The following is a 288,358-nucleotide window of genomic DNA, read 5'->3' on the forward strand; positions in this document are numbered from 1 at the left end:
AAAAAAGTAAATTCATTATTTTATGCCTATCTAAATTTATTATTTTATTATTCTATCTAGATAATGCAAATAAATAATAATATAAAACATCTAAATTTTTTTAAATCTCTCTTATAAACATCAAAATTTATTAAATAAATATTTATTTTATTTTATTTACTAATTTATGATATAAAATATTAAAAAATATTATAAGGCACATGCATGAAATTGAGATTTTGTTTTAATTTTCTATTATATTATTTAATGATATAATAAATATTTTAAAATGCTAAATTATATATTCATATGCAGAGATGTAAAAAATAGAGCGAAAAAAATTAGCATGTATTAAATGTTAAAAGAAGAAAATAACATTTACTATTATATTCAATTTATCATCTTACCTTCATCTTATTTATTCATTATATATTCTTTATTTCTCATGTACTCATTAAAAAATAATTTATTGAGGAATAAAATCCATGTAAATAAATCATTCATATAATGAACCATTAATTTCTTCCAATATTTTGTCCAAATAATCGAAGAATATTAAAGTTCAAATTATTTAATCAAGTTATACATTATTATATATATTAGTCTATTGTGTCTTTGTTTCTATGTTTTATGTATGTAATTGATACATATATATATATTCAAATTTGAAGTAAATAAAAATTATTCAAGTATCTGAATATAAATTTGATGAAATATCCGAATATATGAAGTGATTGAGAATTTCGATCAAGAATTTCAGATATTTTTGGATATTTATATTATTGATAATAAAAAAAATTAACACTTATGATAATATAATATACAATAATAAAATATCATGCATGATAATAAAAAAATAGATATAAATAGAAAAATTTATTTATATTGAAAGAAAATAGTGTTCTTGTGCATACATATGTTATTTTTTTTTAATGATTAAAAATAATTAAAAACTTTTTAGAATACATTGAAATTTTTAATATAAACGTTTTAATATAATGCTATTACATTTTTTTTGTCAAAATTATCTGAGAAACTTAAATTTAAATTCTGAATTTATAATTTTTAAAATCATATAAAAAATTAAAAAAATAAAGCAATATGAATTCACAATGCTACAAAGAAAAATTTTTTTTTTATTCTATAATTTTTGCGAAGTATATTGGTTTGCGATATGATGATATTGAGAGCATCTGAAAAATTTTTAATTATTATTATTTTTATCACTTTAAATATGAATAGAGAATATTACAAATTCATAGAAACAGTTGTTATTTCGTTGGAAGAAAAAATAAAACAATTTAGATTTAAAATAAATAATGCTTCTACTTATTACAAGTATTTAAACATAATTTAAAAATCTCGATTTTAAAATGATTGACATGATATAAATATAATAAAAAATAAAAAAAAATTAGATTATATGTTCAATTTTTAAAATAACTGTTATGCTAATTGTTTTAAATATATTTTAGTTAAGTAGTTGTTTTTGAAATAGTTTGAAATAATTTATTTCAACTATTCATTTAAAAATATGTTGTTAATTAATATATTTTTATTTTTTTATAGAAATGCCAAAAACTGAAAAATTATTGTATGAGTACATAAAAAAGTTATGAAGTTATGAAACTAAAATGAAAATTTTTTTTAATAAAATATAAATTTTGAAATATGAATTTTAATGAATTTTTATATATTTATTAATATATTTTATAATAAATGGATATGCACAGTTAAATTTGTCATTAAAAATATATAGTTCATTTTTTTATAAACGAAATAATTGTCGAATATATATTAACGAAAATTTGTTTTTCATACCAAATTTAAAAACTAATATCAACGTGTATAAACATTTTCTGAAAAAAAATATATCTAATTTTTTACTAAATCTGTTTTATTCAGAAATTTCATCAAAATTAACGATTAATATTTGGATAGTCTTTTTATGAGATATTTCAAAAAGCTTTATATGTAATTTATAGAACAATTCATGTAATGTATTTGCATCATTAATAGTCAATATTTTTTTCGTAAATAATAAGTAAATTATAGTATATAATAATAAATAAATAAATTTTGTGTAAAAAAAAACGAAGATAAAAGAAATAGAAAAAAAGAATTTTATAATTTACTTATGATCACAATAAATGTATATATGAATTTACAATGTAATTATCAAGAAATAATGTATGTTAAGACAAATTCATTTATATATAATTCATTATGCAATAATTTCTCAAAATCAAATATTTTAAATTTTAAAAATTAAAGGACATATATACATATATATATATTTTGAAACTAAATGTTTCAAAAAATATAAATATAAAAATTGATATACACTGTTACAAAATTCTGAAATAAAACGGAATATATAAACATATTTAAACAAAAGAATGATTTTATTCACAAGAAAATAATTAATATCTTAAATATTGCGACAAAGTTGTGTGAACTTCTTTTTGTTGTGAATCAAAAAATTGAAACGTAAGACCATCGTATGGGATAGATTTTAGATATTTATATCATTCCTGATATTTGTTTAGTAATTATCTATTCATATCAATATTAATGAAATGTAATGAACTTAATATTTAATATATATTATTTTGATTAGGAGGTTGTAAAACTTTTTTTCTTTCATTTTTTTCTAACAGTTACTATTGATGAGAAAGAAATTGGCTAACAATAATATGAATATCATGAAAAATTGTAAAAAAAAATTTTTTTGTTCTCATTGTTTTTTATTTATAATAATTTTAGTGAAGTTGATCTTGGTCGTCACATTGTATGTGAAGTATGTGATGAAACAGTTACTGGTGGTTATGATCCAGAAACAAACCAGGTAAATGTTAGTTATAAAATATTTGTTTTTTATATTATTAATATAAAATATTTTATATGTTTCAGATTATAGTTTGTCAAAATACTGCTCGTACCAAAAATTATGTTCAAAGTACTTTAAGTCATGAGATGATTCATATGTTTGATTATTGCCGTAATAAATTAGATTTAAATAATTTAGATCATTTAGCTTGCACTGAAATAAGGGCAGCTAATCAATGTCACTGTAGTTTTCTTGGTGCATGGTTTAGAGGAACTGCCTCACTTTTTAATATTAAAAAAGCACATCAGGTAAGACGCATTTATTATACATAAATATAGACGACTATAGCTATTTAAGATTGCTTAATAATTTGATAGATAAATGTTTATCCCTAAATTGAAGATTTTTTGTTCGAATCTGAAAATTTTTTTCGTAATATATAATATATTTTGAATTATGACTTTATAAACTTTCAATTAATTTAAATTTATTCAGAAACAATATCTCTTAATAAATTTTAATTGTAATTTTCTATTGTGTTCAAAAATGAAAAGTTTTTAGTGAGTAATGTGATCCACAAGATTAAATATTATTAATTGAGATTAATTTTGTTACTAAAATATTCATTGACAATTTGATTAGATATTTTATGTTAATTGCAATTTTTTCAGATTTCCAAATTGTTTTAAAAAATTTTTTTTGTGATATATTGTTCATTAATTTTGTATTTTTTATATTGGAATAATTAAGTATAAATCTTTTGTTCAAGAAAAATATTTTTTTCTTTGTTTCCGATTGTAAACTGATTTAGAATTGTTTAAGTATATGCTTGAATGTATCGAAATATAAATTAGATAACATTGATTATTTTTTTATTTATTAAGCAGTCTTAAGCGATCTTGGATATATGAAATTTATCATTATATAAGAAGTATTTAATGTCATATAAATAATAAATATATTATTTCACTTAATAATATAGGAACATTTTTTAAACAAGAAAAAGTAATATATATATATAATATATTAAAAGAAATTAAAATATTTTTCATTATTTGTTATATTTTGAAATTGTTATTAAATTCATTATTATTATTTGTTATTAAGTTACATATTCTCAATCTCAATATGTATAGCTATATACATACATATACACGTTTATATTTATAACATGTTACATTAGTACATGTATATAACAATATGTATGTATAACTATATATTTAATATTCAAATATTATGCGATTAATTAAAACATATTGTTTGTATTGATTATTAATAATAAAATGAAATTGTCTATTCGATCATAATCATATAAAAATATTTTCAATATAGAAACTACATTATTACTATAGGTCCATTGTTTTGCTCTAGATTTCAAAGTTCAAAGTATAAAAAGACATTTGTATCTTACTTGCATTTTATGAAAACATTTTTCTTAAGATTGTTACTTATTAAAGTTAAAAATCTAATATTTTTTTTATTTTGAGTCTTTTTTTCGTTCACTCAATAAATTTATAACGATAAATTGTTATAAATTTTGTTTATTTTTTGGATTTAAAAAATATAAATAATTTAATTTAAATAAGTCAGCTTTTATGTGATGTTTCAACTATATTTGAGTTTTTTCTTTTGAAATACAATTCTTTATTTTTCATTATGAATAGATTCAAATATGATTAATAAATCATTTTTGCATAGAAAAGTTAAATAAAAATTTTATTTTGATTCTTAAATTTGTAAAAAAATGAAAATGAAATTCATAAAACATGAAATTTATAAAATGGAAATTATAATGACAAATAAAACAAACTTTCTAATATTAAATTCACGATGTAATAATTTATATCTATTCATATATATATATATATAAAATTCATTTTTTTTTCAATGTTGCTCTTTATTGTATCGATCATCGTTTTTACCTTCATATATTAACATATATTTTTTTTTTTTTTATAATTCCAAATTCAAATGCTTACAATTTATTCTATAGAATATTTGCCGAATTATCTTAGCAATAAAGGAAAGTATATGAACGTTATTCTGAATGGAGTAATACTGTTTCAGAATTATAAATATTCATATTTGATTTTGTATCATTAAATCCTACGAATGTTTGTAATCTTTCCATAGTATTATAAAATATAATATATTAGTATATAAATATTAAATATATTAGTATATAAATATTGGTTAACTGATTTAAATAGTTTGTTATTCTCACTTTATATCTGTTGGATAATTATTGTATTTCTTCTTTTATAGTAGAGATTTGTATATCTTTATGTAATTCTTCATTTTTTATGCATTGTTTTGTTTATTTTCAGTTTAATCATATCATTATTAATCTTGTTGATTGTTTTGTTGTTTATTAATCTTCTTTTATTAATCTTCTTCATTAAAAATTTTGTTGGATTGTTTGTTGATGGGATTTAAATTATTTTATATTGTGATTTTTATATCTATACTGACATCAATAAATGTTTTCAAAACTTTATGTAATGTTTTCATTAAATTTGTAATATTAACTAATTAGACATAACTAAATTGAATTTTCATGTTAGATGTAGAGTCATTTAAAAGAAATTTGTATTATCCATATTGTTCTTATTGAATTCAATTAGTTTTTTATTTTCATTATTAATTAATGTTTATTGTTTCAATAAAGATTTCGTATTGATTAATTACATAATCTTCCTGTTTAGATAAAAAATATTCAACTTTATCTATAGATGAGAAAATTTTGTATTGAATGTTATTATGGATTAAAAAAGACTCAGGAATTTTTGATATTTCATTTTTTAATTCCTCAAGATTAATGAAAATTTGTTTTTCAAAATTCACAAAATATAAAAATTCGAGCTTTTTGAATTCTTGCTTAAAAGTCATCTTAAAAATTAATCTATTTTATTTAAATATTTTCTATGTGTTCATACGAACCAAATATAAAAAAAAAATAATTTTTTGCACGTTTTATCAATTATTGAGTAGAAATGACGGTGATAAACATATTTTAATTGATAATTTGGAATGAAATCTTTATTATTAAAATAAATACAAATTTGACTATTTGAAATTCGGAAACCAACAAACCATATAATATTTTATCCATAATTTCTTAGCAAGAACATAATTATTTATGTGTTAATTATATTAATTACAATGATTTTGTTTTTTATTGGAGTATATAACACTTATTGTAGCAAAAGTATAAAATTTTGAAGATTGTGAATTTGGTTGATTCAATAATTTTCCATTCAATAAGTTATTGATTTCCATATTTAAATTTTTTTGTACTTAGAAGTCTTGTTATTATATATTAATATTCATGCAATATATATCACTATATTTAATGATAGAAATAAAATAATAACTGTGATTAATAAGATAATTAACATATTGACATACGTGATAAATATATTCAATCAGCATGTTTCGAAACAACTGAGAAAATATTATTAAATATTTATTGTATTATTTATAAGTAATATACAAATATATTATACATGATATTATATATGATATTGCTATATACGATATTGATCTAATGTAAATTATGTAATTTTGATATTTTTGTTTATTAATCTAGTCATTAAAATAATATATTCATTATCTTATCTTATTGATTGTTATCGGTATCGATATGTTCTGTATATAATCTAATAAATATTATAAATAATAGAAATATTATTTATGTTTTACGAATTTTGTAACAAAATTGAACATGATAAACAATTTTTAAAAGTATATAAATAATATAAATATATTTAATAGTTTTGAATATTGAAACATAAATATTCTCAGTATTAAAATGTTTATATAAATAGTATTATCCAATAGTGTTAATTATTGAGATATAAAAAGATTATAGAAGATGCGTTTTCGTCCGAATATTCTGAATATGTCCGAACAATCAATTGGATTTTTATCAATTATACTGCACACATTTTCTTAAAAAATAGGCAATTTCATTAGAACGTTTTTTATATATTGCGATTTTTAGAATTTGAAAGGTGGGAAACTGATAATTGTTTGTAATTAATTCCAGTTTAGTAGAATAATCTTCGTAGAATATTAAAATAAAATACATTATACGAAAGTTTTACTTGTATTTCTGTATTTAAAATCATCAAATAAATCATTAAGAATTGAATTTTTATCATAAAATATTCTTTTATAATATTAACTAATGTAAGTTTTTGATTGTATATTTGTCTAATTAATTTTGCTATTTTTTATAATGTTATTGTTTGGTTAGGATGATTATTTAATATCCATAAATTTGTTTATTGTAAAAATTTTTGAATGAATTAAAAACTGAAATATTTAATAGAGGTGATAATAACCAGTGAGTGATAATAGTATAAATAAAAAAATATTCTATTATTTTTGTAAAGTAAAATAAATTATAATAGATAGATATAACTTATATGATTATCAAAAATGAGAAGATATTTTCTATTATTAGACATTTAGCATACCTAATAAAATACTTGAGATATTTAATAAAATTTTTCTCTATCATTCATTTATTTTCATATGTCATCGCAATGGAACTTAGAAAAATTCCTTGACGAATTTGAGAGAAAATGAAAAGTGAAAATTTTCTTAATTACACAATATATTAATCAAAATGTTCGATAGACGTGATTTTGGAAATTTGATTTTATGCTAATTATTTTTCATGGCTTATGTGTTGTGATTATTCCAATTTCATACATATTATATTTACACATATTTTGGATCAAAAATGTCTTTTTCAAATATTATTCGCAAATTTTCATAAAAATATATTTAAATACAATTGTCCTATTTAAATTAGTTACTTCGGAAGTATAAAAAAAGAATTGAAATTTTCCGAGACATAAAGTCTCGAATCATGCTGCTTTGTTTTTCCATTTTTGAGACATATTTTTGTTATTTTTTTCACAAATAAATATGTAAATTTTCTAGTTTGAATTAGTTAAAAAATTATAATTTAACCAATTAAAAAACTATAATTGCAGATCTATTATAATATTTATTCTTTCCATTTTATCATATAATATACCTTCTTTATTTTACTTTATATTACACATAAATATTATAAAGATCCGCTTTTTTGTTTTGTTTATAATTTCTTAAGTTTTATGATTACATTTATTTCATATATTATATTTCATATTTGCTATTTGTTTTTATCCACATAAAGCCTTTTTTAATCTACACCTGACTATATGTATTTTTTTCGTTTCTTAACTTTTTTAATTATTTCATGTATATTACTTTCTTCAACATCTCGTTTAATGTATTTTTGATATTTTTGGTATTTGTAATTTTTCTCTCTTTTCAATAATTAGTAATTTTTTCAATGATTTGCAAGATTATCTGTTTTATTTTTTCAATCTCTCTCTTTTTTAATCTCTCTTGATAGTATTTGAATCTAATAAATAATATGCATTTGTTGACTTAATTTTTTGTGTATGCATGTATGCATTTATGATTATATTTGAGATATATTATTTCATATATCTCAATATATATTCTAATGCTACCTCCTTTTTTTATATCATATATTTTTGTTTTATCTTGAATTCGCATTCTATTGCTCGATTTTCTTTTGATGATTCAACTTTGTGGATGATATGTAAATTCTATTCTATAAATTCTGTTGGAAAATTCTTTGAGGAGTCATGCGATTCATCAATATATCAATATATATTTATATGACCAATATATCAAGAATCATTTGAGTTTGATTTGTACTCAAATAAAAACACAATTTGTTTCTTTTAGTTAGCTTTTGTGCCCTGTTTTCCAATTCTTTACTTCCTATATTCTTTTTTTATATTTAATCTTTTTACAGAAAATATTCCATTTCTTACAAATCTTATCTTTTAAATACTATGTTATTTTTTTTTGATTCTTGATCTTTTTCCTTTCTTAAAAATGTTTTTTTTCTTTCTATATTTATCTATCTCAAACTTTCCTTTGATTAAATCTTCTGATTTTATATCTATATTTAAATTTGAATTATTTAATATTTCAACGGTAATACATATATTTATAATAATTATTTTTATTCGACAAAATTTTTATTCCGTTTCGTATGAAATAATTTTATAAATCTTTCTATCTAGCTTTAAGATATGTATGTTTTTAAATTTTTTTAATATTCTTAAAATTTACAATAAAAAATTTAATTACAATTGATACTTTTAACATAATATTTATGTGTAAAATTTGTAAAATTATCAAATTTTTTTCTAAATCAACTTTTTAATTTCTATTAAAATAAAAATAATAATTTTGAAATCATAAATTATTCATTTCAAATTGAAAATGTTCTTTATATTAAATATTTTGATAGTTTTTATTAAATACAATAAAATATTTTAATTTCATATTTTTATTTTTATATTATATATTTTACATTATTATTATACATGAAATGAATATTATCATTGTCATTTTTGCTTCAGAATTGTGTTATAGACAAGGCTGTTAGGTCCGTAGTTGCAGTAAAAAACATATCAAAAGATGAAGCCACGGAAGCTGTAATGCGAGTTTTCGATAAATGTTATAATGATTTGGAACCAGTAGGAAGACGACTTCGTAGAAATTCATTGGATATGGAAAAAGCATATTATGAGGGAACATATTATGGATATGGAGATTAAATATAAAAATTTTGTCTAAATGTAGTATTTTATTTTATTATATCTAAAAAAATACTCATTCAAAGATAATGTGACTCTGACATTATTATATTGCATTTTCTTAATATCTAGTGCCGAAAAAATGATTTAAAAATAAAATGTATTTTAAGATATAATAAAATATATTTATTAAATTACAAAAAATTGTGATGATAAAAATACATAAAGATTAATATTTGAAAGCGAATAATATTATATGGATATGGGAAAATGCAGGTTTTTTTTAATTTAAAATTTCTAGTAATCTATATATAGTTTCTATTATATGTATATTAATTAAGAAAAATATATCAATCTAACAAATAAACAATTTAATATTTATTGACTTGTTATTTAACCGAATTATGTGAAATTTTATCATAAAATCATTATAATAATTTTGTTTATTATTTAGGTCATCGATAATTTTTAGATCAAATATTTGCAATGTAATGGATAAGAAGTATAATGCTTTACATAATGATCTCTTTATTTTCCAGATTTAATTCTTTAGAAAGTAATAAAAAAAATCTTCACATTTATCACTAATGTTCGAAGTTACAAGTTTAAATGAATTCTAACTTTAAAAAGTTCTAAAGATTAACAAGTTTTGAAAGGTTCTGACGGTTCAAAAAGTTTTTCAAAAATTCTAAAAGTTTTGAAGTTCGAAAAATTCTCTCAAAACGCTGGTATCCTCTCATCTTTCGAGATCTTCAACGGAGTACACAAGCGACCAATTCTAGATCAATTCTCTGATTGAGCGACCCATCTAAGGAAAATTCCTAGAATGAGATTGAGGAACTACGCCATTCACAAAGTCCCAGGAAACTGATCCGCAAGTGTTTATAATAATTCTCAGGATAATGTTGTAGGATACAACAGTAGGATAATGTTGATTGATAATGTTGATTATCATTGAGAATGGCATGGCTGGAAAAATATCTCAGGTCTCAAGACCACATTGATACTCCAGTCACGCCGAATTGTTTCGAAATATATAAAGCGAAGTTCGTTCTTTTAATTCGTAAATTTTTCTCTCAAAAACAGTATGTCTTCGCAACATCACTTTGTATCATCTGTTCAATGTCTGAACAGCTGATTTTAGATATTCCGCGAATTTTTCAGAATTCTAATTTCATTCGCTTAAAGATTATTTTATATTTTATTTTTGCATTTCGCGGATTCTTAGAAAGAAGATATTATTAATTTTTAATTATATTATGAATTACATTTATACAATGTATATATATTAAATATATTTACACACAAATACAAAATATGAAATACAAATTCAATTAAACTTCTTGTGATAGATTGTTTCGATTGACCTACTTTTTTTATTTTTATTTAGAATAAAATAATAAAAAAAAAAAGAAAAATAAATCAACATCCCATTTATAAAAACAAGAAATGACATTCTTTTCTCTAAAAAAATGATTTTAAAACAAATCTTGAAAAAATTATTTTAAACTCCATAAAATCATCTGATTTTATAAAATTTTAAAAGAAAAAAAGCAATTTAATTTTTCACTTTGTTTTACAACAAAAAATGATTTTCAAAAAAAATTCAAGATTGTAATTTTGAAGATAATCATATTTTAACTATATCTTAAAATTTTTAAAAAATATTTCTTTTTATAAAAAATTATCTTGACTTTTTAAAATATTATTATATATTTTTGATTTCATAGCTAATGTTCAATATCTATAATATTATGATCTATAATAAATAATGATTTATAATATTATGATCTTCGAATAATTTTTCATAAATCTTGAATTCATTGATCATTTGGATACATTAATGTTGAAATTTTGTTTAATCAGAAATTACATCAAAAGATTAGAGTAGATTTATAATATATTTATAATACTTGTATTGTCAACAAATTGCACTAATAAAAATTTACCAATATATCTTTTATTCAATAAAAGATAAAAATCATTTTATCTTTTTTATGTGGAATTATATATTAAATTTTTTATTCGTGTGTTTTATGATAAATTCTTTTATACGTAAACTTTATGAAAAAACGTATTAATATATACGTATCAAAATAAAATAATATATGCATGTAGAAAAATAAATCTATAATATTATTATATTTATATATTATCAAATATATTTTTGCAAATATTTTGAAAACTATGAAGTATCAAATAACTTATATAATATATATAGTTATTAGAAATTATAATATATTTCAAAATTACTAAAATATATTTGCAAATGTATTGTACTTGATATATTTGCAAATAATTATTGAAAAAATATATATATTAAAAAAATATATATATAAAATGATATATAATGTTTTGAAATAATATATTTAAATTATAAAAAAAAATAACAAGTATTTTTGCAAGTATTTAAATTTTACACATAACATAAAATCTATACATTTTAATTTAAAAAAAAATGAAAGTATATATATATAAGAATTTTTAATAAAAAAATATATTTATGTTTTACAGAAATTAGAAAATCAATTAAATTTTTTACACAAAGGTTGTATTCATAACATCCATATTTTGTTAACGATATAAAAAAAACTATTAATCTTACAAAAGATGCGTATTGTTACAGAATATATTAATACGTTTAAATTAAGAAGTTCTCTATATTTTTTTTTATAATATCTTTTTTTCATAAATATTACGTGTATTATAGTCATAGTGAATATATATTTTGATACACATATACAATACTCGTTTTCTATTCTACATGAAAGAATATTTTTCTAAATGTTATTCAAGAAAATTTTAGTTTTTTTATACGATTCCATTTTTTTTGCATGTCTTATACATTATGCTACGCTAATGTATAATGCAATCAATAATTATCAATGTTTAATTAATCAATAGTAGAAAAAATATGTTATAAAAAATCACTAATAATATTGTTAATTAATATGTATGATATATAATATGTTGAGTATAATTTGTTAAATATTTTATGTTATATTTAAATAATGCCCTATACGCATTATATTATTGCATTAGTTAAGTTTTATTTTATTTCTAAGACAAATAATTTCTTGAAACAGTATTAAATAAAAACAGAGAAAGGTATTTATTATTTGGCTTAGTGTTGTTTTGTCGTTTTGTTGACCACATGCTATCAATAATACTAGAAAACAAATTATGTGCATAAAAATTCTATAAATTGTCATTATTGGTTCTTTTATAATACTCTTACCTTTGATTTATGTGATTTATTTAAATATATTAAATGCATAATTGAATCAATTTTTTTAAATATATTTGTTTATTAGTATGTGTATTTCAACATATTTTACAAACTATTTTACAAACAATCATATGTTTCATATAAAATATGACGCTCTACAAGTAGATTGCTATCATTTTATTCTTACTGTTTAATTAAAAAGATCTTATATATCTTAATTATAAATTATAGCGTGTAGTCGAAAAGATAATGACATGTGTTAAAGAAGAACAACTATATGAAATTTTGTGCATGTATGTCAAGAAATGTAATATTTTGTACAGAGGAATTATTGTATTAATATATGGAATTACAACTATTTCTGTATTAGAAACCTTCTTGCTAATTTTTTTCCCATGAGAAACAGAATATCCATTTCAAGTCATTTATACTTCAAAAAATAATATTAATATATGTACAAAGTGTTTATAAAAATATGGGACATCTTTGGAGGGTGGATTCTAGACATCAAAATGATAAAAAAAGTTCATATATACATATGTCCGATTAGGCTTAATTAAAGAGTTATAAATATTTTAAGTTTTTATTAGATTGAACGAGAACGCTCAGCTAAGTGCGCGATAGTACCGTATTGTAATGTCGCTTGCGTAGCGGAACCCCTCGATGAAAATAAATATATTGATATTTTTTTATATACAATTGATTATTTCAAATGAATTTCAATATAAGATAATATACAATATACATAAATATCGTGTAATGTAATTATGCAACATTTTTATATCATTTAAAAAAAATTTATTTATACAAATTGAAATCTATATAATTAGTTATTTAATAGAAACTTATCTTAGAAAAATTACAGCAAATTCCACAATATTTGGAATTATGATAATATTTCATTTAAAATCATAAGTAAATCATAAAATCATAATGAATGTTGTATTTCATTCAACCTGTCGTATTTATCGAAATCCATAGAAGCAAATCAAAATCACACTTCTATAAGATTTCGAATTAGAAAGGTTGAATGTTTTTATATGCACAATTGTTTTTTTAATTATTTTCACTTGTACAAGAAAATCCAAAATAATAATGATATTTGAATCAATTTGAATTTCAGATTATTAAATTATTCAATCAAATCATTGACAAATATTTATCTTTATTTCACTTGCACTAAATATTTTTGCATATTTATGCAAAAAAAAATAATAGTCAATCTGATCAGATATCATTTATTAATAATATGAATCAATATTACACATGATTATTATATATCCAAAAAAATTCATATATATTGCAATTGCTTTTTTTATGTATGCTTGAATGAATATTACAAATTTATTAATTTTTTTTTTTTTTATACTTTTATTTCTAATATACGTTATATGAACATTATGAACGAACTGAGTCCAAAACAAAGCAACACTATCTTAGCAACGGGAAAGATTATTGACCTAGTTTTTTGTATTCTTATACTTAAAACACACAAACAATAACATTCGATTTCGAATATTACTATCTCATTTTTTCTTTCTGTCAAATTTCTTTTTCTAATGCTCAGCAATTGTTAGCAACGCTATTTCAGTAACACATTAAAATAAAATTTTAATTAAATAATTTTCATATAAAATTAAATTGTATAATAATAAGTAATAATCGAAATAATTTTATTCAAAGAAGTTAATGTGAATAATGAATAAAAAAATCTAGTATGCAATAGTGATGTGAAAAAGAAAAATGCAATGCTTATATAATTTTTTTAGTGGATATAAAATAGTGACATTAATATTATATTAAAATATAGATATTGAATTTCAACTTTTTTATTTAGTAATCTCATATCAAAATAAAAAATATTGAATTTAAGTGAAATAGAGACAAAGGTTTTTCAATTGATAATTGATCTATAAATTTCAAATTGATTTGAGTATTATTAGCACATTGTGAGAATAAATAATACTTGTACATGTGAAAATAAACAAGTTTATATATAAAAAAATACATTCAATCTTTCTAATCTGAAATCTTATGGAAGTGTGTTTTGATTTGCTTCTATAAGTTTCGGTAAGTAGATAAGTAGACAGATTGAGTATCATACAACGATTTAACTGGATTTAAATAATATGTTTGTACCATAAAATAATTTATCTATGGATTTATATAAAGTGTACATGTTAATATTCTGAAATTTACTAAAACTTATTCGAGGTAAGTTTTTGTTAAATAAAGAGTTATATAATACATATGTTATTACATTACACTGAAATTCATTTGAAATAATCAAATATATAATATATATATGTATAAAATATAATCAAATATATAAAAAGTATCAATATATTTATTTTCATCGAGAAGTTCCGCTATGCAAGCGACATTACAATACGGTACTGCCGCGCATCCAGCGAGCATTCTCGCTTTTTCGTCATCTCGCTCTATCTAATAGAAACTTAAATGCTTATAACTCTTTAATTAAGTCTTATCGGACATATGTGTATATAAATTTTTTTTATCATTTTGATGTCTAAAATTCACAAAGATGTCTCACATTTTTATAAACACCCTGTATATATATATCGCTTTTCTTTACATATATGTGCTGCATATGTATGTTAAGCTCATTTGGAGCATTTCTTCTTTGGTTCGTATCAGCAAGATTTGAATATTTAATAAAAAACTTTATTAAATAGACTTACTTAAAAAGAAATTATGAAAATTATAAATATTGATATGTTAATTATTTGCCTTAAGAAATTATTATTATAGAAGATAATTTTTTATATTAGTTAAATTATTCATTTTCATTTATTTTAAGTGATTCTTTAATCTAGATATGCAGAGAAAGTAATGAGCTGCATTCGTTTTTATGCTATAACAATAGGCATATTTGTCTTGATTGTATCTGATATTATAATAATCATAGTAAGAGAAATTTACAATGATGAATTACAATATCTATAATATGATGAACTAATATTGCAATTAAAATAAAATTCTTCAATATTTGTAAAAATGCAATTCATAATCATGTGTGTCTTTTTTTATGGAAATTTATATATGTATGTAATTGATTATATATGATAAGTCATGTTTATATTTTAAGTAACAAAAATCATGAAAAATTATTAATCATTAAGAAAAGTTTTATAATAATTCAATTAGATTACACATAAAATAAAATTTATATTGTTTTTTATTGTTTATTATTGTATATTATTAAATTTAAATTGATTTTTCTTGAATTTTGTGTCAATAATATGAAATATAAAAGTAAGAATAATTTTCTTTTTTCTAGAAAATTAAACAATTATTTGAAATTTAATAATTGTTATTAATTTAAGTTGAAAAGAGATATTTTTGAGATATATATATATCATTTTATATGTAAAAAAAATAATGTACTTATATATAATTTAATATAATATATAATATACATAATATATAATTTTTCTTATATGTACGTATTATTTTTTTAAAGAATTTGATGAATTGACATAGGATAACATTGTTATTAAGCAAAATTTCTAAATGTCATTTTAAAATAAGTAATTTAATTTCTACAATATACTTTTAATATGCAGTGAAATGGTGACAAAATATTATATGATAATATGTGAAATTGTTTTGATATATTTTTATATATGCTTACAAACGCAATATATTTTGAATAATAAACAAAATTTTTTTAATTTTGTAGATTTTTAGAAAAAAAATCCTTTTACTTTTCCTAATAAAAAAATTATATAAGAAAATTACTTTGATGAAATAAAAATGGAAATGTTTTTCTTCAATGTTGTAGAATTTTTTTTTGGTAATTATGCAGATTATCTAACCGATTTTGATAATTTTGAAATATATTGTGCAATCCTTTTTTGTGCAATTCACATTATGCTGCTCAATTTTAATTAGTGAGTTATATACAAAAATGTATTAAATATTCTTATTGTTTAGAATATATTTGATTTAGTTTGAATTAGATTTACATTGAGTTAGATTATTTAATTTAAAGCTTGTAATTCAAATTTAAACTAAACTTGAGATTCTAATAGTAATCTATGTAAGAAAAAAATTTCTTAAATCACATGTTTTTGAATAAATAAATTCATTCCATCACATAAGAAAATTTAAGAAAATTAATTTTTAATATAATTTTATATAATATATTGAAAATTTTTTATTAATTTTTTAAATTAAATGTTAGTTTATATTTATCATTATATTATCATTATATTATATTTATCAATTTACGTAAATCAAACTAAAAAGTCAAAATAAAAAATAAAGTAAATAGAAAATAAGTGTTTTTTTAATTTTATTACGGATTTTATTAATAAAATTATTACTCTATATAATGTTCGCAATAGTGAAAATTTTTGAAAAACTCTAAAAAAATGTATTTCTTATTTGGTCGCGAGCATTGTCGCGACCAAATGTAAACAGAACATTCCAGAAGGTTTCGGTCACGGGTTCACCGGCGACCGCGCGGTGAGGTGTCAGTAATCCGAGCAAAAACAGCTAAGGTTTTTCGACCTCAACCGTCGAATGTTCTGGATCTAAACACCTGCCCTTGCGGGTGATATCGCCCTGGACCTACATCGCGCATCGGGTGATATCGGTGCCCCAATTGCGGCACCGATATTTTCCCCACTCATAATTGGGACACTCCCAATCAGCCAGGAAAAGAATCAACCTGAGCGACTTTCTTCCTGGCTAGCACTCACTACCGATTAGGTCTTCGGGCAGTTTACATTACCAAATCATCCTCGGGCAGTCGCAACACATTGTAAACCGTGTTTCGATCTTCGGACACGGTCACAGACAAATTGAGTTGGAATACAAGTTCCAAAAAAGCCATCGTCCGGTGGAGTAGGCCGCATACGACCAACCTCAACACCGCGACGAAACCATTGGTCCTTCGAGCCGGATCTCCGAGTAAGAACGGATTTCCAGCATACATCTTCGGCGAAGCAGCAACGTCGGGGAGACTTTTCACTGGACACGAGATCAAGGACAGAAAACTTCGGTCTTCATCCAGCCTCAGCAACGGAGACTGAACGGGCGACACCTGTCTTGACTCCATCGATCCGATGAGTTTGAGGTTTATTCATTCCTTTATTTGGATCGGCATGATACCTGTTACCGAGGAGCTTCACAAGCTCGTGGAGGTTCAAGAACTTCTATGACACGCACCGTAAACTGGAGGACGCCGGCGCTCTCCAGTCGTGGCTAAACCGGGTCACGAGGCTGTTGGAAACTTGAGCCTATATAGGATCGCATACAAACCCTCGTATCGAATACCGCGGACGAAGAAGCCCACTTGCGGTTCTTCGAGGATTTTGAAACGCAGTATCATGAGCTAAAGGGCGCGGCCACAATTCACCTCGATCGCCTTCGAGCGTCTTCGATGCCCGCGAGCGATCCCGAGCGAACGTCCACACCGGTCCTTCAGTCGCCTCGGGCCCACAAACCACAACGATTACTTCCGCTGGCGGTGCCGTCCTTCAACGGCAATTTGGGTGAGTGGATCTACTTCCGTGATAGCTTTGAATCCATGGTTAATCGCAATGATTCACTCACTAACATGGAGAAGTTCCAATACCTCAAGACAGCCCTGAAGGGTGAAGTACAGCGGGTTTTGGAATCGGTACCGTTATCGGAAGACAATTATAGGGAAGTCTGGGAGCTCTTGCGTAGCAACTACGACCAAACTAACGGCCTTGTATGGCACCATTTGCGACGGTTGCACGAGCTTCCCGAGATGCGATCACAGTCGGCAACGAAACTGCAACGGCTCTTCAACGAATGTACTGCCCAACTTAAGGCATTGGAATCACTGGGGGCGCCGGTTAAAACCTGGGACCTCATGATCCTATACCTACTTGAGATCAGATTTCACCCACAAATAACTGAGAGCTGGGTGCAGGCCACGGCCGGCCTAGATCGACTGGTGACTCTTTCGGACATGCAGGCGTTCCTCAAGCTACAGTGCGCTTCTTTGGCCGCCGTGGAGATTTGCTCGGGCACTCTAAAACCAAAACCGTCGTCGTCGGGGGTATCGCATGCGAAAACGGTCGCCTTAGTAACCACGGAGGCCCCAGTTTGCCCGCACTGTACTTCGAGGCACCTACTCGCGAGGTGCAAACAATTCAAAACGCTCGCGATTGATGTCCGTATCGCTCAGGCTAAACATTTGAAGGTTTGCTTCAACTGCCTCCGTCCGGAACACGGAGCCACGGAATGCAGCAGGGACCCTTGCAAGCAGTGCAAGGAGAAACATCATACGTTGCTCCATGTGGGGAAGAAGCCCATGGAATGACACCAATGACCGATCATACCGTAGTGGAGTCTCCCGTGACTACCACTCCTCAAACCTATTGCGCGTTCCGATCTAGTGGGGATCCCACACCCTATCAGGTCATGCGAGGCGTATCGGACAACTCTTCATGGTATCGGGAGTCGTCGACCGGTATTCGATTCTGTGCGGGTACAGATATCGTCAAGGTGCAGCGTGTTCCAAACCACTCTGTCGTGCCTGATCATGGATGCAACCACCGGCGACATACCCGCCACCTGGATCCCAGAATCCGCGATTCACGTTCCGTCGCAGATCCCTCTGGCGGATCCCCAGTTTGGTATTCCACGCGAGGTGGATCTCATAATTGGCAATGGCCAGTTGTGCGATATCATGTTGTGGGACGGATCAAGCTGGGGAAGGGGCTTCCAAACCTCTTAAAAACGCAGCTAGAATGAGTATTCGGCGGACGGTTGTCCAACGTACCACGTACCGAATCTATAGTATGCAACGTCGTTACGAACGAACAGCTGAGTCGTCAGCTGTCACAATTCTGGGAGTTGGAGGGTGTGTCGACTGAGGAGGTGACATCTCACCCTTGCGAGAGCCGGTTCCTGGAAACGGTGGGGAGGGAGCCGACTGGTCAATACGTGGTTACCATTCCGTTCGCGAGGGACATGCACGAATTGGGAGAGTCGCGCGCGATGGCGGAAAAAAGATGGAGCGGAGACTCGCGAGTGCGCCTGAGCTGCGCGACCGGTACGTGCAGTTTATGAAAGAATATATAGCCTTGGGTCATATGGCCAAGGTCAACGGAACTATTCGGGCATCCACTGGACCTGCCTTCTACCTGCCGCACCATCCGGTGCTCAAAGGAAGCAGTACCACCACTAAACTTCGAGTGGTATTCGATGGCTCGGTAAAATTCTCGACGGGGGTCTCCCTCAACAACAATCTGCAGCAGGTCAGACCGCCAATCCAGGAGGGCCTCTTGTCGATCCTAATACGCTTCCGAATGTATCGGGTAGTCCTAAGCGCAGATATCGAAAAAATGTACAGACAGGCCCTGGTCACTCCTCATCAGCGATCTCTGCAACGCATATTGTAAGGGAGGCCCTCCAGGATCCAATTGAGACATATGAATTGAACACGGTCACTTACGGCACGGCCTCAGCTCCTTATCTGGCCACACGGGTGTTGCGACAGGTGGGGTTGGACAACACCGCGAGTTATCCAGCGGCTAGCACGTTTATCCTCCGCGACTTTTACGTGGATGACCTCCTGACGGGCGCAGACACCGTGGAAGAGGCAATCGTGCTCAAAAGGGATCTACAGACTCTCTTATGGACAGCAGGGTTCAACTTACGGAAATGGGCGTCCAATGAGCTCTCGGTTGTGAAGAGTGCCACGGGTGAGTTCATAGTCGTGGGCCCCCAACCCGAGAAGGATCCTCGCTCGGTCTGCGATGGGATCCGGTGCCAGACCAATTGTTTGTTGAGTTGAACGACCCACTCATCACCCGAGTAACCAAGCGAGCTATTCTGTCAAAAGCCGCGAGAATCTTTGATCCACCCCTCTCGGGCTGGTGGGTTCCGCAGTGCTTCCCGCGAAGCTCTTGCTTCAGAAGCTATGGAAAGTGGGAGTGTCTTGGGACGAGTCGGTGCCCCAAGACATTCATACGCAATTTAAAGACTACTTGGAGGATCTCGGATCCCTGAGACACGTTGCCATTCCACAGTGTGTCGTCAGCAACGGCCCCGCTGTGGAACTACAAGCCTTCTGCGACGCCTCCGAAAAGGCATATGGCGCGTGCGTTTACCTACGCGTCGTCAACGACACGGAAACCACGGTTCGGCTACTTTGTGCGAAGTCACGCATCGTTCCCTTAAAAACAATCGTTTGCCGCGTCTTGAATTATGCGGGGCCTTGCTGCTGTCGGAGTTGGTGGAGAAGATGCGAAGGTCGTCTCGCATCTGCTTCAAGAGCAAGACGTACTAGACCGACTTCACCATCACCCTCGCGTGGATAGGGGGTCATCCCAGTCGCTGGAAGACGTTCGTCGCGAACCGAATTGCGCAAATTCAGGTGAATTCGCGAGGCGAATGGCGTCACGTTCCCACGGGTGACAACCCTGCTGACCTGCTATCGCGAGGGGTGAGACCATCCACTCTACAAGACTCACATCTTTGGTGGGATGGTCCCTCCTGGCTGTGGCAGGGGCAGGACGACTGGCCCCGTGCGCCCCCGGCACCGAGTGAGCTACTCGAAGAGCGCGCTTCAGTTTGCATGACCATAACGGTACAACCACAGTTTGATATCTTTGAGAGGTATTCAAATTATACGCGATTCACGCGAATCATCGCGTACTGTATGAAATTCTTCCGAGCGGTCCGCTCGCGAGACGCGACAACCTCTACAGAGTTACTCGGTTCCCCTTCGATTCTCACCACTACAGAGATCGACCTCGCGGAGAGAACCATCTTGAGGTGGTTGCAAGCCTACACCTTTACCAAGGAAATCATGGACTTGAAGTCGGGGAGGGGACTGCCACGATCCAGCTCCCTGAAATGTTCCTCGACGAAAAGGATTTCCTCAAGGTAGGGGAGCGGGCTGCATTAACGTACAACTATCGACATCCGATGATCCTTCCGAAAGGTGAATTTCTCACCAAGCTTCTCCTGCACGGCGAGCACGAGCGATTGCTGCATGCCGGATGCGAGGCAGTCTTGTCATCGATTCGTAGGCGTTACTAGCCTCTCTCAGCTAGAAGCACGTTGCGAGGGGTGATTCTGGGGTGCATGCGGTGCAGTCAAGCGCAACCCAGGACCGAAGAATACCAAATGGATCCCCTGACTCCAGGACACTTCCTCACGGGAGATCCTATTACTGATATAATCCATCCTGACGTCACGGACGTCAAGGTTAGTCGTCTGTCCAGATTTCAGCTGCTGCAGGCGATACAACAATACTTCTGGAGGCGATGGGAGCGCGATTACCTGCACCAGTTCCAGCAACGGTCCAAATGGTGAGACCCAAGGCCTCAGACCATCAGGGTGAGCAGGCTGATCGTGCTCAAGGACGAAAACCTTCCGCCATGGAGGTTAGGCCGAATAGTCTAGTTGCATCCAGGGTTAGACGGGGTGACGCGAGTCATGTCAGTGCGTACTAGCACTGGCACCCTCACCAGACTAGTGCCCCAATTGCGGTACCGATATTTTCCCCACTCATAATTGGGACACTACCAATTAGCCAGGAAGAGAATCCACCAGCGACTTTCTTCCTGGCTAGCACTCACTACCGATTACGTCTTCAGGCAGTCGTAACACATTGTAAACCGTACTCCGATCTTCGGGCACGGTCACAGACAAATTGAGTTGGGACACAAGTTCCAAAAAAGCCATCGTTCGGTGGAGTAGGCCGCATACGACCAACCTCAACACCGCGACGAAACCATTATTTTAAATGAGTGATCTATACAAGTATAAATTAACATTTAGTTAAAATTAATAAATTAATAAAACATTGAAAAAAAATTAAAATTTTCAATATATTAAAAATATATATATGTTATCGCCGGAGCCGGTATAACGTCATCGCGTTGACTAGTTAGACGGTGGGCGATGTATTATGAGAGAGCTGTGTCTCACACGTATGTACAAGTATCGATCCGATTTATTATTCGATACACGATTATCATTCCAATATCATTTACCAATTGACTACGACTTGCTCTGCCCGAGAGTTTGTGCGGTAGTGATCATTAGCCAGGAAGAAAGTGACTCAGGTCGACTTTGTGGCTAATTGGGAGTGTTCTAATTGTAAGTGAAGAATGTGACCAATAACATCACCAACATTATCTGTTTTGCGATACGGGCTAAGATCGGGCTGAACCAGCGGAACGTTGGTGGACCTAAATAATTCAATAATCACATTTTTTTAATTAATAATGATAAATAAAAATATAATTAATATGTTATATATTAGTATTTATATATTATATATTAGTTATTCTACATATATTATTTAACTTTGTACTACTGGCTGAAATTTTTTCTTCCATTATATAAAAAATGCTAGTATGTAATTATCAAAATTATAGTAGCGATAAAATAAAAATTTTAAATAATAATTGGTATTAAATTCGACTTTCATATTAACAGGTATTTTTTTAGAGTCAGAATTTAATGATTTAAATACAAGTTATTATATTTAATACTAAAATGTATAATATGAATGAAAAATTAAAAAAAAATTAAAATCAATTCTTCTACTAAATTAATATGTGATGTGTTAATTATTGCATATGAACGTAATGAACGATAAATGCATTGATATACATTGTCTTTATGTACGTTATTTTATGGTAATATTTTATCTATAATATTTAATCAGTTTAGTATTATATCAGTTTAGCAAATCTGACAAAAATTTAATGTTCAATGTTAAGGTAATCACAATATCATCAATGTTAATAAAGAATATTCAAAAAAAGATAGCCTAATGATTTGTTTCAAAATCTCAATTGAATTTTCGATAAGCGATTTACTTTATTTATTTATTTAATTTTATTTACTTATTTTTAAAAATTATTTTATAATTTAATAATTAAAAATTAAGATTGTAGTTTATTAAATTGTTTCTGTTATTAATTTTTTCTATTATATTCAAACACATTTATCGCTCATTGATTAAAAAAATATTACATCTGTTTTTTTTTATTATATAAAAAATTTATAATTTAATGAAAAATTTAATGAAAAATAAATTCAATATATTTTTTTTAATAAAAATATATTTATATTTATGATATTTTTTTCAATACATGTTACTTGGTTTTGTTTGTTCGAAATTGATTCATTAGATGCAATTCTACTAGTCTATGTAATTAACAAGCATTTTTTTGATAATAGGTCATTAACAAAACCGTAACAAAAACCGCAAAAAAAAGTGTCACTTAAATTATCTTTAAAATTAAAAAAATTAACCGGTGTTTCATTGTTTTTAAGATATTTTGTATCAAGTTTTGTTGTCTAACTAACCATAGATAATATATTATTATTACTCGTAGAAATAAAAGTATTATATAAATGGAAAAAAATATATAAATTTTATTATATAATTTTCATTTGCAAAGTTTTAAAATAAGAATAAAATATATATAAAGAGATATATAATGAATGATTAAATGAAATCAAATGAATCAATCAAATGAATAATCAAATGAAAGAAAAATATTTTATATATATTTTATTTAAATAATAGAAAAATATTTTAGCAAATCAATCAAATTTTCAAATCAGAATTAAATTGTACATTTTTTAAATAAAATAATCTTTTGATTAATTGAATTTAAAACATATTTTTCTAATATGTTTTATCTAATAGAATAAATTTTTCAATCTTTTTTAATTATATGACAAATATTTATAAAATTATTTTTCATAAATTCTTTAATTTATTATAAATTCATTAATTTTAAGATTAATATAATTTTTTATTAGAATTAATTCAAAACTTTTCTTGATTTTTGTAAAATAAAAATATAAAAAAATAATACTTATTAAAAGAAAACAGAAAAATATCATTATCTAAAAAATATTGAAGAAATTTTTTATCTTTTGTTACTAATTCAAAATGTTACTAATTCACTTAACTAATTATTTCAAATAATTGTTGAATGCTGCAATGAATTTTATGAAATTCATAAAATATGGAATTTAAATGGTTTTGAGGAGAATATTTCATAAAATATTTTTTTGATAGTTTCTCAGTGATTTTTTAGAGATTTTATGTTCATTTTTTTAAATGATCTAGTAATGATCATTTTTAAAAAATAAATTATTCTATTTAGAAAAAAATCAAAGTAACCTTGAAATCTTCAAAAGCTTTTATTTATAAAAAAGCAAATATTTAAATTCCATATCTTAAAATTTTAATAATATAAAATGTACTGTTTAATAATTTTATTTACTTTTTTATCAGATTAGTTAATATTCTATTATATATATACATGAAGATTGAAATAGATAATTTAATAATTTAATAATAGCAATAATATTTTCATTTTTTATTTTGTATATACATATATATGTATACAATTCTTTGGAATTGTTACTTTTTAAAATTTTTATTCTGTATTTTTATTCTTATATTAGTTAAGAAAATATTCCATAAAATAATAAGCAATCTTGCAATAATACATTTCAATAGATTTATTTTAGTGAAAATATATTTGATTTCTAAATTATGTAGTGTAGAAAAAGATCTTATAAAATAAAATACCTTATAATATAAATAATTTGTTTGCCATTACATTATTCCAATCACGATATTTTGTTAAAATTTCTTAATTTTAAGTAAAAATAATTTTATAAATCATATTTATTTGTTTTTAACTATGAAAATTGTTCACGTATTTTGATTATTTGTATTACTATTCATTTTGTTACGAATCTTTTTGATTAACTCAAATATCTATTATATATATAAATATCTATTATATTAGCAATTATTTACATTTTCCACTTATCATTTAAGATTGCATTTATATCGTAATATCTCTATTTTGTAACTATCAATCTTATGAGAAACGCATATTGTTACTATACGATTAAATTAAATTAAAATCTCTTTATCTGTAGTTTTTCATAAATATCACGTCTAAGCTGTTATAGATATTCGTTTTCCGTTTAATGTGAAAGAATATTTTTTTAAATACTACTTCCAAGAAAATTTTAGTTCTGTTGCAAAATAATTCCCCTTTGCATCTGTCTTACAACATATGCTACGCTAATGTATAATGCAATCGATAATTATTACCATCGGTTTACCAGAAAGAATGTACTACAAGAAATCATTAACCAACATGTTATTAGTTGATACAGTGAGTATTACTTATTAAATATTCTATGTTCAAATAATATCCTATACATATCCCACTACTGCATCAGTTGAATTATATTTGATTCGATTCCTAAGAGAAACAGTTTCTTGAAAATATGTTGAAATACGTGACTCCAGAAAAGGGTATTTATATTGTTTGGCTTAGTGTAGCTTTGTCCCTTTGTTGGCCACTTCCTGCCAGTAGTACGAGAAAACAAATTGTGTGCATAAAAATTCTACAGATTAGTGCCATAATTAGCGCTTTTATGGTACTTTTACCTTTAATTTACGCAATTTACTTAAATATACACAATTTAATCAGTCTTTTCAAATGTATCTGTTTATTGATATGTGTGTTTCAAAATATTATACAAACTATCATATGTTTCATAAAATATGATGCTCTACAAGTAAGTTTTTATTCATTTACTCTTATTATTTGATTAAAAAGATATATATCTTAATTACAAGTTATAGCGTGTAGTCGAAGAGATGATGACATGTGTTAAAGAAGAACAACTACATAAAATTTTATGCATATATGTCAAGAAATGTAATATTTTCTATGGGGGAACTATTGTATTAACATATGGAGCTGCAACTGTTTTTGTACTAGGACCAACATTTTTGCCAATTTCTTTTCCATGGGAAACAGAATATCCATTTCAAATTAATTATACTTCAAGAAATATTATATACGTTCATCAATTTTTCTTTACTTATCAATGTGCTGCACATATATGCTTAAGCTTATTTGGAGCACTTCTTCTTTGGTTTGCGGCTGCAAGATTTGAATGTTTAGTTGAGGAATTACAGAAAATTACAAATATTGATATGTTAATAATTTGTTTTAAAAAACTATTACTTTTAAGAAGGTATGTTTTTTATATTAGTTAAATTTTTCATTTTTTGTTTATTTTAAATAATTTTTTTGTCTAGATACGCAGAAGAAGTGGTGAGCTGTATTCGTTTTTTGGTATTTTATGCTATAGCAGTAGGCACATTTATGCTGACTTTATCTGGTATTATAATGATCATAGTAAGTAAAATTTATGATGCTATGTCTACGATGAATTAATATTGCAATTTATAAACAGAATTCGCCAACACTTGTAAAAATTCAATTCATAATCATATGTATGTCCTCTCTCATGGAAATTTACATGTATGCGTGGCCAGCTGATTACATGCAAGATACAGTAAGTTATATTTATATTTTAAGTAACAAAATTAACGAATCACGAAAAACTGTTATTCGTTAAAAAAAGTTAATAATTAATAATTCAATTAGATCACATTGCAAAATAAAATTTACATTGTTTAATTCATTTATAATTTATAATAATTCATTTTTATTGTGAATTTTTTATCATTACGATATGTGAAGTACGAAAGTAAGTTTGCTTTTTTTTTTCTAAGTAAATTGTATTGAATTTAGTAATTCTTAATTTTAAAATTAAATTAAATAAGAAAATATACTAGTAACTTCAAGATATATCAGAAAATTATATGGTTGAATATTTATTTTATTTGTTTGTTTAATGAATTTGTTGAATTGATGTGTGATGTGCGATGATGTTGTTATAAGTGATAAAATAGTATTTTAAACTAAATAATTTAATATTAACAGCACATTTCTTTCGATTATTCAAAATGCAATAAAATGATGATAAAATGATAAATCTGATTTAGAAAAAATCCATTTTTATTTTTTTAATATATAAAAGTATATATATAATTTAATTTAACAAAGTAAAAATAGAAATATTTTCCTTCAATGTTATATAATTTTTTTTCATAAATATACAATATTTATTTTAAAATATTTAATTTTATTTTTCGCTATACGCAATTTATAAGATTTATTTTTTCCTAAAGATAATCGTATACCTTCATAATTCCTAGAGTATAAACATTTTACGAAGTGCATATAACTCAATATGGTATGAACAAAGTTTAAATATGCAAAAGGACTTGCTGATTATATTGATGTATCAAAGACCAGTAATTCTTTCCATTAATGTTCTGTTACCAGAGCTTACTTTACGTTATTATTGTTCGGTAAGATAAGTTCAACATTCAAAATGTGCATTATGATGAATGAGTAAAGTAAACAGAACTAAATGTAAATTAATAACATTTCAGTACGTGGCAAATGCTTTCTCTGTTTTCACAGCTCTGCGAGCCGTGGTAGAAGATAAGTGAATATAAATGCATTTTAAATTGTTGTATAATAAAGTCTTCATTATTATAATAGTCATCATTAGAAAATGTGATAAGTGATTATAAACAAATTCCATAATTGTTAAAGTTATCAATATTCTTATATTATTGAAAATAAATATATTTGTATATCTATACATTAATTTTTTTATATCAATAAAACATAAAGTTTATTAATATTTCAATATATTTAATTAAATAAAATTATATTATACAAAAAGAAATTTTTTTTTTTTAATTCTATCATTTTTTTTATTAAATCGATATATAGTAAATATTTAAAAAATGAAGAACATTTTTATGATGAAATTAAATTTTTTTGTAGTTGCATTATAATATGTTCAATTATTTTTAATTTGATACTGCTATCAATTCATATAAAATAATAATATATAAATAATTTTTTTCATACTTCAAGATAGAATTTTTTCTACTTCCTTAAATTCTTTTTAAAATACTGTTATTTTTACCAATTCCATAATTATTACATATAATTATAATTCTTTAATAAATAACTTTAATAAATAACAATAAATATCAGAAATCTTTTATTTAATAATAATTTAATAAATTGAATCTCAAACATATTGTCACATATATGAATGAGATATAAAAAATTTACAGATGAAACATCTCATGTAACAATTATATATATTTAACTAATTATTTTTTAACTAATTATTCGATATCCATCAAAATAAGGTACACAATAAATACATCTTATGGGACTAAAATCTCATATAATACCAGTCGACGTCGCGTAACGTCGCATAACGTCGATGCGATCTATCGCGTTTTTTATCTGTAGTTTTTACGCGAATCCGTTTTTAACACGTAAGTGTTAAACGTAGTAACAAAATGTTGATTTATAGCCAATAGAAAATTATTCGGAATAATATTTTCAGAACGATTATAATGGAACTTTTATAGGAACTATACACTCTACTTGTATGGAATGAGTTAGTATGCTTTTGAAAAATAATATAAAGATATTAGCAATTTATATTAGATATTAGCATTAGATGCGTTGGGAAAATACAGCATAAAGTGACGCTTGAATTTTTTGCATACGTTACAATTTGGCTATAGACTATGAATTCAGAAGACAAAATGAACTCCATAAAAATATCATTAGCGTCATATTGTTAGCAAGCAAAAACTAACTATTTAAAAAACTGTACATTCTATTTATTAACATTTCAAAACACATGGAAGAACGGAGTCAAGATCATATTCAACGCGTACTTATATACAAGACATCTATTGGGCGTGGAATTTCACCAACCTTGGCCCATATTGCGAATCAGGTACTGCCGGCGATGTTATTGGTCATCCCACTTAGAATTAGGATATTACCAATTAGCTAGGAAGAGAGTCGATCTGAACCACTTTCTTTGTGGCTAAACTCACTATCGCACAAACTCTCGCGCGGAGCAAATCAATTGGTAAATCGTGCTCTGACCATCGGACATGATACTTTGTACTTTGTATTTTACATAGGAGACACAGGTTTCTAATAGACATCGCTTAATTAGTCCAACGCGACGACGTTAACCCGGCTACGGCGAGAACACTACTAATTTAAAGAAAATTCTGTTTGAATTTCCACTTCTTAATTTCTTTGTGATTCTATCTAATCCTGATAATTAAATTTTTCCATATCTTGATTGGCAATATACCGTAAATATCAAAGATGATTTGTGAAAGATTAAGATGAGTTTTTTAGATCATTATCTAATTTAACAAATATTTCAGCATATTTGGTTATGCTAGAATAATATAACAAGTTCAATAAATATAATTTAATAGACATTTGTAAATGATCTAGTAACAATAGGAGAGGAAAATTTATTCTTTCTATAATGGTATATGAGTCATTCAACTACACCTATTTTTTTATTGTAGAGGAAATCATGATCATTTTTGAATCAGATGATTTTTATCGGCTAAAACCTTCTCCGGAAAGCATCAGAAGCTCTTAGCGAATACTTCCGTGCTCGTCTTTGATTTCACATTCAAGTTCGGTAGAGTAGAGTTGATCGTCAAATTCAAATGGAATTGATCTTCAATGTCGGATGGAGTTGACTTTCAAGATTAGGTAAAGTTGACTTTCAAAGACAGATGGAACTGACGTCAAATCTACCTGTTAGACTCAATTCAACTCAACTCACTTCACCTCATCTCAATTCAACTCGACTCAACTCGATTCGACTCGATTTAACTTAATTCCATTTCATTTCATTAATACTTACATAATTTTGGAACACTGCTCGAGTTCAATAGAGTGGACCATCATAGGCCAAACAGTGTTTTAGACTGATCCGCATACTCGTAAACATAAAGTCTATACTTCACCGTTCTGCAGCCTTTGAGTAAAGGACTTACTGTTGGAAGGGAGCGCCATCATCTCTTCCTCTCATTCTTTGCCTTTCTTAACATGACTGTTTCGCAGAAGGAAACTGCTGCATTATTTCTCCTTTGAATCTATTTTTTCTCTTCATCAGCATGAATGTAACGATGGCTGACAGAGAAATATTCGTTTTTATCTCACTCATCAGGTCAAGACGCTCTCTTCGAACGCGTTACTTAAAAGTCATATGCTACGTTGACAACACACTTTTGACCGTATGATAAAGGGACTGTCTCGCGGAATTGAAAATGATCTCCGAATTTCCGCTATCCATCAATCGAAGTTGGATATAGCATCTCGCAAGATCGAGACGTTCTTTTCATTCGCTCTGGTCGTGATTGCTGATCAGCGAAATATATGTTCAGACTGATATATCTCAGTCTTCTCTTCTGGTGCTTCGATGTTCATTTCAACCTAATCCACCAATTGGAGAGTGTTGCGTTATGCCTGCCAATGTCGAGTTGCATTATATAACCTTAATATCCAGGGACAGGATGAGAAGGTTCACCGCCTCTATGTGGCAGTTGGCGTGGAAAATGGCGCTATATAAAGCGCGTATATAGACTGCAGACCTGATGGCAAGCTGCCGTAGCACCGATAAACTGTGGCAAGTGCTGCGCCGACATATCATTAGAGTCATTAGAGAATGGCACATGGTCTTCCATGCAATAGCGATGATGCTAACAGATACTGCTGCCATCTTTTGGCAGAAATATACGCCAAAGTGTACGATTTGTGAAAACCATCCGTCGAGAGCGATCGAATTAGCGAGGTGCCAGGTCCGATGTGCGGCGAAAGTAAGAAGGCATATTTTATAATAGTTCCTCTCACGTCGTCGTAAGGTCCTTCCTTAGATAGGTGATTGGACCACAACCATGAAGCATTCACCTTCCGGATAACTGAGATCTTAACTTTAAATTCACAGTTATTTTGGATTATGTTTTTGTGTCATATCAGTATTATGATGTCTTGCTATCAAATCTGCGCCAACACGAACGTTTCATATTGCGTCATATGTCTGCACGACTTTCTAGAGGCGGTGAATCTTCTCATGTTCTGATATTAAGCACACTGCAGCCATAACTTTCTCTAATCGCGGGATCAGGCTACCGAAGAAAGAACACCTAGACAAAACAAATCTTATGGTATATTTCAAAATTCAAATTAAATTTTCGATAAGTAACTGATTTTATCCATTTATTTAACTTTATTTATTTTATTATTTATCTTATTTGATGAATTGTTTTATAATTCATATAATATATATATAGTATATGTAGGCTTATTTATCATTTATCATTTTTTTTTCTATTTCAAATACATATTATCATTTATTTAGAAAAATTTTATATGCGTTTCTTTATATCATAATTTTATATTCATTTTCAATATTAAATAAATGCAATTTATTTATTCTACTGAATAGCAAATAATTAGTTTATTCATTTTTCTTGGATAAAGAAAAATTTTTTTTCGATAAAAAAATATTTAAATTTAATACACTTTTTTTTCGATGAACTTGGCCTTGTTTATCGAGATTGGTCGGCACGATTATATTCAAATCGTCACAGCTCGACTATATGGTCTGTGATTTATTAATTTGTTTTTTTATAATTCATTAGTATAATAGTTAATTCAAAGATTTTAAAGTTAGAAGCACCTTAAACATTTGTAACTAGAAAACAAAGAAATTTTTATTCTTATTTTTTATTGATTAAGAGTCTAATCATTATATCTAAAAATTTATGAAATCTGTTATATTTATAACAATATAAATACATCGTATATCAAAGATATGATCATACAAAAATATATAAAACTTATAAAATTAAAAAATTATATTAAATTATATAAAATTAAAACTATTTTATTATTAAATTCAGAGAAATATTTTTTCAAGGAATACTCAAAGTCACTCGTCTATTAAGTATATTTTATATAATGAAGCTTATCCAAATTATAAAAATTGCAACAATTATAAAAAAAATATAAAAAAATAGAAACATGCCAATCAACAAAAGACATATATACATACATACCGAAATTATATGGAAAACATGAGTTACGTTAATACAACAAAATATAATAGCAAAGAAATACAAATATTATTGAATATTAAATATTATTGAAGAAGACAATATATCGCTCAGAGCTCTTTAAATCTTTTTAATCCAATTTGAAGTCCTTTTAACTCTTAAAGATAAGACTGGATATCTGTTTGTAGTTTCAATTTATTGACAAAATCAATAGAGTTTGTGTGATTTTTTTAAATTTTGGGACAGATTTGTTACGTAAGAGAATTATGCGGAACAAATTATCTCGAGTTTGAGACTTGCCAATTCTAAGAACAAAAAATTCTGTAAAATGGAAAGAATATAAATATCAGTAGTATAGAGTAAATACCAGTATCTCAATTCATTAGCTTTCCGACATGGCAAATTTTAGATATTTATATATTTAAAATATATCAGAAAATTAAATTCCAATCTCTCATTTAACTACTTTATGATTATATTAACTATAAATTCAACTCTAATTGAAAAAATAAGAAAAACTTTATTTCATAATTATAAAATTATTAAACGATTAGATAAAGTTTAAAAAATATATAAATTAATATATAATAATATGTATGTAAATATATATGTAATCTAAAATTTCAATTAAAAAATATAAATGATCGAAGAGAAAATAACTCTGATACAAAGTATTCAACAAACAAATAAAATCAAATAATAAATATTTCAAACAAAATAAAATTATTGTCTCAAATAAATAAAAGTTAAATTTGTAGAAAAAAAGCGATAGATATTTAAGCACTTATCACTGAACACAAATTTAATAAATTAAATAAAGGATTAAAAAAATTTGTATATGAAGATAAAAACGAAAATATAGAAACTATATAAAAAATCTTTTCAGATATAAAAAATAACAAAAAATTAAAGATGCTTAACAATTTATCCCGTCAATACGAAGAAAGACAAACATACAAATTAGAAATAATAAGAATATCACTGAAACATTAGCGATACATCTTTCTTAGTAAGATACTGAATAGGAATGGTATAGAGTGATGTTGTATAAGGATAAGCTATTTTTAAGAAAAGAATTTAGAAGACCCTTGGAATTGCATATTTTTTAAAAATATTTCGGCGTGACTAAATGTATGAATATGATCTGAAATTTGAGACATTTATAGCGTATTTTCTATGTCAATTTCAGTGAAATATTTATTGCGTCATATAGGCCAATATTGCTACTAATACTCAAAATTTCTTGAAAAATTAATTATAAAATGTATAAAAATCTTTGTTGTATAAAAAATAAAATTCTTCAATATTAATTTGGATTGTATGAGAAGCATTTAATAGTTGAGAAAATACATAGACTTGGAAGTGAAATTGAAAATTGTCATAAATAGTAAAAATCTCTGCAATACAAAATATTTTATAAATGTAAAAATATGCTTATAAAATTATAGTTATTATATTATATAATTATATTTTATACATATTAATTATTACAACTTGAAAAGTTTTTTCTCACAATGTTTTCTAGAAGCTTCCATTTCATTTTAATGATTGTTTTGTAAGTTGTGTCCTTGGATCAATTCTGTATTAGATTTTTATAACAGTTTTTTCAATTTCAAATAATATATTTACAGCTATATATATGAATAAGTTTTGCATAAAAATTCAAAAATCTTATAGAAATCCATGAAATCAAAGCATTGAACCGTATGAAGTCAAAGTAATCTAAAAATAAAAAAAACAGAAATGAAAATTAAAATAATGAAATATTAATAATGAAGTATACATTTAAGTATATATTTAGAAAAACTTACCTGGAAAAAATATTTACAACAGTTGGAAAATAAAATTAAATAAAATGAATTTTTAAATCAAAATCGCAGTTTTTATTAGAGAATAAATTTTTTTTATATAAAATCGCACTTATCTCGATATATACAACTTAACTATAATATTAATATAAAAACTATAATATAATATTAATATAAATTTAACTATAATATTAATATAAAATAATAAATATTAACTAATAAATCCGAAATAGATATCATTCAATGATTCCGAAATAAAATTTTATGAGAGATAATAACATCTCTTTCATACATGAAAAATAAAAATCTTCCTAAAAACTTAAATATAGAATTAAAATATACAAAAAAATATACAAAAAATATGTATAAAATATGTATCAATATACAAAAAAATATGTATATAAACTTAAATAAGTAAATCTTCCAAATATATTGAAAAGCTTATTGATAATTTAATAAAAATAAGACAGTTGAAAAAAATTAAATTTCCAGAATTCTGCATATAATAAAATCTAATTCTAAACATTGAATTGTTATATACGATTGTTATATTCACTAAATAATTCAAAGTATAATGCGGATTTAAAAAAATGAGTAGAAAAAATAATTATATTGCTTTAATTATAATATTTTAATAAAATTTTTTGACTTTATAATTAAAAAACTTTATAAAGTATATCTGTTTTCACAAATATATCTGTCTTCACAAATGATTATTGATAATGATTATAAATGTGGATTCAGAAAAATCCACATAATTTATAGTTGATTGTCCCGATTATTTTATATATTTATTTATACATATTAACAATATTTCTTATTGCCTGAGAAATATTAAAAGATTAATTTAATAATTAATTTAATAGAAATATTAAAAGATTAATTTAACTTTCCATTCGAAGATTTCTATCGTAACATCTGTATTGACGATATCAAGAAAACTATCAGTCTCAGCAGAAATGTGAAATAAATAAATCGATACATTAATAATTCTCTTTAATTATAGATTTTATAAATATCACGTGTAAGCTATTATAGACAAAGTAATTTTGATGCACATATGCAACATTGGTTCTACTACTTCGAAGAAAATTTTAATTCTGTGCACAATGATTTCTTTTTGCACCTGTTTCATACCATATGTTATGGTAATATATAATGCAATCGATAATTATTGCCGTCTGGTTAACCAGTAGTGGGAAAAATACAAATCACTAACCAACATGTTATTAGTTGATATACTGAGTATGCTTTATTAAATATTCTATACTCAAATAATACCCTGTACATATCGCACTATTGCATCAGTTAAATTCTATTTCGTTCAAGACAAACAGTTTCTTGAAACTATGTTGAAACAAATAACTCCAGAAAAGAGTATTTATATTATTTGGCTTAGCGTGGCTTTGTCTTTTTGTTGGCCACTTCCTGTCAATAGTACTAGAAAACAAATCGTGTGTATAAAAATTCTACAACTTAGTGCCGTTATTAACGCTTTTATGGTACTTTTACCTTTAATTTACACGATTCATTTGAATGTGCATAATCTAATCAATCTTTTCCAATGTATTTGCTTATTGATATGTATATTTAAACATATTATACAAACTATTATATGTTTTATAAAATATAACGCTTTACAAGTAAGTTTTTAGCGTTTTTTAATTATTTTTAGCGTTTGATTACAAATAAAAATTAAAAGATACATATTTTATTTATAAATTACAGCGTGTAGTCGAAGAAATGATGATATGTGTTAAAGAAGAACAATTATATGATATTTTATGCATATATATCAAAAAATGTAATATTTTGTATGGAGGAACTATTGTATTAATATATGGAACTGCAACTGTTTTTGTATTAGGACCTATATTTTTACCAATTTCTTTTCCATGGGGAACAGAATATCCATTTCAAATTAATTATACCACAATAAATATTATTATATACATGCATCAATTTTTTTTTACTTATCAATGTGCTGCGCATACATGCTTAAGCTTACTTGGAGCACTTCTTCTTTGGTTTGCAACTGCAAGATTTGAATGTTTGATTAAGGAATTACAGAAAATTACAAGTATTGATATGCTAATCGTTTGTCTTAAAAAATTATTGTTTTTAAGAAGGTGAGTTTTGTGTCACTTAAATTATTCGTTTTATTGTTTATTTTAAATGGTTTTTAGATACGCAGAAGAAGTTGTGAGCTGTATTCGTTTTTTGGTATTTTATGCTATAACAATAAGTACATTTATTCTGATTCTATCTGGTATTGTAATGATTATAGTAAGTGAAATTTATGTTGCTATGTCTATAATATAATGAATTAATATTATGATTTATAAACAGAATTGCTCATTATTTGTGAAAATAGAATTCATAACCATATCTATATGTCTTCTTATACAAATTTATATTTATGCGTGGCCAGCTGATCATATGCAAGATATGGTAAGTCACACTTATATTTTAAATAACAAAATTAAAGAACCATAAAAAAACTTTTAATCAAGAAAAATCATATACTAATTCATTAAATCACTTTGAAAAATAAAACTTATCGTTAAATTAACTTTTTTTATGAACTTCTTATCAGAAAAACAAGCAATGAAAAATACGAAAGTAAAAATAGTGTTCTTTTTTTCTAAAATATTATTCAATTATATGAAATTTAATAATTCTTGATTTTTTTAATTTGATTAAAGAAAAAATATACCAATTCCAAGATATATTAGAAAAGTAGTTGGATATTTATCTTGTATATGCTTTATTTCTTTAATGAATTTCATGAATTCATATGTATTTAAATAATATTGAAGTGAATTTATAAAATTAACTTTGAAATCAATAATTCACTTTTCATTTAAAATGTAATGAAACATATAGTAATATATGAAATTCTTATAAAAAATATTTAGTTTCTAAATACAAATTTGTCTGATTTTTAAAAAAAATATATTTATTTTTATGTTTAATTGCTTAATATATAAAAATATAGAAAAATTAATTTAACGAAATAAAAATAAAAATGTTTTTCTTTAATGTGAAATTGTAATTTTCTTTTATAAAGATATAGTATTTAAGATATTTCAATTATAAATTTTAAAATTCTAAATTATTATAAATTTATAACTATAATTTATAAAACTCAGTTCTTCAGAACAATTGATAGGAATTTCATAATTCCTAGAGCATAGATGTTTTACGAAGTGCATATAACTCAATATGGTATGAACAAACATTAGATATGCAAAAAACTTTGCTGATAATGATGACGTATCAAAAACCAGTTACTTTTTCTATTAATGTTCTCTTACCAGAGCTTACTTTACGTTATTGCTGTTCGGTAAGACAAAATAATATTCAAATGTGTATTTTGATGAATGAATTAAGTATTCTAATTATATATTAATAAATTTCAGTATGTGTCAAATGCTCTTTCTATTTTCACAGCTTTACGAGCTGTAGTGGAAGTTACATGAATATAAATGCATTTCTAAATAATTGTTAATGTATAATGAAGTCTTCGTTATGATAGTCATTATTAGAAAATGTGTAATAATAATCATGATAGTCATGAATAAATTCCATAATTGTTAAAATTATTATGGAATTTATCAATATTCTTGTATTATTGAAAATAAATATGCATATATAATGAAATATTAATTCTTCTATGATAGTAATACTTTAAATTTGTTAATATTTAATTATAATCATTTAATAAGTTAAATTATCATAAATATTTTGCAAAAAATTTTTATTTTTTCTTTTATTGTTGTGATTGTTATTGTTAATGATGTTGTTCTTGTTATTGTTGTTTTAATAGAAAAATATACAACTGGAACACATATTGAATGGATATTGTATAAACTGTTTTAAATATTTAAAAATATTGAATTATACTAAATATATTAAATATAAATATATTAAATATTTAAAAATATTGAATTAACATTAAAATTAAAATATTAAAATTTAATTTATAAATATTTTATGTAGATGTGAATTCAATTTAACATTAATTTGCTCTTGAATAAATTATTTCAATTAATATCCTTGCGAAAATTTTAAAAAGTCAAATACAAATGAAAATAAAAAAAACCAATATGTAGATAAAAATATTTACCGTTATAATTATAACAATTGTTGTTATTATATTTAAAAAAAAAAGATTGAATATTAGGATATATTATTCAATTAAAATTACAATCTTGAAGCTAAATTTAAGCGAATTTATTTTTTTTTTCTTTTTAATGACTTAAAGTATATAAAATTATAATCAATTCCTCTCATGAAATTGTAAGTAAATTTGTTGACATTATATATGAAATTTATAGTATCACATTAGATTATAATATTTATATAAGTTTGTATATAAGAGAACATTATAATTATTGTGATAATATTAGAATTAATTAGTGTATTTGTTGACTAGATTTAAGGAAATATATCTTTTTAATCTATAATCGCTAATATCAATATGAGTTAATTTTATTATTTTTTTTTTTTTTTAACTATTCAGTTATTCTGGATTTCTATGCTATAATAACTGTAGTATATGATATTTGCTATAGTTTGATATTTCTTGTTTAACGGTAAATATTGCAAGATTATTGTATTATATCGTTAAAGACATATTATGAGGCACTACATATGTTACGAAGAGTTTTTGATTAATATCTTTGTATGATTTCAATGTTCGAAATGTATCTCATAATTGTATTCAAACAGATTTCAGAATAATCTTGTATATCAATAGTTTGTTTTCTAATTTTAAATTAGAATGTTTTCTAGTAGTACAGCTTTTTTACTTTTATCTTAAGTTGTGCACATTTTTTTCAATATATTTTTTAATTTTCTGTCTAGAATTATGCCAAAATATTTAACTGAGATATATAATTATAAATATATATATTCATTTTATGAAATTATTATATTATTTAATTTCATCAGAGAATATGTGTTTTTGCGGAAAGTAAAAATGATATGAATCGATTTATTTCCATTTACTTATATGTTTCAGTTTTTAAACTAACTAATTATATTATTCAGATGCTCTTGTAGATTTTTAGAAGCTTCGGAAGAATCGTCATGTGAGACAAGAATTATTGACAAATGTGGCTGTGATTGCTTTTAAAAAAATTAAAATATCTGCATTACAGATTAAATACAGAATCCAAACATACTTCTCTGCGGAATTCCAGAATTAAATGGATAAATTGAGATAGTTATATCTTAATATCGGACTTTAAATTTTTTAGTTAAATATGATTGCATGTTTCTCTATAATATAATAAGAAGATGTGAAAATTTTTTTAGTTTATATTTTAGTATATAAGATACCAATTTATATGTTATACTATATCAAATATCTGTTTAATATCTAAAAAAAACAATATCGTTTGTATTGTAGATTTTTTTTATATAATCGACTAGTTGAACTTGTTGAAAAATCGAATGTCGTTTCCTAAATCTAATTAGATATTATATTTGATTCAGTTAGAATAGATTCTATATGTTTTACTAATAATTTTTTAAATAGCTTTGAGAAAATTGGTAAAAAACTAATAGAGCAATATTTTATGTAGGGTTTTAGCAAACTAAATCAAACTTAATACTTACTAGTTATCAAACTTAATTACTGTAATATGTAAAATTTTCCACTGGTTAGAGAAGTATCCGATGCAGCATTGAATATTGAGGTTAATAATGCGAAACTTTTTTTGAGAAGCTCTTTAACTATATTACTTGCGATTAGATCATGACTTTTTAAAGTTTATTTTTATAGTTATCATTAGTTTGATTTCTTTTGATGAATCATTTGATGGATGGAGAAAGCTGAAGTTTATAAATATTCATTCTGTTCTGCTTAAGAATTGTTTAAAGGGTTTAAATACTTCAGTAAAAAAAGTGCCGAATGTATTTACTTTTTCCTGAGAATTCTTAACCCCTCAGTATCCCTCTTGATCTCAAAATGGGAGAAATCTTTATTTATCATTTTGCGATTCTTTTGGTTACTTCCACAGAGAATAGTTGGTATTTTTAGTTAATGTCAGATTGTTTAAATATTCACTGAAAGATTCATTTTTATATTTTTATATTTTTGTTTTTGTTTAGTAATCAGATGAGTTTTCGAGTTGCTCTATTTAATAGTTTTTTATTGTTAAGAGATCAAGTATTCTGTCATGTTTTTAGTTTTCTCTTTTTAGCGATCTATTTCATAATGAATTCTGAATAATTGATATTATACTAATTGATATATTGAACTATTACAGAAGTTGCGGATTCAGCTGCTTCTATGATAAAATATATAAGATTAAAATATATAAGAAAAATATAAGATTCCACTGCTTCCTATCATTCTCTTAACTTTTAATGGAGATAATGAGTAATAGTCGAGGCTTTGACAGAAGATTGTTCAGCTTATATATTTATTGTGAAGGATCATATATAACAAAGTGAGAGATTTTTGGTAATGCAGAATAAATTTTCTATTTCAGTAAGTTAGTTTATCGGTGCTTATTTGTAAACTTTTCTAGCTTGTTTGAAAACTTGATAAAAGTGCTAAACTTTTTGCATTTGTAATTCTTGAACTCCAGAAATCGTGTTTTGCGTTGAAATCATAATCCTATTAAAAGCTTATTACCCAGAATTCTGAAGAAAATATTAAAATCTTTTTTAGAAATTGATATTTAAGGGGTATCTGGGGTATCTGAATATCTGTTAATATAATAATATAATAATCCTATATAATATATATATAATTTTAGATAATCATGATTATAAGTTAGGAATATATGGTGTTTTATGTTAGATTATTAGAGTAATATTGCGATATGTTCTATCGGATATTGTATTGTATACATATCATATTTTCTTATCTAATTCATATTTGCGACATATGAATCCATTTGCATGCCATATATATAGTTTTATTCATGAATTTATCATTTTTGTTATTATTATTATCAATAGAGTTAGCATTATTGATTTGTTCATTTTATCTTATTAGAATTTGCTTCAGTTTGCTAAAGGATTTTTTTATGATCTATATATAATGATATTGAGGTTGTTATTCACATTTATTATCTTTGTTGATGCTCCTTAAAATATTGTTTGATTAATTCTATAAGTGATAAAGGGAATAATATTTATATTATTTGTTATTGATTATTCATAATGTTGATTGTTCATAATGTTCATGTGTAATTTAAACTATCGATTAAATTGTATTTCGAATCTCTTAGATTCGAAATTTCTATCTTGAAAATTTATGTTGATGTTCTTTATAAACTAGACAACTTTTATAGTTAGTAGAATCACATAAAGTGCACATTGCTGAAATATCAGGTGATTTCATATATTCGGTGAAATGCATACCTGATTATTTCACGCAGCAGAATGGTTGCAATATCGTTGAGTGTGTCCATATAATACATACATACATACACCTTTTGAATTGTATTTTTTTTTTTTTTTTGTAAAGCAATTCGATTTGAATAATTTATTTCATTAATATTTTATCTTTATTTGATATATTTTTTTTTGTTATGTTTTTATTTTAGATTAATAAATAATAATGACAACAGCTAATGAGTTTTATTATATTTGATATTAAATATATTTGTTATCTCATATCTCAGTAACTGTTAAAATCGTAAGCGTGAATGACTTTGAATATTGTCACAAAGAGTGCCTAAAACTGATATTACTGCTCGAAGAAGCAGACTTATTATCATCGCGTCGAAGGGCGATTTCGAAGGATGGGCCTTCGTAGGGTCGCGTCGCAGTGCGGATCATGAAATCAGGATTTTTGCGCTCGCTTCCACGGTAGTCCATCATATGACGTGCAAACGTAACTTGTGAAGTGACCGTTGCTATGGCATCTGCTTAAACCAAGATCTGAAACACGTTACAAAAATCATACCTGCTCATAAATTACTGCTAGGCTATTCAAACTATTGGCAGGTATTCGACCTGTTGAAAATAAAATCAGGATCCGACTACTTCACAAACTCGGGCCTTAACAGTAATTTTTATTTAAATTTGTTCAAATTGATTGAATGATATATTGTGTAGAACAATTCTATATGCTCTTTTTTATTTGAATTGATACGTGTGAAATTTAGTATTTAGTATTTTTAAATGTTAATATTTTTGTATGCCTCTGCGTACAGAATCTTATTTTTAGAAAGAATATGGACACACAACGATTTTCACTTTATTGTTTAATTATAAGATATATTCGTTTTTATTAGACAATTTCCAGTATCTTCATATATATATCTAGTATATTCTCAAGAAATATCAACGATAATGAAATTTTTATCAATATAGAAGTTTCAGATATTTCTTATTTAGTACTTACTTAGTATTACCAATTATTTAGTATTTTCAACAGTATGAATCTGTTGGATATTGATACATCGGCTGAACTCTTTTCGAGAGTTCTAAATTCAAAGACTTTTTGAATTTATATTTTTTTTGAGTTGATTTTGCCATGCTGGTATGGGAATTTTTATGAAATTATTATTTCTTTGGATGTGATTTATTATCTAGAATTTAAAGATTTAATATCATTTCAGCTTGGTATATGGTATTAAAAATCAATGTATCAGCTCAGAGGTTTTAATTTTTGTCTTATACTTAAAATATTATGAATCTTAATTTGCTTTATCTATATATATCTTATATATGTACACTATGTTTATATACACAGGAGTTCTCATTAGTGTGCGCTAAGAAAACTATACGATTACAAAATGAGTTCAAAATAAAAAATTATCATATCTTTAGTATAATAGTATATAATATAATAGTAATATAAGCTCTATCAAAGTTTATTGAAGTTGGCTTTTCGAAATATCAATTTTAATTGTTAGAAGTAGTTATAAAATAAAAAATTATATCCATTCTGTAACATATTTTTAAAAAAAGAAATAAATTACTGTTAAAAAAATATTTTGAAAATATTGAGGAATAATGATTTGCCAAAATAAATCTTTGATGTCGGACATGATTATCTGTTGTAAAATTGTGAGAGACTCAGCTCTCTTATAGACGTAACTGCTTATACAGTTATCTTTAATAAATATATTAACAATCATTAGCACTTGCTTCTTCATACACACATTTACATCTCAATCGAAAGAGCATTCGATATATGTATACACTTATATGTATACACTCATGTGTACATGAATATGCACTTAACAATCCACTATAATTGTTGCGGGCGCGAACAATATTATTATATGATATTTCGAAAAAAATGGATATAAAGATTTTTTTATTTTGATTAGTTAGATGAATCAACTATATATTAATTCACTTTAATTTAAAATGTTTATAATTCTTCTATTAAGTTTTTTTGGATATATGTGTATATGTTTTATTTGATTGTTTTGATATCTAGAATGCATCAATGTATGCCACATTTTTATAAATATCTTGTACATGTATATCTTATACATCTTGTATCTTATATATTATATATAATATATATAATATATGTATAATATAATATATATATGTAATATGTATAATAGTATGTATAATATGCAGAATATTATTCAATATTTTTGGAAATCAATTCTTGTATTAAAAACAAATATAAAAAATAAAAATGTGATAGAAAAAATACATATGATATAAATAAATTTATTGTCAAAATTGAAAAAACTTGCATTAGATGAAAATATTTTTAGACATAAAAAAGAATATTTTAAAAGCATAAAGATCAAATTATGAAATAAAATTGAAATATATAAAAATTCGAAAGATTTGATTATTAAATAAAATTAAATATTCATCATTCTTTTATTTATTGTATTCAATATATTTTTATTTATTGTATCCAAAATATGTTTATATTTATATATTGAGATATTATTTTTTCTTTGATATTATAAAATATTTTATCTTTTGTTCCATAAGATAAAATTATTTAATAATGTAATAACATAGATTTATTTCTAAATAAAATTTCTAATAATAGTTTATTTGTTCAAAACTAATATATAATTTCATATGATATAATTTAATATTTATATGATTCTATATGATTTAATAGTGAATTAAAATCAAAATCATTTCTACTCTTTATAAAATCATTTAAAAATAATTAACAACTTTAGTAATAATTTTCAGTATTCAGAAATTAATGTTTGTTAGCCAATAAATTTTATAATATTCTCCATTTATTTAATAATATTTCAAGTGAATTTTATATATCTTTTTGTTGTTAATCTGTATTAGTAAAAATTTTCATTAAATTTCTAATCCAAAAACTTCATCTTTAAAGAATGGCAAGATTATTAGTATTAGGAATAGCTAAGCTGAAAATAGATATAATTTTTTTTGCTGCAAAAATTTTTCGAATACAGAATTTTTAAGATATTACTATTTGATTCTGTACATACTCTTATATATATAGCCATAAGATATAAAACATAAAAAAATATTAATCTGTACATATTCATAATAAAACTATTAAAAAATATCATTTATAATTATAAAATTTACTTCTAATGTTTCGTGATATTATATTTCTAATCGTCATTTTTTTTGTATATTGTTTTAAATTTTAAATAAATTTACTTTATAACTAAAGATTGTTGGATTATATTTATTTTATATTTAAATATTGATTGCATTATATTTCATTCACAATAAAATAAAAAATAAAATAAAAATTGAACATATTCAATTTATATCAAATTATTATTATTTTTTTATATTGAAGTATTATATTTAATAACTCAAGTATTATTAGAAATATAAAAGTTATTAAATTTAATGTAATTCAAATATATATTTTCATGATATGATACAGATAATTGAAAATAGGGTAATTCTATTAAAAAATATAGAATAAAATTTTTTTGAAATAAATTGTGAAACTTTATTTTCAAGATTTTAAATGTTCGTCGAATACAAGTGTACTTGATTATACTTCTAATCTAACGAATGTTATTATAATTTATTTTCTTGGTTCAAATTTATGTTTATTGTATTGGATATTTAAAAATATATAATAAACTACAATAAAAGAAAATATTAACTCATAATAAACTTTATTACTAGAGAAATTATTGGCCATTCTGCCGAATATATAATTATATTCTATTATATATATATAATTCTATTATATATATATAAATTTTTGTGAACATTTTTTAACTACTCTACTGTTTTAATCGATTAAATATGAAAGTGATTCTTTCCTTTGATTAATAGAAATTTGTAATTTTTCTAAAAAATAAATAACTGATAAATAACTGATTTCCATAAATAAAAATCAAATAATATGAAATAAAGCATGACAATTTGCATCACGACCAATCTTCAAATCCAATCTTCAAAGGAATCATATTAAATTAATTGATTAATTTTCGAAGAATAAATAAATTCGATTAATTAGTAGGAAAGAATTAATTTTTCAATCATTTAAAATAGCAACAAAAAAATGTTCATGAAAATTTAGTTTATAAAGTACTTTTATTAAAGTATTATTAAAATACTTGTATTATTTTCAATATTTTTAACAATTTCTATAATAATAAAATTTATTTTAAATTAATATTTTATTTTATGTATATATGATTAATTAATTAATCATATAAATAAATACATATATAAATATAAAAAAAAAATTATAATGAGATACATTAGATAAAACGTAATTATTTAATAAAAAAGAAATTAAAATCAATTTTTCTACTAAATTACAAGTGACCAGTTACTGGTCAATATTAATGATTGCAATTTACGTATAAGATATGCTAAAAAATAATTCAATATTAAGAAAGGATATTCAGAAAAAAATCCTAATAATATTTTTAAAATTTGAATAGAATTTTTGTATATGATTGATGTTATTTAACTTTATTTACTTATTATTATTATTTTATAATTTATAATATAAACTGTAATTTATTGTTTATTTTTTTTCTAAATACTAATAAATAAATATTATTTATCGTTCATCTGTTAGCAAAGTTTTGTATTTATTTTTTTATATCAATTTTGCATTATTTATTTTGATGAAATGCAATTTATTTATCTTGAAATAGTAATTGATTTGTTTATTCATTGTATATAGAGTAATTCATTATTTGTAAAGTATAATTCAATATAATTTTCCTTTAATAAAAGAATATTTGTTATATTCAACATTTTTTTTAACATATTGTTTGGATTATTATTTATTCAAGCTTGATCGGTAACATGTACTCAATATTGTTTCATAGTTTGAATAATACTCTATGATTGGCGGGATCCTAGTTTTTTTTTAACAAAATTATAATGAAAATTTTAAATAGGAAAATAATATTTAAAATATTTTTAAGTTAATTGATATTTTTATATTTTTAAAACAATATTATATATATTATTTACAAATTTATTATATTATTTTATAAATATAGCATTTTATAAAATGTTTTTACATTGATGATATTCAAACAGTCATTGTCTTGAAACAGTTTTGTGAAGTTTCTTTAATACTAGCAGTATACGATATACACGTGTTATTCAAGATTACGATATAAGATTGCATTTGTAACCTATACTTTATTTTTCTTGTAATTATTTCTTAAAAATAATAATTTAAATAATATATTAGAAGAACAATAGTTGTTGAAAATATAAATAAAAAAAATAACTGGTAAAAATATTGAAGCAGAATTAATATTTTGATTTTTATTTAGAAAGAAAAAAATGTGCATGACATGCATGACTTTGTATTTGAATTAATGTTTTTTTGAAAGAAAATACCGAACATTTAATATTTAGAAAAAACATAATGTGAAAATGTATAATGTACAAGTGTATATAAAATAGTAAGATTCCATATTTATTTTTTAAAAATTCTATTATTGTTCTTTTTTAATTTGCTTATTTTTTATTTTTGTTATTATCTTCAGATTGTGAATCTATATTATTTATCCATAAGAGTTAACAAACATTAACATCAATTCATCATGTATAAATATATTTCTTACATATTTCAAAATTTGGATCATTTATGAAAATCACAATGACTTTTTTTATTAATTGGGTTATTAAAAGATCTAGAACAATTTCAGGGTTCAAGTTATTATATGTTAATATTATATGTTAATATAATATTACAATAATTCTTCATCTAGTGAAATATTTATAAAATGTTTAATAAAAATAAAATTTTGTTTCAAACATAAACAACTTTTAGATTAATTATAAATTTAATAGAAAAAAAAACAAAAATATAGAAAAAATTAGATAAAAAAAAAATTTATTTTATATATATTTTTTCACATATATATTTATACATATAAGTTATTCTTTGCAGTAATTAAAGAGCCATGAATTAGATAATCTTTATTTAGCAATATATTATAGTAATAAAAGTCTTCTGTTTCTCTTATTCATAATCTTTTATCATATTCTTTATTATATTCTTTATTTATATTATATTCAGTTTTTATTAAATTAACTCTTAAATTAACAAATTTTTATCAGTTTTTATTGTTATTATATTTTATTAATTCATTCTATTAATTATTAATTATTATATTATATTATATTATAAAATTATCATCTCTGATAATTTGAATTATATATATTCCAAAAGATTTGTTTATTCTTATTTTTAAATATAGTGGAAAATGTATTATGCTTAGAAAAATTATAAATATGATGATGAAAGTTTTGTAAAAGAAAAAGAAATAAAAATGAAATTCTTTTTAATTGTAATTTATGTATATATATATATATATATATATATATATATATATTATTATAAATAGATATATAGTAAACTAACATATATAGTAATAGAATATTTTATGCTATTTAATGAAATTAATTTAACGAAAAAAACTTTGCTTGGACAAATAAATTTTTAATTTTAAAATTCTAATAGAAGTTCCAAATTTGATACATCTTTCTTACTTAACATTATTTAAAAAAAAAAGAAAAAAAAATAAAAATCAAATTTGAAAAAAAATAATTTAAAAGAGTTAATATTATAAATTGTAGTAATAAATAATATATTACTTTTATAAGAATTTTATATTGATTTTTAATTCAAGAAATTAAATGTATGTTTCAGGTCCATCAGTTAAACTAATGTTAAAAACATTAAAAAATATTTCTAGAATGGTATGTATTAAATTATTTTATTTGTTTTATTTATGTTTTTGTATATTATGTTTTATGTATTATTTAATCTTATTATTAAGATTATTAAGATTATTAAGATTACATAAGAATTAAATTTATTACTATTAATTCATTTTTAAAAATATATATATATCTGTACTGTGTAGTACAGAATGATAATTGTTTAAATTACAATACTTGTTGATATTCTTGTGTTACTTTATTGAAATCTTTGTATGATATAAAGACATTGTGTTTTTTTATACTTTATTGATTTTATTCATAAATTATGATATATATAAAATTTTGTAATCATTATTTATTGTGCATTGTTATATTTTGCAATGGTATTGTGTGCTTGTGAAAGATTATATCTACGCTTTGGTTTTTTATGTTTATTTATTCTTTCTCTTTATTGCTTTTTAAGTCTGTTTTTTTGAATTCTGTTTTAGTAATCTCAAGTTATTTTTTGATCAAAAAGTTTTGTAAGAGCTTCTATCTATCTTACTTTGCATTTTTTTGTGCAATGTTTAAAAGAAAAGAAAGAATGATTAGAGTGATCAGAAGTCAGTGTGTATAGAAAATAATTTTTCCTCAATAGTGAAAATTGGATTAGACTATCAATTAAGACGTTGTTAATAAACTGCCAAATCCAAAGTTTAAGACATGATAAATGAGATTCGCTAGTGATCGTTGAAAGTGATTTATGATTCTAGATTTTTATAGTTAATTAATTTAAATTATCCAATTCAATTATTCAATCTCTGATGGATAAAAAACTGTATTTCAAAAATACATTGTATAACAAATTGTCGATTATATACATGGTAATATACTCTTAATATAATAATATTCATGGTAATTATTTAAAAATGATTAGATTTTTTCTCATCTAATTTTATGTTGTATAATACATCATTTTAAACAATTTTTTTCTTTATACATAATTGGCATGACAGTTAGTTTTCAAATTATTTGCAAATGAATTTCAATGCTATAAATTCATTGAATTTTGTTTATACAAATATATTTTAAGATGAAAGAATGTTTATATTTTGATATTTTTTAATGATACAATGAACTAAAATTATATAATTCCTCATATAATGTGTTCATATATATATTATATTTTTTAAATCAATAAGATATATATTCTATTTATTTTTAAAAAAATTGTTCTATTTGATAAAACATAGAAAATAAAAATTGATATTACAACAATTATTTCAAATAATTTATATTATATTTATATTATATTTAAAACGATATATTTGAGATTATTTTTTTAAAACGCTGAAAAGTTGGTATAGGATTTTCTAACAATATTATAGCGAAATATATAAAAAAAATTTTTGTATAACATGATTTCTATGAATTCATATAACGTGCAACGTATTAATCGCGTTGTATGAGAGTCTACTATTTATTCAAAAGAAAGAAAATACATTTTATACTTGTTACAAATTAAATGTTACTTTTTACACATTATTATTTAAAAAAATAAAATTTCATTTATGCATAAAATAAAATGGAATAAGATTGAAATTTTAAACAAATATGAATATATAAATATATAAAATGTGGGAATATTTGTTAATTGGAGATTTATAATTTCAAGTAATATTTTTCTTTGAAAAAATTTTCCTTATGGTTTTGTTATTAATAAAAAATACGAATGGTTTATAATCTAGTCGAATCGTGACAGTAACGTTAGATATATGTCGATATATCAAACACGAATAAGTTGAAGCAACATATAGTAACGAAAGTATTCGAACGCTTATTTTTAAAATCTTTGATAAACGAAATATATGTCAAAGGTACTTATTTAAGACAATGAGAGATATATAGTAGAAGGGAAATTTCAAGATTATGTCAGCAAAATTTGAAAATGATTCACCAATTTTTGCAATATAATTATATTAGTTATAATACATTTATTACAAATATGCACCGTTAGTAGATTACAAAAATATTCAAATGCTTCATTTATATAATATTATTTAACATTAATATTTTATTGGATTACTTTTGGTGATAATAATTTGTCTCAATTGACACTATACTGTGTATCAGTGAGTTTGTAAAATTACAATCAATAGAATTTTATATTTCTATAATTTTTTCTTTAAATATCTGCTTTAAAAATATTTGAAGTTTTTAATTTTTTGTCTATTTCAGCCTATAAATGGGATTTATATTTGGATTCTGTAATGAAGTATTTAACATGGGGTATATTGTATAGGATCTTCATTCTTTCACGATTTGTGCTGTTTAGGATTGTTGTCCTGTTGAAAGTAAAAGTTTTCTAACAATTCCAATTTTTGGGGATCTATCTTTCACTATCTTTGAAATTGTTCTTTAAAATATCTAGATATTTGTATTTATTGAGTATTCCATCAATAAATACTAAATTTCTTGTATCATTAGCTGCCACAACCCCACACCATGATTGAACCATATGTTTTACTGTTGAGCATATATTTTCGATGTCCAATTCTGTATTTGGTCTTTTCCATATATTCGCCCATCCGAGTTAAAAATATTAAACTTAGATTCATTAGAAAATCACTTTTCACTTTTTCCCAAAAAGTATTATTTTTTATTATAAATGTTTTTACAAAAGTCAATCTTTTCTTTTGATTTTGCTTATTAATATATGGCTTTCTTCTTGGTACTCAACCATGAAAACTATTATTTTGTAGTACTCGTCGACATAATTGTGAATGAACATCTTTGTCAAACATTTCTGATATCATATTTGAAAATATAGATGTAGATATAATAGGATTTTTTTTTTACTTCGCAGATAATAACTTTTTCCTCTTTTTCAATTAAATTTCTTGGTCGATCTGAACGAGCTTTATTTATAATTATTCTTTCATTTTTTGATTTTTTTATGATGTAATGTATTGTAAATTTACTTCTGTTTATTTTTCGCTATTTTTGCTACATGATTTTCCATTTTATGTAGCCGAAAAATAGTTTTTCGTTCGTACTTTTCTGTTTCAGACTTTTTCGTATTCATTTTGAATATTTTATCGCAAATTTTTATTTTATTCTTAATGGAACGATAGCTTGACATCAATTGAACGTGAAAATGCTTTCATTTAATATCTGTGTTTATATTTCTAACTAAAGTGTTAACTATCAAGAACGTATCGGCATTCGTATACTTTTTTAACATATTAACAGTGCATATTTATAATAAATGTGTTATATCTACGTATCTACATAAATTGGTGAATCATTTTCAAATTTTGCTGACATAATCTTGAGATTTTCCTCTTAGCATACATCTTTCATTGTCTTAAATAAGTTCTATTAACATGTATATTTCATTCATCAAAGATTGTAAATGTAAGCATTCGAATAATCACGAATTTCGTTAACCACTGTATATCGAAGAAAATATATTGAATGTAACAAATTTTTTTTATTAAAAATTATATTATACTATATTATAAACAATGAAGAAATTATAATTTCAATATTTCCACATTTTATTTAACATATGTTGCTTGGACTTGCTTGTGCTTGGTTAATGGTACGTAGCCAACATTATTGTTGCAGCTTGAATAAGTTATGCGTTTTATGATTAATTAGTGCTTTTTGTTAATAACTTCTTAATAAAGTCGTAATGAAAATTTTCGCAAAAGAAAATATTATTTGAAATTATCTCAAAAATCTCCAGTTAACGGATAATCTTACATTTTTGGTATATTTTTCATATACTTATTCTATAATCTTACAATATTTATTCCAAAAAAATAAAATTTTACTATAATAATGACAAAAATTTATATAACAATAAAATTATGTTATTATCTAAGATCTAAGATTTCATCTTATTATATTAATTTAATTTAATCATATATACACTAGTTTATTGAAAATTTTTTTTCTTTAAAAAATATGTTTGACAAAAATATCATAACTTGATATTTTTTTAAATAATTTATCGGAACAGAAACAAATTAATTTATTGTACAATAATTTGTTCCTTTTAAATATTCAAATCTTTTATTAATTAAAGCTTTTATTGTTTATTTACAATTATATATTGTTTTTATTATTAAAATAAATTAAAAAATAAAACATCTATTTGTTTTTTGAAATGTTTTATAATTATTTATAAATATAATATTTTTTTAGAAATTTTTAACAAAATATAAATGAAACATATAATAATAATAATATATAATAAACCTATATGATAACATAAAAATGAAGAAATAAAGTCAATAGTTTTTTGAATATAAATAAAAACATTTGCTAACATGAAGAGCAACTTTGCATTATTTATACATATAAAAAGTTTTTTTTATTTTATGAAATAGATAAATTTTGCACTTTTTTGTATATTTTTTTTATTTTTCATTTTTATTGATTTTATAATTTTTCATTAAGGAGAGGTCTTCAATCTGAAAATTAAAAAAATTATAAAATATTGGAAATATGTAGTAATTATATAGATACGTATTATGCGATTTTTTTTTTGTTATTCGAAATCGATATAAACTATATCAATTCTTATGGAAGTGAAATCAGTCTTTGAAAATTCGATTATTTTTTTATTTTACGTTAAACTCTCAAAATATAAAAGATACAAAAAAAATTTTCAGATAAAAGTTATTTTATAAAGATTATTAAGTCTGATAAAATATTTATTAATTATTTATTTAATTAAACAAAATAAACAATTAATAATTTTAAAAAATTAATAAATTTAAAATTAATAATTTTTTTTAAATTTGTTTTTTAACAAAAGATGTTAATCACCAGTCTAAATAACTATGCAATAATAAAAAAAAAAAATAAAATAAATATTTTTTATTTTTAAAGGTAACTTTGTTGTGTTACTGATTTTTATTGTTGAATTTTAAAACGTAGGAAAATTTATATTATATATTTATATTATATATATGTCTTTTATTAAACATTGGGTCATTATATCCAATATTGGATCAATGTATCAAATGAAAATAGAGAGAAAATAGAACTTATATATATAATTATCTTATAAAATCTTTTTTTTTTTAATATAATAAGTATAATATAACTTTTTGAAAATTCAGCAACAAAAGTCAACAACGCAACAAAATTTTTATTTTTATTTATTAAAAATAAATTGTGTATTTATTAAAAACAAAAATATTTATATCGTTTTTTATTGCAGTTATTTATGCTGCTGATTAATATTTTAAATTGAAAAACAAATTTAAAAAAATTATTAATATTTTTGTTTAACTTTATGTTTAATTAAATAAATAATTAATAAATATTTTATAGACGACAGTTATTATAAAAAGAAACAATTTTTATTTGAACATTTTTTTTATCTCTTATGTTTTACGAGTTTTTTATAATGTATAAAATAAAAATAGTTGAATTTTTAAAGCAGCAAAAAAAATTACATAATAGATGCATATATTGCACAATATATGTTTTCTTTAAATTTTTTCTTCAATAGAAATCGCGAGTATTGTCTTATTGATTTATTGATGATAATAATATTGAAAATTGCATGATGCAAAGGATAAAACAAAATCTTTTTATTTAATAATTTTTCTAAAAATTAAATTATAAGGTAAATATTGTTTTATAAGATTAATATTTCTCAGTAATTTATAAGTTACAATACGCTTTTTTAATAGAAAATCTTTTATTCTGATTAATTTTTGTAGTATTCATTATTTATGTAGATGGTATTTATTTATATATGCACACACACATACGCGCGTGCGCATGCGCACAAAGACAAACTATTTTATTTAAAATTCTATATCTAATATTTTTATTAAGATTATATGTATATATGTAAAAATTAAGTTTTCCTCTCCATATAATATGTTATAATAGTTTCTTCAAAGCTAAATTTTGATCTGGTTGATACATATTTTTAAATTTATTTAAAAATTTATTTATTTATTATATAATTTTGAATAATTTATCAGTTGCTGTTTTATTATATTATAGTAGTACCTACTTGAAAAATAGAAAAATATATATATTTATAAAAATATATCTCTATTCATTGTTTTAGATAATATAGAATTCTCATAAAGAATTTTTTTTTATCAAGCCTATTATATTATAAATTATATAAAACTATCATATAAATTAAATTAAATATTTTCCTCATTTTCTGGATTTCATCACTTTATTTCAGACTATGAGTAAAATTTTTGTATTTCGTGCCACTTAATTTTTAATACGCATTACTTTCTTTTACAATTTTCTCGAAATAATGATTAAATAAATATATATAAATAAAAATGCCATACTTAATATGCTTTTTGGATTACCAGAATATTTTTATGCCAAAAATATTTTCAAAAATGTCATTATTTCTATTAAGATTAAAATTCAATCTATAATTAAATTTTCTTCCTTTTTACTGCTGGATAAATATGATGAAGCCACAATGTGCATTTTGTTTCATAAATTTTATTATTTTTTTTCAGATTTTTGAAATATATAATGAAATATATAATTTTGAAAAATTTTTTCCACAAGCAAGTTTTTATTTATTTTATGTTAAATTTATTTTATAAATAAATTTAAATCTAATTTAAATCATGATTTTACAAAAAAAAATAGATGCAAAAAAGTTCACGGAATAAACTAGTAATATTAAAAAATCCAAATTAAAAGAAATTAAAATAATAGTTATAGTTTGCATTAGGTTTGTACACTTAGAACATCTAACTCACCATGCTAATTGAATACTGGAATAAATCCTAAGATAGTTTCAAATATGAGCTTTCGTGTGACAGAGTATTCAACAAATTGTTCATACTTTCATGAATATATATATATATATAAAATATAAAAAAGTATAGATGTGCTTCCTGGCATCTATGTGCTATTGTATATTTTTTTATTGTATTAATAATAATAATTATTATTATTATTATAAATTTAAAAATTATTTTAATATACTAAATTATGTTATTCATATATGGATATAATGTGACAAAAAAAAGAAATTAGCATATATTAATAAAAGAAGTAAAATTTCACAATCTTAGTCAATCTATCATTTCATTATTCTACTTGAGTTTTTTATTTCATATATGTTGATTGAGGAGTAAGTTTATATAATTAACAAGAATTCCGGATTTACTACTTTCCATTATCTACTAGCAACTCGGTGGCACTTTATTGCGAAAAATGGACCTAGGAATCGAATATTATATAATATAGTTTTGGAATTAAGTAATGTATTCTAATGATATTTGATTTATATAAATTTGTAGATATTGAGGAACATATTTTTTGTAAAAAAAAAAAAAAAAAAAATTTTATTTCTTATAATCTTTTACAGTATCAATTTTGAAGCAATTCCCAATATGCATTGTAGATTTGCTGATTTATACACGTTTCAAAATAATAAGTTTGATGTGTTCCATCTGAAGGTGTTTTCCTATCAGAAAGAACAATATTGTTCTATTTTCTTTCTTCCACATTGGGGATATGTAGTTTGTTTAGTCTATTATTCGACGAAGATGTAGATGGACGTATTTTTGATTCCCGAAAATCACTTTTTAATTGATTTATAAAAATTTTGATAAACTTATAATATGTCATTGATTTTTTATTCTTTCTTCTGAGGTAAATTATTTGAATTGATAATATACATTTTTAATCCTCAAAAAAATAATTTTTTCACTATAATCTAAAACTAGTTTAAACTTATTGATTAATATAACATTTTCACTAGATAATGCTCTGAGACCTAGATTGAAGATTGAATTATTGTAGCTGTGATGATTTTCTTATCTTTTTAAGAAAAGCAAGAAACATAATGTTATTCTTTCTAAATATTTTTTGTTTAGTTTTTAATTGTTTTTTTTTATTAAAAACTCTGATTTTCGTATTTGTATAAATATTCTTTTTCGATTAACTTTTATTGTGCCATTTCATTTTTAGCAATTTTTTTGCTAAAAAAGTACTAATATATCTATCGGTATATATATGATATTTTTTTGCATTAGGAACTCTAACAACTTTTTATATGTAATGTAAATTTTAAATGTAATGAAATTCTGATATTTACTGGAAATCTTTTTAAATGTTATGTCAAAATAAGCAAGTAAATCTCATTTTGTAGCTTATTTAGATTATATAATAAATGATATTCTGTCTTTAAATAATAGAATTCATTAATAGAAATTGCTTTATGGTATAAAATATTATCTAAATTTAGAATCTGTATTCTAAATAATTTTATTCTAAATAATTACTAGTCTTTTGAATACAAATTCTAATCGTGCCATTGCTTCGCGCAGATTTCTTTAAATGAAGCATTCAAAAAATTTGCAGAAATCTATCCCTATTGAATGTTTTGTGAAAAGAAAGAAATTCTATTATTGCCACTTAAATCAATCATTTAGTATAATGGTGATGAAAATTAGAAATTCTTGTTGTTTGATAGTTGTTTGTTTTTATTTTTTCATTGGTCTATTAGTTCGTTTTTTTTATTATATTATCTACTAATTCACTTGTAAAATATAAAGTAAAATAGTTTATGGGTTCTTTTATATTACTCTGTGATCTAATTGTTTGATGATGATATGTCAAAATTTATTGTTAAAAGAACAATAAAAGAACAATAAAAAAGAACAATGTCTGATTTAATAACGTCTTTTCATTCTTCACTTGACAATATGTTGTCTTTTATTAGTATGTTTTTTTCTACATTTTCATCGTTATCATTATCTATGAGATTTCTTCGTTATCTTGTTAATTGGATATCATTATCACTATTATTATTTTCTTTTGGATTTATTTTTTCTAATATGTTTATATAAACGTCTATCTGAAATTCGTTTTCACTGTTATTTATATTATGAGATATATTATTTATATTTGATCGTTTTCTAATAATGTTCTAATAAAATAAAATAAAATAATTGGAAATCTCTAATTACGAAATAAGTTAAGAAATTAACAAAACGATATTTATCAAAAAAATATTATTTTTCTGATTTTTTTATTTATGCAGAGATCTGTAACGTTCGACGCTTCAATATAAATTGAATTCAATTTTGATCTGAACCAATTTTAGGCTTGTTTATTTATATCGTTAGATTTTAGTACAGTGCGAGGCATACTTGCATATTAATCTTCTTTCTATAAATCATTTTTATTTTTTCAAGTAGAGTAAAAAAATGCTCAGACCTTTATGAAAGCACTTTTCACGTTCTCTTCCGTAAAACCAGCTGATATTTTTTTTTTATATATCTTGCTAATTGTATCATTTTGACTTGCGTTCTTATGCCATTTCAATAGAAAACTTTAGAGAAAATGTATTTCTTAAAAAGATACAATGGAATCAATTCCTCCATAATTTTTAATAAATAAAATAAACTCTGAAGTCTGATATTTATTTTCATTGTTTTTAAAGAAACAAAACTGATTTATAAAAATTCAACTATCTTTAATTTTGTGTTATATAATATTGTGTATGAATTTCTAACAGATAGAAAAAAGTTTTCAGATAAAAATTGTTTTTTTTAATAATTATTATTTATCAATTGTTTGTGTAATTAGAAAAAAATTATAAACAAAAAGTTGCAATTTTTTTTAATTTGGCAATTAATTTATAGATGCATATGCCAAAATGCTATGCTATTGCTGTAAGTTATCACTTGAAATAAAAAGATAGAGTTTTACACAAAGATATGAACACTAATTTTGTTTATTATATAATAATTTTATACAATATGATATATTTCAAAATAGTCTGAAATATGTAGTGTCACATGACATTCTTCTATTCCTACATAATATTGTGTTTTTTATGTTTTGCATATACTCTATGTCGATTTTTTTTAGCTTTCATAAGTAAAATATTCCTAAAATGTTTCCATCACTTTGTTTATAAATATGTTATAAACAAACATCATTCCTTCTTTAATCACAAATACTCAGGAATATATATATTTTATAAAATTTGTTTTGCCACATCTAACTAAAATTTAAGAAAAAAGTATTTTTTGCTTTTTGCTATATTTATTATTTTTATAAAATAATATATTAAAAAATGCATTATTCATTAAATAAAAAAAGTTTTTTTTTTAAATGATATTGGATTTTGTAACGAAGTTATTATTATTTTTTTCTATTTTTCAATTTTCTTGTTTTGTGAACAATAAATAATCTTTTTTATCTTTCCATTTTATAGCTAAAATACCACTATATGATTGTTAGTTCCAACCTGTTCCTGGAATTATGTAATAATAAAATTGATTTATTACCAAGTTTGCTGTTAACAAGTTTATTCTAAAATAATCAAAGTTCATATATTAATCAATGAAGATTTATCACTAAATTTACAAATTTCATTAAATCTAATTGTTTGCTCAAAGTTACAAGATTCAAGAATTAGGAAGATTTTAAATATAAAGTTCAAAGATATAAGAAATTCTGAAGTTACAAAGTTCTGATTTTGAAAGATTTCTACGATCGAAACAGTTCTGAAGTTTAAAAAGTTCTGATTTTGAAAGATTTCTACGATCGAAACAGTTCTGAAGTTCAAAAAGTTCTGATTTTGAAAGACTTCTAAGATCGAAACAGTTCTGAAGTTCAAAAAGTTCAAATAGTTCTGAAGTTGAAATAGTTCTCTCAAAATATTTGTACCTTCTAAAGGCCTTTTCATACTCATCTTGCAATCGTGGATTTTCGATGGGATACACAAGCAGTTAATAATACCGTAGCTCTTTGATTGAGCAACAACTCCCAATCTAAGGAAAATTCCTAGAATGAGACTGAGGGATTACGCCAGAGTCTACTATTCTCAGAAAATTGAGAAGTATTTGCAATAATTCTTTTTAAGAATGATTGCTGTTGAGACTGACATGACTGGAAAATATCGTTTCAAGTTCCAAAACACGATTCCAGTCACGCCGAAGTGTTTCTAACAAATATAAATATAAATGCGAAGGATCCTCCGAATTCTTCTATCAAAAACGGTTATCACAGCATCATTCTGTACAATTTGTCCAATTTTTTATATTATTTATGTTTTTTTATTAATAATTTTGAAATAACTTCAGATCATTTTAGTTTTATATTGAGTTCTTTTGGCTTGTTTTTCTTATTGAATCTCACTATTTCTAGCGTTAGGTTTTATAGAATGCAATTTTTGAAACAGGTTTAGTGAAGAATACCAATTATCCATAAACAGAATATGTCCATAACTAGCTATTGATGTTCACATAAATGTTTTTTGGTGCGTTTAAATTTTTTATTATAACGTTTGAATTTTTTATTATATCTTAATCTATGTATATTTTAAATTTGATGCGATATCCCGATTTCAGATTCACATAGTCTATCTTAAAATTTCAATCCCAAGCATACTTTTTTGATGGATTATATTACTTATACAACATGTAGTCTGTTTACTTCATTAGAGATTTATTTAATGATATATATTCGATAGCAAATTAAATTGTTCTTGACTCTTAAATTGTTCATTTAAATAATCGATTATATATCATAATTTATATAAATGATCATCAGCTTTGTCTACAACTTCATTATTAGTGAAATGTAAAAAAACATGAATTGCGCAAATCTCCAAATGTTTTTCAAAATATGATACTTCTTGATACTTCTTTTTGTTATATAAGATTGAATATTTTATTTTCATTAATATTATATTAATATTCTAATTATTTCTGAAATATTCTAAGATATCAATGATTCCATGCGATGCAACGTAATGTGAAACTGTATTTCAATAAACGATCTTTGTTGCCGCATATGTCATTTTTATTTCTGCGATAATCGACATGTACAACACATCGACTTTGAAATAAAAACATCTCGATGTACATGGCACGTCTTTTCAGTTTAAATTCGTTTTTTCACATGATTCACATTAATCAATAATTTTAATAATTATAAAATGGTATAAAGAAACAAATATTTTTTATCGTTTTAAAAACCAATTCAATTTAGGCAAATGCTGAGGAATTTTGACTCAATGATTCTTGAAAACTTTATATTTATTCGAAACATATGAAGGATTTACTTGGAAGGTAATGCTCTCAGTGAAATTTTTGAAACTCTTTTCTTCTTTTTAAAGATCTTAATAGTTAAAGCACACATTTTCTTATAGTGTATTAAATCATCCAGTTCAAAGATGTGCTTCTATTTTTTGTAGATTGCAGCGCGAAATCTTTTAATTTTGTTACATTCGAAATCCTACCAGAGAATTGGATTACTTTTTCTCCCATATAAAGTAAGTTTTTTTTTGAGAAAAAAAATATTCAAGTGCGGAAACTATAGTATCAATAAACGCATTATATTTTGAACTATGGAAAAATTGTTAGCGTTAAAAAATTGATTGTATGAATCCTCAAAAAAAGAATTGAATATAGCCCAATCAATACTCACAGTTTTGATTTTAAAAGTACACTTTTAGTAAAATATCTTACTTATATTAACATTTATATAAATTGAAAAATGATCAGAATCCCAAAGTCTCATCGCATTTTAATTTGTTATATTATATCTAATTTGTTCAAACAACTAAAAGTAGAAAAAACTAAATCTAGATTAAATTTTTGACCACAATAAACATCAATATGTGTGTTGAAATTAATATTATGTAAATATAAATTATTAACTTTCACAATATTTTCAAGTCTTTCACTGTTGCAATCAATGTCAGCACAATTCCAATTTTTGTTGCATTAAAGTCGCTCAGAAATTATTGTTGTTGCAATTGTTATTTTTATTAACATTTCGTAATAATTCCAATCATTATATAGTGATGATTATAGTGTAGATCCTATTGAGGTTCTATAATAAACAACTAAATCTAACGGAATTATAAGATTATAAGAATATGTACACTGCAAATTTCAACAAATCGATTTGACTTTTTTGCTATTTATTTAAAAAAAAAACAAGATTTTTGCATAGCGCTATTAAGATACTTCTACATCTAGAATGCAGTCTGTTTTTTTTAAATATTAAAAATCTTGGAAAATGAATATTATCCGATACCAATAACCACGATTTACAGTCAAATCAGTATGTCAACATTGGACAGATGAGAACATAACTCATTTGATCTTTTTCGGATGTTTCTAATGTTTCAAAACAGAATATTCAAACACTTATTGTTCATCTTTATTTAGATATTATTTATTTAGATTAATTATTTATGTAAAATTTTTGATAATGATCATAAATAGTATTAATGTGCTGTCAATTGTTAACAATGAAGAGAATGGTAATTGCTGTTTCATAGTTATTCTATGAATCTTATTTTTGATGCTTCGTGAGTAGAGGATAACTTTCTTTTTGTTATTTTTATTAGAGTCGAAATATCCTGGATATATTCGTTGGTCATATTAATTAGATTTTCAACTCCAAATGATTTTTCTAGAAAACTGATTAGTTGAGTAGAATTTAGAGAATAATTTGATTGAGAATCATTGATCACATTTTCTGTTAGCAATTCACTGACCTACAGCGATTTTTCTTCGTTCGATTGTTTTAGTTGTGTGGTGGCATTATAGTAATAGTCTTAAATGATGGGCTTACAATTTGTTCTAAATTGCTTTTTGTAGCCGCTATATGTTTTTGACGAGGAAAGATTGATTCTCTTATTTTCAAGCGTGATATTATTTGAAATTTCTGGTTAATTGTTATGCTTTGAAGAACAATAGTTGAGAGTAATTTGTATATGTATTTTGTTAGTAGCATTTATCACCAGCGTTACCATATTTACATTATCACTTGATATTTTTATAATCACATTGTTTAGCTACATATTCCTCTTGTTTACATATGAAACAACTGATTTTATCTGTGGATATAAAAATTCTGAACTATTGTCATGAGTATATTGTCATGAGTGATTAAAAAGGAATCTGGTATTTTGGAAACGTCCTTAAAGTTTATATAAATCTGTCTTCTGAAACTTATGACATGAGAAAAACCATCCTGAATTCCAGCTCGAATAAAGAGCATTTTAGAAATTGCTCTAATATTTTGCTTTTTGAATATATTTTCTATATAATTATGCGATATGATCAAAGAAACATTTGACAAAATAACTCTTTGAAATGGTTTTATTAGCAGTCTAACTGTTTGTGTGAGTGTTTTGAATTATAATTTTTATTTAATTTTATTATAATTTTGAATGATTGGTAGCGAAATTTCGAGTAGTATTTGAATTATCAAGGTAAATGTAGATTCATCCGTTAGAAATACAGGATGCAAAACGAATTGCCATTGGCTTGAACATAGTTTTTCATAGAAGATCCATCCACTGTGTCAATTATAATTGCCTTTTCTTTGATAGGAAATATATTATTCTTAGATACAGAGTTAGATAGATTTATATTGGTAATATTGCTTGTTTCCATGATTGGGCTCCTATATCCAGAAGCTATGAAACACGTACTAATGTTCATACAATAAGCATGAGCAATAAAAATGAAGAAAAACAATTAGAAATAGAATTTACAATAGCATTTAATATAAACTCTATATACACGATACACGCTAATCCTCGAATCATACGATATATTTTATCATCTGTTGAATTTTTTCCCTATTTTATCTTTAGAAAAAAATGGACAATCAAGATGAATGATCGATCGATCTTTGTTAAATATTTAAAAACTTTCGAGATCAAAAAATTCAGTATATATTATAGTATTTATTTATATTTATTATAGTATTTGTTTATAATATTTGAGTTTTTCTTTTTTTATTTTAATTTTTTATAATCTTTTTATAATTTAGTTTGAATTCTTTCAATAATTTGTTTTTGTATATTTTTGATTTATATAGTTTTTTTTAATAATTTTATTTTATATTTTATACTGAAATTTTGTATTAAAAATTAAATTTTTAGAGTAAATATTAATAAATTAGAAATTAATATTGAGATAGTGTTAGTGTTAGTGTTATATATTGATAATTTCTTATTTTTAATTTTTTTTTGTAATTTGTTTATCATAGTTCCTAACGTTTTTAAATTAATCTTTTTAATAATTTTAATTTTAATTTAATTTTATAATTTTTAATTTTTTTATTATAATTCTATTGTTATTGATTGATTATTATTAAATAATAATCTCTAAAATTGTTATGGATCATAAACAAGAACAAAACAAACAGTAACATACAGAATTTAATTTTTAATAATCTCTCGAATATTAAGAAAATGTAGTGAAAAAAAAAAGAGAGAGAGCTTCTTTATTCGTTAGAACAATCCAATCTTCGTGCTTCAAATTATGTCGATTATTTCGAAAATAATTTCATGAATTCGATATTTGAAAGAGATTGTTATCGTCTGGAAAAAAACTAACAAATGAAGATAAAAAAATTCTATTGTTCTGATGAAAACAAAATAACAATAAAAAATCTAATTTATGATTTTTACGCGAGAAAAAAAATTATATTCACTGAATTAGATTCAAATTATTAATGACCATTAGAGGAAAAATTATTTTTCTTTGGAAATTTAATACATTATACAAATTGTTCGAAAATATGAATTTCAGATGGAAAAAAAGTAATCCTAATAGAAAAATTTTAATGGAAAAATCAAATATTGTAGCTTCAAAATATTTAAAAATTATTCAATATTCAGATGGATAATATAATATTTTTAAAAATATAGGCAACATGAGCAATATTAGAAATATTAAAAAATAAATTTATCAAATCGATTTTTTATTGTGCATTTTTTATTGTGTACCAAAGGAAGATATAGTTTTATTAAAAATACAAAATTAATTTTTAAATCAACAAAAATAAATGGAGATTATCATAGATAAATAACTCAGATAATTTTGAAAAATGAAAAATTAATATCACATTGCCCACAACAATCATAATGAATCATGCTCTTTATCTTTCTATTTAATTAAATAAAATTCTTACCAAATATTCTATAAAAGAGACTATAATTAATAGACTAGTAAACAAGAGTACTTCATATTCAGAAAATATCAATAATTAATAGAATTATAGATAAAATTAATAGATAAAATTATATTTTTATATTAATAGAAAATTAATTATGAATTAGTAGATAAAAAGAAAAAAGAAAAGAAGAAAGAATTTACAAAATTGATAAAGTATTAAAATCAAAAAAATTTGATATATTGCGATTGTTGTTGAATTATAACGATTAACTTATGATGTCATACATAAAATAACAGAAAATAATTAAAAAAATATTGATACAAAAAATTTAGAAAAAGAATATTGGAAGAAAGATGGAATCATAAAAGGTATAATGATATAAATTGAAGTCCCAATAAATATAAAGATAATTCACATAGCTTATTACATCTCAAATAACTTTTAAATTATGCATCTAAAAAATTATATGATTTTAAAAGTGAGCAAATGATAATAATAAATATCAATTATTTTTAATATGAAAAAATTTTGAAATTTTTATGATAAGCCTTGTTTTTTTAAATGGAATCATATATCTTTTATAATCTATTAAATTTCAAATAAAAAAGTATTAACTCATAATAATCGAAAAAATATAAAAGTATTTATACGTATATATTTATATCCTTGTATTCATAATATATTTAACTTCAATGGAATAATTAAATTAAAATTTTTTTAAAAAAATTTCAACAAAATATACAGAATGATCATAACTTATAGAACGCAATAGAAAATATATTTATAAAATAATAAATGAAATTTGTAAGCGTTACAAAAAATATCAAAGAAAAAGTATTTATATATTTTTTATTTTTAAAAGAAAATGAAATTGGATTTGATTGAATATCGATTAACTTTTGATTCTATCATTGTTTTTAAATAATTCGATATATAATTTACTAAATTATTTGTTATTATATTATCTATTTTTTTTATATTTTATTAAAATTTATTTTAATTTTTTTTTTTAATTTATTATTAAATATTTTTTTACTTTTTAATCGAATTCTTCTCATAAATATTCGATAGAATTAATGTTTAGCGAATGTGTATACTTCCAGAATATATCGAATTATACAACAATAATCATTCTTATTAATAATGATTTATATTTCATTATTGTCTCGATGAAAATGATAAAAAGTTAAGTTTTTTTAATACTTTATAACAAATTGTTTTTAAAAATATTTAAATATATATATTTGTCTATTATAGTATCTATAATTTGAAAATTTCACTTATAATTGGATGACAATACTATTTTGCTGTTCTCACTGTTTTAGATCTGACATTATTTTTATTTAAAAATTTTTCACTTTTTCTTTAAACTACTTTGCGACTATTTCCATATATTAAATTTTCTGAGTCTGAAAATATTACTTTTTATCAGAATTTTAATGATTAATATATTTCTTTGCAAAATTCAGAATTAATGTTTTTTTTATTAATTTTATTATTTTTTTTTGCAAAATCCAAAATTAATGTTTCTTTTATTACTTTTCTTTTATTAGTATTCTTTTATTAATTTTATTGTTGTTACATTATCTGCATCGTTTTAACGATATATTATGTAAAGCATGATTTTTTGCAATGATATTATATTTATTTCTAGAAGAAATTTTCTTTCTTTTGAAGTTCAATTATAATTTTTTTGTTTTTTATTATTGTTTTTCTTAATTTTGAATTTATTTTATTTAGGAATACAGAGTCAAGAGAGATAGAAAGAGAAAGAAAGAGAAAGAGAGAGAGAGAGAGAATTTATATATTATACGCTATATAAAACATAATATAATAAATAAAAATAATAATAAATAATAATAAATAATAATAATAAAAAATAATAATATAAAAATAAATAATAAATAAAAAATTATATTATTCATAGTCCATCAAATTTTCTAAATTTTAAGAAATTTCCTGATGTATAAATATATTTTTTATGAAATAATTGATTTGTACTCTAGATAATATTTATTTAACATATATTTATTACTTTTTTTTATTACTCCAATGTTCTTGATTCGATATATATGTTATCGGCTTTAATCTCGTCCTCATCTTCAAAAATATGCATTAGAAAAAATAATTTCATTGCCTTTTGAAAATGAAAATTGTTGTACTTCTTTATTTATTTTATTTACACGTACTAGAAATGAGGATTTGATGTGAATAATAATCTATTTATAATGAAAATATATAACAATTGATTGTTTGAATCAATTTTAAAATCAATTTAAAAAATTAAAATATTGATCTAATTTTATTAGCATAAAACATCATTGTTGTATTATTTTCTGAAGAATTTTCTTGCATAATCCAAAAAAAAAAAAATATCTTTATTTCCACGCTTTTTGACATTTCTTTATATAATTCTAATTAGTATTAATGCATTTTGCACCATCATCTATGAATCAATATCTTCTGTATAATGTTATTGGATGTCACAGATACAAATCAATATAAAATTTTGCTATTTCTGTAGTATAAACTTTAAATTTATTTTTATTAATATGATAGTTGATATTACCGTCAAAATAATTTTACCTTTTGTGATATTATTTTAAGACGAAATATACTACCTAGGTGGGGAATCTTTGGAAATTTTGATGGAAAGATGAACACTCAAATATTCGATAATACTTGTAATATTTATATATTTTATATATACACAAATAAATATTTGTTAAATGATTTTTGAGATATTTCTGATAATTTCTGCAAAAAAAATTTAAAAAATTTTTGAAATTATACTTTTCAAAACAATGATACTTTTCAAAATAATCTTTTATATGTACGAATGATTTTCTATATATATTTTCACAGTAAAAACAAATTTGTTTCTTTTCTTTTTTAATTTTTTTTAATTCAATAGATAATGGAGTCCTTGCATCTTTCATTTCAAATCATGAGGAATGATATGTAAGTGCCCACTCAGCTTATTTATTTTATTAAAAATGGATGGAATGTTAATCGTTTTAAATCCGTGAAAATTGTCAAGAAGTTAAATGACGTAAAAACTTCAAATATAACATTGATTTTCGCTTGTAATTTTCTTCAATAAATTTATACAATATATATGCATTTATTACATATACTTCGAAACTCCAAAAAAATAATTTTCTCCACTACTTGTTCGATTTATGCATAAAGCAGTATGTAGAAGTATATTGATTAGCTCTTTATTATATTATATATTTATTATATATTTATTATTTCAATTGATTTCTTAATTTGGAGAAATTTATTGCTACGTATTTTGTTTACATTTTTTGATATACTTGTATCCCAAGTATTTAAATATTATTATATTATTTAACATTTCTCTCTTTTTTTTTAAGATAATAATAAAATTTCATCAGATCTATAATTTTGACAGAAAATACTAATTATTTTATTGCATTTGGTATATATTTATCTGTATAAGTATTCGTTAAATAATATTTTTTTTACAATAGCATTTGTTATTGGTGAAATATTTATCTATAAATATGATATGATCCTAAATTCAGGATGTGAATCTAATCTAAAATCTTTTGATTCTTATAAAACAATTCTGGAACTATAATGGATAGATTAGGGCTTCTAAGATTTTCACTAGTCAAATTATCGTAATAGAATAAAATAGTTTGAGCATATATAATAGCATCAGCTAATATTTTATAGGTTTTTAGAATTATATATTATGAAATTTATCTTTCCTTTGAACTTTATTATTGATTTTTATTACTGATTACTTTTTTCAATAAATAATTCTCTACTTGATGTAAAATTTTTTCGAACTATATTCTAAATAATTACTTATTTTTTTAATTCTTGTTCTAATGTTTTACGTGGTTGCTTTCTTATTTATATGGAGTATCTAAAAAAATCTAAAAAAATCTATCTTTTTTAAAAATTTCTCCAAAATATAATATTTTAGCATTATGTCCTTCAAATTTAGAAAAGATATAATGCCTATATTATTCTCAGAAATGCAGAAATTTCAGTATTGGTAATATCAATCCAAGTATTTTAAATTATATTCCAATATATTGAAAGATCTTTATTTGCTATTTTTGCGCATGCATATTCGTTTTTCTAATTATATTATTTTTTAATTCATTAGTAAAAAAACAATTTGAAAAATTGGGTGCAGTATATTGTTGTCTGAGAATCATAAAATTTTGTTCCAGTTGTAAATGGGATTTTTAATAATTTGTAAATTATTAATTTGTTTTTGAATATAATTAATTTACTCTTAAACAGTTTTTATTGTTTCTTTTTTAAATCAAAGCCAGATGAGACGGCAATAGCAAAACAAGAACAATATTGAATTTTGCTGTATAATTTTTTTGTCTAAAAGTTATATTATAAAAATTACATTAAAAAAAACATTTGTTACAAAAAATTTTGAAAGATAAAAAACATAGATTTATAAAATTATTATCAGAAATCAATCGTATAAAAACGAACTTTAAATGACTTTTGAATCAGAATTTGTTTCATTATCAAATTTATATTCTTTTTGTTGCATATCGTCGCATTTTATTTTATCATTTTTAATAAAATATCATTATTTTTATGTAATTTTTCGACTACTTCACAAATAAAAATTCTAATTGTAATATAATTTAATAAATCTTATAATTTTATCTCGTAACTGTCACATAGAATGCAGTGATTGAATAACAATCTCTTTTTATTATTATTATATAATTATATTAAAGTCCAATTAAGTGTGATTTCGAGTATTGCACAAAAGAGATACCTCAAAAGAACTATCTATTGAAAACTATCGCTAACTAAACTATCACAAGGATTAGGACGATTATACAAAACTGCATAATTGTTTGTATTGTGAGCTTTGAATGAATTAATAGTGATTGATTCTAACTTTTTTTTTACGGCTGACTGATGATTAACTGAATTCTACGGTTTCTGACTATAATTTAACTGATTTCAACAATGACTAAATGGAAACTTTGGCGTCTAACTGCGATCTGATATAAAAGTCTATCTGACTTTTAATTAATTTGAACTCTATCTGATTTGCATTGTTTCAAATTCTAATGATTTTGGAAAACTATCGCAGACTTTGGCCTTCGATATTTTCAACAAATGCAAACTAAGACGAAATGAAAAAGAACTAATGATCGCTTTAGAGAGCGGTTTCCAGAATCGGTCGCAGCGTGTAAAAGTTTAAGAGTTTTCTATGATGGTTCATTGCAAGATATTTGTGCAAAAATGATTTGTAAAATCAAATTACATTAATTTTGTTGCTCTATCTTAGTCTTCAGTAATTGCTATTGAGAGTTTGAAAAAATAATAGAACCTCGCTTAAATTATTGTTACAATTTATTAATCTAATATTATTGAAAATGTTGAAGTAATTAAAAATAAAATTCAAGCTATCATGGCTGCTTTACAAAATCAGTCCTGATTATTGTCTTCTAACAAATTATTTCATATGTTTCGCAACAAGTTAGCATCTATTAGCTAGCATCGCAAGAGTTTTCAACAATAATAAAATCTCTTTCATTTTTTAAATTTTCTATACATTTTTTAATTTCTTTGCTCATGTTGGAGATGTTTATTTCTATGCACAAATTAGAGTCTAATTTGCTTAATTTTGATTTCATAAAACTTAATTTTTCAGTCTCCAAAATTTTCTGGATTTCTTTTGTTCTTTTTCGTTTTCCATGTTCACTTAATTATCTATTGAAAATTTTTTCATATTTATTTGTCGATATATTTACAAATTTTTAATTTGCGTAAGCTTTGCTAACTTTGATTTTGTCTTAAGAATAAATTACAGCATCTTTTTGCCATTTGCTCTTAGCAATATGTTAAATTTTTTAATTTGATTTTTATATTTTTGTTTTCCTGCAATGAATATTTTTGAAAATTTAATAATAATTTTCAATGATTTCCATATTTCATATGATTTTCAAAAAATCAAATTTTTACTGTTGTATTTTCTTCTTTAATTTTTCCCCCAAAATAAATTTAATTAAATTAAGTGAGCGAGTCAATTTATAGTTCATTATGTTTAATTAAATAATTTGGAAATTTTCTATTTAATACTTGACAAGCAGTTCGTGAATAATGAATTGAACAATTATCGTAAATATCACAAATTCATACAAATATTTAGTGATTCATTTTCCAGCAATTTATCTAATGACAAAAATGTAGGGTATTTTTTCCATTTAATATTCTGGTAATAAAATAAAATTATTTTGATATTTAAAATTGCACGTCAAATATTTAATCCACAATATATCTACTTCTCTCATCCGCCATGGATTATCAATGAATCAATGGTGCATATTTCTAAGAATTATATAATCATGAAAATAAAATTTTTCTAAAAAACATTCTATTATTTTCAAATTGATATAATAGTCATAGATAGAAAAAAACACGATTTTTGAAATCGCTACCGCAAAGTTTTTGATTTAAAATGTACGTGTAAATGATAATGTACATATTGATATAAAATTGTAAATTGTAAAATGTCACTAAATTCTTTTGTCTATCATCAAAACTTAATAATAGATAATTTAATAATAGAAAAAGAGTAAAACAATTTTTTAACTAAATTTCAAATTGTTTGTGAATTATAATTTCAATTAGTTATAAAATATTAATGCGAACGAATTCAGAACTAATTTATTTTACATTGTAAGAACAAAGTATAATAATGGAAAAACAAACATCAAGTCATATAATAAAATTATTAATAAATTTAAAAAATTAGAGAAAAATTAAGGAAAACACATCTGCATTATTGATTTTTTACAAAAATCATTAATCACAAAAGATAAATAATATAAAAGTTTAAAAATTTAATATATACTTACAAATTTTTATAAATAAAAATTTATATAATTCATTATAAAAATTGTTCATAAACGAATAAATGTTTAATAAAAAAATATATGTCCCATAAAATTTCTTAACTTTAATAATTTAACTTTATGAATTTACAAATAAAAAAAAATTGATACATTGTTTTTGATATATTTAATGATTTCAGAGACCTAAAAAAATTTTACAACTTACATTGAATTTTCAAAATCTATTTTTGTCCGGTTATTTTACTGTGTGCTGATACTTTGGCAATAAACTATTGTAAATTTGCTCTATAATATTACTATCAGTTCAATAGAAAAGACAAAACATTGCTAATATTTAATATATAATATTTAATATAATTTTTTCGAAAAATTTTTATATGAGTAAATTTGCACTCACAAATGATATATTTTAAGAAATTTATCGCGCAAGCTTTGTCCGTGTACAAAATGTAGTTTTTGATAATTATAATTGGGAGCATGAAATCAATAACGGTAAAAAAAAAAAGTATAACTTATACAGAGTATTCAGAGAAATGTGAAACTCCTTTAGAGGATGAATTTTAAACATTAAAACGATGAAAAAAGTATATATATATATATGTAAGATTTAATTAACGAGTTTTAACACGTTCGTCGCTCAACGTGATTTCATTGAGTTCTTCACGGGATCCAAATGTTACTGTCGGAAAGCCGTAAGAATGTAAATAGAGCGATAAATGGAAATATTTTTAATATTTTTATTTCATATATTTTAAAATAAAATTTAGTTGGGATATATATCAGTTCTTAGTTTTCATTAACCACTTCTGTAACATCGATTCTGAATTAGTTGTTTTCAGTACCTCTACTTTTACTTCGTTCGTTTCTAAAGTCAATTTTAAGTATTTTGGTTTGATTATAAGTCTCTAATTGGCTGTCCAACTTCAACTCAATTTTATATTATCGATGGAAATTCGTAACAACATCCTCCTATATTACCATATATGGACAAATTTTAGATTTAAAAATGTATAAAAATGTAGAGTGGTTCGCTAACAGATCATACTTGTTCCTCTTTTCTGTTTTTATTATTCTTAAATTTTTAATTCTGTGATTCCAAAATATATTTTATATTTATATTTCAGTGTTTATTCCAATAAATTTCTTTTAAAATTCCACTTTAACTCTTTGCATTTATATGTCGCCATATAATCGCTATCCTACATTTTATTATTATACATATATTTACATTAATAAATATATAAAACATATTAAATTTATAAATATATGTATTTACATTATTAAATATATATATATATATATATATGTATGTATATATTTATTAGTAAATATATGTATAATATAATTACATTTTATATGTATAATATAATTATATATAATATAATATAACATTCTAAAGGGTTCTTCTTAGTTGATTGATAATTTTCTTAAATATAAATATAAGTGTAAAGGCTTAAAATCTTATTTTTCTTGAACAAGAAAAGATGACAAATATATTAAACATTTTAAGTTTGTTTGTATTGATAGAATAAGACGGCAAGAACGCTTAGCTAGATGCGCAACAGTATCGTATTGCAATATTGCTTGCGTAGCGGAGTCCCTCAATAAAAATAAATACACTGATATTTTTGTATATACAATTGATTATTTCAAATGAATTTCAATATAAATTTTATTAATATATAATGTATATAAATATTATGTAATGCAACATTTTATATTATTTAAAAAAAATTTTAATTATGCAAATTGAAATTTATGTAATTATTTAACAGAAATTTATCTTAGATAAATTCTAGCAAATTCCAATATTTGGAGTTATATAATAATTATACAATATTTTATTTAAAATCATAGATGAATCGTTGTATTTCATTCAACTTGTCATACTTATCGAATTCATAGAAGCAAATCAAAACATATTTCTATAAAATTTCGAATTAGAAAGATTGAATGTGTTTTTATATGTACAATTTTTTTTTTAATTATTTTTACATATGCATGATATTTGAATTAATTTGAATCAATTTGAATTTCAGATTATTAATGCAATCATAATTATCAAATCTTTATCTTTATCTTTATTTTATTTGCATTAAATATTTCTTATTTTTATACAGAGAGAAGTAATAGTTGATCTGGATATCATTTATTAATAATATGAATTAATATTACAGTAATATCATATCTATATAAATCGCAATCACTTTGCAACGTAGATTATAAGAATCGTGATTTTCTCGTGGCGTACTGGTAAAAACTAAATCTCGATTGAAAAAATTTATTCCACGAATCTCAATCGTGTTTAGGTTTGACCCAATCTTCAGTTCACGAATTCCACTTGTATTATTCATTCTTTGACTAAAATCTTCATTACGAGTCAGACTTGTGATAATACGAGAAGGGATTATTATTTCATTTTTTTCTTTCTATTAAGTCTCTTTTTTAACACCCATGACCAGTATTCAATTGTTAGCTAGGTATTTCAATAACATATTGTCATGTCATGTCAAGTTCAAAGTTTGATGAAATAATACATATTTGAATATTTGTTTAAAATAAAATAAAATAAAATTTTAATTAAATAATTCTCATATAAAATTAAAATGTATAATAATAAATAATAATCAAGATATGATTTATTCAAAAAAGTAATGTGAATAGTGAATAAAAAAAAATCTAATATGCAATAGTGATGTGAAAAAAAAATGCAATGCTTATATGATTTTTTTAGTGGATATAAAATAATGCTATTAGTATTATATTAAAATATAGATATTGAATTTTAACTTTTCTGTTTGGTAATCTCATATTGGAATAAAAAATATTGAATTCAAATGAAGTAGAGACAAAAGTTTTTCAACTGATGCTTCAATTAATCTGAATTTCAAATTGATTTATTAGTGACTTTCTTGTACATGAGGATAAACAAATTTATAGAAAAACACATTTAATCCTTTTAATCTGAAATCTAGGAGTGTGTTTTGATTTACTCTTATAGACTTCGATAATTAGGCAGATGTTATACAATAATTATAATTATGGATTTAAATAATATATTTGTATCAAAAATGATTTACCTATAGATTTAAATAATGTGCTATATGTGTTAATATTTTGAAATTTACTAAAACTTATTCAAGTTTTCGTTAAATAAAAAGTTACATAATATCTACATTATATTACATTGAAATTCGTTTAAAATAATCAATTATATATAAAAAAAATATCAGTGTATTAAGGAACTCCGTTATACAAGCGATATTGCAATATGGTGCTGAGCGTTCTCGCTCTCTCATTCCAATACGAACTTCAAACTCGTTAATTAAATCTTATCGGACGTGTATGTATATAAACTTTTTTCATTGTTTTTGATGTCTAGAATTCAGCCTCCAAAGATGTCCCATATTTTTATGAATATATACACAGGAACACTCTAAATTAAGCTGTTATATATATTGCTATATATATTGCAGTGACGTCAAAATTTTGCTTCGATAAAGTTTTATTATCATTATAAAATAATGAGTATTATCAGAAGTCAGTAATTGCTTTTGTATGTGTTTTAAATATTTCAGTCAATAACTTCAGACAACAAGAATTCAACTTTAGAATTCAATGAAATTTACTTGAAAGAAAGTATTTTATAATATATTGAAATAGCTTATTTTATATCAACAATTTTCTGTATGAATATTCTTATAGTATTTTCGACGATTTTATAATGAGATATTCTACAGCATCAAAAATTTCTATTAGTAATGAATTCTCATATGAAAATAATAAAAATATTTGTATGAATGTATATTTTATTTGATCATATTTTTGAGTTTTAACGAAATTCTGATTATCTTTATATAAGAAATATTACAACATTTTTGTATCTGAATACAAGCTTAAAAAAGAATTTTATTATTGATCTTAATTTCTGCATTTTTTTGTTATTATTCAGATTTTTTTGGAAATCTTTTTCAAATCTCTAAAATATTGATTTATATCAACATACAATTCAAAACAATTACAATAATTCAAAAATACAATTGATTTAAATATATGTTCATATGAATTTTTTTTATTGTTTTCATGTGTAAAATCTTCAGAGTTTTCCTTGATTTTACATAACAGTTTATATATTCCAATAAAAAGAGAAAAAAAATTGGATGATGATTTATGATTCAAAGAAAAAAAAATCATTAGAGTTTTTTTTATGAAAAACGTTTTTTTCGAGACAAACATCGAGTTAGCATTTATTAATATTTATTTTGATAAATTGGTTTATCATCTAATATTTTATTCTTTTTAGTTTAAAAATATTAAACTTTTTGAAAGAAAAATTTATAGAATTTAACTTATGTACTAATATTATAAAAATATAAAGTACATATAAATTTACAGTTTAAAATTAACAATTATTTTATAGCTTGATGTTAACTTGTAATATATCATTTCAAAAAATTGATTTGATAGATGTAAAATTCAAATTATTGAATAAAAAAATGAATAATTTTTATTATTCGCGTATTTTTTTTAAATTATTAAATATAAAATAAATATTTATATTTAACAATTATTTAAAAAACATGATTATTGTAGCAATCAATTAATAAAATAATAGGAATATAAATTTTTTTTTGAGATAAGAATAAAAATATAGTATAAAAGTTAATTTTTTCTGTTAGTCTTTTCTCTCATATAAATGTACAGATGCCTTAATATTTTTAGAAATTTTTGTAATTGGAAGTATTTACATTCTCCAAGAATCATATAGGAAATGAAAGAAATGGAAAATCGATTTCATCATTTTTTGCGATAGATGATGCTAATAAATTTAAATAATATCGCTTTTAATTAATATTAATAATTAATATTAAATAAGTATGTGGTAGAATTGAAACTCTAATTATTTTTCATAAACTCTACATAAAATAAAATTATTCATAGTTATCTAAATATTTTTTTGTACATGTGAAGGGGTTTTATTATTGATCTGAAATGTGGATCTGTAATAAAGATAAAACATAATGTGATATATTTTAAAATATAACTTCCTAAATTAATATAGTAATAACACGGTATTAAAAAGTGTATTGAGTATTGCACTTTATCTAATTTTTTTAATTTCTTACAGATTTAAGTGAAGTTATTTGAAAAGTTTATAGTGCATATGAAAAAATTATAAGTGGTAGAAAATTCAAGAATTTATTATTGTTCTAAAAATAATGAATTTAATTTAAAAAATTAATCATGTTTTGGAAATTTAGAAGTTTTGCAATATAAAGATCAAATTCGCATATAAATAGAATTGGTAAAACATTTTCAATATTATTCAAAAAAATAATTTCGTTTGTATTAAATGAATCAAATTTAGAAATTTGGAAAATGTTTGCGTATTTGATATAGTTTGATCAAAGAAAATAAAATGTGTCGATATGAGATGGTACTAACTTTATTAAGCCGATTTCACAAAAAAGTTTTGTTTTGTATCAAATTGTCACAGAAAATTTTGTAATAATCCAAAATATAGAAAATTAGATAGATTTTGGTTAATTGATTGCAAAACATATTTACGTCAAGATATTTCTTTGTATATGATGGGATATGAAAAGAGTATTGTATTATTGAAATCAGAAGAAACAATGCTAATCGTTGCAATTTCTTGATTTGAATGACAAAATTTAAAAAAAAAAATCATAATCAAGTAGTATTTTAAGTTGATGCTTCCTTAATAACACAGCCGCATATAACAAAAGAAATTATTTTTTTGTTAGGTAAAGAAATTTTATGCTGCATATAATATATGTCTCTAATATGCTTTCTTTGATTTGTATTTTTGATTTTGTACTTTTCTAACGTATCTGATACTTTTGTATTATGTTCCTTGCTTTTCAAAAGCACGTCTCATTCGTGGAGATCATTTAGCGCGCCTATGAAATTTGTTCCATTATTTAAAATTAGATAAAAATATTGTCCTGAATAATCCTCTGTGAGCTATGAATTTACAAAAAATGTAAAAGGCTTCAGTGAAGAAGCCATGGCTAATTTTAGGTATATGGCTTTCGTGACAAAGCATACGAAAATGCATAAATAGGATTTCATTATGGTTTTGCTATGGGTTTCTCATATGTTAGAAACGGACCTACCTACGGTAATCAAGACCGCAAGTAAAAAACATAGGTCGGACTATCGTGACTCGAACCGCAGATAGCTAATTCATTATGCATTCTAAAAGTCGTTGTGGCTTTGTCTTGTATAAAACACTTTATACATTATCGCATAATTTTCTTTACTCACGTTTTTTAAGTTATGGGCCAATATTGCTCCTGCAATAATGTTATTGTTTGTTGGCATCTCGTATATATAATCTAATATGATCATAATATGTTTCTTATTAGATTCTTATTATGATTTATAAATAAGTGTTTAAAGATAATACTACAAGATGTTTTCTGAAAGTGCATGGGTGCATTTTGCAATATGCCACTTTACTATATATATAATTTCATCTTTGTATAAAATAAAAAAAAATTACACAATGAAAATAATTTGGATTTTGACAGCGACTTATTTTTAGATATAATAATTCGGCTGAAAAGACTTCTTCCTGAGTGAAGAAAGCGTTTTAATGTTTTACGAGTTTGCATCAACTTGGCTGTAAAAATTTCCAATTTTTCTCTGATTTTTTGAATGTTTAGCGTGGGTTTTTATACGTAAATTTTTAATAAATCTAATACAGCAAATTATAATGCGAATCAAACGTGTATAGTCAGAATTTCTCCGCAATAAATCGTTTTTCTGTCCAGAACTTGTCAAGGTAATTTTTACTATCCTTTCCTTTAGTATATTGTCAGTTCATTTCTGAAATAAACCATTCATTAGCATTTGCTGTTAACCAAATGGATTCTGACTACCATTAGCATGACTACCAGAGCTAGTTTGTAGAGATTGGGGATTCATATTGTGAGATATAAGATAAGCCGGATTATCATCAGGTAAAATTATATAATACATCGGGTATACTATGCCCGATGCATATCGCATGCATCTTGTATTTCCACAATCCTATTAATTACGAAGATCTTTCTGACTTAATCATTCACGCAAGTATAATGGAATCGAATTAGTAATATTCGTGAAAAGTATCTAAAGTGAGTGAAATTTTAACTTTTGATATCAATTATGATAATAACAGTGCATCATATTTCTAATCGTGGAAGAGAAAAAACTTAATTTGAGGAGAATTACTCTGGATTTCGTGCAGAGTAATTGTGCTTCCCATTTACCTGCTTCTATCAGCAAATACAGATAAATGCATGCTCCATAAGCTTGTTTGAGGAGGAAAAGCCATGCAATTCTGGATTTTCTATGCTTGTTGTTAATGCACGGAATTTTGAGAACTGTTAATTTCTCTAAATCTGATCGAAACAATATCCAATCAGAATAGATTTTCCGACGTGATGACTCGTCCCATTTTAATTGGGTTTTCCACAGACCTTGCATAAGAATTTTCGTCCAGGTAATTATCGTTCCTACTATTCTAACATAAATCTGCGCTACTTAAGATAGTATTGCTCATTTAGTCACATGCAAATATGCGGCTAAGGTGACAGAAAATGCATCATTGATGATTGACCATAATAAATCCAGTGTCTTAGGACCCTTTTTTAGCCATTCTATCTGCGAAATAATGTTGTGGGAATCAGCTATAACTATTGGATTGGGAACTCATTTTCACAAGGAAATCTGGTTTATGCTAAAATGTTCGAGATCTCCTCTCATTTCTGTCGAAGTTTCGAAATACTATCTGCACCCGTTAATAAATTACCGATGTAAAAGTCTTTCATTGTGATTAACATTCTTTAAAAAAATTTTGGCGCATCGGAGTCTTATTTCTCGTGTAGCTAGAAATGATGCAAACACGGTAAGTGATTATGTTTAATTCGTACATGATAACTGGTGCGTTTCGATTCGATTTTATTAATCATTTCTCTTTGATTCTCTTCGAACATTTGATGCGTATCAGATTCTATTAATTACGCCAGTGAAAATGTCTCTAAGCATTCAACCGAGTTAAATCCTTTGTCACAATAAGCGAACATCTTCAGTGCTGACCTACACACAACAATGCCCGAAATGTACTTGCTCCGATGAGCATCTATTTTCTTACATTGAATAAATTGAAGATCGGTTAATGCATGTGGCAGTATTTCTAAATTTTTCTTTGTTCGTGCAAATCTATAGTGATTTTATCTATGGTTAGACAAGAAATTCTGGTGCTAAAATTATTATATCCAGAAGAAATGTTAACCGTTCTCCTGATACTAAATTAATTCCAATATTCGAAATATTCAATTTCCTTCCTTTATCCAGTTTTTTATATTTTATTTCAAGTTTTACATAACTCCTGGGTAATAAAATTACATTGAGAATCTGAATCTAGAACTCGGTATTTCTATTTATTTCCTTGGCTGTCCTTCACAAAAACAATCGCAATTAACAACCGCAATACGTCATATTCTTTCGAGAAGGAATGGGGTTGCAGGATGAGGCTGATGGGGGATATCTTTTGCCGAACTATTCTTTTTTGACTCAAGACTTTCCGTTGAAGAAGCCTTGAATTTTTCAGAATTATTTTGATGCATGATATTTGTGGTCGCGTTTTATAAAACAGGCGCATACATTTTCACGCGATGTCCAGATTGATAAATAATTGAAACAAAGTTTTGTCTGTTGTATGTTTTTTTGTTTTTTCGTTTAAACTTAATTCTTTAAACATTAACTCTTAACTCTTAACTCTTTTACATTATGATAAAAAGTGATTGCCCGGACAAGCTGGACATGCGGAGGAAACATTAACTATGCGCTTCAGTCAAAGGATTCGTCGGGTATTACCGTTAATTATTTGTTAGGCTTTGATTATCCGCCGAAAAATCCTCCAAATATAGCTCGCGCTTCCAAAAATTTGTGGAAATCTTTGAACAGGGTTGCACGCTAAAGTTGCTCACTTTCGCCAATATGGTTTTGGTATCTGAGATCTTTCTAACTAGTCTCAATGGCAATCAGCATCATCCTATTTAAAGAGAATTACTGTAAATATGTGTGGAATAACTTCCTGGGAGAACAAAGAATTTATGAGCGGCATAGCCCCTCGGATTCATTCTAGGAATATTTCTTTGAACTGGGATGCCGCTCAACCAGAAAATTGGTCCGCAGCGTTATTGGACCAATTGGACATTTGTATACATTGAAGACCCGTTCATGACCCGAAGTTCATGAGTTGAACATGGAGAGGATTTCAAAGGGTATTAGATTTAGAGAGAATCCTTAAAAACCTTAGAAGATCAGAACTATTGCAGAACTATTTGGGAATTAATTCAGAACGTCAAGAACTTCCTGAATTATTTCAGAACTTCCAGAACTACTTGAGAACTAACATCAAAACTACCAGAACTTCATGAACGTCAAGAATCATAGAAATAACAGAACTATAAGCATAAGAATTACTAAAAATCCGCAGAACTCTTTGAATTTAGAATCTAGTGATGTGGACATATCATTGACATATGGACTTCGTCTTTGATTGTCTTGTTAATCCGAACTTGGAACTTCGAACTCTCTGATGGTGTGGACTATTATTGGTATATTTGCCTTTGATCATCTAGTGAACTGAACTTGTCAATAGCGAATTAATAATTATTTATTACTACTATAGTTCCACGAACGAGTTGGAGTTAACAATAAGTGTAACTGATGCTTAAATTCTTAGAAAAATTTTTTAAATCTCGAGGCTTTTTAATCGAAGCATGTTGACTAATGCTTTTAATTGAGTTTCTATTTCTGCTAACGTAAAGACAAGAATTTGCTTACTGGAATTCGATGGAAAATTAGATAAACATGTTAAAGTTGATTTATGAAGTAGAATGCTGGCTGCTGGGAATCACAAGGTCTGATCTGGTACAAAATCGAAAGTTCGATGCAGTTTCTCGTACTGATGACTTTTTTTTTTTACATTGGGGAAATCCTCATAGGATACCCTGTTCTCTCCACAGGGAGAGAACAGGCCGGAGTATCGGACTGACATATATGAGAGAGACTCGGGAATTCAAGGAACATATCCAATAATCTCACGTCTGTGTTTCTAACAGACTCAAATCCGAAGAAAGTCGTGCTCGAATACATAATCTGACATATCTAATAGCAGCATCTCAATTATTAAAATATTGCTTGTATCGTGTCCACCAATCATAATTTTATAGATACACATTCATGAAATTGATTATGATCTCCGGCGAAGCGCAAAGCGAGAACAAAGCAGTCTGCACTTAAACGATAGTTGTTATAGTTGTCAATAATCTGGAGACTGTAAAAGCAAAAATCCGAAATAAGAGGAAGAATGAATGAATGTTATCTCTCAAATCTCTAGTTTTCGGATCTTCAATACCTCGCAAGGAAAATTAGATTCGCCCAATAATGCGTAGAAAACCCGCAATTTCTTCTCCATGATCCCATTGGGCCCGCGATTGCTCACGCTCTGCCATCTCCTTCTGCGTTATTACTGACTCGCAAAAGGACGTGACTGCTTCCTTCCCGCACAATCACCGATCTAAAGAGATCCTCATCAATCACACCACTCACGACACTCCTCGCGCCAAGCCACACACTTCCAGTATGTATTGCACCGTACTCCGAGAAGCTTCACAATGGTGGTAATGGGTTTCTGACACAGATATGAATTTAAACAATTATTCCCGGTAAACATCATACAGAAGATTATCGTGCTCGCGATTTAACCATTCTTCAACTCATGTTGTCCTCACATTACATCTGGTCTCATGATTACTTCGCTATCTCGGCAAATTCCTTATTTTGTTGTAAACTGTGGCACAAATATACGCAGACAGATGAAACGGAAGGAAGATACCCGTCAACGTGAGCACCGTCACGTAGGAAATCGTGCGATAATCCTTCATGATTCTAATTCTTTTTGTCAGTAGTGTCATACTGCGATGTACCACTAAGTTTTATGTCCATATCGGGACTCCATATAGCATAATGCTACGCACGATTTTCACATAAAAACAGCGAACATCCAGATTGGATAGTAAACATCCAAATATCGCTGCAATTCTTCTTAAATGAAGCATTCGAAGTGGGCTTTGAAGCATCAGCGACCATCCAGAAGAAGGCTGAAATACTTTATTGTATCTCTATCCAGTCAAATTCGGAGCCAACTTGTATTCATGAATTTCTCCGGTGTAACCACAAAGCCTCCTTCGTTTTTTGAACTATAACATCCATTCCAAGATAGCGGATCGCATCACAGAAGTCACATTCATCTCAGCAAGGCGGATGATTTCTCTCATCTCCTTATTCTTGATGGTAATAAGCGTATTGTTTGTATAGTAGATCAATTCGATGTCGTAAGACAGAGAAATTCTCAAAACCGCATCGAACATAATCTCCCAGAATGGGACCCAATATGGATTCCTGCGGAACATCTCCTTTTTTCAATGATTATACTTCGTCACATACACTCAATGCATTTATTTTGAAGATAATCCCGAATAATCGTTTGAGTCAGATATTCAAATGATATAAAAATATTTTTCTAATAGCCGTCCAAGAGAGGCATTGATGGCATTAAACGCATTGATTATATCAAGCAATATTTCGAATTTTCCCTCTTCTTGAAATGTTGTATCAAATATTGTGCGTACTCTATTAATAGCGTTTATGATATTCTTTTCTAAATTCGAACTAGTTATCAGATAGATTAGGACTTACGCATCAGATGATGGGACAATCGCATAGCGACTCGTTCAAATAACTTTGCGATTTTGCAAAGTTTTTTTCTATCTTCCTTCGCAATAAGAATTATCTGTCTTCTCTTCCAGAGATTTGAGAAACGTCCCATTTTTAGACATGTATTAGAGAGACATAATCTTGGATCAAAAACACGCAGAAGAGTGCAATCTCCTCTGTCCACTAATACAGACTCCGCGAACGAGACAACCCTATACGCGGCATAACAACGCCAGAAGCATGGCATTCTGAAATCATTCAGCCTCTCCATCAACATCGTTCGTAACAGTGTTAGCATCGGATTACGATATAGCAAGTATCGCCACCAGCATAGCATCCTTGTTCAACAAACGTTGTTTATCAAACGCGACATTTAAAGAAGAAGCAGAAACACGCATATAAGTGATTAGATAGCGTCTTCACTTCATCTATAATTCTCCTAAAGATCAATTAGACAATCAAGTAGCATGACTTGCCCAAGAAAGATTAATAATTGATTCTTTCCCGAATCGAACATTCTCATCATTTCCCGATTCAGCAAACGAAGGTCTAATCCTGCCTAATCCTTGAGAACTAAACTCTAGCATTTGTCACTGCAGAGCCCACATATCCGATTTGACATTAAAAATCTCCTAGGATTACCATAAGCTGGGCTCTGTGTCTAAGGATTTCTCCAAGATACAACCCTTCAAGATATTCCTTAAACGAGACAAGAATCCAGCTAGGAGGAATAGATACGATAAGAAAATGGGGCCCCACTCTACCACTATCTAGCTCTGTGCATAGTCTAACAGCATCGAGGAAATTATAATCTGATCAATCGCATATACTACCGTAACTGAATTGTATCAATTATCAAACCAGTTAGGACCCTCTAGGACTTTATATGGTTCTGCCGCAATAGCCAACTTCTCTTCGCTGAATCATGATCTGATCGAAAAAATTCTGTGCCTTTCGAGCGTAGTTAAGATTAGCCTGCAAGATTATAGAATCGGCGAATAATCAATTTGTATCGGTAACTTCTCGACTCGAATCCGTAATTCTTTTATTCGAATTTCCAGACACGTTTTCGCTTTCTTATCCACCATCAGTTCTAAATTTTTTGTTTTAAAAGATCTCTTCCGTGCAGTTGGGAGTTAACATCCTTTACTGCCTATCTTGTGATGGAGTAATCCTACCCATTTCACTACACTTATAATCAATGATCATTATGATCTACAGCAATCATACATTCCCGTTTAACATGTTTCGTGATTACAGAAGCACTGTAATTGTCTCTTTTTTAGAATTTCTCTTCGTGTACCATTCAGTCCAACCGATTCGCAATCTATTGTGAGTGGTAATTATCTTTGCTGTTGCGAGAGAGTATCTCATCCATATAGTATTTAATCCAGGATTCGCGATTTTGATTTTACCAGTTTTAATATCCTTTACAGAATACTCTCCAACTTTTGCTACCGACAATGAAGTCATCCAAACGAATTAATCGTAATTTTATAATTTTTTCCGATCATAAGATTCTGATTCTCGACTTTGTGAGAATTTCTTTAAGGCAACCAGCTCGTTAGTCTTAGTTGAGGCTTTTCGACCTGGGATTTCCAATATAATCCCGTTTATAACTCTTTTGAATCTAATTTTTTTTTATGCCTATTTCTCAGATTGATTTATACTGTGGCCAGAGCTAGCACTTGAGAATAGATAGTTTTTGAATTAGGGTCCTATTAGGATAAGAGGAGCGAGAAAAGCTTTTCATTTTTGCGCAAAGATAGGCTTCGTATACCGGAATTCCCTTCAGTCTTCGGTATATTCTTCGAATTTCGATCCGAAAATCTCTTTGTCGAACTATTCTTTTTGGGAGGCTGTTGACCAATGTTATGGATTGTAGTGGAGTGTGGCCAAGCTTTCTTATTACTATTTAACATTATGTTTAACATGATGTGTTTGAGTTTAGAATCAATACAGAAACTTTCCGTACAAATCATGTTCTTATTAATTATTGTTTTCTGTTTTTATTTTTTTCTTTTTATTTTTGTCCTAATGTTTTGTGTAGAGGAAGATAGGGAAGTTTCTTTTGAATTGGACATTTCCTTTTTGAAATCCGTAAGTTTTTTCTTTATCAATTCCCCTATTCTACCCAATAAAGCATCTTCATCTTGTATGCCGAACAACACATGAGGGTTTTGTTTTTTCTTTTTAGAAATTATGACAATTTGAGTCACATTTGCGTGAATGTGGAACCAATTCAATTTGCATTTAATCTAGCATGGTGAATCGCTATTTCTTTTTGTAGGTTCCTGAATTGAGTCCTAAATTGTTATTCTTCTCTAATTCGTCAATCATTTCTGTTGTCGTCGTTCACTACTTCTTGGCTGCACGCAATTGGAGATTCAAACGTAATGTTGATGTCTACGTTGATCTTTCTTATAGATTGAATCAGGAAAGCATTGGCGATTCTGATATTGAAGAATCAGAATTCTTTCTTGATAGTAATTCTTGATAGTTGTTCACAATTGTTCATTGACTATTGAATTGAGCTCACTTTTGAATATTCACGTTTCGATTGTATTCGATTATATTCGGCTCGAAGGACCAAATGTTAAACTCAAAAGTTGGATTATTGCACAAATGTGCCTAGTGCCAAAAGTGCCTAAACTGATGTTACTGTTCAAAGGACCAACTATATATATAATCGTTTATATTATGAGAAGTGAACGAATATTTTAAATATTCGTGGTTGATTAACAATTGTAATGATTCTAACTGTATTCTGATATGAACTATATTGTCGCTAAATTTTATTTGAACTATATTCTATTTGTATTCTAATTAAATTAGAAGCCTTGTTTTTCCTCCAATCTTTACTTTTTGTGAAAATTGTAAGAAAAAGTCAGAGAGACCAATCGTTGCGCTGAAGGACGATTTCGAAGGATGTATCTCGCGGAGTTGTGTCGCAATGCATGAGAGTCAAGATCTTTATGCTCGCTTCCATGAGACTCCGTCACAAGGCGTGCAAGTGAAATTGGTCATTCCTATTATTTCTCTATTTAAATTAAGGATCTATAAAGCGTTAGAAAACTATATTGGCTCATAAATTATTGAAATGTTCAAAGTTTTGAAAACAAAAGCCTGACTATCGGATCGCTTCACAAGACTTGGATCTATCTGTAACATTTTGCATTATTTAAATGTTAAATAGATATTTTTACACACTTAATTTCCAATGGTATAAATATCTGTCATAAATTACTCTGTTAAATAGTCTAATAAATCTCGATCACTTTTATGACTAATATGTTATTCGTAGGTCAAATAGCAAAAATTTAACCAAATTCCATATTTAACATTTATCTACCTAGACATAACCTCTATCTAACATTTGTCTAATTACAATTTCATATGTCTTCGATCTTTATGAAAAGGAAGCTCGTTTTACATCAAAATTCAATTTAAGGGAATATTTTTAATAGTGAAACAGCGCGAGTTACAAAATATAATATATCAATAGATAAGAGAGATCAATACAATATAAATTTTATTCATATAACAACAGAATTTTAAAACATTAAGACCATTTCAATTATTGTTGCAAAGTATCAGTGCAAAACATCACTTTTTAACAATTTATCTGATGAAGAAGAATGTTTTTTGGAATTTTGCAAAAATTAAAGGATATCTGGAAAAATAACCATTATAAAAAAAATTGGAATATTGTTCATTTACGTGGTTTACTGAACAAAGAAAATTTAAAAATTTTTTAATCGATGAGACGCTTTGTTAAAAACAGCTATTAAATTTAAAATAAAATATTGTGTCATGTTTTAGATGGATGTTTCGATGAAATTCAATGTGACATAAGAAAAAGATTTATTTTATCATTATTTAGAGTAAACAAAAAAATATATAAAACATATTAGAATAATAAATAAAAAAATGATGGGTTTGATTTAATAGCATGATAGCTAATGATAAAAATAACATAGCGATAATGTCTATAAGATGAATATTCAGCATATTATAATTTATCTTTATGCATTTTTTATTGTCAGTTTATATTTGATTTAAATTATTATTATGTAAAATTAGTATTAAATATGTAAAAATTCGAATATATATGAATAATAATTCATATATGAAATATGAAAAAACTCTTTTATGAAAGTTGTTTAATTTACAATTAGCATAGAAAATTTAATAGAATATTTTTTCTTACATGCTTTTTTAAATTATTATTTTTATTTTAAAAATTTTAATATAATTATCAATTCAGTAATAATACATTTCTTTTTTTACTTTTTTTTTTATTACCAAATCAGTGAATCTTACAGATTCGGAATAATTTTTATTTATTTAAATTATATCAAAAAATGTAAAAGATTGATATATTTGATATATTTTTATTAAAAATATAAAAATTAAAAATATTATTTATTAAAATATAATTAATAAATTTTATGTTTCTTGTTCTATATTGCAATTATGAAAATGATAGAAAATATTGAATAAATCATTGTTGATTTCAATACTTAATAAGTAGACAATAATAAAAAATACAATGTAATAATATTTATGTATAAAATATGTTAATAACTAATACAATTTTTAGTTAAATTTTGTTCTTTAAGCCTTTAAATTTCATTAAAAATGTTGAAAACTGACTGGTCTTAAGTTTTTAATCAAGAGTTGTATATTCTTTTAATTTTTTTTACAGAATAATTAAATTTAATAATATTTATAATTTTCATATTATTATACTATTTATTTTGTGCATTAGATTAATATTTAAATAATATATAAAATATAATAATTTTTCTCAAGTAAATAATTTTTTTGATATTTTTTTTAGAATATAGCAACACTTAAAATATCTTTATATAATGGAATAAAATTTACAAACAAAATATTTTATTTCTTATTTTTATAGATGCATATATTTTTTGGAATTTTTAATTTTTATCATTAATTACTATATTTATAAATTTATGTTTTTTTAAATTTAATAAATCTTTTTGGATGATCCAATTTGAGATTTTTTCTGAATTCAGAAATATTTGTATTAGATAAATTCTCATCATCTTCGAATGTTTCGGAATTTGTTATCTATGAAATTGTTAATTTATGCAATTTTTAATATTTATAATTCATTTTGTGTTATTTCCATTTAAATCCGTATACATGAAGGTACTTTACTATTTTTTAAATGAATTAAAAAGTGCACAATTAATTAAAAACATTATAATTTGTTTATTTTTCATCTTCCTAAGAATTGAATAATATGAGAAATAGTGATCGGCGTGATTTCTTTCATATATTTGTTAATTTATTATATAAGATTATTATATATAATAATATATATAATATATATTATTATATATTAATTATATATTATTATATATATTATATATATTATATATATTATATAAACTATTATTGGATTTTTGAATTGGTATATCTAATTTTTTATTTATGTTTTTAAATTCCATTAAACGTATCTTGTAAGAATTATTCATAAATAAAGTTCTAAGATTAAAGAAATATATATGTATTTTACTTCGTAGTCTGAAAGATTAATCATTTTATTCAAATTTTCAATAATCAGAAGTTAATGCATATATTATATTTATGAATATGAAGAGATCATTTATATCATGATTTTAATACTATGAAAATAGCATTAGAAATAGAATATATAATTATTGTACAGTTTAAAAAAGAAAAAAAAGGATAAAAAAAAATTAAAATATTAATTAGAACATAGAATATGTATCGATTAACTACATTAAATGTAGAGTTCAAAAAATTTACAAAACAAAAATCGCAAAAATTTAAAACTCAACTCTTTATTGTGACAATAAATATTTAGATTATTATAATAAATCGTATATAAATTATTATAATAAATTATATAAAAATTATTAAAAAGATTAAAAATTCAATTCAATTTATATAATTTTTAAATATAATTCATTAATACATATATTCATATTCATATAATTCATATTAATACATATATTAAAATCTAATGGAATGAAAAGGTATATCATTTATATTATCTGTATAGAAAATGATATTAAAACTATACTATTAATATACTATTAAAACTATACTATTATTATTTTGGAAAAAGAAAAAGTGAGAAAAGAGAGATATAAAAAAAAATATAAAAAAAGGAAAAAAGAATTATTATATTATATAGTTGTTTTGTGTATAATTTATATCATATATGGAATGTTAGTATAGTAATATGTACTACTAATAATATATTTGTAATAATAATATTAAAGAATTATGATATCTTATTACTATATAATAATGGTAAGGTAATTATAATATAATAGTGATAATATAATTATAAATTATAATATCGAAAAAAAAAAAAAATTGTAAAAATTTAAGATTTCTCCCCGGCGGGGAATCGAACCCCGGTCTCCCGCGTGACAGGCGGGGATACTGACCACTATACTACCGAGGAAATCGTGCGTGGTGAATTTGTTAGGCCGGTATTATAGATATAGCTTAGTTATAGTCATCAATATTATCTATATAATTATTATATATTGTTTATCTTTTAAATCTGGATAGTATAATTAAAATCGCATATTAAAATAAAATAAAGTTTTATGTTTTTGCTAAAAATTCTTTTATTAAATGTTTTTTTCTAATGATATGATATATTAATAGTATATTATTTGAATTTTAAATGAATCTTTTACTATTCAGATAAATAAAGAATTTCGGTAGAATATATTTGGTTTCTTTAGTTTTTTGAAGTACATTGGCTTGAAATATATTGCGTACTACATTAGGCTATTGCTTAGAATTTTAGATTTGTTTATCCAATGATTTCAGATTAACTTTAAAATGAATAAATCGATATAGATTATTTAGCTTTTTTATATGATTTGTTATTTTTTACTAATTTTATTTTTTTGAATTTTTTAATTTCTTAAAAAATATTTTCTCTCGAAGATATTTTTCCATGTAGTTCTAACATTGTTGTCTAAACCAGATGGATCAGCTGTAGGTCAGAATAGATCTTATCAGAAATTTAAAATTTACTTAATTAAATTTAAAATTTAAATACATATCTAAATAAACGAACTACATTTTTATATAAAATTTTGACATTCAGGTTATCCATTAATATGCACATTGAAATTTTTGCGCATACATCATAGTTTGCAAAAGATTTATTTAAGATATAAGAAATAAAATTGTTTCATATTTCTATTGATTTTTAATTTCATATATGTGGAAATGATCTTGAATTTTGCCAAAAGTTTCTTTTAAAGGGAAAATTTCTTTGAGACTTCATGCCGGAAATTATAGCAAATTGTCCGTGAATTATTCGAATTATAGCAAATCATCTGCGAATTATTCGAATTATTTTTGCGATTTATATTTGTTGTTATTTGGGTCATATATTTTTATAAGTCACAAAATTAAAAAAGATATTAAACATAGATATTAAACATAGAAATATAAAATTGTGCTTTGTTGAGTCTGTTATTGAAAAATTTAAAAGATTTACTAGATTTGAATTGACTATGTATTTATTATGTAGATTTTTTTCTAAATATGCAAAATATTTCAAATGATTTTCACTAAATGTATGAGAAATTCTTTCTTTAGTAATTTGAAAAAAAGTTCATTCAGTCAAACATTGTTTTTTCGAGCTATGAAATATATGATTCTTACACAATCTCCAATATTTTTAGTCCAATAAATATGAATTTTGTTATTGCATGAATCGTGATATATTTTTAACAGAAATCGAATTGATATTTTTTTGGAAATGGGTTTCCAGGTTTGCAAAAACTAACAATTTTATTATGATTTTAAAAACTTTTAATTAAAATTTTAAAGAAAGTAATTATTAGTATCGTTATCATTTTTACCTTTTTCCTTAATACTATTAATACTATTTCCTTATTTCTTAATACTATTAATTATCCTCTATAGATAAATAGATATTCTCTAATAGATGAGAAATGGAGAGATTTAAGTAATAATTAAAAATAATAGGATATGCATTGTAGGAAAAGGTGTTTTAGGATGATGTTAGGAATCCTATTTATCAAAGAATTTTTTGTTATTTCTAAAAATATTTTTAATTTTGATGTGTGAGATAAATTTGAAAGAATAATGTTTTCGTCTGATTGATTTGCGATATTTATATTCGTAAATATATTTTCATGTTTTAATTCTTATTTATTTTTTGTTCAATTATGTTATTGTTTTTTATTCATGTATGTATTGTTCAGTAGTAAAGAACCATAAAAGAAAAAAAAAAGATGTGTAATATTTATGCTATTTTGTCAATGTACTTTGTTTTCTAATATTGTTTTATATATCGTTAATATCTATTAACTCATATTGTCTTGTACTCCGTCTTTTAATGAAGTAAATGGATACAGAAAACTATGTATGCGATTTCACACGATGTTATTTGCTGCACATTTATACTAAATTATAAATTTAAATTTGTACTAACTTATTTTTAGCGTTGCATACTGTATTCAATTGTTCAGCCATTATAATCCATAGATCACTAATATTTATTTCGAATATCAGAAAAGTATTCAATGCATTCACGACAAGACCAATTTTTGAAGTAAATAAGCAGGAGATAAATTTTTTATTCTTCTTTGATGCTGTGATTTGCAATGAAATTTCCCTTTACAATGAAATTCGTAAAAATGTTTAGATTGCAATTGAATAAAAACTTTTATTGATTTTATATTTATGAATGAACTGACTACAATACTGGCTCATTATATCGATCTATCCACCGAGAATTAACTTTTACTATACACACACATCATGTTGGTATCACATTATTTCGAATATTTGAGTCTATATTTCATAATAAATTAGAGATCAATTCGTATAAATTTTTTATATTTTGTAGTGAATATTTTATCTATGAAGATATATGATAGATTATTTTGTTCCTTATAATGCCATACATGTTATGAATCATTTACTTAATGATTATACTTAATTATTATTTATTATTATTTTTTTAACCAGTGAGTTTTTATTAAGTTATGTAAATTTACTTGTTGGTTGCTGTTAATAAAAATTATTTTATATTTGTATATTATTATATATAAAAATCATTATTTCTATTCATTTGTTACAATATCAATTGACAAAAAATAATACAGTTTTGAAAATGTGATCCAATTCTTGATAAAAACTCAAGTGATAAAAACATTTATATTTGGCAAGAATTCTTAATATTATATCTGTTAATGTTAAATTCTTATTTCAATTTAAAGAAAAATATATAAGAATTAAATTATTGAATATTTTGAATAATAATAAATTCTAATATATTGTGAATGAAAATAATGTGAAATTATTATTTGAAGTTTTTAATAGATATAGTAATGCTGAAGTGATTGACAATATTAATGAATCTGATAATAACTGTTGATAATTTATAGTAAAACGTTCTTATGCAGATATATTATAATAAAAATGTTATATAATAGAAAATTTTAGCTTATTGTAATATAAGAATAAAATTATAGGTTGATAAATTTTTAATTAATATTATTATGTTTTTAAAAAAGAAATCAACGTAATAATAAAATATCATATTGTTATTACATTGTCCCTTATTCTTAAGACATAATCCATTATTATTGCTGAAGCATTTTCTGTTTTCTTTTTTTAAATTTTTCTTTACAATGTTTCTACAATGTTATTTTAGAAGGGAATGATTTGTGAGTCAAATTTTTATTGTCTTCTGTTATATTGATATTCAATTCATTATCATTCGATTTTTTATTGTTCTAAAATAATACACTAAAATAATAGTCTCTCTTCTTTTAAAAAAAAATTAAATTTCATTTTTTTTTTAAACAATTTCATAAAATGGTTAATTGCTTTTAACTGAAAAGATCGTATGATATTAATATTTATTATGAATATTTCAATAAATTACTATTTTTTAATTTCTTATTAATTCTGGTAATTCTTACAGGATTGTAGTACTATTATTATTTAATTTATATATATATATATATACTTAATAATAATTTAATAATTAAATATTTAATAATAATACAATGTTTGAACTGAAATTTTCAATATTTAAATGGATAATATAAATCTATCTTAAAATTTTCTGTTTTCTCGATGAAATATTAGAAATTATCAAATATCAAATGTCATGTGTTTTATTACAATCAATTTTTATAAATTTGTATAGAAAGATCCAAAATTATTATAAAACTAATCATCAGTAATTACAATATGCATTTAATGTTTTAATGTTAAGAATCACAAAAGAATTCCGAGTTAATAAACAGCGATGTGAAAAAGTAAATAAACACGATGTTTTCGAATATTTTTTTAATATCAATATTAGATCTAATTTCATATTATTTTACAAGATTAAAAGAATACTGAATTTCAGAAAATTATCTTTGAATTGCTTAAAAAAAAATTGTACGATGATATATCTCGATTCATTTTATAGCATGAAATCTTTATTTATATATATATTTTGACTGTAACTTTTCCAAGCTTTTTTAGTTTATAACAGAATGAAAAACTAAAATTATTTTTTTCCATTTGAAATTTCATAAGTTTAAATGATATTATTAACATTTTAAAAAATGTGGGAATTTGTTTTCAAATATCTTTGTAGAAGGAAATCTTTGAAGTCAATATATGATTTTTTTCACTGTTTTATAGTATTTAAAATGGAAAGTTAATTATTGAAGATATATTACAAAAAGATCGGATTTTTATTTTATATGTACATGTACCTTATGTGTATTTGCCTCGTGTATTTATATTATATGTAATGCATGTCGAGTATATATTTAATGTATTTTTAATATGTTATATGTAAATATATGTATATTTAATGTTTTTAAAAATAAGTATTATCCTTTTGTTGTTGTAAATTTTGAAATCATAAATGTTACTTCTTAACAATATTTATAAATAATTGATTTGTCATCGTATTGACTTTTGTTAGTGTTATTCCAAAGTTATTAGAATATATCTAATAACGATTATAGTTACAATATCTTCTTAATGATTTAGGATATTCCATATATTGCTCGAGTCAAAATTAAGATTCTATAGTGATCAAGAATTAGGACTCTTATGTAATTTCGAAAAACAGATGATATATTGTGCTACATGTCGTTAAATATTATCTTGTGTAAGAATCTTGATCTGATTCTATCTTGCATTGGCAGTATATAAACTTAAGATTTTATTCACGCATCACGTTGCACTTAATGCTGGAGATGATGTTACTAAATTTGTTCGATAAAAAAATGAAATACTGATTCGTATCAGCACGAAGCCATCTCTGAAAGCTCACATTGAATTTAGATTTTTATCATTATAATCGAATGGAATCGATGTCAAACTCGTTAATGACGATCGTTACTATATAAACAAAATTGCAATTGGATCAATAAATAACATGCAATTGTATTGTGTCTAAAATCTAAGACACATGATTACGTACATAAATCAAATTGCTAGTGATGATTGAATAGTGCTGATCCTCTTATATAACTTCCGATTTCTAAATCTTTCATCGGATTATCTTTGTATTATAATTTCCGAAGAAACAGAACGAAGTTTATCATAGATTTGATGCGCGTATATTACAGAATTATATGTTACATGTTGCACTGTATGTTACATGCACTTATATGTTGCATGTAATTTTGTTTTACTGTCGCGAAATCTTTTGTCTTCGATCTTGTCCTATCTAATATCTATCTAATATCTATCTTTGAGAAGAATAACAATTTAGACAATTTGTGTCTTTATCAATATTTCAAAATTTTTTTATGTAAATTCAATGATTGATAACGAATAAACAAAACGAATAAATAAAATGAATATTTTAAAGAAAACTGAATATTTTTTTTGGCATTATATTGAAAGACTTTTTGTATTTACAAAAATTGAAAGATAATTCTTAAAGATTTTTGAATGATATATAACAAAGATTTAACATATGTAAGTTTTAATAATGTCAAAAACAACAATAAAATAGTGAAGTTATCAATATTCATTCATAAATATACACATGCATGAAATATACAAATCTAAAAAACATACAAATATACATCAATTATATAACTTCTTCGTGATGTATTTTGGATAATTTCAATACCGATGACTTAACTTTTATTTAAAACAGTGAAAAAAAAAATCGTACAATCAATTTTTTTAGAAATTATTATAAAGAGAAAAATTGCTCAAAAAATTTTTTAATCTCAAATTGATAAAGCTATCTATTGTGTTCAATATGATTTCCATTGTTTCAATATTTTTCGTAATATATAATATATACGTATTCTTTAACCAGTATTTTTATACGAAATATTAATAGAACGTTTGCTTTATTATAATTTTGTATTTATTTGTGGAATTGAAAATGTTTTATAATGTTCTTACATAACATTGTTAAAATATAAAACGCCTTATACACGCATAAAATTTAATCTAAATGTAAAGAAATAAGTGTAGTTTGATAGATTATGTCATGTATGATATTAATATAATAATGTAATATAATTAATATAATAATCGCAATAATATATATAAACAAAAAATTGTAAAATTCAAAATTCTCTGAGGTGGGGAATCGAACCCCATTTCTGCGTAATAGGTGGAGATACTGATCATTATATTAAGAAGGAATAGTGATTGATAATTAATAATTTATGATTTATTTGTTGTTCTATATATATATATAATGAATTCAAAAATCAGTTTATCTCTATTTGTATTAGAGTTGAATCTATAATATCTTCAATTTAAATAGCAAATTGAAATCATTAAAAAATAGTCACTTCTTGCATTGATTGTTTTTAATAATGATTTCTTCTAAATTATATTACTTAATAGTTTTTATTTGATTATATTAGATATATACTGTGAACTATGATTATGAATTCTCTTACTTTGATTATAAACTCTTTAAGCTATGTCTATTCGAAAATATGCATATTATAATATATATTGGCTTTTGGTCGTTAAAATCGGAAAAAATCAGGTTGATACTATTATATAATTGTGACTAAAATTGATCACCAATCAAATGTTTATAAAGATTGTAGAATATTGATTCAAATTCAACATAAAAGAAAATTTTAATCAATCAATAACGAATCGTATAATATATAATCAAACATGACGATTATGTTTTGAGATTTGAAATCCAGAATATTGGCCAAAGTGTGTTTCTTTTTTTTTTTTTTTTTTATTAATTTTTTAATTGCTGAATAATTTCATTTCAACGGTTGAAAGGATGACACTTGTCTATATATTAAAATATTATTGCTCGAATAAATTAATTTTTTAACTATAACATTTATCTTGCACTACAACATTTATAAATATTCGAAGTCTTCGAAATTCTTGAAAGAATCACGATATTTTTTCAGAATCAGAAATTTGACATTTGATATCATTACAAATGATTGTCTAATGACTTTCCGGAAATATCAAATTTACATCCTCGCTATTGAAGAAAAAAATTAAAAAAGATATTGATTAACTGCATAACTATTTCAAAGCTTTTATTAAAAAATAGTCATTTCTTACAATCGTGTTACAAATATGGATGTGATCGATAACTAATAAGCATATATTTTCCTTTTATAATGTAAAAGAAATTTTGCGTTTTTAAAATATTGATTTATTTATAATTAGTTATGTTGTTATTTATAATAACATTATTTATAAACCATTGGATTCTGTCATTTATTTTACTTATGATTTTTGTCGCATTTTACATAACAAGATTTTAGATTATTATACTAAGAATATATTTTTCAATATTTATTTATAATAATGCTAAAAAAAGTTTAACAATAATAAAGATTCCATAACATTTCTTAATTAGGAACCAAACAATAAATGAATGAAACAAAATACAATCCGACAAAATCGTTATCAAGTTTTTTAATTGTTCTTCTATTCTTCTATTGTTCTTTTGAATATTTTTTTTTTTTAATGTTCTCGGTGAAAAAATTGTATAAAAATTCTTTTATTATATATATTATTTTATATATTGTCTTTTATATTTTGTGGTTTCGTTGCGGTAATGAGGTTGGTCGTATGCGACCTACTCTACCTGACGATGGCTTTTTTGGAACTTATGTCCCAACTCGATTTGTCTGTGACCGTGCCGGAAGATCGGAGCACGGTTTACAATGATGGTTGACTGCCCGAGGAAAGGTAGTGTACTGTTCGAAGACTTTGTCGGTAGTGGTGCTAGCCAGAAAGAAAGTCGCTCAGGTGGACTTTCTTCCTGGCTGATTGGGAGTGACCCGGTTATGAGTGGGGAAAATATCGGTGCCGCAATTGGGGCACTGACATCACCCGATGCGCAATGTAGGTCCAGGGCGGGCGGGCAGTCGTTTGGATCCAGAACATTCGACGGTCGAGGCGACTGTTTTGGGTAACCTAAGCAAAAACCTCAACTATTTTTACCGACTGGATTTACCGACATCTCATCGCGCGGTCGCCGGGGAGTCCGTGACCGAGACCTTCTGGAATGTTCTGTTTATATTTTATTTTGTAAATAAACATATGGAATTCGATGTTTTTAGCATCTATGTGATTTTATAATTGTCTGCTATTGTTTTAGTATATACTTGGATTGTCTTATTTCTTAAATGAATGATTATTTTATTAAGTTGTTGAATAGTATATAGGATCTACCCATGTGTCATTGGTTGAAATTGATTTTTCTATTTTCTCGGACTCAATAGATATTTCAACAGATAGAAAAATTAGCGGTAGATATATTCGATACTATTTCTTTATCTATCTATTTTTTGAATGCGATTGATCATAATCATATGCGATGGTTAATTGTTCTTATTAATTATTGTTTATATTTATAATATGATTTTTTTTGCCTATTTCGATGAAATGATGTGAATTTTTGTTTCGAAATGAGCACTTATTTTTTCTATACTTGGATATTCGAATAAAGAAGACGTATCTTTGTATGTGAACGCCCTTTTTAGAACAATTTCTTAATTACATTAGATTCACTAAGGATTATTGAATATTTTTATATTTATGTTTGAGCAAAAATTGAGATTTATAATAAGCTGATTTGAATACTGCGATTTACATGATAATTTTATATAATTATTTATATGTATAATATATAAATATATAATTAAGTTTAAATAATTATGTATATAGACGATAATTAGATGACATTAAGATGCTCTATTCATCACTAAAAATTATTTTTTCAAAAAATACATTGCATTACGATAAATCAAATTTGCTTTACTTATGACTTTCTTTTCCAGATATGAATCAATTCGATTTTTTTGAGAAATATATTTTGTGGATAGATTTACGGATGCTGTAGAAACTATTTATTATCTGATTTCTGATTAAAAGATGTAGAATTTTTATTATCGTTAAACTTTTTTACATATTATGATTTTGTTTTGCATCTAATATATTTAATATACTTATTTCCTTTATCTTTTCTCTCTATTCAAAAAATAGTTTCATTATTTTTTATCATAGATATGTTATATATATATAAATAATAGTTAGTGATATTAGCTAACTCGTTGTTTATAAAATAAATCTCAAATTCTCAAAAGAATCTCCAAACGATTCCTACTTATTATTTTATAAAAAAATATGCCATAATATACAGAATTTTTGGATTAATATAGCAGAATTAATACTTAGAAGTTGTATTAATCCGTGAAATATTAAAAGCAAAAAAATTCTTAATCTTTTTTTTTATTGATAATATTGATCTAAACATTCAAAAGTATTTTTTGATCGCATTGCGTATATATTTGTTTGATTGAATATTTTTATTTTATCAAATATTCTTTAATGTAAAAAAATATTTCTTTAATGACTAACAATGCATAAAAATCTATATAATTTTTTATTTTTATATTATTTACATTAGCATCAAATACATTTGTAAACAATAATATAATATTTGATTAATTCCTTCTGAGATCGAACTATTCTAAATCTTAATTATTTACAATATTGTTATCTAAATGCACCTTATTTATCATTTTTAATTAAAGTATAATAACATCAATTATTAGAAAAATTAATTTGTTTATGCATCACTTTTGAATCTATTTGTATTTTCAAGGCAATAAAAAAATTTAAATTTTATAGGTAACAAAAACTTTTGATAGATCTTAAACGTATATAAAAAACGTATATATCTTGTGTATAACATATGTAACTGATGATTTGTTAATTGTTTCGTTCAGCATCATTTTATCATTTTCTTATTTTTTGTTTATATTGCATTATGCATGGTTCTGTTTACTTGAAAATAAATATATAAAATGCAGCGTGAAAGAAATGTTAAATAAAATAGGCTTGGCGTTTAACCAAGTGTTAAAATGCGCGTGTTTATAATATTAATATATATTGTGTTGAGATTTATTAATATTAATATGTATTAGTATGTTATTAATAATTATCAGTTTTTTGCAAGTCTAAATGCATGAAATTATGATTTCAATTATGATTTCTTCTTTACAACTATTGTTTGCATATACTGTTATTAAATATAGATTGCGAATTATTAATTATAGATTATTAAATATATTAAATATAGATTGTGATGATTTTGAAATTTAATTTAAATAAAATTAGAAATAATCAAAGATATTTTTATACAACTTGATTAGAATGTTTTCGAAATCTAATATCTTTGTAAATAACTATATTATAAAATAAGTTTATACAAGTTTATTGACCGTTTATTTGGAATTTATTCCTTTATATTTTTCAAAATTATATAGTTGAAATTTTGTAATCCAAATTTAATTTTCTGAAAGCTATATCTGGTTTTTATTTATTGAGACAGTCCAAAAAATTCATTCTTTTTTTATTACTTATGATTCAGTTGTATTTGTCTGTAAAATTTTTAGCTCATGGAGCTAATTTAATAATTTATTGTTCGTATTTTGCGAATTTTCTCTTCTAATGCATGTATCAAAATACTATTCTATTTATTTCGTTTATTTCTATGAAATAGCTATCTTTTTGTTCAAAAAATATGCAATTTGTATGCTAATTATAATCGAGATTTATTTTTTATTAATAATAGGAACCTTTATGCTATCTGGATTTATTTAAGGCTGTATAGTTTATATTTCTTGAAATATACTAGCCTGTTGTTTATTGTTTATTTTTTGTTTATATAATATTATAGCACTGTATGTAATATTTGGTTTTATTGTATTATTGAAATATTTGCTTCATTTTTCTTTTTTATTTTTAATTTGAATTTTTTGTTTTTTATTCTCTATTTTCTTATTTTTGAAAATTGGATGAAATGGGATGGTCGCATTATTAGCAGTTGATATAGAAATTTTTATGCCTTCGTATTAATATCTAAGATTAAACGTTTAGATTGTGGAGAATATTTATAGCTTAGATTACATTAAATGTTACATCCGAAACACTGATATTTTTTATATTGGATAATTCTTTTTTTTATTAATTTTTTTTATGATATTAAAAAAGAGATAATGATCTTTGTTTTTGAAATTTTATATTATGCTATAATATGTTATTTAAACAAGATGTATAAGAAAATACCTTCTTGAATTGAATGTTATGTCGAATTTTTTGATGCTTAAAAATTCTACAATTTTTAATACCTTTTTTAAATTAGCTAAACTATTTTTAGATTAAAATAGCTTTCTAAATCATAATCAAATCGTTATGAAATCACAATCGGTTGATTAAAATATCATCTATGTAAAAATCTTTTTACATAAATGAATTAGAATCTTAATTAACGTTAAAAATCTCGAATTAAAATTGTCTTTTTGTTGAGTAATAAAATATAATAATAATAGATTTGAGGATAGAAATATATAATTACATATTCTGTTATCAGCATGATCCTATCTCATCCTTCGCTATTCGATCCATTTATCCAGAATCGAATTATTCGATCTACTATGTAGCGGACGAAGAAAATAATAGATGACATCGAATATCCTTTTATCTTTGATAATATTAACAACACTGACGATAGCTGGCCAAACATATTTTAGAATATCTTCTTTAAATAATATCTAAAATAGTTTCTATTAAAAAAAAGATTTTTTTAATATTATTAATATTTCTTTTAATATCTTTTAATACTTTTTAAATAAAGCTCAATAAATTATTGAATTTAATAATATAAAAAATATTTATAAGTGGCTTCAATTTTTAAAAAATTGAAATCTAAAACGAATTAAAATCTTTTTTTTTCAGTTTTTGTTTCATGTTATACAAGAATGCATCTATCTATTAAAGTAGTCTATTGAAAGTAGTCTATTAATAAAAAATATTCAAATTATATGTCTCTATAAAGTTCTTTGAATGAATAATTTTGCTAATAATTGAAAATGTTTATTGTTTCAATTTCTTCCGATAATTGATCAATAGAAATAGAATATATTCTATTATCATACAACTATACAATAAAATTTATACATGATTAGTATCATTGAATATCAATCATACAAATTTATAATTTATAATATATATTTTTCGAATATCTACATTTATTTTATAACCATTTGATATTTCTACAATTAATTCTAAGCTATATATTGTATAAGATTTCCAATTGTAATAGCAAATAATTAGCAAAAAATTCTACTACTGTTTGCAAAGCCTGGTTTTGAAATAAATTTAACAAGTAAATTCAGTATATTTCTGAATTCTTTTTCGAGGATTCTCGTACTCTCGGTCTGCGCTGGGAACCAATTCCAGACAAATTAATTGTTGAGCTAAACGACGCACTTACCACCCGAATAACAAAGCGGACTATTTTGTCGGAAACCGCGAGAATCTTTGATCCTCTCGGGTTGATAGGCCCCGCAGTACTTCCCGCGAAGCTGCTGCTTCAGGAGCTCTGGAAATTAGGAGTGTCTTGGGACGAATCCGTGCCCCAAGACATTCATACGCAATTCGGCGATTACTTGGGGGAACTCAGATCCCTAAAACACATTGCCATTCCGCGGTGTGCGATAGGCAAGGGCCCTGCCGTGGAACTACATGCCTTCTGCGACGCCTCGGCGCGTATGTTTACTTGCGTGAACGATATGGGAACCACGGTTCGGCTACTTTGCGAAATCACGCGTCGCCTCTCTAAAAACGGTCAGTTTGCCGCGCCTCGAATTGCGCGGGGCCTTGCTGCTATTGGTGGGGAAGGTACGAACGTCGTCTTGCATCTGCTTCGAGAGCGAGACATACAGGATTGACTTCAACACCCTCGCGTAAATAGGGGGTCATCCAAGCTGCTGGAAGACATTTGTCGCGAATCGTGTTACGCAGATTCAGGCGAATTCGCGAGGTGAGTGGCGTCACGTACCCGCGGGTGACAATCTTGCTGACCTGCTATCGCGGGAGGTGAGGCCATCCACCTTACAAGACTCGCGTCTTTGGTGGGATGGTCCCTCCTGGCTGTGGCAGGAGCAGGACGAGTGATCATCTGGTATCGGGTGAGCTACCCGAGGAGCGCGCTCCAGTTTGTATGATCATAACGACACAACCGCAACCGGAGTTTGGTGCCTTCTATAGATATTCGAATTACGCGCGACTCATCCGAATCATCGCGTATTATATAAAATTCTATCGCGCAGTCCGCGCACGGCTTTCGGGGCAATAGCTCCTACAGATTCACACGACCCTTCTCACCAGGACAGAGATCGACGCGGAGAGTGCCATCTTGGGGTGGTTGCAGGCGCATACGTTTGCTAAGGAGATCGTGGACCTTCTAATTTGCAGATTTCAATAATTTCTTTTTCTTGAATGTCTTAATAAGTATGTCTTTAATAAATATCTTATTAAAAAAAGATAAGTGGAAATATTTAAAATAATTGAATTCTTATGTAAAATGAACATGTCAAATTTAAGTTTATTTAAATTCATGTCCATTCTACTTTTGCTAAATTATTCAAATTTTTTGAAATTGTTCGATAAATACAATACTTTCTTACAAACATTCGTAGATAAAACATTCGTAATTACATATTTTATCATCAATTCTTAATATTAATTGATGTTTAATTAGGAAATTCTTTTTCTAATTAATATTACTTTTGTATATTTTAATGAATTTATTGTAACATGAATATAATCGATTTCATATCTGATTTTAATTATATCAATTGTTAATAAAAACGTTGGATTTTGACATTGGATTAATAAGACATAAAAGTGTCTTATTATTTGAAACATAATTTGATTGAAAAGAAACAAATGAACATTGAAAAATATATTCATCAGAATCAAATTCATTTTTATATTAGGGAATAAATTGTGAAATAATTAAGTTATAACAAAAAATACGCAATAAGAAAGGATATATTTAATAAAAAAAAAAACTGTCTCATAGATGTGATATCGATATAAAAGTCTAAATATATAAATATAAAAAAACTCTAGATTTGCTATATTGCGTCACATAATGGTTCAGATATTTTACAATGTTCGGAATTCCGTCAAAACTAGAAATTCTTTTGTTATTTAATTTGTTAAAGATATTTTTAATTTTGGTATAAGAGATGAAAAACATAAAAGAGATGATAATCATTTGGTCAATGTTTACGTGGAATTGTGCAAAGTATAATGTTTTTTATTCTCTTTTGTTGTATTTCGTATTTTAATGTATTTATTTTCTGGACTATGATTTTTATTCATATATAAGTTTTGTGTAATGTTCTAAAACAGTTTATTTTAAATAATTAGGAATAAATTTATATCTATTGATATATTTATATCTATTATATCTATTGATATAACACGAGTTTTGAGACTGGAATTTTTAATCAGTCAATTTTGCTATCTTTTGTTCAGAATATATTATTTATAGATGGAAATATATCACTGTAGTTGTTAGTCAAATTTATTATTTTTCCAATGATTGCATATTGATTTTTGAAGAACTTTTTAATTTCATATTTGTGCTTTAAGATTTTTTTTAAGATGAGATCATAAATCAAAATATAATTTCGCAGGATTAATATCTATTGATTTTTGTAATTATATGACTTTTTTGTTTGCGAAATTTTTTAATTTGCAATATAATATATTTGAATTAATATTATTATTTACATGCTTACATGATATTGAAAAATCTGTTGCTTCGACTAAATGTGTTGTGTTTCGATATATTCCAATATAATTGTTTATTTTATTTGAAAAATTTCTAAGAAATATTCTAAAGTTTTTTTCAATTTTTTTCGTATTTGTCTTGATAAAATTGTATTTTATATCGGGAAGGGGGAAGCGGGACGTTGCTTCGTCGAAGAGAAGATAATTTATCGTAGAATAATTTTCGCTTTATGATTGCTTGTGTAAAGGAAGGAACATATATTGTGTATAGGAACATATATAATATAAAATATAATATAAAATTTAATTTTATTATCCTTTAAGTAGAAATTCCGAAATAAATTTCCTTTTCTTGGGAAAAATAAAATCACTGTAAAGAAATAACTTAATGTTATTTTCACGAAATTATTTGTTTAAAGAAATTCCATATTATATTGTATGCTGTATCAGATTCCTACGAGCACTTTATTTCAAATTAATGATGCAAAATTTAAAAATTTATAATCTATTAATGTAAAGGATTTCATTACTGTTCATTAATTGTGTTTTACTTCCTATATAGTTGATCTTAATTAATTAATTTTATTTCTCTTTTGCAAAATTCATATGCTTCATTTCGCTTGATCAAAATATCATTAATTAATGAACTAATTTTATCAAATTTATTCACTCAATAGATAGGTTGATGATGGCTATTTTCTTTATATTTGTCAACATTTTTTTCTAATGAGAATGAGGTAGTATCTGAAAACTCTCGAGATCCAAAGATCTTCCGTATGAAGATTTCGCTTGAGATCATTATAAATTGCTCTTTAATTACTCTTCAAAAATAATTAATTTATAATATATATTTCCGGCTATTAAATAAACATAAAAGAATTAAGTTTAAGTATAAATATTTATTAAGATTCTAAAAATTTTTAATTTAAAAATTATTTATATTATAAATTGTAAGTTTCATTAAAAGTTTCGAGATCGAATAATCTTCCTGGAATACGATGATTTGTGAAGTAATACAATAGACTCTTAGATATTGTAATAAACAGACATGTAGAAGGATTATTTATTAGGAAGCAAGCCTTTTAGAATTTCTATGTATCGTCTTTGTTCAAGATTTTTTGTAAATATTATATATATATTGATATTTATTATCTAAATCAATTTCAAGATAATATCTTCGTATTGCATCTTATCGATGTTAATATTGATAATTTTTAAGATTCTTTTTCCAAAAAAAAATATGATCTTATTCGTGTTTATTTTGAGACATATCTTATTGAGATATATTTGTTGTACTATCTATCGTTTTGCTATTTTGAATTTTCATAATTGTTTTAGAAATTATTATTAGGGCGAGATTGTATAAAATTATATATTTCGTTCCTCCAAACAGCTTGAGAATCTTATATCAAATTTCATGGAAATGGATATCCTTTGTGATGAATTTTTGGTATGGAATTCCTGCATAGAATTTTTTTTATTTTTCCGATTTGACCATCGACTAGTTTGTATGATTATGATTTTATTTGGGAGTTCTTGAAAAATCCTTATACTATAAGGAAGAATATCTTTCCATTTACTTTTTCTATATACAAAAATTTCCAATGTAAGAAGTTAAAAGAGTTTTTTATATTTATTATATCTTACAGCTCAAATGTGATACTTTTGATCTTGAAGTCAAATTGCGTTCTTTGAAGAAATTTTGTTTCTATTTTTGTTATATTAATTTCTTGAACGTTCCTAGAACTTCTTTAATGCTAATAGGAAGGATGATATGTAGACAAATTACTTAAATCATCTAATCAAAATGATTCTAATCTTCTTTTACATCAGATGAACTTTCTCAGGCTAAAATTCTCTTAAATAATCTAATAGCGTTCTAATCTCAAATATTTAAATTTAAATTTGATTATACTTATGTAGATTACACTTTCACGAGCTTATATTTTTTTATAGTCTAGTTTTCTTTGTGGCACTTCTATTAGCTGTCTTTAAAGATCTATGACAAGAGTTTGGCAGAAACTTCTTTTAGCTTTCTTTATACTTTTCAAGATAATTTCAGGAATTTTTTCGAAATTTTTAGAATTTTTTTTTTTTCGAATTCTTCTTCAGAATTCAAAATTATGTCATTTAGAAATTTCTCTTTTTATTATTTGCCCTTCTACTGCTGTTACGATCTTTTTTAACTAATGTCATTTGTCTATTTGTAATTAAGTTTCTACTTTTTAAGTCTCAATGAGAATCATTTTTTTTTTGTATCTCAGAAAAGATTTTCTCAATGTCAACAAATTTTATATTTTTCCTATCCATTCCATTATATTATTATAATTGTAGATTATAATTGTTGTAAAATTATTTTTTTTGAATTTCTTTCTTGAACTTCTTTGTTTTTTTTTCATAATTTTTTTCATTTTATATTTCACAATAAAATTTAGTATCAAAATTAAATTAGAATAAATATTAATGTTTAAAAATAATTTTGAGATATAATTTCAAAATATAATAATAATCCTTTGTTTTTTTAAATTTTTTTTATTATAATTTTATTGTTAGATTAAATTATTAAATTAAATAAAACAATGAAATATAATAAATATATAATAAATTAAATAATAAATTATTGTTAAATAATTGCAATTAAATAATTTTATTATTAAATTAAATATTCTAAAATTATTATGGAGCATAAATAAGGACAAAAGGATTTATAGCGAGGCACGAAATTTAATTCGTCGAATAATAAGAAAATGTGATGAAAAACCAAATAAGGAAGAGCTTCTTCATTCATTGAAAAAATTTAATTTTTGTAATCTACATTACATTAATATTTCGATGAAAACAATTTTAAGAATTCGAAAAGAAGATTTAACATCTAAAAGAGATGTTATTGCCCGGAAAAAAAATGGCCAAGAAATGAAAATAAAAAATTCTATTGTTCCGATAAAATCAAAATAATAATAATAAATTTAATTTATAATTTTTATATAAAAAAACGTATTTAATGAATCCAAATTATTAATATTTAGAAAAAAATTATTTTCGGGAACTTAATATATTGTACAGATTGCTCGCAAATATGTGTTTTAAATAGAAAAAAGTAATACTAGAAGAGTTTTAGGAAAAATCAAATATTATAGCCTGACGATCAAAATATTTAAAAGCAATTTAATATTATAGATTCCAAAATAAAAACATTATATACATAGATGAAACATGGATAGATAATACATTGTGTTTTTAAATATTGGTAGAATGACAAAATAATAGAAATATTAAAAAATAATGATTCGTTATATCAATTTTATTTTATATATTTGATTATATATATTATTATATACTGGAGGAAGAAATGATTTTATAAAAAATGTTGATTTAATTTTCAAATTGCGAACCATAATGAAGATTATTATAGACAAATGAATGCAAATAATTTTGAAAAATGGATAAATGAAAAATTAATACCAAATTGCCCACTACAATCCATTATTATAATAAATAATGCTTCATTTTATTCCATATAATTAAATAGGATGACTAATAAATATTCTATAAAAAAACTATAATAATCAATTAGTTAACGAACAATATATTTTTATTTAGAAGATATGAGAAAATATCAATTAATATAATTAATAAATAAAAATAAAAAAAAATAGAAAAATCTTATAAAATTAATGAAATATTAAAATCAAAACGATTGGATGTATTGCGATTACCGCCTTATACATGTGAATCAAATTCTATTAAATTAGTTTGAATCTAAATTAAAAAATATTTAAGAAAAATATTATCATGCGATAAAACATAACAATTAACTTATAATAGTATATATAAAGTAATAACAAACAATTGGAAGAAATATGATCATATAGAAAATTTATAAAAAAAAAAGAAAATGGAATTGTAAAAAATATAACAGATATAAAAATTTAATTTTGTAAAATGATTCAAAAAATAATTCCATTGAAAAACAATTCAAAAGATAATAACGTTTTATAAATAAAAATTATTTATATACATAGAATTTATATATTATTATAAATATAAATAAATATAATTTTAAACAAACTTTTATAAAATTATATTTTATAAAAAATATTGGCTTAAAATGGACTTCTTACTATTATGTTGTTGATATTGTCTAATAGAATTATCGAACGATTATCTCTATTTTGAATAAATCGATTTTCGAATAGTATTTTGATGAATTATCTTATTTTATCTTTGTTTTATACATATTATTGTATTATATATTACATATTATTAAATAATATGTTACATTCAATATTCATGATATATTATATAATATATGTCATTAAATATTTATTTTATATTTATAAATTAATTATATTAAATTATGTTGATAAATTATTTATCATTATATTACATTATAATTAAATATTTAAATTAATTTATTATTACGAATCATAATTATCTCGTACATGTTACAAGAAATAAAAAAGTTCTTATATTATATCGATATTTAAAGATACTCTGGATTTTGTACCTACACTAATATATCGAATTTCAAATACAGATCGTCGTTTTGATAGATTTCGTTTATTGTCCTTCTCTATCACACAATTAGATTAATATACGTATCCATATTGATAAATGCTATATTAAAAACAAAAATATATGTAAAAATAGTCGTTTCCTCCCAAACTTGATCAAACCTATATTCTTTCTACGGGATTTCAGTGAACAGTACTTTGCAAAATTCTTGGCAAAAATCTATTTGTCTCGAAATTCAGCCTTCGTTTAATTTCATGATTTACATCGTAAAGAAAAACAATGTATAAGTTCTCACGATACAATACATATTTAATTCATTCTTTATATATTTGTTCGCGACCGTGATAGCATTAATAGCAAATGGAAACTGATAAAAATATATACAATGCTGGATATTTTCTTCATGATGATGTTTTCTTATAATAATAAGCAAAGTGTATTACAATTATATTATATATACTAAACTGATCTCTCACAATGTCACGGATGATTGTATCCAACAGTTAGAGAAAAAAGTATAATTAGAAAGAAAACTATCTATTGTATTCAGTCAGAATACAACATATTCATTATGAAATATTAATTAGATTTTTTTTCTTATTTTTTAGAGAGACTAATGCTCTCAGAAACTTCTTTTAAAGTTCAATTGGAAACATCACGATTTTTCGATGGGGTACAACAATATCGTAAGATCGTAGCCCGCTTCCTATCACTTTACGATACCCCAAAATTTCGAAAAATTCCTTGAATTATATTAGTAGTTAGTATCGCATAAAGATACAAGTTTTAATTAAGAATATTATATGTATGTATATCATAAATTTTTTCGAATGTAAATTAATATTTATTGATTCAGTTACGAATTTGGAATATGTCATCCTTGAATTTGAAATTATTGTATTCTAATCAGACTATACTTAATTCAACGAAACAAGTCAATAAATACGTAATCGATATAGATAAGTTAGGCAGAGCTGATTCGCAAGTAGTTCTTAAGTTCTTTCTAATAATAATTTGGTCTTCATAATATGAAATTACTCGATTGTCAATATAAATAATAAAATAAATAAAATATAAAAATAAAAGAAGTTATGTGCAATTAATATATTTTATTTGGAATTATAATTGTTTGATTTCGAAATGTCATCAAAAATATTTAAATTTATAATAAATGTTGATTTAATTTTTAAATCAATTATTCCATCTAACTGTGAAAATTTATCTTCAAAATTTATGATAATATATTCTATGTATTTTTTTGGAATTTTTCCGTTATGATTGTATTTATTATTTCGTGAAATAAATGTTCTACTTTTGTTCATTAAATTTAAAATTGATACTCTTATATAATTTATATATATAATACAATTTCTAAAATTTTTTTTATTGTCGGTATTTTATTTTTAAAAAACTGGTAAATTATTCTAAGTCTAATTTGATATTTTTGTTAAAATTTTTTATTTTTTCAGAACTTTTTTGACGCTTTTTCGTTTGCTTTATCATTTTTTTGAATATTTTTCCTGACATATATTTTTTCCATATAGAATAGACTGTCCTAATAATATTATAAAATTAAATAATGTTTTTTTTTAAATACATATTCATAAAATATATATTTTATTAATATTTTGTTAATATGTTGTTAATTATTAGTATGCAATAATTCTTGTCTCTTAAAAATACGAGCAGTTGTTTTTATTATATCATCAATTGATTCTTTTAGATTTTTTTTCATTTTTTTATAAATATTTAAAATTATATTCTCATTTGCACTAATATATATATTTTCTAAGAAGTTTTTTAACAGATTATATGTCAACTTTTCTCATTTAATCGAAATTTGAAAATTATAATGAAAAGATAAAATGTATGCTTTGAATGCTCATAAAAATTTGATTATTTTTTTACCATTTTTCTAATAATTACTTCAAAGAGCAAGATTTTTTCTGTTTTTCTAATTTTTTGAAGAATGAAAGAAGTATATTTTTAAAAAAATTTTTTCTTAATTTAATTATTTAATTATTAATTATTTTTAAGAATTTAAATTTCCGCCTAACCTTGTATGCAAAATTCCCCAACAAATAATCACTACAATTTGACCCTGAGATTTAACATTTGAATATTGTTTAAGGATCAATAAATGCAATAATAGCATCGATCATGTGAATAGTATGTAACAATTTTATTTATACTTTCTGATTCGACACATTGGATCTATTATAAACTATTTTAAACATATATATTTATTAATAATTACAAATATTATCTAGATTCTCCTTAAAAGCGACAACATCCTTATCCTAACACAACATCATTCTAGATTTTTGTTTAGATTTAATAGGGAGTCAACAATCAATAATAATGAGAATAGATTTCTGTGCGGGTTCTTCGAATAAACAGGTTATCTCCCAGGTATGCTCGCAAATAATATTTTACATTGTTTTTTTCTATGTATATATTTCTTTTTATATACTTTTTCATATACATATACACGTTTCTTTTTATTAGTCGAAGATTTATTTATACCAATAATTAAATATAAATTTATTTGAATACTTTCTATTTTCTTGTATTACATGTATAAATTTTTATAATATATGAAATAGTTCACAAATAGAAATTTCAAAGATAATTTTTTCTGCTGATAAAGAATATGCAATGATGCTTCTATTAATAAAAAGCAAAGAATCTGAATCAATAATTTTTGAAGATAAAGAGAATATAACTAATAAAATAAAAAAAATATAACTAATAAAATAAAAAAAATATAACTAATAAAAATAAAATTGCTTCCGAATGGACAAAGTATTATATCTTACCTTCAAAATAGAATACAATCAATATTATTCAAACAAAATTCAATAGTTATCAAACGATCTTATAATATTCAATTCATAGAAGAATGTTTTGAATTATTTATTAATAAAAAAATAATGAACATTTTAATTATTTGTAATATATAAAAGCCAATGGGTTTTATAAATAAATTCTATTTAGAAAAAATAAAATACAAAAAACAAAAAAAGTTTAATAAAATAAAACTAAAGCATTTTTTTTGTTGATTTATGTTGATTATAGTTTTTTTTTTTTTTTTTACTTTAGATTAGATTAGATTAGATTTAATATTTTCCTTTAAAGGCTAGTTGTCGGAGTACTATGGCAACATCGAATAGCCATCAAAATCATAAAAGAATTGCACGATCTTCTTTGCACGGTGATGATGACACTAACTCTTTAATAGCGTTTGACTTGTTAGTGAGTCTGTGGATCTACGCCTTGTCGCGAAGGACGATAGAATCTACAAGATGCCAAGTCTGTGGTGAGAAACGCAGTTAATGGGAAGAAACAAGCTTCGGGGTTTCGCTAAGCAGTTGTCTTGGTTCTACCATTCGAAGAGTGAATGAACTGTAATCATGGTTATATATGCTCACTTTCTATGTAACATTCTATGTGCTCATTTGATACGGCTGTTTGGAGTCCTACCTGTATTGCATCGAGAGAGAGATTTCAGAGACCTGCTATCATTGCGGACTTAAAACTCTTGCAACATACGCTGAATGAATATGAGGTTCGATTGCCATAATGAACGAATTAGATACAAATCTCTCTCTATCAGCAGTTGTAAGTTCCATGCTGATAGGAAGGAAGAAATGGCGTGCAGTTACTACTTTCTATGAAGAGATGATGTCGCAAAAAAAAGACGATAAAGAGCGAATACGAGCTTATCTGGCGTGGCGAGGATACAAAGCAAATAAGGCTTTCCCACTTTGATAGCACAATATTGGAATCATGCCGTGTTACGAGAATTTTCTTCTTTGTGATCCCGGCTTTCTCGAATTTTCTGATCGAATCTAGATATTCATGCTGGCTGAAATGGTGGCTCTCATAGGAAATGCAACTTCTCGAATGCACTGAGAGCCGCGGATTGCTATTAATATGGACTGGGTTGAATTAAAAATGATAATCACGGGAGATGACGACATTAGCGTAGTTTTGATATTGTCATGAGAATAGGATTGATATAGAAATAGTATTATTCCTATAATCATTGTTTAATTGTATTGGCGCATCCGACTTGTATCATTCCTTAAGCTTATGGTTATGCTTCACAGATACAGGAGTCTTGCCTTAACCGGACTGGACCACGAAGATGACAATTTAAAAGTTATCCTTAATCTCAAACTATGATGCGCGACGAAAAGAGTATTCTCCAGTCGAAGACACTAGATCGATATACCGGTCTCTGAGGCCAACCCGGAGATAACTGATGCTCCTCTCCCCTCCATAATTGGGTGTACAAGCCTTGCCCGGACAAGGCAGCTTTGTCCAGATGGACATGTTTTCTAACTACTCTTGTGGAATCCATTATACAGAGTCCAATTTCAATTAACCCAATTTTAAGAAAAAAAGAAAGAAGGTGGCATTGTGCAGGAGAGCAGGTCTCTTTGCACTCTCGCGAAGACACTCAGTAAATTGATGTAATACAGTGAGGTCTCCCGGTTATGTTGTTGGAGAAGGCAACACTATCAACGCCTAACAGGTTGACTGCGACAGCGTGCTCGCTAGATATCAACGATTGCGACACTAAAAATGATGGTAAAGTCTATCGAACTTCGATCGAGAAAGAAAGGTAGATTCATTACTGAAGCATACATTTGAAGAATACATTAGAGAATACATTGCTCTAACTAGAGCGAAAAAGCTTGTGGAGAAGACCAAGAGGAAGGTTAAGATACGCCATTCTCGATTACAACGGAAAGCATAAGCATATTGCTCTCGGAAGGGAAAGAACAATATTTTTCAGAAATATAGAATGGGAATGAGATTTAACATCTCCTAACATAAATGTCTTAATGTTAAAGGCAATAAAAGAGATGGAAATAATTGCCTCTGTCTGCAAAATTTGCAGAGTATCTGCGTGAAAGGATTACAGATGACAGTTCTTCACTTGGGCAATTATGATAAAAGTAATTAAGAGGATCACTTCTACTTGGTTAGTAGCCTAGAAATTGCAAATGCAGAACTAAAATTCCAAGTGCGGGATCTACAACAGCAAATATACGATCTAAGAAAGAGGATTCTAGTAGATAAGGAGGAGTTAAAATACAAACAAGATGAAGTTCTCTGCTATCTCCATCAATAGCCAAGATTAAAGCGCCATCATCCAGTCCGCCAACGATTGCTATTGGCGAGTTGATAAATAGAAAAAGCTGAGAAAAAAGAGCACAAACCTGGTTTGTGCTCATAGAGGTAATCTGAAGCGTCATTTAGCATCAAGAGAGAGAAAGAAGAAACACAAACGAGAAATAAGGATATAGCTCCTACGAGGTCGCCAAATCTATCGGGATAGCAACAGATTTCACATAGGACTTTAAAACTATAGTTCTAAAACGAAAGGAGGAGGATGAGACACGGAAACAAGAACGGAAGACATATTCAGAAGGACGTGTTAATAATAACACCATCATGAGAAATCAGAACAGCAGTGCAATGATAGACGAGAAAACACTAAAGAAAGCGTCTACTCCACCGAAATTGCCAAACAAGAAGAAAGAAAAAATGATATTAGAAAAAGCATCTAAAACCACGACTTTCAGCTTACAATCACAATAAAGCCAAATAAGAATGTTTTCTATGTTCAAGCATTGGCATTGACTAGATCTAAAATCGACCTGGCCAAAATTGAATTAGTTATTCAAGAAATACACTCAAAGAGAATAACAATAAGAGATATCATTTAAGAAATCCTAGGTATCGTGAGCGGCACAAAAGCAGATATCTTGACCAGCGACCTAAGAGACGTGTTACAGGACTTCGGGATAAGAATTGTGAGACTCATCAAGACAGTAAAATTATGGTTAACGAATTTAGATGACTCAGTCATCGTGTCGGCAGTGTCTAAGATAAAGAACCATTGAAATGTACCGAGAAATTTAGACAGAATTAATTAAAATAACAGAGAGAAGATTTGGCATTATCTACGTTGTCCGATAACTGTCACGAAGGCGGCTATTATATAGCGATGAAAAAATTATTAGCGGGATGGATCTCCGTTAGGATGGAGGTGTTGAAACGGAGACAACTCTAGTGTTTTTGTTGTCTGTCACATTGCTGCCAAATACACGGATAATACAGATCATTTTGCGGCAACCTCGATTGATTCGAAGATCGGGACAACTTTATCACCATGATTTGTACGGCAAAGCGGCTCATCTCTTCTCGATCCTTGAGCGAAGATGGCAATACAATAGAGCCACTTCATCGTGATCGGAATATACGCGTCTTCGAGTTGGAACTTCGTATTCTTTTTGGATCGGCTATGGAGTCTCATCGTCAATAGCAGCACTGATATTTTGTTATTGCTGGAGGACTTCAATTACAAGTTTACTATGGGATTCCCCGAAAACGCGAGGAGTTCAATATTGATGGATTGAGTGGTGAGTTTAGATCTCCGGTTGCTGAATTGGGGGACTACGAGCACGTGCATGAGATAAGGAGAATCCGTCGTGGATTTTTCTTAGATTATTGTTACTGTTGTATGCTGTCTCTGGATGGCGAGTAATGAAGAAAGAGGAGATGTTTTACAATCCAGCACTGTTTCCAGTTTGTAACTATCTCTCAAAATCGTATGCATCTCTATTATGTTTGGAGATACAGCGATTCAAATGTTGGAATTTATCGCTCGCAATTAATCCCATGTAGTGACAACAACGAGGCTTAATTTATATCTTGATATTATGTACACTTATTTTAATTTATGGTTTAATAGTAATGTAAATCTTAAATTTATAATGCAACAAAAATACTCCCGTTTTATTTAAAGCGAAAAAAAGAAATTATATAATTAATTTATATCAAGAATTGCAGTGCTTATTAAGAGAGAGCTCAACATATTTTACATATAGTCCAACAATTGAGAAAAATAATTAATCATGCAATTAGATTGAAGTACATAATTTCATAATAAGTATGAAATGAAATATTTTTAAGTTTAAAATATTTCAGAAACTTTTTAATGAAATATTTTTTTTTACGTACAAAATTTTGAAAAAAAGAATTAAAAATTGATGCTAATTACCAGCGAGAATTATATCAAAGCCCATATTAAACTATAAATTAAAAAATAAATCAAGAAATAAATGTAAAGTAGAATAAATGTAAAAAATAAATAAATAATTGAAACTATAAATTACAAAATAAATTAAGAAATAAATTTAAAAATGAAAGAATGATGAAAGAATAAATGAATAAATAAATGAATGTGTAAATAAATAGCGTAAATAAATACAATGATAAGTAAATATTAATTAAAAAATAAAATATATAAATAATAGATATATAATATACGACAGTAATATTAAATAAATTTTATAAATGATTAAAAAAATGTTTTCAATATTATAAAAATTTAATTAAAATATCATCGATTTTCTCGACACGTAAGTTCGTTAAGAAATGACCGCTCTATCGCATCGCATATGTATAGGAGACCACTGCCACTCACGAAAACCTTCTCTACCGATTGTGCCAAATCTGATTGTTCGAGTATAATGATAAATAATAATTCAATTTTAACTTTTATTATTAATTTATAACATCGTAATAATTTATTATGATAAAAAATTGATATATCTTTACTATTTTTATTGCCTTTAATAATTTATTATGATTGTAAATGGAATAATTGATATATTTTTATAAACTAAAACTAAATCTACATTTCTATGATATTAATTTTCGATTTATTCAACTATAATTAATATAAATAGTATTAAGATATAATGCCATTTTATGTGAAAAACAATTACAGATTATTCATATATAATGGATTGTTTTATAACTGTTTCATAAATTAAAATTATATTAAAATAAAACAATAATCTTGATTGAAAAGCTAATAATATGTGAAGTACAAATAATATCTGGTCGCGAGCATTATCGCGACTTATAAACAGGGTAGTCCCAAGCGTTATCGCGATCTGTAAACAGGACATTCGAGAAGGTTTCGGTCTTTCTCGCGACCGCGACGGTGAGGCGCCGGTAACTCTAAGCAAAGACAACTGCTCTTGTTTATGTTATGTTTATGTTATAACAATCGCCATAACCGCCGAATGTTCTGGATCAAACCACCTGCCCGCCCGCCCTGGACCTATATCTCGAATCGGATAATGTCGATGCCCAATTACAGCATCTTCCACTCATAATTAGGACACTCCCCAATCAGCCAGGAAGAGAATCGATCAGAGGTACTATCTTCCTGGCTAACGATCACTACCGATAAGATAGTAAAGTAGCCTCCGATCGTCGGACACGGTGATATTGAGTTGGGACACACCTTCCAAAAAAGACATCGCCCACCAACAATAGGTCGACTAACTTCGGCAGCGGCGAAACCAATACTAGTAACCTCAACAATAAAACTATGGATCGAAGGAAAAAGCATAAAAAACTCGGAAGATTAATTAATTTTGTTGTCGCAATATTTAATAGAGTCTATAAATTTCACAATAAAGTAGAAATAGAATAAGAATAAAAATAACGTTCGATTCGTGATACCGTGATCCAAGTTTGAGGAAATTTCTCGCTTGGATGGTGATTTGTAAGATCTCACGATAAACAGGAAGAAATCGACACATCTTACAGATTCCTCGAACTGGAATAATATTATATCTTTGAATCAGCCGCGTTTCGAATATGTCACCGTTAAGATCGATTCAACAGGTTGAAGTATATCAGAAATATACAATTATAAGTGTCGATTAAATTCTCAAATATAATACTCTTCTCAGATAATATCACCTTTTGTTTAGATTTAATAGACTTGCGCATGATAATAATAGAAAAAGTTTTTTTATGTGAAAAATTTTTGAATAAGCTATTTATAAATCTCGCGAGTAATAAATGCTTGTGAATATAACATAAGAAATTCGTACATAAAAAAAAAATCATAAAATTTCATCAAAAAAGAAAAATCTAATATATTTTATTAAATTAGTATATTTGTACAAAAAATTGTTTCTATAATAATTTTATATAATAATTTTATAGAACAAAATACTTTTATTTTTTTATATTTTTTATATGGAAGTGCATTTAAGAATAATATTCGTACATTTTTCATTTTTAAAGATCCATGTAACTTATATATTTTCTATCAAATTAATATTTAGTGCTAAAATAAGCTTTTTGAAATTTTTGTTGTATATGTGTAATATTCAAAGGATGCAATGCATATAATATATCTATTCTTATAAAAATTTATTTATTTGATTATTGATTTTATTATTTAGTTATCAACAAATTATCTTGATGAATTCAAAACGTTAGCTCAAGAAATAAATTTATTATAAGAGCAGCTTTATTCTATTCGGAAGTGAACAAAACAGAATGGAGATAACTACTCACAATTATTGATAAATATTCACAAAATTAAAAAAAATATTAAATTTCAATTAAAAAATTGTCAATCATTGAATCTTGCTTGTAACTTGTTAAGAAGAATTATAATAATATTCTTCTCATTTTAAAGCACAAAGTTTCTCTTTAATTTTAAATGTTATTTTTTTGAAAATCGTTTTTTGTTGTAAAACAGAATAAAAAACAAAGTATGATTTTTTTTTAAATTTTATAAATACAAGTGAATCGACTTTATGTTGAATTATTGAATTTATATGATTGTATTATATTTTATTCTTTTCAGTAATATTACTTTATTTTTTTAATTATTTATATTTATCATACTACTTAATACTACTACTTAATATTCAATTTTCAAATAATGAATTGAACTTCGATGTAATTTTATAATATTTATATATTTCGATTACATTTCCAATGTTCTAATATATTTTTGTTGTATTTTCTGATTTTTAAAATAAAAAAGAATGATTATTATTATTATTATTTTTTTTTTTAGTACTGTTAGTTAAAACTAGTTAGTTAAATAATAGAGTCAAGACTTGTAAAACGATCAGATAACTTGGTTTTATTTTCAACAGCTCGAGTATGTTTAATAGTCTAATAATAATTTATGAGGAGGTATAGTTTCTTAACATTCCAGATCCTCAATTTAAACAGAAGCAACGACGGCCATTTCACAAGTCACACTTGTACACCTTGCGACGAATCATCATGGAAGCGAAGATCCTGACTCCGCATTGCGACGACCCCGCGAAGATTCATCCTTCGAAACCGCGACATTGGTCCCTCTAACCTGTTCTTAGTGTGCATTTTCACGAAAATTAAAGATTGGAAAAAAAATCAAGGCTTGCGACAGTTTTCTTGATCACTTAGAATATAAATAGAATACAGAATAGATAAAATTCAGCAATAGTTTATATCAAAATAAAGTTAGAATCATTACAGTTAATCACAATCAAAATATCACTATTCGGTCACTTAAAACTCATAATATAAATAATTATATAGTCCTATGACAGTGGTTCTTTGAGTAATAATATCAATTCAGGTACCACATTTGTATAATATTCAAAGTCATTCAGTTTTGACTTTAAAGTACATATCAAATATTAAAATTTTCGTTTTACATTAGTAACGAAAAAATAAGTCAATATTTTAAATAGAATTATTGAAATAAAATATTTAAAATATTTATGACATTCTAAAAAATATTACAACTATTAAATTGTTTGATTTCCTTAATCAAATGCACAAGATATATTATTTTGCACAAAGATATATTATTATTGTGCAAAAATATAAATATATATATTTTTAATTTTTTAAAACTTAAATTAGGCGTGAAATTTATAAAATATTTTCAATATTTTTATATTTGTATTAACAAAATAATTTTATAATTAAAATAAAAAATTACAATAAAAACTTAAAAATAAAAAAAATTTTAATAAAAATACAATAAAAAATTCATGCAATGGATTAATTTTTTATGAATAAAATGGAAAAAAAATCTTTAATAGCGGTAAAAATAATATTATTTGAAGCAATTTTTATAGAAATGAACAAGAATTTCAAAATTTACTTTAAAGATTTATTATATATTTTTTAAACAATTTCAAAATTAAAAAAACAATGAAGTAAATTATTTCTATTATTTCATGAATTACAAATATTTCTTATGAATATAATATTAATAAAATTCAAGTTATTGTAGTAAAAAGATATCGATTTGGACTGGAATGATTCACATATATTGGAAATGGAAATGGAAATTAATAGTTTTAGATAATGAATAATAACACTTTTTAATAGCTTTTTTTCTAATTAAGTATTTATATATCCTTTTACAATGATATAAAAAAATTCTTTTTTTTTCTATTATTTTTGAACAAATATGTGGATGTAATAAATAGATTCTAAAATTAAGTTTTATTATATATAAATGTTTATTCCTTTTTCCTGCCTATAGCTTAAATGAATTTATACTTCTTAAAATTTATAAAATATATAAAATTGTATAAAATCTATCAGAATATTCATTTCTTCATTTCTTTATATATATATCGATAACACCCATATTTCATATAACGGGGAAATTATTAAGAATTATTAAGAATATTCGAAATGCTTTTTCATGTGATATTAAAAATGTTCATATTTAATATTATTAACATGATAGTTTTTATTCAAATAATTAGTAAACTATATAATTAAAAATTATTATAGTTATAAATATTATATTCAGCTTTTCTTTTTATTTTAAAATTTGAAGTTTTTATCGTTATTAATTTTTACATAATTTTCTGTCAGAAATTACATAATTTTATAGAAATTTATATTTTTTGAAAACTAATAGAACATTTCTGTTTCCAGATTCGTACTTTATTTAAGGATTTAATAGTTGTGACAAAACGAAATTCGTATGGAATTCCATTTGAAATTGGATAATTGAAAAATATTATAAAAAAAAAAGAAGTATCTATGCTTAATATTTTTAAATGCATAGAAACATTTTAATAGTATGACATAAAAATTACTATAAATTAAACAAATAATTACCATTAGAGATTATTACAATCTAAAATTAGTCATAATAGATCATTGCTTTGTATTAAAGATAAAGAACAAATAAAACAAAATTAATGATATCAAAATAAAGTAATGTAATAAGCCTAATGATAATACTGCAAAACGAATCCAATCACGCCATTTAATTTATAATTTATAAAATAGAAAAAACAAATTCTAAAATGCAATCGGTTCGATAAAAAGCAAATAATAGTATATGAAATATTTAAAAATAAATTTCAATGTCAAATTTAAATGTGAAATATATATAAAAGAAAAAAAAAACGTAAACTAAAAGCAAAATATGAAAACTATATATTGACTATTATTAATAATTATAATTTTCTTTAAAATTGTTTTTAAAATAAATTTCTCACAAAAAGTTCTCATAAAGAAAAAAGAAATAGAAAAAAGAATTATTCTTCTCATAAGAAAAAAAGAATTATATTTAATTTATTTTCTACACAATAATTTTTATAAAGAAAAAACTTTTATACAAAGCAATATTATAATTTACATATATGAATTCATACAATTAAATCGAACATTAAAATATTACAAAAGATATATTAGTAAAACACCATGAAAAATTGCAATGTTTCATGACACAAAAAAAAAAATGATCTAATAAAACCTTAGAATAATGGAAAATAAAAACGAAATCAGCAAATATTTATCATATCATCATAATTTATACTAGAAACACCAAATTATAATATTCAAAAAATTGAAGTATCGAAATATACAGAAAATACGGTTCTTCATAAACTAGAAAAGAAAAGATCTAAAGATCTTATAATAATATATTTTTAATCAGGAATTCTAGTGATAAATATTCTACTCATTCAACTCTCGTTAATCTAATAATATAATAATCTAATAATATGGAACGTATGTAAACTATTCTTGAAAAATTAATTTAAAAAAAAATTAGATTGAAGTTAACATTTTCTTTCAAAAAGCTATATGCTTCTATATGCATTTTAATTTGTATCTTTATTGATAAATAAATAAAATGACATTTTCGATTAGTTTTAAAGAAAAATTATGTTGAAAACATACAATTATAAATACAGTTTCAGATAATATGATTATCGTATTACTAATCGTATTAGTCATAAAGGAGATGCGAAGAAGGTTATAACGATAAATAAGTAGATAAACCTATTCATTTTATAATTTACAATTACATAATTTACATTGTACGTAGTAATTTAGAAGGAATATAAAAAAAGAAATAGATAATTAATAAAAAAAGTAAAAATTTTTAATAAAATAAATAAATATAATTTTTTTATTAATAAATACAATTATTTGTGAACAAAACCAAAAGAATATGAAAGGTTAGTAAATAAAATATAGAATTTCTCTTCATGTAAGGAAATAATCTTCTTGATAATAATGATAAAGAAATATTATTTTTATTAGAAAGATCCATCTCACTGATATTTTTAGATACTAAATCTATTATCTATTTTTTCTTATTTTCATATTAATTAATACAGATAATATATTATAATTTAAAAAAATTTTTAAAATAAATTTTACATTACAAATTTGAACATACTTTTAAAATTGTATTCACATTTGAAATTTATAAAAAAAATAAACTTATAATAATTTTATTAAATTATAATATTAAATTTATATAATTATTTTTATAAAATTGTAATTAATATAAATATAAATATAATATAATATAACTATATAATCTTATAAAAATCAATTCTTATTTATCATAGATTTGTTTATCAGAGTGTTAATATGTGCTTCTAGAAATAATAATTGATGCATTTAAAACAAAAATCTTAAAATGGACACCAGAAACTCAATATGCTTCATTAATACATATCATTATTATTAATGAGATATTTGGTCTACGTGTATTTGAATCTAAAGGACGATTACGATATGACTGGAGTATAATATACGTTATCATATGTATCATTTTATATACTGTATATATAAATGAAATAATAAACATGAGTTATAAAAAGTGGCCTGCATATCAAGAAATCAGTTATAAATTGACTACGTCTATTAACATTATAGGCATCATAATTTTTATAATTTTTGGAATGCTGAATACAGAAGTAAGTATTTCTAAAACAATAATAATATATAACAATATATATAGATAATTAAGTAAACTAAAAAAAAGCTTGCTTAGTTGGTATATATACAGTAGTGTTTATTTTAACGTTTTTTTGTCAATTGCTATTTCTATGTTCATTGCTATTTATATTAATTCTAGAAATAAAATCTCAGAAGTTTCAAGTAAGTATGTCGGAAGTATTGAACTAAATTTGATTCTTTAATTGATTCTGTATCTCATTCATATATATTTCCTCTTTTTCGTTTATATGTTAAAATTGCAAAAATAACTTATCTAAATAAGCGTTAGATATTCGATTTGAACTTGAAATGTTAAAACTAGCACTACTTTAATCGTATAAATTAACATATGGATCAATTTTACTAATATAACCTATTATATTATGAACAAGAAAATTTTAAAATATATTATGTTTTAGTATCTACTATATTAGTATCTATTATATTATTAGAATATAATATTATCGAATATACCATACTTCATAAAAAATTATAAATAATATGCCATTCTTTTGTTAATATAAAATATTTTTGTTATATTATTATTTTTCTTACACTAACATCTGAAATTAAAAGAATACTAAATTTTTAGCAAAAATTGATATTTAAATTATTATAATTTTTTAAAAAAAATTGTATTACAATCTATGTTTATTTTAATAAATATAATCTGAGTTTATTTTAAATATTTTTATTTTCTCATTATTAGATTTAATCTAATGATCTCTTTTAAATGAGATCTTTTTCTTTTTTGAAAAATTTACAAAATTTTTTTCGGCATTTGGCTTTTAAAGAAAATCTACCTTTTATAACTGTAAAAAATTAATTTACTATTTTCTGGTAAAATTTTTATGTTATTTATTTAGTTTATTAAAAAAAGTTTTTTTATGAATTTTGGATATTTCGAAATCATTTAGAAATTAATATTATAAATAACTTTTTTTTTCTTATAACTGTCGCTCAGTCTTAGTTTTTGAAATATTTCCCAAATAGAAATTATTATTATTATATATAACATTTTTTTATATATTATTTTTCATACATTAGCATTCACATTATTTGTGCAACATATAGTCTACATTTATCTTCTTATTAATGAATATATGTATATAGCAATAATATGAATTAACAAGATATATAATAATGACTAAAAACTTAATAATAATGACTTAAAACTTTCTAATAGATTATAGTGGGTTTAAAATATCTTAAATTCAAAAATTATAAAATATAAAACAATTATTGAATATTCGAAATTACAATGATCAAATTACAATAATAGATACCTTATAAATATTTCATGATTTTTCATTAATATTTGGATTTTCATAATAGATAATATCTTAATTTTCATGTAGAAGATTATTTAAAAATATTAAAAATCAATTTTTAGAAAAATTCTAAATTACATAGATTATATTCATGATAAATATTCAAATTCGTGAATCTTATAACTGTTTATCATAATATTATTATATATAATATAAAAAATATCATTTTATTGTATTATTATTTGATAATACTCAAAATTAGTTAAAAAATTATTATAAATAATAAGAAAAAATTTTTTTGCGACCAATAAATAGTTATAAAATTTATGATTTATCTTATAATTTATGACATGATTTAGAAAAAATTTCTTTGCATGAAAAATCTTTTTTTATTGTCATAAACTATAAGTATATTAAGTATATGCTTTATTAAATATAAGACGTAAGATATGTTATATTTTTAAAAATTTTAATATTATGTATTTCAATATTTTTGACGAGTTTGAATTTATCAATATTGTATCATTTTGATTGAATTCTCTAATAAGAAGATTTTATATGACTATATTTCGAAATAAAATAATGTAAATATTTGCTTTCATATACAAATTTAAATATATTGAAGCATAGAATAACATGTTGACATTATTATGTTCTGAAAATGGTATTAATTAGATTCATTTAGAAAAAAGATTTTCTCATCTATTTTAGGATATGTTATAGAAATCAATATTGTAAGCAATTTTTTCCTAATAGCATATAATTGCTACTTAGCCATAATTTTTTAATTCTTTTTATATTATCTCTAAAACAAATAAAAAAGTTAATATATAAAAATGTTTTTTTTAACTTTTTTATTAAGTTTTAACAATTTAAATTGGTAGTAAATAAAGCAAATGAAATGAAAATGTTTTACTATAATGCAACCTCTCTCTTTCTCCATTTCATTTCATCTAATGTAACTTAAATTTGCTTAAATTAAAAGTTGTACATGACTTATTAAAGAATAAAATTCAATCAATATTTGTATTTCAGTGTTTATATTGACTTTCAGAATCGAAAAGTAACATACAAATATATTAACATCTAATATTATATATTTTTTGATTTTTTAAACTTTTTTTTAAATTTAAATTTTTTAAAATTTTTATATTTCTTTTGTCTTTTTTCCATTGTAGCGTTCAAGGAAAATTATTACAAAATGTGAACAAATAGACATTATTTTAGAATCATTCGGAGTTGAGAAAAATTACAAAAAAACCTTTTTTCAAATAATACAAACATTAATTATATCCATCATAATAATAATAAGCACGATTTTAATAAATTTGTTTTATATTATTTCCAAAGAAGAAAGACAAAAATTTAATTTAAGTATTCTCATATATATAATAATAGCAACTATGTATTTGGGGATTTTTACTTTCACAATATTTGTAAGGTAAGATAAATTATATACAAGAAAAAATGCTAATAAACTTAAAAGTAGTTGAATAGAAAAATATATATTTCTGAATTGAAGATTATTTTTTTAAAAATATGATACATTTTAAATTTCTCATAACTTATAGTTATAAAAAATATAATTATTAATTGTCAGACTATATATTTGATAAATTTAAGAAATATCTATTTTTCATGAATAATTAGTATTCATTATTAGCATTTCATATTAATATAAAATTATATATATATTTTTCCCAAATATTTTTATATACAGAATATATAAGAAATATATGTAAAGAATATTATAAGTGATTTTATATCTTTGGATTAGTGAAAATTTGTAAATAAAAGTGCGTGCAAAAATGATTTAAAATCATTTTCACATATTCTTTATAGATCTTTATCAATTCAAAAATATAAAATCATGTTATAATGTATTATTTATATTTATTATTTATACATTCTATAAAATATTGTAAGTAATTATAAAATCACTTATATTATTATTTAATTTTTATAAAAATAAAAGAAAAATTACTTATATATTTCCGTGGTACAAAAAAAAATGAGAAAAAGAAATTATATTCTTTTTTTTTTAATGAAAAAGAAAAAATATTCTTTGTTGTATTTTAGATTGCGATAAAATCAATGTGTAATTTTAATCTTTACATTTAATATTCAGTAAATTTTTTTTTTATTTTTCATTATTTGCGATCAAATGACAAATATGACAAATATTAATAATTAAATTATTTAGATTTTTTTTTATCATCTCTATTCAATATCATATGTAAATATATATATTTAAGAATGAGATGAATATTTAATTTGAATATTTTTTTATGAATATGAATTTTTTTATGATGAATATTTTTATTGTTAAATGAATTCGAATTAATGAAACTAATAATGGTTTTGTATTTATAGACTATATTATACAATAGCAATAATCATGCAAAAAAAAATTTGGCATGATAAAAAAGATAAAAAAATTTACCAAATCGAACAAAAATCGTAACTATAGTAAAATTTTATTATATTATTTTTTATCGTGTTACCAATGTACAGAATCTATTATTCGACAAAAAGAAGTAATCTAATTGAAAATGGATAAATAATTGAACATAAATTATTTAATTCTATTCCTCAAAACATAATTAAAAATAAAATTAACATTATCAAAATTAAAACTGAATAAATATTAAACATAAAAATATTAAAATTATATCTTTAGTTTATATTTTCATATACACTATATTTTCATATATAACATATAATTTTAATAAAAAACACATATAATTTTAATAAAAAAATTTTTTTTCAAATTTACGAGAAAAAAATTTTATTTCTTCATTTTATTTCCTAATTTTTCATTTGTATCACATTCTAGAAATACGTAAGATTTCTTTAATTCTTTGTTTCGTTCTTGAAAATTATAAAAATATGAATTAATTTAAAATATTAGTTATATTTCTTTATAATATTAATCACATTTAAGATCATATTTCAATCATTATTATTTTCAAAATCATATTATTTTATTATATTTATTGAATCTTTTTTAAGTATTTTACAGGACAAATTGCATAAAATGAACAAGATTATAAAAGAGGTGTATGAGTTATCAAATACGAAAGATATTGATGAAAGATATAAGATACAATCACATATTGCACATAAATTTATAATTATAATGAATTATTATAATAGAAAACATTTTGTTCAACATTTTCTTCAAGTTACAAGGTGAGATCACAATAATATATAGAATTTTGCAATTTTATAATATTATTGAATTGAGAAGCTTCAAAGAGTGGATGGCTCTAGATATTTTTAATATCTTGAGTGTTTGTATTTACAAGCAAATAACATGCATACCAAGCTAATTAATTATTTTAATTAATTTTCTTATTGAAAGTGATATTACCGATATTAAATTTTATCAATGTTTATTATTAAATATATTTATTACATATATTATTGATTTTATATTTGTTATACATTTTATTGATTTTAATATTCAATATATTTTATAATTTTTTAACATAAAGCTAACATTTTTTTATATTATACAAATTAATAGCAAAGATATTAGGTGAGATCTAGTTAATTAGAACTTTTAAGAACTTATGTCAAGACATAAAATTAAATATTTTTAAAGATTCATTAAATTTATTAGATTTGTACAAAACGGATTTGATTTTTAAATCGTGATATATTAAACGATATTGTAATATTTTCCATAATTCAAGCATAAAAGTTTATCGATTAGTTTTCTATCAACAGTGTTCTTTTGTGAACAGTTTTCTACAATAATTCTATAGAATTTCTGTTTAAATATCCAATAGCGTCAACAAGCAATATAACAGATGCAATTAAATTATTGTCTTTACCTATTACTTTAAAAAAACAAAATTTTGTATTTTATTTATAAATTATATTTTATTTATTTTTATATTATATACTATATATATTAAAAAAATGAAATTTTAACATTTTTTTAAATTGAGAATGAATTTATCATAAAAGAAATTGCCATTTTATGTAAAAAATGTCGTGATAAAATAAAAATTTAAATTAAAATTTTTTTATCAATATCATGAGATACAATGCTTTTTTTATGAAGAAATATTCCAAAAAATATAAAATAAATGAAATGATTAGACATATGAATTATGTGTAAATAAAATTGATGTGTCAAGTTTATATTATTATCGTTGATAATTTGACGTATGTGTGAACACGTAAAAAATAATTGAAAATTTTATCTGAAGTTATCCAATGTATAATTTTTTTTTCTTTTTTTTTTGTATGTTTTATTTAAATATCTGACTATTTTCCTTTCTTTTATTGATGACGATTATATTCATAAATATAATAATATAACGAAAATAAATAATTAATAATATTAATATTATTTTATATTTATAATATTAATATTAATTTTTATTAATCTATTTTGTTTTTTTATCTAATAAAGGTATGTTCATTTTGAGATTTTAAAGCTTTCACGTGAACTTAATCAAGCATATACTTATCAAATTCTATTTGATTTAATAATGCAATTTTCATTATTATTGTGTACACTTTATAATGAATATTTTTATTTAATATCATTGAAATTCTCAAAAGCGTTATCAGATAAACAAAGTATAGGATTTTTAATATGGATTTGTCTATATTTTACAAAAATTATTTGTATAAATAATCAATGCACTAAATTCTATCACGAGGTAAGATTAAATCTTTTTACACTATAATGAAGAATTATATAATAGAAATAATATATATATTATATATTATTTATATAATATATATATATATAAGAATTAATATACAGATATGTTAAAATTTTATAGGTAGAAGTAACAGCATATTTGCTTCGAAAACTAGATATTTGCTACTTAGATAATTTCATTAGAAACGAGGTAAGACTCACATTAATAGTAAATTAAATTAAAATTTACCTTGATTTATTTTTGCCAAAAATTATCTCTTTATTGATAATCTCTTCTTATTTCTATGATTTCTATTCTGATTTCTATGATTTTAAAACATATTTAAAAAATCATTATTTTAGATGTTTTTTCTCATATATAATCAATTTTAATTCATAGTAATAAATTTATAATAATAAAGTTTTGAGTTTCTGAAAAAATTTTTATATATTCTATTTTTGAATTATTTGTACAGGATGTGAAAAATCATTCGTCATTAATTTTGGAAACATTGATTTTGAAAGATAATTTTATATATCTTTAAATCGATGGAAATCTGTTTAAAAAATGATTGCAAAAACGATTTTACGATTATATCATAAAGTATTTATCATTAAAAATAAGAGTCTCAAAGAAACAATGAGTTTCAAATGTATTGTTCTTTAAGAAAAAAATATTAAATTTTTATATTTATTTAAATTTACTTTATAGAATGCTTTTTTATAAAATAATTTTTTTTACAAAATTGTTAAGATTATAGAATTTAACTTATGAATATACATTCGTAATAAAATGTTTCTGTCACTATTTCAATTGTTTATAAACGTAAATATAAATAGGTGTGTCTCATTCTTATTTGTTTATAAGGATTTTATTTCATTAATTCTTTTATTCATTTTATTTCATGAATTCTTCGAATGCAAAAATAAATAAAAACAATCTTTAAAAAATTAAAATTGCAATAAATAATATTACAAAAATAGATATTAATTACGATATCATTCTAAATTCGGCTATTGTAATTTCTCTCTCCCAAGTTTGGCTGTACTGTATGATATGACTTAATCATTACATGTATATATCGAAATTTTAAGATGGATGAAATAAGAAGATAGAATTTGAAATATAAAATTTTAGCTATAAATAATATGTATTATAATACAGTGCATTATCTAAAAAATTAATGAATAATTACTAAAATTTTATATTTATTTTTATTAGAAATATTATTTTTTATTTATTAAAAATATTTTATATTTATTAGAAGTATAATATACTTTATATAGTTATATATTTGTTAACATAGCCATAATGAAAATTTTGCAAAGAAAAATATTGCTTACAATTATCTCAGGAATTTTTTATTATTTTTTAATATTTTATTAATAAATGTTTTTCTATTTTTGGAACAGCTTATATATATTTCAAATGCTTATTGCAATATATTTATCATAATTTATATATTTGATGATATGATAATATTATAGATTATATGTTTATAAAAGAAATAGATAAACGGTAGCAAATAAATAAATAATAAATAGTGATCACATACTTATTAATGCATATATTATAATATTATTTTGATCATGGATGGATGATTTTTTATATATATTTTTTATATAATTGATTACTTCAAATGAATTTCAGTGTAATATAATATAATGTGCATATTATATAATTCCTTATTTAACAAAAACTTACCTCGAATAAGTAATTTAGTAAATTCCAGAATATTAACACTATGTTCGCGAGCGTTATCGCGGACAGTAAACGATCGTTCGAGAAGGTCTCTGTCAAGGTTCTTCCTGTCCAGGGCAGCGAGCCGTTGGTGGATTTAAACAAAAACCGTAATCGCCGTCAAGGCCGACATACCAAAAAACACCCGGAGTTCTTTGTTTATGTCTATCAGGATCTAACGCATACATGCTATCATCCGCGGCTTGTATACAAGACGCCTGCCGAGTGTGAATTTCACCGATCTTGGCTCATATTGCAAATCAGGTGCTGTCAGCGATGTTATCGGTCAGCGGCATGCCCTATTTAGGACATTCTCAATTAGCCAAGAAGAGAGTTGACTTGAGCCACTTTCTTTCTGGCTAATCATCACTACCGCACAAACTCTCAGGCACAGCAAGTAATCAATTGGTAAATCGAGTGAAATCGTGTTTCAACTGTCAGACACGATACTTGTATATACGTACGAGACACAATTCTTTAATAATCCATCGCCCGACGCCTAACGAATCCACCGCGACGAAGTTAACCCGATTACGGCGATAACATTTGGTCCTTCGAGCCGGATTCCGAACGAGTACGGACTTCTGGAAGACATTCATCCTCGGCAAATTAATAACGTCGAGAAATCCAGTTACTGAAAAAATTTGAGATCACCGGACTCCGGCATACAGCTAGATTCCAGCAGCGAAGATTGAACAGGCGATATCTGTCTTTAATCCCATCTACATCCGGTGAGTCTAAAGTTTTTCAAATTTCGCTTCAAGTCAAGCATGACACAGCCAAATGAGGAGCTGCGTAGATTAGTAAAAGAACGCGGTTGGCTCAAGTTTAGCTTGACAAGGTTCAAGAGCTTTTATGATGAGGAGGGGCAAACGATTGATGTGAACTCCCTTGAGGAACGGCTGAATTGCACCGTGGAGTTCATCGAGAGGTTCGAAGCCTTGCAGGAACGAATCGAGATCCTCGTAAAGAAGTACATCAACTTTCGCCAAAACTTTGAAAAAACATATCGGTCTAATCGGTGTGTGGTCATTTGCGTATGGTCAACGTCGTTCTCCGTGGGTAGTCGTCCTGAGCTCGTCCACACCGTTATCTATGACAACATCTCATCGGCTACTTCTGATTTCCTTGCCCACTTTCAGCGGCGAACTCAGTGAGTGGGTCTTCTTCTAGTTTTGAGTCAATGGTTAATCGCAATGACTCGCTCTCCAACATGAAGAGAGTTTTACTCAAGTTCGCTCTAAAGGATGAGATATTTCGGATCTTGACATCCGTTGGGGAAAAGAATTATAAGGCTGCATGGGTTTTCCTAAATGACATGCATCTGACAATCCAGGAAGATCTTTTGTCGATTCTAATCCGTTTTCGAATGTATTGCGTTGTCCTAAGCGCGGACATTGAGAAGAAGTTTCGGTAAATATTAGTCGTTCCCCATCTGCAGCGCGTATTGTGGAGACTCGTCAAGAATCTATCGAGACCTACGAGCTGAACACGGTGATATATGGCACTGCATCAACCCCCTATCTAACTACGCGCGTGTTGCGGCAGATAGGCTTAGACAATAACGCGAACTATCCAGCAGCTAATGAGGCGATACTGCGTGGATGTCTTTTTGACGGACACCGTGGAAGAGACGATTGTAATCAAAAGAGATCTTACAAGCATCATGTTTGAACTTGCGGAAATGGGCCTCTGACGAACCCAGTTGTCAGAAGTGCTACCATAGTCGTGGACCCAACTTGAGAAGGATCTTCGTACATTCGATCTGTGTTGGGAACCAGCATCAGTTAATTATCGAATTAAATGATCCTCATCAAGGAACGGATCCAGAGTAAGAGTACAACCAAGACCTATCTGTGTGTATTTGTGTGCTTGGCCACTAAGGCAGTCCACTTAGAGATGACCACGGAATCATTTTTGAATTGTTTGAGTAGGTTTTTCGCATGTCGGGGTCGATATCGAGAGATCTGCTCGGACAGTGGGACCAACTTTGTGAGTGCATGGTGGTCGCGAGCATTGTCGCGACCTATAAATAGAACAGTCCAGAAGTCACGGGTTCCCCGGCGACCGCGCGGTGAGGTGTCGGTAATCCGAGCAAAAACAGCTGAGGTTTTTGCTTGGGTTACCCAAAACATTCGCCTCAACCGTCGAATGTTCTGGATCTAAACACCTGCCCTTGCGGGTGATATCGCCCTGGACCTACATCGCGCATCGGGTGATATCGGTGCCCCAATTGCGGCACCGATATTTTCCCCACTCATAATGGGGACACTCCCAATCAACCAGGAAGAGAATCCACCTGAGCGACTTTCTTCCTGGCTAGCATTCATTACCGATTAGGCCTTCGGGCAGTTTATACTACCGATTACGTCTTCAGGCAGTCGTAACACATTATAAACCGTGCTCCGATCGTCGGACATGGTCATATTGAGTTGGGACACAAGTTCCAAAAAAGCTATCGTCCGGAGTAGGCCGAATACGACTAACGTCAACACCGCGACGAAACTACATGGAATGAGTCGAATTCGCGAATTCCTTTAAAAGAACGAGAAGTCCATTTGTCATCACGCGATCGCGGAGGGTTGAGTAGCGATTTATGCCCTCACACGCACCACATTTGGTGAATTGTGGGAAAGTGCGGTTAAATCAATCAAACGACACCTTTTGCGCATGATTGGAGAGACGCGCCTCATGTATGAGAAACTGCGCACCGTGCTGGCTCGGGTCGAGGCTTGCCTAAACTCTCGGTCATTGTATCCTTTGTCTTCGGATCCCAAGGATCTTGACTCCTGGACACTTCCTTACTGGGGGTCCGATAGCCGACCTAATCTATCCTGACGTCACTGATGTCAAGGTCAGTCGTCTCTCTCGATTTCAGCTGCTCTAGACACTCCAGTAACAATTCTGAAAGAGATGGCAGCACGATTATCTGTATCAATTCCAACAACGGTCCAAGTGAAAAGACTCGGTACCGGAGATCTTTGGAGTGGATACGATGGTCGTGCTCAAGAAAGAAAACCTGCCACTGCTGCGATGGAGGTTGGATCGCATCGTGGAGTTGCATCCGGAACTAAATGGCGTGACACGGATGGTGTCAGTGTGAACCAGCATTGGTACTCTCATCAGACTAATGGCCAAAGTCTACATTCTGCCCAAGACGACCCAACGCGACTCAAACACCACGAATAGCCGATTCTGCGAATTTGCCTCCAACAACAGTGGAGGAATTGAACGCGAGTGGCTCAAGGCGAGCGGTATGTTCGTGAGCGTTATCGCGGACAATAAACAGACGATTGTTCGGAAAGTTCTCTATCAAGATCCTTTCCTACGGCAGCAAACTGTTGGTAAACCTAAACAAAAACCGTAATCGCCGTCAAGGTCATCGACAGAACATACTAATAAACATTAGGAGCTCTTTGTTTAGATCTACCAGGAGATACGTGTACATGCTATCATCCGCGGCTTGTATACAAAAGGCCTGTCGGGCATGAATTTCACCGACTTTAGCCCATGTCGCAAATCAGATGCTGTCGGCGATGTTATTGGTCATGCTCCATTTATAATTAGGACACTCTCAATTAGTCAGGAAGAGAGTTGAGCCACTTTCTTCCTGGCTAATCATTACCAAACTCTCGAGTACAGCAAGTCGTAATCAATTGGTAAATTGAGTGAAATTGTGCTCCAATCATCGGATACGATACTTGTACATACATGTGAGATACAGCTCTTTAATAATCCATCATTCGACGCCTAACAAGTCCATCGTGACGAAGTTAACTCGGCTACGGCGATAACACACTACTTTATATAAATTTAAATATATTATTTAAGTGTATAGTTAAATCATTGTATGACACTCAGTTTGTCTACTTACTGAAATTTCCATAAAATTTCAGATTAGAAAGATTGAATGTATTTTTTTATACATAAATGTGGTTATTCTCACATGTATAAGAAAATCATTAATGATACTCGAATCAATTTGAAATTTATAAACCAATTGAAATATCAATTGAAAAATCTTTGTCTTTATTTCACTTAAATTCAATATTTTCTATTTCGATATGAGATTACTAAACAAAAAAGTTGAAATTCAATATCTATATTTTAATAAACATTTTTATAAGCATTGTATTTTACTTTTTCACGTTACTATTTCTATTATATATTATATATACTACTATTACTATTATACTATTTTCACGTTACTGTTAAATTTCTTTTATTCATTATTCACATTAAGTTCTTTGAATAAAATTATTTCGATTATTATTTATTATTGTATAATTTAAATTTTTATGAAAATTATTCAATTAAGACTTTATTTTAAACAAATATTCAAATATGTATTATTTCATCAAATTCTGAACTGATTCCGTGATGCGATAATGTGTTATTGAAATAATGTTACTATTGAACAACAACATTGAATGCTGCGTTAGAAAAAGAAACTTGATAGAAAAAAAAAAATAAGATAGTAATATTCGAAATTGAATGTTATGTTTGTGTATTTTTAAATATAAGAATATAAAAGCCTAAGTCAACAATCTTTCCCGTTGCTAAGATAGTGTTGCTTTGTTCTCAATTGGACTTAATTCGTTCATAACGTTCATATAATATGTATTAGAATATGTAACAAAATATATTAGAAATAAAAAAAATTAATTAATTTGTAATATTCAAACATACATAAAAAAAGTAATATGTATGAATTTTTTATGGATATGTGATATCAATGTGTAATATTGATTTATATTATTAATAAGTAATATCCAGATTGATTATTATTTCTCTCTGTATAAGAATGAAAAATATTTAGTTCAAGTGAAATAAAAATAAATATTTGTCAATGATTTGATTGAATAATTTAATAATCTAAAATTCAAATTGATTCAAATATCTTTAGTATTTTGGATTCTCTTATACATGTGAAATGAATTAAAAAAGCAATTGTGCATATAAAAACACATTCAGCCTTTTTAATTCGAAATCTTGTAGAAGTATGAATTCCTTCTATAGATTTCGGTAAGTACGGCAGGTTGAATGAAATACAACGATTCATTTATGATTTTCAATGAAATTATTGTATAATTATCATATACCTTCAAATATGTGTGAAATTTGCTATAATTTGTCTAGGTTTCTATTAAATAACTAACTACATAAATTTTAATAATTAAAATGCATAATTAAAATTTTTTTTAAATGATATAAAAATGTTGCATAGTTATATTACACAATATTTATGTATATTATATATTATCTTTTATTATTATTATATATTGAAATTTATTTGAAATAATCAATTATATGTAAAAAAAATGTCAGTATATTTACTTTCATCGAAAAATTCTGCTACGCAAGTGATACGATATTACTGTGCACCCAGCGTTCTCGTTCTTCTGCCGTCTCGCTCTATCTAATATAAACTTAAAATGTTTATAACTAAGCTTATAATTAAATCTTATCGGATATATGTGTATATGAACTTTTTTTTATTGTTTTTATGTCTAGAATCTACCTTCCAAAAATGTCTCATATTTTCATAAACACCCTGTATATTTAGAATGTATTATATGTATTGTACATGATACATATGATTGCAATATATCATTTTTAGTAAAATTTGAAGAAAAACTAAACTTCTTCTTGTACACGCTTTTGTTATAAATGGCAATAATAACAATATAATAATACAATAATTAATAATAATATAAAAGTATAGTAACACAATAATAAAAATCTATCTTTATAAAAGAATTTTGATTTTTCTTAATTCAAAAATATTTTTCTTTAATGATTAAAGACTATTTTATATTATTTTTATAATTTATCATTTCATTCGAAGACAATCTAAATTTAATTCATATATTTATACATATAAAGTCTTTTAAAGAAATAATATTAATGTTATTCCATCGATATTGTAAAAAAATATGTTATAAAAAAGTGAAAATTTCGAACATTCGATTATATCGTTCCGGAATATAAAAAAATATTATTTAATTTTTTATTAATAAGATTATTATTTAATTTTATGTCTATAATTTTTTATTAATAAAACAAAATTAAATTAATCATTATATATTCCATTTTTTACTCTTCAGTTAATTCATTAATACATTTAATAATCTATGGAATTGATTTAAGTACAATTGATTTTTTTGTCACATAAATCAAACAAATGTGTATTAAAGCAAATTTTAGAAAGTAATTAAAGGAAACAAAAATATATTCAACTTTTTTAATAGGTAGATTGAGTAATATACGATTTATCTATGAATTTAAATAAAATGTTACACAATTCATAAATTTAAATGACATGTTGTACAATACTAAATCATACAATTTGCGGTAAGTTATTTATAGTAAGTTTTTTCTAAATAATAAATTATCTATGATATATTATATATTATATTAGTAAAATTTCATTTAAAAAGTAATCTAAAAAGATATAACATTATTATTTCGGTAATATATATATATATATAGATCTTCATTTTTAATACTCTGTAAATAAGTATTATTCATATTCAAATATTATTGAAAATATTAGATTTTACACTTTATATATTTTTGTACTGCAATAATTATTTCAAGCAAATTCTTTTTTCTAATTTAATTTTTTATTTATTTTTTATTATTTGTTTTATTTTTTAATTTTATTTAAATTTTTTTCTTTTTTAGAATGTTAGGAGATACTATGAAATGTAAATATATGAATATGATGTATATAATTTATGAATATTTTTCAGATTTTTTCTTTTTTATTCTATATAAAATATTTTATACTATATAAAACATTGAATAGAAATAATCCCCATTTATAATTTGTTATTATAAAAACGTTTACAAAATAAAAATTAATAATAACAATAATTTCAGGTGCAACAATTTTTATTACAACTTTCTCTTCATCCTTTAAAATTTACTGCTGGTGGTTATATTCTTAACAATAAATTATCAACAATGGTGAGTCAAGTGAGTTTATAATTTCATTATTTATTTAAGAATTTAATTTTTCTTTTAGATTTTTGGTACTATAATCACTTATTTGATTGTATTAATACAAATGAGTTCGTCGCCAAGTTTGATGAAATCTTTAAACAAAAGTTTGTAAAATTACTTTTATAATTTATTATTACTATCATGATTTATTTATTACATTTCATAGTACATCAATTGTAATTTATATATAATAAGTAATAAAGTAATAAAAAAATAGTTCGAAAAAAAATGTAATATTCATTCTTATATATTTATATAATATTTTTATGTTTAAAATTAATATTTTAATATATAATATAAGTGTAGTTTTTTTTTCTTCATTTTATTAGATTTATTATCTTTATTTTTCTATCTATTTCAGATTGATAATTTTTCTTTATCATTCATAAATTCGAAATAACAATGTTGAGACATGATTCTTCTTATTTGATATTACGTTCACCTAGAAAAACCAGAAATAAAATTTTAGATGAAGAAAAAATAATAGAGAAAAAAAAAATATATAAAAGATATGTATTTTATTTTTGTTGCAATTCTAAAAATTTGAAAAGAAAAGAATTCAAAATATTGTAAATAGAGTTCGAATATTAATCACGAAAAATATTCGTTATGTAATTATAAATTTTTGAAATTTTGAAATATTTTGGACTTAAATAATTTTTTGATGTTATAACTGAGTACTAAATATATATATATATATATATATATGAGATCAACATCTTGTTAAAAAATAAATAAATTTCGAATTGACGAGTCATTCATAAATGATTAATATTAAATTATATTATATTGTTTATCAATAATAATTAAACTTTTATTAAATAACTTTCATTAAAAAGAAGAATTAAAATTTTCTTATTTTAGAAAAAATGTAATATGATTTTAAAGTTTTTAATAATTAGTAATCTTCTATATTTTACAAAAATATTAATCGAATAATAGATTATTTTATGCATAGATCGATAAAGCATTTATTTTGATCCAATAATACATTTATTTTTATTTTTTATCATATAATAGCTAAATGTTGTATAGGATTTAATAATTAAAAAAATATAGAAATGATATTTAAGATGATTATTAATTAATGTTAACAAATGCAACATTATGCAACACTTACACGATAATAGAAACTAATTTAAAAAATACTTACATAAAAAATACAAGATACTCATAAAAACAGCGGAAATAAATTTTATAAATATAATTTAGCCACCAGACAAAAGCTAAAAAATATTCTGTTTTATCCATAATATTTTATAAAAAATTAAGCTAAAAAATTAAATTAAAAAATAAATTGAAACATATCTAATAAAAAAAATACAAAAAAACAATTTAAGAAAAGCAACTATTAATTGAATTAACGAAGTGAAGCAATTAATTAAAAATCATTATTATCTTTATGAAGAATATCATATTTTTATTCTTACTCTTTTATCGAATGAAATTATTATTTATTATTTTTTTATTATGAAAAACGAAGGAGATTAAAAAGATCAAATATTTTTTTATTTGCCAAAAAAAGAAAAATAAATAAATAAATTCCAATTATAAAAAATACATTTAAAAAATCATTCCACAAGAAAAATGAATATCCAAAAACTTAAAATAAATAAAAAACTTTAAAATAAGAAAATTAGAAATGAAAGCAAATATGATACAAATAATTCATGCCTAAAATATCATCTGAATATTGAAATATCAAAACATACAAAAAACATGATTTTTCATAAACAAAAAAAAGGATCCGAAAATTTTATTACAATGCATGACATTTTTAGGGAAGAATAGGAAAGAATTTTCTGGGAAGTATTTTAATTCTTATTAATCTAATAATGCAGAATTAATTATCTATAATCAATTACTTTTGAAAAATTAATTTGAAAGAAAATTAGATTGAAATAAACATTTCTTTTAAAAAAAAATTATATTCTTCATATTAGTTTGTATCTTTGTTGATAAATAAATAAAATGACATGTGCGATATTCGATTAATCTTCGAAGAAAAATTATGTTGAAAACATACAATTTCAGATAATATGACGATTATTTTTAATTGTAATAGTCAATTGAAATGCAAAGGAAACTATAACAACAGACAAATAGATAAACTTATTCATTTTAAAATTTGCAATATTATATGACAATTTAAGAAAAAACGAATTGATTAATAAAAGAAATACGAATTTTTTAAAATTAATTAAATATAATTTTTTTATTAATAAGTAATAATTATTTACATGAACAAAATTAAGAAGAATATGAAAGGTAAGTAAATATTAATATGAATTCTCATGTAAAAAAACAATTTTTTCATAATAATAATAAAAATATTATTTTTGAACTCTTTAAGTTCATTTAATCTAAATTGTTCACATTAATTCATTTTTTTTTGTTTATATGTTACTTTATAAAGATATTATATCATAATTTATGTAATTTAAAAAAAAATTTCACTGTATAAATTTGGAGAGTAAATATAAATATAATTTTTAAAATTTTTATATTTTACATATGAGACATATATCAAAATCAGCTAATAAAAAATTTTTATAAATTATTTTGTTATTATTTTTTTATTATATTAATATTTAAATAAATTTATATACTATATAATTATTTTTATGAAATTATATAGTTTATATAGTATAATTATAAAAATTATATAATTTTATAGAAATAAGAATTATTATTTTTCAAATTTGTTTATCTATTATATAGAATTTTAATATGTATGTTTTTAGACGCAATTGAGACATTTAAAACAAAAATCTTAGCATGGACACCAAAAACCCAATATGCTTCGCTAATACATATCATTATCATTAATGAGATATTTGCTCTACGTATATTTGAATCAAAAAAACAATTACGATATGGCTGGAGTATAATATACGCTAGCATATGTATAATTTTATTTCTTGTATTTTTAAATACAATAATAAATATAAATTATAAAAGATGGTTTGCATACAATGAAATCAGTCATAAATTGGCTTCATACATTAATGTTACATGTGTCGTGATTTTTATAATTCTTGGAATGCTGAATACAGAAGTAAGTATTTTTTAATCTAAAATACATAATAATAAATAATAAAATAATAAGATAATTAGATGAAATAGAAATTTTGAAGAAAATTTTTAATTAATATATATATATATATAATAGTGCTCATTTTAACATCTTGATTTTTGTTAATTTTCATATCGTTACTATTCCTACTAATTCTCACAAATAAAATTTCAAAATAATTATCATAAATATTGAATAAAATTAAATGATCTGATTTCTTATTAAATTCATATATGCATTTCCTCTCTTTTTAAGATTTATAAGAATCAGATTTATAAAGTATTCAGATAAATGTTCAATATTTGAATTGCAAATGTTAGCAGGCATTATTTTTTAATCTAATTTCGTTAATTTTAATTAACTATAGTAATGTCTTAGATTATCATTTTAACGCATTTAAATGCATTTTAACTGCAATAATATAATATTTATATTTATATATAATTATAATATTCAATAATATGATATTCAACAAGAAATTTCTAAAATATATTATGTTTTATCACAGTATCTAATACTTTATTACATTATTAATACATTATATTAAGATTTATAAAAAATTACAAATGACATATTTAATGTTCAATTCTATATTTGTTTTGATCCTAAAATTGAAAAGTGACTTATAAATATAATAAATATTAACATTATATATTATATTTTTTTATTTTTCTAGCTCTTATATTTTTTACAACTTTTTTCCTTTTTCATTGTAGCGTTCGAGGAAAATTATTGCAAGATGTGAACAAATAGATAATACTTTAGAATCATTTGGAATTGAGAAAAATTACCGAAAAACTTTTCTTTGCGTTACACAAACATTAATTACGTCTGGCATAATAATGATAAGCATTATTTCGCTAGATTGCTATTCTATTATTTCCATTCAATACCAAATCGATTTAAATGTTTTTATACATATATCAATAATAACTATGAGTTTAGGTATTCTTACTTTCACCATATTGATAAGGTAAATTATACAAAGAAAGAAATGCTCTTGAATTTAAAATTATTTATTTATTATTTATTAAAGAATAGAAAAATAAAGGAAAAGATATTATATTTCTGGATTTAAAACCAAATTTCTATAAAAATCTAATAATTTCTAAATTTTTCATATTTTATAATAATATCATTAACAATTAATGTTAAATTATATAACTTATCAAACAAACCAATATTTGATAAACTTATAACAAAATATTGATTTTCATAAACAACTTTACTAATATTTTTCGTTAAAATTAATGTAAATTTATTTATATTTTTTCTTTTGTAAATAAAACTGCGAACAAAAATGTTTTTGATCTTAAAATTCAAAATTAAAATTTTTTATTGTATTATATTTTAGCAAGAATAAAAAGTCTCAAAAAAATCATTATATTTTATCTTTTGAAAAAAAAAATTAAATTTCCTTTGGTTGCAAGAAAAATTCATATATATGTATAAAAATGTCTCAGAATTATCATATTATATTATTTTTATTAGAATTATTAGAATTTTATTAGAATTATTATATTATTTTTATTTTTTTTCTTGTTTTTTCTTTTTCATTATTTAAATAATCGATCTGATATTTTTAAAAGTATCTTTACACAATGAAATATATTGCGATATTTTGTTGATATTTTGTGCGATATGTATTTATTCAACCAATGAATTTAAATCAATGATTAACATACGAAATAGATGAAGTAAAGTTACAGGTTCATATATGTATGGTTTAAATAGAAAGAGGAAGAGAAACAAAAAAAAAAAAAGAAAATTATAAGAAATTTTCTCGAAAAGAAAAATCTATAATATATAATAATGAAAATAATTCAGCATTAAAATAGTACAATATAGTAAAAAATTGTAAAAAAAATCTATGAAAGGATTTTATTAAAGATATTTCGTTTATGACAAATGTTAAATGAGTTTAATTTTTTTCTTGAAATTAACCGAAGAAATTTTAAATAAAATGAATTCATAATAGAAATATAATATTTTTTTTTCAAGAGATAATTGACTATATATATCATAGTTTCTTTGAAACTTTTTTATTTTTTCAACGAATAGAATACGATACAATAAAAAAATTCGTCTAATTTTTAATATAAAGATCATACTTATATTTATTTTTTCCTAGATTTTGATATAAAATCATGATTGATCCAGAAATATAGAATCATATTATAATATCCTTTACGCTTACTTTTTATATGATATACAATATTATAATTATACTACAAATAATACTACAAAAATTCTATATTTTTACAATTTTTACAAGAATGAAATAAAGATTGAAAAATTCTTATTCTATTTCTGTAATATGATATGCAAGAAACATAGAAACAAAATTCTTCTAATTTTCTATAAAATATAAAAAATAGAATGTCTCTTTTAATGATGTATTTAAAACTATGATAAAATCAAAATATAATTTTAATATCTTTATAAACCTTTATATTTAGTCAATTTTCTTTCATTTTTGATATGATCAAGCAATTATAAACATTAATTAAGTTATTTAAATTTTCTTGAGTCATTTTTATACAAGTAAATCCTGTATATTTTTTTCAAATGATGATTAATTTATTTTCTTTGTTAATTTATAGTTCTTTTCTTTTTAATAAATTTTTTTGCCAAAATGCAATATTTTCAATAATGTCAAAATCAAGATTTAATAATGACTATGCTAACTTCTTAGGAATTAGTTCCAAAAACTTTTTTGGTGAATATCGATAGTTTTACAGAGTCACTATTTTTAAAAAATAGTTTTCTTAATCTTTATCAATAAATGACAGAATATAAATAATATTAAATATTTTTATAATAATTGATAATTTGATTTAATATGAAATAGTAACCTCAGCCTTATGAGAAAGTAATTAGTATCTGGAAAATTAAATATTAGAAATTTTTATAATAAAACATTTTTTTTCTTAGATCATGCTAATAATAATTGCAGCTATGAGATCTATTCAAATTAAATTTTTTCTCATTATAAACTATAAAATATTTACCTTTAGGCTTTTTTTTTCAATATATTTTTCTATTGATTTTAATTTCACTTTGATATGATTTTTATAATCATATAGCTTTATTAAAAGAGATATATGATATTTAAATTTTCTAAAATAATATTTTTTCTCAAAATTGATGTTACATTTCACATTAAATATATAACGAGTGAATTAATATTAGTACAATTATTTGTTAATATTTATAACAAATTTAGGTATTTTACGAATCACAAACTTAACAAATGTGCATATATTATATTATAATTCATAACATTGATAAAAAATAAAAGAACTAATATTTAATTTTATTTAATAATTCTTATTTATCTTTTAAATAAAAGAACTAATAATAAACAGATAATATTTTTATCAATTTAACATTCTTAACAAAAAGTAGCTTAAAAAAAGAAATGAAATCAATTACTACATTTTAAACCGATTGCTAAACTAAATTTTAATCTTAACAGTAATCGATGATTTAATATTCTCTTCTTATAAGAATAGTTATAGATAGGAAAAGCCAAAAATTAATAATGATAAAAAATAATAGAATCTATTTAAACAAATAAAATAGAAGAAATTTTGAGTAATACTTAAATTTCAATTCAATCACATCCAAGCAACAATTCTTGAAAATAATATTTTATGTAAATAAACTCGGATTTGTTCAAAACTAAATCAATAATGTGAACATATCTCACGATTTGTTATTAATCAATTTGTGAATTTCTATCAAGTGGTAGTAAAGTAAATTTTATTATGGTTAACGAAAAAGTGTTAAAATTATGAAAAAAATGTTTACACTAATATATAATAACTAAAAAATTACTTTTTTTAGTATCGATATTATTATATTATATATATTATAAATTAAAAATTAGAATAAAATTTCATTATGATAAATATTTTTATATTTAAATGAAGTATTCATCGAATGAAAACTAACGGTGGCTTTATAGCATAATTTATAGCCGTCATTGTATTATGATGGTAATTACAAAAAAAAAAAACATTTTGGGATGGGATAGGAAAATCTTTAAATCAAAATTGTAATAAAATTCTATTAGAATTAAATTTACAAAACCTATTAATGGATTAATAAAAATCGAATCAAAAGTAGATCAGTAATTTAGATTGAACAAATTATTCAATTACAAGTATTTGTGATTACTTGATCATTGATAATCAAAAATTATTACATAAAATTAAAATTTACAAAATTAAAATTCAATAAATTTTAAATATAAGAATTTAAAATAACATATTGAATTCACATTATAGATAACGTAAAAAATATAATTTTAAGAGAATATTCTTTTTTTTCAAATTTACGAGAAAAAATTTTGTTTCTTCATTTCATTTCTTTATTTTTCTATTACATTCTAGAAATAAGATATTTTCAATTTTTTAAAGATTTTGATTTCTTTGAAGATTTTTTTGAAAATTGTTTTATTTTTATGAAAATTATAAAAATATGAATGAGTTTATAATATTAATTATAGCATTGTATTTATTTCAATCATTATTGTTTCCAAAATTATATTATTTCAATTTTTTTTAAGTATTTTACAGGATAAGTTGCATAAGATAAACAAGATTATGAAAGAGATGTGTCAGCTATCAAATACAAAAGATATTAATATAAGGTATAAAATGCAATCATTTATTGTATATAAATTTGTAATTATAATGGATTATAATAATAAAAAATATTTTGTTCAACATTTTCTTCAAGTTACAAGGTAATTTCATAACAATATATAGAATTTTGTTAGATTTATTTTTAAATTTTATTTTGTTAGATTATTTATTAAAGAAGTAAAGCGGATAGCCTCAAATAGATAAATGCAGATATTTTTAATATCTCGATTCTTTGTGCTTAACAATTACAAGTTAATAATAACATGCATATCAAGCAAATTAGATATTAAAATCAATTTTCTTTTTATTGAAAATGATATTACTAATATGAAATTTTAACGATGTTTATTATATAAAATATTACGATTATTAATATTGAATAGATAAAAGAGATAATAAATAAAAAAATATATAAAAAATATAAAAAAAGATATAAATAAAAATATATTAAGTATTTTATTGATTTTAATGTTAATAATACAATATTTTTTAAAATTTTCATTAAGCTAATTTTGATTTATATTAATTATGGCAAAAATATAGGATATATACTATTCTAAAATATTTTCGAGAATCTCAAATGTCACATAAAATTAAATATATTTAAAAATTTAATAAATTTATCAAATTAAAAATAGCATTAAACAGATTTGTTTTTTAAATTTAATAATAAATTTAAAGATATCGAAGTATTTTTTAATTGATTCATATATTAATTCAAAAATCAAAATCTACCAATCATTTTTCTATTTCTCAACATCTTTCTACAATAATTCCACAAAAAATTTTTTTGAATGTATAAATTCAACGAGCAATGTAAAAAATGCAATTAAATTATTATCATATTTGCTATTATTTCTAAAAAAATGTTTTGTATTTCAACTAAAATAAAAAACAAAAAAAGTGAAATTTCAATATTTCAATATTTTGCAGGATAAACTTTTTATAAAATGGATTGCCATTAAACAAAAATTGTGTCATGAAAAAAATAAAATATTAAAAATTTTTTAAATCAAAATACAAAACAAAAAAAATTATCATCATCACAATGCATTTTTTATCAAAAAATCTTTAAAAAATGTTATAAAATAAATCCAAAAATTGGATATATAAATAATGTTTGGATATATAAATATTGATTCATCAAACTTACATTGTGATGCTTTTAAGTATATGTGAACATATAAAAAATAATTGATTATGTGTAATGCTGCGAACCATTTTCTTGTGATTAACATGTGTAAACATATTTTTTCAATTTTAGTTTATTGATCTCTTTTTCTAAAACTATTTTTAAAAAGTGATTCAGTAAATTAAAAAGTTCATATGTCTTCAGAAAAAAGAATTTCATTAAAATTTATTTATTTATTTTTTGCTTTATTTATTTAAATATCTTGGGCTATTCCCTTTTCTCTTATTAATGATAATAAGTTGATAAAAATGATTATACTTACATTATTTCGTTTCCAATTAAACTATTTCTTTTTCCACACATATACAAATTTATACACATACATATATATATACATATTATATATATTAAAGGCATATTCATTTTGAGATTCTGAAACTTTCACGTGAACTTAACCAAGCATATACTTATCAAATTGTATTAGATTTAATAATGCAATTTTCATCACTATTGAGTGTGCTTTATAATGGATATTTTTATTTAATATCCTTGAAATTGTCAGAAATATTGTCAAATAAAGGACTTATAGGATTCTTCATGTGGATTCTTCTATTTTTTATAAAAATTATCTTTTTAAATAATCATTGTACTAAATTCTACCGCGAGGTAAGATTATATCTTTTTATATCATAAATAAAAAATTAATCTATAGATAATGCATTTAATTTTAGAATTTTATAGGTAGAAATAACAGCACATTTGCTTCAAGAATTGGATATTTGCTACTTGGATAATTCCATTAGAAACGAGGTAAGATTTGATATATGTAAATATTATAAATATATATAAATATATAAATCACTTCAATTACTTTTGATTTACTTTCGTTAAAGATTATCTTTTCATATACTCTCTCTTTACTAACTTTCATGATCTCGAAATATTTCAAAAATCATCTTTTAAGTGTTTTCTTTAGAAATTATCAATGAAATAATTTACATATTATCATTTTAATTTTTGAATTATTCTAGAAGAATTTTTGTTTCTGTTTATAATGTTATAATTAAATTTTGCTTAAAGAGGTATGAAAAATTTATTATTGTATTGATATTGATTTTGAGAGATAATTCTACATTTTTGAATCAATGGAAATCTATTGAAAAAAATAATCATAAAATCCAGTTTGACGATGATTTTTAAAATCAAATTATTTTTTTTTATAGCATCTTAAAGTATTCGCCATAAAGAATAACAATCTTGAAGAATTTATGGATTTCAAATATATTGATCTCTTAGAAAAAAATGTTAATATTTTATGTTCATTTAAATTCAGTTTATTTACGGAATACTTATTCATAGATACTTTTTTTTATGAAATGAAATTATTAAAATAGAATTATTAAAATTATAGAATTTCGCTTATATGTTTGTAAGAAAATATGTCTCAGCTCTTTTTGCCTTAGCTCCTCTCTTTTCAATTGTAGGAACATAATATAGTTACTGAAATGAAAAATATATAACGGATGAACTAATACTATTTTTAATATTTATTCATGTACAGTTTTTACATTCCGTGAATCCTTCAGATGGGAAAATATAAAACAATCTTTGAAAAATCGAAATTACACTAAACAATGTTATAAAAATAGATATAATTACAATGCTGATATCGCTATCATTTTGAATTCTCATTGTAATTTCGATCATTTTATTCGCTTAATTTGGCTTGACATTACGATATAATCCGAGTATTAAATATATCAAATCAAAATTTTGAAGAATAAAATTAGGAGAATTCTAAATATAAAATTTTACGATAATTTTTTAATTTTCGAGAAAATAATAAAAATCTATATATATTATATTGCAAGATATATATGCGTTATTCAATATTGTTTATGTATATTGTATCTATCACTATATGCATTAGAATGTGATCTTAATACTATATATATTATATTATCTCTTATTTACTATTTGTATAAATTTATTATAATGACCAGTAAAATGTTTAATATGTAAATTATGTGATGTCATTATCATTATAATTTCGGCCATTATGATTTTAATAATTTGAAGTTGTTGTAATTATTTAATATCTTATTTTCGCATTCTACATATTTGAATAATTCGTAAAATACGTAAATTTGTTATAAATATTAACAAATAATTGTACTAATATTAGTTCACTCGTTATATATTTATATATTTTAAAAAACGTTAGAATGTTTTTATAGAAATAATAAATAAATAATAAATAATAATTACATATCGATGCAATCACACATATATAATCAAAATTCAATGTAACAATAAAAAACAACAAATTTTTATAATTATGATTATGATGTTGTGATTAGTAATTTACATGTTGAAAACTACTAATGTGCAACAATCCAAATCATAATCATATAATACTTGATATAAATTTTCAATCAAGCTATCACACTATTCCAACTCATTATTTCAATTATAGTAATAGATAAATTACAAATAAAATATATAGTAGCACTAAAATATATTTATTTGTGATATATCTATAATGAATGAATTAAATAATTGATAATAATTATAGGAAAATAAGTCTAAAATCTGTAAATAGTATATGTATGTCATATATATATGACTATAAGAAATAATTCTGTGCTTATACATTAAATTCTATAATTTCTAAATAAGTAAGTAAAACTTTTTTGTATTCATCTTTAATATGCTCTGATAATACTTTTATGTAAAATTCATCTCTTCTCGTACTCTTCTCGTAACTTTTTTTCTATAACTTCCATTATAAACATCACCAAATGTTTAAACTAACGAAAAAATAATAATTTCACAGAAAATATTTTCCGAAAGATTAGAACAAGTATATTCTTATAATTGTTGCACATATTTGTAGCTGAAAAGATAATCTTTAATATTATAAAACTTATTTTAATTAAATGCTTATTAATAAAATACAATGAGACAAAGTTGAATAATTTTAGAAAAACAATACAATTTCATAATTCATTTTTTTTTAAAGTATTTTGAAAAAATTTTGGGCTTGAATAACTTATTTTTATATCAATATTTACTTCAAACAATTATGTATGCATGCATGACATATGTGTGTATGTATAAATGTATATTTTAAATTTCATTGACTTTGAATAAATTGAAAAATTAATTTCTTTCTGCATTCTTAATTATCCGGATGTATTATTTATTTTTTCATTTTTATTCCTCCATAATATCGTACTTTTATTATATTCACAACACAATGTTGTCAAATACTTTTCCAATAGTTTCGCTAATAATTCTGGAATCATATATTCAGAATTGTTACAATTAAATTACGTTATCTTTCTCTAGATTTTTTATAAAATAGTTTTACAATCTATGTCTTTTATTATTTTCTTATAATTTTAATTTTCAATTAATATATTTGATTATCCTGAAATTACTTTATTGGAAGTTTTATTTTTATTTTATCACTAAGAAATTTTATAAGCTATAATCTTTCTTGCCATGTTCCATATAAAAAAATATATTCCACTTCGATCAATGATAAAATAGTACATGATTGTTCTTCATATGTTTGCATTAATTTCATAGATATCTATTATTTTTTTTTGTTATTCAGTTTTTTATTATTCTGCTGTTCAGTCTACATTCTGTAAATATCCAGCTAATTGTTTTTCTAATTGCATCCTAATTTTAATACTTTTATATTTTAAATATCATATGATTTTTTTTTTTTTTGCTTTATTTATGTCAATTTCAGATTTGTGTTAAACTTTTCGTCTTTCTATTTAGTATACTCATATTTGTAAAATTGAATAATCTGATATATCCAATAATCAGTTCAATGATACTCAAGCATTTTGCTTCTTCTTGCTTTTTCATATATTTTTAAATAATATTAAATTATCGTTTAATTCAAGAACATATATATATTATAATTTTGATTATAATTTTTTCTATATTAGACTAACTTAAATTTAATGCTACTTATAATTTTTATAAAATTATCTTTAATTCTGATTGTTTTACCATTTACCATCATCATATTATTTTTGTATTAATACAGAGCTAAATAATTTTTTATTATCGATTTTATATCGATTCATTGCTTTTGAATCAATATATCATTTATTTTAATTATGTCGAATTTGAAACAGAATTCATTGTTATTATATTCTGTTATTTTATTTATCTTTTGTTTTTTTTTTGTTTCCTTGTTTTATATAATTTTTTTTTTTTTTACAATAGCAATTGCTCGAATTTATTGGATTTTTTCTTTTTTGAAATTGGAATCATTTTGTGTTTTCAATGTTATATGAAAATGACTTTCACTTACATAAATCAATTCAATCTTCTACAATAGCCATTCATTAGTTTTCTTTATTTAAATTCAATGGTAAATTCTTATTGAGTTTACTTTCAAAAATAGTTATTCGATTATTATAAGGTTCTGAAAAACTACAGATTATCATTGGGATAAAAGAATATTTTTTTATAGTTTTTTCAATTGATGTTCTAATTGATTTTATAATTCCATTATTCGATTATGTTCTTTTATATTTTTGTTTTTCGAATGTTTTATATTATAAATTTTTAAAGAAAAATAGTAAATCTTACTTGATAATGTAAATTTTTAATATAGTCTTATAATGCAGTCCAAATCTCTTTCACACGGCCATGTGGATATGCATAAGTTAATCGTCTTCCAACAATAAGTTCTTTGGTTTCAATCTTGCTCTTTTTCATTAGAATCCACCTATTCCATATTTGATATCTTTAATCGATTTTGACTAATGAAATTTTTTAAATCTTTTGTTAAAGATAAAATTTCTTTAATTATACTTTATATTTTCAGGATCGATAATCATTGTTATTTAATTTGCAATTCACGACACAACTATCGTTTCAACTATTTGTCTAAAATCTTCTTTCTAATATTCGCAATTTTTTATGTACATGTATTTTTTTCTGAAATGTACTTTTGTAAGAAATGAATATTAATTAAATTGTTTATAAATTCTGCATTCACCTATTGAAAAATAAAATTTGATTAAATCCTTATTTAATATTTTTATTTTTTGTTGTATATGAATAAAACAATTTTCCAAAAAAAAAAATATATATAATAATGAAAATAATCGTAATGAATTATTAACAAAAAATATTGGTTAATCACGAAATATGTTGAATATTATATTTATTTATTCATTCTTCATAATAAAATTCGATGTAATTTTCTATTGATAAAAAAATATTTGTTAATTCAATTTATGGATATTTCAATATTTTTACGCTGTATTTATTTTGCAATTTTCTTATAATTTTTAAAATTTAAGATATATATTAATACTGATACTACATTCTATGTGCACTTTTAATAAAATAACAATAATATATTAATATTAGAATAATATAACAGTTATAAGAATATAACAATAAAAGAATAATAAAAACATTAATTGTTATATATGTATACTTATATATATTTTATTTATATATTTTATATATGTATATTTTTAAATTTGACTTATTCAGAAGCAAACAAAAGAAGCAACTTTATTTTAAAATAAATATAAAATGTAATTAATGTAGAATGTAAAAATAAATAAAGGAAACAAGTTGTGATAGAAAATATTTAACTAATTAAAAATATAGAATTTTGTAAATTCCGTATATTTCATCAATTAAGCAACTTGAGTTTCATTATACAATGATTTACTTATGGATTTCATAAATAATACAACGATTCATTTATAAATTTAAATGATATAAAATATCAAAAATTTTAAAATTTGCTTTTCTTTAATGCTTTTCTTTTCTTAAATTTTTTAATAATAAATAATAGATTATATATAACTCATTGTATATTACATTACATTAAAATTACAAACATTAATATATCTAAAAGAATATAATTATTGTTTTATTGAATTATTGTTTTGTTGTTTTGTTTTTGTCTTTGAAAAAGTAATAGTATGATACACTGCACACATAATTTTTAATTATATCATTCATCGTTTCACTCTATCCAACGTAAATTCAAAATTCCTTATCTCATTAACAATAATTTTTTTTAATTTTATATTTAAAATTCATCCTCCATAAATGTTTCATCATTTTATAAATCTATAGATCTTACATTGTAAAGAAATGTCATTCATATTTGAATATTTTTGAAAACTCACACTTTATATATTTATGTGATATAATAACTATATATAAATAAATTATTTTTTCTATTTTGATCTTATTTAAAATATTTGTTTTATTTTTTGATCTTATTCAAATGTTTTTTTTATTCTTTTGTTTAGAATATTAAAAGATACTTTAAATATGAATATATAAATATATTATATATAAATTTTTTTCAAACTTTTCTTTTTTCATACTAAAAAGCATATCGAATACAAATAATTCCTATTTTTGAAATTATAAAATATTTAAAATAAAAGCTGTAACAATTTCAGATACAACAATTTTTATTACAACTTCTACTTCATCCTTTAAAATTTACTGCTGGTGGTTACATTCTTAGCAACAAATTATCAACAAAAGTGAGTTAAATAATTGTATAACAATAATTGACTATTTATTTAAGAATTTAATTCTTAATGAATTCTTCTTCAGTTTTTTGGTACTCTAATCACTTATTTGGTTGTATTCATACAAATAACTATATCGACAAGTATGAAATAAAATTCTTAGACAAAATCCTTGAGGATTAATGATTTATTACTACTAAAATCATGATTCGTTATTATCTATTATCTATTATATTTTATAGCATTATACATTATTGTAAATTATAAATATAACAAACTAATAAAGAGATTATGAGAAAAAAATCAATTTATTATTCTTTTATACATTTATTATATGACTGTTTTAAAGAAAATTTTTTCTAAGATTTTAGAGAGCAAAATTGATATAAATACAAAAATATTTATTGGGACTTATTTATTAAATTAATAACAATTTGTGTTTCTTAGATTTTTTCGTCTCTATTATATTTTACGTCTTGCTTCATCTAATGAAAATGTTTAATTGCAATTTAATTATTTAATAAATAATTGACATTTATAATATGCACTAAAATTGAAATTGTTTTAAATAAATATTTTGTTATAAGTAATAATAGCTAAATTTATGATTCTACAATTGGTATATTATTATAAATTATGAAATAGGAGAAAAAGATTACATCTTCGAGAATATCGAGATTGTAACATCGATAATGATAGTGAAAAATTGTGAATCGTATCGCATAAATCAAATCATTCAATTTTATAATAGCAAGTACATTTGCAAATTATGTAATACATTTGATATAAATGATATTGTAAATGCAATAATATAATTATACATCATTACCATTTATAGAGATATTTCTATATTGCAAATCTGACTAACTGTAGACTCGTAAACATATGAAATATATCTCATGTCTTTGTTTGTTTAAAAGAATGATTCTTCGTATAAAGTTTAAAAAACTTTATCTTCGAATATCATACGAGTTTTACCATATAAACAGATTATATAGATTTTTTCAATGGCTTCGTTATATTTTATATGTTTTGTTTCACTAAATAATGAATAATTAATGATAGTTCGTAATTGTTAAATTATTCATAATGGAAGAATTAAATGAAAATAAAAATCATATAGTTCCGAAAAAAAAAGAATTGACTAAAGGAACTATAAGAATTATATCACAAAAATCTGACTTTGAATTGAAGAAAGAAGACACGGAAAAAGTTGAATAAGTTTAATATTATAGCAACAGGATTCTGAATTTTATTTTTATGTTTAATTTAATTACTTTATCTATTCTATTAAGTCTATATGAATATATAGTAATGGTTTTAATAATATAACAAAATAAACATTAATCATTATTTTTAAACTTGCAATTTATTTTTTGCTGGTAATGCATCTTAATATTTAATTATATTTATATTTAAAATCAGATTTCAATAATCAATATAAATAATTTTTTTGTTAGATGCAGGAATAAAATACATTTCAAACGAACTGAAATTTTGAAGAATATTTGCAAGAAGAAAATTTTAGTTATATTTTTCTATTAATTTCTAAGATATTAATAAAAAACTTTTAATAAAATAACATTATATAGTTAAATACTATTAATATAATTAAATACTATTTATATGTGTATATACTTTAACAATATCAATGTAAGCTTCCCTATTATTATTGTAAAAAAAAAAAAATTTATTGTAAAAAATAATAGATAGTTGCATAGTACTGATTCACATATTGCCAAAAATATACACAAATAAAAAAAATTCAATATATCAAAACTTTTTTATTAAGTTTAAATATAAATAATTGTAAGCAAAATATATAAAAAAAGTTGTAACTATTAAAATTATAGTTATTTTTTTATAAAGATTTTATAATAAAAACAAAACTGTAACAAAATTATTTTTCGCATTAAAAAACAAAATTAAAATTAAAATTTTCTACTTTGCCATTCTAGACAAAAATAATGTCTCAGTACTGACATAAAAATGATAAACTATATCTAAGCAATTCGAAAATAGACAATTCAGAAAGATGCATTTTTTCTATTAGAAATTATGATCTAAAATTAAGAAAGGAAAAAAATTTATTAATAACATCAGTTAAAAAAAAGAGTAATATTGAACATATTCATTACGCTAATAAATATAAAATCACACATATAGAACAATAACGCAAACTGGAATTAATTTAAAAAAATATTTGAAAGAAAATAAAAAATAATCATATATATAAATAAATAATATAATTTGCAAATATTTTTAAAAACTTATGAATAAATAGCATAAATAATAAAATTTATAAATATAATTTAGGAAATAGGCCGAGTAGCCGCCTAAACAAGAGAAGTCTAAAAATATTCTATTTAGAATATAGTCCATAGAAAATTCATCTAAAAAAATTAAATTAACGTGAATTATGTCAAAAACCAAAAATACAAATCACTAAATGCAATTACCAAAGAAATGAAGTAATTAATTCAAAATTATTATTAATGAGAAATTTTATTTATATTTCTTAGTTTTTGTATGAAATAATTACTGTGAAAAACATTTAGAAAATTGAAAAGAATAGTTATTTTTTTATTTGCTACAAAGAAAAGACTTTAATTAGCAAAAAATATTTTTGAAAAAAATTATTATTTTTGCCGCAAAAATACATTACATTCATCGCATATAACTATAAAATATATATAATTAATATTATTAATTATTCTAAGTTTAATTTCATCCATTGAAACATAATGTTGAAACTAATTGAATTCAAAATATTAAATAAAACAAGTTGAAAGAAATAAAATAAAATATTATAAAAATTCAAAAAAAAAAAAAAATTTTCTAACATCGATCTGATCAAAAGTAAAATTCTTTTGTTTGATTATAAAATTTAATAAGTTGTTATAATTATGACAAACATTTCAAAAATTCATATAATTTTATTGAACTTATATAATACTCACAATTTCTATATTATATAAAGATTATAAGAATACGGGAATATTTATAATTATTTTTAATCGATAATTTTATTAAAAGTGCAAAAAAAAATAAATAAATTGATTTTATCAATTAAATTTGTGTAATAAGTTCAAAGATGATATTATAAAACGAATCGAATCATAATATAAATAAATAATAACTTCCAAAATGCAAAAAAAAATTTCAAAACGTAATCAATGAAATAATTGAATAATATGAACAAATAAAATAACTGGATAATGAATATATAACTTCATTAGATTACTATTATGCGTCAAAAAAAATATCTATCGATTATATTAGAAAATAGCAATATAATAAACTAACATTATACATTAACTATATGAAATACTTTTAGATAAATCTTTAAATTTAAATGTAAAATATATATAAAAAAAACAGACATGAACTAGATGCAAAATACTTACAATCTTTATAGAATGAAATTTTTACATCAAATTTTTATAAAAAAGAAGCTTCTATAAATAATAAGAAAATTTTTATCAATAATAAACAATTATAAATAAATGTATAATAAATATATATAAGCTATAATATTAAAGATATTAAAATAAAATATAATAATTACTAATGTTTCATGATATAGAAAAAAATGATTATATTCAAAAATCTTGGAATACAGAAAATTAGAAACGAAATTTACAACATGTTACAAATCATAATTTAATATTTAAAACAGTATTCAAATATTGAAATATTCCAATATACAGAAAATCAAGATCTTTATAGATTAAAAAAAAAAAAAGAATTATAAAATTTTTAACTATCAATGATAAAGACTCTTACTTTCATTAATCCCTTATAATACAGAACGCTGGTGAACTACATAATTTAATAACTATATATCACTCAATAACTTTGAAAAATAATTGAAGTTAATATTTTCTTTAAAAAATTCTTTATTTTAGTTTATATCTACATTAATAAATAAATAAAATGACATGCAAATTTTCCATTAATCTTGAAAAAGAATTATACTGAAAATATATAATTATAAATAATTCTAGAGAATATGAAGATTATCTTTAATCACATTAATCATAAATGAGATATAAAGGAGGTTATGACGATTGACAAACAGATAAACTTACTCATTTTATAACTTGCAATAGTATTGACAATTCAGTAGAAACATAAAAAAAAAAAATAAATTTATAATTAATAAAAAAAGTGAGAATTTTTATTATAATAAATAAATATAATTTTTTATTATAAATAAAAAATTTTACTAGAATAAATTTACTAGAAAAAATATTATTCAAATCATGAACAAAACAAAGAAAAATATGAAAGGTAAGTCAATATTTTTATGTACATGTCAAATTTTTTCTTATATATATAAACTATAAAGAAATAATTTTTTCGATAATAATGGTAGAAAAATATTATTTTCATTAAAGAAGATCATTTCAGTAATAATTTTAGACATTGATTTATTTTTCCTTAATTTTCTTATTTTCTTTCCATTATTAATTTATAGAGATTTAATATTATTATTCATAAGGAAAATTTAATGGTATAATTCATAATTTAGGAAAAAATTTTACTGTACGATTTTGAAAATTTTTGAAAATGTAACATTGAATATTTTCAAAATTGTATTTGAAATGTTTATAAAAAATCTGTTCTAAAAATTTATACAATTAATTATACAATTATTTTATAGATTATATTATAAAATTTATATATTATATAATTATTTATATAATATAATTTTAAAATTACATGAGAATTATTATTCTATAAATTTATTTATCAGAATTCTAATATATGTGCTGTGCTTTTAGACACAATTGAAGCATTTAAAACAAAAATTTTAGAATGGATACCAGAAACCCAATATGCTTCGCTAATACCTATCATTATTATTAATGAAATATTTGCTCTACGTATATTTGAATTCAAAGGACGATTACGATATGGCTGGAGTATAACATACGCTAGCATATATATCATTTTATATACTGTATTTTTGAATACAGTAATAATTACAAATTATAAAAATTGGCTTGCATATCAAGAGATCAGTTATAAACTCACATCATATATTAACATTATATGCGTCATAATGTTTATAGTTTTTGGAATCATGAACACAGAAGTAAGTATTTAAAATTAAATATATAATAATTAAAATAATATTATAATAAAATAATAAAAAAAACAAAATAAAACAAAATAAAAATACTGGAAGAAAATTTTTGTTTTCAGTTAGTGTACACGATAAATCTGTTATCGTATAAATTTGTTTAATTAATATTTGTAATAGTTTTATTATCTCAATTTTCATCAACTTTCATGTTCATTGTTATTCCTATTAATTATTAGATATAAAATCTCTGAGTAAATATTAAGTATGTTGAGTAAGATGAAATATTGATCTGAATATAATTCTTAAACTGATCATTTATCTGATTCATACGCATTTTTTCTCTTTTATTTAAGTTAAATTTATAAAAACCATTCATATAAACATTCAGATATTTGATTTGAATTGTAAATGTTACTGTAATTATTAAATTAAGATATCTAGATCAATTTTACTAATATAAGATTATCAAAGAGAAATTTTTAAAATATACTATATTTTATAATATGTAGCTATTATATTATTAAAAGATAATATTGCTATATAGTATATTATATTTTATGATTAGTTACAAATAATATATCTTATTTGCTAATACAGACTATATTTATTACTTTATATTTAATTATTTTATTTATACTAGCACATTATTCTAAAATTAAAAGAATACTAAATTTTCACCGAAAATTACTGCTATTTAAACTATTATAATTCCGTAAAAAAATCTTATAATTCACCTGAAGTCATTTTAAAGACTGAAATTTTTATTTTCAGAATTTCGAAATTATCTAATCTTTCTAATGATCTCTTTTGATTCTGAAGAATTTACATAATTTTTTCGAGATTTGTTTTTAAATAATTTTATTAAGAAAAATCTTCTCTTTACATCTCTAAAGAATTTATATATATGATTTCTTAGTAAATATTTAATATTTCTATATAGAACATATAAATATATAAATAATACATAAGATATAGAATGTATCAAATAATCATAAGATTTATGACATAATTCGGAGAATATTTTCTTGTGTGGAAATCTTCCAGTATTATATCTTAAGCTCATTTATTAAATATAAAACGAAAAATATAGGATAATGTTGTTAGAGCACAATGCCTCTTAAAATTTGCAAAAAATGCATATTAACATTTTTTTTAGGAACTGTATACTGTATCATTCGGTTAGATTCTCTAGTTAGAGGATATATTATATACACCATATTGTTAAATAAAATAATGTAAGAAAGTATTAGTTTTGATATATAGATTTGAAGACATATTGAAGAAACATATTGAAGAATAATGTGGCATTATTATGTTCTGAAGATGTCGATATAAGACTATATTTTCAATATATATTTTCAATAGTCTAGGAGTATTGAAAAAATATATTTATGAGTGAAGTATTGCCTAACGTTTTTCCAAATTTTCAATCTAAACAAAGATATAGCAGCAATGGTTACTTCACAAATCACACTTGCGACAAATCAAACATAAAGATCTTAATTTCTATACGTTATGATGCGATCCCGTGGAAGTCTATTCTTCGAAATCGTCTTCCCTCGTCACTATTGATTCCTCTAATTTCTTAGTTTGCAATTTTTACAGAAAATAATGATTAGAAAAAAAACCAAGGCCTAAGGTTTTCCTAGAATAGATTAGTTAGACTAAAATAGAATTTAAATCAGATAAAATTCAGCAGTTCACAACAAATCTTACGACAATAGATAATCGAATAATATAATATAATAATTCAGATACCATATTTGTGCAATATTCAAAGTTATTTAGTTTTAGACTTTAATATTTGATCCTTTGAGCTGGATATAGTCAAAGAGTGAATATTCAAAAATGAACTCAGTTCAGTATTCCAGTGAACAACAGTCAAAAATTCTTTTCATTAAGAAAGTATTTTTCATCACTTTAGCATCAGAGACCCGCCAATGCGATTCAATTTGAAAGAAAAGTCAACGCAATTATCAGTATGGGAAGCTGCATCGAGCTTCCGATCTAGCATAGCAATAATATCGGATGATAGCAGCCAGTATTCTAAGTGTAATTAACTTTAGCATCATCGATCTCTCCCATTAAATTATTCTCCCATCTAATTTCGGTAAGCAAACTCTTCTTACGTTAGCAGAGATGGAAGTTCAATTAAAAGCATTAGTCAACGAGCATGGTTCAATTAAGGCTTCGCTGTTTAAAAATCCAAGCAAGAATCAATAACATTTATGATATTCAAAAAACAATATGAGGCATATGATTTTTTATATGAAATACATAGCACAAAACAAATTATCGCAAGTATCGAATCAGAATCAATTTTTCGAATTCTTAAGGATTGGATTAACTTCAGAGATACGTTCGTTTCATTGGTTTAGAATTCGATAGAAATTTCTATCGAAGATATAAGAAAGATTTTGCTTTCGAGTGTCGCTAAAGAATTGCACATTCAGTCCTTGGGCTTATCTGAAACAATTACAAGCTGGCTTGGAAGAGTTTACGAATGCGATATAAGAAAAGCACGAATTTTTTTAATTATCATGTGAATGCACTTTTAAATTTACCATTGATCAAAAACAGATTTTCCATGTTAAAAGAATTCATTGATGATGCAAAAAATCATCTTCTTGCGCTGGAAAAATTAAATGAATCCATACAAATGGAATATTATGTTAATTATTTCAAAAAAATTAAACTTGATAACATTAAGTGAATGGCGAGAGAGAGTATTAATTTTAGTGCACAAATCTAGGTTTAAAGATTTCTATAAATTTTTAGAAAATATATTGGAGAGTTTCGCGATGGATAATCAACAGTTTAATAAATAATCAACGATAACACCCGACCAAATAGCGAAGACTGAAGCAAGTCTATGTGTCTAGCTTGTTCAGATAATCAATCTTTGCCATAATACAAAAAATTTAAGTTAAATTAAATTTAAATGAAAAAACAAAAATTGTGTAGTAGACGAAACTTTGGTTTAATTGTTTACAATTTGTTTACATCACATGAATGCGTATTACGCATCAATTTTTATAAAACATATGGGTGCAAACTCCATACATTATTGATCTTAAATCAGAAATAAACAGTTTGATAAAGGATATCGCATCAACCATATCCTGCATTACAAATATTGCAGTCTATTTCTTATCAAAGGAATATGCCGTATTGTTAACTACGTTTATGTAAAAAATAACCGAGATAATAGACAGAAATGCCAAGTTTTATCAGACTAAAGCTCTTAATATAATTTTATTATCCAGAAATATTATATAATTATATAACAAATTGGAAATAAAATGTAGGCGAATGAAATGGAATGTTTCGGATATGGAAGATTCAGTTAATTCTGTTATCAGAGAAAACGTTTATTAACATTTCTTCCGGATATAATAAATTTAGCGCCAGCATCTTTTGTCCAGTCATAGATAAAATCATCATAAATTTGCCAAACCTTTCAAATTAGCAAAAGAAAAATTAAAAATACCGCCACACATTAGTCATGTACTAACTGATTCCCAATTTAAGTGTAGGAAAATAGACTTGTTCATTGAAACAGACACATTTTGGGTATTGTTGTGTACATATCTATATCTAGCTTACTAGTAGAAAATCCAATTCGATTGAATATTCGGGGTACTTTCGCATGATGTAACCGAAAGAATTCGACATGTATCAAGTATCATATAATTAGAAATAATGATTTGGGCAAATAAATTTTGCCAAATTTTAGAAAATAGAGAAAATATCTGCGAAATTCAAATAAAAAAAAAATTATTGTGAAACTCATTTCTCGAAAAACAAGCAACAAATAATATGACGGATGTATTATATAATTAATACATTATTTCGAGATACTTCAACTAGGCGATTCGCGCGAACAGGTGAAAAAGCGATTGTACTCTCTTGAGAAAAAATTAGATAGGAATAAATACAATATTAGGATTTCATGGCAGGATATGAAAGATTAAAACACCATGACTCGATTAATTGTTCCTCAAGATGAGGAAGATACTATCACGCCGTCTTCAAGATTAGCAGCACGACAATGAAAATTCATGCATTTAATGGATCGGCAAGAATTTCATCGGATCTATTGTTAAATGATATTTAAAGATAGTAGGATTGATCGTTCAAGACAATTTATTCTTTATTTTATTTTTGTCAACAAATATGTCAACAAATATAGTATGTATCGCAAAGTATTAATTAGAACTGAGAAAGTATTTTGTGTAGATCGGAGTAACATACGAATTAGATATAATCACTTATAGTATCGCATTTGCATCATTTCTAGTTATGCATATTGCAAGAAATAGGAATCCGATGCAGCAAAAACTGCGCTTATCGATAGGAACAGGGGAAGCACAGCTATTCTGCATGAAATCCAAAGTAACTTTACTCAAATCAGTTTCTCTTCCAGGATTAGAGCTTAGTGTACTCTTATCACACAATTAATGTTAAAAATTAAAGCCACGGTTACTTTAGACATTGTGAGTATTACTGGTTAGATTTATGCTTATGTGAATTAACGATTCATTCAGCAGATGGAAAATCTTTGAGGCTAAGATTGTGGAAATATAAAGCGCAATCATGGCGTAACATAACTTCACACTATAATCCCGTCGATGTTATATTTCACGAATTCTCCATCTTTACAAATCAATCTTCTGTGGTCATGGCTCACTTGGTTATCAGCAAGTGCTAATGCGTTGCCTATTTCAACAAATAAACCAAAAATATTAAACAATATTAGATTTAGTAGAAATTCGCGAATAAAAATGAACAATAAAGGTTGGAAAAATCAAAGAAAATTTAGCAATTTGACTACTGCCAAAGTGACATAAGCTCATAAAACATTAGAACATCTCATTCAGAAGGAAACTTTTTACATAGATTCATAGTTCGCACAGGACAATATTCTCAGATAACGAAATGAATTCCATGAATTAGATATGCTCTTGAAAAATAAAGAGTATAATATAAGAATATCAGACGCATTAGGAAAATACAGCATAGAATAGCTGAATCCTCCGCAAGCATCACATTTTGTGAGAACAGTGCGGTAAAATCTATCAAAATCATTTGCGTCGTGTCATTGAATAGAGATGGTGAATAGAGATGAACGTTTGAAAAACTATATACTCTGCTAACATAAATACAGTCCTGTTTGACTTTTTGACTTCTCACTCCTTTATCATCCGATCGCGACGATTTAGATCTATGAATTCTTTGACTTCAGATCATTTTCTGATCGGCGATGTATTGACTACAATATCAGAGAACAATTTGCGAGAGGTCAAAATGAATCGCCTCGGCCTTAGCTAACTCAACAAATGTTTCAGCATTTTTGACAGTGGAGTAAAGAATATTTACATCAGTTATATCAGAGAAACAAGTCAGTACAAGTCAGTAGACACTCTGCAATGACTTGATAATAATACAAGAAGAAAATATCTCTATAATAAACTCTCTATAATAGTGCGAGAATGATGTAACTTGGATTACATGGTATACCGTGCGTAGCTATTTTAAAAATCGCGGTTAGCTGTCAGCGGCGAAGTTGTGCATCCTATTCATACACGAGGACAGCGGATTATTATTGAATCCAAACAACGATGAGGAGGAAGCAAATCAGCATACCTCGACTTATTTGGATGACAAATATTATAGAGATATTTTATGGAGTTGATGTTAATGTTAGTGAGATATATTACAGTATTAAATTCGTCACGTCGGCATATTAAAAACAAAATTAAGATCTGTGAAGCAATCAGACAACCTGGATTTTATTTTTAACTGCTCGAATATCTTCAATTCAATCTAACAATAATTTATGAACGGGTATAGTCCTAATGCTTTCCAGATCTTCAATTTAAACAGAGATTATAGTAGCAATGGCCACTTCACGAGTCATATTTGTATGCCTACGTTGCAATGCAAATCATATGAAAAGTGAGTATTGCAATGCAACTCTGCGAAGACCTATCTTTCGAAACCGCTCTCTAATTTGATTCCTCTAATCTCCTCTTTGTTTGCATTTTCACGAAAAATAATAATTGGAGAAAAAACCAAGATCTGGGATAATCTTCTAGATCAGATCAGTTAGAATAAAATAAAATTTAGATCAGATAGAATTCAACAACGATACAGTTCACATCAAATTATAGTTAGAATCATTACAGTCGTTAATCAACCGCAAACAATTAAAAAAAACCACTATTTGTTCACTCAAAACTCATAATATAAATTGTATATAAATTGACTGTACAATTTTACAATAATAAATGGTTCGTCGAGTAATACCATTAATTCAAGTATCATATTTGTGTAATATTCAAAATCATTCAGTTTTAGACTTTAACATTTTATATCATAATTTTTTTTTTTTGTTTGTGCCCACGATAATATTGATGCTAGACGCATATTTGAATTCTAATACTTATAACCAGTGATATATTATCTCAACAAAAAGTGGACAATTACAACTGCAATGTAATGAGTTTATATAAAACTTAAATCTCTCATCATATCATGATAGATAATGGTTAGAGCATGAATTATAAAGAAAATTGATTATTGGTTGTATTCAGATATTAGAGTATGTGTTCGTTACAAACTGTTAAATCTCTTCTTATTTTTTGTTACGGATTCATGCCTTCAGAAATCTCTTCCACAATTCAATTTCGAAAATCGCGGTGATCTCAATGATAACCATATAATAAACACAATAATAACCAATAAAATTTCTATCAATACTTTACCTTGCCTCCAAGTTAAAAGAAAATTCTTAGAAAATTAAACTAAACTGATAGTCAGCGTATATTTATAAATTTTTATCCTTACGTAGAATAAAATTGATTGCCATTGAATCAATCATATATGGAGTATATCACTCTTGAACTTAAAATTATATTCCAATCTAACTGAAGTATTTCAAAAATATACAATTGAAAAATCCCCTCAAAAATGGCAATGTGCTCATTAGGCAACATTATTTTAATCTAATCTTAAACCTTTATTTAGGCTTAGTAAAAGATGATTAATAATAATAAGAAAAAGTTTTTGTACAAAAAATTTCTCCGAATAAATATGTTTTAAATCTCGCAAACAGTTATTGCTGATAAACAATTTTTCTAATATTTTATTATATTTCTTACATTTTTTTTTTCATTATAGTGTTCAAGAAAAATAATTAGAAGATGTGAACAAATAGATAATAGTTTAGAATCATTTGGAGTTGAGAAAAATTATCGAAAAACTTATTTGGAAATTCTAAAAATATTAATTATAATCAGCGTAATAATAATAAGCATTATTTTACTATATAGTTACATTATTTCCGATGAACAAGAATACGATTTAACTATTCTCTTATATATACCAATAACAACTATGTGTTTGGGGACTATTACTTTTACCATATTTATAAGGTAAATTATAAAAAAAGAAATGTTCATGAACATAAAATTAATTGAATAAAAAGATAGATATTATATTTCTAGACTTAAGATTATGTTTTTCTTTTAAAAATATTTAATTATTCATGAATTTCTGAATTTCTAAAAATAATAAGTTTATTTCTATTTTTTTTCTTTTATTTATGAATATATAAAAAGAAAATGTTAAAAGAAATATAGCATGTTTATATATCTTTGGATCTAATGATTACTATCTCGGATCACTAAAAATGGAAAAAAATGATTTGATCATAAAATTCAAAAAATCAAATTTTTTTATTACATGTTTTACACAAGAATAAAAAGTCTCGAAGGAATCATATTATAATTTAACTATTCTTTTGAAAAAAAAATTAAATTTCTATTAATTTTTGAATTCATTTTATTTACAATTTTCATATATTTTTCGGTTAATTGCAAGAAAAATTGCATTTATTGAGACAAATAGATGTCCCAGATTTGTTATTAAACATTTAATATTTTTTTTTCTTTTGCTTTTTTGCTTTAAATAACATAGAACTCGTATTTCTAAAATATATATTGAAATAAATTGCTATATATATGTATTCTTTGTAACTTAATTAGATTCAAGTTAAGCACACAAAATGAAAATGAAATTATTAGGGAATAGGTTGTGAAATAATTTGATTAAAATAAAGAATATATAATAAAAAAAAATATTTTTAATAAAAAAAATAAAAAAGAAATAAAATATGTTATATATGTCGCGCGGCAATTCAAAAAGAATAAAATAGAATCGAAACAAGTATTGTGCACCAATTGTAATTGTAATAGTAATACCCAATTTATTTAATACCCACATAAATATAAAAAATATGCATCTTTATATATTTATCTTTATATATATATATAAACTCAACAAGGATATTGAGCTTCAATTTTGTGTAAGTAATTAATTTACTTAAACTTTTTGCTTAAATTGATGTATATATATATATTTCAATGTGTAGAAAAACTTTTAGAAATGCGAGATCATTTAAATAGAAAAAAAAAGTAACAAAAAAAAGTTATTGCAAGGAGTTTTGTTGAAAATATAAATAAAAAAAATTATTTTATAAATATCATATGATAAAAAAAAATTTGATTTCGAATTTGAAGTCGAAATCATTTTTGCATATATTTTTATTCATAGATCTTCAAATTTACAAATGTAAAATCACGCTCTTTACACTTTTTTTATACATTCTTTACAATATTTTAAATAATTAAAACTCATTTATATTCATTGATAATTAAAACTCATCATATTTTTTATATTTTTATATTTTTTAAAATGAAAAAAAGATTAAAAAATTTTTATCTATTTTTAAAATATGATGTGCAAAAAATATAAGAAAAAGAAATAAAAACAAAAATTTGGCCTTTCTTTTTTATTTTTGATTATTTATGACACTAATAATTAACATTAATAATTAAATTATTTATTGATTTTCATCTTTATTCAAGCGAATTTTATATATTTTTAATAATTAAATTTAATTAAATTTTAAATAATTAACTTCTAGCTTCTCTTAATTACAAATTTTTTTTTCCAGAATACATTAAGTTTTCAATGATATCGAAAAAGTATAATGCATAATAGTGAATTAATTTCAAATTCCTTAAATTTTTTTGATGAACATTGATAGTATTGATAAGGAATTATTCCTAAAAAATAATTTTCGCAACTTCTATCAATAACATAATAAATATTTTTAATTTCTATTTTTATAACTATAAAATATTTTCTAATGCTTGTTTTTTTTAAATATATTTTTAATTTCTTTTTGATATATTTGTAATATTATTTTATAAAAATATTTGACATTCAAAATTTTCAGAATAAAATACTACCTCAAATTTCATAGAGAAATTTTGATAAGAGAAAGATTGATAAAAATTGACAAAGAGAATTAATTTTTAGCGGAATAATATTTCTATCGATTTAAAATCAATTTCAATAAAAGTTCGGAATTCATTTCTATAAATTATTTTACTTTTTTTAATTATTTTAATAAAATAAATATATTTAATAGAATAAAATAAAATAATACTAAAAATAATATTTTAACTAATTAGCTAAATTAAATTTTAATTCCAATCATATCGATGTATTCTGTTTTATTTTAAAAAAGTTTATATTATAAAATTAATAATGATAAAGTTACAGAATTTATTTGAACAAATATTATAGAAAAATCTTTGTGAGTAATACTTTAGTTCAATCGTATTTAAATAATGATCTTTGAAAATAATAATTTATATGAATAACTTCGAACATATAAATTAGATTAATATATATATTGCAATATAATAATATATTAAAATTTTTTTTTTTGATTTTTACAATTACATTTTTCGATATTAATATATCATATACATATATTTATTGAAAAATTAAATAGAATTTTAATGCGATACATTTTTCTATTTTTAAATGAAATTCTCGTCGAATTATTAAAAGTTAACAAAGATTTGTATAATTTATAATCATCATTGTAAAATGACAGCAATTTTGAAGAAAAAAAATTGGCATTTGGATAAAAAAAGTTTTAAACCAAATCGTAATTGTAAAAAGACATTAATTTATTGCATTAAATTTTATCGTATTTATTTATTGCTAAATAATAAAATCTACTAATAAATTAAAAAAAAACGTGATCAAATCGAGAACGAATTTGAATCGAACACAAATTACCAAATAAAAAGTTTGTCACCATTTGATCATAAATAATCAAAAATAAAATTAAAATTATTGAAATAAAAATTAAATATATTAATTATAAAGATATTAAAGTTACATGTTAAATTTATATTTTTACGTAAACTAAAATATAATTTTATGAATTTTTTTTTAAGATTTACGAAAAAAAATTTCATCTCTTCACTATATTTCCTTATTTTTCTTACATATCATATTAAAAAATTATATAAGATCCTTTTAATCTTTATTTTATACTTGTGAAAAATATAGATAAATTTATAATTTTACTTATAACATTGTATTTCTTTCATTATATTATTTGAATCTTTTTTAAGTATTTTACAGGATAAGTTGCAAAAGATGAATAAAATTATAGAAGAGGTGTATCAGTTATCAAATGTAAAAGATATTAATATAAGATATAAAATGCAATCACATATTGCATGTAAATTTATAATTGTAATGGATTATTATCAAAGAAAATATTTTATTCAACATTTTCTTCAAATTACAAGGTACGTTTGGTAATATCTCAATAATTAATGTGTAATTTTTTAATTTTGTAATATTATTTAATATAGGGGAAAGACGGATAGTTTCAGACAGTAAATAGCTTCATATAATTAATATCTTGATTATCTGCACCTATAAACAATTATAAATTAGTTGGAACATGCATATCAAACAAATTAGATATTATAATCATTTTTCTTTTCAATGAAATGTTTATTTTCTGAAAAAGAAATTTCTTGATATTTTCTTTTTTCTTTTTGTTTTATTTAAGATTTTATCCAGAGCTATCTTTTCCCTCTATTAATAATAATATTGCATTAATTTGAATTGAACATGAATCAAAAATGAACATTATTATTGTTTTGTTTCCTATTAATATATTTTTTTTTCCTTTCTTATCTATTAAAGGTATATTCATTTTGAGATTCTCAAACTTTCACGCATACTTAATCAAGCATATTCTTATCAAATTTTATTAGACTTAATAGGACAATTTTCATTACTATTATGTACATTTTATAACATATATTTTTCTTTAATATCATTAAAGTTATCAGAAATATTATCAGATAAAGAAACTATAGGATCTTTAATATGGATTCTTATATATTCTACAAAAATTATTTTTGTAAATAATCATTGCACTAAATTCTATTATGAGGTAAGATTATATTTTTTTTTTACTATAAATATTTTTATTATAAAGTAATATATAAGTATAACTTTATATTTATATATAACTTATAGTATTATTATAAAGTAATACTATAATTTTTACTATAAAGGATGAATTAAAATATAAATATGTATAAATTTTGTAGGTAGAAGTAACAGCACATTTGCTTCGAAAAATAGATATTTATTACTTAGATAATTCCATTAAAAATGAGGTAAGATCTATTAATATAACAATTAAATTTACTTTTGCCAAAGATTATTTCTTTATATATCTCTTTTCTTACTCATTTTCATGATTTTGAAATAATATATTTCAATAATTATTTCTTTCTTACATACAATCAATGAGTAGTTTTAATTTTTGAGTTATTTTCAAAAAACTTTAAATATTATGTCATTGAATTCTACTCATACAAAGTATAAAAATCATTGAATTGGCATTGGTTTTGAAAGATAATTTTCTATATTTTTGGATTAGTGAAAATTTATTTAAAAAAATTGATTTTTAGATTATTTTTTGCATTGTAATGTATTCGCCATAAAGAATAATATACTCAAAGAAACCTTGGATTTCAAATATACTGATCTTTTGAAAAAAAATGTTAATATTTTGTACTTATTTAATATAATTATATATATAATATTATATTTAAATATAATATTATATATAATATTTAAATTTAGTTTATATACACAATATTTATTTATATGGTATCTTTTTTTTTTTACGAAATAAAATTATGGAATAAAAAAGAGTATAGAATTTCGCCTCTATACATCTAATGAAGTGCTTGAACATGGAATTGTTTTTTTTTTAATTATATATATAAATACATAAAAATTATTGACACATAAAATATATAATAGATGAACTAATATTATCTCACTATTTATTCATAAAGAGATATTTTGCGAATTATACGAAAATAAAATATAAAACGAATATAGAATAATCTTTAGAAAAAATTGCAATGAACAATTAAAACTATAATATTCGCGTCCGTAATAATAATATTGTATTGGTTTTGATGGATGTAAACTAATAGCTAAGTGCTTGTTGAATGCTCTTCGACAAATGTTGTAACAAATGGTATACTTCTTAAAAATAAGTGGATTATATAAATGATTACACGTACGGAGTGTGCGTCTATTAGAGAGTAGGATCTCTCACAAAGTCACAGCAAGTAATCATGTCCCATGATCAGAGCACGATGAGTTGTTAGTACAAAACTAAAAAATTGTCATATTCGGCGGTTCACAATAAAATTTTCTTAGCAAGTGATGAAAAACCCCTCAGAAAAATCCCTTTTTGATTTAATTGGAAGGATTACAGGGAAGTTTCTCGATGGGGCATGCCAATAATCAATAATATTGCTACCGGTGTCCGGTTCGCGACATTCACCATTTTTGGAAATTCCTCCTTTGGATAGTGATCTGTATACAAAGATCTCACGATAAATAGGAACCAATTGGCGGATTTCTCTTATAGATTCCTTGAACCAGAATAATGTCATTTATCTTCGAATCAGCCACGTGAATAGAATATGTTAGGATCAGCTGAAGTATAACGTAAAAATATACGTCTGCTTATAATTTTCAAATATACTTTTCTCAAATAACATCATCTCAAATAACGCGGTAAGAACAAAAAAAGTTTTTTATATGAAAAATTTCTGAACACAATATTTATAAATCTCGCGAATAGAGCTCGCGAATATGTAAAATAGATTATAAAAACAATTAATATTGCTACCATTATAAATATGATTATATTATATTATATGTGATCATTATAATTTTGTTTATTCAAGTTGTCATGATAACCTACATATGATTTATATGATTTAATTATTATGTATATTGAGAGATGAGTTAGTTAAAATTTCAAATATAATATTTTAATCGATTGTTTATTAGTTTCCGATTGATTATATATATAGTATATGTTAAAATCTAAACCTAACGACTTTGAATATTGCACAAATTTATGCCTGAACTGATTATCCTAAAGACCACTTATAGCCGTAGAATAATAATAGTTTATATTATAAGCTTTAAGTGAACAAATAATAGTTTATTTTAACTGTTAGCAGGTACTTTAATATAAATGTATCGTTGCTAAATTCTATTTGATCTATATTCTAATTGATCTCATCTAGAAAACTGTGATGAGCTTTGGCTTTTCCTCCAATCATTATTTTTTGTGAAAATATAAAAGGGAATTAAAGAAACCAATCGTCACATTAGAGGGCGGTTTCGTCGTATGGACTCTCGCGAGAACATCGGTACACAGTAGTTCGAATATTATATATTAATTGGACAAAAATCATTTTCAAATTTATATAAAACTAATTGTTTTAATGTAACATATAATAACCATACATTAAAACTCTTATATACTAAAATTTTAAATCCTCTTTTTAAACGTTTATAGATTAAACAAAATACGTGTATATAGATCAGACAACTAATTAAATAACTGATCGGTTATATTTTAATAGTAAATATTCTGTAAATTTATTAAGAAACATTTAAATTTCAATTTTATAAAGGATATAACATTTCAAAATATTTATTTTAATTTAAATCATTATAAATTATTAATAAATTATAAATTATAATAAGTTTTTTGACTTTTTTAATTATATTAATAATATATTTTTAATTATAATTTGTAATAAATTAAACTTAAAGTTGAATAATTACTTCATATTAAAAATTTAAACAATATAATGATTTGTTATTTATGATATGTTCCATATCATTTCATGCAACAAAAATTGAATGTATGAAAAATAGAAATTTTCCGTTTTTTTTTGTCATATTTAATTTGTAAAACTTTGCAAAATTGTTAAAATTAATCTTAATGTTAACGCCGAAAATTATCCGCGCAATGTGTATATTTTTATCATGGATTCCGTTTAATAGCAACACTTTAGTAGAACAAACTAGCGAAAGGAATATATATACAATAATGAAAATTTTTGCAAAGGAAATTATCTCAGAAATCTCCAGTTAATGAATATTTTTATTTTTTTGAGACTGAATATATACATCTGTGATAATATTTGTATCAGTATGCAATCGCCATTTACTTATTATTTATATATACATATTATATTGGCAAAAATTCAAATAAATATGGTTATAATGTGTAAATTGTATAGATATTGTATATAATTGTATGTAATTGTATAGATAAAATAATTAATTAATTCACATTATATTTCGATTATTGTAATTTTAGTTCCCTAAGGATTATTTATATTTTATTTTCGCATTTCGCAAATTTGAAAAATCCGTAAAATATGCAAACTTAGATATCTAGATAATATAGATAATATAGATAATATTGATAACAAATAAGTAAGAATACTAATAAATAACTATGATGATATTAATTTACTCGCCATATATTTTGAATGTCAATTATTAAAATTATTAAAATATGTTTATCCTAGTTAATGTATTTAATGATATGATAATATTGTAAATGATATATTTATTATAGAAACAATAAATAAACTGCAATCACATATTAATGTATATAATGGACACGCATATTAAAATGGATGTATAACTAAAATTCAGTACAGTTATTAAGGACAAACCTAAGACTTGTGAGCGATCAGATAGTCGAAATTTTATTTTTAACTACTCAAATATCTTCAATTCGGTATTTATGAGGGTATAATTCTCTAACACTTTTCAGATCTTCAATTTAAACAGAGCAACAGTGGCCACTTTACAAGTTATACTTGCATGTGACGGATCACTGTGAAAACGAGCGCAAAGGTTTTGACCTCCACACGTTACGACCTTGCCAGATTCATTCTTCAAAACCGCCCTCCAACATGACGATTGGTCCTTCTAATCCCTTCTTAGTTTGTATTTTCAAAAGTAATGATTGGAGAAGCTAAGACCCGCCACAGTCATCAAGTCAGTTAGAATAAAAATAGAATACAGTTTACATTAGAGTATACTTAAAATCATTAATATCATATCATATCGTCAATTAGCCATAAATAGTTAAAGTTTACTACCATTCGTTCATATATACTTAAAACTCATAATATAAATGATTATACAGTCCTATGGCAGTAGGTGGTCCTTTGAGTAATAATATTAGACAATATATTTGTGCAATATTCAAAGTCGTTTAGTTTAGCCTTTAACGATACAATAATTTTTTAAAAATAAATATCTCGAAAATTATTAATTTATAACAATAACAATATAATTATTATAAGATATCGTCCAGATATCATTCGATATTCATACATTTAATTTTTTATTTCTGCAACTTATATGATTTAGATTATGTAATTACATATTTGATTTATTTTTAGAATACGATACTATATGTTACTATATGTTATTATATATTGCATCTTACAATTTCTTTATTTTTAATGAAATTTGAAAAAACCAAACTATATACTTTTCTTTATGCACATTTTTTGGTATATTAAATGGCAATAATATAATAATTAATAGTATAATAATGATATATTTTATAATAATAGTATAAGATCATAACACAATAATAAAAATATTAACTGTTATATATTTTTATAAAATTTAATTTGCTTACTTTGAGAATATCTCTTTTAAAGACTAATGAATATTTTATTTTGTAATTCTTAATTTTGAGATAATCTTGTTTTAACTCATATATTTAAAATATTTTAGAGAAATTTAATAAGCAATACAAATTATATCTACTGATATTATAAGAAAATTTTCAAATAGTTGATTACTGAAACGTTTTATTTATATGTGAAACTCCGAAATTCAAAAGAATATAAATTATTATTTTGTGCAATAATTATATATTATATTATATTAGAACCTCTCTTATATCTAATATAAAACATTATTATTGATTAACGAAATAAAATTAAATTAATTATAATATTTTATTTTTATTCTTTAATTAATTTACTGATATTAAGTAATCTATGATTGATATGAATATAATTATATGAATATAATTAATAGAAACAAGATTGTATTGAAAAAAATTTTATAAAAAATAATTAAAACAAACAAGTAGTTGTAGAAAAATATATTCAATTTCAATTTATTTATATATTTTAAAATACATAACAATATATATTAATTTAAATACATAATTTGCTATTGTGAATTTCAATAAATAGGCAAATTAAATGAATATAATAATTATAGATTTAAAGAAAATGTTATAAAACAATTTATCTAAAAAAATTTACATAAAATATCGAATATCCTATAATTTTCTATAATTTCTTTGAAGTAAATTTTTCTTAAATATATGACACATTGCATATTACACTAAAATTTCATTGATAGAATGATGTATTAAGTATTATTATAAAAGAATACAAATTTATTGCTTAGTTGAAAGATATTATAAAAACGGTATTAAGATATAATAGATACTATGTATTTAATTGAATACTTCTAACTTTATCGTTTTATTTTATTTAACGCAAACTTAAAATATTTATTATTAATCAATTCATTAATTAACAATAAGCTTTATTCTATTTACATGTATAGGAATTTTTTCATTATTTTGATATTTAGAATTCATCATTTAAAGGTATTATATTTTTATAAACATTTTACAAATTTATATCTATTTTCTCCTTGATTTTTAATCCTTGCTTTGTCTAAAAGTATCATTCATATTTAAATAATATTCGAAAATCTCAAGTCTGTATATTTATGTGCTATAATAATTATATATTTAAACAAATTTTTTCTATTTTGATCTTATTTAAAATATTTATTTTATTTTTTGATATTTTCTGAATATTTATTTTATTATTTTTTATTATATAAATTTTTTTTTCTCGTTTTCATTTTGAAAAGTATATCAAATATATGATCTTCATTTACTGATTGAAGTTATTATAAAAAAATTTAGGAAATAATAATAATTAGTAATAAATTAATAAAAATAATAATAATTATTTTTATTATATATTATATAAATAATAATTTCAGGTGCAACAATTTTTATTACAAATTTTTCTTCATCCTTTAAAATTTACTGTTGGCAATAATGTTCTTAACAACAAGTTATCAACAATGGTGAGTTATTTATTCTATTTAAATGGATGAATTGATTATTCATTAAAAAATGTAATCTTTTTTTCAGTTTTTTGGTGGTATAATGACTTTTTTGGTTGTACTGGTACAAATCAGTTCGTCACCAAGTATGATGAAGTCTTTAAGCAGTAGCGTGGATTTTGAAGTTACTGATTAATGATTTTTATTGTTAAAATCATGGTTTACCTATTATCTATTTCATCAATAAATCATTAACAAATTACAGTAAATCATTATAATTTACAAATAAAAAAGAAATTATTGGAAAAAAAGAATCAATTTGATATTTATACTTTTATTATACGATTTTCTTAAAGAAAGAATACTAAGATTTCAAAGGATAAAATAAATAAAAAAATTGATATAAATATATAAAATATTTATGAGACTTATTTATTAAATTATACAAACATACAGTCGATTCACATGTATTTTTATAATTAATTGAATTTATTACATCTACTAACTAGTACTAATAACATATATCAATGTGTTACATTTGACAAATAGTTTACAAATAATTTTTTTTTAGTGTCTTCACCCTGCCAAATCGGATGCTAACTTACCATCACAATATTTGACAATATATGTGAACAAACTTTTGTATCTATTGTTTGTATAAATTGCACCATATAGTATTCAGAATATATAAATATGTAAATCAAAAATTCTTAAATTTTTGGATTATGATAGTCTTAAAATGCAATTTAAAATTTTGTTTCTTATATTTATTTCTTTAATATATTTACATAGTTTCTGCTTACAATATATAGTACATATAAATTATTTATTAGTTTTTAATTAATAAGCATATATAATAATTAAATATACAAGTATAATTATACTTATACGTTTAATTATTAATATTAATAAACATTATTATTTAATTACTAAATCCCTTTTATTTTTATTTTTAATTTATTATATTTTTTATCAATATTCGACAATGAACGTACAAGAATATAATTTATACAATGTTATATATCTATATAATTATATTTGTAAAATTCCGACGAAAACAAGAAAAGCCAAAATAAATACAAAAATTTACATATAATATAAAAATGATCATTCATTAAATTAAGTTTTAAACAATAGAAATTTGCATTAAATAAAACAAAATGAAAATTGAGTGAAATGATCTATTTCTGATATATCACCATGCTTAACATATGTTTTTATATGTTACAAATTTTTTTCTATAAATAATTGAATAATAGTAATTTTTTGATTAGACACAGACAAAAAATCCATTATTATATACATCATTTTTTGGAGAGTGTATGATTGGGAAACGATTCGAGGTGATAAAACAATTTTTATATTTTTCAAATAATGATGAATTTAATCCAGCAAATCATCCTAAAACTCAATAAAATTCGATCAATTTATGAAGATTTAAATAGAAAATTTGACGATGTGATACCAGAGAAATTTGTAACTATTGACAAAATTTTATTACTATATAAAGATCGTCTGGGATGGATGTAATATATTTCACTCAAAAGAGCCAAATTCAGCATAAAAACGTATTTATTATGTGAATCAAAAAATGGTTATGTCTATAATTTTATAATTTATATTGGTAAGAATATCATTTTCGATAGAGAATTTGAAGATCTTCAAAGTAAGTGCAATAAAAACGTATCTCGAGAAATATTTTGCAAATAAGTCCCAACAATTTTGGAAAGAGGGAATAATGAGAGATGGAAGAAGGTGATAGAGCAGAACGGTTCATATATAACGTAATAAATCAACCTTAAATACCAAATATCGTGAATTCATTTCGTATCAAAGAAAAGAAAGAAACTTATGAGATATGATATCCTAATGTATAAATTTTTTTTAAAACGTGAGCACAATCAATATAAAAATGGCGATATCTTTTTCCTTTAATACGAGGCAAACTTGATATGAATAATTTGTTTGTTAAAAATTGCAGTGATCTGGTACTTTAAATCTTATATATAACGGTTCTTTTATTACAATATATTTCATGAACTAAAGTTTTCTTTTATCAATAGAACTAGATGCAGATTTTAAAATTATATAAGAAAATTGATTTATTCTGTAAATACATATTTAATAAAAAAAAAAATCATTTTATAAATCTGCATGCTTATCTGTAAACTTAAAAGAATCAAAAAAAAAAACCTATTCTGTAATATGTATCTCATAAAAAAAAATATTTTATAAATAAGTACATTATGAAAACATGAACATTCTCTTTTTTTAAAAAAAAACGATACATTTACAATTCATAATTCCTCTAAGATTTTTATTCTTTGTGACAAATACAATGCAATAAAATAAAATAAAAAATTGATATTAAAAATTATATACAAAATCAATTTTCTAATTATTTTTTTCAAGGAATCTCTATTCATTATAATTTGCAATAGTATATGGCAATTTAGAAAGAATATTAAAAAAAGAGATTAATAATAAAAGAAATATAATTAATGAAAAGTAAAATCTTTATTAGAATAATTAAATATAATTTTCTTAATAAATGAATATATATAATTATTCATATAAACAGAACTAAAAAGAATAGGAAAGGTAAGTAAATATCAATATACAAATGCAAAATTTTTTGTCAATTTTTTTAAAAAGAACAATCTTTTATTTTTATCCTTATTTAATTTTCTTTAATTATAAAAATCCATGAGATATTTTTATTTTTATTTCATTTTTCTAAAAACTGTAAAAATATAAATGATTTTATATATTTGAATTATCATTAAATGTTTTTCTTTACAAGACAAGTTGTATAAAGATGTATAAAGTTGTATAAAGACAAGTTGTATAAGATGAATAAACTTATGAAAGAAGTGTATCAGCTATGTAATACAAATAATATTAATGTAAAATATAAGATACAATCACGTATATTGCACATAAATTTATAATGAATTACTATAGAAAATATTTTGTTAAAAAATTGTATATTCTTCAAGTTGCAATATGTTTGATAATTTTATAGTAATATATAAAATTTTGTAATATTATTTAGTAAAGATACTTTAGACAATAGGTAACTCTGAATATTTTTAATGTCTTCATTATCTATGACTATAAAGAATTATATCTAGTAATATATGTATTAAGCAAATCAGATATAAAATTATATAAATTAGATATTAGATATAATAGTAATATTATTGAAATCAGATTTTATCAACATTTATTATTAAATGTTTTATTAATTTAAATAATTATTTAATGTATTTTAAGAATTTTTTAAACATCATTTAACATTTGACAATTTTCATATTATAAATTGACAAAAGATGAAATCAATATTTCCAAACATTTTTAAGAATCATAAAATAATTTTAAAAAAATAAAATTAATTATCTTTTAAAATTAATAAATTAATTAAATTAATTGGATATAACATAATGAATTTTAATATTCCGGAATTTAAATTCTTTGATTCTTTGAATCGTGATTACATTCAGTGATATCGATTTTTGATCTTTTTCAATCATGATGTAAAAATGGAATTTATTGATTAATTTTTTATAATATTTGAATATAATCTTTTATGTAATTAATAAGTAATAAAATAAACCGTTATCATCTTTGCTTAATACTTAAAAAAAATTAATTATTAATTTAATATTTTAATACATTTAATATTTTAAAAAAAAGTGAAATTTTAATCTTTTCCAATTAAAGATGAATTTTTCATAAAAAAAATTGTAAACCAAAATACAATGTATTCTTTATGTAAACTGTATATTGTAATATTTTCGAAAAATGTAGTGTAATAGATATTTAAATGAACAATATACAAATATAGATGTTTATAAATATATTATATTTATATTATATTTATATTACACTATTGTAATATTTTTAAGTATATTTAAATACGCGAAATCATCGAAAATTATGTTTGGAATTTATCTATTTTCTGATTATATGTATCATTTTCTGATTATGTAAAGATTTACATAATTACAATAAATCAGGAAGTTTTTACATTATTTTTCTAAACTTTCATTAAAATTTATAGATTTATTTTTTGTGTTATTTAAATATCTAAAACTTTTCCTTTATTACTTTTATTACTATTATTACTTTAAGTTATTGATAAAAATAATAATATTAATATTATTTTTTTTTTTTTATCTATTAAAGGTATATTCACATTGAGATTCTTAAACTTTCACATGAACTTAATCAAGCATATACTTATCAAATTCTATTAAACTTAATAGTGCAATTTTTAATAGTTTTTATTAGCAATTTTTATTAATATTATTAGTATTTTTATTAGTATTTTATACAGTTTATAATTTATATTTCTATTAAAAATCATCGAATATATCAGAATATATCATTGTCAAATAAAGAAATTATAGAATTTTCAATATGGACTTTTCTGAATTTAATAAAAATTATTTTTATAAATAATTATTATACTAATTTATATCGTGAGGTAAGACTATATTTATTTATATACTATAAAAGAAAAATTGATATAAATATATATATATAATATTAAAATTTTATAACTAATATTTATTTCGACAATTAGAAATTTGCTAATTAAATATTTCCATTAGAGATGAGATAAAATCAATTATAATAGATAAATATAATAGATAATATAATAAAATAGAGATTAAATTTGAATTTATAATAGTGATTTACTTCTGGCAAAGATTATCTCTGTATTTTTCTTTTCTTATTAATTTTCATAATCTTAATATATTTAAAAATAATTATTTTGAATGTTTTGTTCATATAGAATAAGTGTTTTAATTTTTGAATAATTTATAAAATATTTTGAATTCTATTTATGTAAGATATGACAAATTATTTGATATGTCATTGGTTTGATTTTTTATGATATTGATTTTTAGAGATAATTTATAGGATCAATAGAAATCTGTTAAACTAAATTTGCCAATAATTGCAAAATTAACTTTGACTTTCAAAATAAAACTCTTTTTTTTTATATTATACAGTATTTATCATGAAAAATAAAAATTTCAAAGAATTTCTAAATCACTATTTAAAAAATATCCTCAATTTTTTATGTTTATTTAAATTTATTTTATTTGAATGCCTGTTTATAAAAGATCTTTTATTTTATAATTTCAATATTATTTTCAGTAGTTGGACAAATAATTTAAATATAATATTAATAATTTGAAATATAATAAATTCTCCTTAGAATTAAAGATTTCTTTGCAACTTTCTTTAACATTTAATGACAAAATTAATAAATAATATAATTATTAGAATGAAGTATTTCAACATATTGAATTTTGTGTGAACATGATTCATAAATGATATCTTGTTTTTTTTTTCTTATTTTGTTTATTTTAATATCTTAATTGATCTATTTTCTGATATAAAATAATCTCGAAACTGCCTAACAAGATAGATTTGTTATGAATTTTGCATTACAATCTTTTTATAATATATTTCATGAACAAAAGTTTCCTATATCAATAGCATCATTAAAGAAAACTTTAATATTCTAAAAAAAATATCACTCTATAAATAAACATTCAAAAAAAAAACATTTCGTAATATACAACTTGTAAAAAAAGAATTATTCTGTAAATAAGTATTTAAAAAAAGAAAATGATAATCTTTAAACAAGCATTTTAAAGTAAATTTAATTAAGCATAAGATTATTTTTTCCAAAAGGAAAATTTGCAATACATGATTTCTTTGAAATTGTTATTGTTCGTGATAAATATGATGCAATAAAAAAATTTTGACTTCGATAATCATAAATTTTTTTTTAATTCTGCAAATATTTTTTGTAATAAACTTCTATCAATTCAAAAGTATCAGAAGGTAAAGTATTATCTCCTAAAATCACGATAAATAATTTTTAAATATTATTTGCATGATTCTATTACGATAATATATGCCATTGTATTAGTAAATACGTTTATAAAAAATTAGAATATTTTGAAGATTGAACATCAGAATGATGAAAAAAGTTCATATATATATAAGAGACTTCCATATCCGAATAGGGAGATAAAAGTGGATAGTGGAATTTTGGGATAATAGAATAATTATTTTCTTTTGCATTAAACTTCATTTATTCAAATAGAAATGAACAAAATTAGCAGTTTCTTTCTAAGGATTCCATATCTTTTTAACCGATAAGTTATATAAATTTTTTATTGTAAGCCACTGCATAAAATTACATTTCCGTTGCGTCTTAAACCATCGAACCACTCACCATTTTTACTAATTTTCTTGCACCATCACTTTCATCATTTTCAAGATCTTTAGTTATTTCTCTTCAATAGTTAAAACTACATATTTTTGTATACTTGCTATTATGATATCGTTCTCTGCTTCTGACTGAATTGATAACTGATTACATTTAACCGGCCGAACATAGGAAAATATTTATTACATCTAAATACGTTGTATTTACGTTATAATCTAAGTTGTATGCAAACAACGCTATGAAACGTTGTGTGGATAACAGAATATATAGATAATAGAATGTCCGAATAATAAAATATTAAGTTATTCGGATAATAGAGACTCTACTATATAAATATATATATAAGATTTAATCTACGTGTTATAAATATTTCAAATTTATGTTGGGGAGTGATATAATTGAAAAAGGATGACGCTTAGGTTAGGCAATAACATTTCAGTGCATTGCGTACAAAATTTTTCAACAACAAATAATTATATAATCCTATATAATCCTTTTATACACAAATAACTATTTCTGAATTTTAATAAAATGTTATTATGCAAAATATTTTTTTTAAATGATTTTTAAGTATTATTATTTTTAATTATGCAAATTTATATATTTTGTTAACAAAGAACAAGTATATATACTATCTCGAATGAGTATACTTTGAAAAATTTCACAATTCAATGAATGATGTATGATGATTTCACAATTTCGCTTATTGTAAGCAACATTGCGATACTATCGCGCATTTCTTGTATGCTTTCATTTTATCGCTTTTTAACTTTATCTAAAGCAAAATTATAATTAAAATATTTAATATTTTAAAAAACATTTTCAATTTATTAATTAAACCTTATCGAACACATGTATATGTATGAATTATATAGGAACTTTTTCATTATTTTGAATTCATCGTTTAAAACTATCCTGTCGTTTATCTACTATTTTTATAAATATATTATATCTGTTCTAACAGTTAAGGTAGTAAATTTCTTAACTAATACTATTATTATTAAATATTGTAAGATCGAAAGATCTTTTGATTAATATCTCGATCAATAAGTTACAAATTAATATAATAAACAAAAAGTACGTACAAAAATATATATTTTTGATTCCTTTTTCTAAAAACGTATTATAATCTAAATATTAATGAAATCTTTTTTAATATTCAGATAATCATTTCATTGTAACTGTATTATAATAATTATAAATTTTTGATTGTAACTATAGGTTCTATGAACTATTATCTATTTGAAAATGTGCATATTTTATATATATACTATTAGCGTATTGTTAGAATTTTGATAACATTGTATTAATATAATTGCAGAAAAGTATACAAAAATATAATTATTAACTCTAACTTATTTCTGGAGCTGATGTAATAAATAATTTATTACAAAGTTCGCTGTTAACAAGTTCTATTGTAAGATAATCAAAAGCAAAGTTCATATGCTAATGAAGGTTTATGTTTATTAAATTCATAATGTTCTAAACTTCGAGATTATAAGTTCGAAAGATTTTAAAATGTAAGAAGTTATAAGAATTCTTTGAAAGAGTTTTGATGTTGAGAATATTCTGAGATTTTAAAAATTCTGAAATTCAAAAAATTCTCTCAAAATGATGGTACACTTTGAAGCCCTTTCCATGCTCATCTTGCGAGATCGCAGGTCTTCGATGAGATACATTTTAAAATCTTCCAATTAATAACACTGAACCAGCCCTTTGATTGATATTCCCAATTTAAAGAAAATTTCTAGAATAAAATTGAGAAACTACGCCACCTTCAGAGTCCATTGTTTCTAACAAATTGAGGAGTTTTTGCAATAATTTTTCTCAAAGATGATTCATGATGTAGAGACTGACATAATTGAAAATATCGTTTCAAATCCCAGGACGTTGACACTTTAATCACGTCGAGTTATTTCTAACAAATGTACAAAGCGAAGGTTCGTCCAAATCTCTCAAAAACAGAATTATCCTCACAGCATTACCCGATACCATCTATTCAATATCTAAACAGTAGTATATATACCTTGTTTAAGGTAAATTTTTATTAAATTATGTGCATAATTAAAATTGTATAATTAAAAATTATAAAATTTTTTTTTAAAGAATAAGAATATTTCACAAATAAAGAAGATGTTATTAAGCTTTGATCGACTAGCAATAATTTACTTATGTATTCGAATATAACAATCATGTTTTGGAAACTTTAATCCGATCACAATGTATATTTTTTTTTTCTTTAATTATTATTATTGAATATATGTTAAAATATTATTCAAAAAATTATAACTGTGCTACAACAATACATATTTTGATTTTTAATGCTTACTTCATATCTTGGTATTTTAATCCTTAAAGAGAATATTCATATTCAAATATTTCTGAATATCAAATTTCATAATTTATATACATATTGTTACAATAATTGCATATTATTAAATAAATCTTTTTCTAAACTTATTTAGAATGTTTTGTTTTATTTTTGGATTTTGTTTGAAAGTTTGAATGTTCTTTTTTTTTTTTATTTTAGAATGTTAAGAAAATACTATATGAATATTTTCAGATTTTTTTCAAAAGTTATTTTCATAATAGAGAAATATATTGAGTACAAATGATTCTCCTTTACAATTTAAGAAATAAAAATATTTAGAAACAAAAATTTAATAATAATAATAATTTCAGGTGCAACAATTTTCATTACATCCTTTAAAATTTAATGCCGCAGTTATATTCTAATAATAATAGATTATCAACTATGGTAAATATATGGTAAATGAATGTATAATTTGCTTCATTTAAAATTTTTATTTTTTTGGTAATATAATGACTTATATCATTATACTAATATAAATAAATCCGTAGACAAGTTTAATAAAGCCTTTAGAAATCTTTTGAAAATTAAAGGTTTATTAGTTTTAAAATCATGATTTATACTTATTATATTTTATTATAATAAAAAGATTGTTGAAAAAAAAGTATTAGGATTTTGATTGGCAATATTTATGACATTTATTTTTTACTTATTTTGAAAACTATAGAACTTTTGAAATTTGGTAAGATTTGGTGAAATTTATTTCATCATAATTTAAGTTGTTTATTTAATCATAAATCGTGTTTGTTAAAAAAAACATATTTCTTAATTTTTGAGATTTTATGGTATTATAGAATTCCACGACTATATCAGACACTTACAATCAACTTTCTAATCTGTATTCTTATAATATTATTATGAGTACTAGATATATAAAAATTTATTTGAATGAGAAAATTACAAAAATAAATAAAAATTTATAAATCAATTTCTGATTAAAATAACATCGCGAAATATATTATCTTCAAAAATTGTTATTCATATTGAAAAATCAATTATAACAATTAAACAATTTTATATAATATGGATTCAAAGACATTATTTCTTTGCTTTGTATCATATGCAAGAGTAAAAGATCTCGAAACATATATCATATGTTTTTTATACTTATATAAATTGAAATAAGTTAATAATCAGTGTTAATAGTTACTTACTATTAAGAATAAAGCTATTGTATGATTTATTTTAATAACCCAATGATATGTAAGATAATTACATTATAAATAAATAAATGATAACTTATAAAATGCAAGAAACAAATATCAAAACAACAAAATAAGTAAACAATTGCATAGATGATAAAGCATAATGAAAAATATAATTTAATCAAATTATATATAACGATGAGATTACATAAACTAAATGTACTAAGAAAAAATCTATTGATCACATTATAAAATAGTAATAATATAATATCATATAGTAGCTATATGAAATCCTTAAAAATTTCGACTTCAAACTTTAATCTAAAACATATCAGAAAACAAAAAAAAAAACATGAACTAAATGCAAAATATAAAAAAAATATATTGACTATCAATAATCACAATTTTTTTGAAAAGTGAAATTCTAAAGTTTTTATTAAATTGTTTTAAAGAAAACAATTTATTTAATTTATTTATAATAAATTTATAAAACAATTATAAGAATTAACAAAAATTTTTATCAAGAAAAAAGTTATAAAAACTATAAAGATACTAATGTAAAACATTATGTATTGCTAATATTTAATATAAATCATAAAAATACAATTCAAACATTGAAATATCATATAAAAACATACAAAAAACATGGATTTTCATAGATTGAAAAAAACAAAAAAATTAGAAGAAAAAAGAAGATATAAAACTCTCTAACTCTCACTAATAATATACAAATATATAATTTTTTATATTAATCTGATTAATCTTGAAAAAAATTAAATTGAAGTTAATATTTTCTTTTAAAAAAATTGTATTGTCTATTTTAATTTTATTTTCATTGATAAATAAATAAAATGACATCTGCAATTTTCAATCAATTTCAAGACGTTTGCATTGACAATGTACAATTTTAAATAGAATTCTAGATAATATGATGATTATCTTTAATTGCATTAACCATAAATGAAATGTGAAGAAGATTATGACAACATACAAATAGGTAAAGTTATTCATTTTATAATTTGCAATAGTATGTGGCAATTTAGAAGAAACATAAAATAAAAGAGTGATAATCAATAAAAAAAGTAAAAATTTTTAAATAAATTAAAATAAATAAATATAATTCTTTTAATAAATAAATATATATTTATATAAAAAGAACTAAGAAAAATATGAAACGTAAGTAAATATCAATATGTACATGTGGTATTTTTTCTCATACAAGGAAACATTTTTTTAAAAATAATGATAAAGAAATATTATTTTTATTATAAATATCATTTCGCCAATACTTTTAGATTACATTGATCTATTTTTTCTGATTTCCATTTTAATTTATAAAGATTTTTTGTTATAATTTATACAATTTAAAAAAAATTATATAATTTTTATATTATACTATTATATTATATATATTATTAAATTTATTGTATATATATTATATTATATTATATAATTATTTTTTATAAGATTATAATTTACATAATATAATTATATATAATCTTATAAAAATCTCTAGATATCATTATTAAATAGATAGATTTGATTATTAAAATTCTAATATGTACACTGTATTTTTAGACGCAATTGAGGCATTTAAAACAAAAATCTTAGCATGGATACCACAAACACAATATGCTTCGTTATTACCTATCATTATCACTAATGAGATATTTGGTTTACGTATATTTGAATTGAAAGGACGATTACGATATAGCTGGAGTATAATATATATTTGTATATGCATCATTTTATATGGTATATTTCTGAATGCAATAATAAATAAAAATTACAAAAATTGGCTTATATATCAAGAAATTATTTATAAACTAACATCATATGTTAATATTATTTGCGGTATCATTTTTATAATTCTTGGAATGCTGAATACAGAAGTAAGTATTTCTAAAAATATAATAATATACATAATTATAAATTAAATAAAAAAAAATAGAAATATTAGTAAAAAAGTTTTACTTTTAATTAATTTTTAATTTTTAATGTTTTGTGCATTACATTTTTAATATTTTGATTATTATTAATTTTAATATACTTTGACATTCCTAGTAATTCTTAAAAATAAAACTTCAAAATATATTTCAAATATATCGAATAAGATGAAATTAAATTTAACTGAAACACTGATTTATATACATTTCTCTTTCGTTTAATTTGCAAAAATTATTTGTCAAAATGAATATCCAAACATTTTAATTAATATAAGTTATCACAGAAATATAATGAATAACATTATTATTGAAAAATTTTTAAAATATTCTATGTTTTATAATTATTAATTTCAATTTTCAACTTTTAGTATATCTAAATTCAACATCTAAATTTTTCAGAAAAGAATATTTAAAAATATTGAAAAATAATTTTTAGATGAAAAATCTTATAACTATAGTTCTTTATAATAACATTTTAATTGCATAGCATTTCATTATGCATTTAATAATAATTAAATCTAGTTGAAAGTTTCAGTGAATGATATGGAAAACTATAAGAAAAAAATTATTCTCTGTCATTAAATGTTATCATTATGATTTATATTATAATTCAAAAAAGTTTTTTCGCATAAAAAATTCTCCATTATTATCGAACACACGTCTCTTTATAACATAAAGTAAAAAATATAAGATTGTTAAAAAATAATGCTTTTTAAAATTTTAATATCATATATTTTAATGAAGCAACTTCATGCACTGCAATATATTGTTTTCTAGTAAAAAGATCAGCTCGTACATATTATACTGTTAAATAATATACTGAAATTAATAAAATTATAAGAAAAAATTAATTTTGATACATTAGGTTAAATATAATGAAGTAGTAAAATAACATACTAATAATATTGGTATTAATTATATGGTTGTCAATTAAAAACATATAAACAGTCTTTAATAATTAGTAATTAGTGATATGAATGTGATAAATTCATAATAATACCGATATATTTGAAACATGAATACTTGTTTTAACTATCGAAAAAGCAAGTTGCAATGCTAATGAAAATAAAATATCTAAATCCAAATCTAAAATAATATCAAAACTTTTTTATAATGAGATATAATTTAGATCTTGTTTGATAGTCAAATTTAACTTGTTGTTTTTCTTGGTTTTTGAAAATATAAACTTGAACTGGATAAAGTTTTAATCTAGGAAATACCTAATCACAGTGACTACATTACATAAAATAAAAATTAAAATATATAATAAATAAATATGTTAATCGTACTTCAAATTAACAATTTATGACTCGATGAGAATATTAGAATTCGAATATGAGCAATGAGAATATGAGAATTAGCTAATATTTCTTGAAATACGCGTAATGTTATTGACTGTCAGATGATGACTAATTTCTTGTTCATCGTATAATACTTTTTCACAAAAAAAGTCACAAAATGAAATGGATATGTTGCTGAGAGTAGTATGGATAAAGAAATTTATCAAAATTTCAATTTGAGAAAATGGCAGAAGAAATTGATTGAATTGAGTCATTACCTTGAAATGACATGTATGATATCTACGTAATCATTAAGAATTTGCAGAAATAAAATCATAAATTATTACGCTGAATTTTGAAAAAATATGCTAATATAGAAAAAATATAATGTACTAAATATTGCTTATGTGATTTGCTAAAAAAATACTTGCGATGTTCAATAAGAAAATTAAAAATTTATTAAGCTTAATGATTTAATGATTTTATGATTTTATTTTGCGACGCAATAAAATAAATAAATAATATTTTGAATTTTTTTTCTTTCTTATTTAAATTTTCTTTCATATATAAAATTAATATATTTATTTTTCTTTTGAATGATCAATTTTAAAGATAAAAACAAAAAAAAAATGACATATAAAAATTCAGATTTATTTATTATGTTTTACCAAATTTGTTTTCAACTTATTGAAGAAGCTTCAACTAACATTTTTATATTAATTTTTACGTTTGTTTTGATTCCTAGAAACAAAAACTTTCGAATATATTAATAACTTATCCACTTTTTTCATTTTTCTAATATATTTACACTTCTTTTATTTATATATTTTCCTTCTTTTTCTATTACAGCATTCAAGAAAAATTATTGCAAAATGTGAAGAAATAGATAATATCTTACAATCATTTGGAATTGAAAAAAATTATCGAAAAATTTTCTTCCAACTTATACAATTTTTAATTACCTTCAGCATAATAATGATAAGCATTATCTTACTAAATTGCTATTGGTACATTTATACTTTTAATGTTGGATTCGATTTAATTTTGCTTACATATATACCAATATTAACTATGACTTTAGGAATTTTTACTTTTATTATATTCATAAGGTAAATTATAAAAAGAAAAAATAATCATGAATTTAATATTAAATAAATAGATAAATATCATATATATATATTTCGATAATGTTTAAAAAATATAAGAAAAAAAAAACAAGAATTTGAAGAAGTTTTCGTAGATCTGAAGAAAAAAAAATATTCTCTTAAAATTGTATTTTAGATAGAATAAGTACAATAAAATCAATTATATAATTTTAATATTTTTTATTATTTACTTAGTATTTAATCAATTTTCTTTTATTTTCAATTATTTGTCATTAAACGACAATAAACAATAATGATTTAATAACAGCTTTTTTCATTATTTCTATTCAAGTAAATTGTATTCTATTTCTATATTTTTTTTTTTATAACTTCTGTAGAATGATTCATTTTTGATTTCTTCTGATTTCTTAAATTATCTTCTCAAAATATAAGATTAGATTTTCAATAATATCGAGATTTAATATTGACTATAATAATGATTTTTAAATTAATTTCAAAATTCTTAAATGATAATGAAAATGCACTGATTAAAATTATCATGCAAAAAAATAGTACTTTCATCTTCTATCAATGCTATAATCAACATCAAATATTCATGTATATTTGATGTTATAATTATTGAATTGATTTAATTTGAAATATGATTTAAATCTTCTGAGAAAAATCGCAATATCTGAAAAAATTAAATATTAGAAATTTTTATATGATTTTTTTTATTTTGTTCTGAGAACAAATCAATAATTTGGATTCTATTCTAATTATTCAATCCTAATTATTACAAATTAAAAATAAAAAAAAATTATTCAAATGTTAATTATTAGAATATTATTATTAAGATATTAAAATTATACATTGAATTTATATTCTTTAGTCTATCTATTTTTGAGAAATTATTCTTTATTTTCAGATTTATAAAAAGAAATTTTTGTTTCTTTATTTTCTTTAATTATGGAAATACATAAGATATTTTTATCTTTGTTTCATTTTTCTAAAAATTGTAAAAATATATATAAGAATTTTATAATTATTGATAATGAATTTGAAATCATCTGAGATATTATTTGAATTATTGTTAAGTATTTTACAGGATAAGTTGTATAAAGTAAACAAACTTATGAAAGAAGTGTATCAGTTATGTAATGCAGACGATATTAATATAAGATATGAAATACAATTACGTATTGCACGTAAATTTATAATTCTAATGGATTACTATAATAGAAAGTATTTTGTTCAGTATGTTCTTCAAGTTACAAGGTATGTTTGATTTTACAACAATATCTAGAATTTAGTAATTTTGTAATATTAATTAGTAAAGATAGTGTCAGATATTAGATAGCTCTCGGATATTTTTAATATCTTGACTATCTGTACTTACAAAGAATTACATCTTAATAGTAATGTACATGTCAAGCGATAGATATTTTTATATGCGAATACATGAAAAACCATTGAAAATTATATCTGGGATTATATTTTTTGATTGTATGTATATATCATTTTTTGATTATAAATACAATGACAATAAATCAGAAAGTTTTTTTATATATTTGTTTTTTAAAAGAAAAGTTTCATTAAAATTTATAGATTTATTTTTTTGTGTTTAATTTAAAATATCTGAAGTTATCCTTATCTGCTATTAATAATAATTTATTAGATTGAAAAAAATAACAATATTAATATTATTTTATTTTCTATTTCTAATCTATTTCTTTTTTTTTTTTTTATCTATTAAAGGCACATTCATTTTGAGATTCTAAAACTTTCACATGAACTTAATCAAGCATATACTTATCAAATTCTATTAAACTTAATAGTACAATATTTATTAGTACTTTGTACAATTTATAATTTATATTTTTATTTAAAATCATCCAACATATCAGAACCATTATCAAATAAAGGAACTATAGGATATTTAATGTGGACTTTTTTGAATTTAATAAAAATTATTTTTATAAATAATTATTGTACTAATTTGTATCATGAGGTAAGACTATTATTTTATTTTATTTATATTATAAAAAAATTAATATAAATATATATATATATAATGCTAGAATTTTATAGGTACAAATAACAGCACATTTACTTCGACAATTGGAAATTTGCTATTTAGACAATTCTATTAGAGAGGAGGTAAGATCAATTTATAATATAAGGGTTAAATTTGAATTTACTGTGATATTATACCATAGGTTTCTGTATTTCTCTTTTTTTATTTATTTTAATCTTGATATATAAAAATATATATAAAAATAATCATTTTGAATATTTTCTTCACACATAATATATTTTATATATGATATAATTTTTGAATAATTTATACAAAATATTTTTAATGCTATATTGAATACTGTTTATGCAAATTATTTGTCATTGGCTTGATATTAATTTATGGATTGATTTATAGGAAATGATTTATAGTATCAATTACGAAATTTTCTGATACAATATAATCTCTACTATCTAACAATTAAAAATAGATTTATTATGAATTTTGCATATAGTAATCGTTTTATATATTGCAATATAATTCATGAGTAAAAGTTTTCTACATCATTAAAGAAAATTTTATATCCTAAAAAAAAAAAATATCAACCTGTAAATCAACATTTAATAAAAAAAAATCATTTTGTAGTATTATAAAAAAGGGATTATTCTGATATTCAGATTATTCTATAAATAAGTATTCCATTTAAAAAAAAGATAGTATTCTCTATACAAATATTTTAAATAAAATGAATTTAAATCAAGGGAAAAATATATTTGTGACGTATGGTTTCTTTGAGATTTTTCTTCTTTGTAATGAATACTATATGAAGTAATAAAAAAAAAAACTGAAAATCATAAGTCAAAATCATTTTGTAATTATTTTTTTAAACTTTTACCGATTCAAAAGTATCTAAAGGTAAAGAATTATTTTCTAAAGCTGTGACAAATAATTTTTAAATATTAATTGCATGATGCAATTATGCAATTAATAAATATTTAATAATATATAATAATAAATAAATATGTTTATAAGAATATAGGATATTTTGAAGATTGAACATCAAAATAATAAAAATAGTTCATATATATATATATATATATATATATATATATATTATATATATATATATATATATATAATATATATATAAAATATTTAATTTACATTTAGTTATATATAAGTATTTTAAGTTTACGTTAGATAGAATGAGATAATTAAAAAACGAAACTCTCAGCTAGATGCAGTAACAGAACTTATATAGAACTTCTCAACAAAAAATAAATATATATAATATAACTCTTTTATATAGAAATAACTATTTCTGAATTTTAGAATTTTTACAATGTAATATATAATAATCATAAATATTATAATATCATTATGAAATGTATTTATTATTAAAATAATTTTTATGATTTTTAATTATGCAAATTTACATAATTTGTTATTTAGCAAAGATTTACATCCAACAACAATTATTACAATGATGGTTACATAATTCCATTTATTACGTAAATAAATGTGTGATTCAGTACTATCGTGCATCTCTTACATATATTTAGTTTACTTATTCTATCTAATACAAAATTAAAATTAAGATACTTTATGAAATATTTATAATTTATTAATTAAATCAGACGTAAAAGAGAATAAAATTAGACATAAAAGGGTTTTTTCATTATTTTGATATTTAAAATTCACCGAAATATCCAAAATATTTTCTCTATATCATTTTTATAAATACTCTTTATACCTGTGTTGTAATGCAACAGTTAAGATATTAGTATTAAGATATAGTAATATTTTCATTAAATGTTCATTAAATGATTAATTTCTCGATCATAAGTTACAAATTAATGTAATGAAAGTGGAATAAGAAAATATAAAAAGAAAATATAAAAAGATATATATATATATGTTTATTTTTGATTTGTTGTTTCTTTCAAAAATATGTTACAATCTTAATATTAACAGAAAGTTTATTAATTCAAATTATAATTATGACTATAATTATGAACTATGATAACATATTTTGAGTATAAATTTTGTCTAAGGATTCTGACTAGGGAACTATAAGAACTATAAGAAAGTTAATCTTTAAACAGTCAACAATAATTTATTTATATATTCAAATATAACGATGTTTTGGAAGCTTTGATCCGATTAATCATAGTATTTTTTTTATTGATTTTCTGTTATTATTTTTCTATTAATCATTATTGATATATATTAAAATATTACTACTCAAAAAATTATATTTTAACTGTAGCGTTACAACAATATATAATATATATATAACAATATAACAATATATATATTTACTCTATAAAGGGAATATTTATATTCGAATATTTTTGAATATTAAACTTTGCAATTTATATACATATTGTTACAATAATTATATATTCAAATAAATTTTTTTTCTAAATCTTATTTAGAATGTTTATTTTTTTGATTTTGTTTGAATGTTCTTTTTCTTTGTTTAGAATATTAGAAAATGCTATACGAATATTTTCAAATTTCTTTAAAGATATTTTCATAGCAAAACATATTAAACATATTAAATACAAATTATTCCCGTTAATAGTTTAAGAAATAAAAACATTTAAAGAATAAAAATTAAAAGCAAACAATAATTTCAGGTGCAACAATTTTCATTACAAGTTCTTCTTCATCCTTTAAAATTTACTGCTGGCGGTTACATTCTTAATAATAAGTTATCAACAATGGTGAGTTAAATGAATGTATAATTTGATTATTCATTTACGATTTTAATCTCTTTTTCAGTTTTTTGGTAATATAATGACTTCTATTATTGTATTAATACAAATAAGTTCGTTGCTAAATTTGATGAAACCCTTAGATCCTTAAAATTTTTAAAAATTAGAGATTAATACTTCTAAAATCATGTTATTTCATATTATTGTAATAAAAAGATTGTTGGGGAAAAAATGTTAGGATTTTGATATTCATTTTTTACTTTTTTGGGGGTTATAAAACTTTCAAAATTTGATAATTGAATTTTGAGAGTTATTCTATCATAATTTAAAACAAATAATTTTATCGAATTATCTGTATCCGAAAATCAATGATAAATTGATTGATAAAATCATAAACGGTGACTTAGAAAAAACAATATTTTTTAGTTCTAAGACTTCATAGGATCACAAGATTCTCCATTTACGTTTAACCTTTTAATCTTTATTTTTATAACATTATCATGAATATAGAAATGGAAATTATGAATGGAAAAAGTTATTTAAAAAAGAAAATTGCAAAATCAGGCAAAAATTTGTAATTTCTAATTAAAGTAATATTGCGAAGCATATTTATCTTCAAAAATTATTATTTGCTTTGAAAAATCAATTATTATTAATAAAAAATTTTGTACACTACACAAAGCTGTTATTTCTTTTCAATGCATTAGCATACTAATTGTAAATGATTTTCAATTATGTCACATGCTTTTTATACTTATCATAATTCTAAAAGTCTGAGAAATACAAAAGTTAATTATAAAAGTTTGAATTCGAGATAGAATCGCAAAAGAAATAACACAATTCAAGACAATTATAAAGGATTTTGGAATTGTAATAATTTTTTCAAGAAACAAATGTTATGTATGAAACACATTAAATATATATAATTCTTATCGTCTATTTATTGTATATTACTAGAACCCTATTATCTAGCTTATCTTATATCCTAATTTAATAATTATAACAATTTATTGTGACCTGCAGACAAAATAACAACTATCAATTTTTAAATGCAATCATATCCATTTAGCAGAATCATTAATTATGGAATAAAAATCTGAATTTAAACGAAGTTCGCATTCGAAATTAAAAAAGAATGATTTAGATTTTTCATGCGAGGAAATTGAAATAAATCTATTAATAATAATCAACTATTTATTTATCACAACTTATTAAGATTAAAGCTACTATATAACTTATTTTACTACAATAATTTTATTACATTTTATTATTTACGTTAAATTTATTTTTAGAAAGTATGAGAAAAATGGATTTGAAAAAAAATATAAAAATAGAGTATAAAATAATTCTTGGATGAAACTAAATGAGCAAAGTTATAATGATTGTAATATTAGTTTTATATTTCATATTTATTATGCATTTAAAAAATATTTAAAATAATTATTTAAAAATTATCAAAATCAGTGGTATTTTTTTTTATAATTATTTTTAACATTTAAAACAGTTTGGTAAATTAAATATATTTCAATTACAAAAAATTATTTTATTATATAAAACATTATTAAGACATAAGAAAGTAAACGAAAATTGAATATTTACAAAAAATTGTGCAATTCTTTTAAAAAACTGCATTTTGATGGCGATGTTTAAGATCAATTTTAGTAATTACATATTTACTATCAACTGAAACTTACTCTACATAAAAAAAAATCTTGAAAGTTATTACATTTCAAAATTATCGAACATTAATTTTATTAACTATAATTTTTAAATAAATGAATTTTGATATAAAATCATTATAAAAAACTATTATATCTATCAATACTTAGCAGAAGATTGTACACAAAAAATTAAAAAGAAATGATGTTTCGAAACAAAATAGTTTTCTTTTTTTTTATATGCCTTATTAAAATAAAAAATTATAAATATAAAAATCTTGCATCTATACAAATAACTCAGTAAATCTTTCATCATGACATACATTTGATTTAAATCTTGAACTTTCTTTCTTATTTTTTTTAGGAAATGTTTTCTTCTCTAAAAATTGAAGAAGGCAATTACTAATAATAAGGAAGAATGATTTTTTAAATAAAAATGTTAGATAATTAAGAATTATATTAATTTATTTTTATTAATTAAGAATTATATTAATTATATTAATTTAAAATAGAAAAATGTATAAAAAATATTTAGTGTGAAAGTTATTGTGAATATATAAAATGAAATTAATATTTCATTAAAAAAATATTAAATTTTCAATTTAATATATAAATTAAAATGAATAAAATAAAATTGAATAGAAAATTTTATAAATAAATATATATATTTATATTATATATATTTTTTTATATATAAAATAAATTAATAAAAAATTATTATAAAACATCGTTTTAAATTATTAAATTTTATTAAAAATAAATAAAATGAAAAAAAATACTTGAAATTTTTTTAGCCATGACGAATTAATATTTAAGACTGAAATTAACTGTGGAATATATTCAAGAGACATATAAAAAATTAATTATATTATAATTTATTATTTTACTATATGTTTTATTATTGTCCTGTTATCAATTCATTAGAAAAGGTAAGTTATAATTGCAATTTTTTATTGCTAATAAGAAATAGGAATATAAGAATATAAATATCAGAAGAAAATACAACTAATGATTTCACATATGATAAATATATATAAAGATCAAACATTCAAGGAAATTTATATAATTTTTGAATTTATAATTGTAATGTAGAATGATATATTTTTATATAAGGATTCATTTCCGTATAAATCAAAGTTAAAAATTTTTAGATTCGTTATAGAATATTAACATCAAATTTTTCTATTTTTGAATGTCTTTTTTTAAAACAAAACATTTTTTTAATTTTTTAAAATATTTTATTATCACATAGTATTCGTACATATATTTGAAATTCGTCTTTATTGTAAAATTAAAATATATATTGATAAAAAGTAATTTATTATTTTTAATAAATTTTATTTTTATTTATAAATAGCAAGTTGACAAATACTTTTTATGTGTTTTTAAAAAATAGTATTCTTAAATAATATCTATAAAATTATAATCATGCAGATATTGAATAGATGAATAAAAGGAGACATATTTAGATACATTATATCATTTTTTTTCCTTGAATTGAATTAACAATTCTTCTTGTACAATTAAAATATAATAATTAAAAAAAATTATTTTTATACTTAATAATAATATTTTGTTGAATGGAAATTGAAAAAAATCAAATTATATACCTACTAAAACTATATATGTATTTTTTTTAACATTATGAATTCTATAAAACATATAATAAATCATAAAAAATAAAAAATGTATCATTAAATCAAATTCCACCAAATATATATATATATAATGAATATAAATTAATTTATTATCTCATGATTAACATTTTTGTGAAATACGTTAGGTAAATAATAAACAAAAAATTTGACTTTGAATTTCAAGATCAACGTCATTTTTATATGCATTTTTATTTTCAAATTTTTACCGATTCAGAGATATCACGCTTTTATTATACAATGCTTTGTAGATTTATTTTTTAATTGTACATTATATACAATAAGAAAAAAGCTGCAAAAATTATTTTATATTTCTGCATTAAAAACAAAACGATTATACAAAATTCAAATCTTTTATTTTAGCTTATCATTCTAAACGATAACTCTATGAGATAGATTTACTAAAAAAATGATTCTATAAAAAGTTAATCTATACACAAATAGAAAATTTATTAATGATATCAGCTAAAAATATAGAAATAATATTTAATAATTTTATTATTTAAAATAATAGAAATAATATCTAATATTTTCATTGAATAAACCAAATTTTTAAACTACAGCAAATCAATAAAATGATAGATCTTCTTACTGCTAAACAAAGATAATAATAAATAAGAATATATAAACAATTTGAAACGTAAATTGAAATGCAATTGGCCATGGAAAAAAATTTTGGAACTAAAAATCTCTTTACATATCAATAAAATCAATAATATAATACTTATTTCACAAACTTATTACTAAAATTTGTATAAAAATAAACAAAATAAACGTAAAAAATTCATCATAAATATAAAAATTACATTAAAATTCTATTTTGTAATATATATGATATTAAATAATTTGATACATTATACAATATGAAAATCAAATAATTATTAAACAAAACATTTTTTTAATGATTTATCATAGACCTATATATTATCTTATTGTGATAATAAACACAATATAAAACAAATATGGAAACATTATACTGACAACTGTCTATTATACTTCCAGAAAAACAATTTTTTCTCACAAGTTCTTTCAAATTATTAGGGGAATTAGAAAATTTTATTGCCGGTAAAGATTATAAAAATATATTTCATAAGGTTTTAAAATAAATAATCAAGGAAAAAAAATTCCAAATAAATAGAAAGCTATCTTTATAAATAATATAAGCTCACGTACTGATCGATATTTCAGGAAAACTTCTCAGATATTGTATTTTACAATAATTAAAAAATTACGAAAATATTATTTTGAAGCCAATTCTCTAATAGATCTCAATTCTGATTGTTAATAATTATTTAATTATTATTTGATTATTATTTATCATAAACAAACACTAATAAGAACTAGAAAAAAGTATTTAGAAATAAAGATAAATTGTAAAATATTTGTAAAAATTTTCAAAAATAGCAATAATAAGCTTTACAAATATAATTTTATTAGAAACAGTAAATTTTTTGAACTTTAGAATTTTTAGAATCTTTTAACCATCAGAACTTTTAGAATCTTTTAACCTTCAAGAACTTTTTGAATTTAGAATTTCAAACTTGTAACCTCAAACTTTAGTAATAACGTGAACTTTCATTAGCATATAGACTTTGCTTTTGATCGTCTTACAATCGAATTTGTTAACAGCGAACTTTGTAATTAATTAATTTTATTATTATATACCATAGCTCTAATGAGTTGGAGCTAATAAATATTATAAATAATTACTAAAGTTTTTCTAATATATTATAAAGAACATGAATGTATCAATAAAATTTTTGGAATAAAGAAAATTAAAAAGAAAATCTGCAAACATGGTATAAATTTCTACTTAAAATATTTAAATATTTAAATATTGAAATATCGAAACATACACAAAGTACGGATCTTCATAAACTGAAAAAAAAAACGTAAAAAGTAAAGACTTAAAGATTTTATCGCAACACATAATGAAACATTTTAACTTTTATTAATCTGATAATGTAGAACTGATATTTAAGATATTCTTAAAAAAAAATTAAATTGAAATTAATTTTTTAGAGAAAAAAAATTGTATTCTTCATTTTAATTTTTATCTACTCATTAATAAATAAGTAAAATGATATGTGCACTGTTAAAGAAATAAAAATATATAATTATAAATACAGTTCCAGATAATATGACGATTATCTTTAATGGCATTAGTTATGAATAAGATATGAAGTAGGTTATATAACATACAATAAATAAAATCATTCATTTTATAGTTTGCAATAATATGTAGCATTTTAACTTAAAAAACTTAAAAAAAAGAAATTGTTAATTATTAAAAAAAAATGAGAATTATTATTTATATAATAAATAAATATCATTTCTTATCATAATATATAATTTTTATATAACTATTTTTTATAAGAATATAAAAAATTATATTATTTATTTATTACTATTTATGAACAGAATTAAGAAAAATATGAAAAGTAAGTAAAAAAATATATATCTAAAAATATATATCTAGAATTTTTTGTTATATAAGTAGCTAATATAAATCTTTTTTTACAATTTTACAAATTATACAGAAATATCTATTGATTTTATTGAAAAGATTCGAAGAGATTTCACCGATAGTTTTAGAAATGATCTATTTTCTTTTTATCTCCACATTAATTTATAGAGAATTCAACACAATATAGAAAAAATTTCATTATAAATGAATTTTATTTATTTATCTTTAAAATTCTATTTATACTTAAGAAGATATTATTTATAAAAATCTGCCAAATCAAATTTTATATGATTATTTTATTAAATTATATTGTACAATTTTTATAAATATTTTATATAATTATTATAGAAGTAAAATTATAAAATTATAATTTATATAATATAATTACATAATTTTATAAAAATCTCCAGGAATTATTATTATTATTATTTGTCATAAATTTATTTATCACAATTTTAATATATACTGTTCTTTTAGACACAATAATTAATACATTTAAAAACTTATTATGGACACCAAAAAGTCAATATGCTTCATTAATACATATTATTATTGTTAATGAGATATTTGGTCTACGGGTATTTGAATGGAAAAAACGATTACAATATGGTTGGAGTATATTATATGCTGGTATATGCATCATTTTACATGCTGTATTTTTGAATATGGCAATTAATATAAATTATAAAAATTGGCCTGCATATCAAAAGTTCAGTTTTAAACTGACATCATATATTAATATTATATGCATCATGATTTTTATAGTTCTTGGAATTCTGAATACAAAAGTAAGTATTTCTAAAAATATAATAACATACATTATGCAATTAATATTATTATAAAATTAACATAATTATAAAATAATTAAACAAAATAGAAGTATTACAAGAAAACTTTTATTTTTATATAAAGTAACGTTCAATTTAACATCGTAATTTTTATCAATTTTAATATTTATTACTATTCCTACTAATTTTTAGAAATGGAATCTCAAAAGTTTGTCTTTGAACCGATCCTTTATCTGATTTATGTATATGTATTTCTTTTCTCTCGTTTAAATTGAATTTGCAAAATAAAATTTATCCAAATAAGTATTCAAATTTACTTGAATTTTAGATATTATAATAAGCATTGTTATTTTTATTTTTAATTGTAAATTATCACATTAAAACATCAGAATCGTTTCTAGAAATATAACGTATTTATAATGACGTTATTAATGAGAAATTTTTAAAGTATTTTTTTAATTAATATTTTTAATTATTAAAAAATATAATATTATCGAATATATTATTGTTATTGTCGAATATTTATATTTCATAAAAAGATTTTCTCGCTTTTTAATTTGATTTTTATTGTAGAAATCAAAATTTTAAACAACTTTTTTCTAATTTAATAATCGCTCGATTTTAGTTTTCGAAATATTTACAAAAAAAAATTATTAGCATAGAATTTTTGTACATATATATATGTAAAATATATCAAATGACTGAGAAATGACAAAATAAAATATGAAACAATCGAAATTACGATGATAAATTGTGTATAAATATTAGATACTAAGTATAATGCTGATATTGCTACCTTTTTTCTCATAAATTCCTTTTTTTTTCTGAGTTTGATGAGATTAATGTTTTGATTTATAAAACAGTTATAATTGTTTTTGTCAAATCGAAATAAAATCTCTTAATCGTTATTTCCAGAAAAAGAGCATTTAAAAATATAAAATAATTTTTAAAAAGAAAATTTTTCAAATTGTATATTGTTTTATATATAATTATATATTCATGATAAATATTCAAATTCACAAATCTTATGACTGGGATTTGTTATATTATAATTAATAAATTATATTTTGTCAAAATTGTTACCACTGTAATTTTAACAATAATCGAATTTAATTAAAAATTAATTATGAATGATATGGAATTCTATGGAAAAAAAGTATTTAGGAGCAAGTAGATGTGAGATTTGTCCTATTTTATGATTTACAACATAATTCAAAGAAGATTTTCTTGTGCTAAGAAAATTTCTCATTATTGTTTCGTGTTCTTTTTCTATTAATATAATATATTGGATGATGTTACTAAAGAATAATGTTTCTTAAAATTTTAATTATAATAATAATAAATAGCTTTGTAATTGTATATTGGTACCATACTTAATCGAGTTTTTTAGCAGGAGATTCACTATATTATTGAATGAAACAATGTAAACAATATTAATTTTACACAAAGATTTTAATTCATTTTAAATATAATGAAGCATGAAATAACATGTTGATATTATTGTATTTAAAAGATTTTATACTCAGATCAAATTATAAATTTAAAAAACGATCTTTATTAATCATAGTCAAAATGAATGATCAACGAATAAATATATAAAATATCATATCATCAGGACATGATAATACAAACTAATAATTTTGCCACTGAAGAAGCTAGTTGCCATGCTTCTTCAGTGAAATTATTATATTATGTGCTGTTATAATGTAATAATATATCATATTGCATTAGCAATATATTATTTATATTAAAAATAAAATGTTTATTGAATACGTTCTATAGAGTAATTCAGATTCATAATCGTTTTTTCGTTTCATTTCATCTAATTTCATAAACTTAAATTGATTATTTTTTAGTGAATAAGCCTCAATCAATATTTTTGAACATTAATTTCTGTGTTCGTTTTTACTATCAAAGTCGAAAAATGATCTACATACGTTAATACATTATGTTACAAATTTTTTCACTTTTCTAATATTTTTATATTTCTCATATTTTTCTGCTTTTTACATTATAGTGTTCGAGAAAAATTATTACAAGATGTGAACAAATAGACAATACCTTAAAATCATTTGGAATTGAGAAAAATTATAAAAAAATCTTCCTCTTAATTGCACAAAAATTATTTATGTTCAGTATACTAATGATAAGTATTATTTTGTTAAATTACTGTTGGGATATTGATAACTATGAACAAAAATTTTTAAGTACTTTTATATATGTACCAACAACAATAATATGTTTAGGAATTTTTACTTTCACTATATTTGTAAGGTAAATTATTTAAAGAAATGATTTATGAACTTAAAATTGTTGAATAGAAAGATAAATATAATGTATATAATTTGATGATAAAGATATTGCTGGAATTAAAGTCAATTATTTTTTTAAAAATATATAATGATCTATTTTTGAATTTCTTATAACTTATGATAATATTATTAATAATTAATATTAGATTAGTTATATGCATTAAATAACTTGATTAATTATATACATATAATAATTAACAAATTTAAAAAGTATTAATTTTCATAAACAATTTTAATTTCATTATTTTTCTAAACTTGCTTATGTAATTATAAACTTATTTATTTTTACAATTTTTTCAAGAATAAAACAAAGATTGAAATATTTTTATATATTTCATAATATGATATAAATATAAAATTTTAAATAAAAAAAAATGTTCTCCTAAATTTTCACTTCAAATTACAATAAAATCAATTTTTTAATCCTTACATTTAATATTTAATATTTAGTTATTTTCTTTTATTTTTGGTCGTTTGTGATGAAAGAGTCAAAACTAATTGATCAAAAGAAGACAAATACTAGTAATTAAGTTATTTAAAATTTTATCATTTCTAAGAAAATTTAAGTTTAAGAAAATTTTATATATTTTTTTAATTTCTGCTACATGATTAATTTCTAGCTTCTTCTCATTATAAATTTTTTTGTTAAAAATAAGATTAGATTTTCAATAGTATCGATAAGAATATAATGACTATGATAATGAATGAATTTATAAATTCTTTAAATTATTTTTTCTTGAAAATATTGCATCAATAATAGCATTTCTGTAAAAAAATAATCTTCTTATCAATTCTCTATTAATATTATAAATGATATCAAATAATTTTTATAATATATAATATGTAATATATAGTATATATATAATAATTTATAATAATTATTGATTTGAAATGTATTTACAATATTATGACAAAAGGAATTAATCTGAAAAATTAAATATTAAAAATTATATAATTTTCTTATTTTTTTAAATCATGACAATAATAATTATTGAAATATTACTTTATGAAATCATTAAACTATTAAGTCTATTCAAATCAAATTTTTTTTATTATAAAATGCTTTTTTCCAAATATTTTTTAGTAGATTTTTTTTAATTTTGTTTTGATATCATCTTTCTATAATATCTGATATTTAGATTTTCTAAACCAATTTCTTATAAGACTGGAATTTTCATATTAAATCGTTTAAATAATTATCAAATTGTTGAATATTTATTGTCACTTACATTAATAAAAAATAACATTAATAAAAAAAAATGAGAATATTCTTTCTTAGCAGGATGTTCATTCAATATAATAATATAATAGTATAATAATATAATAAAGTAGTTTAAAGAGTTTAGAACTTTTGTCGTTTGAACTAAATTATATTTTTATTTTAATAACAATAACTGATATGAATTATTCTTATAATATTATATAATTGTCACTGAATGAATATGTTGTATTATATTTTATGAATTGTATTTTATATTTTGCGACCAAAAGAATAAATAAACAGAAATTCAATATGCATAAATGTTTATTTTACGAATCTTGATGAGGGTGAAAGATGATGGATATTAGACCTCTGATGGATTATCAATAAAATATATTTTAGCAAATCCAAAATATATGGCATAATTTTCTCTATTCCCTAACTCCGAAAATGATTTATAAAAATAATTTGTAAAAACTACATGTTCGATCAACTAACTAAAATTATCTATCCGAAATTTTCACGAATAAAAATTCTAGAAAATGAATTTTTGCAAAAACAGAGATGTTGTATGTTGTATATCAACATATTCTGGCAATATTCATGATATAATTTAAGAAGTTTTAACACTTAATTGAAGTTGTTCGAAATTAAATGAATATAAATTACGTCTCTTGATATACATATAATATATATGTTGTTCACGCCCGAAGCAATGTTAACGTAGTTCTATCTGTAGACTATATACCAGTTAATTATGCTGGGCGTTGACTATTAGTGAGTCTCCCACAAATTCGTAGCAATGTAATCGTGTTCGAGCACGATCTATTCACTAACTAATTGTACCCGGGTGTTAGCGTACAACGTGATCGTCACGAGATTCTATTTGTGTGAAGTTAAGTTAAGTTGAAGTGAAGTTAAGTAATTGAATCTCTAGCTAATTAGGAAAGTCACAGCTTTTTGGTGGAACATGCCAACAACCAACAATATCGCGGACAATTCGCAACATCATCTAAGGACAAAGAAATTCTATGTCTCATATATATATACTCCTAATGATAAATTATTAATATTTTTTTTAATTTTATATATATTGAAAAATTAGATAAAATTTTAAGATGATAAATTTTTATTATTGTTAGTTGAAATGTTCATTCAATTAATGAAAACCAACGATGACTTGTATAATTACAGTTATTAATAATTATAAAAAAAATTTTGAAATAAAAAAACCTCTGAATTATCTTTAATCAAAATAAAATTTTATTGCATTCAATTTTATCATGTTGTCATGATATAGAATTTATTAAGATTAAAAGAAATATGAGAAAATCGGAACGAAAGCGAAAAGATAATTTAGATCAAATTATTAATCTAAATTACTAGACTATAGTCTTATTTATATAGTCTAATTTATAGTCTCTTGTTCATAAATAATCAAAAATAAAGAAAAATTTCTTGAATGTAAGGATTAAAATTACACTGTTATATTTTTTCACAAATGCAATTTTAGAAAAGAATATTCTCTTTTTTCATATTTATAAGAAAAATATTTTTGTTTCTTCATTTCTTTTTCTCATTTTTCTTGCATATTATATTATAAAAATAAATAGAACTTTTTTAATCTTTATTTTTTATTCTTGTGAAAATAAAAATATAGATAAGTTTATAATTAAAATATTATTTACAATATTGTATTTATTTCAATATTATTCTATTTAAATTTTTTAAAGAATTTTAGAAGATAAATTACAAAAAATGAACAAGATTATGAAAAAATTATATCAACTATCAAGTACAAACGAAATTAATACAAAGTATAATATGCAATCACATATTCCATATAAATTCATAATTGTAATGGACTTTTATAATAGAGATTTTGTTCAATATGTTCTTCAAGTTACAAGGTATGATAATTTCAGTGCATAAAATTCTACAATTTTGTAATATTATATAATTTAGTATGGAAAATCTGATAGACAGTGAATAATTTAGGACATTTTTAATGTATGAAACATGTATATTAAGAAACAATTGTAATGTAATAGTATTATATACTATCATTCTTTAATTATATAAAGATTTTATTGTATTGATATTCTTTTTTTTCAAACTTATTTAAGAAATGTTTTTTTTATTCTATTTATAATAAGTCGAAAAGATCTTATGTCTATTTTTTAAAAGAAAAATTTCATTATTTCAATTTTTAAATTACTTATCTTTTTTATAGTATATTTAAGACTATTCCTAAGACTATTTCCTTTTGATAAAAATGATAATATTATTATTATTTTATTTTCTATTAATCTATTTCTTTTTATTTTTTTAAGGTATATTCATTTTGAGATCCTTATACTTTCACGTAAACTTAATCAAGCATATGCTTATCAAATTCTATTAGACTTAATAGTACAATTTTCATTACTATTGTGTATACTTTATAACATATATTTTTATTTAATATCATTAAATTTATCAGAAATGTTGTATGATAAAAAAATTATACGATCTTTAATATGGGTTATTCTACATTCTTTAAAAATTATTTTTGTAAATTTTCACTGTACTAATTTCTATCAGGAGGTAAGATTATATTTTTTATATTATAAAAGAATTAATATGAAAGATAAAATGTAATGTTAGAATTTTATAGGTAGAAGTAACAGCACATTTACTTCGAGAACTAGATATTTGCTACTTGGATAATTCCATTAGAGATGAGGTAAGATCTACATTAATAGAGCAATTTTATATCAAAATTTATTTTGATTTGTTTACCAAAAATTATTTGTTTTATATGTTTTTATATCGTTATTGTTATTTTGTCTTTAATCATTAATCACTTTATCGATCTATTAAAAAAAGTGATTGAAATTGATTTTGAACATGACTATTTTTTATATAATATTCATCACGAAAAATAAAAAACTCAAAAATATTTTAAATCATAAAAGTATCTTTTTTAAAGCTTCATGCTTATTTAAGTTCATTTTATTTACAGAATGCTTGTTTATAAAATCCTTTTCTTTATGAGATATTTTTTTGCATAATATTTTTTTTGTAAATTATATATTTACAAAATAATTTTTTTAATAAAATTCTTATTTTTAAAATGAGTATTTACAAGTGACTTTTAGAATTTTAAAATTTACACTAAACGCTGCTCTAAAAAAAAATTTCAAGAAATATTTCGCGATACGCTAAATGATTGCTACAAGATTGATATATAGATCATTTTTCAATAGTTAATCAACTATTTTCAAATAATATGTAAAATATTGTGAATTCTGAAATTGTGAATTTTTTTTAAACTTTAACATATTTAATGATAATATTTAACAAATAATAATAATGATAAAATTTAATAAATAATAATTGAATCAAAATGCTTGAATATATTAAATATTGTATGATTATAGTCTTTCTTCATAGATTTCAATTCAATGAAAAATATTATATAAATTTTTTAAGAAATATAATATAATATAAAAAAATAATATCTTTTTATATATATCTTAATATATAAGCAATATATAATATAATATGAAAAAAGCGTGTAGCATATCGATTGAGATATGCTCTTATAAATTTGTGTTTCCATTCTATTGGAAAATTCCATTCTATATTATTAAAGCTTTTTGTGAATAATTCGAAAAATAAAATTTGTCAGTTTTATTCTTGCTAGGAAGATTATTCAAAATAGATGATCGCAGAAAAATAATGAGATATTCTCTTTGATTTCGAAATACTTATAAAAAATGCTATAAAAAATTATTACATAAAACCTATTTATTTGCCTATACATGATAAAATATGCATCATGTATTTTTTCAATTGTTTATATAAACACATAAAAGTAAAAAACAAACAAAATATATAATGGATGAACTAATATTATCAATTTTGATATTTAGTCATAGAGACATTTCATGAATCTTTCAGTAATAAATATAAAAAATAAATATAGAATACCTTTTGAGTGATAAAAATTGTAATTAATAATGTTACTAATATAAAATAAATAATAAACATATTAATATTATTATCATTTTCGAAATATTTCGATCATTATAAATTTCATCCAAATTGTTTAATTGTAATATGCTATAACCCAATTCTTATGTATATCAAATCGAAATTTGAAGAAATGAATGCTTAGGATCTTAAATATAAAATTCGTTTTATTAGTTTCCGAAATAAAAATAAAAATGTGTGTGTATACGTGCGTGTCGTAACAATATATGTATTAATACGCAATTGTCTCTTATTTATTATTTCTATAAACACATTAGTTTATAGAATCAACATCCAAAATAGGTGAATTATAAGGTTAATATTATATCGTAAATTTCGTTATTATAATTTTGATCATTCAAAAGTTATATCTTATACGCAGACTTACTGATAATATCAAAGGGAAGATACTAACAAGTAATTGTAATGATATTAGTTCATTTATTATATATATATATTAAGTATCGATCATTGTTCAGACATCGAACAGATGGCACAGAGTGATGCTGCAAAGACAATGCCGTTTTTGAGAGAAAAATTTAATAACTCTTCGCTTTGTGCATTTAGAAATAATTCAGCATTTCGGTAGAGTGTCAATGGGGTTTGAGATCACACTTCTAACCATGTTTCGATGGCATTCAATATCATCTTACTTGAGAAGAATTACTGTAAATACATGCGGAACAGGTTCCTGGATTTATGAGTAGAATAATTCCTCAGACTCATTCTAGGAATTTTCTTTAGATTGGAAATATTGTTCAATCAAGGGGCTGATTTATAGTTATTGAACAATGTACCCCTGCAAATTGATGAATATGGAGAGAGCTTTAGAATCAGCATTTTGAACTTCCAAAACATCAGAACTGCCAGAATTTCGAGAATTAGTAGAACCGTTAGAACTTTCAGAATCTTTGCATCTTATGAACGAAAATCCTCTTTTGAACTTAGAATTTTTTGCGAACTTGTAGATTCGATTCTTGATAACATAAACCGTCATTAGCACGGATTTTGTTTTTGATCGTCTTGTTAATTGAATTTGTTAACAGCGAACTTCGTAATTATTTTTATTATGCTATATGCTATAGCTCTAAGAATGGATTGAAGTTAATATATATAATAATCATTGTATTTTTAGAAACAGTAGATAAATGATTATACACTGATATATATTCTATCATATAGTCAAAATTTAATGAAATAATAGCAATAATTTTTTGTATTAATATTTCGAAAATTATAAATTTGCAACAATTCGGATTATAATCATTATAATTCTTGACATAATCTTTGATCAAATTCAAAGGTATGATTTATATTTGATTACTTTTAAAATATTATATACTTATATAATATTTAGAAAATATATATTTCATACTTTTTGTATTTATATGCTAATGATTGTATATTCTAGTATACAATGAATATTAAGTTAATTGTATATTTAAATAAATTATTATTTCCATTTTGATCTTATTTAGAATATTTTATTTTTGATTTTGTTTGAATGTTTTTCTTTTTATTTTGTTTAGAAGATGCTATATGAATATTTTCAGATTTTTTTCAAAAATTTTTTTCATAAAAAACACAAATATAAAATATAATATATATATAATATCTCTCGTTATATAATATATATATAATACAATATCTCTCGTTTAGAAAATAAAAGAAATAAAAATAACGAGAATAATTTCAGATACAACAATTTTCATTGCAACTTCTTCTTCATCCTTTAAAATTTACTGCTGGCGGTTATATTCTTAATAATAAATTATCAACATTGGTGAGTTAAATAAACGATTATTCACTTATTTAACTTACGAATTTATTCTTTTTTTTTCAGTTTTTTAGTAGTATAATGACTTATTTGGTTGCATCAGTACAAATAAGTTCATCGCCAAGTTTAATGAAGTCTTTAAACAAGACCTTTGAAGAATAATAGTTTATTACTATTAAAATAGTTTAAAATTATCTATTAGATTTCCTAGCATATCATTGTAATTTGTAAATAAGAAAATAATAAAAAAATTGTTAAAAAAAAAATCGATTTGATATTTGTTCTTATACATTTATTGTATAACTATCTCAAATAAGATTTTTAAAATTCAAAACAAGCACAAAAGTTGATATACAAAAATGTTTATTAAAACTTATTTATTAAATTATGAATTTAAGTTTCTGTTAATTTCTTTCTTTGTTTTTATCTGTATCATTAGTTCATACTATTTCATATAATGGAAATTTAAATAATTATACAATAACATTGTTATAAATAAATATTTTATTATTTATCATTTAAAAAAAATCAACGAATAAATTTATGATTCATGATCTCAAAATTATAAAATTAAAAAAGAAAATCATTGAAGAATTCCATAACTATAAAATTCTAAGAATTATATAAAATATAATTGTAAATATTTACAAATGATATAATATTATAAATATTTATAAATATAAATAATACGGCAATAATATCTTATATAGCTATATAATTTATCATTTATAGATTCATTACTATATATTAAATCTGGCCAATTGGCGATTCGCTGGACGAACTGTGATTTTTACTTATCTTTATTTGTTTAGTATATCTCTAAAGCAAATCTTGACAACTTTTTTCCGCCATTGTGACTCCTATCAGTTCTCCCATTAGTGAATGCATTAACTATTTCATATTCATAAAAAGAGATATCAAAATGTCTCTAAGCTTATAGATATACAAAAATCGCGAAATTTAACAATTTTAAACAGTTTATTCTGTTTAAATCCCTCATAGATATCCTTTTCTGTTATTATCGCACATAGATTTCTATTAAATCTAAACAAAGGGTGATGATGAAAAGACTATTATTTTTAAGAATTTAGTCAACACTTATATATTTCTGACATACTTCAGCCTGGTTGAACCGATCCTAATGGTGACATATTCTGGATACGACTGATTCAACAACAAATAACATCATTCTAATTCGAGGAAATCTATAAAAAAAGCTATATTGTTCAATTCCCGCTTATATACAGATCATTATCCAAGCGAGGAATTTTCCTTGAACTTGAAGGAGTCGCGAGCAGCCACTTATCGCGATGTTATTGATGTACCCCACTGTAACCAATTGAATTAAGAAAGGATTTGTTTGTGAATACAGTAGTACAGTATTCTAACCGTCGAACACGATTATCTATCATTATTTGAAATAGAGTTTCATGGTGATCATGTCGTAGTTTGACCACCGAATACGACAATTAGATAATTTGATACATGTCAAATATTTTTGCATAAATATTCGATAAATTATCAATATTTGGATTTTTGATAAGTGGACAATATCTGAATTTTCCAGTCGAAAAAATATTTAAAATATTGAAAAATAGTTTTCAGAGGAAAAACTTTCAAAATATAAATTATTGTGATAAAAAAAATTCAAATTCATAAATCTTAACTGTGTTAATACATTGTTACATACAAATGATTACTTCGTTATATTTTTACCAATAAATCTAGTTGAAAATTTGCTATGAATGATATGGAAAATTATAAAAAGAAAATTATTTGTTAAGGAAATTATTTCTTTCAATGATTATTTCTTTCAATTTCTTATCATTGATGACATGATAAAAAATGTTTTCATGCATAGTAATTTTTTCATTACTTAGATATCAAGTTATTTATATTATTAAGTATAAAACAAAGAATAGAATGATGTTGTGAAGACAGTGTCTCTTAAAATTTTAAGATCATACATTCTAATATCTTTGTGTATATTGTAGCACTCATTATCATTTCTTTAATAGAAGATCAACTTACATCAGTTATATTATATATTACTATATATAATACTATATAATAATAATATTTTAATACTGTTAAATGAAATATGATGGATAATGAGGAATAATTAATTTTAATACGGTTTTATAATGAATATATAAAATAATATATTAATAATATTGTATTTTAAAGATATTAATATTTTGACTAATACAATATTGTCAATTGAAAAACGATTTTATTAATAATGAGTAATATGCTAAGTTTATAAAAAAAACCGATAAAACCAATAATATCGATTCGTTATTTAACTATTGAAGAACTAATATTATAATAGCTTTAATGTTGATGAAATATTGAAATAAAGTATCTGATGAACATGCAAAATCCAAAATAATAACAAATATTATAATTTTTTTAATATTCAAATTTCAATTATTCTTCTTAATTTGTTTTTTAAATATAAAGAAAAAATTAACAGACATTCATCATAAGGTATTCATTTATAAGGTAAATCATACGAAGAGAGAAATATTCATTTAAATTTAATTAAATAGAAACATAGATATTATACTTTTGAATTTAGTTTTAAAAATATGTAATGATTTATTATATATTCTCATAATTTATTATAATATTATTAATAATGAATGATTATATTATTGATAAATTTAAAAAATTTCGATTTCATAACTTTATTAGTTTCCCATTTTATTTATGTATAACAATATAAATATTCATAAATTTATTCATGTTTTTACAATTTTTTAAAAATAAAATAGAAATTGAAAAACTCTTGCGTATTTTTAGAATATGATATGCAAGAAAAATAGCATAATATGGAAAAAAAAAATATCAAGAAATTCTCATAAATTTAAAGAAAAAAAATTTTTCTTTTAAAATTGCATTTTAAATTATTTGTAATAAAGCTAATATATGATTTTAATATTCTTATATTTAGTATTTAGTTTTTTTTTTACATTTAAATTTAATTTATTTTTTTTTTATTATTTTTGATTATTTGTAATCAACCAGTCACAAATATTAATAATTAAGTTATTTAGAGTTTCTTTTATCGTTTCTGTTCAAATAAATTCTATATATTCTTTTAATTTCTGCAATATGATTTTAATTTTTTGTTTTTCCTATCATAATATTATCTCTTACCAAAATACAAAATTAGATTTTAATTAAATTATTATCATTTTTTTTTTGTAAAATTTCTAAAAAATGTTTGCTATTTCAAATTCAGAAATACAAAAAACTAAAATTTTTATATCTCTAATTGAGGATGAATTTTTTCATAAAAGAAGTTATCTCTAGAAAATATGAAAAAATAAAACATTAAAAATTTTTATCTAATTCTAATCAAAATATATTAATATATAAATTTATACTAATATTGTGATTTTTTAGGTATATGCGAACATACAAAAAATGATTAAAAATCTTAATTTATCGATCTCTCTTTTTTTAAATTATTTAAAAAAATTTAGTTTACAATAAATTAGGAAGTTCTTTTATTTCCTTGTTCCATTTCTAAAGAGAAATTTCATTAAAATTAATAATAATAAAAAATTCATTAAAATTGATAAATTATTTATATTTTTTGTATTTTATTTATATATCTATTATACACATATACTATTTCTTTTTCTCCTTAAATGATAATAAATTTCTGGACTGATGCGAATGATAATATTATATAATTTTATTTTAAGCTATTTCATTCTTTTCTTTATTTATTAAAAGCATATTCATTTTTAGATTCTTAAACTTTCATGTGAATTTAATCAAGTATATATATATAAAGTTTTATTAGTCTTAATAATGCAATTTTCATTAGTGCTCTGTATACTTTATAACATATATTTTTATTTAATATTATTAACTCGTCAGAAGCTTTATGAAACAGAGAAGTTATAAGATTTTTAATATGGATTTTTCTATATTCTATAAATTTTTTTTCTATTTATTTATTATGCTTCAATATTTAAAATATTGAAGTATCGAAACATATAGAGAATACGGCTCTTCAAATTGAAAAAAAGAATATTTAAAAACATATATGATATTTTTAGTGGGAAATTTTAGTGGGAAGCATTCTAATTAATCTAATAGACTAGAATGTGTATAATTACTCATAAAAAATTAACCTGAAAGAAAATTACGATCGAAGTTAATATTTTCTTTAAAAAAAAATTATTCATTTCAATTTACTTAATTATCTTTATCGATAAATAATTAAAGTGACATATGCGATCTTCGATTAATCTTAGAAAGAATCATATTGAAAATATATAATTATAAATATAATTTCAGATCATGTCACAATTATCTTTAATCACATTAATTATAAATAAGATCCAAAAGAGGTTAAATAGATAAGCCTATTTCTTTTATTTTAATTTCTTTTAATTTGCAATAGTATATAACAATTTAGAATATTAGAATAAATTAATTTTTTTAAATAAATAAATATAATTATTTAAATAAACAAAATTAAATAGAATATGAAAGGTAAGAGAATATTAATTATAGATTAGTATATTTGGAATTTTTTCACAAATAAAAAAAAAATTTTATGATAATAACAATAGAAAAATGTTATTTTTGTTAAAAAAATTTATTTCACTTATAATTCCAAATATTAATTGTGTTTCTATGTAATTTATGGAGATATTGTATCAGATATTATAGAATTGAAAAAAAAATTTCATTCGATAAATTTGCAAACATAATATTGAATACTTTTAAAATTGCAGTTACATACTTTATAAAAATCTGTTTTATTTCATATAACTATTTCATTATAATGTAATATTAAGTTTATAATAATATAATTATATAATTTTATAAAAATTTCTGGAAATTATTATTATTAATCATAAAGTTATCAAAATTTTAATATATGCGTTTTTTTAAAAGCATTAATTGATGCATTTAAAACAAAAATCTTAGCATGGACACCAAAAAGTCAATATGCTTCGTTAAAACATATTATTATAGTTAATGAGCTATTTGGTTTACGTGTATTTGAATTAAAAAGACGATTACGATATGGCTGGAGTATAATATATGTTGGTATATGCATCATTTCATATATATTACTTCTAAATGCAATAAAAAACGCAACTTACAAAAATTGGAATGCATACGAAAAGCTCAGTTTTAAAGTGATTTCATATATTAATATTATATGTGTAATAATTTTTATAATTCTTGGAATAATGAATACAGACGTAAGTATTTTTAAACTATAATTATTTCTAACTGTATTTCTAATTATAATAATATATAATAATAAACTAATAAGAAAATTAAACATAATAAAAAAAAAAAAGAAGAAAATTTTTACTTTTAATTCCTATATATAGTAATATCCATTTTACGTTCCCAATTTTTATAATTATTTATCTTCATTGATATTACTATTAATTCTTATAAATAAAATATTAGAGTAAATCGAATATATTGAATAAGATAAACTAAATTTAATTCTTGAATTGATTTTTTATCTGTTTTTTTTTTCATTTAAAATAAATTTGCAAAAAAAAAAATTGTTATCTATCCATTCAACTTAAATTGTACATTATTATAATTAGTTTTAATCATAGATTATAATTATCAGGTTATATTATTATATTTAGATTATATCATTATTTTAGTAAATATAATATTATATATATTATAAAATATAATTATATATTATAACTTACTATATCGTTAACATAAAATATATTATCAAATAAACTATATTTTACAAAAAATTAAAAATGTTGTTTTATAACTCATATTATAAATAATATGATTAATATTAATATTAAATAATTTTATTATAAAATTGTTTTGTTAACTGTTTAAAATTAAAAAAACATTAAATTTTTGCCGATAATTAAACTATAAAAAAAGAATGATATTTATAATTTTGTAAAAGAATCATATTAATTTAATCTAAACATGGACATTTAAAAAGAGAAGCTTCTTTTTTCATGTTCTTGAATTTAATTTTTTCGATAATGTTTTAAATAAAATATTAAACTCTGTGCAATTTATATAATTTATTAAATATTTATTTATTAATTTATTTTATTAAGAAAAATTTTCTATTTACAATAATTTTTAAAAAATTATTTTTTGATAATAAGAAATCTATTTAAAAAAGAAATTCCCCTGCTAATTTTAATTTTTTTTTTAAAATTATTTTTGTAGAAATCAACATTTTAAACAGTGTTTTTTTAATCTCATAAACTATCGCTTAGTTTAACTTTTGAAATATTTACAAAAAAAAATTACTATTGCATAAACTTTTTTTTATACGTACATGTCCACAGTTATATAAGATTTATGCCATTTATCTTCTATTAATGTAAATACAAATGACAAGCAATTAAGATGTATAATGGATGAATTAATTAAAACTTTATTTCCTCGTAGATTATAATAATTTTATAATATCTCAAATCCAATAGTTTTTAAATCTACTAGAATTTATAAAATATAAAATAATTTTAAACTTAAATTACAATAATCAAAGTTACAATAGAGAACTAATTATAATATAATGATATTTTATATTATATATTATATTATATTATAATTTTTTTTTTTATAAACTTTTCATGAGATTAATATTTAGTTTTTCGATAACTCACAATGATCGAATTTAAAATTTCTAAATAAAAAAATACTTAAAATATTGAAAAAAAATTTTTAGAAAAATTTCCAAATTGCATAAGTTTTCCAAATTGATGATAAGCAAATTCACGAATCCTATATTTGTACAATTTATATAATATAATTATGTACAAATAATAGCACTTCATTGTACTTTTGATAATAGCCGAATCTAATTGGAAAATAAAATTGATAATATAATTGATAAATAAATTAAAATAAAGATAATTATAAAAAAAAATTATTTTCAACTAACAAGTGAAAAATGATTTATGATTTATCTGATGACTTATGATATGATTCAAGAAAAATTTTCCTGTACAAAAATTCATCGTACGTTTATTGTTTATAAAGCATAAAATAAATGTTAATAAAATGTTGTTGTTAGAGAATTGTTAGTTGTTAGTCTCTTAAAATTTCAATATCAAGAAATTTAATATCTTTATTAAAATTGAACAGATAATATAGGTAATGTTGCAAGGACAATATTATTTTTATGAGAAGAATTTGGAGAAATTGTATATTTGTTAGAAATATTTCGACATGGCTAGAATGTAAATGTGGTCTTGGACTTCAGATGATATTTTTCAGTCATGTCAATCTTAATAATCAGCATCAATCTACTGGAGAATTATTAGAAACACTCATGGATCAGTTTTCTGAGAATAGCAGATTCTGGAGGTAGCATAGTCCTTCAATTTAATTCTCCTTAGATTTAGATTAAAAATTTTCCTTAAATTAGTGGTATCGTTCAATCAGGTCGTTCAATCAAACTGATCCACGATGTTATTGGCTACTTATTTATACCATCAAAGACGCGAGCTCGCAAAATGAGCATGGAAAGGATTTTAAAGGATATGAACGTTTTGATAGAATTCTTTCAGAACTTTTTAAATCTTAAAATTTTTTCAACATCAGAATCATTATAACCTCCGAATTCTTTGAATATTAAAATTTTACAGATCTTAGAATTTTTCGAATTCTTGAACTTTGTAATCTCGAACAGAATTTTAGAATCTTGTGTATGCAATGATAAACTTAAACTTTCATTACTATTTGAATTTTGCTCTTGATCATTTTAGAATAGAACTTTGTTAATAGCGAACTTTATAATAAATTAGTTTTATTATTATTTACTATAACTCCAGGATTAAAACTAACAATCTTCTTGAACAGGTATGAGATATATATGAGATATTTGATTGGATTCTTTCATGAGAGGATCATTTATGTACCATATATGATAAAATAATATAATAAAATAATATGATGAAATAATATGAAAAAATATTAGTTTTGGCATAAATTTAAATAATAGAATAAAACAATATGTTGATATTATTCTAAAGAATTTAAAATACGATAATTATTTAGAAAAGAGATTTCCTTATTGATTTTGGTGATTTTTATATATGAATATATTATGGAAATTCACATTTTTAAATACTTTTTATAATTAATTATATTAAAATAATATATGATATATAAAAATATAATAATCTATCTGCCGTTTGATATTAATGTTCTCATTTTAGTGATCTCATTCTTTTCTATATAATTATTGATAAAATAAACGTAGAACTTGATATAAAAATATCAAAGATTTATTTGTTAAATTCTAACAATTTAAATTAATTTTAAATGAAACAAAACGCAAATAGAAATTTTATCTTCGTCAATTTCACTATTTCTCTATTTTGTTTTGTTTAATGTAACATAAAGTTAAATTTTAACATTCTTATATTATTTTTCTAATATTTTCTTACAGTTTTCTTCTTTTTCTTATAGCGCACGAGGAAAATTATTGCAAGATGTGAACAAATAGATAATACTTTAGAATTATTTGGTGTTGAAAAAGATTATCAAAAAATTTTTCTTCAAGTTATACAAACATTAATTATATCCAGCGCAATAATAATAATTATTATCTTGCTAGATTTTTATTACATTATTTTCAATGAACAAGAATTACATTTAAATATTCTTCTGTATGTACCAATAATAATTATGTATTTGGGAATTTTTACTTTTACCGTATTTATAAGGTAAATTATATAAAGAAAGAAATGCTCATAAACTTAAAATTTATTGAATAAAAAAAAAATAGATATTTCTAAATTTAAAATCAAATTTCTTTAAAAATCTGTAATTATTATTATTTGATGAATTTGAAATGAATTTTCCATAACTTATATTGACTTATAATTAACAATTTACAATTAATATCAGATTATAATTTGATAAACAAATTAATATTTGATAAATTTAAAAAATATCGATTTTCGTAGATAATTTCACTATTATTGATATTCTCTATTAATATTAGTATAAATTCATTTCTATTCATACTATTTTTTTTTTCTCAAACTTGCTTATGTACATGATACATAGAAAGTAAATATAAAGAATATTATACTATTATATTAATTTTATCTTTGAATTATATCTTTGAATTAGTGAAGATTAGTATAAATAAAAATATGGGCTAATCTTGAAATTTAAAGACAATTTTTTTATTGCATTGTTTATTTATCACAAGGAAAAAAATCAAAAGAATTCTGAATTGCAATTTAATCATTCTCTTATAAAGAAATTTAAAATTTTCATTAGTTTTCCAATTCATAATTTGCACATTTCTATATTCTTTAGTCAGTTAAATTAATGCACACATATATTTCAATCTATATATATATATATAATATATATATAGATTTTTAGAAATGCGTTCAGTATTGTTTAAATATTGAAAAAGAAAAACAGAATATTGAGAAAGAAAACAAAAAGAAAGAAAGCTATTCTAAGAAAAATTTATCGAAAATATAAGTAAAGAGCATAATCTAGCAGGAAATAAAATAGTAAAATATATAATCTAATTTATGAAATAAATTTTTTGGAGATACTTCGTTCATGACCAATGTCTTTTTTTAAATATATTTAATTTTTCTTTTTCGTATTTTCGTTCTATCATTGTGAGCGATCAGAAGAGGAGATTGATTTTGATATGTGGATTCTTTAGATTTTTTATCTCTGAAATGAATACATGATACAATAAAAAAAAAATTGATCTTAAATTTTACATATATTTTAATAAATCAAAAATTATTTTTTTATACTTTCATTTACAGATTTTCACCGATTCAGAATTATGCCATAAATATATAATTATGCTTTATATAGTTATTTTTTTATATTGTATAAAATTTTAAGTAATTATAAACTCATCTATACTTTTATATTTTTTATAAAAATTAAATAAAGATTAAAAAATTCTTAGGTATTTTTATAATGTAGAAAGAAACATTTTTGTTCTGTAAAGTTAGAAAAAAAAAATTTTGTTATTGAATTTTATTGCATTAGTTGTATTTTACACTGCGATAAATGTATATTTAATATCCTTATATTTAATTTTTAGTTAATTTTCTTCTACTTTTGATCAAGCAATCATAAACATTGATAATTAGATTATTTAGATTTCTTTTTTTTGTAAATTCAAAAAAATTCTACATATTTTTTTAATTTTTGCAATATGATTATTTTTTAGCTTCTTTTAATAATAAATCTTTTAATATAAATATTAAAATAATTAATAAATATTTTTTCAAAATGTAAAATTTTCAATAGTATCGAAGAGATTTAATAACCATGATAATTAATTAAAATTTAGTTTAAAAAAAACTTAAACTCTTTTAATAAACATTAATAAAATCTAATATTACAGTGATACAAGAACTATTTCAAAAAAATAGTTTTTTTATTTTGAATATTATAAATGATTGAATATTTTTATAATATTTGTTAAATTGATTAAATTTAAAATATAACTCAAATCTTTTAAGAAGTTGCAATATGAATAATTAAATTTCAAAAATTTTTGTAACATGATTTTTTTTATTTTCTTAAATCATGCCAATAATAATTGCATATGGTCCATTTCATTGATATATATAATATTTATAAATATTTCCTCATATATTTTTGAATATATTTTGACTTCGTTTTATAATATTTCTATAATTTTATTTTTTATAAAAATATTTGATATTTAAAATTTTTAGAATGAATACTTTCTCACAAGATTGGGATCACATTTCACATTAAATCAATTCAATTATATAGCTATTTGTTATCGATCATAATATTGATAAAATATAAGAAAAAAATTTGCTTTAATACTCTCAGCAAAAAATGTTTTTAAAAAATTGAACTTCTAAAGTAAATTTTGATCGATAATCTAATTTCTATTCTTCAAAAATATGTTTATAATCAGGAATAAAAAATCAGAAATAAATAATGATACAAAATTTGTAAAATTTTCTTGAACAGAGATAATAAAATAAACTTTATTTAATGTCTTAATTTAATTACATCCAAATAAGTATAAAAAGTTTTAAAAACAATATTTTATTAAAGCAAGATCTTTTAATTTATTATTAATCATTTAATTAATAATATTATTTTTAGTATTATTATATATAACATTTGCTCGCGATATTTATGAACAGCTTTATACTTATTTGGAGAAATTCCTCGTAGAGGATTTTCTTTTCTATTCTTTTCTATTATCATTACCAATCTCTATTAAGTCTAAATAAAAGATGATATTGAAGAAAATTGCTGTTTTTGAGTAGAATTTATTCGATACTTATTATATATTTTTGATACATTTCAGCCTGGCTGATATGATCCCAACGTCATATTCTAAATACGGCTGACTCAACAGCAACTAATATCATTCTAATTCGAGAAATTTTCCTCTAACTTGGAAATGTCGCGAGTTAGGCACTACCGCGATATTATTAGTTATTATCATGCTCTTCTGAGAAGCCATGATCCTTCCAATTGAATTTGGATTTTTTGAAAATATGAATTTCATTTAGAAGAAAAGTCTAAGCAGCTCTTAATGCTCTTAATGCTCGTTGTGAACACATTGTATTCTGATTGCCGAATACGGCAAATAGATAATTTCTTTGTAATTATATATCGAGATGTGACACGATCATCTATCATGACATTGTGAAAGACAGTTCTCGTATAAACACACGTATCACATTAATACAACTCATCGTTAAGAAAATAGAAACGGGCATAAGCACCTTTTACACACACAAATATGCATATATAGAATTGAAAAAGTGTTCGATACATGTATACATGCTTAACAATTAACAATTCACCACTACAATATTATAATAGTGAACAAGTAAATTATTAAAATTTTTTCTCCAATTTCTATATCGATAGATAATACCATATATATATATATATATATATATATTATATTTATTAATGAATTAGATAAAATTTTAGTATGATGAATATTTTTATTTTTAAATGAATGAATCGAATGAATAAAAACTAATGATTTTTATAATTTATAATTGTCATTGTAAAGTAATAATTTCATAAACAATATAAATATAATCAATCATAAAAAATCAATATCAATTATAAAAAAAAATTTAAAATAAGATAAAATTTTTGAACAAAAACTGCAATTGTAATAAAATTTTATTAAATTAAATTTTATCGTGTTGCCATAATAAAGAACATACTAATATAATTGAGCATACAACATAGATTAAAAAAAATATGATCGAACTGAGAACAAATCGATAATTTGAATTGAGTCCAAATCATCTTATTATAAATATTTGTGATCACTTGATCATAAATAATAAAAAATAAAATTATAATTAACTAAATATTATAAAAAAATTAATAAATATTATAAATTAAAATATAGTATTAAAATTATTACGCATTGAGTTTACATTTTTGCATAGATTAAAATATAATTTAAAAAGAATATTCTCTTTTTTGTCAAATTTATAAAAAAATATTTTTTATTTTTTTCATTTTTTCATTTTTCTTGCATATCACATTATAGAAATATATATATAAAGTTATAAAAATGGATGAGTTTATAATATTAGTTATAGCATTTTATTTCTTTCAAAATCATATTATTTAAATTTTTTTAAGTATTTTACAGGACAAATTGCATAAAATGAATAAAATTATAAAAGAAATATATCAGCTATCAAATACAAATGATATTAATATGAGATATAAGATACAATCATTTATTGCACGTAAATTTATAATTATAATGGATTATTATAGTAAAAAACATTTTGTTCAACATCTTCTTCAAATTGCAAGGTATAATATTTGATAATATTACACCAATCTGTAGAATTTTATAATTTCGTAATATTATTAATATTATTGATTTCGTAATATTTGTAATTTATTTTAATATATTTTATAACATTATTGATATAAAAGAAAGATAGATAGCTTCAGATAATGCTTCAGATATTTTTAATATCCTATTTTTTTATGCCTAATAATTGCAAATTAATAGCAACATGTAATCAAGCGATTACATATTATAATCAATTTTTCTTTTAATTTATCATTAAAAATCTTTTTTTTATCATTGATATTAAATTTTATTTCATTATTTATTGTTATAATATATTTAATATATATACATATATTTTATTAATCTATTAATATTTTATTTAATAAATTTATTAATATATATTTTATTAATTTTATAATAATATTAATTTAATATGTTTTAAGATTTTTGAACTTTAAGCTAATATATGTATATTACATGTATGTATATTATATAAACTAATAAATATTGTATAAAATAAATTGCATAATATTTAAATTTTTAAAAATCTCAAATATCACAAGACATAAATTTAAATATTTTTAAAGATTTATTAAATTTATTAAATGTTATATAGAACGTATTTAACTTTTGAATCATAACATATATATCGTATATTCGAATTGCTTCCATGATTGATATGATAATTTAAGTCGAAATCTATAAATCAGTTTTCTATTTCTAAATTCTATTTCTAAAGAATTTTTTACAATAATTTCATAAAGTCTTCTTATAAATTATCATATATCTTAATGACTAATGCAAGTAAATTGTTATCATTTTTATCTAACACTTCTAAAAATTATTTTATATAGAAAAAATACAAAGAAATTTATATTTCAAATTTTAATATCTTCTCCTATTAAAGATGAATTTCTCATAAAAGAAATTGTCATTATAGATGAAATTAAAGATGAAAAAATAAAAGACTAAAAATTCTTTTAATCACAACAGACATCAGTATATTAGTGAAAAATAGTACTTATGAAGAAATATTCGAAAATATTCGAAAAAATTTTATAAATTAAATGCAAAATTTGAACAAATGAATAATGTGAAAATATTTATACTTCAAATTTATATTACTATTGTAATATTTTTAAATACAAATAGAAGATAATTAAAAATTATATCTCGAGCTATCTGTTTTCATTATGTAAAGATTTTAATTTATTTTAATTGATTAATCTCTTTTTTTTAAATTATTAGAAAACTGTAATTTATTGAATGAATTAGAAAATTTGTAAAAATTTATGCTTATTTTGAGAAAAAAAAATTTCATTAAAATTTATAGATTATTTATCTTTTTTACATTTTATTTATTTTGGGTTATTTTCTTTTCTTCTATTAACGATAATAAATTAGATTACAAAATGATATTAATATAATTTTATTCCTGTTAATCTATTTCTTTCTCTTTTTATCTCTTAAAGGTATATTCATTTTGAGATTTTTAAACTTTCACGTGAGCTTAATCAAGCATATAATTATCAAATTCTATTAAAATTAATAGTGGATTTTTCATTAATATTGTGTTCACTTTATGAAACATATTTTTATTTAATATCGATAAACTTATCATCGTCAAATGAAAAACTTATTATATGTTTAATATGGATTGTCTTATATTTTGTAAAAATTATTTTTATAAATAATTATTGCACTAAATTCTATTACGAGGTAAGATTATATTTTTTTACACTATAAAGGAAGAATTAATATACTGATATGTATATAATGCTAGATTTTTATAGGCAGAAATAACAGCACATTTACTTCGAGAATTAGGCATTTGCTACTTGGATAATTCCATTAGAAATGAGGTAAGATTACATTAAGAAATAATTAAATCAAAATTTAGTTTGATTGATTTTGTAATATTTATCTCTCGATTTATTCTCTGTTTACTATTCTCTCTTTAGTCTTGAAATACATTTCAAAAATCATCATCTTGAATATTTTTTTTTAATAATTTTAGAATAATCTAGGAATCAAAATTGTTATAAATAATTAATATTAAGTATGATACTGATATTGCTCATTTAGTCATTGTAATTTCGATTTTTTGTAATTATACTAAGTCAAGTTTGATTATAATAAGATGTGATCCAGTTAGTATGTATGAATATCAAACTGAAAAAGATAAATAGAATAAGAATTTGGATTCCGAATATAAAATTTTAGCTGAGATTATTTCTTAGTTTTTGAGGTAATAATAAATATCTATTTATACTATATTTGTAATATATATAAGATATCTCAAAAATATTCGTTAACTCAAGATTTTTGAAATAATTTCACATAATTTCCTTTGAAAAAAACTTTCGTTACAGCTTTGTTAACAAAGTTATTAATAAAAAACATTAGTCAATCACGGATTGCATAATGTTGTCAAGTCATAACGATAACTATTGGCTTTATATCGCTGACTGAACATCAATAAATACAAACAATGTTATTATTAATTAATTATTAATATTAGTATTAAAAATATTATTATTTGAATTCACATTTGTTAAAAGCAAATTCAAATTTTTATCACACAATTCTTATTTAAAATATTTGTAATCAAAAATGAAATTTAATTAGATTCTTTTTTAATATTTTTATTTTTTGCTATATATACATATAGAATGGCTTTTACAAAAAAATCATAGAACAATAAAGATTATGTCATGTTAGTTCTTTTTCGTAATATTAGATGATATTTTTGTTATTCATTTCCTATTTCTACATTTCTCCATAATATCATTTTTCATTACTCGTAATCCATAGCATGGTGGTAATTTTTTTTATGATATATTTTTAGAATATAGTATTATAGCATTACATATATATATCTTATAATTTTTTTATTATTTTCAGTGAAATTTGAAAATATAATCAAATAAAATTCCTTTTTGTTAAAACGCATTTATTAATATAATATAATATAATAACACAATAGATAATAATAACAGATTAGAATATAACAACATAATCAAAAAAACAATTAATTGTTATATATCTAAAAAATTTGGCTTATTTTAAATATTTCTTTGTAAAAATTAAAGATTATTTCATTTTATAATTTTTGATTTTATTCTGAGATAATCTCATTTCAATTCATATTTATAATGAATATTCTATAGAAATTCAATGAACAATATAAGTTATAATTACAAAGATTATTATAGAAAGATATGAATTTTTGAACACTTTAATCTTTTTGTTTGTGTCACAATCCAAAAAAATACAAATTTTTACTATTTTTTTATACATAGAAATATGTATTAGAATTTGCTTCTCGATAATATCTAATATAAACAGGGATTTTTCATTAACTAAACAAAATTTATAAATCATAATTATAAATTAATATTTAAAAATTTACAAATTATAATTATAAATTAATAAACTAAATAAACTAATATTTTTTAAAATAAACAAAATTAAAACAATTTATTCTTTATTTTTCAGTTAATTCACGTTTAATAATTTATGGAATTCGAATTGATTCAAGTATAATTAGTGATTTTTTTATATATATGAGTAAAAAAATTTGTATTAAAATATATATTTTAAAAATTAAAAAATTCAATAAAAATAATACAATAAATAATTATAGAGAAATGCATTCAATTATTCTAATACAAAATATTTCGTAGATTTCAAATTCAATGTCATCTAACGATTTATATATTTGAATTTAAATAAAACATCTATAAATTATTAATATAATTGATAAATCATAAACTATAAATTTAAATAAAATATATATAGATATCCTGAAATTTGTTTACTTCTTCATAGTAAATTCTTCTTAAATAACATATGAACTTAAAAACATATGATAAATTATATGTATTATAAATTATATTATAATTAAATTATATTAAAATTCTACTGATAGAATATCTAGTATATCTAAGAAGTTATAAGATCATTTTATTGAGATGTTTTGTATTGTTTCATTGTATTGATGTTTTATTGCTCCTATAAAGATGATACTGTAATATGGTAGGTGCTCATTGAATGCTTTTAACTCTACTGTCACACCTATATTCTTTCAATATATTTAACATAAATTTAAAATGTTTATAATTTCTTATATTAATAATAAGCCTTATATTTATAGGAATTTTTTTGTTATTTTGATATTAGAATTCACCAAAAGTATTCCATATTCTTATAAATATTTTATATATCCACATGCATCTAGATTTTTTCTTCTTCCTCTGTAAAGATAATATTACACCATTCTAATATTTTTATAAATCAAGTTTCGCATTTTATATATTTATGTGTTATAATTATATATTTAAATAAAATATATTTTTTAACCTTATTTAAAATATTTGTTTTATTATTTTTTTTTGTTTTATTTTAAATGTTTTTTTTTTAGTTGTTTAAAATATTAAAGAATATTATATAAATTATTTTCTCTCATATATTAAAAAGTAAATCGAATATTCCTCACTTATAGAAATCATAAAAATTTTAGAGAACAAAAATTAAAAATAATAATAATTTCAGATTCAACAATTTTCATTACAACTTCTTCTTCATCCTTTAAAATTTACTGTTGGCGGTTATGTTCTTAACAACAAGTTATCAACAGCAGTAAGTTAAATGAGTATATAATTTATTTATTCACTTAAAAATTTATCTTTTTTTCAGATTTTTAGCAATGCAATTACTTATTTGATTGTATTGGTACAAATAAGTTCATCGCCAACTTTGATGAAGCTTCTAAAAAAAAATCTTTGAAAATTAATAATTTATATTGCTAAAATCATTTATGATTATTTATTACATTTCATAATATTATTATAATTTATAGATAAAATATAAAAAAAATTATTGGAGAAAAAAAAATTATTTGATTTTTCAGTATCAGTTCGATTCAGTTTTATACATTTATTATACGATTCTCTCAAACAAGATTTATAAAATTCTAAAAACCAAACCAAACACAAAATTTAATGTATAAAAATGTTATTGAGATTTATTTATTAAATAATTTAACAATATAGATTATTAAAATCTAAACTGAATAAATATTACATAAATATAATATCTGAACTGCTCTTACTCTACTGAAGAACCACCTACTGCTTAGGACTGTATAATCGTTTATATTATAAACTTTGAGTGAACGAATGATGATTTATATTAATTGTTTACAGCTGATTGATGACTATAATGATTTTAATTATATTTTGATGCAAACTATATCATTGCTGAATTCTATCTAATCTGAATTCTATTTCTACTCTTAATGATCTGATCTAAAAAACTGTCACAGGATTTTGAAAGTTTTTCCTCGAATTCTTATTTTTGTGGAAATAAAAACTAAGAGGGAGATTACAGGGATGGATACGTTTCGAAGAATAGATCATGTGAAATTGCGTCACAGTGTGTGGAGATCAGAACCTTTGCGTTTTCATCGTGATCCACAAGAAGTATGTTTATATATGTATGTTATATATGTTTATATATGCGACTCATATCTTGTATATTTATGTATGAAGTAGGTGTCACTGGACGCGATTGCTGTTTTGATTCTGTTTTGTTTTCCTTTTTTGAATAGTCGTGCGTCGCGACATAGTGAACTCAGCACAGTAGAACAAAGGCATCGCCACGAGTCATATCTATATAACATATTTTATTCCTATTTCTTTTATTATTCTTTCTTGTTGTTTTAGTCAAGTCATTTTATAACTTATTATCTAACAATATGCAATTGTGATTTGTGAAGTTGTTGTTATAAAAATAAATTGCTATTTAAATTGAAAATCCGGAAAGCGTTAAGGAACTATATAAATCCGCTTATAGATTATTGTTAAACTCTTGAAAATATCCGAACTATTGAAAATAAAATCTAGATTATCTGACTGCTTCACAAGTCTTGGGTTTATGCACATAAATTTTCTTTTTTATCTTTATCTCTATCGCCAGCTCGTTGTCTTTGTCTTGCTTCATAAGAAAAATTAAAATTTATTAAATAAATACAATAAATAAGTCTCAGCTGATATTTTTGTCTAATGATATATATCATATAATTATGATATTGTTTTAAATGAATATTAAATTGTTATAAGCATGTGAAGTATTAGAAGAATCATGATTCAGAAACAAAATTATGATTCTATGATTTATCGGATATTGGAAAGCAAATCAAAAGAGAGAGATCACATTTCCAATGTTATCGACGATAACACAAAAAATGTAAATTGTAACTATAACTCAAGATGCGCAAATAATTTAATATTATTATCGCAAATATATTTGCCAATCATGTAGTACATTAATAAAACATATTTTAAACACAATATTATAAATATTCTCCACAACTACACAACTTGTATAATTTATAAAAATATTATTATATAGCAGATTTAATCATTTGTGACTTGTGTCTCTTTTCGACATTATTCAGAGGAATCATAAGAGTGCCTTTTTCACATTCCATATTCTCCATCATTGATTACATAAAACTCTTTCAATCGATTCTGTACTTATATCATCAACCATATCTCATATATTTTATTTCATCGATACATATATAGTTTTCTCATGTTGAAAAAAATTGTTTAAGTAACGAAAGAAGTTAGTTGGAAGAAGAATTAGCTTTTAGAAAAGAAAAAAATAAATAGTATATATATAAAAATAAAATTCTGAATTTTATTCATATTTATTTTTATTTTTATTTATTATATTATATATTTTTTTATTTATTATATTAAGTAACGATTATATATACATATGTACTAAATATGGTTCTAATAATATATCAAAATAAACATTAAACATTTTTTTAATTTAGATCTTTATAAATTAATTTTTTATTCGTAATGTATTGAAGTATTGTATTAACTTAAAATCAAATACGAATATTTAATATAATATTTAATATAATATAATGATTTCTATTATCTATGAGATGCAGTTTATTATCTTTGTCTTTCTATTCCAGAATGACAATCTTTTCTTGCTATACGATTACTTTATGACGTCTTAGTATATTATATTAACTTTTATCTTTAGAGAGTTTAGATCTAATATAAATCCTATAAAAAATATTATATTAAATTTATCTTTAGAAAGCTTAAGTATAATACGGGTCCTTCGAAAAAATACAAAAATAGAATTTGTGGTAAATAAAATTACAATAATCAAAGTTGTAATTATAATAATATTAATATTATAATTCGTAATTATTATTTAAAAAAAATATGAAAAGTATATATTTAGAAATTTTCAAAATCGGTAAAGTAAATAAGAAGATATTCTTCTATATAATTATTTTGATCCTTAGGACAGTTTTTATTTTAAATAAAATTTGATAAATTGCATAAATTCCAATTACAGAAAGCTATTTTTATAAAATACCATCAAGACAGAAAAAAACACAACGAATATCTTGAATAGAGAAATTTCATTAAAAACTTCTTTCTTTCCGAAAAACTATATATTTAAGGCTATGTCATTTAAGTTCTACTAGTATCAACAGAAATTAATATTTTAACGGTTTATCTGTTCCAATAGCTAAAATATATCCATTATATTAGCAACATACTAAAATATATTAAACTAAAAATCTATAGTCTATTTAAACATATCAAGTATTGAAAAAATGATCAAATTTTAACGATATTTAATATTAATATTAATTTTAAATGAAACGAATTCCAATATTAAAAACCGTTATATTTCGTTTATATTTATCAGTAATTATATTTATCAAAGTAATGATTCTTTTATTTTCATATTACCTTGAAATAATTCTTTTATTTTCATATCATCTTGAAATAAATAATTATATATTAAAGCTTTTTTAAAAATTCCTTATATTTGTTTTGTTTATTTTAATTATATTTTTTAAAAAATTTAAGAATATAACTATGAATAATTTTGTAGTCATGAATATTAGATAACTGAAGATTACAATGAAGAATGGCAAGAAATGTGCGAAAAAATGTTTAAAATATAAATTTCATAATATAATATGTAATATTAAAAATTTATTGGATGTACGTATGTATACTCGTCATAGAAAGAATATTGACGTACGATTAAATTTCTGTATTTTTGACTGCCTTGAAAGTAAAACATATTATATGAGTTCATTATCAGTTTATTTAATTTAATATGGTACTTGTATATATACATGAAATTCGTTCTTAATGTAAAATTAAATTATATTAATAATTACTTTTATATGGTTGTATTTTTATGTAATAAATTAATAAATATTTTTAATGATATTTTATTATTATATTTTTATGTCTTTAAAAGTTAATTTTTAAATCATATTTTTTTTTACTTTATATTATTGTTCTACATTTATATATTTTTAAAAAACAACAATATTTTTATCAAAAATTTATAAAGAAAAGATTTGATAGTAGATATTTAATAGATGAATAAAAGAAAATATATTTAGAAACATTATTAGTTATATTTTAATTCTTAAATTATTGGTTCTTTTGCACAATCATATAATAATTGAAAAAAATTTATTTTATATTCGTACTATGAATAAAATTAATAAAAATTGTAAATTGTATTATAAATGTGTGTTTTTTTTTAAATATTATGAATTCTATATAACATTTAATATAATATAATATTTATTAATATAATATAACATTTAACTATTATGATAAAAATAAAGTATATTAATAGTTCATAATGAATATTCCGCCAAACACGTAAGTATAAATTAATATATTATTGGATGATGAATGTTCAATGATACTTTTGCAAGATATGTTGAATATATTGAATGATTAATAAAATATTCAAAAATTTGCAAAAATTATACTTTTTTAAAAAACAACCAAAAACGTGGACAAAAATTTTAACTTTTCCGTTTAATGGTAATTTGTTGATTTTGAATGTAATGTTATTTAATAATATGCAATTTATTTATTGAAGACACATTTACAGAAAAATAATTTATGAATATTTCATTTTAAAATAAAATAAATAATTTAAAAAAATGAATATTTGAGATTTATTTTTTTTTTTTGTATCAGAATATAAATTCAAAGTACATAAAATTAACAAAAAATTTTAAAAAAAAAACAATATTAATTTATAACTGGCATAAAATGTAAACTTTATTTTCATTTAGATGAAAATGGAAAATAACGATTTGTTTTGAAAATCATTATCAAATATAAGGTTAGAAATTGATCAAAATTAATAAATCAATAGAAAATCTTCATAAAGCCATAAGTAAATCATAAATATAAAAATTTCAAAATATCAAATTTATATTTCATTTAAAATTTTATTTCTTATATAATTTGTGATTGACGAACAATCATTTTGCACATAATTAGTATATACAAATTATTTATTATATATATTATATATAATTCACAGTTATGTATATTAAATATATAATGTAATATCTAAATATAAGGTCAATAATAAATAATAAACATTATTATTGTTAAAGATAGATCAATCGGATGGCCTGACCTTTATTTTCAACAGCTCGACTACCTCCAATAATTTATGAGCAGATATAGTTTTCTAACATTTTCCAGATCCTTAATTTAAATAGAAATATATATCAGCAGCGACCGCTTCATAGATTACTTGCACGCTTTGCGACGGATCACTGTGAAGACAAGCGCAAAGGTCCTGATTTCGCACGCGCAAAGGAAAGATCTCGTGAACTCTTTTCATCCTTCGAGGCCGCCCTCTAATGCGACGATTGGTTCTTCTAACCTCCTCTCAGTGTGCATTTTCACAAAAAGCAAGGATTGGAAGAAAAACTCACGATAGTCTTGAATTAGAATAGAAATAGAATACAGTTCAGATAGAATTCAGCGATACAATTTGCATCAAAATATAATTAGAACCATTAGCAAAGATTTAAATTTAATTTAATATCATCATTTGTTCACTCAAGATTTCTAATATAAACAATTATATAGTTTTATCGTAGTAGATGATCCTTCAAACAGTAGCATCAGTTTGGCATTTGTTCAATATCTAAAGTTGTTCATCTTTTGACTTGAATAATTATTTAATTATGTAATGTAATAATTTTTGTTAATAATATAAATCCTAAATGCATTTTTGTACATCATATAAAATATAAAATAAAAATAGTTTGAGGAAAATTAATTGAAGATTTTCAATTATTGTTAATATTACTAATATTAAAAAAAATTATTAAGATATGAACAAAATAAAAATAATAATATAACAATAATATAATATTATTTAATAGCTCTATGAAATATTTTGAAATAAATATTGTCTCTAAATTTAAATATGGAATATACAAAAAAAAGAAAAAAAGAAAAAAAGAAATAAAATAACTAAATTCAAAATAAAAGAAAATATATTACCAATAATCACAATTTTTCTTATAAAATAAAGTTCTTACAAAAAATCTTCATGAGGAAAAAAACTTTTATAAAAAACAACAAAGGTTTTTTGAAGAAAAAACTATTAAAAGCTAAAAAAAAAAGATTTAATATTATAAAATAAATCATTATGAATAATTGTCATAGTAAAATATTTTCGACATAAATGAATATATTATTTAAAATAAAGAAAACTAGAAATTAAAAAGTTAGCAAATATTTTATAAGTCACAATTTATTTTAAGTCTAAAACATTATTCAAATATTGAAGTATCGAAATATATGAAAAACACTTGTCATTGACTGAAAAAGAAAAGACTTAAAGATTTTATCTTAATGCATAAACATTTCTAATGAAAAATTTCTAGAAAAAAAAAACACTCTAATTCTTATTAATCTGATAATAAAACTCATATAAATGATTACTCGTTAAAAATTAATCTGAAAAAAAATTAGATCGAAGTTAATATTATCTTTAAAAAAAAATTGCATCCTTCATTTTAATTTGTATTTTTATCTATAATTAAAAAGATATGTGCAATCTTCAACTAATCTCAAAGAAAATCGATCTTAAAAAAGAATTGAAAATATATAGGTATAATTATAAATATAGTTGCAGATAATATGACAATTATCTTTAATTGCATTAGTAATCGCTTTTATAAATAAGATGCAGAGAAAGTATGATGCATAAATAGATAACTCTATTCCTTTTTATAATTTGCAATAATATGTGGCAATTTAGAAGAATATAAAAAAAAAATTAATAATTAATAAAAGAAGTGAATTTTAATTAGAATAAATACGTATAATCTTTTAAAAATTAATAAGTATAATTATTTAAATGAATAAACTACAAAAATATGAAAGGTAAATGAATATCAATACATATATCTGGAATTTCTTTTCATGTAAAAAGAAAATAATTTATATAAAATAATTTTTTCAACAGAGAAATATTATTTTTATTAAAGAGATCCATTTCACTTATAATTTCAAACATTCCTTTTCTTTTTCTTTATTTTCATATTAGTTTATGGAGATATGTTACAATTTTATACAATTTAGAAAAAAATTTTGTATGTATGAAATATTTTTAATGTATGTATGTATGTATATTAAATATTTTTAAAATTATATTTATATATTATTATATAATTTTAATATATTATTATATACATTTTAAAATATTTACAAAAAAATCTGTTAAAAATTCAAATCATTATTTTATTGAATTATATTATAAAATTAATATGAATTTATATATTATATAATTATTTTTATAAAATTATAATTTCTACAATATAATACAATATAATAAAATATAATAATTTCTGCAATTTTATAAATAATTTTATATAAATATTAATTATTTATCGCAGATTTATTTATGAAGAAGAATTCTAATATATACTATGCTTTTAGGTACAATAATTGATGTATTTAAAACAAAAATCTTAGCGTGGACACTAGAAACCCAATATGCTTCATTAATACACATTATTATAATTAATGAGATATTTGCTTTACGTGTATTTGAATGGAAAGGACAATTACGATATATTTGGAGTATAATATACGCTAGTATATGCATAATTTTATACGTTACGTTTCTGAATATAATAATGAATACGAATTTCAAATGGCCTATTTATCAAGAGATCACTTTTAAAATAGTTTCATTTATTCATATTATATGTATGATAATATTTATAATTTTTGGAATGATGAATACAAAAGTAAGTATTTTTAAAAATATAACATATAATATATATATTATATGTTATAATTTTAATATAAAATAATAATATAATATAATATATAATAATATATAACAAATAAGAATATAAGATAATTAAAATAATAAATTATAATATAATATAATATAATAATAAATTAAGATAATAAAATCATAAAATAATCAAAATAAAAATATTGAAATGATTAAAGTTACAATAATTAATAGCAAATATCGTGATAATTTATATTATATTATTATAACTTTTTTATTATTAATATTTGATGAAGATAATATTTAAATTTTTTAAGAATTCGTAATAACTGTTTCGATTTTCTGAATAAAAAATATTTAAAATATTGAAAAATAATTTTTAGAAAAGTTACCAAATTGTATTAGTTATATTGATGATAAATATTCAAATTCACGAATTTTATATTTACAATTTATATAATATACATACATAATAATAATCTATTGTATTTTTAATTACTATCGAAAAGTCTAATTGAAAAATTATGATGAATAAAAATAACTATAAAAAAAAATTATAAATATATTAAATTTCCAAATAGTAAGAAGGAAATGAATTATGAAGTTTGATTTATTTAATGATTTATAATATGATTCAGAGAAAGTTTTTCTGCAAAAAAATTCATCGTGCGTTTGTTTTTTATTAAACATAAAAGATTATTAAGATGATGTTGTTAAAGAATAATGTTTCTTAAAATTACAATATTAATTTAATATTTTCTTGAGTAGGTATATTGATATCACATCATTGGATTCTCTAATTTTCTCTAAAATTTCATATCTTATTGTAATAAAATAATGTAAGGAAGTATTAATTTTAATGCAAATATTTAAATATTATGAAGTAGAATAACATGTTGATATTATTGTGTTTCAAAAATATTATCTAGAATATGTATTATCTAGAATATATAATTAGAAATGAGATATTTTCTCATCGATTTTAATAATTTTGGAATATGTTGCAAAAGTCAACATTTTAAATAAATTTTTTTATGTATATAAGCGGCATTTAATTTTTTAATCTCGTTCTTTTCTATATAATTATTAATAATTACTAAAATAAATACAAAAATTAATACATAAGAATGTCGAAAATTAATTTATAATGTTTTAATGTTTTAAATTAGCTTTAGATAAAGTAAGATACAGAAGGAATAAAACCATTTTGAATCCGCCATAGCACAATTTCTTTGTTTTGTTTCATCTAATATAAACTTAAGTTGTTTCTAATTTAAAGAATAGGATTCAATCAATATTTTTGTATATTAACTTTTGTATTTCTTGTATCGAAAATAGACTTATAAATATATTAACAACTTATATTCTAATTCTTTATATTTTTCTAATATCTTTCCATTTCTCTTTTTTTTTTATTATAGTATTCAAAAAAAATCATTGCAAAATGTGAACAAATAGATAATATTTTGAAATCATTTGGAATTGAGAAAAATTATAAAAAAACTTTTTTTCATATTGCACAAAAATTAATTATGTCCAGCACAATAATGATAAGTATTATTTTGCTAAATTGGTATATTAAAAAAAAAGAATTTTATATAATTATTCCTTTGTATATACCAATAACAATTATGTGTTCGGGAATTTTTACTTTCACCATATTTATAAGGTAAATTACACAAACAGAAAAAATTAAATATCAAGATCAAAATCATTTTTGCATGCATCTTATATATAGATCTTTATTGATCATATATTGATATATAGATCTTTATCAAAATTATTCTGTTTATATTTATTTTTTATATACAGTATTGTAAATAATTATAAATTCATCTATATTTTATAATTTTTACAAAAATGAAACAAATTGAAAAATTAAAAAATTTATATGTATTTTTATAATATGATACACAAAAATATAGGAAGGAATTTTTTTATAAAAAAAATAATATTTTCGTAGAATTTCATTTGAAACTATAATAAATTTAAAGTTTTATATTAATGTATTATATTTGATATTTTTATATTTAATATTTTATCAATTTTCTTTTATTCTTGACTTTTGATTAAACAATTATAAATTTTCTTTCGCAATCAAGTGAATTCTATCTATATATTTTTCTAACTTTTAAATTATGATCAATCTTTATATACTTCTTCCAACCATAAATATTTTTGCCAGAATATAACATTAAATTTTCAATGATGTCAAAATCAGAATTTCGTCATGACAATGAATTAAAGTTCAAAATATAGTTTAAAAAAAAATAAACTTTTATGGTGAGCATCAATAAAATCTAATATTGCATCAATTGTGTCAAACAAGCATTATCCTAAAAAAATAATTTTCCTAATTTTTGTCAATGTTATAAATGATGTTAAATACTTTTATAACATTTGTTGACTATACAATTTTATTCTGGCAAAAAAAGTTTATATTATAAAATTAATAATGATAAAAAGTTATAGAATCTACTTCAACAGAAATTACACAAAAACCTTTGTTAGTAACACTTCTATCAGATTGCATCCAAATAATGATCCTTAAAAATAATATTTTATACGAACAAGCTCGGTCTTATCCGAAATTAAATCAATAATATATCTTTTAATTTACCATGAATTTGTGACTTTCTAAGTGTTAAGTAGATAATGAAGTAAATATTATGGCTAAAGAAAAGTGCTAGAATTACAAAAAAAGTATATGTATTATGATAAATTATTAAATCGATATTAATATTTTATATACATGTATATTAAAGAATTAAGTAAAATTTTAATATAATATTTGTTTTTTTTTCTTAAATAAGTATTTATCAAATTAATGAAAGTTAAACTATACGATGGTTTGTGTAACTCGCCATTTTATAATGACAACAATTATTTGGGATTGAACAAAAAATGAATTAAAACCATAACTATAAAAAAATTTTATTAAATTTTATCAATGCAAAATCTCTTAATGGATTAGAAGAAATGCTAGGAAATTGCTTCTTAAATCAAATTGAGACCAAATCAATAATTTGAATTGATATATTAAATAAATTATTCAATTACAAATATTTGCGATTACTTGATTATAAATAATCAAAAATAAAATTAAAATTATATTGGATTCATATTTTTGCATAGGTTAAAATATAATTCATTTTCAAGAGAATTCTTTTTTTATTCGAATTTACAAAAAAAAAATTTTGTTTCTTCATTTCATTTTTTTTCAAACATTATATTATAGAAATATATTTATATATTTATACAGTTTTTAAATCTTTATTTCATTTTTCGTCTATAAAAATTATAAATGAAAACATAGATAAGTTTATAATGTTAATCATAGTATCGTAATAATGTTATCGTAACATTTCTTTCAAGATCATATTATTTGAATTTTTTTAAGTCTTTTACAGGAGAAATTACGTAAGATGAACAAAGTCTTGAAAGAGGCGTATCAGTTATCAAATACAAATGATATTAATATAAAATACAAGATACAATCATTTATTGCATGTAAATTTATAATTATAATGGATTATTATAATAGAAAACATTTTGTTCAACATCTTCTTCAAGTTACAAGGTATATTTAATATTTTCAAAGCAATGTGTAAAAGTTTGAAATGTTGTAATACCAGCATATTTTTATTAAGTTATTTTAGTATAATTAATACATTAATTGTATATTTTACAAAATTATTAATATACAGGAAAAAGCAAATAGCCTTAGACGGTAGATAATTTCGAATATTTTTAATATTTTAAAGTTAATAACAACGTGCATATCAAACGAATTAGATATAATCAATTTCTTTTATTATTGAAAATGATATTATCAAATTTCATTGATATTTATTGTTAAATATATTTAATATAATAATGATATATTTAATATATATTTTATTAATTTTATTATTAATATTCAATATATTTTAAGATTTTTAAACATTAATCTTAACTTTCTTAATTTTATTAATTTTATCGTATTATATAAATTAATAGATAATTATTATAAAAATATTTGATAAAATTAATTGAATATGTTTGAACTGAAGTGTTATAAGACATAAAATTAAATATTTTTAAAGATTTATTAAATTCAATTTGAAATAACATAAAATGGATTTGCTTTTTGAATCATGAAATTATTTAGAAATCGAGATATTTTTTAGTTGCTTCTATTATAACTGATAATTTAACAGTTGAAATCTATCGATATGTTTTTTCTACTTCTGAAGTTTTCTACAACAATTTTATAGAATCTTCTTTTAAACTAATAATCTCAACGAGCAATGTATGCAATTAAACTATTATCATTTTTATCTAATAATACCTGAGAAAAATTTTTATAAAAAGCATAAAAAAATAAAATTTTAATACTTTCTATAATTATGTATGAACTTTTCATAAAAAAGGTTTTCGTTACATATAGATACATAGAAAATATGAGAAAATAAAATATTAAAATATTAAAATACTAAAACATTTTTTAATTAAAATAAACATCGTGAGATATTACAATATATTTTTTTACGAAAAAATCTTATGAAATCGAAAATAGTTATAAAATAAATGACGATTGGATATATAAATGCTAATATTAATGCCCCAAATTAATATAAGTATTATGATATTTTTGACTATATGCAAATATATATGCAATTTATTGAAAATTATCTGAAGCTATTTATCATTTTCGGATTATGTAAAAATATTTTTTTAATTTTATTAATCTTTCTTTGAAAAAATTATTTAAAAAATATAATTCATTTACAATTAATCAGAAAGTTTTGTTTATCTTCACAAATTTCATAAAATTTAAAATCTATACAAATTTATTGATTATTTATTTTTTTTTTGTATTATATTTAAATATCTAGGGCTATCTTCTTTTCTCTCATTAATAATAATATATTAGATAGTAATAAAAAATGAATAATATTAATATTATTTCAATTCCTATTAACTTATTTATTTTTTTTTATTAATTATAGATATATTCATTTTGAGATTTTGAAACTTTCACGTAAACTTAATCAAACATATGCTTATCAAATTCTACTAGACTTAATAATGCAATTTTCAATATTATTGTTTACACTTTATAATGGATATATTTATTTAATGTCATTGAATTTGTCAGAAGCATTATTAGATAAACAAATTATAGAACTTTTAATATGGACTTTTCTACATTCTACAAAAATTATTATTGTAAATAATCATTGTACTAAATTTTATCGTGAGGTAAAATTATATCTATTTACAATATAAATAAGAATTTTAACACAAATATAATTAATTAGAATTTTATAGGTAGAAGTAACAGCACATTTACTTCGAGAACTAGATATTTGCTATTTGGATAATTCTATTAGAAATGAGGTAAGATCTACTTATTGTAATAATTAAATCAAAATTTATTTTGATTTATTTTTGCCAAAGATTATGTTTCTATGTAACATATCTCTTCTTATTGATCTTAAAATATATTTTAAAGTTCATTACTTTAAATATTTTCTTTACGTATTATTATTTAATGATTTCAAATTTCCAGTTATTTTTAAAAAACTTGTAACTATTATGTTATTGAATTTTGCTTATATAAGTTATAAAAAATTATTTGTCAATGATTTGTATGTTTTTATATAAGCTATAAAAATTATTTGTATTCATTTTGGGATTTAATTCTTCATATTAGAATCGATGGAAATTATAAAAATTTATAAAAAAAAAATGACTACAAAATTGAACTTGAACATGATTTTCAGATCAAAATATTCTTTTATTGCATAGTGTTATTATATAGTATTCGTCAAGAAGAACAAAAATCAATAAAATCATCAGCCACAAATATATTATTCTCTTGGAAAAAGATGTTATATTTTTATATTCACATTTCATTTATTATTTCTTATATTATTTCTCAAAAATTTCATTTATTATTCAAATAAAAATAATTACACATCTTAAATTAAAAATATATATAGAATGATTCGAGTGTTAGTTGAATACACTATATGCAAAGTTGTTTTGTTTTCTTATAGAAAAACATTGTTAAATATAATTAGTACAAAATAGAAATTCATTAAGCTTAATTAACGAATAATAATGAATTCATGCAATATCAAGAATAATTTATTTTAATATGAATTAAGAATATGAAAATTGAAATTTGGTTTAAATTTCGATATAACATTCCGAATAAGTACATATAGAAAAGCAGAAATTGTGCAAAAATATTTATTATTTAATTATATACCAGTGTTTATAAAAATATGGAACATCTTTGGAAAGTAAATGCTAGACATCAAAACGATAAAAAAAGTTCATATACAAATACATTCGATAAGTATTAATTAACGAGGTATAAGTATTTTAAATTTATATTAGATAGAGCGAGGGCAAAAGAGTGAAAACTCAAGTAGATGCGCGGAAGTATCATATTACAATATCACTTGCATAGCGGAGCTCTTCAATAAAAATAAATATACTGATATTTCTTTTATATATAATTGATTATTTCAAATGAATTTCAATGTATAATATATAATATAATATATAATATATTATATACATATGATATATAATATACATAAATATCGGTTATGTAAGTACACATGCAACATTTTTATATCGTTTAAAAAAAATTTTAATTATATTATTGAATTTGTTATTTAACAGAAACTTATTTTAGACAAATTATAACAAATTCCACAATATTTGAAGTTATACAATATGATGATTATACAATATTTCATTTAAAATCATAGATGAATCGTTGCATTTTATTCAATCTACTTATCGAAATCTATAGAAACAAATCAAAATACAATTCTATAAGATTTCAAATTAGAAAGGTTAAATATATTTTTATATACACAATTACTTTTTTAATTATTTTCACATGTATAAAAAAAGTTTGAAGTACTAATGATACTTAAATCAATTTGAATTTCAAATTATTAAACATTCAATCAATTTACTGACAAATTTTTATTTTTATTTTATTTGCAATCAATATTACTTATGCAGAGAGAAGAGAGAAGAATTAATATTGCACATTAATATCGCATATCCATAAAAAATACATACATATTGCTTTTTTTATGTATGCCTAAATGAATGTTTCATTAATTTTTTTTTTTTTTTTTACACTTTTATTTCTGATATACGTTATATGAACGTTATGAATGAACCGAAACGGATGAATAAATGAATCAGAACAAAGCAACACTATATTAGCAACGGGAAGGATTGTTGATCTAGGCTTTCGTATTCTTATATTTAATACATACAAATCTAATATTCGATTTCGAATATAATTATTTCATTTTTTCTTTTTATTAAGTTTCTTCTTCTAACATCCATGATCATGCTAACAGCATTCAACTGTTAGCAACGCTATTTCAATAACATTATCGTGTCGCAATGTCAAGTTTGATGAAATAAAATATATTTAAATATTTGTTTAAAATAAAATTTTAATCAAATAATTTTCATATAAAATTAAAATGTACTAATGTAATAATAAATAATAATCGAAATAATTTTATTCAAAGAAATTAATATAAATAATGAAATAATAAAAAAAATATCTAATATGCAATAGTAACGTGAAAAAACAAGTACAATGTTTATATGATTTTTTTGTGGATATAAAATTCATAGTAGCATTAATATGACATGATTAAAATATAGATTTTGAATTTCGACTTTTTTTTTGTTTAGTAATCTCATATGGAAATAAAAAACATTGAATTCAAATAAAGTAAAGACAAAAATTTTTCAAGTGATGCTTCAATTGATTTGTGAATTTCAAATTGATTTAAGTATATATATTAGTGATTTTCTTGTACATGTGAGGATAAGCAAGTTTATGTGTAGAAAAACATATTCAACTTTTCTAATTTGAAATCTTAGAGAAGTATGTTTTGATTTGCTCCTATGAATTTTGATAAGTGGGAAAATTGAATGCAATACAACAATTCCGGTATGGATTTAAATAAAATGATATGTTAATATTCTGGAATTTAGTAAAATTTATTCGAGATAAGTTTTTTGTTAAATAAGAAGTTACATAATACATTATATCATATTACATTGAAATTTATTTGAAATAATCAATTGTATATAAAAAAAATATTAATGTATTTACTTTTATTGAAAGGCTCCATTATGCAAAAGACACGCATCTAGCTGAGCGTTTTCTCTCTTTTTCTCACTCTAATATATACAAATCTAATATATACACTCTATCTAATACAAATTTAAAATGCTTATAATTCGTTAATTAAGTCTTTTCGGGTATTTGTATATGAACTTTTGTATATGAACTTTTTTCATCGTTTTAATGTCTAAAATCCATCCTCCAGATGTATTCATATTTTATTTTATGAACACTCTATATATGCTGTCATGGACGCACACATTGTTACAAAGACTTAGCCGAAATTCAATTTAGTAAAGTTTAACAATAATTTTTTAATAAATATCTTGAAAAATTTAAATTTGCAATAATCACAAATATAATCATTATAATCTGTAAGACTTAAACTTTCAATTGAATTATTACATACATTTTAATTCATTGTCCCAACATTATAATAATCAACTTCAGAAAAAAAATGTAAAATATAATATATAATAAAAAGTAACACTACAATATATTTAATGGACATTTTTTTATAAATTTATAATATTCAATTTTCTTTATACTTAATTATATTTATTTAATTAATATACTAAATAATATTTAATTAATATTTAATTAATATACTAATTATACTTCTATTATATTTAATTTTCTTTTTTAAAATTTTTTAAAATTTAAAAAAATTTTTTTAAAACATTTGAAAATACTTTTTTTTATTTCTTTAAAATATTAGAGGATGCTATATGAATTTTTTTTAGACTTTTTCTCATACTGAACAACATATCGAATATAAATGATTTCAATTTACAATTTGAAATAACCATGAAAAAAACATTTAGGAAATAAAAGTTAATAATAATAATAATAATTTTAGATGCAACAATTTTCATTACAACTTCTTCTTCATCCTTTAAAATTTACTGCTGGCGGTTATATTTTTAATAACAAGTTATCAACTGTGGTAAGTTAAATAAATATGTAATATAATTATTTACTTAAGAATTTAATTTCTCTTTCAGTTTTTTGGTACTATAATCACTTATTTGATTGTATTAATACAAATGAATTGATCGCCAAGTTTAAAATGAAATCTTTGAACAAAACTTTAGAAAGATTAATGGTTTATTATTGCTAAAATCATTTGGAAGAAGAAATAGTAAGAAAATAATAAAGAGATTTAAAAAAAAAAAAAAATTAACTCTCGTTCTTATATTGTTAACACGCGAAATCGTCGTGCCTCAAAAATACTTGATAGTATTTATACAAGTGACTATTTAATAATGCATGAAAAAAAAGAATTTAATGAACTGTTTTTGACCTGAATACTTGACTCAATTGTAATGGAAACCATTATTATGGAAAGAGTTGATTCTTGATTGGCCGTTTATCATTTGCAGGATAGGTGCTGATGAATCTTTGGAACAGAAATCACTATTGTGGTTAAACTCTGATTGACCACTTATCAAAATGAATTTAGAGAAGAAATAAAGATGCGTTGGGAATTCAAGAGATTGTACTTGATTCGATTGACATTATGATAAATAATTCGTAAATATATATCAGATTATAAATTATATTTAAACGCAATATTATAAATATCCTTTATAGCTATACAACTTGCTATTTATAAGGATATTATATTGCAGATTTGGCCATTATGACTCATGTCTCTTTTCAATATTGTTCAGAAGAATTGTAAGAAAATTTATTCTTTTCAGTTCTAATTTCTCTCTTTTTAGTTTTAAATTTCAAAAAAATCTTCAAATCTTATCAAGTTCCATCATTAAAAAACTTTTTCAATCATTTTTATACTCACAATGATATCTCATATGTTTTATTGATTATGTATATGTAGTTCATATACATAATCATATTATTTGTTTATGTTGAAAAAATCATTTAATTAATCATTTAAGAACGAAAATTTTTTTATGATGATAAAATAACGAAAAAAGGATTTAACGAGAACTATAGAAATTAGTTCTTAAAAAGGAAAAAAAAAGATATTCTCATGTATAGAAATAGAATATTTAATTTTACTGTTATATTTGATTCTATTTATATTTTATTTATTACATTAAATATTGTATATATAATATAGAAAATTCTATAACAATTCTAATAATATAGAAAAATAAACATTAAGTATATTTTTTATATATTTTTAAATATGTTTTTAAAAGATTGGTATCGTGATAGTATTGAGATGCATGAAATATGTACAATCTTTATTTTTTATGACTTATATCTAACTAAACGATTTATTGTGATTCTCAATCATCAGACAAAACAATAGCAGTCAATGTTCAAATGTAAATAGAACCATTCAAGAAGAACATCATGTGACTATACAAAATTGGACGAAAAAATAAATTGAATTTTTCATGTGTGAGGAAATTAGAATAAATATGATCAGTTCCTAATTATTATTAAGATTAAAATTACTATATAATTTATTTTACTACAATTATTTTATTACACTTTATTCTCTTTATTTCTTATAATAAATACACAGTTTAGATATATATTCCTTAAAAAAATACAAAAATAAAGTATAAAACCGGAATTATAATAATCAAAATTGCAATTATAGCGATATCAATACTTCAATATTTATTATTAAAAAAAAATATGAAAAATATATATTTAAAAATTATCAAAATCGATGAAGTAATATTTTTCTATATAATTACTTTTGATGCTTAAAACAATTTTTACTTTGAATAATAACCTAAAATTTGATAAATTGCATAAATTCCAATTATAAAAAGTATTTTCACAAAATACTATTAAGACAGAAAAATATACAGCGAATAGAGAAATTTCATTAGAAATTTCTTTCTTTAATTATTTCGAAAAACTATATTTATATTTAAGGCTATATGTTAAAGATCTGTTGTAAGATCAGTATCAACTAATATCTACAAAAATTAATATTTTAACGGTTTGTCTCTTCCAATGCCTAAGATATATCCAGTATGTTATTAGCAACATACTTAAAACATATTAAACTAAAAATCTAGAGTCTATTTAAGCATTTAGTATTGAAAAAATGATCAAATTTTAACAATGTATAATTTTTAAAGAAATTCTAACATTAAAAACATTAAAAACCATATTTCGTTTATATTTATTAGTAATCATATTTATCAAATTATGCAGAAAAAATTAAAAGATATCGAAGTACTAATTCTTTTTTTTTTTATATCACTTATTGAAATAAACAATTATATATTAAAATCTTTTTAAAAATTCCTTATATTTTTAAAAAATTTAAGAATACAATAAGAGAATACAATAATTTTTTAAACATGAATATTAGATAATTGAAGATTATAATAAAGAATGGCAAGAATATGTGAAGAAATATCTAGAATAATAAGTTTAATAATTATTTGATATTAAAAATTTGTTGGGTGTTCGTGTGTATACTTATCATAGAAAAAATATTGACATACATCAAATTTTTCTGTTTTTGACTCTCTTTTTTTGAAAGTAAAACATATATTTTTTTCATTTTTCAAAATAGTTCATATAATTTATATATAATTATATATATATACACATGAAATTTGTTTTTAATGTAGAATTAAATTATATTGATAATGTTGTATATTGTATAATGAGTTTATATATATAAAAGTGCTCATATCTTGTATATTTATGTCTGAATTGGATATCATTGAACTGCGATCGCTGTTTCTGTTTCTGTTTTGTCTCTCTCTTTTATTGTTTATTCTCTTTTTTCAACCGATGTGCAACGCGACATAATAATTCAGCGTAGTAGAACAAAGCAGTGTAATAGAACATGACCCATATTTATATAACATAATTTATTTCTATTTTTTCTTTATTAAATATATATTTTGTTATTACTTTTGGTAAAATCATTTATTCCCTAATAGATAAAATATTTTAATTCCTTTTATATGGTTGCATTTTTATGTAGTAAATTAATAAATATTTTTAATGATATTTTATTATTATATTTTTATGTCTTTAAAAGTTAATTTTTAAATATTTTTTTTTACTTTGTATTATTGTTCTACATCTATATATTTTTAAAAAACAACAATATTTTTATCAAAAATTTATAAAGAAAAGATTTGATAGTAGATATTTAATAGATGAATAAAAGAAAATATATTTAGAAACATTATTAGTTATATTTTAATTCTTAAATTACTGGTTCTTTTGCACAATCATATAATAATTGAAAAAAATTTATTTTATATTCGTACTATGAATAAAATTAATAAAAATTATAAATTGTATTATAAATGTGTGTTTTTTTTAAATATTATGAATTCTATATAACATTTAACTATTATGATAAAAATAAAGTATATTAATAGTTCATAATGAATATTCCGCCAAACATGTGAGTATAAATTAATATATTATTGGATGATGAATGTTCAATGATACTTTTGCAAGATATGTTGAATATGTTGAATGATTAATAAAATATTCAAAAATTTGCAAAAATTATATTTTTTTTAAAAAAAAAACCAAAAAAGTGGACAAAAATTCTAACTTTTCCGTTTAATGATAATTTGTTGATTTTGAATGTAATGTTATTTAATAATATGCAATTTATTTATTGAAGACACATTTACAGAAAAGTAATTTATGAATATTTCATTTTAAAATAAAATAAATAATTTAAAAAAATGAATATTTGAGATTTATTTTTTTTTTGTATCAGAATATAAATTCAAAGTGTATAAAATTAACAAAAAATTAAAAAAAAAAAATAATATTAATTTATAACTGGCATAAAATGTAAACTTTATTTTCATTTAGACGAAAATGGAAAATAACGATTTGTTTTGAAAATCATTATCAAATATAATGTTAGAAATTGATCAAAATTAATAAATCAATAGAAAATCTTCATAAAGCCATAAGTAAATCATAAATATAAAAATTTCAAAATATCAAATTTATATTTCATTTAAAATTTTATTTCTTATATAATTTGTGATTGATAAACAATCTTTTTCATATAGATTATCTTTTTCATATAACATAGTACATATAAATTATTTATTAGTTCATAATTAACAAATATATTAAATCTAAATGTAAGCCTAATTATAGATTAATAAATATTATTATTTAATTATTAAGTCTATTCAACTTATTATCAATTTAATAGCTCAATTATATTTTTTTCTTTTTAACATAGTTTCAGCGACTAATATACATATAACTACGTCCATATAACTTCATTTATATAAGATAGAACTATACAAGTTGTTAAAAAAAAGACTTATTCAACTGTTTAAGAATTTACCAAGAGGAACAAAAAATCAATACGAATTCTACAATCAATCTTAAAACCGATTTTCATTATCAATGTAAATCGTGAGTGCATTTTCTTGTATCACATGGAATATAAAATAAAAATTATTTGAGAAAAATTAATTCAAGATTTTCAATTCAATTTTTATTAATATTATTAATATTAACAAAAATTATTTAGATGTGAACAAAATCATTGGCAAGATCACATAAAAAATGCATATTTTCAGTTCGAATAATAAACATGAATTAACCTGAAACACGAAAATAATATTTTGTATATTTAATATAAAGTGAATACCAAAAATTTGCATTTCATTTGCGTATATAATATGATATAAAATGATTTGTGTTAATATTAAAAGTTAGTTTATAAAAAAGTTCATTCATTAAATTATAATTAATATGCATTAGATAAACCGAGTAAGATATTCTACATCCATCATGCTATCTTGATCACTACTTGATGTGATGTACTTTTAACATATCACTTTATTTTTCAAAAATAATTGATTTTTTATTGCTCATTAATTGATTTTTATTATTAATATTTTGTGATTTTTAAAATCAAATTCCTTATAAAAATTGAAAAATTTAATTTAAATACAAGGATTAGAGAAAGTTATAATATTTGTATATAATTAAACAAATATTTTTATATAATTTATGCTTTGTATATACTTGAATGTTATCTTGCTAGAATTTAAACTAAATTTTAATCTCCATATTCCTAGTTCTTTTTATATGAAATTATTTTAGATATTATATAAATATTTATTATTATTCATTACTGTTAATTTAGCATAGTTGATTTATTTTTTATATTATATTAATTATATATTTATATTTTTTTATATTATTTTTTACTAATTATTTACTAATTTATATCTCAATATTCCAATATATTGTTTTTAAGAATTCATATCAAATCTGAATATATGACTTTATCACTAATTAATCAACGATAATCACGTTTTATTGTTGGTTGCAGATATTTCAAATTTATTTTTTTTTCTTTCTTACTACAATTTCATTTTTTCTATCTTTTACATAATTTTTTTTCTTACTTATCACAATAATTCTTATAAATATTCTTTACATAACTTGAATTTTGCATTGTGTCTGGCAGCTAACATCTAAACATTTTATGTAAGATCTTTTTGAATATTTTCACAATGAAACATTTGCATGAATATTTACTATTTTTTAATGTCTATTTTAATGTCTTTAAGTTTTAAAATAGATTCTATTTTTCTTTTTAAAGCAAATGAAGCGATAAAAAATATTAGTTTCTAAACAAAACAATTAACTATCCTTATATTGTACATGTATATCTGAATTACACCTATGATTTCAATAAACTTATAAGCACAATCAAAATATATGTTATTATTATCTACTAATGAAATTATTCTATTAGCAAATATATGATGAATAATAATTCAAAAATTATGACAAATTCAATGAAATTCTAAATCGCAATTGTTAATAATTCTCAAAAGACTACAATAAATCCTGATTATATAATATTCTATTATTTATTAATCTAGCAATCGACTCAAATGCAAATCAAAAAAAAATGTTTAAATAATTTTTATTGAAAAACACACAACGAAATCAAAATATATAAACTAAGAAAGAAAAAATCTACTAATCACAAAATAATAATAACAATAATATAATATATATAATATAATATTAATATAATATAATGTATAATATAATATAATGTATAATATAATATATATATAATATAATATTAATATAATATGATATATAATATAATATAATATATATAATATAATATAATATATATAATATAATATTATATATAATATAATATATAATATAATATAATATAATATATTTAATAGCTCTATGAAATATTTTGAAATAATTATCGTCTCTAAACTTAAATACAGGGGAAAAAAAATAGACATAACTAAATTCAAAATAAGAAAAAATATATTCCCAATAATCATAATTTTTCTTATAAAATGAAGTTTTTACAAAAAATCTTCATGAGGAAAAAAATTTTTATAAAAAACAACAAAGGTTTTTATCTAGAAAAAAACTATTAAAATTTATAAAAAAATATATAATATTATAAAATAAAATATTATGAATAATTGTCATAATATAATTTTTTCAATATAAATGAATATATTTAATAAAATAAAGAGAACTAGAAATTAGAAAATCAACATATATTTTATAAGTTACAATTTATTTTTTTCTAAAACACTATTCAAACATTGAAGTATCAAAATATATGAAAAACACCTGTCGTAAACTGAAAAAGAAAAGACTTAAAGATTTTATCTTAATTCATAACATTTCTAATGAAAAACTTCTAGAAAGAAACACTCTAATTCTTATTAATTTAATATTAAAATGCATATAAATGATTGCTTGTTAAAAATTAATCTGAAAGAAAATTAAGATCGAAGTTAATAATTTCTTTAAAAAAAAAATTGTATTCTTCATTTTAATTTATATTTTTATATTCTATAACTAAAGTGATATGTGCGATCTTCAATTAGTTTTGAAAGAGAAATCATATTAAAATCTTATAATTATAAATATAATTTCAGAAAATATAACAATTATCTTTAATTGTATTATCTCTAATCGCTTTCATAAATATGAGATGCGAAAGAAGTTATATTGATATATAAATATATAAATTCATATTATAATTTGCAATAATGTGATAATTTAGAAGAACACACAAAAAAGGAATTGATAATTAATAAAAGAAGGAATTTTCTATTAAAATAAATGAATATTTTTATAAATAAATAAGTATAATTATTTAAACAAAATTTTAAAAAATATGAAAGGTAAGTGAATATCAATATGTATATCTAGAATTTTTTTTTTATTATGTTACAATTAGTACAATTTTAGTACAATACAAGAAAAAATTTGTACAAATTTTAAAACATAATATTATTGCTTTTAATTAAATGCTTTTAAAGTTGTATTTACATTTGAGATGTTTATAAAAATCTGTTCCAAAAAATTTATATTATTATTTTATTTAATTATATTATAAAATTTTAAAATTACTATAAAAATATTAAATTATATTACAAAATAATGTAAATTTATATATTATATAATTATTTTTATAAAACTATAATTTATATAATTAAATTTATATTATTTACATAATTATATAATTATATAATTTCATTTAAAAAATTTTTAAGAATTATTATTTGTCAACGATTTGTTTATCAGAATTCTATTACGTATTATATTTCTAGTGACAATAATGAATGCATTTAGAACAAAAATCTTAGTATGGACACCAAAAACTCAATATGCTTCGCTGATACCTATCATTATTCTTAATGAGATATTTGGTCTACGTACATTTGAATTAAAAGGACAATTACAATATGGCTGGAGTATAATATACGCGTGCATATGCAATATTTTATATGCTATATGTCTGAATATAGTAATTAATGTAAATTACAAAAATTGGTCTATATATCAAGAAGTCAGTTTTAAAATGGTTTTCTATATCAATTTTATATGCATCATGATTTTTATAATTCTTGGAATATTAAATACAGAAGTAAGTATTTCTATAATAATTTTATAAAAAATATAATAAAAAATAATAAGATAATGCGATAATTAAATAAAATAAAAATACTGGAAAGAAAGTTTTAGTTAGTATGAACAGTATCCATTTTAGTATATATAAGTATATAGTATACATATAAGTATCCATTTTAATATATGTAAGTATATATATATACTTATACTATACTATAATATACTATACTTATACTATACTATAATATACTATACTTATACTATACTATAATATACTATTCTTATACTATATACTATATATATATTATAATTTATATATATATAATTTTGTCAACTATCATGTTTATTGCTATTCCTACTAAAATTCCTACTACATCTTATAAATGAAATCTTAGAATAAATGTCAAATATATTTACATACATTTCTCCTCTTTTGTTTAAAATAAATTTGCAAAAATCACTTGTCCAGATTGGCCTGAAGATATAATAAATATTAATTGTAGTTAATTTAATCATAATTATAAATTATTACATTAACAATTAACATTACTTTAATTTCAGTAATATAACATATAACAATGAGAAAGTTTAAAAATATTACATTTTATAATATCTTAATTTTTAATATCTCTATTAATATCTATTAATTTTTTATTGTTAAAATATGCTATTATCGAACATTTTACATTTCATGAAAAATTACGAATTGATAGCGTCTAAAATTAGAAAAATACTAAATTTTTTCTGAATGTTACTGATATAATTTAAATTATTATAATTAAATTATAATAAAAAAATTATATTAGTCTAAGCTTATTTTAGAGAATGAAGCTTTTACTTTCATATTTTTGATCTTAATTTTTCTAATAATTTCTTTTAAACGAAATTTCAAGCTCTGTGAAGTTTATAAATTTTTTTTTCGGAATTTGTTTTTAAGTGATTTTATTTAGAAAAATCTCCCATTATAATGATTTTTAAAAATCTATATGATTCTTTTCTAATTATTCAAAAAAGAAGTTTTCCTGCCGATTTTGATTATTTTTGTCATAGAAAATAATATTTTGAACAATGTTTTTTTTATCTTATAATCATTGCTCTGTTTTAATTTTCGAAAAATTGATAAAATAAGACAATTTTTAAGTTGAAAATAATTAAAACCGAAATTACAATTAACTTACAAAGTTAATTGATAACAAATATAATGATCATCTATATTATCTTATTATAATTTTTTTTGTTATTAATATTTAAATTTTCGATAACTTGTAATAATCGATAAATGAATTTTTTAGACAAAAGAGTATTTAAAATATTTTTATAAAAGTTTTCAAATTCTATAAGTTGTATTAATCATAAATATTCAAATTTATGAATTTTATATTTGTAATTCATATAATATAATTATACACATATATAATAATAACATTCCATACTTTTGACAATTACCAAATCTAATTGAAAAATTACAATTAATTAATTAATTAAGATAATTATAGAAAAAAAATTATTTCTGAATATCAAATAGAAAATGAATCACGAGATTTTCGATTTATTTGATGATTTATGATTCAGGGAAAGTTTTTCTGCAGAAAAATTTATCGTTTGTCTTATTAAGCATAAAACGAAAAGTAATATGATGAGACTTGCTAAAAAATAATGTTTCTTAAAATTTTAATATGGTGCAATTTAATATCCTTTTTAGCAAATATATTGATACTGTATCGATTTAATTGAACTTTCTAATAACAGGATCATCTCATATATTATAATATAATAATATAAGAAAGTATTTTGAAACAAATTTAAATATTATGAAACATAGAATAATATATAATAAAATACTGATAATAAATAATATATATTATTGTGTTTTGAAAATGTTGAAATATATTGTAAAAATCAAAATTTTAAACAACTTTTTCCTATGAATAATCGCTTGGCTTTCTAATTCCATTCTTTTCCATATAATTAGCTCTAAAACAAACCCAAAAATTGATGTACAAGAAAGTCGAAAATTTATTTATTAAATTTTTTAAATATTTCAAATTAACTTTAGATGAAGTAAGAAAAAAAACAAATTAGAAACTTATTTTTTATCTGTCATAACAAAATCTCATTCTTTTTCTGCTTTGCTTCATTTCTTTCTGCTAAATTAAATTGCATCTAATTTGAGAAATAAAATTAAATCAACATTTTCGTATATCAACTTTTATATTTGTTTTGACTTTTAATATTGAAAACAAATCTACGAATATATTAATACTTTACATAATAATTTTTTACATTTTTCAAATTATTATATTTCTTATACTTTTTTTCTTTTTCCATTGTAGTGTTCGAAAAGAATTATAGCAAGATGTGAACAAATAGACAATACCTTAAAATCACTTGGAATTGAGAAAAATTATAAAAAAACTTTTTTCCAAATTATACAAAAATTAATTATATTCATCACAATAATGATAAGTATTATCTTGCTAAATTGGTACATTGTTGAACAAAAATTTGATTTACTTTTTGTTATATTTTATATATCAATAACAATTACATCTTTAGGAATTTTTACTTTCATCATATTTGTAAGGTAAGTTGTACAAAAATGCTCATAAACCGAATATAAAAACGAATTAAATAAAATAACAGATATATTTCTGAATTTACCAAAATTTTTTGATTTCTTCAAAATTAAAAATCTATAATAATGTATTTCTGAATTTTATTTAAATTATAATTATTATAATATAAATTTCCATAAATTATTATAATATAAATTATAATATTATCAGTTAACAATTAACCGTATTATATAATTTGATAAATTAATATTCGAAATTTAGAAAATATTGATTTTCATAACAATTTCACTAGTATTCTCTACTAATATTAAAAGTATAAATTAATTTTTACTATTTTATTTTTTTTTCTCAAATTTACTTATATATAAGATATATAGAAAATAAATGTAAAAAGTATTGCAATATAATATTATACTTTTGAAGATTTGTAATAAAATGAAAATGACTTCAAAATTGAAAATTAAATTTTTTTTATTGCAATCATATTCTATTTATCGTAAAGATAAAAAATCTCAAAGGAATTACGAGTCACAGTTCAACTGTTTCCTTAAAAAAATGATAAAATTCCCATTATTTTTCAAATTCATTTTATTCATAATTTGCATAAATTTTTCAGTTAATTGCAAGAAAAATAACATTCATTGTAGTACATATTTAAATGCTCCAGATCTGCTATTATATATATTATATCTTTCTTTTTCTGTTTTTATTCGCACCTACAATAATATTGTAAATGAATAGAAGATATTATAGATGCATGTATATGTGTCGTGCGAATGTTTTTTTGCTGAGGTATATTTGAGTGTACAAATTGATGCTTGTAATCATTTTCTTAACTAATAAATGGATTGTATATAAATACGTGTCTATACCGATCTCTCAATATCACAATAAATGATCGTGTCCGATGTCAGTTAGAGCACAATATTGTTACAAGAAAATTGATCTATTTAACAGTCAGAGTACAATGTATTCACAAAGAGCACTAATTAGACTCTTCTCAAATGAAAGCTCGTGCACTTAGAAAGCTCTTCTAAATTCAATTGAAGGGATCATTTTCCCAATGAGGCATAATAATCAATAATATCGCAATCAGTATTTGATTTGCACCTCCAAGTTAGCGAAAATTTTTCGAATTAAACTGATGACAGTGCATAAAGATATCAAGATGTTAATTCCTAATAAAAAATAAGGGATTTATCAGCATATATTATAGATATTCTTGAATGATATTAGTTGCCATTGATTCAGCTGTGTCTGGAACATATCTGGAACATATATATATAATTGGAATTGGGTTTCGCTCTAAATAGGTTAAAGCATATCAAAAATATACAATTATAAAAATCAACTAAACTCGTCTTAAAAACGGCAATCTTTTTAGTTAACATCATGCTTTGTTTATGCTTAATAGAAGTTAGCGACCAATAATAATGGAAAAAGGTTTTATTAATACGTGAAACTTCTCAGGACTAAACTGGTTATAAATCTTGCGAACATTAGTGCCTTCGAACACTTTTTTTCTTCTTTCTTTTTAATGTTTCAACAATATCGAATCGACATTTCTTTCTACACATTGAAACATATTATAATATGGTATGTGTTAATGTCGACACACAAAATGATGTTTCAAGTACGTGTGAGTTATTAACTTATTTTGATTTATACATATATTTCAATCATATATAAAGACTTTTAAAAATGCGAATTCGATGATATTTATAGCAAGAAAAAAAAAAAGAAAGAAAGAAAGGCATTGTAAACAATTTTGTCAAAAATACAAAAAAATAAACAAGCACAGAATCAAAATAATAAAGTCAGAATGAAATGATAAAATAAATTTTTTGGAGATGCATACATTGATCACAATCAGTGTTTTTTTTTCGAATATATCTATTTTTCATTTTCTCGACATATTTTCGTTCCAAATAAAAAAGAGTATTAATGTTGGAAACTTTTAAGTTTTGATTGGCGTGTCGCGACATTTAACGTTTTATATTATGGGATATAATAATGGTAGATCTAAGCTATCTATATGACACAATAAATATTTTTTTTACAATTGATTAAAAAATATAAACAAATTATAGATAAAATTATTTCGAAATGAAAATTTAATATTTTCTTTTTTTTTAATAGAAGAATTTCATTTGAACAGTTCTTTTGAAATTTTTTATGTTTACAATAAATAGAATACGATTAAATAAAAAAAGAATTTAACATTAAATTTTAAAATTAAGATTTTTGCATGCATTTTGTATTATTGATTCAAAACCACATTATAATTCTACCTATTTTATACCTATTTTTTATGTACAGTACTGTGAAAAAATTATAAATTCATCTATATTTTATATTTTTTACAAAAATGAAACAAATTGAAAAATTGAAAAATTTATATTTTTATAATTTGATGCATAAAAAATATGAAAAAAATATAGGAAGAAAAATTTCTTCTTATAAAAAAAAAAATGTTGCATTTTAGACTACAATATATATTAATACATATTAAATATTTTTATGTTTAGTATTTTATCAATTTTCTTTTATTCTTAACTTTTGATCAAGCGACTATAAACACTAATAATTAAGATATTTAAATTTTCTTTCGCAACCAAGTGAATTCTGTCTATATACTTTTCTAACTTTTAAATTATGATTAATCTTTATCTATATACTTCTTCTAACCATAAATTTTTTTGCCAATATATAACATTAGATTCTTAATGGTTTCAAAATCATTTTTAAATTTTTGAATTTCACAGAATTTTGTCATGACAATGAATTAAAATTTAAAATTCAATTTAAAAAAAAAATTTTTTTAACTTTTATGGTAAGCATAAAAATTGATATTGCATCAACTGCATTCTATCTATCTATCTTCTATCTGATTGCATTCAAATAATGATAAAAATATTTTACATAAACAAGTTCTGACTTATCCGAAACCAATAATGTAAACGTATCTCTTAATGAATTTGCGATTTCTTAAGTGTTAAATAGATAGTGAAGTAAATATTATGATTAAAAAAAGTACTGGAATTACAAAAAAGTATATGTATACTGCTAATGCTAATAATAAATTATCAAATTTTCTTTTAAGTTTTCCATCCATATTAATATTTTATATACATATAATTAAAGAATTAAAGAATTAAGTAAAATTTTAATATGATTACTTTTTTTTCTTTAATAAATACTTATCGAATTAATGAAAGCCAAAGGATACGGTGGTTTTGTAATTATAGTCACCATTGTAGTGACAGCAATTATAGAAAAAAAATTTAGGATCGAACAGGAAAATCTTTGAACCAAAACCATAACTATAATGAAATTTTATTCCATTAAATTTATTAATGGAATAAAATTTCTCAAATCGAATTGGAAACAAATCGATAATTTGGATTGGATTCATATATTAAATAAATTATTTAATTACAAATGTTTACGATCGCTTGATCAGAGATAATCAAAAATAAAATTAAAATTATATATTGAATTCACATTTTTGCATAATGTTGTAGAGTGAGAAATGTTATTTTTTTCAAGAGAATGTTCTTTTTTCTTCAGATTATTACAAGAAAAAAATTTTATTTTTTCATTTCATTTCCTCATTTTTCTTGTACATCACATTATAGAAATACATAAGAATTATTTATTATATTTAATATATTTAAATCATTATTTCATTCTTATAAAAATTATATATAAAAATATAGAGTCTATAATGTTAGTCATAGTATTGTCATAATATTTTTTTTTAAGATCAATTATTTGAATTTTTTTAAGTATTTTACAGGACAAGTTGCTTAAGATGAATAAAGTTATGAAAGAGATATGTCAATTATCAAATATAAATGATAATATAAAATATAAAATACAGTCATTTATTATACATAAATTCATAATTATAATGGATTATTATAATAGAAAACATTTTGTTCAACATTTTGTTCAAGTTACAAGGTATTTAATATTTAATATTTTCAAAACAATCTGTAAAATTTTCTAATGTTACAATATTATTAATATATTGTTATTGAATTATTTTAGTGTAGTTAAGTACATTAAGTATATTTTGTAAAATTATTAGTAAAGAAGAAGTAAATAGTCTCAGATAGTATATAGTTTCAGATATCTTAAATATTTTATAAACAATTGTAAATCAATAGCAAGCGAATATCAAGCTTTTTTTTATATAATCAATTTCCTTATTACTGAAAATAATATTACTGATATCAAATTTCATCAATGTTTATTATAAATGACATAAATAATTATAATTAATATAATTAATATATTTAAATATAGTTAAATATATTTAATATATATTTTATTGATTTTACTATTAACAATAATATATTTTAAGATTATTAATATATTTTAAGATTAACTTTCTTAAATTTGTTAATCTTATCATATTATATAAATTAATGTTTAAAAAAATTGATAAAGTTAATCAGATATATTTAGAATATATCTCAAATACAAAACATAAAATTAAATATTTTCAAAGATTGATTAAGTTAGACTTGATATAGAAAAAAGTGAATTTGCTTTCTGAATCGTGAAATATTTAGCAATATTAAGATTCTTAACTGTTCCTATAATGAAAATAATAAAATGAAAATAATTCAAGAGTTTAAAATCTATCGATAAGTTTTTTATTTTTGAACAGTTTTCTACAATAATTCCATAGAATCTTCTTTTAAATATAGTAATATTTTAAATATAATAGTTTCAACACGGAATGCAATTAAACTGTTAGCATTTTTATTTAATAGTATCTAAAAAACATTGTTTAAGTATAAAGAACAGAAAAAACACTTTTCCCAGTTGAAAATGTATTTTTCATAAAAAAGATTTTATGAAAATGTGGAAAAATAAAACATTAAAAATCTTTTTAACCAAAACAAACATCGTAAGATATTATAACACATTTTTTATAGAAAAATTTTATGAAATCGAAAAATGTTATAAAATAAATATGAATGATTAGGTACATAAATGTTAAAATATTGATACGTCAAATTAATATAAGTATGTCATATTTTTGGATATATGGAAAATTTTTGAAAATTATGTCTGAGGCTATTTATCATTTTCTGATATGTAAAAATACTTTTTTAATTTTATTAATCTTTTTTAAAAAAAATTATTTAAATATAATTCACTTACAATTAATCATGAAGTTTCTGTTTGTCTTCAGAAAAAGAAATTTTACAAAAATTTATAGATTATTTATTTTTTTTTGTGTTACATTATATTTAAATATCTGGAATTATCTCATTTCTTCTTATTAACGACAATAAGTTATTTAATTATATTGATAATATTATTTTTAATATTATTTTTATTTATCTATTTCTTTTTCCCTTTTTATCAATTAAAGGTATATTCATTTTGAGATCCTGAAGCTTTCACGTGAACTTAATAAAATATATACTTATCAAATTCAATTAGATTTAATAATGCAATTTTCATTATTGCTGTGTACATTTTATAACGCATATATTTATTTAATGTCATTAAATTTATTAGAAATATTATCAAATATACAAGTTATGAGATATTTAATATGGATATCTTTATTTTCTATAAAAGTTATTATTGTAAATAATTTTTGTACTAAATTTTATCGCAAGGTAAGATTATATCTTTTTACAGTATAAATAAAAATTTTAATACAAATACACAATGTTAGAATTTTATAGGTAGAAATAACAGCACATTTGCTTCGAGAAATAGATATTTGCTATTTGGATAATTCTATTAGAAATGAGGTAAGATCCATTATTAATAATTAATCAAAATTTATTTTGATTTTTACTTTTATCAAAGATTATCTTTTTATGATTTATGTACTTTTTTCTTACTGATTTTTCTGATCTTGAAATATATTTCAAAAATCATCATTTTAAATTTTCTTTACATTATCTGTAAATGGTTTTAATTTTTGAGTTGTTTTTAAAAAACTTTTGACTATTATGTTATTGAATTCTAATTATAGAAGTTATAAAAAATAATGATTCAGTATTGATTTTGAGATAATAATTCTTCATCTTCAAATCAGAATAGAAATTCATTTTAAAAAATATATTGAATTTGAACATAATTTTTAGATCAAATTATTCTTTTATTGCATTGTAGAGTACTCATCAAGAAAAACAAAAAAATCAAAGAAATCATAAATCATAAATATATTATTGTTTTGGAAAAAGATATTAAATTTTTATAGATGTTATAGATATATAACAAGTAAAAATATTAACAAATAATAATAATGATATTACTTCATTTGTTATACATATATTTTAGATGCTATCACAATATACAAGACGGTACATAATTACGTCCATCTTTAATATTACCGTTATTTGTAGTAATAAAAAAAATGTTATATACAAAACTTGCACTGTATAAAGGAAAGCACATTATCATACAAACATTTTTTGCATGGGTGAAGATATAGAGGAGAATCCAAAATCATCTCTATTTTTTTAAATGGAATGCTATTTATTCTATTTTTTTATCCTGATATAATAGTTGATGCTGAGAAAATTTCAGTAAGCATCAATCATGCAAAATCAAATAATAGTAAAATAAATTTTCTTACATTACATAAGATGTTCGAATTTGTGACTCTTTTGTTGATAAACAACATTTTTCAATGCTCTCCAAAGAAAAAAATCTATTGAAGTCAACTCTGGAGAGTCATACTAATCTCCCGCATTCTATTAATCGATTAGGATAAAGTTCGTTAAATGCATTTTTTACTTTCCATTATATGTATGTTGAACATTCATCGTGATGTAACCACTATTTGAAGAATATTTAATGGTACATTTTTTAATAAAATAAATAATAAAATAAATCCCTAATATATTCTGTATAAAATGTTCATATTTTTCACTAATAAGATTTCCATCAATAAAATGTAGTCCGATTATTTGATCATCAACAATTTCACATTATATGTTACTGACTACTGTCATTGATGCTCAACTTATCATAAGTGTGTAATTATGCAAATTAAAATTTTTGCAATTCCATGCAATTTCCATGGTTAGTAAAACGAGCTTCATCGATGAACAATATTAAAGAAAAAATTGTTTCATTTATTTATTTTTCATATAAAGCCCACTGACAAAATGCAATGTGATTCATAAAATGTGTGGATGAAATTTATGCTGTGCAAAGATTCGTAGCACGCTTTTTTTATTAATATCCTACGTTCAATCTGTCGAGAATTAATCTACGAGTTATGAACTACAATTGCAAGAACACTTCATTTATTTCATCAATTACGACTGCTTTTACAAAGATCCAAGTTTCTCTTTTTTTTTTCAATTTTGTGCATAATGTTGAGACATTGAACAGATGGCACAAGATAATGCCGTTTTCGAGAGAAAAATTTGGATGATCTCTTTGTATATTTAGAAACATTTCGGCGTGGCTGGAGTGTCAATGTGATCCTGAAGCTTAAAATAACATTTTCCAGTCTTAATGGCAATCTAGTTGAGAAGAATTATTGTAAACATTTATGAAACATTTTTCTGGGAAAACAACGGATTTGAGAGTGGCATAACCTCTCAATCTCATTCTAACAATTTTCCTTGAATTGAGGGTGTCGCTCAATCAGACAGTATTATTGGTCGCTTGTGTACACCATTGAAGACTCGCGATCTCGCGAGATGAACATAGAGAGAGTGCAGCATTACCTTCTAAAGCATTAGAGCATTTTGAGAAAATTTTTGAACAGTCAGAACCTTTAACCTTCAAGAACTTTTTAAATTTAAAACTTTTTCTAAATTTGTAATTTCGAATCTCAGTGATAATGTAATTAGCATATGGAGGTTGCTTTTGTTAATCGAATTTCAAACCTTAGTGATAACGTAATTAGCATATGCTATTGATCCTCTTCTTATCGAACTTGTTAACAGCAAACTTTGTAATTATTTTTATATTATACTAAATAATTATTTTTATTACTATATACCATAGCTTCAAGAATGGATTGAAACACATAATCTTTGTAATGTTCGATGCGCACGATGTATACTGTTCAATATACAAGCTTCGGGTTTTTTCGAATTTTATCGCATTTTACCATAAATAAAGATCATATCAATTTGTACTTCAAAAAAAAATTTCATTTTGATGATCATATAGCTACTTGATTTAGCAATCGACTGAAACTGACTATCAATCCATGTTAACGTTATAAACAGCTTGTATTTACATTTTGGCTCTCTAGATTTGATTCCATTAGATTTTTTCTTTAAAAAGCATTGAAAAATGTTGTTTATCAACATTAAACACAGTCACGAATTCGAACATCTTACGTAATGTAAGAAAATTTATTTTACTACTATTTGATCTTGCATAATCTTCAATGATTGATGTTTACTGAAGGCTTTTCAACATTAACTATTATATCGTGATAAAAAGACATAGCATTCCATTTAAAAAATAGAGATGACCTTAGAATCTCCTCTATGCCTTCATCCACGCAAAAAATGTTTGTATCACAATATGCTTTCCTTTATACAGTGCAAGTTTTGTATACAACATTTTTTTATATTATTACAAATAACGACAATATTCAAGATGAACATAGTTCCTCATATTTATAGAAATAATAGATAAAGAGTGATCATATATTAATATATATGCTCTCATGAGTGCATATATTATGAACGCATAACCGCAATTCAATATAGTAGAATAATTTTTTGTAAATATCTTAAACAATTTAATTTACAACAAATTTAAATTTGCAATCATCATAATTCATAAGACCTAAGCTTTCAATCGAATTATCACACATATATCAATTCATTGTTCCAAATCAATAATAATCGAGTATTAATAAAAAAAATATATTAAAAATAAGACAATTGAGACAATGTCATATAACCTATGAATTTAATATTAATTTACACAACGACTTATCTATAAATTTTAATAAATTACTATATAATACCGAATATTCTAAAATTTGCTGTAACTTCTTCGAAATATATTTTTCTTGAATAATAGTTATATATAATAATTGTATATTATATATGATATTGTATAATATTACATATTCATTAATTATATAATTTATTAATTAAGAATATTTAAAAGAAAATAAGATTATTGTTTATTGGGAAACTGCTACAAAAACCTAAAGATATCATATACAAAAATATTTTTAATTCTACTGCTATATCGTTTCATTCTATTTAACATACTTAAAATATTTATAATTTATTAATAAACAATATTTTATTAGGCACATATATACAATTTATATATATGAATTTTTTCATTATTTTAATATTTAAAATTCATTGTCTGAAGATTTGACATTTTTAATAAATATTGTTCGCGAGCACTTATTGTTCACGAAATTTATAAACAGCTTTCGGTAAAATTCCTTATAAAAATTAGGGAAACTTTTCTATTATTATTGCTCGCAGATCTTTATTAAGATCAAACAAAGGATGATGTTATCTGAAAAGACTGTCGTTTTTGAGAGTTTAGTTAATATTTATAATTATATATTTTTGACACACTTCAACCTGGAGCGAAGCCCGAGAATGATATATTCCAAAAACGACTGATTCAACGGCAACAAATATCATTCTAGTTCGAAAAATTTTCTTCTTGGAAATATCGCGAATCAGACCTTTATTGGTTATTGGCGTGCCTCACCGGAAGATCTTTCCAATTGAACTATTATCGCACCTAGCTTATATTACATCATCATTATAATAGTACTGTTAAAGTCAAAAACTAAACGATATTACATATTGCACAAATGTGGTGCTTAAATTGATACTACTGCTCGAAGGATTACACTGTTGTAGGACTGCGTAATTTATATTATGAGGTTTAAGTGAACGAATGATGGTACTTTAATTCTTTGAGACTAACTATATTTTGATTGAATGATTTTAACTGTATTTTGATGCAAACTATATATCGTTCTTGAATGTTATTATTCTATTTTATTTTATTTCTATTCCAATTGAACTAAAAAACTATTGCGAGCCTTGATTTTTCCTTCAATTCTTATTTTTCGTGAAAATGCACACTGAGAGCAGGTTAGAGGGACTAATCGTTGCACTGGAAGGCGGGTTCGAAGATTAGGAGAGTCATGGAATCGCGTCGCAACACATGAGAATAGGACCTTTGCTTTCACGGTAGTGCGTTGCAAAGCATACAAGTAAAATGACTGTTGCTGTTATATCTCTATTTAAATTGAGGATTTGGAAAGCGTTAGGAAACTATATTCGCTCATAAATTATTGTTAGGTTATTGAAAATACTCGAGCTGTTAAAATCAAAAGCCAAGCCGATACTTCACAAGTCTTGGATCTGTCTTTAATAACTACTCTTGCGAGTGCGAACATATTCTATATTCTATATATTTATGTATATTTAAAATTCCTTTTTTAACAATTATTCTATGAAAAAATTTTATTGATATTCAAACATTTTGTAATTCAAATTATTTTTTCTATTTGATTTTATTTAGTTTATGTTATTGTTAAATTTTATTTGAAAGTTGTTTTTTTTATTTTTTTAGAGGATGCTATATGAATTTTTTCAGACTTTTCTTTTTCAAAAAATATATCAAATGCTCTCCATTTGAAATTTAAAGTTACTATAAACTTTTAAAGAATTAAAGTTAATAATAATAATAATTTCAGGTGCAACAATTTTTATTACAACTTCATCTTCATCCTTTAAAATTTACTGCTGGTAGTTACATTCTTAACAACAAGTTTTTAACAATGGTGAGTTAAATCAGTATATAATTTGACTAATTATTTAAGAATTTAATTTCTTTTTCAGTTTTTTGGTACCATAATCACTTATGGAGTCGTATTGGTACAAATAAGTTCGTCATCAATTTCAAAATGAACTCTTTCAACAAAATCTTTGAAAATTAATGGTTTATTATTGGTAATATCATTTGTAAGAAAAAGTGATAAGAAAACAATAATGAGATTGCTGGAAAAACAGTCAATTTGATATTCGTTTTTATAGTATTAAAACGTGAAATCTATTGTCGTGCCTCAGAAATATTGCATTTGATGACATCTCTGAAGAATTTCAATGATATGAAAAAAATAGAATTTGATGGATTTTTTTTAACTCGATGAGTCTGATTTTATTTTATCTCTTTGTAAAAGTTACGGATTTTGATTGAGTTTATTATTTGAAGAATAGATGCTATTAATTTCGTGAAGCAAATATAATGTTATAATAAAATTAAATCATTATTGATCACATATCATTTGTAGAATTTAGATCAGAAATAAAGTTGCGCTGAAAATTTAAAAGATTGTACTTGACTTGTTTAGCGAATTGATCTTTGCAATTGATTGTTCTAGCTTTCATTTTTTTGCTCATTTACTTTGCCTTTTTCCCTCTCCCAAAAGAAAAATTTTTCACGTCTCCCTTTTCATGGGTTTAAAAAAGACGATTCTTACTCTGAATTTGTTTGTTAAATTATGATAATCTTGGCATGGAATGAGACATCGATTAAATGTAAAAATATAGTGTCAAAATAGCTAAAATTTCTTAGTACTGAGTTAAATTTAAAATTTAATTTAATAATTCAATAATAAAAATTCTATTTTAAAAAGCTATTTTAATATATAGTATTGCGACAATGAAGTTTAGGATCTCTCTATATAATGCCATTTTATGCCATTATGATTTATTGGAATGAAAATTTTGAAACAGAAGAAAATCACATTTTCAATATAAGCAATGATAATACGAAAAATTATAAATTGCGCTATAATTCAAAAATGTGCAAATCATTTAATATTATAATTACAAATACATTTGCAAATCATATTATTATAAATCACATGTTAAAACCGCAAGCGGGTATGATTTTGAATATTGCACAAATGGAGTGCTTAAACTATTATTACTGTTCGAAAGATCACCTACTACTATACCTAGGAACTATACAATCGTTTATGTTATGAGCTCTGAGTGAACGAAATGGTAATACTTTAATTCTTTGCGGCTAACTGCGTGATTCTAACTGTTCTTCAATAAACTGTATCGTCGTCGATCTAAACATCTATCTGTCTTCTCTAATTCGAATATTGTCTTTTCTGCTAGCTCTAGTACGATTACTATCTTCTATGACGGATCTAATTCGACTACACAAACCGCGAGTCTTGATTTTTCCTCTAATCCTTGCATTTTATGAAAATGCACACAGAGAGGGATTAGAGGAACCAATCATAACGTCGAAGGGCGGTTTCGAAGGATGGGCCTTCGCGGGATCGCGTCGCAGTACGTGAAAGTCAGGACCTTTGCTTTCACCTATACGATGCTCCATCATATGACGCGCAAATAGCTCGTGAAGTGGTCGCTGCTATGGTTTTTGTTCAAACTAATATCTGGAAACCATTATGAAAACCATGCCCGCTCATAAATTATTGTTAAATTGTTTGGCAGGTATTCGAACTGTTGACAGTAGAACAGAACCCGATCATTTCACAAGCCCGGGCCTTAATATGCTGCTCGTCGAATTCAATACTATAATACATAACAATGCTTTCACTCTGCAGTGTCTAATATCTCTACAATGCCTCCCTATCATCCAAATGAGATGAAATCTCTTAATCTATTTCTCCTTGGTCGTTACTTGGATCCGCTGTCGTCCTATATTGGCAGGATGCATAGCTTCGCTGTTAGTCGCTTGATGATGTCGTTGGTCGTTCTTACAGTGGCCACACGCGGAATACTATCCGTTCCAAAGTAAAGCTGCATCACTCTACCTATGCGCCATTGTAGAGGAAGGAGGTTTTTTTCTCGTATTATCACCAAGTCGTTTTTCTTGATAGCGCCTATTGACTTGTTCCTCTGCTGCAATTGTTGTAAATATTCCTTGCTCCAGTGCTGCCAAAAGTGCTGGAACATCTGCTGAATTAATTGATATCGACCGAAGCAGTTGACCTTGATTTCTCATAAATCATTCTCTGGTATCGCGGTCAGCGCATCGCCGATCAGGAAATGACTTGGAGTCAAAGGATTCAGGTCGTCTGGATCGGATGACAGGGGAGTGATAGGCCAGGAATTTAAACAAGACTCTTTTTGCACTAACAGAGTGTATAGCTCTTTGAACATCATTTTCTATTCACCAATGATACGTCGCAAATAATATTTGGTAGCCTTTACCGCACTCTCCCATAATCCATCAAAATGTGACGCGTGCGAGGGGTTTAGGTGCCATTTTATATTATATCTTCCTAATCCATTTGACATATTTGTGCAATACTCTTTACTTTTCAAAAGTACGCCTAATTCGTAAAGCTCGTTTCGCGCACCTATAAAATTTATGCCGTTATCTGAAACTATCGTTCTGCACAATCGATCTTATCATTTGAATATCATTCAGTGATAGGCCCGATGAGGTCTTTGCTGATCCATCGAACACGACACGAACCTTTGTCGTCGTGCTGCTAATCTTGGAAACGGCGTGGTGGGGCAGGTAACATGAATTGCTATCTTCATGCTGAAAGTCAAAAATGTGTTCCAGTTTTTCATATTCTGCCATGAACTCTTGATCACGATTACAATTCCGATTGCCAAGATAATTTTCTTTCAAGAGAATATAGTCGCGCGACTCATCTAATTGAAGTATATTTTCTTGAAATGGTATGCTAATTATGTAACGCCTGTTTGTCGACTGTTGAGTGTTTTCTGAAAAATGGATTTCACACTAATTTTTTCCTTGTGGACCTCGCGAATATCTCCTTTATTTTCTAGAATTTGGCAAGTTGTTTACCTAGGTCGCTGTTTCTAACTAAGTTACAGCTGACGCGTTTCAGAGCCTGTCAGTTATGTTAAAGTGCCGCCGAGCAGCTAGCTGAGTTGTTTGCCACAATAATCGAGGGCCTGCCCGGTGCTGACCTACACATAATAGTTGCCAGTATGTGCCTGCCTATAAGCATATCTATTTTCCTACATTCTTTGAGTTAAGGATGAATGATATGAACAGCTGATGTGACGGTATTTTTAAATTTTCCTTCATAGCGAGAGATTCGGCAAGTCTATTGTAATTTTATATATGGTCAGATTGGTGCTAAAATCATTATATCCAGAAAAGATATTAATGACTGTTTCTCTTGATACCGAGGTAACTAAGCCTCCGATGCCCGAAATATTTAATTTCGTTTGTTTACATTTTATCCCCAAGCTCTTACATAATTCCTGGGTGATCAAATTGCATTGAGAGCCCGAATGTAGAACTCGGCATTTCTGTTTCTTACCTCGACTGTCCTTCACGAAAATGACCGCTGTTGACAATATTGCATATTCCTTAGATGAAGAATAGGTCGTAACATTTGTGATGCAGGATGCGGCTAATGGTCTATTTTTTGTTAAGCTACTCCTTTATGACTCAAGACTTCCGTCGGAGGGGTCCTGAGTCTTCTACTTGAATATTGCGCCGATGTAATAACGTGTGATGCTTGAGTCCACACGTCTTATAAGCTCGGCGCGTACATGCCTTCACGCAATGTCCCGATTGTAAACAATTGAAACAAAAAAAGTTTCGCCTGCTCCACGATTTTTGCCCTTTCGTCTGTACTTAACTCTTTAAACCTTTTACATTGTAGTATTTGCCTGGACAAACTGGATATACCGAGGAAGCACTAACTACGTGCGCCATTGCTCATTCTGGTTGGCGCGTCGGAGGATTCATTCAACATGGCCGTTGATTATTCGTTGGGAAACATTCTAAATATGTGGCCCGTGTTTCTAGGAATTGACAGAACTCTTCGAATGTAGGATTGCTAATGTTCGTTTGCGCCATTCGCCTAACGTTACTGAATCTAATTTCCTAGTCAAAATTACTAAAATCATGGTATCCCGCCATGATACTTCATTTAATTTCTCCAGCGCGCGGAGATAATTTTTTGCATCATCAATAAATTTTTTTATCGCGGTAGAAGATCTATTTTTAATGACTGGCAGTTCTAGAAGTGCACCCGCGTAATAAGCCGGAAGATTAGCGATTTTCTCATATCGGTTTTGTAAACTCTCTCAAACCACCCTGTAATTTGCTTCGGATACGCCCAAGGATTGGATCGTGCGAGCAGCGTGGTCCTTTAACGATGCCCGCAAATAATAGAATCTTTGCAAATCTGATAGAGATTCATTATTCTGGATTAATGACACAAATGCGTCTCTGAAAATTATCCAATTCTTGGTAAATCCATCAAAAGTTGACAATTTTATTTGGGGTAACATTGCCAGAGACTGTTGCTAAATATGGGAGAGGGGCGTAACCAATTCTAACCAATTCTGAAGAGACATTCTTTTCTGTTTTTTAACGTGCACGTGCGTCTTCTATAAAATCCTCAACCGTGGACATTATTTTGAAATATTCATTCTCGAATTCAACGAGATGAGCTGTGTGTAGTGATTCGGACTCAGTCCCTTGAACAATTTCCTCAATGCTTGTTTGAACATTCATGTATTTGTCGTACAAAGACTTACACAGCTCATACCGGGTTTTAATTTCCGTAAGCGTGACCGATTCTTTCGACTCTTCGAAGAATTTCCTAAACCTCATCAATGAGGCCTTGATCGCACGACGCTCATTGACTAATGACCTTAATTGAGCTTCCATCTCTGCTAGTATAAGAATAAGGATTTGCTTACCGGAATTAGACAGGAGATTAGATCGACGATGCTGAAGTTGACTACAGTTAGAATGCTGACTGGTGCGGGACCGTCTGATGCTATAGTGCCGCTTGATCGAGAGCTTAATAATATTTCCCGTTGACCTTTCTTTCAAGCCGAATCAGGAACGTACTGATAGTTCTCTGATGCTGAGGTGAATCCTTTCTCGATAACAAAGATTCTTGATTGCTATTCACCACTGTTCACTGTCTACTGAATTGAGCTCATCTTCGAATATTCACTCTTTAACTGTATCCGGCTGAATCCGGCTCGAAGGACCAAATTAAAGCCGCAAGCGGATATGACTTTGAATATTGCGTAAATTGGGTGCCTAAACTATTATTACTGTTCGAAGGACCACCTACTGTAGGAACTGTATAATCGTTTATCTTATGAGCTTTGAGTGAATGAATGGTGATGTTTTAACTCCTTTACGGCTAACTGTGTGTTCTTTGATAAACTGTGTCGTCGCCGAGATCTATCTATTTGTCTTCTCTAATTCGAGTACCGTCTTCTCTGCCAACTCTGATACGATTACTTCTATGACAGCCCTAGTTCGACATCCATGTTCTGTGATTGCTCTATTTCAACTACTATCTTCTATGACGACTCTCGTTCAACTACTCAAATCGCGAGTCTTGGTTTTTCCTCCAATCCTTGCGTTTCGTGAAAATGCATACAGAGAGAGGTTAGAGGGACCAATCATCGTGTTGAAGGGCGGTTTCGAAGGATGGGTCTTCGCACTGTAGTACGTGGGAATCAGGATCTTTGCTTTCATTTCCACAGTAGCGCACAAATGCAACTCGTAAAGTAGTCGCTGCTATGATCTTTGTTCAAACTAAGATCTGGAAAGTGGGAAACTCTACAAAAACCTGCTGCTGCTCATAAATGCCTGCTCATAAATTACTTGTTAGACTGTTTGGCAGATATTCGAACTATTGAAAATAAAATAGGACTCGACCATTTCATATTAATATTATATTGTGATTTTTATAGTTTTTGAATTTTTTTAGTTACTGAATACAAAAGTAAGTATTTTTAAAATTAATAATGTATAATTAATATATAATAAGTAATTAATAGTAATTAATAGTAATTAGTAATAGTAATTAACATATAATAGTAAAATAATAAAATAAAAGTAAAATAATGTATAATATAAAATAACAATAAAAATATTTTTGCTTTTTTATAAATAATCTAAATTTAATATATCGATTTTTATCAATTTTCATATTATTCATATTAATTCTTATAAATGAAATCTCAAAGCAGATATTAAATATACTTATATCCACTTCTCTTTTGTTTAATATTGATAGATGAATTTGCAAAATTCATCCAAAGATGTTATAATAGCTACTAATTATAATTAGTTTTAATCATAAATTACATTATCACATTAATTATCACATTAATGGGTCAATTTCAATAATATAATATATAATGAAATGAAAAAATTTATGATATTTTATAATTAATATTTATTGTTAAAACTTGATTATTGAATATATTATTTCATAAAAATTACAAATATTATGCTGTAAAATTACAAACACTGATATAGAATAATTTTATTATAAAATTATTTTGCTTACATTAACGTCTAAAATTAAAGGAGCATTAAATTTTCAAATATTATTTATATTTAAACTATTATAATTTTGTAAAAAAAAGTCATTTTAGTCTATCTGAACTTATTTTAAAGAGTAAAGCCTTTATTTTCATATACTTGATTAATTTTAATTTTTCTAATAATTTATTTTGAAAATTTTAAATTTTCTAAACTTTATAAAATTTTTTTCGAAATTATTTTAATTTTATTAAAAAAAGTCTCTTATTAATAATAATTTTTGTACGATTCTTAGATAATTATCTAGAAAATAAATTTTCCAATTTTAATTATTTGTTGTAGAAAACAATTGATCAACATTTTGAACAATGTTTTTCTAATCTCATATTTGTCACTTTAGTTTTTTAAAAATATTTGCAAAAAGAGATTATAAATATTATTATTGCATAAAATTTTACATACATATACATATAAAGCTGTGTGTGTCTAAGCGCGCATCTGATTCGTAACTTATCCTTTATTAATAAACACATGACTTAGCGTTTAATTGTTTAAAAAAATTTTGTAATCTTAAAATTATTGACTAAAGTTATAATGTTCGATATCAAATATAATATTGCTATATTTTTATTTATAACTGTTGAATTAGATAAATGTTTGAATTTTTAATAATTCTTACTGGTCAATATCTGAATTTTTCAAACAAAAAAGCATATAAACTATTGAAAAATTCAGAAAAAAAAATTCAAAATATAAATTGTATTGATAATAAATATTCAAATTTAATTCAATATTTAATCTTATAGTTGCGGTTCAATAATGTTCTTTTAAATAATCTAGTTCAATTGAAAAATTATTATAAATGATGTGGAAAACAATAGGAAAAAAATTGTTCACAACCAGTAAATAATCATGAGATTTATAACTTATTACTTGATTTAAGAAAAGTTTTTTTATACAAAAAATTAATTTTGCATTTGTCTTTTCTTTAAGCATAAAACGAAAGAATAAGTTGATGTTATTATAGAAAAATTTCTTTTAAAATTTTAATATCTTGCAATTTAATTTTTTTGACCAAGTATATTAATATTATATCACTTAGATTCTTTAGTTCCAAAGAATCCATTCTTTAATTTCTAAGAATCGATCATTTTGCATCATATTTTAATAAAATAATATAAGAAAGTATTAATATTTTCTTAATTAATAAAATAATATAAAGAAGTGTAATTTTGATACACCGATTTAAATAAAGCATAGAATAATATGATGACATTATTGTGTTCTAAACATTATTTAGAATACGATAATTATCTAAATAAGACTTTCTTATCGTTTTGATAATTTTTGAATATGTAAAAATCAATATTTTAAACAATTTTTTCCTAATTTTATATAATTTCTAATTAATATAATTGTTTGTTTAATTTTTAATTTTTTAATCTCATTCTTTTCTATATAATTACTATTAATAATGATATTGAAACTATGAATAAAACCATTTTGTCTTTACCATAGCAAAATTTCACTCTTTTCTACTTTGTTTTTAACATAAATTTAAATTCCTAATAATTTAAATAATAGGATTCAACAAATATTTCTATATACATATAAGTATACATATAATTTTCTATGTTAATTTCTAGAATCAAAAAGTAATTTATAATATATATTAATTTTATATTATTAATTTTTTCTATTTTTCTAATATTTTTATAATTCTTACATTTTTTTTTATTATAGTATTCGAGGAAAGTCATTACAAGAACAAGTAAATAAATAAACAATATTTTCAAATCATTTGGAATTGAAAAAAATAAAATTTAATGATAAAAATTTTAATAATAAAAAAGCTTTTTTTCAAGTTACACAAAAATTAATTACTTCATAATACTACAGCATAATAATAGGCATTATCTTGGCATTAAATTGGTATATTATTACATATGAATAAGAATTAATCATTTAATTTTTCTTACCAACATACTTATTTTTCTATCAATAATAACTATTTATTTGGAAATTCTTATTTTCACCATATTTATAAAATAAATTATACAAAAAAGGAAATATTTTATAAATTTAACATTAATTGAAAATACATTAAAAAAAAATAAATGTTATATTTTTAAATTTAAAATCAAGTTTCTTTAAAAATTTGTAATAATATCTTTCTAAATTTCCCATATAATATAATAATATAATAATTATTCTATTATATATAATATAATAATATTACCAGATTATATAATTTAATAAACAAATTAATATTTGATAAATTAAAAAAATATTGATTTTTATAAACTATCAGTTTTTATTTTTTTTCAAATTATATATATACAATATATATATATATCTATACATAATATTTATACATAGTGTAAAGAGTAGTGTGATTATATATTATAAATCGATAAAGATCTGTAAATAACAATACTAACAAGAATGATTTCGAAATTAAAGGTCAATTTTTTTTTATTAATAGAGATTCCTATATCCGTACTCCCATTATCCGAATACCCTAATATACGGACATTCTATTATCCGTATGTTTTGTTATCCGCACAACGTTTCGTAGTGATATTTACATATAACATACAATACAGACTCCCGTATCCGAACTAATAGAAAGACAAAAGTAGATAATGGAATTTTCGGATAATAGAACAATTATTTTCATTTGCAAATAAATACAAAATAATTAAGATCTTGAAAATGGTGAAAGTACAATAAAATTATCAAGAATAAAATGGTATTGGGAAATTTATAATCACAGATATTAAAAAACAGAAACGCAATATTGAAAATTATATACAGAATAAAATATATATATATATATACATATACAAAATATATACAGAATAAAATTATATACAGATAATTTAAAGCGAAACGGGAATGTAATTCCACGCAGCTACTTATAATAAAAAATTTATGTGACTTAGAGGCTAAAAAGATATGGGACCTTTAAATGTTGAAAACTGTCAAGTTTCTATTTGAATAAATGAAGTTTAATGGAAAAGAAAGTAATTGTTCTATTATCTGAAAATTCTACTATCTGGTTACTTTTATCTCCTTATTAGTTCGGATATAGAAGTCTCTATTGTATTGCGTTTCTCTTTTTTAATATCTTGTCTCTTTTTAATATCTTCTCTTTTTAATATCTTTTAATAATATAATTATAGATTTCTTAACATTATATGTTCTTGTTAATTTCGTTGCACTTTTACCATTTTCAAGATATATTTAATTATTTTGTATTTCTCTTCAATAGTTAAAATTACACGTTTTTGTTTATTTGTGATGCCGTTCTCTGCTTCAGACTAAATTGATATAATTACATTTAACCAGCTGAACACAGGAAATTGTTATATGCAAAAAATTGTACGGATAACAGAATGTCCATTAGGATATTTGGATAATGAGGATATGGATATGGGAGTCTCTACTATAATATGAAAAAATATTATAAACAAAACTTGCAATATATAAAAAACATTATAAAACAATATTATAATAATATATCATATAATACTTATATAAAATGTTTAATGTTTTATATTTAATTATTAAATGTCTTAATCTTTGCGATGGATCACCATGAAAGCGAGCGCAAAGGTCCTGACATTCAGGTGCTGTAATCTCGCGAGGGCCCATCCTTTGAAACTGTCTTCCAATGCGACGATTAATCCTTCTAACTCTATCTCAGTGTGCATTTTCATGAAAAGTAAGGATTGGAGGAAAAATCAAGGATCGCAACAGTATTTTAGTTTAATTAAAATAGAAATAGAATATAGATCAGATAGAATTTAGCAACGATACAGTTTACATCAGGCATGTCAAACATTTGGGCCTTGATGGACCTGCCGGGAATTTCTACGGCTCATCAAGATTGATAATCAATACGTTTATTTAACTTTTGACAATACTTTTTTAATTAAAATTATAAGTACATACACAGTATATGAATTAAATAAACATATTTCAGAAAATATTTTCATTTATATATAAGGGAAACTGCACATAAATGTATATATCAAAGCTCGATCGTAGATTTCGTAGATTATGCTATTAACAATTAAACGTATTTTATCTATGTTCGGTAACATGTATTTGTGCGAATAACTATTTTCCACTTTAAAAAATAATAAAATTACAAAAAGATTAAGATTAACAGACAAGCATGTGCAAACAATTTTAAAAATAACTACAGCTCAACAAATTGAACCAAATTTTGAAGATTTGGTTAATAAAAAATGTTGGCAAGTTTCTTAAAAAAAAATTATAGTATTTTATAATTATTAATTTCATTTCTATAATTTTTATTTTTAAATAACGTTAAATTAAAAGAAACTTTCCTACATACATATGTATTTTTTAATATTATTTTATATTCTGTGTATTATTATTTTATATATACATTGATTTGTTTATAATATAAGCTATGTGTTATCGCCGGAATAACGTCGTCGCATTGACTAATTAGACAGTGGGCGATGTATTATAAGAGAGCTGTGTCTCAGACGTATGTCTGATGGTCGGAGCACGATTTCACTCGATTTACCAATTAACTACGACTTGCTCAGTTTGTGCGGTAGTGACCATTAGCCACGAAGAAAGAAGGCTCAGATCGACTCTCTTCCTGGCTAATTGGAAGTGTCCTAATTACGAATGGGGCATACCGGTGACCAATAACATCAACAGCATTTGATTTGCGATACGACCAAGGTCGTTGCAGGCGTCACAAACTTCGATGATACACACGCGAACGTTCTGGTAAACCTACACAAACAGCTCCAGGTGTTTTTTGCTCTGTCGATGGTCTTGACAGCGATTACCGTTCTTGTTCCACCAATGGTTTAATGCCGTGGAAACGAGAAGTTTACTATCTACGAGAACGCTTGCGAATACTATGCTTCATCTTTATTTCCATTTGTTTTTCTTTTTTTTTGTTTTGCGGCCTGCGATTTAATGTATAATACTTAATATAGTAGTTCGATTTTCGATAGTTAACGAATTTGACATACTTGATTTACATCAAAATACAATTAGAATCATTATAATTAACCGCAAAGAGTTAAAGTACTATTACTCGTTCACTCGAAGCTCATAATATAAACGATCATACAGTCGTACAGTAGTAGATAGTAGCATCAGTTTAGGTATCACATTTGTGCAATATCGAAAGTCGATTTTAACAATATCTCATGAATCAATGTCATTATTTCATAGTAAGAAAAATGATTATATTTAACAAAAGATTAAAAAAAAGAAAACTAAAAACGAATTTATTATATTACAAATCGTAATATATCTAAAACATTAATATCTAAAACACTATCCAAATATATCAAAATAATTATAATAAAAATTTTTATAAATTGATAAAGACAAAATCTAAAGATCTTATCACAATGACATTTTTTGACATTCCAAAGATTAAATTTTCAAGATGAAACATTCTAATTCTTAATTAATTTGATATAAAATACATATGATGAAAGAAATGTTAATCTTTAAAAGAAAAAAAAATAGATTAAAATTAATATTTTCTTAAAAAAAGAATTCAATTCTTCATTTTAATAATAATTTTAATTTATGTTTTCGATGAATAAGTAAAATGACATATGCGATCTTCAAAAGTCTCAAAGTAGAATTATGTTGAAAATATATAATATATATATACAATTATAAATACAATTTCATATATGATAGTATGATAATTCCAGAAATTAATCGCATTAGTCACAAATGAGATACGAAATAGATTATGATAATATTCAAATAGATGCACTTATTCATTTTATATTTTATAATAATATATGACGATTTAAAAGGAATGAATTAAAAGGAACATAAAAAAAAATAATTAATAAAAGAAATAAAATTTTTTATTAAAGTAAATAAATATAATTATACACATAAACACAATTAAGAAAAATATGAAAAGTAAATATCAATAAATACATATGAAATTTCTTATTATGTAAAAAAACAATTTTTTTGATAATAAAATGATGGAGAAATATTATTTTTATTGAAGAAATTCATTCATAATCAACACATTCATTTTTTTTTTGTTTCGATATTAATTTATAGAGATAAATTGTGTTTTAATTTATGTAATTTACGAAATAATTTTTCTGTATGAATTTAAAAACGTGATATTGTATAATTTTAATTATTTTTAAAATTATTATATAATATTTATATATATTATATATTATATATTATATATTATATAATTTTATATATTTTATATAATTTTATATATAACATATATATTATATATTATATAAGAATATTTGAGATGTTTACAAAAATCTATTCCAAAAAATTTATATATATATATACAATAAACACAAAATAAGAAGAATACATATGGAATTTTAACATAAAGAATATTTTTATTTTTATATATTTATACATATAACATTTTATTGTATTTTTTATTATTATATTTGCATGTAAAATATAATAAAAACAAAGTATTATAATTAATGTTCAATTTTGATCAGAATCAATTTTACAATTTTATTATTTTGATAAGTACAAATTATTCTATTGGATTGCAATTTTTAATGTTGATATTAATTTATTGTTAACTTATCTAGATCATTAATATTTAGTTCACAAATCTTTTAATAAACGTTTTAATAACGTTTTAATGTTTTGATATACAACATTTTCACAATATTCTGATATGAATATTACAAATATTAAATAATCAAATAATATTATTAGTTAATATCGATGCAGATACATCATCATATTCATTTTTTAACTTCATCTTTAAATATATTCAAATATTTTCTATAAGATTCAAGTCTGAACTTTGATCATTCTAAATGATTGAAATCATTTTGAAATGATTGAACCTAATTAATTTTTACTTTTTTACACAATAGTTTGGATTATTGTCATAATGAAATATGATAGTTTGGTAGTGACATGTTTCTCAACTGTTTCCAGTTTTCTTCCAAAATATCTTTATAGAAATGCTCATTATCTTTTGTAATGTGCTATTGTCTTTTGTAATAGACCTCGTATTATCTTATAATTTTCAGTACTTTAATAATATATAATTTATACTTGTTTATATAATTATTATTAACAGTTATTCGAGATCATCAAACTGATAAATGAATGAGATAGAGGTTCTATTTGTTCTCAAATATTTGAAGAGAAATTTTTATAGTAACTATATAGAAAAAAGGACACATCGATTTTGATATCTTTGAAATATGTATTAATTATCTTATAATATATGTCAGAATTCCTATTTTCATCAACAAATTATGATCAATTTGTTACAAGCATAAAATATATTAATATTTAGTATATTATATTATCAGTTAGTATAGACAAAACTTAATTAAATTTAAGTATTTATATTTAACTCAAAAGCTGAACGATTTTTGATATTATACAAATATGATGTATAAACTGATGCTACTGCTCGAAAGACCACTTATTACTGTAGAACTATATAATCTAAACTAATCTAAACTATATAATAATTCTATTATGAGCGCTGAATGAACGAATGATACTTTAACTCTTTGCGGCTAACTATAAAGATTCTAACTGTATTTTAATGTAAATTGTATCGTTACTGAATTCTATCTGATTTGTATTCTACTTCTATTTTAAACTAGAAGATTGTCGTAAACCTTGATTTTTCCTCCAAGTCTTACTTTTCATGAAAATGTACACTGTGATGGAGTTAGAGGGATCAATTGTCGCGTTGGAGAACGGTTTTGAAGAATGAGTTCGCGTCACAGCTCCTGAGGATCAAGATCATTGCGCGCGCCTCCACGGTGATCCATCGCAAGATGTGATTTGTGAAGTGTCCATTGTTGTGGTATCTCTGTTTAAATTGGATTTGGAAAATGTTAGGAAACTATACCCGCTCATAAATTATTAGGCTATTTGAATTGTTGAAAATAAGAGCCAGGTTATCTGACCGCTTCACAAATCCTGTTCTTAACAATTTCTATTAGAGTATTTATATATAATATATTTAAAATCAGTCCATATCTTAATTGTATATCTTAAAATTTAACGAATTAAATAATTTAATAAATATATAGTGTTTTTAGTAAATGATAATAATATAAATATAAATATAATATATATTAAAATTTATTATATATTTTCCCACTTGAATCTTTCTCGTACTATTTTTAATATTTCTTTTATTATATTAAAAAATATTAAACGTTAATAGTAAGCGATTATCATAATTACAACAAAATAAAAATTCCGCTAAGTAATTAAATACAGTGTTGAATTCAATTTTCTTATCATGTAATATTGAATACTTCTCTTCATGTGCTCTATATGAGTATCTATATTTTGTATCTATACCTTATGCCTTATACCTCTCTGGATCAACGAAATTAATCTTGTTATTTATCTTGAAATGTGTATAATCTTCGTTATTTAAACATTTGTACGATTTTTACAAATCTAAAATATTATTATACTTAGTTTTATCTATTTTCATAAAAAAAGTGAACTAGATGCAAAATATAAAAAAAAATATATAATATTAATAAATAATCACAGTTTTCCTTATAAAATAAAATTTTTATACAAAATTTTCATGAAGAAAAAATCTTTTATAAAATAAAAGATAATATTAAAATATAATATAAAATTTATAAAATAAAATAAAATATTATTTTATAAAATAAAATAAAAATGTTATCAAGAAAAAGCGTTTAAGCAAATCCCATATAAACAATTTATACTTACAATTTATAACCTTATGACATATAAATAAATCGAACGTTAAAATAGTAGGAAAATATAAAAATAAAATATTACGAATATAAAATTGGTATTGTTTTATAGCACTAGAAAAATGACTAACAAAATCTTGGAAACTAGAAATAAAATCAGCAAATATTTTATAAATCATAATTTATTTTTAAAATATCATCCAAATATTAAAATATCGAAACATATAGAAAATACGAATCTTTATAGATTAAAAAAACAAAATCTTATCAAAAAGAAAGAAGCATTATAATTCTCATTAATTATTGATAATGCAAAATGCATACAACTGTTATTATTTATTTTAATTATTATATTATTATTATTATTATATTTTTATTTATATTATTTAATTTAAAAAAATTAGATTAATATAAAAAATTATTTTAAAAAAAAAGTTATATTCTACATTTTATTGTCTCTACATTGTTTCTTTATCGATAAATAAGTAAAATAAATAAGTAATATGCAAAATGATCTTTGATTAATCTAAAAAAATTACGTTAAATATATATAATAATATGTATAATTCCAGATAATACAACAATTATCTTTAATCGCATTAATGACAAATTGAGAGAAAGGTTATACAACGATATAAAAGTAGATACAGTTATTCATTTTATAGTTTGTTTGTGGCAATTTATAAGAAAAGTAAAAAGGAAAGTTAATAATTAATAAAAAAAAGTTAAGACTTAATAAAAAATAGTTATTAGTACTATAATAAATAAATATAAATTTTTATCATGGTAAATATATATTATTAGAATAAATATAATATATGAAGTATAACTATTAAATGAATTAGAATTAGGAAGATCATGAAAGATAAGTAAACAAAATAAATATATATATCGAATTCTTTTTTATATATAAATCTGTTCATGAACTTATTTATAACCAGTTTATTTGGAAAAGTTCTTCATATAGAAGTTTTTTTCTATTCTCTAATTATTATCAATCGTCAACCTTCTTATTATTAAGCCTAAATAAAGGATAATGGCCTAGTAAGATCATTGCCGTTTTTGAGAAGAAATTAGACATTTTCAATTATTTTTGACATATTTTAGTCTGGCTGGAGTGCAACACGCTTTTAAGGATGACATGCTCCAGACATGGCTGACTCAACGGCAACCAACATCATCCTAGTTCAAGGAAATCTATAATAAATACTCTGGTTATCACCATCATTATATTTTTATGCGTCACTGATTTCCAACTCTTCAAGAAATTTTTCTCTAACTTGGGAGTATCATAAATGAGATATCGATCGCGATATTATCGTATCTCACTGTGATCCTCTCAATTTGAATTTGAAAAGGATTCTGAGAATATAATAAGGAAAGTCTAATTAATATTTCCTTGTGAATATGTCATACTTCGATTGCCGTATACGATCAAAACATAGTTTTTCTTGTTCATATCCTGATCGGACACGATGATCGAATCTACTATGATTCTACTATGAATCTACTATGAATCTATTATGAATCTACTATGATTTTATGAAAAATCCAGTTCTCATATAGATATGCGTACGCACTAATAATACAATTTACTTATCATTAAGAATATACATCATTGGTTATATGCACATATTTCTATACGTACAAATATATACTTCAGTCAAAAAACATTCTATACGTAAACATGAATTTAATAATTTTTCAACCACTACTAATATTATCGCGGGTGAGAAAATCAATCTTTTTTTTCGATACTAATGAAAAAAAAACACATATTATTTTTGTTGAAGAAATCTCAAAGATAGTTACAAATATTAAACCAAATATTAAATATTTTACATAAAATTTATTTTCTTGTTTCTATATTAATTTATAGAAATACCGTGTTATAATTTATATAATTTAAAGGAAAAATTCATTATAGAAATTTAAAAACGTAGAATTGAATATTTTTATTGAATTGTTTTTATAATTGTTTGAGAAATTTATAAATATTTATTTCAGGAAATTTATATAATATACTATAAAAATCTTTAAGAATTATTGTTTGTTATAGATTCGTTTATTAGAATTTTAATATGTACTGTGCTTTTAGATACAATTGAGGTATTTAAAACAAAAATCTTAGCATGGACACCAAAAACTCAATACGCTTCGTTAATACATATCATTATCATCAATGAAATATTTGCTCTACGTATATTTGAATCAGAAGGACGATTACGATATGGCTGGAGTATAATATATGCTGGTATATGTATCATTTTATATGCTACACTTCTGAATAGAATAACAAGCATAAATCACAAAAATTGGCTTGCATATGAAGAGATCAGTTATAAAGTGATTTCATATATTAATATTATATGCATCATGATTTTTATAATTCTTGGAATTTTGAATACAGAAGTGAGTATTTCTACAATTATAATAATACACAATAACACAATTATAAGGAAATTAAACAAATTAAAAATACTAAAAGAAAACATTTGTTTTTATATAGAATAATATTTGCTTTAATATCAATCATTTTTGTTAATTTTAATGTTCATTACTATTTTTATTAATTCTTAAAATAACTTTAGAACAGATTTCATATATATTGACAAAGAAGATAAATTGATAAACTAAATTTAAAAATGATTATTTATCTAATTTATATGTATTTTTTTATTTTCATTTATAATTTGTCGAATTAAACATCCAAATATTTGTTCTAAAGATATTATTACAATTAGATTAGCACGATAATTCATTTGGATCAATTTTAGAAATATAATTTATAACATTATCGATGAAAAATTTTTAAAAGTATATGTTTTATTATTAATACTTGCTATTATTATTAAACATAGTATGATCGATACTACATTTCATAAAAAATTGTAAATAAATCTAATAATCTAATCATTTGCTATATATCATATGAATGATGTAATATAAAGAATTTAGATACATAGATTTAAACGTAATAAAATAACATTTTTTGATATTATTATTTTCAGAAGTCATTTTATATTTTATAAGTCATAAAATTATCAATTGAAAAATGATAAATGATATAATAAGTTTATTAAAACTGTCATATAATAGAAACATGATTGTGACATTTTACATTTAATTGCTGAAGAAGTTAATAAATAGCTTGTAATAAAGCAATAAAGCATTGGAATAAAATGCCTACATGACGTAGCTCATACGCAAAATTCAAATTAATAACAAATACCTACTGCATAATTGTTTTGATAAATTTCATCTGAGATTTATATTTTAATTTTCTTTTATTTCAGTTTAACATAAATTTAAATTGCTTATTACTTAATATAATGAAATCTTAAATATAATAAAATCTCAGTATTTTTATATATTAATTTTTATATTTATTTGACTATAAATGATCTATGAATATATTAAATCTTTATAATATAAATTTTTTCACTTTTCTAATATTTTTGCATTTCTTACACTTTTTTTTCTTTTATGTTATAGTGTTCGAAAAAAATTATTATAAAATGTGAACAAATAGATAATACTCTACAATCATTTGGAATTGAAAAAAATTATCGAAAAATTTTTCTTCAAGTCTCACAAAAATTAATTATAATATGCACAATAATAATAAACAGTATTTTGTTAAATTTTAATTGGTACATTAATATCTATGAACACGAATTATTATTATATATTATTATTATAATTATTATTATATATGTACCAACAATAACTATGCTTTTGGGGATTTTTACCTTTACCGTATTTGTAAAGTAAATTATAAAAAAAAAATTATAAATTATATAAAAAAAATGAAAAACTTAAATAAAATTAAATAAGAATAGATATATTTTTGGATTTAAAATCAAGTTTCTTTAAAAATGATATATTTTTTAATTTTTCATAATTTATATTAATATTACCAACAATTAATTCCATAATCGATAAAAATTTAAAAAATATCAATTTTCATAAACAATTTTAACTTTGTTTATTTTTTTTCAAATTTTCTTATATACAATACTGTAAATAATTATAAATTTATCTATATTTTTATAACATTTACAAGAGTACAACTTTAAGATTAACCAAAGATTAAAAAATACTTATATATAATTCTTATTAATGTGAAAATAAGAAACAAAAATTTTGAAAAGAAGAAAAACATTCTTTTAAAATTATATCACAGACTGAATGAAGTTAATGTATAATTTTAATATTTGAAGATTTAGTATTTATTTAATTTTTTTTATTTATTTGTGATTAAACAATTACAATATAATCGATAATTAAATTATTTCTTCTATTATTTCTATTAAAATGAATTCTATATATATTTTTATGTATATTCTATATATATTTTTTTAACTTTTACAATATAATTAATTTCTGGCTTCTGCTAATTATAAATTTTTTTTTATTGTTTCTTTGAATTGTTTCTTTATGCTTTATTTTTCAATATATTCTTTTATAGATTTCAATTTCATTTCAATGTCACATTATTGTAATTTTAACTTTTGTAAAAATATCTGATATTCAGATTTTTCGTAGTAAAACTATTTTTTTTCTTATAAAATTGGAATTATATTTATAATATAAAATGTACTTGTGACCAAATGAATATATTCTATGTTGTATTTTGTTTTATGATCGAGAGACTGACTGTCAATGAATTTGAAATATGAATATGATCTAAATCTGTATCTAAATTTTCAAAATATAAATTTTAAATTACTTAAAAAGGAAAATATTGGCATTTTAAAATATTCTATCCGTTTTATTCTTGCATTTCTTTGCACGTTATGTCAAGAAAAGAGAAACAGAAATTCTTGAGAATAAAAATTTTAATTAATGTACTATCAAGATTAATTAATATATATCAAGATTATCTAATAGAATCTATATATCAAGATATCTAAGATCTAATAGATTATCATCGGTTGCCAAGTTCAAAATTTATAATATTTGTGATTTATGATTCTATAACAATATGCATGATCTAATTAAAATTACCTAGAGCCTTAATAAATAAACTTCAAAAAATAAATTTTTTCAAAAATAAAAAATAACTATATTGTCAATCGTAATAAATATGATGTAACAATGCTAATAATATAGCTCTCAAATACTTGAATTTATCCTAAAACTAGTTTTCTCTATTTACTGTCAACTTGCCATATTATGAATGCAATGAAGAAAATATTGCAATTAAAAGAAAAGTATTAGGATTATAGAAAAGATACATATATGATATTGGTTAATAAATTTTTTTATTTTTAGATAAAATACGTATCTAATTAGTGAAATATAATGGTTTGTCATTTACAGTCACTATTGTACAATGATAACAATAAATAAAAGAAAAATTTGAGGATAGAAAAAAATTAAGCTCATAACTTTTATAAAATTTTATTATATTAAATCCTACTAGGAAAGAAAATTTACACATAAATTAAAATAATTTTTAGAGATATTTGTTATGAGAAAAGTTTAAACTTGCATTGAATATATTCACAATGTGAATATATGAATCAAAAAAATATTTAATTGATCTAAATGGATAATTTAAGTGTAAATTATTTAATTACTATTATTTATGATCATAAATATTCAAAAATAAAAAAAATTGACTAAATATATAAATATTAAAATTATACATTGAATTTATATTTTATCAATATAAAATACAATTTTAAGAGGACATTGTTTTTTTTCAATTTTACGAGAAAAAAGTTTTTATTCTTTTATTTCCTTTCCTCATTTTTTTTTTTTCATATTACATTATAGAAAATTTCAATTTTTGTTTCATTTTTGTCAACATGATAAAAATATGAACGTTTATAATTATTTACAGCATTGTATTTCTTTCAAGATCATGTTATTTGAATTTTTGTCAAGTATTTTACAGGATAAGTTGCATAAAATGAACAAGATTATGAAAAAAGTACATCAACTATCAAATACAAGTGATATTAACGTAAGATATGAGATACAATCACATGTTGCATGTAAATTTATTATTGTAATGAATTATTATAACAGAAAACATTTTGTTCAACATTTTCTTCAAGTTACAAGGTAGATATGTTTTAAAAATTTTATAACAATTTTATATTAAATATAATTTTATTATATTATTTAGTATATAGTTTCAGACACAGAATAATTTCTAATATTTTTATCTAAACTTTTTCTATCTAAAATTAATAGTTAATATGCCAAGCAGATTAAACAGTATAAGAGAAACTGAGCAAAATCGAAACATAAGAAAGTTTGAACATCAAAAATAAAAAAAAAGTTTGTTCTGTATAGATCACATATAATTGTTTTAAACAAATTTATTATAAACATAACAAACATAATTTATTAGTCTGAAATTATTTTATTAAAGGAAATATTTTTTCATGCTGAAATATGTAAGTTTTTACTTTATTTGTATAAGGTTTTTATTGTGTGTGTTGATTTTTATGAAATGTCATTACATGAAAAATATATTCAATATTATATATATATGTATACATATATATGTATAATTCTCGTTGTCTTGATCAAGATTAAATATTATTAAAATTATTGCTAAAATTCTATTTTTGATAAGTTATAGATATAAGGAAGATGATGCATCATGAACTATGGTATATGTATTATACATATATTTCTAGTATATAATTTAATCTATAATAATTTAATCTTACATAATCTATAATATATATTCTCCAGCAGATAAATAATGATAAAAATTTTTATATTTTAATAGATTATCGTTAAAACGGAAGTTTAAAAGTTGTCAAATAAATTCATCTAATGATGTATTAAAAATATATTAAAAATTACTAATGAAAATAAACCAATAAAAATAAAAATAATTAAATAATATTATCTAAATATAGTTATAATTATTACATTATATTATATTATATTAAATATATGTAATTATATATAATATTAATATATAATATATATAATATATATATATATATAATATACATATATATATATATATATATATATATAATATATATAATAAACTAAATATAATTAAATATAAAAAAACAAAACTTTTTATCCAAATTTCATAATATCACATTTAAAAAAATTTATAATAATTCTATATGATATTTACAAACAATTACTTGCAGAAAAAATTTTTTATTAACTTTTTCAATATCTTAATTATGATATTATATTATATCTTAATTATATATTAATTATCTTTGTTATGTTATATGTATATTAATGTTAATGTTATGAATTTTGAGAATGTTACAAACATTAAGAGCGTAAACGAAAATGAAAATGCAGCTTGCGTTTATTGCAATTCTTTATATTCATGTTTGAAGTCAAATAAAATTCAATGTTAAATATTCAATGTTAAATATTCCAAATTATGCCATACATAATGTATTAATATTATATAATCATTTGAACAAAAATATTTGTGCAATAAAGTATTTCGTTTTTTCACGTATTTTCTACAATTATAAGTGGGATATTTTATTTATGAAAAAACATTTTTTAAATAAATTTCTTGTTTAAATTTAAAAAATTTATGCTTGGTTTTATTAAAGAATATTGAATGTAATTATGCAAAAAAATCATTAAAATATTATTTAGTTTCTGTTATACAATATTTTTTT

General features: G+C 22.5%; 9 protein-coding genes, 1 long non-coding RNA gene and 1 other non-coding gene across 18 annotated transcripts in view; 10 read left to right on the forward strand and 1 right to left on the reverse strand.

The window, feature by feature from the left end:
• Window positions 1-9,828, forward strand: part of LOC116415231 (mitochondrial inner membrane protease ATP23 homolog) — a 14,552-nt gene extending 4,724 nt beyond the window's left edge. Inside the window, exons 3-5 of the mRNA XM_086914647.1 lie at window positions 2,746-2,827; window positions 2,893-3,117; window positions 9,271-9,828. Of these exons, the coding sequence (XP_086770773.1) occupies window positions 2,746-2,827; window positions 2,893-3,117; window positions 9,271-9,468 (505 nt within the window). The 3' untranslated portion in view covers window positions 9,469-9,828. The remainder of the gene's footprint in view (window positions 1-2,745; window positions 2,828-2,892; window positions 3,118-9,270) is intronic.
• An 8,258-nt stretch (window positions 9,829-18,086) lies between these two features.
• On the forward strand, window positions 18,087-18,998 carry LOC147656519 (uncharacterized). The gene has a single exon (XM_086914534.1). The coding sequence runs from the start codon at window positions 18,087-18,089 to the stop codon at window positions 18,996-18,998; it is 912 nt and encodes a 303-aa protein (XP_086770660.1).
• Window positions 18,999-25,943: 6,945 nt separating this feature from the next.
• On the forward strand, window positions 25,944-28,145 carry LOC116415230 (uncharacterized). 2 transcript variants are annotated; one of them, XM_086914644.1, is made up of 6 exons: window positions 25,944-26,266; window positions 26,334-26,731; window positions 26,796-26,895; window positions 26,954-27,055; window positions 27,762-27,917; window positions 28,002-28,145. In XM_086914644.1, the coding sequence occupies exons 1-6, from the start codon at window positions 25,973-25,975 to the stop codon at window positions 28,059-28,061; spliced, it is 1,110 nt and encodes a 369-aa protein (XP_086770770.1). In that variant the 5' UTR covers window positions 25,944-25,972; the 3' UTR covers window positions 28,062-28,145. The 2 variants fall into 2 exon arrangements, with proteins under 2 accessions (XP_086770770.1, XP_086770771.1); XM_086914645.1 differs by having other exon boundaries at window positions 26,156-26,266; window positions 26,328-26,731.
• Window positions 28,146-35,605: 7,460 nt separating this feature from the next.
• Window positions 35,606-122,804, forward strand: LOC105736805 (uncharacterized). Of its 7 annotated transcripts, none has more exons than XM_086914641.1 (6): window positions 35,607-35,976; window positions 36,062-36,462; window positions 36,520-36,619; window positions 36,683-36,784; window positions 48,432-48,481; window positions 122,488-122,804. In XM_086914641.1, the coding sequence occupies exons 1-5, from the start codon at window positions 35,683-35,685 to the stop codon at window positions 48,447-48,449; spliced, it is 915 nt and encodes a 304-aa protein (XP_086770767.1). In that variant the 5' UTR covers window positions 35,607-35,682; the 3' UTR covers window positions 48,450-48,481; window positions 122,488-122,804. The 7 variants fall into 7 exon arrangements, with proteins under 7 accessions (XP_086770764.1, XP_086770767.1, XP_086770768.1 ...); XM_086914642.1 differs by lacking the exon at window positions 122,488-122,804 and adding an exon at window positions 109,332-109,828; XM_012493177.2 differs by lacking the exons at window positions 48,432-48,481; window positions 122,488-122,804 and adding exons at window positions 37,524-37,679; window positions 37,756-37,969.
• Window positions 89,468-89,539, reverse strand: TRNAD-GUC (transfer RNA aspartic acid (anticodon GUC)). Its single transcript has one exon. It is a non-coding gene; the product is annotated as a tRNA-Asp (tRNA).
• Window positions 122,805-125,422: 2,618 nt separating the features above from the next.
• LOC105736807 (uncharacterized) lies at window positions 125,423-137,738 on the forward strand. Its single transcript, XR_015294273.1, has 5 exons — window positions 125,423-125,538; window positions 127,110-127,289; window positions 136,753-136,855; window positions 137,387-137,473; window positions 137,532-137,738. It is a non-coding gene; the product is annotated as an uncharacterized LOC105736807 (long non-coding RNA).
• Window positions 137,739-139,749: 2,011 nt separating this feature from the next.
• Window positions 139,750-153,068, forward strand: LOC105736806 (uncharacterized). The gene is made up of 8 exons (XM_012493181.3): window positions 139,750-139,777; window positions 140,254-140,567; window positions 141,302-141,558; window positions 145,159-145,338; window positions 146,783-147,035; window positions 147,111-147,179; window positions 152,840-152,926; window positions 153,000-153,068. The coding sequence occupies exons 1-8, from the start codon at window positions 139,750-139,752 to the stop codon at window positions 153,066-153,068; spliced, it is 1,257 nt and encodes a 418-aa protein (XP_012348635.3).
• A 4,100-nt stretch (window positions 153,069-157,168) lies between these two features.
• Window positions 157,169-175,620, forward strand: LOC147656520 (uncharacterized). The gene is made up of 8 exons (XM_086914535.1): window positions 157,169-157,207; window positions 157,702-158,015; window positions 165,189-165,442; window positions 168,509-168,688; window positions 169,095-169,347; window positions 169,508-169,576; window positions 175,359-175,445; window positions 175,513-175,620. Exons 1-8 carry the CDS (start codon window positions 157,180-157,182, stop codon window positions 175,618-175,620), a joined length of 1,293 nt encoding a protein of 430 aa, XP_086770661.1. The 5' UTR covers window positions 157,169-157,179.
• A 10,536-nt stretch (window positions 175,621-186,156) lies between these two features.
• On the forward strand, window positions 186,157-194,395 carry LOC147656521 (uncharacterized). Its single transcript, XM_086914536.1, has 8 exons — window positions 186,157-186,193; window positions 186,775-187,088; window positions 189,272-189,531; window positions 190,606-190,785; window positions 191,266-191,518; window positions 191,599-191,667; window positions 194,167-194,253; window positions 194,312-194,395. The coding sequence occupies exons 1-8, from the start codon at window positions 186,157-186,159 to the stop codon at window positions 194,393-194,395; spliced, it is 1,284 nt and encodes a 427-aa protein (XP_086770662.1).
• A 5,575-nt stretch (window positions 194,396-199,970) lies between these two features.
• LOC147656522 (uncharacterized) lies at window positions 199,971-210,281 on the forward strand. Its single transcript, XM_086914537.1, has 8 exons — window positions 199,971-199,998; window positions 200,502-200,812; window positions 202,830-203,086; window positions 206,059-206,235; window positions 206,659-206,911; window positions 206,982-207,050; window positions 210,039-210,125; window positions 210,186-210,281. The coding sequence occupies exons 1-8, from the start codon at window positions 199,971-199,973 to the stop codon at window positions 210,279-210,281; spliced, it is 1,278 nt and encodes a 425-aa protein (XP_086770663.1).
• A 41,541-nt stretch (window positions 210,282-251,822) lies between these two features.
• Window positions 251,823-265,607, forward strand: LOC105736796 (uncharacterized). Its single transcript, XM_086914538.1, has 7 exons — window positions 251,823-252,131; window positions 254,449-254,699; window positions 258,481-258,657; window positions 260,084-260,336; window positions 260,406-260,474; window positions 265,394-265,480; window positions 265,539-265,607. The coding sequence occupies exons 1-7, from the start codon at window positions 251,823-251,825 to the stop codon at window positions 265,605-265,607; spliced, it is 1,215 nt and encodes a 404-aa protein (XP_086770664.1).
• Window positions 265,608-288,358: the final 22,751 nt, after the last annotated feature.

This window comes from Apis florea, unplaced genomic scaffold (genome assembly GCF_048593485.1).
Source record: "Apis florea isolate Af1SG1 unplaced genomic scaffold, ASM4859348v1 contig_3696_pilon, whole genome shotgun sequence".
NCBI classification, from domain to species: Eukaryota; Metazoa; Arthropoda; class Insecta; order Hymenoptera; family Apidae; genus Apis; species Apis florea.

Bases quoted from the DNA above. Each gene is read 5' to 3' on its own strand.
- LOC147656519 (XM_086914534.1), top strand. From the start codon at position 18,087: ATGCCCGCGAGCGATCCCGAGCGAACGTCCACACCGGTCCTTCAGTCG.
- LOC116415230 (XM_086914644.1), top strand. From the start codon at position 25,973: ATGTTGAAATACGTGACTCCAGAAAAGGGTATTTATATTGTTTGGCTT. The intron at 26,267-26,333 runs GTAAGTTTTTAT...TACAAGTTATAG, and splicing joins TAAAATATGATGCTCTACAA to CGTGTAGTCGAAGAGATGAT. The intron at 26,732-26,795 runs GTATGTTTTTTA...TTTTTTGTCTAG, and splicing joins AAACTATTACTTTTAAGAAG to ATACGCAGAAGAAGTGGTGA.
- LOC105736805 (XM_086914638.1), top strand. From the start codon at position 35,683: ATGTTGAAACAAATAACTCCAGAAAAGAGTATTTATATTATTTGGCTT. The intron at 35,977-36,061 runs GTAAGTTTTTAG...TATAAATTACAG, and splicing joins TAAAATATAACGCTTTACAA to CGTGTAGTCGAAGAAATGAT. The intron at 36,620-36,682 runs GTAAGTGAAATT...ATTTATAAACAG, and splicing joins CTGGTATTGTAATGATTATA to AATTGCTCATTATTTGTGAA.
- LOC105736806 (XM_012493181.3), top strand. From the start codon at position 139,750: ATGAACAAAATTAAGAAGAATATGAAAG. The intron at 139,778-140,253 runs GTAAGTAAATAT...GTATGTTTTTAG, and splicing joins AATTAAGAAGAATATGAAAG to ACGCAATTGAGACATTTAAA. The intron at 147,180-152,839 runs GTAAGATTTGAT...TAACAATTTCAG, and splicing joins ATAATTCCATTAGAAACGAG to ATACAACAATTTTTATTACA.
- LOC147656520 (XM_086914535.1), top strand. From the start codon at position 157,180: ATGAACAAAACAAAGAAAAATATGAAAG. The intron at 165,443-168,508 runs GTAAATTATAAA...ATCTTTTTTAAG, and splicing joins ACTTTTACCATATTTATAAG to TATTTTACAGGATAAGTTGC. The intron at 169,577-175,358 runs GTAAGATCTATT...TAATAATTTCAG, and splicing joins ATAATTCCATTAAAAATGAG to GTGCAACAATTTTTATTACA.
- LOC147656521 (XM_086914536.1), top strand. From the start codon at position 186,157: ATGAAATGTGAAGAAGATTATGACAACATACAAATAG. The intron at 190,786-191,265 runs GTATGTTTGATT...TATCTATTAAAG, and splicing joins TATGTTCTTCAAGTTACAAG to GCACATTCATTTTGAGATTC. The intron at 194,254-194,311 runs GTGAGTTAAATG...TCTCTTTTTCAG, and splicing joins ATAATAAGTTATCAACAATG to TTTTTTGGTAATATAATGAC.
- LOC147656522 (XM_086914537.1), top strand. From the start codon at position 199,971: ATGAACAGAATTAAGAAAAATATGAAAA. The intron at 206,912-206,981 runs GTAAGATTATAT...AGAATTTTATAG, and splicing joins GTACTAATTTCTATCAGGAG to GTAGAAGTAACAGCACATTT. The intron at 207,051-210,038 runs GTAAGATCTACA...GAATAATTTCAG, and splicing joins ATAATTCCATTAGAGATGAG to ATACAACAATTTTCATTGCA.
- LOC105736796 (XM_086914538.1), top strand. From the start codon at position 251,823: ATGAATGCATTTAGAACAAAAATCTTAGTATGGACACCAAAAACTCAA. The intron at 252,132-254,448 runs GTAAGTATTTCT...TTTCCATTGTAG, and splicing joins TTGGAATATTAAATACAGAA to TGTTCGAAAAGAATTATAGC. The intron at 260,337-260,405 runs GTAAGATTATAT...AGAATTTTATAG, and splicing joins GTACTAAATTTTATCGCAAG to GTAGAAATAACAGCACATTT.